The following is a 288,358-nucleotide window of genomic DNA, read 5'->3' on the forward strand; positions in this document are numbered from 1 at the left end:
AGTGGGGCCAGAGTGACCCCCCCATGAGATTGAGTCATTGCCCATGCATGGACCACCATTGCTGCAGCCTGCAAGGCAGCCAGCTTGCTGCGCATCCTACTAACCACACACCTTGGCCCCTGGTTCCGCAGAAGAATGACAGCGATCATATGGGTGCTCCCATACCCGCACCCCAACCCCCATTCTCCCACCCCACCACCCCCACACCCCACCCTCCGCCATACGAGACTGCATCACAGCCTGGTATTGCAACTGCTCGGCCCAAGACCGTAAGAAACTACAGAGTCGTGAACACAGCCCAGCCCATCATACGAACATGCCGCCCATCCATTGACTCTGCCTACACCTCCCGCTGCCTTGGCAAATTGGGCAGCATAATCACAGACCCCTCCCACCTGGCTTACTCACTCTTCCAACTTCTTCCATTGAGCAGGAGATTCAAAATCTGCGACTTCATGTACTTAATGATGTGTCTGACCTGTACACAGAACAATATGTCCACTGTACCTCGGTACACGTGACAATAAACAAATGCAATCCAACACCCCCAAACCAGCCGCCACCCACCGGCGGGGCATCACGCAGCCCATCCAAAAGGAACGGCCAATACAGCTCCTGCAGGCGGGGGAGGGGAGATAGGGACTGAGGAACATACTTTTGGCAAGGGAAGTGCAAGCCGACATTACCCCTTGTAACAGGGACGGGCGCCAGGGCCAAAGGCCCCCACGGTGCCGGCGCCCAATGGGGACAGGGGTGTAGGAATGGGGGAGGGGGGAGAGGGACATGCAGGGGTAGAGTCTGCAGTGCCAACTGGGGGCACCATGTACCCCGTTGGACCAGATTGGGCACGAGGAGTGCGCACCATGATAATATATCGGCCTTTCACCCCCTGCAGACAATGGATATTGCAATACAACTAGTAATGGTGACCTTCCTCCCCATCACCACAGCCCTGGCAGATGCCCTGAGGCTGTATGATCTGGAGCTGCTCGAGGAGGCGGTAGCTGCAGCAACAGAGTGTGCCGTAGCTGAGCGTGCCTCAGAGGAACAGGAGGCAGCCACTAAGGATGGAGCGACGCCAGCCAACAGTCTGAGGAGGAGGAGGCAGCGCATGAGGCCTCGTGTGTAGTGGCAGCGCCTGTCTTCGAGGACCTGCTTGTCCGGGCATGCCGTCAAAGACTCCAGCTGAGCAGGGGGACACTGCGACATAGCTGCCAGGTAATGGCGTACCTGGCACTGCGATGGAATGGGTGATGGTCTTCCAAGTGATGGTCGCCCTGAACCTTGATGGCATGGGTCTTTCCAGGCACCGAGTGGGGACCTGTCCAGGATCTCAAAGAGCTTGCTGCACAGGTGCATCCACAGGGTCACGGAGGCCCTATATGCCAAGTCGGCACAATACATCCATTTCAATATGGACGAGTCTATTAGGATACCCGGGCAGTAGGGTTCACCGCCATCGCCGATATGCCCCTGGTCCAGGGGGAAATCGATGGGATGTATTTCGCCCGAGGAGCACCTGCAGATGACAGGCCGCTAAACACAAACTGAAATAGGTTCCAATCAATGAACATGCAGCTGGTGTGTGACCATCAGATGAGCATCATGCACGTCTGCGCTCAATACCCGGGCAGTGTGCACAGCGCTTTCATCCTGGCACACTCAATGATTCTCGGCCTCTTCAAGGCGTACCCCCGGCTGAGGAGTTGGCTCCTGGCCTGTGATGTTCTTTGTTGTTCTAATCCGAGGATGGTTGGCGTAGTGTTCACAAAGACCACAACTAGCTTTTTTTATTGAACAAAACTACAGGTTTATTTACAGTACTTAATTGGATTCAACACTTACTCCTATATAATAAACAGTTGATAATAAACATACAATCTACACTCATCTATTACTAATCTCTGCTTTGATACAAAAAGTATGATCTGCTCTCACTCACACTATCTTTCCAACTGTCTGTCTTCTAGCCTTCTCTTCAACCTCTCACCCAGAAGGCTTAATCAATGCCTTATGTAGTTCTGCATCTAGCTCCCTCTAGTGGTTGATTTGGACACAAAATTAACACTTACACTTCTCTATATTGATCACAATGTCACATGGGTGACAGGGCTATACGGGGTGGTTGTGGCTGATGACGCCTATTCGGAGGCTGCAGATCGACACGGAGACCCTCTACAACGACAACCATGCAGCGACCAGGGGTATGATCGAGCGGTGCTTCGACATCCTGAAAATGCGGTTCAGGTGTCCGGACCGCTCTGGGGGGGCCCTCCGGTATGTCGTTGGAAGGGTAGCCCCTAATTGTGACAGCCTGCTGTGTCCTCCAAAATATTGGGCAGCAGAGGGGTGAATTACTGGAGGAGGAGGATGAATGCCAGGCCTCGTCCGACAAGGAGGATGTGGGGGAGGATAAGGATGGGCAGGGCAGGAGGCCCTGGCAGGCACAGGATGGGGGTGGGAAACCGGAGCGGTAAGCACTGGCTGAACTATGGTCTTTGAGCCAAGCCCACCCACAACATCCACTCCTCTCCCTCCCACTACCCACGCCCCCTCTGCGGCCAGCCCAGACCAACCCACCCCTCACACCCTTCAGACAGAGGACCGAGGCAGGTTGTAACATTGTGCACAGGTTTTTAATGTGAGAACATATATACAGATACATGCTCGAGCCCCTATCACTAAACTGTGGCCTGCACCCATGCCAACTTAACTGGTGTCTATTTTACTGGCCTTACAGGCCCGAATGCTACATCTAGGTGGATCCACAGACGGTCAATGGAGGTGGCCTGCTGCGAATCCCGCCCTGTGACCTGGGTCCCCTTTGGCGACCATCTTCTGGGGCAATAGGCCTTGATGGGCCCGGCGCGTGTGTCCCAGGTAGTCTGGTGCCAGCCTGTTCTGCCAGCTGCCCACCAGATGTGCCAGGGACAGGAGGGGAGAATGCGAGGTGCTGCGGTGTTCCGGCGCCTCCCCTGCTGGTGTCACCGGCATGGGCCCCATCACCTCTGCCTCCCCCCTCAGGGTGCCCGGTGCCCCCGTGCTGCTCCATGGGAAGGGGGTGTGAACAGAGCTAACCCCTGAGGCTCCCCAACCACCTGGTGCTGCCAGTCCTGGAGGCCCGCTGCCGTCTTGGCAAGGCCTGCATGCTCGCGGCCATGGAGGATACGGAGTGGACCACCTCCGTCTGGGATTGCACCTCATCATGCTGCGACTGTGCCACCACCTTCTGGGTCTGTGCCACATCAGCCAGTGACTGTGCCATCTCCCTCTGGGTCTGGGCCACCTCCCTCTGAATCTGTGCTACGTCGGCCAGCGCCTGGGCAATGCCGCGGATGCTCTCAACCATGGCCCGCTGTGACTGGGCAAAGCTCGGGAGCGCTGCTGTAATGTCCAGGTGGCTCTGGAACATGTCTGCCTGTGAGAGGGCAGCCCTGTCCTCGGCCTTGGCCCCCTCTGCACAGATTGCTCCAGTCCATGGACATGCTGATACATAGCCACCACTGTCGCCCCCAAAGGCTCCACTTCAGACGCCACCCATGCCGTGTTGGGTGGGACACATTGTCGGTACCACCTCCTGATCCTGCACATGGTTAGACTCTTCCAACCACCAGTAGGTACTGGATGCTCACCGACAACCCTCATGTCGTCTCTGGCTTTGCGACTGTATCTCCACGATACATGGTACAGTCCGTTCCAGAAGTCTGAAACCCATCTGGACAGTAATCAGTCCTGGGGTCAGCCCACCGTCTGACGGTCTGCCCCCTCAGATGTTCCTACCTCCACCTTCAGTACCGAAGCATTTGTGTGGTGCACACGAGATAGTGTCTCAGGAGCCTCTTCACTAAAGTGCCCAACCGAGGTGAGTGTCTCTGGGATGGAGGAGGGTATTGGAGACAGCTGTAATGGGAAGGCAGTGTCATCCCCGGACTCAGGCCCCTGGGTGGCCTGGGTCTCGGGATGATGTCTCTCGTCCGTGTCGGTATCCTTGTCATTGCACGATACCCAAGGCTCTGGCCGTGGCGGGGGGTGGGGGACACCAGAAGGTTCCACCCCATCACCTGCAGGTAAGACAGGTCACATGATTAGACCTCGGGCCAGGTGGGGGGGGAGGTAGTGGGGCTGGTGGGTATTTGTGGAACGGGGTTGAGGGGGTGGTGTGGGTGGGTGGTGATGTGAGGGCAGTGTGGGGGTGAGTGTGGTGTAAGGTGGTGTTGGGGGGTGGGGTGATACATGTCATGGGGAACCACAACTCAGCGGGGTCTCACTTCCTCACCCAGCTGATCTCTACCCCGGTGCTGCCATTTCCTCGGGCATGTCGACCAAGTCCAGGGCCCATTGCTCTGCTGCGGTGAGGGGCCGGAGGTCTGGCGATCCCCCATTAATCTTCCCCTGCTCTCAGTGGTTATGGTCGGTCTTCTTCTGGCCAGGGGTGGGGAAACCAAAAATGCACAGTGTTAGTCAGCCCAAGGGGTGGGTAGCTGGTAGATTCAGGGACCAGGCCACTTGGCCATGGTGGCTGGTATGGGTGCCAGCATGTGGTGCAGGCTGGGGGTTCGGCCGTCCTCCTGGTTGGGGAGGGGTTGGGTTACGGGTGTGTGGGACACGTGTTAGTATCAGGGGAAGAGTGCTGCCCACTCAACCTGGCCACCGGCATTGCTGGCAGGACTGGATGGTGTTGCTCGTGGTGCTGACCGCTTCTGCCACCTGCGCCCAGGCCCAGCAAACGGCAGCGGCTGGTAGCCTCGTTCCCGGGCCAGGGTACAGGGTTGCCCACCTCCCCTCCATGGCATCCAGCATCTCAAGCTCACCGTCCGTGAAGCTTGGTGCCGTCCTCTTTGCTGCCATCTTGTTGGCTGAGATGGTGTGTGTGGAGAGTGCAGTGTATATATGCAGCTTGTCAATCGCCAAACCAGCGAATCCAATGCCGTGTCTCATTGGAATCGATTGTGTTCCATGTAGCGTCAGTGCTAGTCCCTCAACGTTGGCGAATTGGTCCAGGTGTGGCGCCAGTTTTGCTGTCGTAGAACCCCATGTATCCTGCCCCGGCGTAAGACTGAATCAATAGAGTGGGAAAGTGAGAGATACTACCTACAAGAGGGCAAGTGACAGAATACCGGACCGGCCGACAATTTCTGTTAGGACACCAGACAAACAGTTTGCAATTTATAAAATGTGAAGAAAGGATAATTCATCCCAGAAGTGATGACTCTGACCAATAGGTATCTTTTATTGAAAAAAACTTTAATTAAAATGCAGAATTAACTAAATTAAAATCAAATAAATAGACTTGCAAATAACAGTTGAACAGTTCAGTCACGGGAGTGTCCCTTTAAAAAAGGGTTTTTGTCTTATCACATGGCTTCAGTGATGTCATTGTGTGGGTGGAGCTGGGCTGTGGCTTTGTGATCTGTTTTTACTTTTTCTTTCAGGTTTGACTGCTGTGGACTCAGTGAGAAAGAAATGTTTTGTTCCTGTCTTTCTATTTTCATTTTATTTTTTTAAAAAAATTTTTAAATTTAGAGTACCCAATTAATTTTCTCCAATTAAGGGGCAATTTAGCGTGCTCAATCCACCTCTACTGCACATCTTTAGGTTGTGGGGGCGAAACCCACGCAGACACTGGGAGAATGTGCAAACTCCACACGGACAGTGACCCAGAGCCGGGTTCGAACCTGTACCTCGTTGCCGTGAGGCAGCATTGCTAACCACTGTGCCACCGTGCTGCCCTCTATTTTTATTTTAAATATCTGTTGCAGTAAAAACACCTTGGTGGTGGTTTTTAAGATATAGTATTCTTTCCGGAAGGGTTTAAACCTGCTGGTGAGACGGGGTCAGAATCTCAGGGAAAGTCAGTCTTATTCAAATGAGAATGCAGAGTGATGGGCACCGCCCTTGAAAAAAGGGGTTTTTGGTTTATGGGATTTTGTTATTGAATTGGAACAGTAAACGGGAAATTCATTAAGTATTATGCATAGATTACTGTAAGCTGTCTGTGGTCTTTATGTTTGTAATCGATGAAAATTCTTGCTGTTTGTTTATATATAAATGTTAACTCAGTACTTCGAATGAAGCTTATTTTGATTAAAATTTCTCGGCAGACTGTTAAATCACACCTCAAGTGAAGGCTCTAGTGCTCATCCAAGCCAAATTCAACAAAAAATTACAGGTCAGGTGAACTCCATAATATACTTTGGAGTTTCTAAACCCTGGCCCATAACAGTTTTTAAATAAAAGTAAAAACTTTAACTTTTGCCCTATACCTTCATGATACATACTCCAACCAAACAATTCAAAACCCACTAATAAATAAAGTGAGCCATCAGGGTTTCTTGCTGTTCTTTGTGCAGACCTTTATGGCTGACAAGCTGCAGCTGCACACACACATTACAATCCCCACACACACTTATCCTAGCCAACAAGATGGCAATAGTTATGCTGGAGCAGGTCCATACAACCAATGGGTTGGCTGGGCCAGAGGGCACTGAGGGAGGTGGCCTGGGCGGACACCTATACAACCCGTGGCAGTAATTTCAAAGTGGGCTGTTAGTGGTGTGCGCAGCTGCATGGCTGCCTTGCCAATTACTGCTATGGTGTTCCATTCCCGTCCATCCTGGCCTCACAGCCCGCCTCTTGGCCACACCCCACTATTCCTCCCGGCCCTGGCAGAAGCCCCCAGCCAATGGCACAACTGTCAGCAAACTATGGCAGTGTTGAACACTTTCTGTACCCCCTCTCTCTCCCTCAGCAGCCGGCACTCAGGGTTCACAATTTTCAAAAGCACAAGTTAACCACGTCAAAGGGAATTCGGCCCATCAGAGGTGGAGAATCGCTGAGGCCCCAGAGAATATTGGGTCGGGTCCGCTAATAAAATGGAAATGGTGTCTTATGTGCGTGCATTCCGGAACACATTAATGCCGCTGTCAAGGTGCTGGCGCATTGCGATTTGGCATCAAATCGGCACCTGCCGTGATTTTGGCATCAGAGCCTATTCTCCGTCCAATCACCGTTCCCGATTTCTGCGTCCACTCGCGGAGAATCTGGCCCTTTAATTTTAGTGCTGATTGATAAGAGATTGTAGAGAGGTGAGTGATGGTGCTGTGCTGAATTGAGTAAAGGCTGAGACTGGTGACACAAGTTGGCAGGATACGGCATTTGAAGATGTTTCACTGCCTTTGGCCACTTGTATGAGGTTATTTAACTTCTTGGGAGCTTGACCTGGCATTGACCTCCAGGGCTATCTGTTCCCACTGCACTTTGATTGTGTGCAGAGGGCCACCTTCCTCCTGAGAATGCAGGACATCTCTCTTCCTTTCCACCTCCTCCAGCAAGTGCTCCTGTGCAGCATCCAAGAACATTGGAATGTGCTCTCTTCCCTGTTGTTCTGGTTCTCATTCTTTCCCATGCCAGATTCTCTTCAACTACAACTCCCAGCGCCTTCAACCACAATGTACATCCCCTTTATGAGGTGCAATCTAATTTTAAACAGATCGGGTTAACTTTAAGTGTTACTAGACTATTGGTCCCATGCTAATGCACCCAGCCAATGAATAGAATAGCTAATGCTGTTTGGATGCAGAGATCATTCAATTATGTAGGGAAAACCAAGTCTTCATTGCAATAAAGAGGCATGGGATAATTGTGCATTTTACCCCCCCCCCCCCCCCCCCACCCCCAGATTGTGCATTCGGGAGGGGGCGGGGGGGTGAACAGCCAGCTGTCATGGTGCATGTAGGCACCAACAACATAGGTAAAAGAGTGGTGAGGTCCTACAAGCTGAATCCAGGGAGTTAGGAGTTAAGCTAAAAGGTAGGACCTCAAAGATAGTAATTTGAAGATTATTACAAAGGTAGGAATCTCAGTGCCACGAGCTAGTCAGAGCAGGAATGTCAGAATAGATAGGATGAATGCATGGCTTGAGAGATGGTACAAAACGGAGCTGTTTAAAAAACGAGATTAGCAGAAAGCGGGTAATTATGGGCCAGTTAGCTTAATTTTGGTTATTGGGGAAGATGCTAGAATCTATCATCAAGGAAGAAATAGCAAGGTATCTGGATTGAAATTGTCCCATTTGGACAGACGCAGCATGGGTTCATATAGGGCAGGTCGTGCCAAACTAATTTAGTGGAAGGAATTTAGCAGTAAAATGGAGAAATAAGAATACTGGCCTGAACTAGTCTGTATACTTCAAAATGGAAGGCTGGTAAAACAGGTAATTAAGAATACTGGTCCGAACTGATTGTTTCTTCTGCGAGACATGTCAGAAGTATTGTTTTCAAAGGTGGCTTCGGTGGAACAGTTGCAACGGAGGCGGAGAAACTTGAAGTTTGGGATGGAGTCCTTATATGCAGCGCTGGGTGTGAGGAGCTATGGTCAAGGTTGCTGTGGAGTCACTGGGTTTGTAATGAATATTGGTGGTCAGTCTATTGCCAGAAATGGAGACAGAGAGGTCAAGGAAGGGAAATGAAGTGTTGAAGGTGTACCATGCGAAGGATGAAAATTGGAAGAAAACTCCCTCGCGGGGAGAGTCCAGACGATCAAAATGAACGTACTGCCCAGGTTCCTCTTCCTGTTAGATCCATTCCGATCTACATCCCCAAGGCCTTTTTCAAAGCGCTGGACAAACTTATTATGGCGTTCGTATGGGAGGGGGGGTAAAAATGCGAGGATCCCAAAGAAGGTCCTACAAAAAACAAAATCCAGGAAGGGGCTAGCCCTCCCGAACCTACAATTCTACCACTGGGCGGCAACAGCCAAACGAGTAAGGGGATGGATCCAGGAGCCAGAAGCCGAGTGGGTGCGTGCGGAGGAGGCCTCCTGCATGGGGACCTCCCTCCGGGCCCTCGCCACGGCAGCACTCCCATCCCCACCCAAAAAACACTCCAGCAGCCCAGTGGTGCTAGCTACCCGCCAATCCTGGAACCAACTGCGGCAGCAATTTGGCCTGACCAAAATGTCGGACAAAGCTCCCATCTGCAACAACCATAGGTTCACACCAGCACTGACTGACGCCACCTTCAAAAGGTGGAGGCAGGACGGGGGGACACTGACAGTCAGGGACCTATACACGGACGACAGGATCGCAACACTGGACGAACTGACAGAGAAATTTCGGCTAGCCAGGGGGAACGAGCTACAGTACCTGCAGCTCAAAAACTTCTTACGAAAGGAGACAAGGACGTACCCACAACCACCACGACAGACACTACTGGAAGACCTACTGGATGCAAGTATCCTAGAGAAAGGGAACTGTAGCGACATGTATGACCGACTGGTAGAAATGGACGACACCATACTGGACGCAACACGAAAGAAATGGGAGGATGACTTAGGGATGGAGATAGGGTGGGGACTCTGGAGCGAAGCACTGCATAGGGTCAACTCCACCTCCACGTGCGCAAGGCTCAGCCTGACGCAACTAAAATTGGTACATAGAGCCCACTTAACAAGAAACCGTATGAGTAGGTTCTTCCCGGAGGTGGAGGACAGATGTGAACGGTGCCAAAGTGGCCCGGCCACCCACGCCCACATGTTCTGGTCTTGCTCCAGACTTGTGGAGTACTGGACAGCCTTCTTCGAGGCTATGTCCAAAGTGGTGGGGGTGAGGGTGGAGCCATGCCCGATAGTGGCAGTCTTCGGGGTTTCAGACCAGCCAGATCTATTCCTGGGGAGGAGGGCGGACGCCCTTGCCTTTGCCTCCCTGATCACCCGCCGTAGAATCCTGTTTGGCTGGCGGTCAGCAGCACCGCCCAGAGCTGCAGACTGGCTGTCCGACCTCTCGGAATCTCTCCAAATGGAGAAAATCAAATTCGCCATCCGAGGGTCAGACGACGGCTTCCACAGAACGTGGGAGCCATTCATGCAATTGTTCCGGGACCTGTTTGTGGCCAACGAACAAGAGGAAGAATAGTCGGGTGGCCAAGAATCAGGGGAAAATGGACGGGAATCGGGGGAAGGTAGCCGGGGGGGGGGGAGGGGGCTACGGGTTCGTTATGGGGATTTGATGGCACGTTAAGGCCCAAAACCAAATTGTAAATAAATGCCTATAAACATGTGCCTCGGCCATATTGGGGAATGTAAAATATGTATGCCAGTTAAAGGGGGCGGCCACAGTTGTTATTATGAAGATGCCTACCTGTAAATATACAAGTTAATTTTCGCGTGTTTTTTTTCTAATAATTTGTAATTTGTTGGATATAAAATATGAAAACTCAATAAAAAACATTTATTAAAAAAAAAAATTGGAAGAAAAGTCGATAAATTGTTCCAGGTGCAGATGAAGGCATGAAGTGTGGCATTGATACCGTTACCAATGTAATGGAAAAAGAGTTGTAAGAGGGGGTCTGAGTAGGACTGGAGGAAGGTACGTTCCACATGCCCCACAAAAACACAGGCATAACTGAGACCCTGATAGACCTGGTCCTCGCCGACTAGCTCTGTAGCGTGGTCTTCAAACTGAGAGAACACTGAGCTCATTCAATCCCCTTCCAGTCTGCGATCCCTCCCTTTTGTTGTGGGCAAGCAACTCCTGCATAAAAGCAATTGGACAGACGATGAGCAGGACAGTTATCAAGGCAGGCAATAAGGATGCCTGCTTTGTGGGTCCTGTGCACCTGTGTCAGAGCCGAGGACATAAGCTGCACAGAATGTGGGAAGAGATGAAAATGCCCAAGTGTGTGTGAGAAAATCAGTGGTGTGGTCCCTTGTGGTGGTAATTTGTGAGATCTCTGTGGAATAAAACCCTGCGAATACCTTTTGAGATTATGAAATTGTGAGTTGACAGTGAGGAGAAGGTTGACTTACCTTGGTGGAGCGGATGAGATTATTGATCCTTTTTCTGCACTGGTTGGTAGACCTCTTCTGTGTTGAGTTGGCACTGACCGTGCTGGCCCCTCCTCCCAAGCTGGAGTGGTGAGGTTGGTGGACCACCTTCTCCCACCACTGAGATACAGGACATCCCGGTATGTCTCCACCATATTGAGAAATCACGTCAGTGCACTGTTACTGAAGTTGGGGGAATTTGGCCTCTTTCCTGTGGGGTTCCCCACTCTCATTGGCCAATACTGAGCTGCAGACAGTGAAGGGTGTGTGCGGGTGCTGTTTAAATGTGGTGGCTGAAAAAATGTCATTGCAGTGTGGACAATTCCCGGCCTGCCACATCACGAGATACAATGTGCTTCCTGTTCATGCATATTTAATGAGCAGATGATCTGGCAGGAATCCCGCCATTCCAACTGGTGGGAAATGGGGAGCTTTTCCCACCAGCCACTGCACTTACTCTCCAGATTGCTAAATCCTGTCCAAGCTGTGATGAATGCAGGAATTTCAGAGATATTGTATTATATGTATTTGGTGCTGTGAGGGCTAAAAGCTTGGGTTAGTGTGTATGACTGCTGCAGTAGTGTTTTAAAAAATCCTCTGCGGGATTCTCCATCGGCAGGGTCCTCCGCTTTCCCGACAGCGTGAGATGGACACAATGGGAAACCCCATTGGCCGGTTGCCAGAACAGAGGATCCCACTGCCGACAGGGGCACACCGTGCCAGAAAACGAGGCTGGCAGAACAGAGAATCCCGTCCCCTGGTTTGCAAGATAGTGAGCTTTTTGGGAGCCAGAAGTGCAATTAACGCTTCGTAAAAGCTCAGGCTAATGGGTTTTTGTTTGGATTAAGTGGGTTCCCAGGGAAGTAGACCATTGGAAGACATGCAGCTGGGTAAGATGGTATAACTAATGGGAGGAGCAAGAGTACCAATCATTTTGCAGAAAATCAGGCAGTGCAGTTGGGAGATGGAAGTCAAACTATAAAGATAGTTTCTGAAGACTTCAACTTGTGATCCAACATTATTCTGACAGAGTCAGATTTCTTTCTTTAAAGTTGTCTCAGAAGATCTCTTTTTCAAGGTGTAGTCTCCAGACATTTCTGCACAGCAAGTATGCCTGGGTCTGTTAAGTGTATTTAAAAGTGGATTGGGATCTGAGATGGTTTTGTTGTTTGAGTGAAAGTAAAGATAGCAGTTAAGGGTTATTGTGTCACTGTTTTGATTAGCATTGTTAATTAAATTGCAGGCTATTTTCGTGTGTGATGTTCAAGATAGTTTAGTACTGCATGAGTAATAAGGTTTGTTTCAAGACACATATCCCTATTTTGTGTGAAATCGCTACTGGGGTGAGGTATCCTTTCTTCACAGGTCTTAAACCATTAAAATACAATATTAGGGTTTCTGTCCCATATTCTAACCACTGTTGGGGTCTGGTCCAGGATCATAATAAAGCTGTGAGTGATATCTACAGAGCTACAGTTATAAGGTAACTGGATGTTTAAGCACTGAGTCATTCATATAATCTTCCTGTTCTCACAAAAACTTGGTAGGATTCTCCGGTCTTCCAGCCATGTTTTCCTGTGCGGCGTCCCGCTGGCAGTGAGATTCTCCGTTCCCGCAGCCTGCCAATGGGGTTTCCCATTGTGGCCACCTCACACCATCGGGAAACCCGCGGACTGGGGGATCCCGCTGTCACAGAATTCCATTGCAGATCTCTTCATAGAGCTAATTATCATGTTCCTTGTGTTGGCCTAATAGTTTGCAGCATATCCTCTACTGTAAGCTCGGATATTTTTGAATGAGAATTTTCCATACTGTATTGTGAACCTTTCTAATTTGTACAAGATCAAGGTCATCACTTTCGACATTCTGAAATACATTGCCATAGTACTGAAATTAGCGTTAGTTAAAAACATACAACTCTAATTTTCTGTTTTTTCAGGTTTGGCATCATGAATATCAATAAAAATGGTAAACAATGCTGAGTTCATAATCCTGGATTAGAGCTCGTCAGTGATTCAAATTTGGTGTGGAGATGCTGGCGTTGGACTGGGGTGAGCACAGTAAGAATGTTGGACTTTAGCCTGGTGTTGTAAGACTTCTTACTGCATTCAAATTTGGGACAGAAACTAGGGGTGGGTTCTCCATCCTATTAAATGTAACACTGGCAGGGACAGGTGGCGGTGCTGAGGCCCATCCCGGGCGGCCCCCTATACTGAACGTCTTCACGATAGGATCCTTCCAGGTGCCGAGCGGGGACCTGTCAGGGATCTTTCAGTCCCCTGTGCACAGGTGCTCCATGCTATGACCAATGCCCTGCATGCACGGGCATCACATTACATCACCTTCGCACCCAATGCTTACACCGCAGATGCCACCCATTCAGTGTTGGCTTGGGTGGCACGCATGCTCGGCACTGACTCCTGCTCCTGCAGGGGACTCTTCCAACTGCACCTGCAGGCGCTGGATGGTTGCTGACAGCCCCTCATGTAGTCCCCAGCTCTGCGTCTGCATCTCCAGCATAGATGGGACCACCCTTTTCAGAAGTGCAAGACCTGTCTGCACAGCAGCTAGCCCCTGGGGTTGGGCCACCCTCCAACTGTCCTCCCCCTCGGGGATTCCTACCTCCCCCTCCTGTACCACTGCATGTGTGTGGTGAGCAACACATAGAGCCCCAGGAGCCTCTTCACTAAAGTGCCCAGCCGTGGTGGGGTGTCCCTGGGATGGTGGAGTGTGTTGGTGACAGCAGTGACACGAGGTCGGTGTCATCCCCTGACATCAGGGGTGTTGCGGGTTGCGGCTAGGGGTGGAGGATACTGGCTGGTTCCACATCGTCTGACACAACACAAGACGCATTGTTAGACCACGGGTGGGTGTGATGTGGAGGGGGAAGAGTGGCTCACATGACATGGGGACATCGCAATGCATCGGGAGTTCACCAACCTCTTCGTCTGCGTCTGCCCGCTCTGCCACCCCGCCGATCAAGTCCAATGCCCTCTGCTCTGCTACAGTGAGGGGCTCCAGGTCCGGCGGCCACCCCCTTCCCATCTGTTCTCGCTTCCGTCGGTTGTGTACCACCTTCTCCTAGGGGGTCAGATAATGCACAGTGTGAGACACTCGGACACGGGCAGTGCAGAGGTTACACAGCTGGTGGCCTGTGTTTGCAGGCGCCTGACCATGGTGGGCAGTATGGGTGTTGGCATGTGGTCCAGGATAGGGTGGGAGGGGCCTGCCGGTGGGCAGGGTTTTGTCCCCTATGGGGGTAGGGTGGGGTGGGGTATTCGGGGTGTGTGGGTCTAGGGTGGAACCAGAGACACAGGGGGGTAGTGGCTCACCATGTCTGGCTTGGGGGGCTGACCATCCTCACTCATCGCTGCCCGCCCGCATAGCTGGTGGGGGGTGCGTTGGTGTGGTAGGGGGGAGTGGGTAGAGGGTGGTACCAGGGGAACGGCCACCTGCACCCAGACCCGGTTTACCTCTGTGGGTGGCAGCCTCCTTCCCATCGCCAGTGCAGGAACAGGGTATCCCGTCTCTCCTCCACGGCATCCAGCGGTGTCTCAAGCTCTGCATCGGCAAACCTCGGGGGCCTCTCTTTGTGATGCCATCTCCTTATCTCCTTGGCTAGTATGAGAGTGTGTGGGGAGTGCAGTGCTTATATGAAGCTCCAGCTTGTCAGACTCTCGAGAGCCAATCCCGACAATGGCGAATCTAATGCCGGTATCGGTTGAAATTTGTCGAGTTCCACTTGGTGACGGTGCTGGCCCATTTGCATGTCCTGAATTGTTCCAGGAGCGGCGATGCTATTGGAATTATAGAACACCACCGATTCAGTCCCAGCATCAGAATGTAATCCAGCCCTATATCTACTGGCTTAGGGTCTGCTCCAATTCAAAGAGTCCTGGAAATCCTTCTCCAGATCAAGCAGCACAGTAATTGATTCCACAGCAGCAGCTTCAGGTCATGTCTGGGAGTTTTCTCACACTATTCTGCGAGGCTGGTGCATCTCGAATAGATTCAATGAAACCTAAACATGCTGGAAACTTTCACCAAATGGCTTCACCTGGCTGTGACTGCACACCAAGTCCATCATTTTAAAATAGTTTTGGGAATCGAATGTAACTCTGTTGTACACAACACAGCCGTCCACACTGCTGGTGAACTGAAATGATGGGTTAACACCCTCTGAAAAGGAGCAAGAAAGGCTTGCGTTGGTACGATGATCAGACTTTCAAAAGTCAAACCCTGGAAGCAATTGATGCAATTCTCTGGATAAATTTTGAGGTGTGGTAGCGAGTGGGAATTGCCACAAGTTTCCTGGCGCTTGGCCCAGCGAGGCCGGCAACACAATTCAACATTAATTGGTCCATTTAACGAGTCCTCACAGGCTTCTCGTTGCAAATGAAGGCTCATATGCAGATTCGCCGGGATCACACACACCAGCCCCCTCTCCCCCACACCCCCAGCAAGGTTGAGCAGCATTTAGGCTGCACTTGCTCAGTCAACCCCAGCCAGCTCACAATAATGGCGCCAAGGAGACCAGCCCCAAGATTCGGGGAGCTGACCTGGGGAGACTTCTAGACACAGTGAAGGCCAGGAGGGATATCCTGTTCCCCTAAGGGTTCAGGAGAGTCAGCCACAGGGCAGCCAGTGCTGCCTGGGATGAGGTACTGGCAGTTGTGAGCTTGGGGAGCGTGACCAGGAGGACTGGACTTCAATGCCGTGAGAAGGTCAATGACCGACACCAGGCAGCACGAGTGAGTGGACACCAACGCCCTTCCTCCCAAGGGAGTGTCCACCCCGCATCTCCCCTCGTGACCCGCAACCCTCCCTCCAGTCCCTTTCCCTTCAACTACCGCCCTACACTCTCCCTCTACTACTCTGAACCACACATGTGGCTAACGATGCCCTCTCTGTGTCTCCACAGGAAAAGCTCTCCCACAGTTGGTGGGAGAGGGCCCAGACTGGCGGTGGTGAGCTGGACTTCAAAATCCTCACTGCCTTCGAGGAGCATGCCCTGGAGGTGACCGAGGTGGCCATGCGCTGGCTGTTGGATGCTGCAGAGGTGAGGAATCCCTGGGCTCCACCCGGAGAACCTGTCAAACATGAGTTGTTATAGCCTTACTGATTGACTGACCACATGCCCATTCTCCCACAGGTCCCCCAGCCAACGGTGCCGGCCCATCCCAGGCGGCCCCCTCTCCTGACTCCGAGGAGAACACTTCAACTGTTATTATCAATGTACAGTTGTTATCCCCACCTTCCACCAACACAGGTACACACACCTCGGTGGAATATGTTAGTGGTATGTCTTCTGGGGCACAATCTGGTGAGAACCACACTGCTGATGATGCCCGTCGGGTGGAGGCAGGAACCCCCAGACAAGACAGCAGTTGGAGGTCTGTTGCATCCCAGGACCCAGCTGGGTCCCAGCCTGTGCTGAGCCTGTGGTACAGAGGTACATGGAGCTCATGGAGACAATAGGGTGTGGCTGGGACATTCAGAGGGAAATGTCAGCATCTCTCCAGCAGATGCAGAGCTTCCTGGAGGAGTCCCAGAAGCTATGGGCGCAGGTGATGACACCTGCAATGAATGGCACTGAGCCAACATGCTAAGGAGGCGACCGCAGTGGAGAGCCTGGTGGATGACGTCGGCACCATTAGTGAAGGTGTCCAATGTCTTGTTATGCTCTTTGCGTAGCATAAGCGGCTTCCTTGATGTGTACGCAGACAAAGGAAGGTTCAGACGTGGAGATAACTTCAACACGCTTATTAAACTGTTTACAATTCTCTTACTTAGGTTCACCTCTACTGTTGATCCTTCTATAGCTACTCAGACTGACAAAGCTGTCTGCTACAATCCATGTGGTGGGTGTGATATTGAATCAACCCTGTGTCTCTACTCATTGAGTGTCTCCACTGGAAAGAGGAAGATTATGTGTGTTGTGTCCTTTATATATGGGTTGGTGTAATGCCCCCCTGTGGTAGTGTCACCTCTGTGTGTATCGTGAATGCCCATTGGTTGTGTCCTATCTTACTGACCTATTGGTTGAGTGTCTGTGTGTCATATCTCTGGTGCTCCCTCTAGTGTCTAGCTAGTCTACATGTATTTACATTAATCCCTTGTGTATTTACAGTGATTCATATCACCACATCCAAGGCGTCGTGCAGTCACTGACGGTCATGGCTGAGGGTCTCGGCAGAATGTCTGCCTCACTGGGGGATGTCACCCAGCACCAGGCCGACCTTGATGAGGTTCTGCGGGACATATTCTGCTCTCTGATGGGCATGGCTGAGGCACTGCGGAGCTTGTCCCAGTCGCTGGTAGGCATGGCTGAGACACTGCAGGGCATGGCCCAGTCACTGAAGAGCATCGCCGAGTGAATTGACACGATAGTGCGAACCATGGGGAACCGCCAGGGCTGGCAGAGCCAGATGATGCAGAGGCAGCCGGGGCTTGAACCAGCTGCCACTCTGTCCCAAGGAGAGCCCTACGGCCCAATGGGCACCAACCGCAATGAATGGGCGCTGCGTGCCGACCCAGACCCATCCCTTGGAGTGGGGATGGTGGCCATTAGCTCGCTCGGATTCCTCCCCTCTAATGAGGCTGCGCCTCGGGGTCAGCACATGGGACAGGGTGGCATGGCTGTACATGTGTCGCCGATAAGTGAGCAGGGGTCCTCCAGCCCCAGAGCCTCCAGGGATGCCCACCAGGGACATTGAAGGGATGAGGCAGGCAGCTGGCAGCCTCCACCTCAGATGTAGTGGTAGAACTATGAAAGCCAGGCATGTTGAGGATCACTGAGGGAACTGGGGGAAGGGGAAGGAGGAGGCGGTGGGGGGAAGGTAGGGGGTGGGGGTGGGGGGGGGGGGTGCACCATCAGAAGCAGGGTATTGTACAGCACATTAAACACCTTTTTGCGCAGCCATAATGACGCCTCTGACACTTTCTCCTGCAATATGGTCTGGCCTCCAGACCCTTTGCCCATCTCTCAAGGCATTACCCCCCCCACCTCACCCCCCATCCCTTTGGTGCTCACCCAACCTCCAGCTGTGGGCATGTCCCCGGAGCTGTGTCCCAACTCCTGGGTGTTCAGATTGGTGTGTGCGGTGTTGCCTCCCGCAATGTTCAAGCACAGTGTCCAGGCATCAGGATGTGTGATTGGGATGCTAGGCAATAATTCCCACCTGCTACATGGCCCACCCACCCATGGGAATCCACTTGGAATGTGTGAAGTGTTCACTTAACCACGATTGCCAGTTCACTATTAGGAATATCCTTCAGCCGTGCAGTCAGAGGCCTCAGCAGTTGGTGGGGGTTATGGGTGGTCTTTGGAGCAAACGGGCAGGGACAAGGGTTATCCCCGGAATGGGTACACACGATCCAGGGGTTGGCATGGTTGCCCCCCCTGTTGACCACCAGTGCCTCCCCCACCCTCCCATGGCAGCCCACCCCTGCAGAGTGTCCCAGACCCCCCACTGAGCACTGGGGTGGGAAGTCCAGCACCCCCGGGCTCTTTGTCTGTGAGCAAAGATGGCTACTCACCTCCTCGATCCCCAACAGAAGCCCTTTCGCCAGGTTCACATTTTTCAAAAGGAATACTAATCGGCGCCAGGGTGAACACTTGCTGGGGTGGCGGCTGAATGACGGGAGACCATTTTCTGTGGGGTGGCTCTCGTTGATTTATGGAAATGGGGCTGAAGTAGTGATAATTGGTTTCTCACCACGCTCTGGCGAGATCCTGATTTCGCCTACGGGACCGGGCCGGTTGCATCGCACACTGTTTGGCGCGTGCATGGATCTTGCTTTTGGCCTCTCCTGCTATTCACCGGCCTTGTTTTGCTCAAGCGAAAGTGCAATGCAGCCAGAGAATTGCGCCCAATGACATAAAAGAAAAATACTGCGGATCCCAGAAATCTAAAAAAAACATGTAAATGCTGGATAAACTCAACATGTCTGGCAGCATCTGTGGAAACAGAAACAGATTTAACGGGAGCAGTTTTCCGGCTACGTTGCGCCCGGCGCCAAACCCTATGTCGGGAAAATACCAGGTGAGCCCTGAAAGGGGATTTGTGTCAGATGCCAAACAGTTTGCGATGTTCCCGGGCCTTCCCAGCAGATGCAATATGATTAGCACCCTCACATATTTAAATGCAGGATCTATTTCAAGCTGGACTCTCCCAGTTCCTGGAATTGTCCCACCTGCTGGCGCACTGTGAATTCGGTATGAATCAATACTGATCTCTGGGATTCTCGGCCTGCCAGCCGTATGTTTCCTGGCAACGGAGGTGCCAGCGGCAGGATTCTCTGCTCCCACTGCTGTTAATGGGAATACCAATTGAAGCCACCCCAGCCACTGGGAAACCCGCAGTCAGGGGTGCGCTGCCGGCAGGGTCAGAAATTCCGGTCGTCAGCGAACAGCCGGAGAATTCCGGCCTAGATGTAATAGTCACACCAGGGTGTCTCGGAGGCCATTGTAGGCCGGGTTGTAGGGGACAGGGCACTGATCCCTGACAGTGTCAACCTGGCAGTACCAGGGGGCAGTGCCGGGGGGGCAATGACAAGGAGCGGGGCCTGAAGGGGGAAGGACCTGAAGGGGTGGGGCCTAAAGGGCCACCCATGGGATGACCCAGATAACGGTGATCAATGTTTGGAGGGCTGGTGGGGCGGGGGATGGGGGGGGGGGGAACTCTTTAATTACACTTTGAGTTTGGGTTGCCCTTTAAAAATTGCGCCCTGATCTGTGTATAGCTGGACTTGCCGGTGTGATTATGCCTCGCCCTTCCCGAATGCCGCACAATAAAATAATAAAGTGTGGGAAGATCTCATTGGGAAACCTGCCTGTTTCTCTGACTGAACCTGGCACTTCTGCACTTTTTGGAAAAATTGCACCGAACATTTTGAGTCCAATATGACTCTTCTGCAGAGCACCAAACACTGAATACCTTTGGGAAGCGGGGCTTCATGATGGTCCACATGTTGGGCAACAAATGGCAAGTGTCTGGGGGAGGGGCATTTGAAGATGTGAGATCAAGTGATATTTTTAATTTAAGTGCATTTAATTATTACTGCGATTTCTGCAGCAAGTCCAGCCAGAAGTAACATCGCTTTAATAAGACATTGGTTGAATTTTTAAAGATTCATTTATGGGATGCGGGCGTCGCTTGTTAGGCCAGCATTTATTACCCATCCTTAATTTCCCTTGAGAAGGCGGTAGTGAGCTATATTTTGGAACCACTGCAGTGCCTGAGGTGTAGGTGCACTCACTGTGCTGTTAAGGGGGCATTTCCAGGATTTTTCCCCAGTGACAGTGAAGGAACGACGATATATTTCCAAGTCAAGATGGCGAGTGGTTTGGTGGGTAACCTCCAGGTGGTGGGGTTCTCAGGTATCTGCTGCTCTTGTCCTTCTAGATGGTCGTGGTTACGGGTTTGGAAGGTGCTGCTGAAGGAACCTTGGTGAATTCCTGCAGTGCATCTTTTCGATGGTGCACACGACTGCCACTGTTAGTCGGTAGTGGAGGGTTTGAATATTTGTGGATGAGGTGGCAATCAAGTGGGCTGCTTTGTCCTGGATGGTGTAGAGCTTCTTGACTGTTGTTGGAGCGACATTGATCCAGGCAAGTGGGGAATATTCCATCACACTCCTGACTTGTGTCTTGGAGATGGTGGACAGGCTTTGGGGAGTCAGGAGGTGAGGTACTCGCAGCAGGATTCCTAACCTTTGACCTGCTCTGGCAGCCTTTTGATTCTTTGATATCATTTGTTGTCTGGCTATCTGTCATGGCTCTATACTGCACTTAGGCCTTCGAGATTGGCCTTTACCGACCTTTCATCGATGCATCTCTTTGGAGAGACAATGCAACCTTTAATAATTAAAGGACTGAAAAGGGTGTTTACCTTAAGAACAAGCCAGATCTATTATCACTGCCTACTAAATTGGATGGCAATAGAAGGACTAGGCGGACCTGAACTATTTTGTATGAAACCAATTAAATTACATCAAACGAACTGGGGGACAAATTAAAAGGGGCAGCCCCTTAAAGGGATACTGCATTAAACAAAAACAAATCACAAAGGAGACTTAAAACATCAAACTAAATAACTCCTAGTATGCAGATAGTTTTATTTCAGATTTAACCATTTATTGTGGTGAGATTCAAACCTGAAACCCCAGAGCATTGTTCTGGATTTATGGTTTACTAGTTCAGTGACCTGTACCACAGTAGAGGGCCAATTTTTCAACTCACCCAAGGCTGTCATAGGATAATTTACCAGCGACCATAGTGGGATTTGAGCCAAGAACCACAGAGCATTGCTTTAGGTTTGTGATTGAACTTGTTTAGTGACCTATACCACTTGGCCACAGGAGGGACCCTAATATGATTTATACCAAAGTCAAATGCCTTATCCATTAGCCACACAGATAAGACTGACGCGGTCTATTTTGAACAGTTCTGTATGAAACCAATTAAACTAAACCAGACAAACAGAGGGACAAATTAAAGGGGTAGTCCCTTAAAGGGATATTGCCTTGAACAAAAACAAAGAACAAATGAAGCTTAAAACAAATTAAAATGTGATTAAAATGGTCAATAAGGAATCCCAGTCCCTGCAGGGCCGAGCAGGCATGGAAGGCCTCAATGATGTCAGTAGGCACTGCATACCCCCTCTCCAGGGACATCCGGCCGCAAATAAAGCGAGGGGCAGACAATCAGGTCGGGAGACATCTTCGGTCACCTGTTACATGGACCTGTTGATGGCAGGTTTGGCCAGGCCCAGGACAGACACATGAGGAGGTCCTCCTCCTTCCCCACCCTTCTCCACAGTGGGTGCCTGTAGATCAGGAGAGTAGGGTTGAAGAGAAAATAAAATTGGAACAAAAGGTTCTTCAAATAACTATAAAGCGTATTTAGGCTAAAGCAGCTTATATATCCCATGGTCCATGAACTCCACAATATCGCAAAAAAGAGCAGGCATCTTAGGAGTCCATAAACCAATGCAGTATACAATTGTATGGGATTGCTGCATGCAACACCCTCCACCCCAGTTCTCCGATGTTAAGGGGGAGCAGTCCCCCATAGAAGGACTTTCACTGGGAACCTCTGCCGCCAGGCAGCAACAAGGCACACTAAGGCATGTCTGTTCAACGGACAAGGATACGCCCACCACACACCTGCACAGCCTCAAGGACATTGGTGCCATTGGGTCCAAAAATGACCTTTTTGATGTCATGGATGGCATTGTCCACGAGTATAGCATCCACTGCTGTGCAATTGCTAATTTGTAGGGTGTCATCCAGTCCACTCCTCCACCACCCAGCATGTCCTCAATTTTGCTCACCCCGGGGCCACAGCGTCCCCTCCGCCAGCCACTCATGAAAGCATAGAAAATAAAAATAGGTGGCGGGCATTCGGCTCTTCAAGCCAGCTCCGCCATTCATGATGATCATGACTGGTCATCAAGTTCAATACCCTGATATCCCTTGATCCCTTTAACCCCAAAAGCTATATCTAATTCCTTCTTGAAATTACACTCAAAATGGTGCTGCTGGAAGTGCGGATTCCTGAGCAGTGGCTCCCTCATTACAGCATTACTCCAGATGGGGGAGAGCTGCAACGTGAGGTGACCATATTCCAGACTTTGAATAGTTCCTGGTGAAAGGTTGCAAAGACCCCTCAGGCTATGGACAGGAGCTGCACGTCATAGTTCAGGCAGTGCATCTGGCAGAATAAATACGTCGCCAGGACACACCATCCAGGAGGGGGGCTCGGTGGAGAGGTATAACTGCATGGTCTGATGCCATCTGCGTGTGAAGGCACACCAGCATATGATCACCCTCCCTAAGCAGGAAATTCAGAACCTCAGCAGCGACCCAGTGCAGTCTTTTGTCCCTGAAGAACTGTATGAGCAGGGGGTGGGGGTCAAAGTGACCAGCTGGTACCACAGCAGGGAGGCAAATAGCTGGTTTATGACCAGAACTCGTCGCCTGTAAAATTACTTGGAGCAGTCCTGTCCGGCATCTCAGGTGAGCGGTGGCCTTGTCCTCCAGCTCCTGCCAATTCACTGGCGAGAATTCCTCAACCGGGCAAAGATGGAGAGAGTGTCAGCCCTCACAGTGGCCTTACGGAAAAAATAATTAGATCTTTACGGAGAGAGTTAGTTAGATTCCTCCAGCCAGGCTGCAGAATAAAAAGTGGAACCAAACTGGAACCTCGTGACTCTAAAGACATTCCAGTGAGATCAGATCCAATCACCACCTATTACCGGACAGAGCTCAACCTTTTGGGCCCATTTATTGGCTACCAGCCAAATGAATCAATCCGAGTCATCACTGATATCAGCCAGTCTGCAATCACCAGCCTAAAACAGCACAGTCTTCTGGATCCTTCTGTTTGTATTAAAGGTACAGGCTGCTTGCAGGCTGCTTTGCCATAAAGTCACAGATCCATTAAATATCGATGAATGAAAAATGTAATGGCAAAAATAAATAAAAGGCAAAATAAGGGAATAGGCAGGAAGATCCATTACAATGGTCACCATTAGAATTATTAACTCTACATATTTATTGAATTTAGATTTCACTATCTGCCATGGTGAGGTCTAAACGCAGGGTCCCCAGAGCATTAATTGGGATTGCTAGACCAATGACAATACCACTAGGCCATCATCTACCTCATAGTTAACCATCTTCTGTGGTGAGATTTGAATCTGGAAAACCAGAGCATTACTCTAGGTTAGTCGTTTAACCAGTTTAGTGACCTATACCTCGAGGCGACAGGAGGAATCCTAATACCATGATTTATATGAAAGTCAAATTCCTTATCCATTAGGCCACACAGATAAGACCGAGGCAGGTGTGAACTATTTTAAGGTTCAACCAATCAAACTAAATCAACAAACTTACGGACAAATTAAAAGGGGCTGCTCTTCAAAAGGCCTTAACAAAAACAAAGAGCACATGAAACTTGAAAACATCAAATCAAAATAATAATAAAAATAATTGTTAATTGTCACAAGTCGGCTTCAATGAAGTTACTGTGAAAAGCCCCTAGTTGCCATATTCCGGGGACTAGTTCGGGGAGGCCGGAACGGGAATTGAAATTAAAATGTCAATAAAGCACCCCAAACCCTATGGTACACATCGGGCATGAAAGGCCAATGGTGCTCATGGATACCGCATGTTCTCTCTCCAGGGACACCCGGCCATGATTGAAAAGAATGAAATGGGGCAGATAGTCAGGCTGAATGACACCCTTGATCGCCCGCTGCCTGAACCTGTTTATGGTAAGTTTAGCCAGGTACAGGAGCAGGTTCGTCAGGAGATCCTCCTCCTTCCCTGCCATTCCCCGCACCTGGTGCCTATTGATAAGCTGCATGGGGCTGAAGTGCAAAGAAAACTGTAATATAAAGATTGTCAAAATAATGAAAAGGGCCGCAGCCTAAAACAATGAACATACTCATGGTCGATGGACTCCACGAGACCACAGGCATCTTGGGTGCCTGTGAACCGATGTAATTGACAGTTGTTTGAGACTGCTGTGTGCAGTACCCTGTACCCCAGGTTCCCAAGATTAAAGGGGAGGACTGCTCCATCGGGGACCTCTACCGCCGGATGGCAACAAGGCACTCCAAGGCGTGTCCGGGCGATGGGCGAGGGCAAGGATGTGAAGGGTGTGCAGCAGCAGTGATACAGGAAAACCCCTCCATGCAGTGCAAAAGGACACGGAGGGCATTTCCGTGAGGCGTCTCGGGTTGTGGGGCACCATGATGGCGGATGGTAAGAATTGTAACGTGGAATGTCCAGGGGTTAGATGGGCCTGTTAAGAGGTCCCGGGTTTTTGCGCACCTGAGCAGTTCGAAGGCAGAGGTGATCTTTTTACAGGAGATGTACCTCCGGGTGAAGGATCAGGTTAGGTTGAGGAAGGGATGGGTGGAACTGGTATTTCACTCGGGGTTTGACTTGAAGTCGTGGGGAGGGCCATTTTGGTGAACAAAAGTACGGGGTTTGTGGGGGCCAAGGAAGTATGTAACCCGGGGAAAGATGTGATTGTGAGTGGGGTGCTGGAGGGACGCTGGTGGTGCTATGAATGTATATGCACCGAATTGGGATGATATGGGGTTTGTGAAGGGTTTACTCGGAGTGATCTTGGACCTGGATATGCACCAATTGATTAAGGGTGGAGGCATTAACTGCATGATGGAACTGAAGATGGACAGGTCGGCCCCCACGTCAATGGGAAGATTGAGGTTGGCGAAGGAGCTGGGAGAGTATATGGACAACAAATGTGGTGCCAGCAAACGCTTTATAATTGAGATTGGAATAGCTGACAGGTGGAGGTTTAAGAACCCGGTGGGGAGGAAGTACTACTTCTTCTCGCACATGTATAAGGTATAAGAGGCTGATTTAGCTAACTGGGCTAAATCGCTGGCTTTTAAAGGAGACCAAAGCAGGCTGGCAGCATGGTTCAATTCCCGTACCAGCCTCCCCGAACAGGTGCTGGAATGTGGCAACTAGGGGCTTTTCACAGTAACTTCATTTAAGCCTACTCGTGACAATAAGAAATTTTGGGGCAGCAGGGTAGCATGGTGGTTAGCATAAATGCTTCACAGCTCCAGGGTCCCAGGTTCGATTCCCGGCTGGGTCACTGTCTGTGTGGAGTCTGCACGTCCTCCCCCTGTGTGCGTGGGTTTCCTCCGGGTGCTCCGGTTTCCTCCCACAGTCCAAAGATGTGCGGGTTAGGTGGATTGGCCATGCTAAATTGCCCGTAGTGTCCTAATAAAAGTAAGGTTGGGGGGGGGTTGGGATATGGGTTATGGGTATAGGGTGGATACGTGGGTTTGAGTAGGGTGATCATGGCTCGGCACAACATTGAGGGCCGAAGGGCCTGTTCTGTGCTGTAATGTTCTATGTTCTAAGGTGTACCCGAGAATTGATTTCTTTAATGAGAATTAATGAGAATGGGGAGGTGTCGGTGACTGGGAGGCATTGAAGGCGGTGGTCCGAGGGGAGATTATCTCGTTCAAGACACACAGGGATAGGAAAAGGAAGGAGGAACATGGACGGTTGTTGGATGAAATAGTCGAGGTAGACAGACGATGCGCAGTGGCCCCCACTAAAGAGCTGTTGGCAGAGGGGAAGAGGTTGCAGGGGCAGTTCGATAGGTTGATGATGGGAAGCGTGGTGGGGTGGCTATGGAGGGCGAGGGGAATGCAATATGAATATAGAGAGAAGGTAAGCCGCATGCTGGCCCATCAGCTATGGAGGCAGGCTGCATCCAGGGAAATCTTAAAGGTGCAAACAGAATGGAGGAAGGTACCATCAGAGCCGGAGAAGATAAATGAGGTGTTCAGGGGGTACGATGAAAAACTGTACAGAGCGGAGCGAGTTGGAGAGGAAGGGGATGTGGGACAGTTCCTGGATGGATTGGAGTTTCCAAGGTTGGAGGAAGGAGGCAGGCATTGGAGGAGCCATTCAGGCTGAGGGAGGTGATTGATAGCATTAGGGGGATGAAGTCGGGAAAGGTTCCAGGGCAAGATAGCTTTCCGGTGGAGTTTTACAAGGCGTTTTCAATGGAGTTGGCACTGCATTTGTTGGGAATGATTAGTCAGAGATTGGAGAAGGGGAGCTGCCAGAGACACTGACGTCAATCACGCTAATCCCGAAGAAGGAAGATCCGTTGGCATGTGGGTCGTATAGGCCCATTTCGTTGTTGAACAGACATGTGAAAGTGCTGGCTAACTTGGTGGCGGGAAGTATAGAGGGAAGTGTGCTGGGTAGTGGCTGAGGATCAAACGGGTTTTGTAAAGGGCAGGCCAGCTCTCCAGGAACATCAGGAGGCTCTTAAATGTGGTCACGACTCTTTCAGTGATGCGGGAGCTGGAGATCATGCCTATGGATGCAGAGAAGGCTTTTGATCGGGTGGAGTGGAGGAATCTATTTGAGATCTTGGGTAGGCTTTGGTTTGGCCCGAGGTTTGTGGCACTGGTAGGCTTGTTATATGTGGCTCCAGTGGCAAGTGTATGTATGACTGGGATGAGTTCATGAGGTTTTGGGCTGCACAGAGATATAAGTGAGGGGTGTCGCCGTTGTTGCCGTTGTTCGTGCTGGCAATTGAGCCTTTGGTGGTGGCCCTTAGGGGGGTCTGTGGAGTGACAGGGGATTGTGAGGGTGAGCAGGGAGCTCACGTTTGTTTATAACTGTTGTTCACTGTTGTTAGTGTTGGACCTGCTGGAGAGTATGGGTAGGATCAGGGGAACATTGGAGTGGTTTGGGGCTTTCTCTGGGTATAAGTTAAATGTCGGGAAGAGCAAGGTGTTTCTGGTGAATACGGCGGGACTGGGGGCCAACTTGGGGATGTTGCCATTTACGGTTGCTAGGGAAAGGTTCAGGTACTTGGTGATTCAGGTGACGAGGAATGGGCTACGATGCACAGGTGGAATTTGACAATATTGGTGGAGGAGATCAGGGGGGATTATAAACGATGGGATACATTACATCTGTCACTGGCAGGGAGGGCGAAGGTTGTAAAAGCGAACGTGCTGCCAAGGTACCTGTTCATTTTCCAGACCCTCCCAATTTTTTTCCCGAAGGCCTTCTTCCAGAAATTGGAGACAGTGATTTTGGAGTTTGTATGGGCTGCTCTGGAGTGTGTTGTTGTAGATGGTGCAGCACGGTAGCACAGTGTTTATCACAGTAGCTTCACAGCTCCAGGGTCCCAGATTCGATTCCTGGCTTGGGTCTCTTCTGTGCAGAGTCTGCACGTTCTCCCCGTGTCTGTGTGGGTTTCATCCGGGTGCTCCGGTTTCCTCCCACAGTCCAAAGATGTGTAGGTTAGGTGGATTGGTCATGATAAATTGTCCTTAGTGTCCAAAAAAAAGGGTTAGCTGGGGTTACTGGGTTATGGGGATAGTGTGGAGGTGTGGGCTTAAGTAGGGTGCTCTTTCCAAGAGCCGGTGCAGACTCGATGGGCCGAATGGCCTCCTTCTGCACAGTAAGTTCTATGACTATGTTACTGTTTTTACACATGTTTGGAATAAAAAACATTTTTAAAATGAGTGTGGGGAACTGGCTGCTGAGGGAGGGTTTGGGGCCAATGTGAGATTCCACCCGAGCAGGTGTCCACTCAGACAGGTGTCCACTGCACACCTCCACATCCTCAAGACTACAAATGCCATTGGGTTGGAGCACAACCATTTTGAGGCCATGAATTGCATTGGCCACGAGTTGGATATCCATCACTGCATGACTTGCCAATTTGTGGAGTGCCATCCAGCCCACTCCTCTGCCACACAGGACATTAATCAGGATTACTAGACCAATGACGTATGACTAGGCTATCATCTCCCTCAAATTAACACCTTCTGTGATGAGCTTTGAACCTGGAACCCCAGAACATTGCTCCAGGTTGTGACTTAAACCAGCTGAGTGACCCATACCATTACACCACAAAAGGAAACCTCGTACCACGATTTGTACCAAAGTCAAATGCCTTATCCATTAGGCCACACAGGTAAGACCTAGGAGGACTCGAATTGCTCAGCGACTAGACTTGACCTCCTTTGATTAACACATTCAATTGTGCTCATTTCTTCAGGTGAGTGACTGACAGGTCACTGGGTCACACAGGACATGCCAGTGGACTATGACTGACCAAATGGAACTGGACACGCGAATTGAGGGTGGATGGTGGACATTGGGAGTCGTTTTTGGAGGGAAGAAAAGCAATTTGAGACAATCCCTTGTGGGGGAATGTACAGGATGTGAGTATAGAGAATGCAGCTGAAGGAAGTGCCAGATATAGATAGGAGAACATAAGAGTTTCACAATTAATGCAGACTGTCTCATTGTGGGCCATTTTGAGGAGAAAGAAATTGCCCCCAGCTTTGGATGTTGGTGTGAAGGATTTGTGTGCATGTGGGGATGTCCCGGCCAGCCATTGGGCAGCTGCACAGCACAGAATGAGAAGGATATATTGGGGGGTTGCGGACAGGACATGGAGTGCAGAGTAACTGGAAGGGCAGAGGAAGTGAAGACACAGTGATGCTGTATGAAAAGATGAAGGGCACAGATGGAAACCTGTGAGTATGGTTCCTCTAAGAGGGAAAAACTGCAAATTGGGAAATTTGAACTACTTTGAGAAACATTGTCGGGCCACCCAAGACATTTACTGGAAAAAGCGGCACTGGGCTGGCAAAACTGGGATGGCTGCTCGCCGTGTGCATGGGGCTACAGAGGAATTTGTGACAATGGCTTGCATTTCATTCTAGGCGGACAGGAAGCACCAACATGAAAATTCAAATTGATGTGTTGGGTACTCTGGATCCGTGGAGACTGCGTTTACCTCAGCAGTAACACATACAGGCTACCAACACTTCAAATAGTACAACACTATTTTAAGCTAGAAACTGTTGAACATACTTTCACCGTGGGTCGACACTATGTTAGATTAAACTAAAGACCTATGCCTATCCTAACCAGTCCATGCAATCAGCACATGGTGAAGATCTGTGCTGCAAGCTGTGAGTTCTGTCCTTCCGAGAGGCTGAATCCCGAATGAGTGGGAAAACTGATGCCCTCTGTCTTTATAGTGAGTGTGCTCTAACTGGTGATTGGCTGCGGTGTTGTGTGTGTAGATTGGTTTTGCTGTGTGTCAATCAGTGTATGTGCCTGCACCATGATATACTGGTGTATATTATGACACAAATAGTAATTGAGATTTGACCTGTGAAAGTAGGTAAGAAGGAAGAGTCAGGAAGCCAGTGGACGGACCTTCTCCCCAGCCCAATTCCTGGCACCACATCAGCGCGAAGTGGCTCCATTCTTTATTTGGCCATACTTAGCTCTGAGGCACAGCCCCATAAAGAATGGGTTCCAAGATGAGTGGTGAATGAGGATTTTTATTTGCTTCCTAATACATTGTTAAAGGCAATTTACAAATAGATGGAGGGGGGTGGGGGTTGGGGGGGGGGGGGGGAGGGGGGGGGAGGGGGGGGGTGAGTGGTGGATTCTGGTTGGTAATTGAAAAATGAACACTGAGCTCCAGTTAAGGCTGAGCGTAACTGTTGAATGAATTGAAAGCGTCTCGAGAGTTATTGGGTCGATAAATGAGAGGCAGTAATTAATTAAAGCTTTTCACATTATTTGCTGAAATTCTGCTTCACAAACATACCAGGCTCCATCGGTATTTAAGTGCATTTTCTCCCAAATACGAGAGGAACCAGGGACAGTTCTTTTTATGTTTCCACTTCTTGCCATTGGCACTATGTCTATAATGTTTGTAGCCTGAAATATTGCAAAGCTAATTCCTAAGAATGAATTGAAAAATGTAATCGGCCAGCTTCAGCACCACTAACTGAACTCAGCCAGTTGTCAACATGCAACATCCAGTTTATACCTCCATCTGATCATTCTCACCCTCTACTGCTCTTAGGCAAATCTTTGCAGGCCCTCCCACAATTAACACAATCTAAACAAACCTTTGAAAAAAAGTCACACTTACGAGTCTCTGCCATGTTCTAAAACTGAGGTAATGTGAGGTGAAGGAAACCCCATCAGGAGGCGCTAGAATCATGCTCGGTATAAAGGAAGAAGTTTGAGGTTATTGAAGAGAGCTATCATACCCCAGGATACATATCAGAAATTCAGACCAATCATCAGTGATAATTCCTCCATCACATAGTCAGGAATGATATATTGTTCTCTGACAATTCGGTGGTGATCATTCTCATTCACTGTTATACAGCGGGCTAAACAGCTGGCTTGCAATACAGAACAATGCCAGTAGCATGGGTTCAATTCCCGTATCAGCCTCCTGAACAGGCGCCGGAATGTGGCGACTAGGGGCTTTACACAGTAACTTCATTGAAGCCTACTTGTGACAATAAGCGATTATTATTATTATAGTTATTGCAATGTTGAAGCACCCTCTCGCTGCACACAATATCCAGGTTTGGGCTGGCAAATGACAAGTAGCATGTTTGCCACATGAGTGTCTTATCCACCGGTCAAATGCCCGGCAATGCTGGTTTGCCACCTGACTACCAGGACTCCAGCCCGCATCATTTAAATACGTTGGTGGCAGATTTGTTGGGGTCAACTTCCTCCGATAGAGGTGGGTGCTAAGTCCTGCTTTGTCACACTTGGAATGACTGAGCAAGGCCCGGAGAATTGCTAGCTTGCTCGTAATCTTCATGAATTTGCTGGCAGGCTGTGTAGGCCTGTTTTACCCTTTTGGCAAGAAACGTCTTCTTTGAGAACCTGGGTCCCCTGTTATCTTGGGTGTGCCACAGGAATATTTTACCTCCGTTTATTTGAACAACAGAGAGCACCCAAGGATGGCGAGAGTGTGGATTCACCAAGTGAGCAGTGTGTAATGCAGAGGCCAAATATATCCAGTGCAAAAATGCTGGGAAAAGAAGCCCTCAAAAAATCCAACAATGCATTTTCCTAAAACAAACGTTAATGGGTGTTGGGGGGGGGGGGGGGGTCAGCAATTTGTAGTGATATCAACAGTCTTCTGGACTACAGGCCATTGAGAGTGCAGTTACCATTGGGAACACACATTCCCTGTAAAATATACGTGCAGCATTCTGATATATTAAAAAGTTCAGGTGACATCAGGAATGGGTGGAGCTTGAGCAAAGGTAAGAACGGTTTCTGTTTTCCTGAGGCGGATCGATATTACTCGGTTTCTCTATCTCTCTAAAAGAAGTGGTGATTGGAATGCAAACTGTTGTGACAGTGCCAACAAATCCTTTGAGAACAAGGTTGCGTGCGGCACAGTCTGTACCCAGGGAGAGACCGTTGCTGCAATTTTCTTTTACCTATTACAAAGCATCAGGTAATTCCTTCACCCACCATTTCCCCAGAAGTTAATAAGAAAATAAATAAATCACAAGGTACCGGCTAGGCTGACAGGGCGAGCAGACAACGGCCAGCTGCACACAAGGTAAAAGTGGTGTGGAGCCGGGCAAGTGCCCTTTGACGTTAGTTACTGTTTAACATCTCCACCCACTTGGAGTTTATTCAAAGATCGATGCAGTGACAGGTTGGCTGGGCCCCGGCGCCTGGGACTGAACTACACTCAGCAGCAGGTTTGAGGGCGCACCTTGCTGTTGTCTTGGAGCTGAGAGTCGTCAGTGCTTCACCTTCACTCTCTGAGCCGCCTGTGTCCCCGTCCAGCCCAGGGCAATGCCAACAAACAGAGGAACTGCAGCTTAAATAGAGGCAAGGTAGGAAGCAGCACCTTTTTAAAAACAAATCTTCCTCCCCTCCCTGGGAGCCGGACCGTGTGAAGTCTCTACGGGCAGTACACGTGATGAGGGCATCCCATTCGCCTGCTCCCTCTTGTACTTGGACCTCGATATATTAGCCTTTTGCCCTTCCTCATTACTTCTGCATCTTGAAATGAAATGAAATGAAAATCGCTTATTATCACAAGTAGGCTTCAAATGAAGTTACCGTGAAAAGCCCCTAGTCGCCACATTCCCGCGCCTGTTCGGGGAGTCCTGTTTGAGAAAGTGATGGGGGAGGAGTCCTTGGGAAATATCCCCCCCCCACCCTTCGATAGTCAGGGCAGCCCTTGGTGACCTGTTGCTAACTTTTAAAAAATAATTTCTGCTCACTGTGCCTCTGGGGAATTTAATTCGAGAGGTGGGGGGGGGGGGGGGTGAGGTGGTGGTGGTGGGGGGTGGGGGGTGAGGTGGTGGTGGTGGGGGGGTGGGGGGGGGTGAGGTGGTGGTAGTAGGGGGCAGTGAGGTGTTTAATCGGTGAAGTGTTGAGGGAGTGAGGAGTTTAATCAATGAGGTGCTGAGGGAGGGAGGAGTTTAATCAGTGAGGTTCTGAGGGAGGGAGGAGTTTAATCAGTGAGGTTCTGAGGGAGTGAGGAGGTTAATCAGTGACGTGTTGAGGGAGTGAGGAGTTTAATCAGTGAGGTGCTGAGTGAGTTTTTAAGTGAGGTTTTGAGGCAGTGAGGAGTTTAATCAGCGAGGTGCTGGGGGTGTGAGGAGTTCAAACAGCGAGGTGCTGAGGGAGTGAGGAGTTTAATCAGTGAGGTGTTGGGGGAGTGAGGAGTGTAATCAGTGAGGTGCTGAGGGAGTGAGGAGTTTAATCAGTGAGGTGTTGAGGGAGTGAGGAGTTTAATCAGTGAGGTTCTGAGAGATACAGGAGTTTAATCAGTGAGGTGCTGAGTGAGTTTTTAAGTGAGGTTTTGAGGGAGTGAGGAGTTTAATCAGTGAGGTGCTGGGGGAGTGAGGAGTTTAATCAGTGAGGTGCTGAGGGAGTGAGGAGTTTAATCAGTGAGGTGTTGGGGGAGTGAGGAGTTTAATCAGTGAGGTTCTGAGGGAGTGAGGAGTTTAATCAGTGATGTGCTGAGGGAGTGAGCAGTTTAATCAGTAAGGTGCTGAGTGAGTGAGGAGTTTAATGACTGAGGGTTGGGGTAGTGAGGAGTTTAATCAGTGAGGAGTTGGGGGAGTGAGGAGTTTAATCAGTGAGGTGCTGAGGGAGTGAGGAACTTAATCAGTGAGGTTCTGATGGAGGGAGGAGTTTAATCAGTGAGGTTCTGAGGGAGTGAGGAGGTTAATCAGTGACGTGTTGAGGGAGTGAGTAGTTTAATCAGTGAGGTTCTGAGTGAGTTTTTAAGTGAGGTTTTGAGGCAGTGATGAGTTTAATCAGTGAGGTGCTGGGGGAGTGAGGAGTTTAATCAGCGAGGTGCTGAGGGAGTGAGGAGTTTAATCAGTGAGGTGTTGGGGAGTGAAGAGTGTAATCAGTGAGGTGCTGAGGGAGTGAGGAGTTTAATCAGTGAGGTGTTGAGGGAGTGAGGAGTTTAATCAGCGAGGTGCTGAGGGAGTGAGGAGTTTAATCAGTGAGGTGTTGGGGGAGTGAGGAGTTTAATCAGTGAGGTTCTGAGAGATACAGGAGTTTAATCAGTGACGTGCTGAGGGAGTGAGGAGTTTAATCAGTGAGGTGCTGGGGGAGTGAGGAGTTTAATCAGTGAGGTGCTGAGGGAGTGAGGAGTTTAATCAGTGAGGTGCTGGGAGAGTGGTGTTTAATCAGTGAGGTGTTGAGGGAGTGAGGAGTTTAATCAGTGAGGTGTTGACAGAGTGAGGAGTTTAATCAGTGAGGTGTTGGGGAGTGAGGAGTTTAATCAGTGAGGTGTTGACGGAGTGAGGAGTTTAATCAGTGAGGTGTTGACGGAGTGAGGAGTTTAATCAGTGAGGTGTTGGGGGAGTGAGGAGTTTAATCAGTGAGGTGCTGAGGGAGTGAGGAGTTTAATCAGTGAGGTGTTGGGGAGTGAAGAGTGTAATCAGTGAGGTGCTGAGGGAGTGAGGAGTTTAATCAGTGAGGTGTTGAGGGAGTGAGGAGTTTAATCAGCGAGGTGCTGAGGGAGTGAGGAGTTTAATCAGTGAGGTGTTGGGGGAGTGAGGAGTTTAATCAGTGAGGTGTTGACGGAGTGAGGAGTTTAATCAGTGAGGTGTTGACGGAGTGAGGAGTTTAGTCAGTGAGGTGTTGACGGAGTGAGGAGTTTAATCAGTGAGGTGTTGGGGGAGTGAGGAGTTTAATTAGTGAGGTGTTGACGGAGTGAGGAGTTTAATCATTGAGGTGTTGAGGGAGTGAGGAGTTTAATCAGTGAGGTGTTGAGGGAGTGAGGCATTTAATCAGTGAGGTGTTGGGGGAGTGAGGAGTTTAATCAGTGAGGTGAGACGGAGTGAGGAGTTTAATCAGTGAGGTGTTGACGGAGTGAGGAGTTTAATCAGTGAGGTGTTGACGGAGTGAGGAGTTTAATCAGTGAGGTGTTGGGGGAGTGAGGAGTTTAATCAGTGAGGTGCTGAGGGAGTGAGGAGTTTAATCAGTGAGGTGTTGGGGAGTGAAGAGTGTAATCAGTGAGGTGCTGAGGGAGTGAGGAGTTTAATCAGTGAGGTGTTGAGGGAGTGAGGAGTTTAATCAGCGAGGTGCTGAGGGAGTGAGGAGTTTAATCAGTGAGGTGTTGGGGGAGTGAGGAGTTTAATCAGTGAGGTGTTGACGGAGTGAGGAGTTTAATCAGTGAGGTGTTGACGGAGTGAGGAGTTTAGTCAGTGAGGTGTTGACGGAGTGAGGAGTTTAATCAGTGAGGTGTTGGGGGAGTGAGGAGTTTAATTAGTGAGGTGTTGACGGAGTGAGGAGTTTAATCATTGAGGTGTTGAGGGAGTGAGGAGTTTAATCAGTGAGGTGTTGAGGGAGTGAGGCATTTAATCAGTGAGGTGTTGGGGGAGTGAGGAGTTTAATCAGTGAGGTGAGACGGAGTGAGGAGTTTAATCAGTGAGGTGTTGACGGAGTGAGGAGTTGAATCAGTGAGGTGTTGGGGGAGTGAGGAGTTTAATCAGTGAGGTGTTGAGGGAGTGAGGAGTTTAATCAGTGAAGTGTTGAGGGAGTGAGGAGTTTAATCAGTGAGGTGTTGAGGGAGTGAGGAGTTTAATCAATGAGGTGCTGAGGGAGTGAGGAGTTTAATCAGTGAGGAGTTGTGTTAGTGAGGAGTTTAATCAGTGAGGTGCTGAGGGAGTAAGGAATTTAATCAGAGGTGTTGACTGAGTGAGGAGTTTAATCAGTGAGGTGTTGGGGGAGTGAGGAGTTTCTAAGTGAGGGGTTGGGGTAGTGAGGAGTTTAATCAGCGAGGTGCTGAGGGAGTGAGGAGTTTAATCAGTGAGGTGTTGGGGAGTGAGGAGTTTAATCAGTGAGGTTCTGAGGGAGTGAGGTGTTTAATCAGTGATGTGCTGAGGGAGTGAGGAGTTTAATCAGTGAGGTACTGAGTGAGTGAGGAGTTTAATGACTGAGGGGTTGGGGTAGTGAGGAGTTTAATCAGTGAGGAGTTGTGGTAGTGAGGAGTTTAATCAGTGAGGTGCTGAGGGAGTAAGGAATTTAATCAGAGGTGTTGACCGAGTGAGGAGTTTAATCAGTGAGGTGTTGGGGGAGTGAGGAGTTTCTAAGTGAGGGGTAGGGGTATTGAGGAGTTTAATCAGTGAGGGGTTGGGGTAATGACGAGTTTAATCAGTGAGGTGTTGAGAGGAGTGAGGAGTTTAATCAGTGAGGTGTTGACGGAGTGAGGAGTTTAATCAGTGAGGGGTTGGGGTAGTGAGGAGTTTAATCAGTGAGGGGTTGGGCTATTGAGGAGTTTATCAGTGAGGTGTTGAGGGAATGAGGAGTTTAATCAGTGAGGTGCTGAGGGAGTGAGAAGTTTAATCAGTGAGGGGCTGGGGTAGTGAGGATTTTATAAGTGAGGTGTTGGGGTTGGTTGAAGGCGGACTAATTCCATTCCACGGATTGTTAGCAAACATGACCTCAAGCTGTCAGCTGTAATGAAATGCCATTTGTACTAACTGACCTGGGATTACGTTACTAGGGTACAGTCAGTGGTGGAGTGGCTTCAGAAATATAATAAGAATTGTTCTGCGCAGTTATATTTGAATTTGAGTTATATTTGAGTGTTGTTTCCAGATCTAGTGTAGCCCTGTAGCTGTAAAAACACAAACTTTCGCTCATCAATGGTTATAAATAGTTTTCGTAAATATTAAATTGAATAGGTATCTACTATCGGTAAATTCTGAAGGTGATACAGAATTTTAAAACAAAATTTTAAGAGGTAACTGAGTATCCTGCAACCATTTACAGCAGGGCAAACCTATATTTACTCGCCCAGTTCAAACATTTATGTAAATAATAGAGCCAAATTTCCGTTGTCTTAGTTTCTGGCTGTTAACAGCTCGATGTGCCAGGAGAGCTCGGCCGTTGGCTCCCACCTGCCTCTGAAGTCACCCAAAGTACATATTTACTCTATTTGGTGTCAATATTTTAATTCTGATGGGCTACAACAACTTTTAAGGCGCCGAATGCCTCGTGTTGGTTGTGAGCAAAGGTGACAATTTAAGCGGAGGTTATGAAATATATGGCAGCATAAATGAAAAGTTTAATTGCGGGTATTTTCAAATTATTGTTCCAGATGAAATGTAAAGACGACATTTTGCGCTTAATATCGAATACTTGCTTTATTCTTTCGACCTGCATTGTGTAGAGTTACATGTGAAACAGTAGATTGATAAAACTCGTGGTACACATAACTAATCATCTCAATTCGTGTACTGTGTAGTAATGGGCTTCTTTTTAAGGTAAAAGCAGAACATCTACTCGATGTGCATGTAACCGATTTTTTTGTACGTGGATAGATAAATAATTCCAAGAAAAGAATAAAAACTCGAACTGTAACTGGGAGATAAAACGGATTGCTGGGTTTTTGCAGAAGTTGTGAAGGGTATTTGTAGTCGACCCTGGCAAATCATAGGCGATTGGTGTTTGCCACTTTATAACATTTCTGTAAAGTATTTTCATTTGAGAAACAAAATTCTGATGAATATGAAATAATACAAAAATGTCAGATGAACACATTCTTCTTCATTCCACACATTTTCATTTCCATGCCCTGAAAGGAGAAAGAGTACCTTGGCTGGTTCTGGAAAAAAGCGCATGGCAGTTACATTAAAATGATGCCATGACTTTGCAGACAACTGGCTCCACAAGTGAAGCCGTACCCTTGCATTGTATTAAGTTCTGGGCTCTGTGCCATTGTACGAGATCATCTACTGCCTCCCCCCGCCCCCCTCCCCCCACTCACTCCGCCACAGCTAAATGTTTTTTTGCTTTTTGTATATGACCTCGAATCGTCAGATATTTAGACAAAGTTCGCAGCCTCTCAGTGGGAGTCAGTTAGATTAGTCAAACATGTGGACTATTCTGTCATTGGCACACCCTGGATTTTGTGTTCCTGCAGATTTGGTGGGAGACTCTCTTAGCACTGGATGGTGAATTCCTGGAAACTATTCGAAGCTGCCTCTTTTTAAAACACTCATACAATAGCTGGTCTCTGATAATGTGAGTGATCATATACTGCCTAGCAAAATGAAAAGCATATGGAATAGGCAAAAGTCAAACAAGTCCATTAGCATAGAAAAGATTAAGGTAATTTTTAATTTTACACTCAGCAGCAGTGGTGGTGGCTATATGGTGCAACCGTATCTCTCATATCAAAAAGAAACTAAATGTTTCCCCTTTTGGGTCAGTATGTTAGCACCAAAGACTTTTAAATATTGAGATTGATAAACCCTTCATGAAATGCTTCTTGCGTGCATGTGAATCCACAATTTGTCACAATTGATTCAGATTAACAGAATATAACCAGAAGGAATAACTGTGTGTAATGATTGATCCACTTTATTCATAACTGGGTAGATCGATAAGCACAGTAAGTCAGGGAAATCTGGGCAATAACAGGACTGAACATAACAAAGAAAACACCAGCATCGCATGGGGAAAATTATTTCAGTCAACAGTGATGGGAATAACCATGGAGCTGAGAGTCCTTATCCATCCTTTGATAGGAATTCATTAGCACTCGTGAATATTGAAATTATTTTGATGCTGAGAGTGCCAGTGCTGACTGGTACTAAATGCAAATCAAGGAAAGTTTACACTTGATCCCGCCAAGCATCAATCTAGTAGCGTGGCACTCCTGTCAGGCAGGAATCCTTAAATTACGGTAATTGTTCAAATCTAGTGAAGGCAACAGTAGTGTGGGTGTTCAGTATCTCCTATACTGTTCTCTCCTCTGGGATAGATCCCTGCTGACTTTTTTTTAAAGCTTCTCAAATTATAATCCAATTCAGTATTTTCAAAGGATTCTCGTTTTCTTTTCTCAGACCTGTTCTATGGGGTTGCTAACCATCAGTGACCTTCGTGAATATCCTGCCCAACTGCAGCTTTTTCGTTTGAAAGAAGATTAGTAAGGCATTCATAACTGGGTAGATCGATAAGCACAGTAAGTCAGGGAAATCTGGGCAATAACAGGAATTATAACATGATTAGGTGGAGTCGATATGGTTTCATGAAAGGGAAATTGTGTCACAAATCAAAGAGTTTTTTCGAGCATGTAATTCGAAAGTTAGACAAAAGAAACAAGTAGATGTGATATATCTGGATTTCCAAAACACAGTTGATAAAGTGCCACATAAAAGTTTACAAGATAAGGGTGTGTGGGTTTGGGGATAATATATTAGCATAGATTGTAGTTTCGTTGATGGACACACAGCAGAGAGTAGGAATAAGCAGGACATTTTCAAATGAACAGGCTGTAACTAGTGGACTTTTAGAGCTGCAGCTATTTATAATCTATTAATGTTTTAGATGACTGTGCCGAGAGTAATGTATCCAGGTTTTCTGATGATACATCCACCATCGGGAACATCCTTCCTGCATCTGCTCTGTCTAGTCCTGTTAGAATTTTATAGCTTTCGATGGGATCAACCTCATTCTTCTGCATTCCAGTGAATACAATCCTAACCAATTCAATCTCTCCTCATCAGTCCCGCTATCCCAGGAATCAGTCTGGTAAACCTTCGCTGCACTCCCTCTGGAGCAAGAACATCCTTCCTCAGATAAGAAGGCCAAAACTGCACATAATATTGCAGGGGTGACCACACCAAGTTCCTGTATATTTGCAGCAAGACATCCCTGCTCTTGAACTCAAATCATCTTGCAAAGAAGGCCAGCATATCATTTGCCTTCTTTACCACCTACTGTACCTGCATACTTACCTTCAGTGACTGGTGTACGAGGAAACCTGGGTCTCATTGCACATTCCCCTCTCCTAATTTATGACTATTCAGCCTGCCTTCTCATTCCTGCTACCAAGGTGGATAACCTCATATTTCTCCAAATTAAACTTTATCTGCATTAATTTGCTCACTCACTCAACTTGTCCAGATCACACTGAAGGATCTCTGCATCCTCCTCAGAGCTCACCCTCCCACGCAACTTTGCAAATGCAAATTTGGAGATATGACACTTTGTTCCCTCATCTAAATCATCAATATATATTGCGAATAGCTGGGGTCCTAGCCCTGATCACTGCGCTATCACTTTGGTCTGCCAATTTTAAAAGACCCGTTAATTCCTACTCTTTGTTTCCTGTCTGCCAACCAGTTTCCTATCCGTCTCAATATACTACCGCTATTTCCATGCGCTTTAACGTTACACGCTAATCTCTTATACAAAACTTTGTCAAAAGCCTTTTGAAAGTCCAAATATACCACATCCACTGTCCTCGCTCGTCAACTCTACTAGTTACATCCTCAAAGAATTCCAGTAAATTTGTCAAGCATGATTTTCCCTTCATAATCCATACTGATTCTGTCCGATCCTGCCATTGTTTTCTAAGTGCTCTGCTATAAAATCTTTGATGTGGCGATGCCGGCGTTAGACTGGGGTGAGCACAGTAAGAAGTCTTACAACACCAGGTTAAAGTCCAACAGGTTTGTTTTGAATCACTAGCTTTCGGAGCACAGCTCCTTCCTCAGGTGAATGAAGAGATGGGTTCCAGAAACATACATATGGACAAAGTCAATGATGCAAGACGATACTTTGAATGCAAGTCTTTGCAGGTAATTAAGTCTTTACAGGTCCAGATGGAGCAACTGGAGAGACAGATAATCACAGATTAAAAAGATGTGAATTGACTCAAGCCAGGACACTTGGTAGGATTTCACAAGCCCAGGCCAGATGGTGGGGGGCGAATGTACTGCGACATCTTTGATAATGGATTCTAGAATTTTCCCTTGCCGACATCAGGCTGACTGGCCTATAATTCTGTGTTTTCTCTCTACCTCCTCCCTTTTTAAATAGTGGTGTTACATTAGCTGCAGGAATATTCCAGAGTCCACGGAATATTTATTTAAAATGGTGAGAAATATTAAAATGTTGACCGACCGAACAAGAAACACAGAACACCAACCTACAGGTACAGCAAGAAATTAGGGGGACAAATGGCATGTTGACTTTTACTACAAGGGGGCTGGGTACAAAAATAAGGGAACCTTGCTACAATTATAAATGACTTTTGTGAGACCACACCACAAGTTCTGTGCACAGTTTAGTTTCCATATTTACGGAATGATATACATGATATTGAGGCAGTATACCAAGTCAGGGGTGCCGTGGTGCTGGAGTGCACCAGAATGCAGTTCTGGCACCTCCTCCTTAGTAGTTCTGATTGCTTTGGCTGCAGTGGTGGTGCTGAAATTGTAATGGAGGAATTGTCCGTCTCGGAGACTTACCATTGTCTATGAGAAAAGGAACAAACCCTGGCCTACCTTTTCCCCGGCCCTCTTTCTTTCTTCCTCATCCCAGGCAGCGTGAGAACCGAGTCAAACGGAAAATAGCTGGTCTGCCTCTTCTGAGATTCGGCTTCTGGAGCTTGGTGGATAAGCTGGGCAGTGAAAAATAAGAAGTGGTGAAGCCTCTATTGAAATCGTTGTAAGGCTGAAAATTCTGAGTCGGTAAAAAAATTTAAAAATGTATTTCATCCTAACTAAATCCTGGCGTTTACCAAGAAACATGAACGTGGGCAAAAATGGAGCTTGACATTATCTACTTCCGAATTTCTTCGTTCTCACGGTTCTCACACAAAATTCACTCATCCCTAAGTTGTGGCTGAAGCGAATGATCGGATTGTTCTGATTAATTTATCATTAGTAACGCTGAATAAATAAAACTAAAATAAAACATCAGATTGTCGATTATCGTGTACATTTGCATAAAAGATGACACAAGGGGATGCCTCACATATGTACTGCACGTATATGGTATGGAAGCGACTCAACATGTCGATAGGAGGGGCAACTCAGTAGCACAGTGGTTAGCACAGTTTCTTCACAGCTCCAGGGTCCCAGGTTCGATTCTCGGCTTGGATCACTGTCTGTGTGGAGTCTGCAAGTTCTCCCCATGTCTGCGTGGGTTTCCTCCGGGTGCTCTGGATTTCCCCACAATCCAAAGATGTTCAGGTTAGGTAGATTGGCCATGCTAAATTGCCCGTAGTTTAGGTGGGGTTACAGGGTTGCGGGGATAGGATGGAGGTGTGGGCTTAGGTCGGGTGCTCTTTCCAGGAGCCGGTGCAGACTAAATGGGCCAAATGACCTCCTTCTGCACTGTAAATTCTATAATTCTATGAGGTAGATATGGTGTAAATGGTCTACAAATCCTTGCTTCATTCAACTTAGTTTGCAGAAAATGGAACAATGCCTGTTTCCTGCTACTAACTGTCCCAAAGATTAGTAGCTGTGAAAAGGCATTATTCAAGTCGATTAAAAACATGAATTACAGAAAACTTTACTTATTTCTGACTGGGGACATGGTACATGGAGGGATCACTGCATTTCTTGATCTATCTTTGTAACCTAGATCTGTGTGTACAGGGCACAATTGTGAAATCTGAAGATGACGCAAGTATTGTGAACTCTGAGGAGGGTTCAAGAGGACACAGACAGGCTGGTTGAATGGACAGAAACGTGGCAGATGTTTTGAAGACCAAATACAGGCAGACATGGTGCACACAGGAAATAGTAGCCCATGTATAGAATGGATTTCAATATTGCTCTGAAGACTGCAGAGCTATCCCAACCCTGCAGAATGATTGTAAATACGCCTGAATGAGGAATACCCTATTATATTCCCTTGCCAAAGAATCAGCCTATATTATTACATATTATATATCAGAATGGCTGAGTGCACCATAACATTCCATTTAAATTGTGCTTAAAGGTGACACAGAGGTCATATTACGTGACAACCTACCCTTTAATTAAATACGATGTGGATTACTATAAATATTGGATCCTGTAATTCTGTGCAAAAATCCGGAACTAGCTTTGTTTAAAAATTGGGACCTTCACTTTTCTCGCAACACTCTTCCAATACTCCAAGGAGGTCTGCATCACTGGGACTAAAGCACTTTTCTAACCCAACACCACTTCCCTCACCACCTACCACCCCACAGCCTCCACGCCAAATAGTTATTGTCCCGTCCTCCAGAAACTATTTTTCCAACCAATCCAGTGGGGTACCTCTTTGATCCCTGCTTCCCAATTTTCTACCCTGCCTGTAGTACTTTTCATATTTCTCCCCTTTGCTGAGGTAGCTTTCCCTCCCTTCTGTCCCCCTTCCCATAGCTTCCGATAAAGAATTCCAGTGCGGAATAAGAGCACGGGTATTCATTCTGCATTGAGAACTCCCACATTTGATGCCTCCATTCTGTGGCGTGTGCAGTTAAACCCCTCTTTCCACCACCTCCGGCTCACCCTCCAGTCCTTGCAAAATAGATGGTACCAAGGCCATTCTCTAAGTAGACATCATTCATGGAACCTCAGGGGAGCTCTGATATTGAACAGGGACAACCTATCCCCAAGGGCAGCATGGTAGTACAAGTGGGTAGCACTGTGGCTTCACAGCGCCAGGGTCCCTGGTTAGATTCCCAGCTGGGTCACTATTTGTGCGGAGTCTGCACGTTCTCCCCGTGTCTGCGTTGGTTTCCTACGGGTGCACCGGCTTCCTCCCACAGTCCAAAGACATGCAGGTTAAGTGGATTGGCCATGATAAATTAGTGACCAAAAAGGTGAGGAGGGGTTATTGGGTTACGGGGATAGGGTGGAAGTGAGGGATTAAGTGGGTTGGTGCAGACTCCATGGGCCGAATGGCCTCCTTCTGCACTGTATGTTCTATGTCTATGTCAGTGGGGGAAAAAAAAAGCCCCCTGCTCTGGAATTATTTGATTGACAGGCCATTTGCTTTTAAATAGAAGGAGAGAGTTGTTTTTTTCAGCTTCAATAGGCGCCATTGTTTGGAGCTGTAATAGTTTGTTTTGATAGCTGAGCCATTATGAATACCTGACTGAGTTTGAAAGCTAATGAACCATTTATCTCAGTGGGGGATGTGCATGCCATTTGATTGACAATATTATAAGGTTATTAAAGGATTAATTTCTTTGATGTCGTTTATGAATATACGTTTGTTTTTGCAAATGAATGATCACTTGATTTTTTCATGTCCATTTCACAGCCTTCCCTTTGTTATGGCATGGTTCCTGAGGTCTTTCCATTGTGGATATTAGGGGAGTTTTAGTAAAGTATACATAGCATGTGGGGGGGAGGGGGGTGGGGGGGGGGAACTCGGATTAGATTCATGTTAAACAAAGGTGTTTGCATGTATAAGGGTTTTTAGTTTAGGTTCAAACTGTGCCTGCATTGTGCTGAGAGTGTTTATGGCGTGAAAAGTAAACTCAACCTTGAAGAAAGAATGAGGTGTTGTTTAGGAACCACTTTAGGAAAATCAGACCTTGTGATTGTGGCGAACTAAATTTATAGCAGTCAGAGCTAGGAAGCTAGAGGGTGAACAGCTCTCAGCTCTGCTGGAAGAAAAGCCTTTCATAGGAATAATGAGCAAGAAAGCAAGTGCTGGAAACTACAGCATAGTTACTTCTCGAAACTAGGTAGTGAAAAGAGATGTTTCCACGAGGATTGAAGTCAAAAGGAAAACAGTAATTGGACTTTGAGCAGGATACTGTTCACTGAAACTACCGACAGAACTGAGAAGTGCAGACCTGAATGAAATTGGCTAGATAAAAGCCAGAGATATTTGAAGCAATCGTAAGGTTGGTTTCTTTATTCCAGTCTCTGGAGCAGTAGTGGCTGGATCTAAGAGTTTGTGTGAAATCTTGAAAGCACATAGCTATTCAAGACAAAGGAATACTGGACACACTGTGGCGACATGTAGGTGAAAGTTGCACATTGGGAGGTTCCTGCTTGAAGCTCAATTTTTTGGAATTTAATGCCCGGTCCTAGGGGCAGTTTTTGGATGAACATGAAGACATGAGGAAGGAGGGGGATGTCAAAGAACCAGAGAAAAGACGTTAGGAAGAAGGGGGCAAGTGAAGGTTCGCTGTCGAGCGAACGGATCAGCTCAGCAGCAGGAAAGATAGAGAAGTCTGGGTCGCTGGGTGGGGACACGTCCTTCACAGCAGAGAAGATGATGGAGGTGATGGTCAGGGAGTTTGAAAAGCAGTTTGCCAAGCATATGGAGGTTATGAGGAGAGAAATGATGGCAGCAATAAAGGTGTGGTGGAGGAGGCGATAGCCCCGGTGAAGGTGGCGTTGTCGAAGACATTGGCCGAGGTGCGGGAGCAAGGAGAGAAGTTGAAGGAGGTGGAGGAGGCTCTGTCGCAACATAAAGACCAGTTCACCTTGATGGGTGAGGAGCTGCGGAGAGTGGCAACCAGTTCACCTCGATGGGTGAGGAGCAACAGAGAGTGCTGGAGACCAACAAAGGACTGAGAGATAAAGGGGAGTACCTGGAGAATAGGTCTAGGCAGCAGAACGTAAGAATTGTGGGCTTGCCTGAGGGAGTGGGAGGCCCGAGGCCAACTGAATACTTCAGCAAAATGTTGGCTGAGTTGCTGGGGGAGGGGAAGAATGTTCCCGATATGAACTGGATAGGGCTCAATGGTCTCTCTGGCCCAAGCCGAAAGCGAATGAGCCGTCAAGGGTGATCATAATCTGCTTCCACGTGTACCATGTTAAGGAGAAGGTCCTGAGTTGGCCAAAACTGAGGCTAGAGTTGTAGTGGGCAGGAGTCGATATACATTTATACTAGGACTGGAGAGAAGTCTGGAGCTGGAGAGAAGGCGGGTGGCCTTCGATCGGGTTAAGACAGCACTCTATAGCAGCGGTATGAGGATCAGCGTGGTGTACACAGCCAAGTTGAGGGTGACCGACAACTCGAAGGACTTTTACTTTGAGATGGTGGAGGCAGCGGATGCATTCGTGAAGACTGAAGAATAGGGGTTAAAATGGGAAATGGGACCGCAGTTTGGATTTGGACTGAGGGAAGCGGGGGCAAAATGTATATAGTTCCATTTCTTGTTCGCAGTTTTCGGCGGTTAAGCTGCTTGTATGGAAATGGCTGGGAGTTGGGATTTTATGTTTTGTGGGTTGATCGGTGGGGAAGGCCCTGTGATATGGGGGCACTTTGGATACGTGATGAGCAAACGTTTGGAGTAGTTTTCTGGGGCGCTGTATTTTGCATCAGATTTGCTTATTTGATGGTTGTTTTTTTAGGGACTGCGCATGGGGGAAGTGGGAAAGGATTGGGGGGAAGGGGGCCTGGGAGGGGCCTCCACACCAGCAACCATAAGGTGGCTAGTGAGTGGGCGTGTGGTGGGGGGAGGGTCTGCGGTTCTTGGAGCCTGGTCGAACATGTTTCGATGAGCCTGGGACCTTGGCAGAACTGGAACCGATGTCCTGGGGGGGGGATGTTTGCAAGTGCTGTTGGGGAGGGTTTAAACTAATGTGGCAGGGGATGGGAACCGATGGGAACCGATGCAGGAAGTCGGAGGGAAGTACAACGGGGCCAGAAACAAAAAGCATTAAGGGGGAAAGTGTAAGGCAGAGAAGCTATGGTCAAACATCAAAAAGGGCCACAGTACAGGGTACAGTGATTGAGGAGAGTGTGAAAAAGGGAGGTGATCAATGCATGATTAAGGGTGTTGTACCTGAATGCGCACAGCATGCGGAACAAGGTAAATGAGCTTGTTGCGCACATTGAAATTGGCAGGTACGATGTTGTGGGCATCACAGAGACGTGGCTGCAAGGGGATCAGGGCTGGGATCTAAATATCCAAGGATATATGTCCTATCGAAAGGACAGGCAGATGGGCAAAGGGGGCGGGGTTGCATTGTTAGTAAGGAATGAAGTTAATTGATAGCAAAGAGCGATATAGGATCTGAAGGCAGAGAATCTCTGTGGGTAGAGTTGAGGAATCGCAAAGGTAAAATGACCCTGATGGGAGTTATGTACAGGCCCCCTAGCAGTAGACAGGATGTGGGGCAGAAAATAAATCAGGAGATAAAAAAGGCATGTAAAAAGGCAATATTACAATAACCATGGGGGACTTCAATATGCAGGTTGACTGGGAAAATCAGGTTGGTAGTGGGTCCCAAGAAAATACATTTGTGGAATGTCTAAGAGATGTTTTTTTGGAGCAGCTTGTGGCAGAGCCTACTTGGGAACAGGCAATTCTGTATTTGGTGATGTGTAATGAGGCAGACTTGATTAGGGAACTTAAGGTGAAGGAACCCTTAGGGAGCAGTGACCACAATATGATAGAATTTAGCCTGCAGTTTGAGAGGGAGAAGCTGCAATCAGATGTAACAGTATTAAAATTAAATAAGGTTAACTACAAAGACATGAGGGAGGAGCTGGCCAGAGTTGATTGGAAAAGGAGCTGAGCAGGGAAGACAGTGGAACAGCAATGGCAGGAGTTTTTGGGGGTTATTAGGGAGGTACAACAGAAATTCATCCCAAGGAGGAGGAATCATGCTAAGGGGAGGACAAGGCATCCATGGCTGACGAGGGATGTCATGGACAGCATAAAGGCTAAGGAAAAAGCATACAAAGTGGCGAGAATTGGTGGGAAGCCTGAGGATTGGGAAGCCTTTAAAAGTGAGCAGAGGACAACTAAAAAAGCAATAAGAGGGGAGAAGATGAAGTATGAGTGCAAGCTAGCTAGTAACATAAAGGAAGATAGGAAGAGTTTTTTTCCAATATATGAAAGGTAAGGGAGAGGCAAAAATTGACATTGGACCACTGGAAAATGTGGCTGGAGAAGTAATAATATGAAATAAAGAAATGGCAGATGAACTGAATAGTTACTTTGTATCAGTCTTCACGATGGAAGACACCAGTGGGATGCCAGAGCTCCAGAGAATCAGTGGGAAGAGGTGAGTGCAGTGACCATTACTAAGGAGAGGGTTCTGGGGAAACTGAAAGGTCTGAAGGTGGATAAGTCACCTGGACCGGATGGATTACGCACCAGGGTCCTAAAAGAGATAGCGGATGAAATTGTGGAGGCATTGCTGATGATCTTTCAGGAATCACTGGAGGGACGAAGGGTCCTAGAGGACTGGAACGTGGCTAATGTAACACCACTGTTTAAGAAGGGAGGGAGGCAGAAGACTGGAAATTATAGGCCGGTTAGCCTGACTTCGGTCATTGGTAAGATTTTAGAGTCTGTTATTAAAGATGAGATCGAGAAGTACTTGGATGTGCATGGTAAAATAGGACTGAGTCAGCACGGCTTTCTCAAAGGGAGTTCGTGTCTGAGAAATCTGTTAGAATTCTTTGAGGAGGTAACAAGGAAGTTAGATAAAGGAGGACGAGTGGATGTGATTTATTTAGATTTCCAGAAAGCCTTTGACAAGGTGACGCATAGGAGACTGTTAAGTAAGTTAAAAGCCCATGGTGTTAAGGGTAAGATCCTGGCATGGATAGAGGATTGGCTGACTGGCAGAAGGCAGAAAGTGGGGATAAAGGGGTCTTGTTCAGGATGGCAGCCGGTGACTAGTGGTGTGCCTCAGGGGTCTGTGTTGGGACCACAACTTTTCACAGTATACATTAATGATCTGGAAGAAGGAACTGAAGGCACTGTTGCTACGTTTGCAGATGATACAAAGTTATGTAGAGGGACAGGTAGTATTGAGGAAGCAAGGGGGCTGCAGAAGGATTTGGACAAGCTAGGAGAGTGGGCAATGAAGTGGCAAATGAAATGAAATGTGGAAAAGTGTGCAGTTATGCACTTTGGAAGGAGGAATTTAGGCATAGACTATTTTCTAAATGGGGAAATGCTGAGGAAATTAGAAGTACAAAGGGATTTGGGAGTCCTTGTTCACAATTCTCTTAAAGTTGATGTCCAGGTTCAGTCGACAGTTAAGAAGGCAAATGCAATGTTAGTATTCATGTCAAGAGGGTTAGAATACCATACCAGTGATGTACTTCTGGGGTTGTATAAGGCTCTGGTCAGACCCCATTTGGAGTATTGTGAGCAGTTTTGGGCCCCGTATCTAAGGAAACATGTGCTGGCCTTGGAAAGGGTCCAGAGGAGGTTCACAAAAATGATCCCTGGAATGAAGGATTTGTTGTATGGGGAACATTTGAGGACTCTTGGTTTGTACTCGTTGGAGTTTAGAAGGATGAGAGGGATCTTATTGAAAATTACAGGATACTGCGAGGCCTGGACGTAGAGAGGATGTTTCCACTTGTAAGAAAAACTAGAACCAGAGGACACTGTCATAATATACATCTATGTATATAATGGAGTGCAGACAGGCAGTGATTGACACACAGGATGACCAGTAAGCACACAGAACAGAGCAGCCAATCACCAGACAGGACACGACCACTATAAAGCCAGAGGGCACCAGTTTTCCCGCTCTCTCGGGATCCAGTCTCTGAGACAGTCAGAGCTCGTGAGCTAGCCAGTGCAAACACCATGTGGTAGCTAGTAAGTCTGGTCAGGCTAGCCTCAGGTCCCCAGTCAAGTCAGCATTGTGTCAACCCACAGTTGAACATGTATAATAGTTAGATGTTAAATAAAATCGTGCTGCATCTCATCAAGTGTTGGAAGTCTGTCTCTCGCTACACTGCATCAAGCGCAGTCCACATTGACCCAGCCTGCTCAACACATCAGACACCACCTCAGACTAAAGGGACGATCCTTTAAAGCAGAGATGAGGAGGAATTGTTTCAGCCAGAGGGGGGTGAATCTGTGGAACTCTTTGCCTCAGAAGGCTGTGGAGGCCAAATCACCGAGTGTCTTTAAGACAGAGATAGATAGGTTCTTGATTAATAAAGGGACCAGGGGTTATGGGGTGAAGGCAGGAAAATGGGGATGAGAAAATATCAGCCATGATTGAATGGCGGAGCAGACTCGATGAGCCGAGTGGCCTAATTCTGCGACTGTCTTATGGTTTTATGGGAGGCGTGAAAGGTGAGGGAATGGGATCGGTACTGGGAGAGCTGTTTTCAACAGGAAGTGGATGGGGGATTCTGGGAGGGGTTTGATGGCAGCCAGAGTTATGATGCTGTTGGACAGGAGGGACGGATAGGAGGGCGGGGATGGTAAGAGACCCCCGGTCAGAATAGTTAAGTGAAATGTGAGGGGTTTGGGGAGGCCGGTGAAGATGTCGAGGGTGTTTGCGCACCCAAAAAGCCTAAAGGTCAATGTGGCGATGCCCAACTGAGGGTGAAGGACCATGTGAGGCTCAGGAATGGGTGGGTGAGTCAGGTTTTCCACTCTGGGTTCAATAGCTGGGTTTGGGGGTTGCGGTGTTGGTGGGTAAGAGGGTGAGGTTCCACATGGAGAAGGATTTGTTTGTTTATTATCACGTGTACCGAGGTACAGTGAAAAGTATATTTCTGCAAGCAGCTCAACATTTCATTGGTGGTGGCGGACCAGGTGAGTAGATCTGTGATTGTAACGTGGGCATTAGAGGGGAGGTTGGTGGCACTGGCGAGTGTATATGGCCCCAACTGGGACGATGCAGGGTTTGCAAAGAGGGTGCAATCCCGGCCTTGGACACACATAAGCTAATAATAGGAGGGGATTGGAATGTGGTGTAAGAGCCGATGACGGACAGGTTGCAGCTGCGCTCGCTCGCCCTGTCAGGGAGAGGGAGGTCCTTACCGGGCTGATGAGAGAGATGGGAGGGATGGACCTGTGGAGGTTTCTGCATCTGAGGGATGGGGAGTATTCGTTCTTTTCCCCGGTTCCCCCAAAATGTATTCGAGGATAGACATTTTTGTAGTAGGGAGGGCATTATTGGCTGGAGTCAAGGTATTGGAGTACTCTGCGATAGCGATCTCGGATCATGTGCCACATTGAGTGGATGTGGTCTTGGAGAGGTGGGATGGCTGAGAGGCTGGGGTGGAGAATGGATGTGGACTGAAGTTACTGCGATAAGATTGGGAATGTGATCGAGGAGTATGTGGGATTTAATTGTACAGGGGAAGTGGAGCAGGGGGTGGCATGGGAGGCCCTGAAGGCAGTAGTGAGGGGAGAGGTGATCTTGTTTCAGGCCAAGTTAGACAAAGAGGAGAGGGAGCAGCGCAAAAAGTTGATAGAAGAGCTAATGGAGGTTGACAGGAGGTACGCAGGAGGTGCACCTTTCTGGACAAGAGGAGGGGAGTTTCAGGCAAAGTTTGACCGGTTGTCTACAGGGAAGGCGGTGCACCAACTGAGGCTGGGGAGGGGAGCACCTTTAAATTGGGGGTGAAGGCGGGGATATGTTGGCTGGCCAGCTCCGGAGGGAGGCCGCGGCGAGGAAGATAGTCCAGGTGTGGGATAGGATGACGAAATTGGTGCTGGCTCCCAAGTAGATTAATACAGTCTTTGAGGAGATCCAGGAGAAGTTGTACAAGTCGGAGCCACTGGGGGAGGAGCGAGAAATTAGGGGGTTTCTGGATGGGTTGGAGTATATGAGGTTGGGGAAGGATAATAGGGCTGGTCTGTAGGATCTGGTGGGGGAACGAGGTAAAAGAGGTAATTGGGAGGATGCAATCCGGGAAGGCAGCAGGGCCAGATGAGTTCCCAGTGGAGGACTACAAGAAATTTAAAGACAAGTTGGGGCCACTAATGGAGGAGATGTTTGAGGAGGGGGAGTTCCCTGTGGGACAAGATGGAAGGCTTGTGCAGGGGGTCGGGGTTAAGGGTACATGGCCCGGGAAAATATTCTGGGAATCTAGTGATGGTGGCAATGTTGAAGGTCTGGAGGCCGCTGAGACAGCACTTTAAGCTGGGTGCGGGGGTCAGAGGGCATGCCGATTAGGGTAATCATAGCTTCGAGCTGGGGAGGCTGGATGTGAGGCTTCGGAGATGGGAGGAGAGGGGGATTAAGGTAGTGAAAGATTTGTTCCTGGGGGGACAATTAGTGATGCTGGAGAAGCTGGGGGAGAAGTATGGGTTGGTGCAAGAGGAAGGGTTTAGGTACGTGCAAGTCCGAAAGTTTGTGAGGAAGGAGTTCCCGAGCTTTCCGATAGCGCCGGTCCCCTCGCTGTTGGAGATGGTTTTATCGGTAGGGAAGTTGGAGAAAGGGGTGGTGTCAGCAATTTATGGGAAGATTTTGGAGGCTAGGGTGTCCATGGAGGGGATCAAGGCCAAATGGGAGGAAGAGTTGGGGGAGATAATGGAAGAGGGTTTGTGGTGTGAGGTGCTACAAAGGGTGAATGCCTCAATATCATGCACAAGGTTGGAGCTAACATAATTGAAGGTCGTATAAGGCGCCCCTCACAAAAGTGAGGATGAGCCGGCTGTTTGAGTGGGTGTGGGAGGGGCCCCGCAAACCATGTACATATGTTTTGGTTGTGCCCAAAGCTGGAAAAGTATTGTAGGGAGATTTTCAACATCACCTCGGGGGTGTTACATGTGAACTTGGAGCCGGGTCTCCTAGAGGCCATTTTCGGGGTATCGGACCGGCCCGAGCTGCTGGCAGGAGTGGGGGCAGATTTTTCAGCCTTTGCATCGCTGATTGCTCATAGGTGGGTCCTGCTGGGATGGAGGTCAGCCTCTTTGCCCTGTGCCTCGGTGTGGTGGGGAGATCTGCTGGAATTCTTCACCCTGGAGAAGATGAAATTTGAGCCAAGGGCGGGATCAAAGGAGGGGTTCTACAATTGATGGGGTTTGTTTATCATGCACTTTGGGGAACTTGTTGCCATTGAACACTAAGGGGTGAGGAGGGGGAGGGGGGGGGTTCTGGTTTGTTTGTTCTGTTTTTAAATTTTTTGGGGGATTTGCGAGTTGTTGTTTCAGGCTGTGTATTGATGGGGTTGTTTTTGCTGTTGTTTGTTTTTCTTTTGTTGTTTGTGCTTTGAAAATGACGAAAATGTGGTGAAAGAAAGATTTTTTAAAAAAAGACAAGGGAATACTGAAAAGAGAATTGTAAAACCTGGAAGTAGATCCTTGCTGAAAAGAGCTGAGGGAAAGCATTGTTTGAAAGAAGATTTTAAAGTGTGACTTTTTGAGAGTAAAGCTTCAAAACACTTGTGTGACAATCATCTGGGGGTATTTGAGAAGAGTTCCAGAGAAGATTGAGTTGGTGGCATCTACACTTGGTTTCATAGTGGGTTGTATCTGACCATAGTTGGTCTGTTGGGTTTTCAGGTCTGTGTACTTACTCAGATCATCATAGTATAAGACATATTTTGTAACCTGTGCTATCCTTTAAACCTGTGTACGTTTGTGAAGATAAGTGGAAATGAAGGAGTATTGTAGTATAGACCAACTTTTCATGTTGAATAAATGTGTCTTTTTCCATTGTTAAAAGCTAATTGGCAGTCCTGCGACTCTGTTCAGCCCATTTTCTAAAAGAAAGTATAAGTTCAGCGAGGGTTCCATTCTGGGATCTTTCCGTCCAGTGCTAACATCACATGGGACCGTAACACACCCGATTCCACTCTGTCTCCCCCTCCCTGGAACTCACAAATCTCTACTCGCAGTGAAAATCCTACCAACTGTCCCAAGCTGACAAGAACTTTAAAATAATTCAGGCAGCCATTAAATTTAAAATGGAAATGAGCTGATTACTCATTATCTCTTTCCCTTTAGTCAAATTTTTACTAGAAATGAGAAGCGTTTCACTTGGTGAACTTAACTGTGCCTGAATCAGCACAAAGTATAAACTTTTCATGCACGAAGTAAGCTCTACTGCCAATTTACTCGAGCCACAATGTATCACCTAACTGGTTTAGCTCAGTGGGCTGGACAGCTGGCTTGTGATGTAGAACAAGGCCAGCAGTGCAGGTTCAATTCCCGTACTGGCTGAGAATTCTGAATTTTCCCTCTGTGTACCTGAATAGGCGCTGGAAAGTGGCGGCTAGGGGCTTTTCACAGTAACTTCATTGCAGTGTTAATGTAAGCCGATGTGTGACAATAAAAAGAGTATTTATTTATTAAATGGTATCTTCATCTGAACAATGAACCAATAGCATCGGCAATGAATGCTAGCAATTTGGGAACAATTTTTGAGAACTCCTTTGAGGTGGGTCACATTTAGTGCAAGACACCATCATAGTGAAAGAGTTGAAGTTTGCACTGGGGACTGCCATTCGGAAGATTGTTAAGAGGTTGATTTCCACTTAAATTGCCTGCTGGTTCTCATTATGTGCAGCATTTTGGTGGATAGTGTTTGACCGAACACCCTCTTTAACAGCGGCCAGCTGATTGGAGTAGACAGGGCATTGCAGAGGATTTTGATCATTATTTAAAGGTAGTCATGGTCAAACTGTTCAGTGCTGTGGTCAGACCAGCACATGACAAATTTGCTCTGGTCACTGGGAAGCACTTTCAAGTGTTGAAGGCAACATAGAGAAGAACCATGGTGCTCTTTCCAAGGGCCGGTGCAGACTCGATGGACCGAATGGCCTCCTTCTGCACTGTAAATTCTAAAACTGATTGCATGAGTGGTTAGTTTCTGGAATGCATTGTCTGAGAGCGTGGTGGAGGCACGTTCAAGTGAGGCATTCATGAAGGAATTGGATTATTATCAGAAAGGGAAGAATTTGCAGGGTAAAGGGGAAAAGGTGGGTGAACGGCACTAGGTGAATTTGAAGAGCCAGTACAAACATGAGGGACTGAACAGTCTCCTTCTGTGCTGTGACAGTTCTGTGATATGAAGATGACCCCTCAGGTCAGGGCCTCAGTTATGAAGAAAGACTGGACAGATGTTGATTTTTCAGCATGGCAGCAAAAGTATCAGAGATGAAAAGATAGTAAGCGGTATGGAAAAGATTAATCCTGAATCCTATTTTAATTTAAACTGTGGGAATTGAGCAAAGGGTATATAGAGAGTTGAACTGATAAAAGGCAGCTTTACAATTAATAATAGAGAAATTTCTTCCTGCAAAAGTAATCAACGTGATAGATTTCAAAACAGAGTGATGGAGGCAAAAATCACTCAATTTTTTTTAAAAAGCAGATGCAGCAACTGGAAAATGTAGGGTTGTTTTGAATGGATGAATAAAGATCAGCTCAATGACCTCGTTCAACCACAAGTAGTTTTGGTCTTGTGAATCAGTACCTGACAATATATATCTACTAATGTTCTTGTTGGATGGCCTGATTTATATTACAAGAACAGTTGCTGCTGAAGCTATAAATGATTTGTTAACATTAACTGTGGGTCAACTATATACAAAACAACAGATGAATAACAGTATCAACATGCACAAGCAACCTCTCCCTTCCAACTCTCCAGTCAGTCTGAGGGGTCACCTGACTCTAACATTCACTTATATATTAATGAGACTCCTAGTGTTCAGTCGGTGAATTATAACACAATTGTGGCATCACCACACCCCATTTCCTTTGAAGGAATAAATTAATACATTATCATCAGTATATTTACATGTGATATCATTAGCCTGTGAGTGTAACAGTACTAAATTTAATTTTTTTCAAACTGGTTCAACAAATATATGTATATATGTACAAGAACAGCAAGCATAGTGTGTACAAATAGTCCAAATCTACAAATCAATCAGGTTTTCTTCTGACTCTGGTTGATCTTCTCAAAGTTTGACCTTGCTGCTCAGAACTTGTAGATTCAATTGTTCTCCATTAAATTCTCATGCTCAGGAACTGCTGAACTATCTGACACTGCAGTTGACATTGATTCTGACGTAGATTCATCCTCCAGCACGGCAGCACGGTAGCATGGTGGTTAGCATAAATGCTTCACAGCTCCAGGGTCCCAGGTTCGATTCCCGGCTGGGTCACTGTCTGTGTGGAGTCTGCACGTCCTCCCCGTGTGTGCGTGGGTTTCCTCCGGGTGCTCCGGTTTCCTCCCACAGTCCAAAGATGTGCGGGTTAGGTGGATTGGCCATGCTAAATTGCCCGTAGTGTCCTAAAAAAAAAAATAAGGTGGGGGTGGGGGGGTATAGGGTGGATACGTGGGTTTGAGTAGGGTGATCATTGCTCGGCACAACATCGAGGGCCAAAGGGCCTGTTCTGTGCTGTACTGTTCTATGTTTTATGTTCTTCTCTGGTTTTCAAGAGTGCGCAACGATTTCTTCTTAAGACCAACCCTTCCTCTGTCTGTACACTGTCGGAACGAGGTGCTACTTCTTCAAGTAGAATGGCTTTTCGAGACTAATTGCCTGAATCTTCTACTCTCACAATGTCATCACTACTCAGAGTTGGTAAATTTCTTGACATTTTGTCATTGAACTGCTTTTGGTTTGCTATAACATTTTGCATTTCCTGCAGTACCACTGCATTCTCCTCCTTCCCCAAGTATGGAAGTGTGGTATGCAACCTTCTATTCATGAGTAACTCTGGTGGCGATCTACCATGTGACAGTGGTAACACTTTGTAATGTAATTTCACAAGATATGGATCAGATTGGCTGTCCATTCCTCTCTGTAATTAATGTTTTACAAGATGTATACTTTTCTCGTTACGATCTTTGGGAACCATCCCTCTCCGAGCATCTCCATTATTTTGTTTCACACATACCATGGAATTTACCCCATTGGTAGATTCTTCTATCTTCTTGATAACTTGTGGTTTCGTATCTGATATAGGTAATAGGGTAGAAATGTGATTGACAGGCAGATCTACATCTTCAGTAATTTCACTACCAACAGTTTGTACTGGTGCTTTTGATAATGCATCTTCTTTAAATTGTATCTCGTTGGTGAATGGCAGTGCACTAAAATCAGTGAACACATCGCTGAAATTGCTGAAAATGTTCTCAGAATGGTTGGAGTGTTGATCAATCCTTTGTGGATGCTATGTACCAACTGCACTAGACATAATTCTTCACAGGACTGATCACCTAATAATGAATCCAAGCCCTCGGATACAAGACAGAATGGGATGGAATAAATTGTGTTCTTCACCACCACACTCAGGTCACAAGCACCATAAAATTTCATGCTTGAACCATTAGATATTTTGTGATTTCTTCTAATTGCCTGAATTTTTAGATTTTTTTAAATCAGTCATGCTGATCATATTGGCTTTGGCACAGTGTCTGACTTCAATTGGACCACTGTACCATTCACATCAAGTGGCAGCAGCCATTTGTCCTCATCTACCGCATTTATTTTATATCAGTTTGCATTTTTTAAATGCTGGAGAATTTTTTGGTGTTACCAAAAAATTCTTCTTCTCTGTTAATACTCCAACAAACAATGATGTTTCATCACTGGAGACTGTGGGCGGGATCCTCGGACCCCCCGCCGGGTCAGAGAGTCCCCGGGGGACACTGTGAATCCCATCCCAACGCCGGCTGCCGTATTCTCCAGCACCGGTTTTCGGGCGGGGGCGGGATTCACGCCACGCCGGTCGGAGGCCGTTGGCAGCGGCACCCCCCGGCAATTCTCCGCGCTCTGATGGGTCGTGCGGCCGCCCGTTTTTGGCCAGTCCCGTCGGTGTGGATTGGACATGGTCCCACATGGCAGGACCTGGCAGGAAAGTTGGCTGGTCCTCGGGGGGGATCCGACCCCGGGCACAGCTTCAGATCATCAGCTGGTTTATTTACATAAAATCCATGAATGAACATGTACAGTATCCACAGTGAGTGAAACAATTGCCCTACGCTTCATAGACACAGAAAACAATACACACACCCCTTACTCTCCCACCAAATAAAAACTCACCTTTCCTAGTTAAGCTTTTGACCCTCAGCTAATTTAAAAACACACCTTCTTACTGCTGTATAAACATAAACTATTTTGTGTACCACAGGGGAAAAGTTGTCAGTCCTCCCTTAAACCATTAAAATGCGGTTTTGACATCGAGAAATTCCACTCTTCATAACTGCCCTTTTAAATTTAGTGATAAAAACTGGGCAGTATGGACAAGTTGGGCCAAAGGGCCTGTTTTCGTGCTGTAAACCTGTATGACTCTCAGGTGATGCCTCCGTATGTACTGAGCTAAGCCAGTGCAAATGGAATGGAATTACAGTGGAGTTTCAGGGCTTTCTCTGTCGACCATAAATATTTGTGATTATGCTCAACAATCCACCCTGTGACTAACTAATATTTTAAATCTGTATTTTGAGCCTAGAATGAACTTTCTGACCACTAACTTATTGTTGAGAAAAATACTAAACCTAATATTAGAAAAGTATTAGGTCAGAAAATCCAGCTCTTATAACTCAGGATATATTCAAATTACAAGATAAGGGGCGGGTTTCTCTGCACCTGAGGCTAAGTGTTGATGCCGCTGTAAACGCCGTCGCATTTCACGACGTCATCAACAGGCCCTCATAGCAGTGATTCCGAGCCCCTCAGTATGCCAGCACGGCATTGGAGCGACCCGCGCCGCTCCAGCTGCCGATACCAGCGTCAAATGGGTGCCGCAGGTCTGCGATGCGCAAAGCGACCGGCGTAGTTGCGAGCATGCACGTCGGTGGCTCCCTTCTCCGCGCCGGCCCCGACGCAACATGGCGTAAGGCTACAGGGGCCGCGGCGGAGCAAAAGAGACCCCCAGCCCGAGAGGCCAGCCCGCCGATCAGTAGGCCCCGATCGCAGGCCAGGCCACTGCGGAGGCCCCCCCACTTTCCCCGGGTTCGGACTCCCCTCACCCCCACCAGGCTGTCCACGGATGGATGCACGCCGAGGCCCCGCCAGGTAAGATCACACCTGGACGGCACTGACGGTACTCGGAATTTTTTGACGGCCGCTCAGCCCATCCCGGGCGGAGACTTGCCGGGGTGGGGGGGGGGGGGGCACGTAGAGCGTCCCCTGACTGGTGCGTCCCGCCGATGCCAATGGCGCCGATTCTCCGTTCTCCGGAGAATTGGCGGACCAGCGTTGGGGCAACGTCGCCGATTCCCCTCCGGCCCGGCGATTCTCTAGCCCGGCCTGGCCTGAGAGAATCCAGCCTAAGGTTCTTCCACTCTATTCAGGAGGAGCAGCTTGATGTTTACTGGTACAATAACTGATACTAAATCTGAATTTTTTTAATCAAAAAACTATGAATGCTGAGATTCTGAAATAAAAACAGAAAACGCTGGAAGAACACAGCAAGTCTGGCAGCTTAGGTCGTGAAAAACACTATGGGGGCGAGTCTCCGAGCCCCGTGCCGGGCAGGAAAATCGGCGCAACCGCGCCACGACGCCCCGACGATGGCGCGCGATTCTCCAAGGTGCGGAGAATCGGCGCCATTTGCGCCGGCACATTTGGCGTGTCGCTGGCCGCGGGATGCTGGAATTGGCGGGGCCGCTGATTCTCCGGCCCGGATGGGCCGAGCGGCCCGCCGATACGAGAGAGTCCCGCCAGTGTTGTTCACCCCTGGTCGCGGCCAGCGGGAGGTCTGCGGGAATGCTTGGGGGGGCGGCATGTGGGGGGGGGGTGGAGGGTGGCGCCTTCACCGGGGTGGGCCTCCGATGGGGTCTGGCCTGCGATCGGGGCCCATCGATTGGCGGGCAGGCCTCTACCCCCCCCCCACCAACCGGGCCTACTTCCTGGCGCAGCCGGCCCCTGAACACCGACCCCATGTTGGGTTGGGGCCAGTGCGCTAAAGAAGTCCCACGCGCATGCGCAGGTTGGCGCGGCTTAACTGCGCATGTGCGGGTTGGCGCGGGAAGGAGGCTGGAGCGGCGTGAACTGCTCCAGCGCCGTGCTGGCCCACTATGAATAGGTTGTACCCGGGCCCTGTTTGCGCCGTCGTGAAATGCGACGGCATTCACGACGGCGCGAACACTTGGCCTCCATATCGGAGAATCACCCCCTATATAAATGCAAGCCCTTTGCGTTACAATGCACAACTTTTCAAAGAGGAACTTTGGGCAGGATTCTCCGATTATGCCCCGGGTGGAGAATCGGCGGGGAAGGCATGAATCCCGCCATGCCGCTCCGACGCCGGGCCGCCTATTCTCCGGCGACCGGAGAATCGCTGCCAAAGACGCTGGCCCGGTTGCTGTGGTGCCAGTTGGGGGCTGCTGAATGCGCCCCCCCCCCCCCCCGGCGATTCTCCGCGCTCGATGGGCCGAGTGCCCATCAAGTTCCACCGAATCCCGCCGCCGTCGTTCGCGTGTTGTCCTGGGGGTGGGGGGTGGGGGGGGGGAAGGGGGATCTGACTCAGGGGGGGGGAGGGGGCGCTCCACGGTGGCCAGGCCTTCGATCGGGGGCTACCGATCGGCAGGCGGGCTAATTCCAGGGCACGCCTACTTTCCTCTGCGCCAGGCCCCTGTAGGTCTCCGCCATGTTGCGTGGGGGCCGGCGCGGAAACGGCAACCCACACACATGCGCGGACCAGCACAGGCTGTGGCATGCATGCGCGGACCCGCACAGTCCTTGCTTGGGCCCGTATCGGCAGCTGGAGCTGCGCGAAGCGCTCCAGTGCCGTGCTAGCCCCCTGTGGGTTGGGGGTTCACTGCTCGTAGCGGCCATATAATGCCATCGTAAAACGCTCTGGCGTTTACGAAGGCGTCAACACTCTGTCGCTAAAATGGAGAATCCTGCCCCATGTATCCATTGCAGTTGCTGTGCCTGCCGCATTGTAATCCAAACCCATAATCATCAGCAATCCTCTCTCTAGTCATGAAACTATATTATGAAATAGTGATGATGTGTGAATAGTAAGCATGAACAGGAATAGAACAATTGCAGCTATTCATTTTCCTCTCTCCTGTTTCCTCTCACCTTGTTTCCTATTTACTTCTGGTTTAAGTTCTTCTTTCATTGAATGTGGTTGTGGCTGACAAGGCCAGCATTTGTTGCCCATCCCTACGGGCCTTGAACTGTGAGGTTTGCTGGGCCTTTCAGAGAGCAGTTAAAAAATTACTCACATGCTCGGCCGGGTAAGGATTGCAGAATTCTTTACCTAAAGGGTATTAGTGAACCAAATGGGGCAATCAACAATAGTTTCCTGGTCACCATCACGGATACTAACTTTTAATCCCAGAATGTATTAATTGAATTTAAATTCTACTGGTTGCTGTGGCTGGATTTGAACCCATGTGTTTTAGGCCAGTGATATTACCACTACACTACTATCTCTACTTAACAGTACTTGCTGCCCTGAAAACTGCAGATGCATTGTGATATGGTTCCATGACTAATGCTGGTGTTGATATTTCCTCCTTCGTCTCTAAGTCCTGAGACTGGATATTGATGGACTGCTGTTTTGCGAGACGGGTACTGATCTTTTACTTTGTATATACACATACATGCATTTCAAACCATTGGATAGCAGGTAGGATGATGAATGGTGAGAATGTTGTTCCTTTCTCTGTTTATTAACATAGGGAAATTCTAGTTAGTAGTAGCACCACTCTGCCCAGAGATATTAACTATCACCACCAGGACTGAAGGTCACTCTGATCTGCATGGTGTTGTGACACCCTGGGCTAGTGCAGTCAATTCCAACCCCACTTGACCCAGAGTTGCAACACCATTGAGTTAACCAATCATTCTTAGAAAAATACCCAAAGTCTTTGGCCCATACTGCCCAATAATTACAGTCACCAGGTTTGTAAATCTAAACACAATTACTTTTTATTTATAACAAAAACCAGAATAAAATATGCAGCAAATACAACCAGTTAACTATTATCTAGGCCCTAATCCCCAATTTTAGATTGTCCCACCCTCTACGTACACACACAAGATATTCATGTCACTGTTTGCAGCCTATTTCACTGAAGATTCATTCAGGTCTCTGCAGTTTCAGAAATACAACAACTCACAGCCTTTCTGGAGAGAGAGAGATAGAGAGCAGACCCTTCTTTCTGTGTGTCTAGGTCTCAACTCTGTTTTCCTTAAGTCTCTGGAAATAATCCTACCTGTTACCGGGCAGAATTCAGCGTTCTGGCCAATTCATTGGCCAGCAGGCAACCAATCGAACTGAGTCTCCCCCATATCTCGGGTGCCGACAAGTCTTGCGTTGTTCAGCTCAAAGTGAGCAGTGTGTTCTCTGTTGTAACTTTTGAATTTATTTCTTCCCCTGCATAACTTAAAGGTACATTTATATTTAACATCCATAGATCAAAAGGATAACAGCAAAAATAAAGAAATGGGAAATAAGGGAACCAACAGGAAGGACCCTGATAAAGGATGCTTTTCCTTATTCATCATAAGGATGTGGACTTTGCTGGCAAAGTCATTGCTCAATGCCCATCCCTAATTGCTCTTGAGAAGGTGGTGGTGAGTTGCCTTCTTGAACCATTGCACTTCATGTGTGTAGGTACACCCACAGTATTGTTAGGGAGGGAGTTCAGGATTTTGACCTAGCGGTGACAGTGTAGGAACGGCGATATATTTTCAAGTCATGATTGTGAGTGGCTTGGAGAGGAAGTTCCAGGTAGTGGTGTTCCCAGGTATATGCTACCTTTGTCCTTCTAGATGCCAGTGGTTGTGGATGTGCTGTCTGAAGAACCTTCATGAGTTTGCACAGTGCGTCTTGTAGATGATATGCATAGCTGCTACTGTGAGTCAGTGGTGGAGGAAGTGACTGTTTAGGGATGGGATGCTAGTCAAGTGGCTTCCTGATTGTAGGTGATATAGAGCTCCTTGAGTAGTGTTGGAGCAGCACTCATCCAGGAAATTGGGGAGTATTCCATCACACTCCTGATTGTGCCTTGTAGGTTGTGTACAGGCTTTGGTGCCTCAGGAGGTGAGTCACACACTGTAGGATGCTCTTGTAGCCATAGTATTTATATGGCTACTCCGGTTCAGTTTTTAAAAATAATCTTTATTGTCACAAGTAGGTTTACATTAACAATGCAGTGCAGTTACCGAGAAAATCCCGAGTCGCCACATTTCGGCGTTTGTTCAGGTACACAGAGGGAGAATTCGGAATGTCCAAATTACCTAACAGTACGTCATTCGGGACTTGTGGGAGGAAACTGGAGCACCCGGAGGAAACCTACGCAGACAAGGGGAGAACGTGCAGACTCCGCACAGTGACCCAAGCCGGGAATCGAACCTGGACCCTGGGGCTGTGAAGCAACAGTGCTACCCGCTGTGCTACCGTGCTGCCCAGTTTTTGGTCAGTATAAACCTTAGGATGTTGATAGTGGGAGATTCAGTGGTGGTAATGCCATTGAATGTCAAGGGGTGATGGTTGGATTCACTTTTGTTGAATATGGTCATTGCTTGGCACTTGAGAGCATTAATGTTACTCGCCGCTTTGTAGCCTAAGTCTGGATGTAGTCCAGCTCTTGTTGCACTTGGATTTGGAATGCTTCAGTATTTGAAGATTTGTAAATGTTGCTGAACTTTGTGCAATCATCAGCGAACATCCTCACTACTGACTTTGTAATGGAGTGAAGGTCAATGTGGAGCAGCTGAAGATGATCAGGCCCTGGACAGTATCCTGAGGAACTCCTGCAGTGATGTCCTGAAGCTGAGATGACTGACCTCCAGTAACACAACCACCTTTGTGCTAGGTATGACTCCAACCAGTGAAGAGTATCCCCTGTGGTTCCCATTGACTCCAGTTTTGCGAGGGCTCCTTAATGCCACACTGTCAAATGTTGCCTTGATATTCTCACCACCTCTGGATTTGAGCCTTTTTACCCATGTTTGAACCGAGGCTGCAGTGAGGTCAGGAGCTGAATGGCCCTGGCAGAACCCAAACTGAGCGTCCATGAGCAGGTTATTACTGAATAAATGCCACTTGATAGCACTGTTGATGACCACTTCCATCACTTTACTGATGATGGAGAGTTGACTGATGAAACGGTAATTGGCCGGATTGGATTCATCCTGTGCATAGGACATACCTGGGCAATTTTCCATATTGCTGGATTTTATGATATGCAGACAAGCAGCTAATGGACACAGAGAACAGGACATGACCAATAAGCAGGCAGGACACTCAGGGGTGGGATCTGACTATAAAAGACACGAGGCAATCACACTCCGCCTCTTTCCACTGATGAACATCTAGAGAGTCAGTCAAGGGTGTTGTTACAATCTCACATCTCCACCACATGGCTAAGAGCCAGTCTGGTTCAGTCAGACAGAGTAACCACACTTAAGTTAGCAGAGAGTCGAACTCACAGAGAACTGTGCTAACTGTGCTATTAGTTCAATAAACCTGATTGAACTAACTTCAAGGTCTGGAGTATCTTTCTGATCTAAGCTGCATCCAGTTGCAGCCAGTGTTAGACCAGTGTACCGAACATGACACTGGATAGACGCTAATGTTGCGGGATGGCACGGTGTTTTAGTGGTTAGCATTGCTGTCTCATGGCGCCGAGGATCCAGATTTGATCCTTGCCCTCAGTCACTATCTGTGTGGAGTTTGCACATTGTCCCCGTGTCTGCGTGGGTCTCACCCCCACAACCCTAAGATATGCAGGGTAAGTGGATTGGCCACGCTAGGTTGCCCCTTAATTGGATTTTTAAAAAAAGATGCCAATGTTGCAGCTGTACAGGAACAGGTTGGCTCTTGGTGTGGCAAGTTCTGGAGCACAAGTCTTAAGTACCATTGCCGGAATATTGTCAAGGCCCAAGACCTTTGCAGTATCCAGTGCCATAATTGTTTCTTGATATCACATGAAGTGAAGTGAATTGAATTGGCTGAAGACTGACATTTATGATGCGGGGATCCTCCGGTGGAGGTTGTGATGGATCATCCACTCCACTCAGCACTTCTGGCTGAAGATTGTTGCAAATGCTCAGCTTTATCCTTTGCATTGATGTGCTGGGCTCCCCCATCTTTGAGGATGGGGATATTTGTGGAGCTTTCTCCTCCAGTAAGTTGTTTAATTGTTCATCACTATTCACAACTGGATGTGGCAGGACTGCAGACCTGTTGATCTTTTGGTTGTGGGATGGCTTAGCTCTGCTTATCACTTGCTCCTTATGCTTCGGCATGCAAGTAGTCCTGCATTGCATTCACCAGGTTGAAAAATCATTTTTAGGTGTGCATGGTGCTGCTCCTGCTGCTGATAGTTGCCTGATCTTGAGTTGCTAGATTACTTTGAATTTTTCATAGTGCTAGTGCCACACACACGGTGGAGGGTGTTCCCAGTGTGAAAGTGGAACTTTGTCTCCACAAAGACTGTACGGTGTTCATTTCCACTGATACCGTCATGGACGGATGCATCACCAGGCAGGTTAGTAATGATCAGGTGGTTCCCACTTAGCCAGAGATCCAGTCAGTTTTCTGTGAGGTTTGATTCTGTCAGTAGGACTATGTTTGACCAGTCTGTGAGACAGCTCTCCCAATTTTGGCACTAACCCTCCAAACTTGTCTGAGTCAACAGGCTGGGTTTGCCCTTGTCATTTCCGGTGCTCACCCAGTTTTGTAAAGTTTGGGGAGGTTTGTTTGGCCATTTAAGAATCAACCACATTGATCTGGGTCTGGAGTCACGTGCAGAACAGGGTAGGTAAAGACAGTTGGTTTCCCATTTGTGAACCACATGGTTTTTTAGGACAATGATTTTGTGGTTATCATTCGACTTTTAATTCCAGATTTTTAAAAATTGAATTCAAATTCCACCATTTGCTGTGGCAGGTTGAAAATACCCTGACATATTCTGAAATTGTGTGGAGCTCCTAAAATCAAGGGATTAGTGGCCTGTGACTTTAAATTGAGACTCTGGCTTGGTTGGCACTCACTGTGGGTGTCATAAACTATCAAACTCTCCCAGCTCCACAGCATTGACAGCTCTTTACCTTTATACTCCATCCTCATTTAAATGATGGTTGCACGCTGATGCCCGGCCAATAAACCGCCTCCCGAGCTCTGCGTCAACATTTTTCAACCCCAAGGTGACCCTCATGGATCTATCCGAGCACCATAGGTCGCATGCTTTGAGGAATGACGATCCTATCAGTTTAAGAAGGATTCTGTCAATGACCGTTAACTCGTCCTTAACGTTAAAGAACTGGGGATATTGCCCCTTTTGCCAGCCATGGGCAAAGTGTTGCATCACGCGCTGCAGTAGAGTATCCTTGGAAGTTTCTTCACGTATTTGGACCACTCGTTCATCAGTGGCTGGTAGGTTGCTGGCACACAACTGCACCTGTGCCTCTATGTGGCAGATGAAGTCGCCCTGTTCACACAGCGTGGTGATGGACCTGGATAGGGCATCCGCGATGATCAGCTCCTTACCCGGTGTGTAGATGAGTTCGAAGTCATATGATGGAGACGAAGAAGAATTCGCTGTAGCCGAGGTGTCATGTCATTTAAATCCTTCTCGATTATATGGACTAAAGGCCTATGGTCTGTTTCTACCGTGAACTTCGGCAGGCCGTATACGTAGTCATGAAACTTGACTATTCCTGTCAGGAGACCCAAGCACTCCTTTTAGATCTGAGCATACTGTTGCTCGGTCGGCGTCATGGCCATGGAGGCGTATGCCACTGGAGTCCAGGATGAGGAGTCGTCTCGCTGGAGGAGCACCGCCCCAATGCTGTCCTGGCTAGCGTCAGTATATATCTTGGTGTCCCTGGTTGGGTCAAAGAACACCAGTACTTGGGCTGTGGTGAGTTTCACATTTAGCTCGAGCCACTCCTTTTCACGTGCAGGCAGCCACTGGAACACTGTTGACTTCTTTACAAGATGCTGGAGGGCCGTGGTGTGGGCTGCCAAATTGGGAATGAATTTCACGAGAAAATGTACCATCCCGAGGAAGTGGAGGACTGCCTTCTTTCCGGGGTCTTCATGGCGTTGATCGCCAGCACCTTGTCAGCGTCAGGTTGCACACCCTGCTGTGAAATGTAGTCACCCAGAAACTTGATAGCGGATTGACCAAATGAGCATTTGGCCCTGTTGAGCTGGAGGCCATTTTCATGATTCCGGTGGAAGATCTGTTTGAGGTGAGCGATGTGATCTTTGGGCGTCGTGGACCAGATGATCGTCGTCCACATAGACTTGCACCCCCTCGATGTCCTCCATAATTTGCTCCATAATGCGATGAAATACTTTGGATGCTGATATGATACCGAAAGGCATGCAGTTGTAGCAATAGCGGCCGAACGGAGTGTTAAACGTGCACAGCTTCTGACTGAACACGTCCAGCTGTATTTGCCAGAAGCCACGGGAGGCGTCCAGCTTGATAAAGAATTTGGTATGAGCCATCTCACTGGTCAACTCTTCACGCTTCGGAATCGGGTAATGCTCTCGCATGATGTTGTGGTTCAAGTCTTTGGGATCAATGCAAATGCGGAGTTCACCAGAGGTTTTTTTTACGCATACCATGGAGCTAATCCAGTCTGTAGGATCCGTGACCCTTGAGATGAAGCCCTGGTCTTGGAGGTCTTGCAGCTGCATTTTCAGACGATCCTTGGGAGGAGTCGGCATCCGGCGTGGTGCATGGATCACTGGGGTGGCGTTCAGCTTGAGCAAAATTTTGTAGCGATTTGGGAGCGTGCCCATTTCATCAAACACGTTGTGGTATTGTGTGAGAATGTCGTCTATCTCGTCCTGGAGATTCACATCGGCCAAGGCAGTCGCCGGTGTCGAGGACATGGTGTGGATTCGCTGGACCAGATTCAGGAGCTTGCAGGCGCGAGCACTGAGCAGGGACGCCCTGTCAGGCCGGACGATCTCAAATCGTAATGTTGCCTTGATTGCCTTGTGAGATACCCCTAGCCGACACGATCCACTGGCAGCTATGGCATTGCCATTGTAGTCAAGGAGTTGGCAGGCTGGTGAAAGAACGCTTGGTTGGTCACGGATGCTGTTGAGATCTGACTGCGATATGAGATTCGCAGACACGTCGGTGTCCAGTTAAAATCGGATGCGAGCCTGGTTGACTGTGAGGATAGCACACCACTGGTCGTCGGGTTCCACACTGGGGATCGAAAGACGGGTTTCAGGTGCAGTGGAGACCAGCTCGCGTGTGGTTATGATGCCCACCCGATATGGAGACTTGAGGCAGTCAGCATCGGGGTCCATTGGGCTGTCGGGATCATCATCCTGCATGTCTTGTTGTACCGAGCGGACACTTCTGCGCCGCAGCTGGGATTGCTGGCTGATAATCGGTGGAGCGGACCTTTAGCAGGCCGTGTAATGGCCAGGCTTCCCACACTGTAGACATCGCCATCTTTTGGCTGGACATTGCCGCTTTAAATGGGCGGAGCCACAATTCGGACACGTCATAATGCTGACGTCAGCGCGTTCCGTGAGCCAACGCGCATGCGCAGTGCGGTGGGCTGACGTACGCATCTGCGCATTAGGGTTTTCGGCCTAGTTGTCCACCCGGTCGTGGTGCGCATGTGTAGGGACCCGGGAATAGCGCGCAAAATGGCCACTCTCCTCAACGCTCAGGCCTTGCATTTTTGCAATGGCTTGCCCCGTTCTGCCCCGTGGGAGTCCAGTTTTGCCGTTTCTGCCACCCTGATGTGGGAGTAACGATTCTTGGCATGCTCATGGACTACGCACATCTCGATAGCGATGGAGAGGATCAGCTGTTTGATTTTGAGGAGCTGCTGCCGCAGGGAATCAGAGTGGACCCCGAAAACGATCTGATCCCGGATCATGGAATCAGCCATCGAGCCATAATTACATGACAGCGCCAGGATGCGTAAATGGGTCAAGAAGGACTGAAAAGGTTCATCCTTACCCTGAAGCCTCTGTTGGAAGATGTACCATTGAAAGCTCTCATTCACTTCAATGTCGCTGTAGCTGACGAATTTTAGCAGAACTGTTTTGAACTTCGTCTTGTCTTCGCCATCGGCAAACGTAAGCAAGTTGTAGATATGGATGGCGTGATCCCCGCGGTCGAGAGAAATAGTGCGATCTTCCTGGCATCAGATGCTGCCTCGAGGTCGGAGGCCTCGATCTACAGGAGGAACCTTTGCTTGAAGATTTTCCAATTGGCGGTGAGGTTGCCGGAGATGCGGAGCTGCGGAGGAGGCTGGATGTTTTACATTTCGCTGGATGGCCGCTTTCTGGTTGTTGCAGATTCACTCGAGGTAGGTTCGGCAGGATTAATCGCACTCTGGTACCATGATGTGTTAGGCAGGTTGGTTCAACGTTGACTGAAACTGGACGCAGGGAAGCTAGAAACAAACATCTGACACAGGAGATGATCCAATACTGTTTTATTTAATTATGGACTGCTGTACATGTTCAGCTGTTGGTTGACACTCTACTAATCCAACTGATGACCTTTTACTGGCTTGACCAGACTTACTAGCTACCGCATGGTGATAGTGCTCACTAGCTTGTGCACTCTGACTGTCTCAGTAGCTGGGTCCTGAGAGAGGGAGAGTCTTAATGCCCTGTGGGCTTTATAGTGGTGGTATCCTGTCTGGTGATTGGTTGTTCTGTGTTGTGTGTTCATTGGCCATCGTGTGTGTCAATCACTGCTTGTCTGCATCTCATTATATGAGTGGATATTATGACAGAAAGAAGGAGAAATAGCATGTATCCAAGAAACACTTCAGGCAAACTGTGAGCAGCCAATGAGAGAAGATAGCCATTGCTGTCAGTGCAAGCACTGTACCCTCAGGGACCTGCAAGATGTTTAATGACCTCACATAAGTTTTGAAGTTCAGAGAATTCATCTTCAAATGCCAGAACATCACAACTGAATCGCAAGCCTTAGACAGTGTTTGGTTCAGCACCCTCCATCCACCCACAAATCTATCAACAATCCCTATGAATCATAAATCATGCCTCATGTTCATAGCTTCACCTTGCCCTCACATAATTTGCACCCCTGCAAGCCTCACACCTATTTCTTACAGCTTGAACATACTGTCAGCTATTCAACCAAAACAACCTCATCACCAAACACATTACACCACACATGCTGGCACCTCTCTCTCGCAGGATAAGATGGTGTGTAACCAGAGGCACCACCAGCTAACAGGAAGGAAACTGGAATAGCTGCTTGTCCTTACTCGAATGAAGGAGTTGATATTCGTCATCATTGGAGCAGCCATGACTGAGGCCATGGCCAGGGGCATGGCTGAAACCATTGAGGATGACAGTATGCTCATGTCTAATCCTCCTTCTCACATCCCACTTATCTCTCATCCTACAGACTTTTCTGGTTAACAAGCTGCACATGATTTGAGCATGTGTCCCTTGCTTAACTACTCTTCCAAACATAACCCTAGCCTTGTACATTTCTCTGTTTTCCAAAGAAATCCCACCTGGCAAAACAGCAGTGGAAGAGCAAGAGTTCAAAGCATTGGAAGTCAGTGATGAAGGTGAAACACTGTCACTCACTCTCACAACCACCAGCTCAGACATTGTGCATACTGTACAGGATAGATTAAAGGCATGGTCTTCACCTGATTAAAACCAGGTCCAAATGGCCTGTAACCAGGGGAGTGTATGTGCCAGCTCACTGGCATATAATATCACACACAAGTTCTTCCGCAGAGAACTCATTCGATTTCAGTGGGGAGACGTACGGAAGAAAGCTGAGGGTGATGCACAGAGAAATACTTGGTGCATTGGCCAGCCTGTCAGAAAGCTTGCTGTCAACATCAAAGAATGGATCAATCTGGCACCAACATGAAACAGGGCTTTTCAAAGAGCATGGAGCTCATCCTTTCCATCTTGCAAGTGGTGGTCAACTCCATGAGAACACTTGTGCAGCCAACCCTGATTTGAGGCTGATTTCAGTGGGCATGTTCTTAGTGACACAGTATACTTTGTTGAGATTGGCATAGGAGAATTATCCTCTGAAGATCTTGGGTGGATGTAGCCTCTTGCTGTGAACCCTCTTCCATCTACTTATTTTCCCTCTTCTAGTAGCTTGTCCCCCTCCCTCCCCCCCACCCCCTTCATTTTCCCTATCATGTCAAGGGGAGTGGAAGTTGCAGCACCCACATTTGGGCATAAATGTTTCATCCAGAATCCTTGAAGTCTGGACCAAGGCCTTAGCATCTGCCAGCTAAAAGTAAACAGGATGTGACTCATGAACAAGTGTTTTCCATGGTATTGCTTGTTGGCTAGGCTTCCTTTACCCCCACACCATCAGCACCATGCCCTGAATTTTGCCTCCGTCCCTCTCAATTGTCCCGATCCCACTCACCCCATCCAGGCCTGATCTTGCCCAGTTTCCTGCAACTGTCCTTGTTGTGGCCTCCTGACACTGGCTTCCCCTCCCCGCACTGCCAATCTGGCTGACTGCCAGGCAGGAAACAGTATTTTTAAATGATAATGAGGGCCTGGCATTTAAATTCTGCATCACATCCTCATCCCTGGGCTTTCTGGGAACTCCATCCCCCTCCTCACTCCCTTTCCTGTCACATCGAATATATCGGAATTTCACTATTCATTTAGAATTCTATTGCCAATATGAAAATAATTAATTTGATCTTTCTTTTGGACAATAAGGCAAACAGGCATTTATTATTGCAGACTTATAGAATGAGGTCTTCTGGTTGTTTAGCCAGTGGGATCATTGCCCCACCGACAGCACACCACGCCATGGCTTTCCCGGCAACATGGGATGGATTCAATGGGAAATCCCATTGTCTGTGATAGGACCAAAAGATTCCACCGAGAAACACATTGCGGGAAGGCCAGAGAATCTTGCCCTTAATTTCCAGCATCACCGCCTGCAATAAATGGTTATGGCCTTTTAAAGGCATGTTTTTAAATGACTGCTAGTATAAAAAATCTGTAATAAGGTTTCTCTTCAATTCCTGGAGTCGGAAGACACAAAATTAATTCACTAAGCACAGGCTATTTCCCAGTACACAGCTGTGTATTGATTAAGAGAAAGATCTGGATTGCTTAGATCATTTCCCAATAATGTTCATTAAATGTTCATTTGAGTTAATCGTCAAGTGTTGGTCTGTGCTTGGCACCACAAAGGCTCCCAAAGGCAGGGAAATAAAACAATCTGATTCATCAAATCCAAGTCCATAATTCATACCGCAGTCAGACCTCCAGCATCATGATTTTCCAGTCGAAGTGGCCACAGTGTGAAGAATGGCTTAAATGGATTAATATCTCTATCACTATGGAGCTTGAAGGGGGCACAGCTAATTAACTAGTTGTTATATGTTTTGGGAGAGGTAATGGTGGAGGAGAATAGAATCCCAGGAAATGATGGCTTAAGTCACTCACTATTATTTGTTGGACCTTCTGTGTCAGAATAATAGCTTACACTGTGGATGAGCCATTACTATGGGGAACACACATCTGGATCTGATAGACACAGCGTAAATGAAACAGTTGCAATTTAGTGAAATAAAAACGGAAAATGCTGGAAATACTCAGCAGGTCTGGCAGCACCTATGGCGAGGAACAGAGTGAGACTGTGATCATTCCTCAGAACTGGGAAATGTTCTTAGGTTTTAATGTGGTGAAATGGGGGAGGGTGGAAAAATTTAAAGGAAAGCTCTGTGAAATGACAGAAGACAGGAGTCAATGAGAAAGAACTTGGTGAGAATACCTAAACGGAGTGATTATGAGACAAGAAATAAAACATTGGTTCAAAGGAGTTGCAAATAATTTCTAGCTGAAAACAAAAGCACAAAATGGGTGGTACAGTTTGTTGTTGAAAACTCACCACTATTCTTAGAATTCCCCCTATACCAAAAAGGGTCGATATTCTAAATGGTGAACAGGGATTCTCACTCCCTGACATCCGATGCAGGCTTTGGTGGGTGCTATTGAGGTCAAACTATATTTTCAAGTTATCCCCTGGTATAACCCATACCTTCACCGAAGGCTTCATCTACTTACCACTTCGTAGCATCAATCCTGGGTCCCGCATTGCTAAGTAAGTAAAGTAGACTTGGGAATAACCACTGTTTCAGGTTAAATTAAGTTATTTTATTATTATATTTTTTCTTTTAAAAGCTGCAATCACTTTCTTTACAGAAAGGTAAAAAGATCTTGCTTCTGTATCCTTCTGGTTGGTTGAAGGGACCTTCAGGCCCATCTTGACAGTGAATCTTCTTTAAAGTCTGGTCTTCTTTAGATGTATTCGCTGGTTAGCTCGGTTGCTATGTCCTATCTTTCCCATGTACTGAGCTGTGAGAGCTGACTGCTGGCTATCTCTGAGCTGACTCTGAGCTGACTCTGCCTCCTCTTTAAATTCTAGTCTTCCTTAGATGTATTAGCTGTTTTAGCTCAGCTGCTATGTCTTATCTTTCCCATGACCGAGCTGGCTGTAAGCTGACTCTGCTAGCTTCTCTTGTTCCTTATCTGCTTCTCTCCTCTCTCTGAGTTCTGGTAGTTCCTGCTCTGGTCTCTGGGTTTATATTCTCTTTCTAACAGTAATTACGTTTTTATGACTTTATTGTAAAGTAACTTTTATTTCACTTTGATTGTGAAAAGTACCTTTAATCTAAATTTTTCTAACATGACTAAGTATTCATTTTGACATGACCTCACCTCTCAGGTCTCTGATTACATTGTTTCCTTTGTGATGTTCAAAGTTCCTTTGTGATATTCAAAAATGCTTTGGTTTCAATAGAGGTGTGAATTTTGGTTTGGTTCCTGTCATGAAATGAAATGAAATGAAAATCGCTTATTGTCACAAGTAGGCTTCAATGAAGTTACTGTGAAAAGCCCCTAGTCGCCACATTCCGGCGCCTGTCCGGGGAGGCTGGTATGGGAATCGAACCGTGCTACTGGCCTGCTTGGTCTGCTTTAAAAGCCAGCGATTTAGCTTTGTGAGCTAAACCAGCCCCTGTCATTTCTATAGTTTTATTTTTCAATTGTGTCCCCAGCTCATAATTTTGACTTTGATTTTGGCTTTAAATTACGGTTTCTCGTAGACTGATAGTCTCCAATTTTCATTAATTCACCTGATATTGGCAGAACTTCACACGTAGAATTGTCACCAAATTCAACTGAACCTCATCCTTTTTCTTTCCAGCTGTTTACTAAGATAGTTACTTTCAATGAAGGTGTGAGCCATTGCTCATAGCTTCATACAAAAATCCTGTTTTGTTTGTTTGGGAGAAGGAATCTGCATTTTATAATCCTGCTCTTTGCAGCTGCTGTTAACCCTTCATGGGATCTTTCCCTACATTCTCTCATGTTTCTCTCAGACCAGATATTGCCAGACTTCCATGTTTCAAATGACACACCTTTCCACATTTTCAATTACAGGTTGCACAGTGGTTAGCACTGCAGCCTCACAGCACCAGAGACCAGGGTTCAATTCTGTCCTCGGGTGACTGTCCGTGTGGAATTTGCACTTTCTCCCCATGTTTGCATGGGTTTCCTCCAGGTACTCCGGTTTCCTCCCATAGTCCAAAGGTATGCAGATTAGGTGGGATGATGGGGCAGGAAAGTGGGCCTAGGTGGGGTGTGCTTTCAGGAGATTGGTGCAGACCCGATGGGTCGAGTGGCCTCCTTCTGCACTGCAGGAATTCTAAACAAGGTTAAGACTGAAATGTGCAAAAAGGTGACACTATGTGGGTTGGTGCCAGTGAGCGCAGAGTTTACAGACTGAAATTGTAGAATTCAATGCCGAGTTGGCTTTTTGTGTGCACCATTTTGTCCCACCCCTTGTGAACGGGATACTTACTCCGATGCCTTGGGTGAATCCCACGAGGCGTGAAGATTGCTGGGGAGCCTGCGAAAAGGCTCTCCCAGCATTAACCGGCTGCACTGTGCTCAAGGGAGAGCATAACACGACCTGTGGATCGCAGCCTCAGTGTCATTGCAAGCGGTGGGGAACTTGCCGGCAGAGCCAGTGGGAAACTCCCTGGAAAACCAACCATAAATGAATTGAGAAATCTTTTGGGAGAACCGCGCCCGTTGTCTCTAAGACCGCAACCCTTTCATATCAAGTAGACCTGGAGGGACGGATCGTTCGTAAACACGTGGACCACTTGAGGAGTAGAGAGATGCTCCGGCAGTCAATGTTGCCATCAAGAAATGTTTTTGAACCTGTAAACACCGAAGTACCTGATTGACCTGTTATCAACATAACTGATATCTCCACGGAGGCAAATAGTGATTAATCGCCAGTGCCAGAAGAGGTACGCGCTATTACAGTTCCTCTTAACGTCAATCCTGTGAAAAAATTTCAGAAATCTGAATTACACCGCTCTACAAGAAACAGAAAATCCTATCAAAGAGGCAAGTTACAATTGTCCAATTCATGTACTCATGTTTAGTTAGTAATTAGGATGGAGTGAATTAGTTATCAAAGATTGAATAGAGAATTAAAACAGCGGGAGGGGGGGTGGGAGGTGGGAGGGAGTTTGTGGTGATTGTCCCTTTCAGGGCAACACAGCAGACTAAGGGTCACCTGGCCTGGGTAACCAATCGGGACTCAGAGTGTAGAATCGCCCCATGGTGAGAGAGGCTGCCAGGCAGAGACATTTTACAATTCTTATTGATAAATACCTTTTGTTTTCATGATTGAAGTCTGTACATCTTTACAGCCCCTCTTTCTTTCATAAAATATAATGCCTCTATATATTAACTTAACTCTCCAATTATTAACTTTTAAATAATATATCGAAGGAAGATTAATAATCAAAATTGTGTATTTAAATTGAATCTGTTGAACATCCGCTTATTTTCTTTTCTCAAAAACATTATTTACTGTATTGTTTAGCTTGTAGGATGTGCCTCCATCTGGTAGATTTGATATTCATCGCTCTCAGCGCTACACTGGCATGCTGTACTGGCAATTTTGTGCGGGGTTGCATCTGGTGTTGTCGGAGTTGTGCTTGATATTGCTGATGTTGTATCACTAGCTGGTGACGTCGATGTCACATCATATTTTGGCGATGCTGTTCATGTTCATTTGCTTTTTTTAATAAGTTTAGAGTACCCAATTCATTTTTTTTCCAATTAAGGAGCAGTTTAGCTTGGCCAATCCACCTGCACATCTTTGGGTTATGGGGGTGAAACTCACGCAAAGACAGGGAGAATATGCAAACACCACACGGACAGTGACCCAGAACCGGGATCGAACCTGGGACCTCGCACCGTGAGGCAGCAGTGCTATCCACTGCGTCATTGCGCTGTCCTCATGTTCATTTGTTAGTGAAGATGACTGAAGTTATTGATGACATTTTATGCTTTACCAGTTCAAGTGTAGATTGGTAAGCAAATGAGTCAGATCAGGATCCATGTTTCAATCTCAGTGATGAGTGATTGGAGCCTGAGCTTTGGAGTCCAAGTTTTCACAATTGGATCCTGTACATCTACAGTCTGTCCTCGCAACACCTCAAGCAAGGATTTAGCATACTTGATGTACCGTTGACCTCCTTCTTCTATCTGTGCATCAATAAGTTGTTGTCGTACTTCATCCTGGTTACTTGGAAAATGTGTCATGCATCTTATATTTCTGCTATTCAGTAGCCCTGCAGATGTGTGAATACATTGTCTTCCACAGTATCACAAAGTCTGGATAGTAGTTCAGTAACTATCATCTCTTTCTGCTGTATAGTTCTCTACTTCTGGTATGCACTTAATTTTCATGAATTTCTGTCGCGGCAAACTATTTCTGCAGGTTTCCTTTAAGGGACAGTCTGTAAACAGAAGAAAAAGATTGCTTGTACAACACTTCTGAGGGTTGATGTTGTGCGCTGTGCTTGCTGGCAGAATTAAGAAGAAGAGATTAGTACTGGAGGTGCGGCAGCTCTTGCTGCAATTGTTCATAAGAGATGGATACAAAAACTTTGGGTTGTCATAATGATCTGAATGGCAGCAGGCACATTGTGAATTGTGACCCCCATGCCTGAATGATAAACGTTCCAAATCTCATTTTGTTGAATCAGCAAGATATATCCTGAAAATGTTTCTGAAATAAATTGACTCCTCGTCTTGAATGCCAATTCCCAGCTAAGTTTAAAAATGCCCAGAGATAAGTGATGGACAAGTAAGAGAGCCGGAGTCCAAGGAGGGTGCACTAGGCTCAGGACGAGTTGGTTTGCGGTGCCAAGAGTCAATGCAGTCGTGGAGAATGAGATAAAGTATAGTTGGGGGCAGGAGGGAATAGCAGCGAGGTTAATGTTGCTGAGGGTGGTTGGACAATGGAGCTGGAGAAGGTGAGGAAGGCCAAAAAGACGTCAAAGCATTGCCAATGGGCATTCCCAAAATCATGGAGACGGAAGTTGGTAGAAGCCACATATAAGGAGAAATAAAAAGAGCTGGATTCCCGACTGCATCGGGAACTCCGCAATTGGTGGCAAGCAACAGAGAATCCAATTTTGGGCAGAAAACCGATCCTGTTCCAAAGCTCCGGTCCCCCATTGACACAGGGGTCGAGGTTCACGTCCCCTGCCAGCGGTAGTATGCAATTAGGACATTAAGATCCATTTGCATCCTAGTAATGGGCGGGGCTCCATATTTTCCGGGCCCTCATGATTCTCCGGTTGTCTGGGCTGGAAATCACGTCAGTGAAAATTGGTGCAGGTTTTGACAAGCGTGGCCCTGACACGGTGGGCTAAGGGGAAACCTCTTTAAGGATGTTTTATCCAAAGTCCCTTGGAGGGCCACTCACCTCCCACAATGCAAGTCTGCCTACACAACCACCACCAGACCCCTCCCCTCACTGCCCTTCTGTCAGAGTTCCCCATATTAAAGAGACCCCAAAGACCCCCAAGTAAAGAGACCCCCACCAGAGACCTCTTAATTAAACAAAACCTCCAGATACCCCGAATTAAAGAGACCCCCGAATTAAAGAGAGCTCACTAGACATCCACTAATTAAAGAGACACCTACCAAAATTTGCATGGCTAAGGATTGGGAATCACTTCCTGATTTGGACTCCCACGTGGACACAAATCAAGTGCAATTTTACTCCGGCCGGGGAACAGGATAAAACTTGCCTAAGTAGAATCTGGAGATGGTGGATTTAAAAGGTAGGGATAATTGGATCATGGTATGTGGCATTATTTAGTATCTATTTTCAAATTATATGTTCTATCCTAATCATATGTCATAATTTGACATCAATGTACTGTTATTGTTAAATAGTAAAATTGAAAAACAGAGTAAACCATACTGAAGTATTGGAGCTTCTCTGCAGTGCAAGCTGAAGAGCTGGGAGATGTAAAACCAAAATTTATAGTACTGCCAACCACTGACAGGAGGGTGTCATTACAGTGTGATATGTTTATATATGCAGTTGCCATTTTGAATGTAAATATAGGAATTTGTAAGGATAAATAGTTGCAGAACTCTAAAAAACTTAACAACAGGAATTCAGGTTTTGTAGATGGGACGTGTGACGTTTTGACATTGTACATTCCACTTGATATTATTTTTGATGTAATTTCCTAACAAACATCATTCTTTAATAACTTTAAGAGGGTGAAACATACATTGTGTGGTGGGATATTGATGGACATTGAGTATAGCTGATTACATAATCCTATATTTCTCTATGTTACATTTAATTCCCACATATTAGTCCATTTGATGAGATTATTTAGATCTCCCTGAAGGCTAATCTCATCTGCTGTGCAGTAATGGCTCTGTGGATGAGGCAGCCATGTACAAAGAGTCTGATCTGGCTTGATAGTCCATCCTGGAAGCTATTTACAAAGAGAAGAAAGAAATGTGGATGCAAGACAGCCCCCTGGGGCAGATTGTTTAAGACTGGTTTCTGGTGTGAGACATCCCCATTCATTGCAACTCTTTGCTGTCATTTGTTAAGAAATGTTCTCATTCACTGCTTAGTATTCATTTAAAAAATACATTTTTATTGAAAATATTTTCATTATAAACAGAATAACATAGTAATATAAAACGGATGCTTCAAGTTACAATGCAAACAGAACACAATCATCAATCAAGAACATACCCAATCTTAACCCCCCCAACATTAAACTAAAACCCCTTCACAACTGATGGTCTAACTCTTTAAAAAAGGAAATGAATGGTTGCCATCTTAGATAGAACTGTGCTACCGTCCTCCTGATGGTGTACTTGACCTCTCCAAATGTAGAAATGCCATGAGGTCACCCAACCAGGCCAAGGCACTGGGCGAAGCAGGAGATCTCCATCCAAGGAAGACTGGCCTCTGTGCTATTAATGAGGCAAAGGCAAAGACATCTGCGCCCATCCCCATCTGCAGCGCTGGCGAGTCCAATACTCCGAAAATGACCAACAGGGACATGGTGCCAGATCGACATTAAGTATCTCTAATATGCTGTTGACGAAAGAGACCCAAAAGCTTATTAACTTGGGACAAGGCCAGAACATATGAGTGTGGTTAGCCAGTCCCCAAGAACAATATTCACACCTCTCCTCCAACCTAGAGAAAAAAACACTCAACCTCACCTTGGTCAGATGAACCCTGTGCACCACCTTGAATTGGATTAGACTAAGCCAAGCACATGAGGATGTGGAGTTGACCCTGCGAAGAATCTCGCTTCACACCTCATTAACCAGAATAGGATCCAAAACAACTCTCTCATTTCACCTTCACCTCTTCACCTCATTCAACCCACTCTGCTGATAGGATCTGACCGTAAATACCCAAAATACTACCCCCCCCCCCCCCCCCCCCCCCCCCCCCCCCACCAGACCCGGCCAAAGATAAAATCCTCTTCAACAGGGAGGATGGTGAAGTCAAGGGAAATGAAAGACGAGCCTTACGCAAAAGATCGCAAATCTGGAAATATCTAAAGGAATTGGTCCCAGGGAGTTGGAATTTTTTCAAAGCTCCTTAAAACTGGCAAACCTTCCCTCCATGAAAAAATCCCCAAACCTCTCCAAAATTTCTCGCCCATGACCTAAACATTGAGGCTAAGCCCGTTGAAAAAAAGGTGATTACTACAGGTAGGGGCCAGCAAACACATGGAGCTAAATTTAAAATGCTGTCTGAACTGCTTCCAGATTCTCAGGTTGGACACTACTACTAGATTCTAAGAAAATCTTGCAGAAGAGAATGGAAGCGACGCAGTTACGAAAGCACCCAGACTAAAGTCTTCAGAAAACATGTCTCCATTTGCCCCGATATGGAATTCAGATCACAAAACTATCCCAGTACTTTCTCGATATTGGCTGTCCAATAATAAAGTAACAAATTGGGTGAAGCTAGACCACCTGACTGTCGATCTCTCTGGAGGAACGGCCTATATATCTTTGGGGTCTTGTTACCAAAGCAAATAGAAGTGGAGACAATGAATATCCCTGCCTCAGCGGAAAATAACCCAAGCTCAAAGCATTTGTGTGAATACTAGCTATTGAGGCCATATACAGCATATGACCTTTTGCCCAAAACCACACTTCCCAAGAATCTTAAAGAGATATCCCCACTCCACCTATCAAAAACCTTTTTGGCATCCATGGAAACAATCACCTCCACTTCAGGCACTGGAGAGCGGAAAGGACAATACTTAATAGCTGATGTATATTGGCCAACTATTGTTGACCTTTAACGAAGCCTGTCCAGCTTTCCGAGATCACATCTGGGAGGCAGGACTGCAACCGCAGTGGCAATACTTTTGCGAGCAATTTAGCATCTGCATTCAAAAGCAAAATGGGTCAAAATGATTCACATTCTCTAGGTCCTTGTCCTTATTCCGGATCAGGGAAATAGAGGCCTGCGCAAGTGTGAGGGGCAATGAACCTGGGACAAGGAGTCATGAATCATATCTAATGTTAACGGAATCAATTGCCCTGCAAACATCTAATAAAACTCAATGGGGAAACTTTAAGGGCTGGGAGCTTTGCCCGTCTGCATTAACGTGGCACAATAGCGTAGTGGTTAGCACTATGGCTTCACAGCGCCAGGGTCCCAGGTTTGATTCCTGGCTTGGGTCACTGTCCGTGCGGAGTCTGAATGTACTCCCCGTATCTGTGTGGGTTTCCTTCGGCTGCTCCAATTTCCTCCCATAAGTCCCGAAAGACGTGTTATTAGGTAATTTGGACATTCTGAATTCTCCCTCTGTGGACCTGAACAGGCGCCGGACTGTGGCAACCAGGGGCTTTTCACAGTAATTTCATTGCAGTGTTAATGTGTGCCTACTTGTGACAATAAAGATTATTTCCTAATTTTCTCTGGGCCTAATGGGGATTCCAACTCTTCCTGCCTCTCCTTCTCCACCAATGGAAAGATAACCCCATCCAGGTCCATTCCCCCAGTCCATTCCCGCAACCGTATAAACCCACCTAACCTTTGGACGCTAAGCATTGCCAATCCATCTAACCTGCACATCTTTGGACTGTGGGAGGAAACCGGAGCACTCGGAGGAAACCCAGGCAAGACATGGGTGAAAGTGCAAACTCCACACAGTCACCCAAGGCTGGAATTGAACCTGAATCCCTGGCACTATGAGGCAGCAGTACAAACTACTGTGCCTCCCCGATCCTGATAAAATGTTTCAAAAGTCGTGTTTACTTTCGGTGGGGGAGAAACCAAACTGCCACCCGAGTCCCTTATCTGCATAATCTCCCGGGAAGAAGCCTGACACCTCATCTGATGAGCTAAAGGACAACTGGATTCAAATTACATCTGCAGCTCTTTTTTGCTCGCCAGCAACCCCTGGCTAAGAGCAAGCGAGTACCGATGGTCTACCTCAAGGATGGTCTCCCCGCCTGATGACCACCTTAAGGGCTTCCCACAATATACAAGATGAGATACACTCACTTTTATTAAATTAATATATTCCTCAATGGCGGAGGACATGCGTTCGTAAAATCTTTAGTCCGTCAACAACGCCGTATCCAATCTCCATGGCAGACGTGGGAAGGACCTGAGTCTAGTATCAAATCCACAAAATGTGGGGCATGGTCTGAAATCGCAATCGTCAAATACCCCGCCCTCTTCAGCCAGGGGAGGAGCGACCTACCCACCACAAAAAAGCCAATCCGTGAGTAAACATGATGGACGTGAGAGAAAAAAGAAAAATCTTTATCCCCAGGGTGCAGAAAAACACCACAGATTTGCCCCCCCCCCCCCACCTCCCCCCGACCCCCATCTGCTCCCTGAAAGCCAACAATGCCTTTGCCACCCCTGATGGAGTCAGAGATTTAGAGCATGGATTGATCCATCCCGGGATCCAGAACACAGATTAAGTCCCCCCCCCCCCCCCCCCCCCCCCCCCCCCCCCCCCCGCCCCAAGATTAGCTGATGCGTATCAAAATCAGGAATGGAGGCTAGCAGCTTGTTAATAAACATGTATCATCCCAATTTGGAGCATAAACATTAACCAGGACCACTGAGATGCCCGCCAAGGACCCACTAACAATCACATAGATACCATTGAGGTCCACCAAGATCTTAGCAGTCAAAAATTGAACCCTTTTATTGATTAAAATTGTCACAACCCAGGCCCTACCATCAAAACCTGAATGAAACACTTGTTACACCACCCTTTCCTCAACCATGTCTGGTCCCTGACCTGCAAATGGGTCATCTGCAGAAACACCATGGACTGGATTCTCCATTCTGGAGACTACGTTCCCACACTGGCATGAAAACGGTGGTGTTTTAAGCCAGGAAAACTGGTGCAAAACAGCCACCGATTCCCTGTTCCGGGGGGGGGGGGGGGGGTGGGGGGGTGGGAGGGGGGGAGCTAGCAGCCAGGCAGCAGCTCTAGCTGCCACCAGGCCCACTCAAGATGGCCACCAAACCCACCAGCAAGACAAAACAAAGAAAAATCTGGAGTCACCATCAGCAAACTATCCCTGCACCCCCACTCCCCTTGCCCCCACCTCCCTGTCCTCAAACAATACCATACCCAAATAGCCATACAAAAAATAGCAAGGCGAATAAAAACAACTAAAACCTACTTTTACTAACCAAATCCCCAAACAAAATGAAAGCTGCTGTGGGGGCTCAATATCTAAAACAAAAATAAAACAATGAGCTACAGTCACCCCTACCGTTCCATTCCCTTGCCTAACCCTTCAGCTAGCATGACGGCCCCTGTCCAGAAAAAAGAAAAAGGCTAACAGAGAAAAGACACAGGACGGGATTCTCTGTCAGCTGACGCTGAAATTGGGAAACTCGATTGGGCAGAGAATCGATTTTGAAGCCGAAATCATGGCGGACACTGGTTTCACACCAAGTCGCAATTCTCCGGTGCCTCGACAGCAGTGTCAATGTATTCCAGAGCACTTTTACAGTAAACGCCGTTGACATATCATTAGCGAGTCTGACCTGATATTCACTGGGGCCTCCGCAATGCTCTGCCTCCACTGTGGTGAATTCCGACGTGAGGTTCATTGTGCTTTTAAAAATTGTGAAACAGGTGCTGTGGGAGAGAGGAGGTACGGAAAGTGTCTGACTTCGCCATAATTTGATGACAGTTGTGCTGCTGCTGTGGGGGCTTCTGCCACGACCAAGGGGAGTAGTGGGGTGTGGCTCGGAGGTGGGCTATGGGATTGGGCTGGTTGGGCACGGAGCACCATTGCCGCAGCGCAAAGCAGTCATGCAGCTGTGCATGCCGCTGACTGCTCACTGTGAACTTAGGTCCACAAGTCATATGGGTGTCCCCCCAGGGCACCTCTTCAGGTGCCCTCTGGACCCAGCCGACCCATCAGTGGAATGGGCATGCTCCACCACCACCATTGCCATCTTGATGCCTGGGATGAGCGTGTATGGGCAGTGAAGTGTGTATATGCGGCTGCAGCTTGTCAGCCTCCCAAGTGTCAGTCACGGACCCAGCGGGTCCCGCACTATTTCTCATTGGAATCATCTGTATTCCATGCGGCGCCGGTGCTAGCCCCTCCACGGTCGCTGAATTGGTCCAGGTGCAGCGGCAATTTTGCTGTCATGGAACTCTACGAATCCTGCCCCGGCATCACCACTTAGTCTCAGGAATGGAGAATCCCGCTGACAAAGTTTACAAAACCTCTTAAACATCGTACTCCAACAGAGAGCTTTATATTTCTCATAACAGTTATAGCACGTAGAACAACCCCCCCATAATATTAAAACCCTCACCCAAATCCAACTTTTGAAACACTCAACACACACAAGAACAAAGAAATACAAACATGTACAAGGAGCCCCAACAACTCCCAATATCCACATGCCCACCCCCAACATTCAAACACCTCAAAAAATCTCAATCAATCCACACCCAGCCCATGCTTTTTTGCAAAATAATCTGCCTTCTGTAGAGCACAAAAAAAAGTATTTCGCCTCAAAAGTTGCTCTGAGCCGCACCGGATACACCACCCCCAAATCAAACTGCACTTTTATACAGGGCGACTTTGCCTTTGTTAAACATCGCCCCCTTTGCTAGCTCCGCACAAACGTTTTGATAAAGCCTAATGGCTTGGCCTTCCCATTTATAGCTGCGATCTGAGGACCAGTTCTTTTTCTTGGAAGCTGTGAAACTTCATAAGAGCTGCTCATATGGTTTGTTAGGACAGGGCTTCTGTCAGAGTATCCGGTGGGCCCAATCCAACTTAAATGGGGATGTGAATCCATCCTCCCCCACCATCTTCCCAAACATCTTTGAAATATATCCTGTGGGAGTTGGGCCTTCAATTCTCTCTGGTAACACCACAACTCAAATATTCTGACTCCTGGAACAATTCTCCAAATCATCCACATTGGCCATCAGTGCTTTATTCGCATCGGCTATCAGAGATATTTCCGCTTCCAGAGAGGCAATCTGGTCACTATGCATCGAGACAGTCACCACAGCGCTATGTGCTTTTACCGTCTCGTTGGTCTTCTCCAACGCTGACTGAATGGGAGCCAGGACCAACAACTTACGGAGATTCCCCCATCACAATCGGCCATTGCTCCTTGAATTCTGCCGCCAAGGTGCTGGTCAGCATCTCGGCCGTTAGTGGAGTGGGCGAAGTCCCAGAAACGTCTCCACCATTTTCTCCACAGAAGAGCCCCAAGAAACGTCCGATTCCGTCGATGAACCGGAAGGCCCACTGCTTCGTATTTATGATTGAAAAGTTATTTTCTTTATGTTTAATTTTACAGTCATCACATTCTTTAATAAATTTATTACTGACATACGATCACCATCTGTCCATTTATTGGAATCGTCCATCTGTCCACACTTTCCAACTACAAAACTCTTCTTGTCAGGTTTTGGCAGGCTTGTGTAAGAGTTTTGCCTTAATAAATTCTCCTATTTAAATTTATAATGGAAACTGTACATACAAACATGTCACAGTGCAATGTAACATGCTTCGTTTGCTAACTCTTTTTTCCAAAAGAATAAATAAGACCGGGAAAATCTTCCATAAACTTAAATTAGTTCATGGAAAATACGTTGGACATTTAAAAAATAATGCGACCATTGACGACACTCATTGTGCACCTCCTGTAAAACCTCCCTCGTGGAAGACTACGGAGGAAAACCTTACCAAGTGCGAAGTATAAATGCTTGAGATCCCAGATTTCAGTCTTCACTGTGCAAGTTAAGTCTGATCTAGTACAAGAACTGCTGACAACCAATACAGATAGTCTTGAGTATTTAGTTCTGTGCTTGTCACCAGCCAAGAAAACTGGGCTCAATCATTTGTAAATGTGTCACATGCTGTTCATCCTGAGTGGGTGGATTGTTAAAACCTGTTACAGTAAATGATTAAATTTATTGTTTTATTGCGTTGTTTACCACCATCGACTTTTTAAAGCTGCAAATGTCTTTTTTTTCCATAAACATACTTGTTTTGATATCTACTTTTTAAGACTCTGCTATTTTGATCAATATTGCACCTGATGGAGTGACTTTGGATATCATGTCGTATTGTTTACAGGGTCACATAATTCTTTTTCTGTTTCAGTTATTTTTGAGTCACACGGAGGATTATCTGAAACAGGCTGCACAATTGCAAGTTACTGATGTATTTTGGGTACTGCACGTAACATTGGTAATATGAAATATTGGAATGTTGCCATATGTACTCTGTGATCCTGATTTACACTGATAAAGATTAATCATGAATGTTTGATGTTATTTGCATGCAAAGTGAAACAAAATCAATACTAGAGGCACCTTAGTACTGTATTTTCAGGAAACTACATGGAACAGCAGAATTCTAATTGCTTATATTGTATCATTTGGTCCACTTATCTATGGCCCACTAAACAAATGAACCAAATGATGTGGCAACAAACCATAACAATTGGGAAGCTCCCAAGTTTGATCCTTGATCCTCATTGGGCTGGTTTAGCACAGGGCTAAATCGCTGGCTTTGAAAGCAGACCAAGGCAGGCCAGCAACACGGTTCAATTCCCGTACCAGCCTCCCCGAACAGGCGCTGGAACGTGGCAACTAGGTGCTTCTCACAGTAACTTCATTTGAAGCCTACTTGTGACAATAAGCGATTGTGGAGTAAGGCAACAGCAAGAATGCTCCAGTTGGTCTCAGTGCCCCTGGGACTAGAGAAAGAATCAGCTGTAATTCCTATTTCCGATTCTTATCGAGTGTTGGAATAATACATTTAGATAGACTGAGTGTGGTGGGCTTGGGCTTGGTAATGATGCTTCCCCTTCTGCCGAATGGTGAAATAACCTACTGACACTCACTGAGAGAGACCTGGAGAATAAGTACTAGTCTGAGATATCTTAGGGTTGCACATGGCCACAATAGTGTAGTTTAACAGGAGTTGGTACCTTTAAGAAAGGAGGAGTGACAAGTGAGAAAAGCACAGGTGTACCTTGGAGAGAAAGGCCAGAAAATGAAGTACTGGAATTTGGCGGAGAAGTCCTAATCATAATTTACACCTCAAAGAACAATTCTTGGTATTTAACGATGAAGATTAAATTCAGATTTCTTTGTGAGCTCTGGCATTATTCTCTATCACCTTTTCAGAGTGTGTACACAGCATTATGACATGGTGGGTGAGACTTATGATCACTTTTCCAAAGTTGCAACTGTTTCATGTTACTAGACTAGTTCTAGACGTTTTTCTAAATTTGCAACATCCAGCAATTAAAATGTGCCAGATAGGGACACAACTGGATGATTAATTAACAATTAGTAATCTCCCTGCTCAAACCAGAATAAATCCTACCATGAGGCATACTTTGATTGATATGCAGAGGTTTTATACCATTTCTTCTAGTCTTTTCTCCAAATAATGTTGCTTTTATGCAACTTTTGTCTTTACGTAGCTCTGTATGGTTCGGGCAGCACAGTGGCACAGTGGTTAGCACTGATACCTCACAGTGCCAGGGACCTGGGTTCAATTCTGACCTTGGGTGATTGTCTGTGTGGAGATTGCACATTCTCCTCTTGTCTGCTTCGTTTACTCCGGGTGCTCCGGTTTCCTCCCACAGTCCAAAGATGTGCAGATTAGGTGGATTGGCCAAGCGAACTTGTCCCTTAGTGTCCAAAAGGATTTGGGGGACAGGGTAGCGGCATGGGTCTAGGTGAGGTGCTCTTTCGGAGGGTCGGTGCGCACCTAATGGGCCGAATGGCTTCCTTCTGCACTGTAGGGTTTCTATGATTTTATATCGTGGCATGTTGTGCATGATATCAATATTGTCATTCAGGAGGAATCCCAAAATGTGGCATATATACTAAAACTTGAAAAACAAAAATGAAAGTGACACAATCTTTGGATTTCATATTATTTTCAAACAATTCTATTTTACAACTTTTCTCCCCATTCGCACTCGGAAGGTGAAGACTCTTCCTGCAATATGATTCATGGGGGCCAGTCACCAAGTGATGCCTTGTTAAGTGGACATTCCTTTTCCTTGCCACCTCCGTCATCTTCTTGGGTTGCACAAACAAAACACACCAACCACTGACCCCCACCATGACCCTCACCACCATTCCATCAGTGGCTGCCACCTTCATCCTTAGTCCCCCACCATCTGAAACTTTCTCTTTGATCATTCTTTTACCTTCTTCCCATTCTTTCCAGCCATTTTCCTTTATTTCTTCTGCTTCTTGTCTATAATAAATGACGAGGATCGTTTGAGATCGGGTTGAGATTTTAAAATGATGAAGCGATGCACTTGGTTTAATAGATTATTTGTTAAGGATTGCGACAACAGGACGAGTTGACATGGATATAAAATCATGAGACAAAAGTATAAGTCAGCTGCTGTGGGAATATTTCTTTTCATGGTAAGTCATCATTCTCGGAACCCAATTATTTAAGTGTGAGACATGTAGACTTGCTCCAACCCTTCACGAGGGAATTGAGTGAAACTAATATTTCCAGTTATCGAGTTTGTAGTTAGCAGGGGTTGTGGAAAATGTTGGGCTTGCATAAGAAGGTACTGTGGGATGGGTGCAGGTATTGATGGATGAGTGGGCCAGGATGTCAAAGGGTTGGGGGGGGGGGGGGGGGGGGGGGACAATCATAGTCTTTTCAGACAGCTGAAAGGCATGGATAAAGGGAAAATGTGCTTGTTAGTGGCAGAAATAATGGAGGATTGTCTGTTGAAAGTGGAGGCTGTTTGATTCATAGAATTTGCAGTGCAGAAGGAGGCTATTCAGCCCATCGAGCCTGCACTGGTCCTGGGAAAGAGCACCCTACTTAAGCCCACCCTATCCCTGCAACCCAGTATTCCCACCTAACGTTTTTGGACACTAAGAGCAGTTTAACGTGGCCAATCCACCTAACCTGCACATCTTTGGACTGTGGGAGGAAACCAGAGCCCCCAGAGGAAACCCACACAGACACTGGGAGAACGTGTAGACTCCGTACATACAGCGAGCCAAGCTGGGAATCAAACCTGGGACCCTGGAGCTGTGGAGCAACAGTGTGAACCACTGTGCTACCATGCTGCCCCAAGCACATCAGATGAGGACAAAGGGAGCTCTATCAGTGCTTTGGGAAGGGAGGGATAGTAGAAGTAGGAGATGGAATGGACATGGTTCAAGGATCTTACAACCATAATGTAGGATTGCTCGGAATTGGAAAGCAGTAGGCCTAGCAGAAGTCAAATGTCAACTCTCCAACACTTCCTTTTACTTCTGCCTAGACAAGGACCCCTGCCACCAAACATCAAGCCATTGCTTTCAGGACTGTCAGTGACCTCATCTCCTCTGGAGTTCTTTCCCTGACAGTTCTCAAACCCTAAACTGCGTCTACCTCCTTCCCAGATCCACAAGTGCCCTGATTGACTCATTCTTTTGGCTTGCTCCTGCGAGCTGAACTGCTTTATTTCTACCTAGAGTCCCAATCTTTCTCCAACTTATCTGGTCTCGCCCCACCTACATTCATGACTGTTTGAATGCCCTCCAACACCGTTACATTTTCTAGTTTCCTTGCCCGAGCCATCTCCTTGTCAACATGGACATCCAGTCCCTCTTCATATTTATCTCCAATAGGATGGGGGTGAGAGCATTCCATGTCTCCCTTAAATGGAGGCCCAACCAGTCCCCATCTACCACCACCATGCTCCACTTCGCTGAATTTGATCTCAAATTCAACAACTTCCTTTTCAATTCCACTTACTTCCTTCAAATACATATTGTTGTGATGGTACCTGTAGGTCCTCGCTATACCTGCCTTTTTGTGGTATATGGAACCTTCCATGCACCTGGAAAACTTTGGCCTCCCCTCTCACCTCTTTTTCTGGTACACTGATTACTTCATTGTCCCAGTTCCTGTTCTTCACCTGAACTGGCAATTTTAATTGGTTTGCTCCCAATTTGCACTCTTCTCTTGCCTTCACATGGTCTACCTCAGATTCCTCCTTCCCCTCCCTTGACTTTGCTGCCTGTTTCTGGGGATAGACTGTCAAAAAATATTCATTATGAACCCACTGACTCCCACAGCTACTTTGATTACACATCACACCCTCCTTACTGCAAGAACTCTGTTCCAGTTTACATAGGAATATAGGAATTAGGAACAGAAGTAGACAATTCAACCCTTTGAGCTTGCGCCACCATTCAATCAAATCATGACTGATCTCTTCCTGGTCTCAAATCCACTTCCCTATCTGATCCCCATATCTTTTAAATTTGTTTTTTTAATCAGAAACATATCTATCTCTTTCCTGAAATAATTTAATGATTCAAATTCAACTGTACTAAGGATCAGCGAGTTCCATAAATTCACCACCCTCTGCAAGAAGTAGCTCCACCTCATCTCAGTTTTAAATCTACTGCCTCTCAACCTATATCTGTGACCTCTCATTCTCCCAGTTTCCCATCTCTGCTGCCTCTTTGAACAGTGCAACCTTCCATACCAGCACTTCTGATACGTTTCTCTTTAAATTAGTATTTATGGGACCTTTGACCATGTCCATTCTATTTCACATACTTCTGTTCCCTCCCTTTCCCCTCCATGCTTGAACCATGATAGATTGTCCTCATTTTCTATCCATCAGTCTCCATATTCAATGGGTCATTCTCCCCTTCTTTTTTACCATTCAAGGGACTATTTACTTCACAATTGTTAGATGCATTCCTCAGTCAGCCCCAAAATCATAGAATCATAAAATACAGTGCAGAAGGGGGGCCATTTAGCACCCACCCTCCGAAAAAGCAACCTACCTAGGCCCACGCCCCTGCCCTATCCCCATAATCCTACCTAACCTACACATCCATTGGACACTAAGAGGCAATTTAGAATGGCCAATCCACCTAACCAACACATCTTTGGACTGTGGGAGGAAACCGGAGGAAACCCACGCAGACATGGGCAGGAAGTGCAAATTCCATACAGATAGTCACCCGAGGCTGGAATTGAACCAGGCTCCCTGGTGCTGTGTGGCATCAGTGCTAACCACTGTGCCACCGTGCCGTCCCTCCCTTTCCCTTCCCACTGCACACTTCTGTGCAAGCAGAGGAGATGCAACACCTACCCTTTTACCTCCTCCCTTTTCACTATCAAAGATCCCAAACACTCCTTCCAATTTTTCAGTTTTTTCTCCATGATAATGTGTAACATCCCCACCGACTCCTGGAAATCTCTGGCCCAAGACCACTCAAAGTGGAGAAAAAGCATCCGGGAAAGAGCTCAACACCTCGAGTTTCAATGGCGAGAGCAAATTCAAACCAAGTTGACAGTGAAAGAAGTGTGGAGAGGGCGGAATTTACCGGCTATTCACGCAGGTGGATATTCTGTTCCCACTGATAGCCAATGGTTTCCTGGCGATGAGGGAGGGGTACAGTCCCGTAGACAATGGCAGAACCAGAAAATCCTGTTGGCGGGCCACCTCCACTGCTGAAAACTACGCGGTGGGTTGGTAGGTAAATCCCGCCGCTAATTATTTTTAGCACGAGGGAGCTGAACTCACTGGCCAGAAAGTCTCCTCAGAGATCGGGCCATCACTTTTCAAAGGTGCCATGATCTCCAAGTGGGCCAGTGGGTCCCCCGCAAGCCCCCACCCTTACACAATATCACCCCCCTTAAATATGGGCAGTACCCCATACCCCCTCAATTGCGGACAGCCCGCAATGGGATTGTTTAGTGCCCCCCTTTTCTGGTCTTCCCAGACCTACTTTCTGGCCCCGCCCTTCTAGGACTCCCACCCTTCACCCCCCAACCTTCCAGAGGCCCCTTCATACCTGTTCATCACTGTCTTTTCATGGGCATTGACCGCCACAGGCCCTGATGCTTGGCAGTGCCAGCCTGTACCTGGGAAGCCTGGCACTTCCATGTTGGCATGCCGGGAGTGCTTCTGCTGGTTTTGCGGTGCCACCTGGGCACATTGGCAGTGCCAGGGTGGCAGTGCAAAGGTACTATACGGGCAGTGCCAAGGTGCCCATAGTCAAGGGGGAGGAGAAGGGGGCCACCTTGCACTATCCCCAGCCACGTAGGCACCTCTGGTGGCCCAGGAGTCCCTTTGCGTGCCATTCCACCTGGTGCACATTTGTGTGGCCCAGTACTGAACGGCGCCCACCTGGAGACTGACTCCCTGGGGAGGCAGGTTAACTTCCAGGGGGCTAGGAGATCTTGGGTGAGTATGTTTACGTAAGTTTAAAACATACTTAAGCAGGTGCGACTTGTTCCCACCCATTGTCGGCGGGATTCTGGTCATGCCGCTTCGGGAATTTTCGTACATCCTGCGAGGCATAGTGGCTGCCAGGAAGCACACGGGAGGCTTCTTCCGGCATCTACCGGTCATGTCACACTTCCGGTCGGGTGCAATGTGGCCAGCAGATCGCGCCCACAGGGTATGATTTACCCATAAATTTCAATGTCCGGCTTCGGACACGTTTGGCGGAGTGTTTCTCATTGGCTACAGCAGCGAGAACCACCTTGCTATTCAATGGCACTTTGCCGTTTTTTTTTACCTCGGGGAGACTTTCCCCACCAAGGCCGCATTTAGAGTGGTTTCCTGCTGGCAAATTCAAGCTCACCAGCAGGAAAGGCTCCTCACTGAACGGGGCGCCATTTCAGAAGGCTGCCCTGATCTTCTCCCCCCCCCCCCCCCCCCCCCCCCCCCCTTTCAGGCTCTCCTCATTTCCAACCTCACCCTCACCCCACCAACCTTGGGGCGGACACCAGAAATCACCCACATGCCCCCCCCCCCCCCCCCCCAACCTGGCAAGGCACCCGAGGCCCAATCCCTGGCATTGTTAACCTGGCACCCGGACACCCTGGCACTTTCAGGGTGTCAGTGGGAGCACATCATGGCAGCTGCTAGAGATGGGACTTCTCTAGAAATGGTGTTGTGTTTTTATAATAATAGAAAGGCTCATAAGGGATTGGGTCAACATGTTGTGGATTTATTTATTGAGACTAGGCACATTTTGAAAAAATTCCTTCATGGGATGTGCACGTCGTTAGCTGGGCGAGTATTAATTGCCGATCCCCAATTGTCCATGAACTGAATGACTTGCAAGGTAATTTCAGAGAATTTTTAAAAGCCAACCACATTGCTGTTGATCACATGTCCGCCAAACCAGGTGAGGATGGCAGATTTACTTCCCTGAAGGACATTCGTAACCAGTTGGGTTTCTGCAACAATGGTTTCATGGTCAGCGTTAGACTTTTCATTTCAGATTTTTAATGAAAATCTAATTTCACCGTCTGCCATCATGAGATTTAAACGCGGGTCCCCAGAGCGGCGTTAGTCCAGTGACAATAGCACTATGCCACTACCTCCCACAAAAAGAACAGATATACATAGGTATAAAGCTTGAAAACAGCAGCAGAGCTGTACGTGCTGTATCTGCCCACAGGCCAAAGTGAAACAGAGACTGGATCACATATCTCACTTTCATTCTATTAATGGCATGCTGCTATCCCATAAAAGGCATATTACAACAGATTGGGATGGAAATCCCACCTCAATCCAGTGAAAAGCCTGATGACGGTTAAATGGCTGTGGGATGAGCTGACAACCAAACCTACCCCTGCCTTGTCCACCTGCATAAAGTTCAGTTTGATATTGACACACTTACACTGTTTGAGCATTGTTACTGTAACCATCTGTTACTTTTTTTCTTGGAAATAGAGTAGTCCATAAAAAGTAACTAATGCACTGAGTTTCATCAAAAATTGTGGACGGGATTCTCCATCGGCCAACGGTGAAATTGGGAAAAGCGATTGGGCGGAGAATCGATTGTGAAACCAAAATCATGGCGGCAGCCACTGGTACCTCGACAGTGGGGTTAATGTGTTCTACTCCGCACATGCAATAAACGAGTTCACATATCATTAGCTGCCCTGACCCGGCATACTCCGGGGCCTCGGCGATGCTCCACCTCCGCTGGGGGGAATTGCCGATGGTGAGTTTCACTTGTAGTTTCAATAATTAGGAAGCAGGCACTATGGTTGATGAGGGTGAGAGAGGAGGTAGGACATGCAGAGGCACGACTATGGGCTATGGTCCTGCCACTGGCAGGGCTGGTTGGTGGGGTCTTCTGCCAGGCCTAGGGGGGCGGGGGGAGCAACAGGGGGATGGGCCTCAGGGTGTTGAGGCATGGACCACCATTGCTGCGGCCTGCAAGGCAGCCACCTTGCTGCGCACCTCACTGACCGCTCACCATGACCCGTGGAGATACTGAGTGACACCAGCTGTATGGGTGCCCTAACCTCACCAATCTCTACACCCCTCAGGGAATCACTGGCATGGGGCCCGTCTCCTCCTCCCTTGAGTTGCCAGATGGCCGCCGGGCTACTCCATGGGATGGGGCTGTGAGCGGAGCTAACCCCTGAGACTCCCCCGCCACCTGCCGCTGCCACTCCTGGAGGCTTGCTCTTGTCCCGACCAGGGTCTCAATGCTTGCGGCCATGGAGCACTGGGAATGGATGAACTCTCTCTGGGACTGCACCACATCATGCTGTCACTGTGCCACCACCTTCTGACTCTGTGCCACATCATCTAATAACAAAACCACCACCCTCTGGGTCTGTGCCACGTCGATCAGTGCCCTGCAATGTCGCTGCTGCCCTCAGCCTGCTGTGACTGGGATACACTCTAGAGTGGCGCTGCAATGTCCATGTAGTCCTGGTACATGACTGCCTGTGACAGGGCAGCCCTGTCCTGGACCTCAACCAATTCCTGAATAGAGTTCCCAAGGTCTTGGACATCCTGACCTATGTCTGAAACCTTCGCCCCCAAGGCCTCGAACACGGACGCCAGCCGTGTGGTGCTGGGCTGGGTGACATGCATGGTCGGCAGCACCTCCTGCTCCAGCAGGTGGCTGAATGCCTCCAACTGCACCTGCATGCGCTGGATGAGTGCTGACACCCCCTCATGTGGTCTCTGGCTCTGTGACTGCTTTTCCACTATAGATGGGACCTCCTTTTCCAGAAGCCCGAAGCCCATCTGGACGACAGCTAGTGCCTCGGGGGTTTCTGCCTCCACCTGCTATACTACTGCACATGTGTGGTGTGCGCCATATAGTACTCCAGGAGCCTCTTCGCTAACATACCCAACTGAGGTGAGTGTCTCTGGGATGGTGGAGGGTGTTGGAAACAGCTGTATCGGGAAGGCAGTGCCGTAGGCTGGGGTGGTGGTGGAGGGGGATGGGGGGTGTGGTGGTTGTGGTGTTCTTTGTGATTCTTATTATCAGGATAAATGTCGTAGTGTTCACGAAGTCCACAGAAGCTAAGTTCCATAGCAAAGCTAACATTTATTACATTACTTATTAAAGCTCGACCACTTACTCCTATAGCAAGCAATAATCTAGTAATCTACAATCTACACTTTACTGTCATGTGAGTGTCCCTTTAAGAAAGGTTTGGTCTTAGCACATGACTTGTAGAACGGCTTCAGTGATGTCATTTGTGGGTGGAGCTGGGCTCTGGCTGTCAGGTGAGAGAGGTTTTTGCTGTTTGAGTTTTAGTTTTGGTTTGTTGTTTTGGACTGTAGTAGATAAGCAGTGTTTCCCTGTTTTCATTTTATAGCTGTTCCAGGGAACTGAAAACACATTGTGTGTGGCAAACTGCCTTGGTAACTTTAAAAATAGAGTTGCTTTCCGGAAGGAGTTTTGAATCTGTTGGTTGAAGGCTGGATCAGAATCTGAGAAAAAGGACCAGTCCCATTCAAGTGAGATTACAGTGTGCTGAGCCACGCCCTTGAAAGGCGTTTTGGTTTATTGGATCTTGTATTGAATTGGAACAGCTATTAAGGGGGATTCATTAAGAGTTCTATACATAGATTACTGTAGCTGTTGTGTTTTCTTCATGTTTGGGATTGATACCAAATTCTAGTTTTATATATGTTAACTACATTCTTATAATAAACTTTGTTTGATAAAAGCACCCAGAACATCTGATGAGTCACACCTGAAGTGAAGGCTTTTGTGCTCATCCTAGCCAAATTCAACATAAAAGTTATGGGTCAGGTGAGCTTCATCATACACTTTGGAGTTTCTAAGCCCTGGCCCATAACACTACTAACACCAGTTTCTGCACTCTATCTACAACTATACTCTGCACTCTCTAGACCTCTCCTGCACTTTCTCCAGCCCTCTCCCAGAAGCCTGAGAGTCAGTGCTTTATATAGTTCAGCATCTAGTTCCATCTGGTGGTCAATTATGATATTACGTTTACCCTTTATAATCTAGACATTCTACGTAATGTCACATCCCCTTTTCTTTGAAAGAAATGTTTGAAATACTTTCAAACATTTGATACACACATACGAGAATGTGTTTATACAAAACTGGCACAATGTCATCTCAAATATCATAATTATAGTTAGAGTGGCAGGTATCATTAGAACATAGAACACAGAACAGTACAGCACATTACAAGCCCTTCAGCCCACGATGTTATGCCGACCATTTATCCTAATCAAAGATCAACCTCACCTACACCCCTTCAATTTACTGCTGTCCATGTGCTTGTCTAAGAATCGCTTAAATGTTCCGAATGACTGACTCCACTACCTCTGCTGGCAGTGCATTCCACACACCCACCACTCTCTGTGTAAAGAACCTCTCTCTGACATTTCCTCTATACCTTCCTCCAATCACCTTAAAATTATGTCCCCTCGTGACAGCCATTTCCACCCTGGGGAAAAGTCTCTGGCCTATCCATGCCTCTCATCACCTTGTACACCTCTACCAAGTCCCCTCTCTGCCTTCATCACTCCAGTGAGAAAAGCCCTAGCTCCCTCAACCTTTCTTCACAAGATATGCTCTCCAGTCCTGCATCCTGGTAAATTTCCTCTGTACCCTCTCCAAAGTATCCACATCCTTCCTATAATGAAGCAACCAGAACTGGACACAATATTCCAAGTGTGGTCTAACTAGGGTTTTATAAAGCTGCAGTAAAACCTCGCGGCTCTTAAACTCCCTCTGTTAATGAAAGCCAGCACACCATATGCTTTCTTAACAACCCTATCAACCTGGGTGGCAACTTTGAGGGATCTATGTACATGGACCCCAAGAACCCTCTGTTCCTCCACACTTCCAAGAATCCTGCCTTTAACCCTGTATTCAGCATTCAAATTCGACCTTCCAAAATGAATCACTTCACATTTATCAAGGTTGAACTCCATGTGCCACTTCTCAGCCCAGCTCTGCATCCTGTCAATGTCCTGTTTAAACCTGCAACAACCCTCAACACTATCTACAACTCCCTCAACTTTCGTGTCATCGACAAACTTACTAACCCACCCTTCCACTTCCTCATCCAAGTCATTTATAAAAACCACAAAGAGCAGAGGTCCCAGAACAGATCCTGGCGGGACACCACTGGTCACCGATCCCCAGGCAGAATACTTTCCATCCACTACCACTCGCTGTCTTCTTTCGGCCAGCCAATTCTGTATCCAGACAGCCAAATTTTCCTGTATCCCATGCCCCCCAACTTTCTGAATGAGCTGACTATGAGGAACCTTATCAAATGCCTTATTGAAATCTATATACACCACACCACTGCCCGACCTTCATCAATGTGTCTCGTCACATCCTCAAAGAATTCAATGAGGCTTGTGAGGCATGGCCTGCCCCTCACAAAGCCATGCTGACTATCTTTAATCAAACTATGTTTTTCTAAATAATCATAAATCCTATCTCTCAGAATCCTTTCCAATATTTTGCTCACCACAGACGTAAGACTGATGGGTCTGTAAATCCCCGGGATTTCCCTATTCCCTTTCCTGAACAGGGGAACAACATTCTCCTCCCTCCAATCATCCGGTACTACTCCAGTGGAGAGGAGGACGCAAAGATCATCGCCAACGGCGCAGCAAACTCCTCCCTCGCTTCCCTTGGGTATATCCCGTCAGGTCCAGGGGACTTATCTATCCTAATGCTTTTCAAAATTTCCAGCACATCCTCCTTCTTAATATCAACCTGTTTTAGTCTATTAACCTGGTTCACACTGTTCTCATGAGCAACAAGGTTCCTCTCTCTAGGGAACACTGAAGCAAAATATTCATTTTGGGCCTCCCATACTTCCTCAGACGATAAGCACAAGTTCCCTCCACTATCCCTGATCAGCCCTACTCTCACTCTGATCATCCTCTTATTTCTCACATAAGTGTAGAACGCCTTGGGGTTTTCCCTAATCCTTCCCGCCAGGGCTTTTTCATGCTCCCTTCTAGCTCTCCTCAGTCCATTTTTGAGTTCCTTCCTGGCTACCTTGTAACCCTCTAGAGCCGTGCCAGATCCTTGCTTCCTCAACCTTACGTGAGCTTCCTTCTTCCTCTTGACTAGAAACTCCACTTCTCTTGTCATCCAAGGCTCCTTCACCTTACCATTCCTTCCTCGTCTCAGTGGGACAAAACTATTCAGCACTCGCAGAAAGTGCTACTTAAACAACCCTCACATTACTGTTGTGAATTTCCCCAAAAACAATTGTTCCCGCGTTATGCTCTTCAGCTCCTGTCTAATGGCAGTCTAATTTCCCCTCCCCCAATTAAATACCTTCCCAATACATGAATAGGATGGGAATAGAGGGATATGGACACAGGAAGTGTAGAAGATTTTAGTTGAGACGGGCAGCATGGTCAGCACAGGCTTGGAGGGCCGAACTGTCTGTTCCTATCCCTCTCCATGACTATGGTAAAGGTAAAGGACTTGTGGTCACTGTCACCGAAATGCTCTCCCACCGAAACATCTGACACCTGGCCTGGTTCGTTGCCGAGCACCCAGTCCAATATGGCCTACCCCTTAGTCGGTATATCTACATATTGAGTCAGGAATCCTTCCTGTACACACCTGACAAAATCTGCTCCATCCAAACTGTCATAATATCCACTCATGTATATAATGAGATGCAGACAGGTAGTGATTGACATATAGGATGACCAGTAAGCACACAACACAGTACAGCCAATCACCAGACATTACCACTATAAAGCCAGAGGGCACCAGGTTTCCCGCTCTCTCGGGACCCAGCTACTGAGACAGTCAGAGTCCACGAGCTAGCAAGTGCAAACACCATGCAGTAGCTAGTAAGTCTGGTCAGGCTACTACAAGGTCACCAGTCAGATCAGTATAGTGTCGACCCACAGCTGAATATGTATAGCAGTTCTGTAGTTGAATAAAACAGTGTTGGATCTTCTCCAGTGTTAGACGTCTGTTTCTAACTTCCCTGCATCAACTGCAGTCCACATCAAACCAACCTGCCTAACGCATCACAAACCATTTGCACTAAGGAGGTTCCAGTCAATATTAGGGAAGTTGAAGTCACCCATGACAACAACTCTGTTACTTCTGCACTTTTCCAAGATCTGCCGCCCCATCTGTTCCTCCATCTTTCTGCTGCTATTGGGTGGTCTGTAGAAAACTCCCAGTAAAGTGACTGCTCCTTTCTTGTTTCTGACATCCACCCATACTGACTCAGTAGACAAACCCTCCTCAACTACCTCCTTTTCTGCAGCTGTGGTGCATGGTATACAGGTGTCACAGTTCTGTATTGTGAGTCAATAGGAACCTTTTGTAGCAATTGCATTCCTGTTGTAATCTGTCAGCCGACATTTGGACTTCTCAATCTTTGGAAACGTATTTACCAGTTTCAGATCTGCCCCTGTTATCAAGTTTGCATGTGCACCTGTAGCCAGCTTAAATTGAACATCAGACCCATTAGCATTAAGTGTGACAGTCCAATCTTTTATTAGATATGATCGTTGAAGTATTGTCTTATCATCAGTGTCCAGTTTATTAACTCTTGTAATTGCATCCACTATGAAGGTCTCTTGCAAAGTATACTTAGAGGAACTGGAATTTGAAGTAAAATTTCTTTCTTCATTTTCTTAATTTATTAAACTCTGTGGAGATGCCCCGCCCCCTCCAAAGTGGCAGACTCGGAGAGTACACCGCGTTTCGTATCGTTTGGCCGGGTTCCTGATGGTGTCGGTCATGTGTGCTCTCATCCATTGGGAACTTGGCATGGCGGCTGTGGACTCAGTCCAGGGTTGCCATAGTCAGGGGAGTGCCGATCCGCGGGCAGGGGGGACTTTGCAGGGGCTGGGGGGCATTGTCCGGGGGGGGGCGCGGATCCGGGGTTCGCGAGCCGGCCAAAGGGCGGGCACTATTTTGCAGCCTGGGTCCATGGGCGGCCGGCGCCATGTTGTACAGCGCGGCAGCTGCAGGCCGCCACTGCGCTTATGCGTGACCGCAGACCCAGCAATTCTCCGGGCCATATCGGCAGCTAGACCCGGGTGCTCTACGCTGCCGACATGCTAGCCCCCACCCAAATGGAGGGTTGATGGCCATTCTGCGCTGAACTTTCAGTTGTAAAATGCCACCGTTCCCACGCTGGCATGAGGACATAGCCTCAGAATCAGAGAATCCAACCCACACTTTTTTATATCTATAAGACAATTTTTTAGAGTCTTTTGCTGGTGTCGCTGATGTAAAACAGCATTGGGAGGCAAAGGTTGAGTTTACCGAATCGCGAACATTCTTTTCCTTTGCAGGACAAGTTTTTCTACAGTGGGCGTGGCCACAGCATGTGTACGTCATCACTCTGCTTGAGTCACTTTCAAAATGGCGCTGTCGCGTTGTCTACTAAACTGCGTCACTGAGTTAATGTCGTCGGCCACGTGTCCCGAATTCGTGCCTTTTTCTTGAGCCTTAGCCTCTGCATATTGGTTTGTGGCTTGTTCACTAGCCTTGCAGGGATTTATAGCTTCTTCTAACTGCAACATCGGTCTTCTAAATAAACGTTCTCGCAACTGATTATCATATACACCAAGCATGATCTGATCCCGAATTAATGAATCCGTTACGGAGGAAAGGTTACAGGTCTGAGCTCTGAGCCTTGGACCAGTGGCAAATGAATCTTGATTCTCATTTCAGCTGCAGTTTCTTTTTTAAATGTAGCGCTCATACGTTTCATTCACTTACGCTTTACAATGAACATCAAATTTATTCATGTCTTTTTCACGCTCATATATTTTTTTATCCTCACTGTTTTCAAACTCAAATGAATTATATAATTCAAATGCCTGCGGTCCAGCCAAATTTAGGAGGAGTGCGATTTTAAGATGATCAGGAGCTGATTCTAATGCGGAGGCAGATAAAAAAACTTCAAATTGCTGTTTGACATTTTTCAAGTATAGACTTAGTTTACCGGCCGTCCTGAAGTGTTCTGACTTTTTCAGACCTTTCGCCTTACAATCAGTAACTTGGTGCTGACTTCAAGATTTTGTTGAGTAGCGTGATTGTTCTTTTCTTCTTAGAAGCTAATCTGACTTTCTAAACTAACTGCTATGCTGTTAGGAACACACTTCTGTTACCATGTGGTGTTCTTTGTACTTTAAAATTTTAACACCTGGTATCATGTGGTGTTCTTTGTGATTCTTATTATCAGGATGTATGTCGTAGTGTTCACAAAGATCACAGAAGCTAAGTTCAATAAGAAAGCTAACATTTAATACACTACTTATTAAAGCTCAACCACTTATTCCTATACCAAGCAATAATTTAGTCATCTACAATCTACACTCTACTAACACTAGTCTCTACACTCTATCTATAACTGTACTCGGTACTCTCTAGACCTCTCCTCTGCATTCTCTACAGTACTCTCCCAGAAGCCTGAGAGTCAGTGTTTTATATTGTACTGCATTTAGTTCCATCTAGTGGTCAATTATGATATTACATTAACCATTTATATTCCAGACATTCTACATAATGTCACAGTAGCGGTGGAGTGTGGTGGTATCTGGGTGGTGATAGTGCAGATGGGGTGTGGGATTGGTGGTAGTGGAGGGGGATGTGGGTGTGGTGGTGGTGGAGTGGGTCATGTCGGGGTGGTGGTGGAGGGGACACATGCGCCATGAGGAACCGCCACTCAGGGGGGTCTCGCTTGCTCGCCTGATGTCGACCTCTACCTCAGTGACTTCCCTCTCTCTGGGCCCAACGATTAGACACAGTGCCCGCTGCTCTGCCACGGTGAGGGGCCGCAGGTCCTGCATCTCCCTCTGGTCTTTTCCTTCTCCCACCGGTTGCGGGCTGCCTTGCAGTGGGTGGGGGACACACAGAAAACCCACTGTGGTAGATAGTTGGATGCATGCAGTACAGGGGTTGGGTAGCTGGTGGCCTTCGTGGCCAGGCACCAAGACATAGCGGCCGGTATGGGTGCTGGCAGGTGGTTCAGGGTGGAGGTCTAGTCACCCTCTGAGTGCGGGGTGGGAGTAAGAGGTTGGATTACAGGTGTGTAGGACGGGGGTTGTGCCAGGGGCACAGTGCTGCCTACTCACACTGGCCACGCTGAGGAGGTTGTACAGTTTTGTACGGTACTGCTGACGGTACTGGCGGTGGGGCCCATGGCGCTTACGATCTCTGTCACCTGTGCCAGGCTCGGTGTGCGGCAGCAGGTGGCAACCTCTTTCCCACCCCGGGGTACAGGGTGGCCCACTTCTCCTCCATTGCATCTAGTAGGGTCGCCTGTTCAAAATCAATGAATGGGGGTGCCGATCATCTTGCTGCCAAATTGTTGGCTGGGGTGAGTGTGTGTGGGGAGTGGTATGCTTAAAGGTGGCTGCAGCTTGTCAGCTTCACACTTGTCAATCCCAACTCCAGTGAATCAGACATAATTTTCCATTGGAATCAATCATGTTCCATATGCCGCCAGTGCTAGCCCATTAATGGCTGATAAATTGCTCTGAGAACGGCGCCAATTTTACTGTCGTAGAACTACAACGATTCAGGTCTGGCGTCAATACTTTGGGTGATTCACCATTCCCCGACACAATTTCAGAATTGGCGATCGGGCGGAAAATCCCTTTTGACTCTGGAATCGGGGGGGGGGGGGGGAGGGGGGGGCGCGTCTGTTTAGCGCAGGTTTTGTATGCTCCTCCTGCTCCGAAATGGTGTCATCGTGTTGGGATGGCCTTAGTGTGTCACCTGAAAGGCCTTCCCCCGATGCTCCACCCCCAATGGGCGAGTTCCTGACCGTGCAGTTGAGGTGTGGTCTCAGCAGTCGGGGACCCGGCATGGTGGCTGCGGACTGTGTCCAGCGGCGCCACAGTCAAGCAAGAGCCGTACTGCTGGCCGGGATGCTGCCGCAAGGCTGGGGAGGGCTAGCAGGGGAGCAGGATCTAGCAGGTCAGGTCCGCGCATGGCCGGTGCCATGTTTTACGACGTGACCACTGCTGGTCATCGCCATGCACATGCGCGGCATGGACCCGGCCACTCTCCAGCCATTTTTATTGTGGGAGTTGGGAGTTTTATGTGGCGTGGCTTCTAGCCCCTCACTGATCACAGGATCGGTAAGGGGGCGCGACCGATTGTTTTGATGTAAAATGCCACAAATCCTCCGCACTTAGCCTCAAAAAGGGTGAATCCAGCCCCTTGTTTCTGAAACGGAGAATTCCACCGTAAATATTTGCTGTGCTTTTTCATATTCTGAGAACCAAAATGATAAAAAATTGGTGTGTTCCATGGATATTTTCAAAATATCATGGGAATGAGCTCACTTGTGTGAATAATTCAGTGGTTATGGTGATAGGAATTACAGTATGCAGATAAACACTCATTCATTTTGGATACAAGGCAATGTTCTTGTCTCTAAAGCTGTTCAATGGAAGTTTTTGCTTGCATGAAGTATATGACAACTCTATAGCATTGGGTGAGCAAAACAGCAAAACATGAAGTGGAGACTTCCCAGCACAAAATAGATATGTTATCAGTGTATGCAACAAAAAAAAAATCTTAATGCTTCAGGGCAATAACAATATCTTATATATCCCAGAATCAGCATGTATTCACAACCACTCAAGGTTACAGCCTCTTTGTCGCAAAGATAGTGGTTATAATTCAGGCCTTCTCCTGCCATAAATTCACAACAAGAAGGAGGTTTTCGGAGTTAGACCATGATTCTATGAACCAAAGCCTTTGCCTCTCTGTGTGTTGTGAGTGGGCTAGCATGTCATGGGACTAAACATTATCATTCAGCTATAACGGGCAGGATTTACATGTCACTGCGGTGGTGGGAAGTGGCCCGCCATTGGCTGGTAGAAGGATCTTTTGCTCCCGCTATTGTAAATGGGGTTTCCCATTGAAAGCACCCCTCACTGCCGGGAAGCCTGCGGTTGGGGTGTGCCATCGACGGCATGAACGGCCAGAAAGTTCCGCTGATGTATATTGCCAGAGATGACATAGGATCCCTAACCCATTCTGCTCTTTACTCCAGAAGATACTACTCACCACATTGTCAAAACATTCTGCTCAGGCTGAAAATGATCAAAGGTGCTTTTATGGAGTCACAGCATGGAGCCTTACCCACTGGTAATGCAATTTCAGAAGGCTACCCATACAGTCAGGCTTACACAGTAATTACACGGAGGCTGTACGGCATCGCAGGTTACTTATGCAACAATTAGCTTAGAAATAACAAAAAATTGATCAACCCATGAGGATTGAAGCAGTTAGCATTTTTAAGGTGTATTTCTTACACAGTTCATTACAAGCACGGGCTTTTGGATGACAGTTACAAGCCTAAACAATTCAATATGATATGCAATAGTTAAGTGGGATTAGTGACCAGTGTGATGGGAGATCACAAGCTGATTTACAGGCACTAACACTGTTCAGGGTACCTTTATAATCGTTTGTGTGTGGCACAGTGGCACAGTGTTTAGCACTGCTGCCTACACCAGAAAAAAATGGGTAATCTAAATTTATTTTTAAAAGTAATAATTACTTATAAAACATAAAACATGTAGATGATATCTATACTCTGCTTTGGAAGCATTAATTGCATTAGAAATTAGAAAATTATGTTAAATATTTGGAGTCCCTCCATTTCTTTGTGAGAAGTGTGTTAAGTCAGCTGGTGGTGTTCACTAAAGTTTTATGCCTTGCCACACCTTTTTGAGCTGATGTTTAAACAGTGTTCGCTGCTTGTTAGCAACAACATTGGAATTTCAAAATGCAAAGTATTATTGGCAATGATGATGTATTCTCCAGGTATCACCAGGTACGAAGGTCTCGGTAATTAAGAATCATATAACTAAATAAACACATTTGGATATGAGAATTTTATTGCTGTAAACCTACTGCGATTTCAGCACTGCATTTGTTCCATCAGTAACAGAACGGATTGATTGCATTGGGATTTGTTTTCCAGAGAGAGAATATATCCAAATGATTTTATTTAGAACTTAACAAATATTTCATAAATTAAGGAAGAAGTTAATACAACTTATATATATATTCAAGTAATAGAAGCAGAGCTGGCCAATCTGTTTTTCTCCTTTTCTGTGCTCCTAATACGGTGTTTGAAGAGGCAGGCTTGGCATATTCCCTCATTATCATTTATCAACAGTAATTAGTTATTGCCACTTGCCAGTGGGGTGGCAGGGGTGTGGTTGTGCATGGGGGTTATGCCGCTTATCTGTAGCGGGGTTGGAGGGGGTGCTTAGGCTCTGCCAAAAAGACCACAAGTTAAAATGGCGGAGGATATAAATGCTTTGGGAATGCAGGCTGAAGTGGCTGTCTGTCATTTTAACCACATACTCGCCCTGTTCCCACTGGCATATTTCAGGAGAGCGAAGACATTTGTCTCAAGCCTCTGCCATCTCTCCTCAAAGACGGCCTTCAAAAGTTCAACTATTTCATTCATTTTTTTATTACATTGCATAGAACTATATAAAGCATGCAGCATAGAAACAAGTCATTTTGCCCAATTCGCCTTGGTTGGATTTTTATTATAAATTTATAAAGATTAATAACAACACTGATAACTTACAGAAATAAATATGTATAGTAATGAAACATTCCACGATGCTTCACAGGAACATTATAACACAATATATGACACCAAGCCATGTAAAGATGACCAAAAGCCTAAAGGGGTAGGTTCTAAAATGGGCCTGAAAGGAGGAAGGTGAGGCAGAGAGTCAGAGAGAAGCAGGGAGGATATTCCAGAGCTTGGGGCCTACACAATTTAAGGTCGCCTAAGATGGAGTATTTAAGATCAGGGATGCTCATGAGGCCAGAGTAGAGGGGTGCAGATACCTCAGAGAGTTGTGGCTCTTGAGAATATTACAGACATAGACAGAGGTGGGGCCATGGAACAATTTGAGAACAAGGATGCGAGTTTAAAAATCATGCGGCTGGATTCTCCCAAAATGGGGCTATGGGCCCACGCCGGCGTAAAAGCGCTAGACATTTACTCCAGAGATTCTAATAAAAAATATGAACTAATTCAATGCCCTGCATGGGGCTAGCAGTGACTTAGAGTGATTCTCACAGCTTTAGCTGCGGATACGAGCCCCTGCCACTTTCGGTTTGGGGTCCGCAGTGGCCTCCAGCAGTCGTGCCAAGCTCCATGGCGGACCCGGACCATGGAGGCACACGCAAAAATTAGACCCCCCCCCCCCCGCCCGATCGGCCTCCTGCCCGATCATCTAACTGCACAGATCTAACCCCTGACCGCCTATATGCCCCCTCCCCCAGTGTCTGATCCAGGATCATGTCAAGTCTAGAGATAAAAAAGACATGAATAAGGGTTTCAGTAGTAGAGAACCTGAGACAGGGATGAAGTGCAGCAATGTTAAAGAGATGGAAATAGGCCTGTCATTATGATGACATGGAGATGAGCTCATCTCAGGGTCAAATAAAACAAAAAGGTTGCGATCAGACTGGTTGAATTATAGACTGTTGCCAGTACAATGCAAAATATTTGTTACCTATCTTTCCATCATACTTTCTTCTGCCACAGTTAGATTTCCCGTGACTACCGAGTAGCTCTGAATATCTTTCACATTGCAGACCAGCCCAAGCTGGTTCACAGTTGGAAGCCAGAACCAAGTAGAAGGAGAAATACAAGTTATGACCAAAAGAACAATAGAAGATAATTGATTTTAAAGAGGCTTTTAAACATGGGGGCCAAGGTAGCAAGACAAAGCTTTAGGAAGTGTGGGGACAAGAGCAGAGGATGAGTGTGGGCAGGTTTATAGGCCTGAAAGAGGTTGCCATGGAAGGAAGGAGTGAGGAATTTGAAAATAAGAATGTGTTGAAACATCTGAAGATCTGAAAGAATGGGGACACCACGTGAACTAGATTTTGAACAGGAGACAATACAGGCACCAAAGTTCTGCATGAGTTTGCATTTATATACAGTGGAACTTGTGACCAATAAATAAAGATGAGCTCAGAAATGAGAAACATGTGGCTTAGTGTTTCAGAGGCAGTGGAGATAGTGGTGAGACAAATATTGTTTCAGAAGTGGGAATTGGCTCACATTAGAAGGACTGGATTTGGGGTTTGATGCCCAGACCGGTTGGACAGGTCACCTTATGCCCAACCTGAAGCACATTGGGGAAAAGCATAACTGGATGAATACAGGCATAAATTTTAATCTAACAACGACTTGAAATGTTCCCCCTCTGAATGCTATCTCAAGTTTTCCCTTGGTATTATTCTCCTTTTGGATTTTTTACTGAGAAATCAGGATTCTAATCCAACTTCTTCTCTCGTTAGAGAGAGGAAGGTTAAGAGGTGACTTAATTGAGGCATACAAGATGATCAGAGGATTAGATAGGGTGGACAGTGAGAGCCTTTTTCCTCGGATGGTGATGTCTAGCACGAGGGGACATAGATTTAAATTGAGGGGAGATAGATATAGGACAGATGTCAGAGGTAGGTTCTTTACTCAGAGAGTAGTAAGGGCGTGGAATGCCCTGCCTGCAACAGTAGTGGACTCGCCAACACTAAGGGCGTTCAAATGGTCATTGGATAGACATATGGACGACAAGGGAATAGTGTAGATGGGCTTTAGAGGGGTTTCACAAGTCGGCGCAATATCGAGGCCCGAAGGGCCTGTATTGCGCTGTAATGTTCTATGTTCTATGTTCCAGATGATCTGAACTATAGCTTTTTAAAATCAGTGCAGGGAGATCACTGCCTGGTGATCACCTGTCCTAATATTGGCAAGACATCTTCAACAACCTAAAATTATGGAATGGCTCTTTATTTTAGTGCAAAGTGCTAGAGTTGCATAAATATTTGGCAGAAATTTTCCAATCACAGTGAGGCAGGTTCACATGTGTGTGGGGTTGAAAAATGCTAGAAAATGAGGTCAGGTCAAATTCCAATGTCATCCCACCCTTTTCCCTCTTTTACCTACTGTGGGTTCTGGGTCTTGTGGAGATCCTCCAGATTCCTGGTGGGAAGGAATTGAAGGTATAAAAAGGAAATAAAGAACCATAAAACCACAAAGTATTTTTTCCAACAGCACATGGTTTCCACACTTTGCCTGCATTTTGCCAGAGTCACCAAGATGAATGCGCAGCAGAAAGAACTTAATCAGTGACACTGAGGCCAGAATGTTCCAGCCCCTCATGCTGGTGGTATCTCTGGTTCCATCGATGTAAAAGGAGGTTTCAATCAGGATGCTAATGCTGTTGCTCTGGGAGAGAGTTTCGGCAAAGTCAGCCCATCAGGATCCCTGATCCAAAAATTGCCCCACCATAGCAGCAGGAACAAAGAGGACAAGATTCAATCCAATGTGTTGGTGAGTTAACAAGCACAGAGAAAAATGCAAAGCTTGGTATACGGGATCAACTTTCAAACTTCAGTCTGCAAACTGATGGCTTGCTGTCCTAATGCAAAGCAGCTGGCTTCAGTTTATTTGGTTTTACTTTCTCCGTACCAGTAGCACATGAAGCATTGCACCATTATATAATGGTGCCATTGCCTGTAATCACTGTGGGTGCATCATTGGCCCTGAAGTATTGTGTTTATTTTACTCAACATACTGTTTGTTATCTTACAAAAGTAGAGTTTCTTCATCGACCCTGGCCTTATTCCCATCCTATTGGAAGCCACTATTAGATATGTCTCTCCAAGGGTTGTTGGTCGTGGTTGCTGCTTCTACCATTCATTGCCTGAAAATTCATCATCTAGTGTTTTAATGATTAAAAAGGCAACCAAATAGCTTTCGATGTGACCTCTGGTGCAAGGCTAATGAAGGGATCCTATGATTGTGGAAACAAAACAGTATGGAAAATTATTTTTGTTTAAACCAGTGCAACTCTGCATCATTATGTCATGTATTTCAGCATAATGATGTAATTACTGCAGATTTGTAACCACAAGGATTTTTGCCGATCCTTTCTGGCGTGGATGGTGCACATTCAATTGTGTGGAATAACCTGATCCTTTAACTATGAATAGTGGATCTATAAAACTAAAAGTTGAACTAGACAGATTTACATTGCAGGGTGAAACTTGAATTTGGATAGAATCATGATGAAAGTGTGTATGTTGAAGGGGGAATTTCAGAGATAGTAATGAATGTGAACAACACATTAAAAAGACGATATGATTAATATTTTGGAATAGCTAAACATTGACAGAAATATTGAAATGTACAAATCAGTAGCAGTAAATTATCATATTGGCTCAAAGCCATCCTTAAGTTTAATAATTTCCATAAAGCCTTCTGATTGGTTTATAATAAATAGAACTAACCTATTTGAAAATGCCACTGCAGAAATATTTGATTTTGTCCTTCGCTTCCTGAAGTTGCTCATTAGAAATATTTTGCAGCAATATTGGTTATTGTTCACTAAACTAATTTACTGTCACTCCTGATTTTGGGTAAAGGTGAGGAAACGGTTATGCAATAACTTGGGAACCAGTAATTGTTCTCTTTTCGTTTCCTTTCGTTGTTCCACTCAGTGATCCCACTTTCCACATCAGTGGAATTCCCATGTTGGCAGTTCAGACATTTAACATTGCCTCCTGTTAAATAATTGATAATTGATTTTTAAGTGTTCAGAGTTAGTGAGGGGAAAAGTAAAGGATCAGAGCCTCACAGCTATGTTAATTTATGCAGTTTGGAAGTGCTAGGGCCATTTCAACCTTTTCTTGGTTGCATGAATAAAAAGCCACGAGAGAAGGAGTGAGGTATGCATCACCTATTGTTCCACCTCACTTAATAAAAGGCAATTTCGAGATTTTTCCATCTGTATGTTGGAGGTTGACCTTTGTCGATGTTTTAATGTACAAGGCACCCACAAATGTTTGAGATAATTGGGAAAGATATACTGTAGTGAATCTGGGCTGGTTTTAGTAACAGTGCTGGAACTTAAGTTTTCTTAGAATTCTGCAAGTAGCTTTATTTAAATTGCTTCATATCAAAAATAATGTGGACAGTTTTATATTAATAGACCCATATGCAGTGGGTAGGCCAATAGCTGGTCGGTAAGCCACTTGATTCAATAACAGGCCTCATTGTGGCCACCGTGCTAGCATTGCACTTCTGGGCTTCTGAACCAATCAGAGAGAGTGGGTTGACTTGCTGAATCTGTCAAAGGACCTCAGGAGGGTGGGAAAGGTGGTGGCAAAACATTTTTAGATGCTAGTCCCCACATTCTGAGTGGAATTTGCCTTTCTCTGCACAGAGTGCTGGCTGAGGCGAGAAGACCAATGTGTGGCCGGCAAGCTGCACAGCCACTTTTCTCTTTCTATGCAAAAAATAGTGGATCTTGCCGTCATATTGGCGGGGCGAGCCCAATAAAAGCTGGCAGCCAGGAATCCCAAGATCATGGTGCCGAAAACATAGGGTCCATCCCTCACCAGAACGGACAGATGGGACACCCACCAATATTCGTTTACGGGATGAGGGCATCGCTGGCTGGACCAGCATTTATTGCCCATTGCTGAAGGCATTTAAGAGTCAACTACATTGCTGTGTCGTATGTAGACCAGACCAAGTAAGGATGACACATCAGTGAACCAGATGGGTCTTTACAACAATCGACCATGGTTTGATGATCATCATTAGATTTTAAATTCCGGATTTTTATTGAATTCAAATTCCACCATCTGCCCCAGGACCCCAGAGCATTATCCTGGGTCTCTGGGTTATTAGTCCAGTGACAATACTGCCGGGCCACTGCCTCCCCTGTGTTAATATTCAGCCTGCCAGAGGCAGTAGGAAGTCAAGGTACACATCTGTCCCAAACAAGCAGGAAAGGGGCACAAAATGGCGACAGAAAGGGTAAATTCACACAACCCTTGACCAGCAATCAGCCATCAGGTAGGTGGTGGAGCGATCTGAAGCCTGGAGTATCAGAGGCCAATACATGTTCTTGAGGAGTTGGGCCTGTGTTCCTGTTCCTCTGGGACCCACAAAGGAAATTTTCTGACTTTCCAGGAGGACATCTTTGTCATTTCCACCGTCTCCTGACCTGTTTCTGCCTGGGGCAGAATGACAGTGCTTGTTCCACGGAGACCCATGTAAAAATGCTTTGAGGTTCCTGTTGATATAATCGGATCTGATTTGCATCATATCATGATGGCCTCACTCCCCCCCCCCCCCCCCCCCCCCCCCCCCACTCCCCCAGCCCCAGCCCCAGCTTAGGTGGGCAACTCATATTCCTTCAGCACCTACAGATTAATATCAAAGATGGTGGAAAAAGAGAGAGATCTAAATTGGTGGACACACTGCTCATTTTTTTACTACCCATTCATTAGATTAAGTCAGGCAGTCAGATTGAAAATCAACGCCACATGCATTTATTAATAATAAATTAATAATCTGTTGGAGTGTGAAACATCGTAAGCACTCAGTAACATGGTAATTATTGATTCAGCTGTGACAACAGAAAAAAAATCCCTGTGGCAACTTTAACCCTGCCCAATCAGTGGAAACCTGTAATGGAGGCAGAAAATATAAAAACACTTTGGTACAATTTGATGGATATTTGAGGTAAGGGGCATCGTCATCGGCGATCGGGTGGAGAATCCCTCCTGGCGGCAAAATCGGTTTGACTCTGGTTTTTTATTCTCCGCCATCTCCAAAATTGCGTTGTCATCAGCTGCATGGCATTAGAAGGGCATTGGCGTGTCACCTGGAGCCACTCCCCAATGCTCCGCCCCGAGTTCCCGACCGTGGTTGACATGTGGTCTCAGTGGTCGGGAACTCAGCTTGGTGACTTCGGACTGTGTCCAGCGGCGCCACAGTCGGCCGGACTGTGCTGCGGGCCGGGTGACCTTCCACGAGGGCTGGGGAGACTGGTAGGGGGCTGCCAGGGGAGGCCTATGGGACACTATCTGGCAGATTGGGTCCGTGCACGGCCGGCACCATGTTTTACATTGCGACAGCTGCAGGTCGTCGCCATGCACGTGCGCGGCCACGGACCCGGCTATTCCCCAGGCGTTTATATCATGGGAGCCAAGGGTTTTACTCGCCATGGCTGCTGGCCCCTCACTGGCTGATATTGCCGTCGTAATACATGACAATTCCCACGCCGGCGTCGGCACTTCGCCTCCAAAACTGGCATTCTCGCCCACAGGCTTTGATCTGTGCATATTTTATATGGGGCGGGATTCTCCATCGGCTGATGGCAAAATTGCAAAAGGTGATTGGGCAGAGAATAGGTTCCGATCCCAAAATCGCGGATGCTGGCAATTTGATCCCAAATAGCAATTCTCCGTCGCCTTGACGGCGGCGTCAATGCAGTCTGGAACACTGGTACAGTAAACACCGTTTGCGTATCATTAGCGGGCCCAACCTGGTATTCTCCAGGGCCTTCTCAGTGATCCACCTCCGATGGGCTGAGTTCCCGACAGCAAAGGATCACTTGTGCTTTTAAAAATCGTGAACCAGGCGCTGTGGCTGCTGTGGGATAGAGAAGGGGTATAGAAAGTGTCCAACGTCGCCATAGTTTCTGACAGTTGTGTCGCTGGCCAGGAGTGTGCAGTGTGGGGTGGCCTGGAGATGGGCTGTGGGGTCGGGGTGGACGGGCCCGGAACACCATTGCCGCAGCTGGCAAGGCGGCCAAGCAGCTGCGCACGCCGCTGACTGCCCACTGTGAGCTTAGGACGATGAGTCTTACGGGTGTCTCACCCAGGCCAACCCCCTAGGTGCCATCTGGCCCCAGCCAACCCATTAGCTGTATGGACACGCTCCAGCACAACCAGTACCATCTTGTTGGCTGGAATGAGTGTGTGTGGGGATTGTAATGTGTATGTTCGGGCTGCAGCTTGTCAGCCTCCCGAGTGTCGGGGGCGATTCTACGACCCGGCGGGGGGGTTGGAGAATCCCGCCCTTAGTCTCAGAAACAGAATCTTGCTGTTTTTGCAAGAATCTTTAGGCTTAATTCAAAGGGATTTTTGAGAATTTCCTCAGAGTTTTTTCTACTTTGTGCTCGAACTTCACCAAATATTTGTCAGAATGTTGGAAATGCAGCTCCTATCACATTTCCTCTTGGAATTAAACAGGTGGAGCAGGAGCAGCCATGAGGGAATTACTGACCTCTATTATTAAAGCAGAGCCATAACTTCCTGGCTTCCCAGCGTTGAATTTGGGGGGTATCAAAAGATGCACTGGGGAATCCCTCTTAGAGGTTCCCAGGTAAGGGTATACCCATCAATTGTCCAGAAGGGCAGGAGACTGGGAACCATCTGATAAAGTGATTTAAATTGTTAACTTCAGAATGTTCTGCCATTTTTACACTCATTGGGTGCAATTCAGAGGAAATAATTCGAAGCCAGCTTTTGTGTGCGTTTGTTGGGGTGTTTCCCAGCAGCTGCGGTGCCGTGATTCACCCCGCTATTCATCAACACTTTGCCAACTTTTGGGCCTCAGGGGGTTTCTCCCCATTGAGGCCACACTTTAGGCGATTCACCAGTAGGAACGGCACTTTACAGATCGGGGCGCCATTTTGATCAGCAGCTCAAATCTCTGCACCCCATTCCAGACCCCCTCCCTGCTTTATTGCCCCCCCCCTTCACCCCCCCCCCCAATCTTCTCGAGGCCATAGGAACACCCCTCACCACCTCCTAATGGGCAAAGCCCCCAGGCCTGACCCCTGGCAGTGGAACCAGGCATCCTGTAGTCCCCGGGTGGCACTGCCATGGTGTCTGTGTGGCATTGCCAGTGTGCCAGGCTGGCCGTGCCAAAGCATCTGCGTGGCAGGACGTGTTCCAGGGTACTACCCTGTCCTGTTCTGACCACCGAGTGGTATTGTATGGCCTGCAAGACCTCCCAAGGTGCCATCACGCCTGGTCCATCTTTGTAGTAATCAGTGCTGAATCATACTTTGTTACAATGTCGCAGGTGCAGCCGTTGACACCTGGTGCTGGATGAATGCGGAGTCTGGGTATTTAAATGAGCCTAATGACGCATTTAAATATAATTATCTTGGTCATGCCCAGTGAGGGCGTGATCTAGATCGGGCCAGACGGAGTGAGTTGGGTGACACGCCGGCATGGAGCCCAATTTGGGCAGAGCCGGGCACAACGTGGTGGCTGAATTGTGCCCATAGTTAATCTGAAAGAGTTGGAAAAAAAGCACTTCTAACTTCAGAGTCACTATTTTAAACATCCTGTCCGAACCCCACAATGTCCACCCCCGACTCCCAAGGGAATCCCTCACACCTCCACACCCACATCCCATGGTAGTCCTCACACGTGGGATTTTCCAACTTCCCCATCCCCGACCTAAACCCCCTGACCCAAATGGGCCTGACCCCACATCGGCCTGATACTCCATCCAGTCCCAATCCCCCTCCGCACTGAACCCCCACCAGACCAGAACTCTCCATCGACCCAATGCCATGCCCCACCAATCCCAGCCCACCGCCGACATGGCTCCCTCCAATCTGACACTTGATCCCCCTGACTCGAGACTCAACCACAGACTTGATCCCCCTCGACAAGGCCCCATGACTCCGTCCACACCTACACTGATGTCCAAATCTCCCATCCCTGCCCTGATGTTGAAACCCACTCCTGCCCCATATCTGGATACCCCCCAACGTTCAGATCACACTCCCATATCCTGATCCCTCTCGCTGATGATTGAATTCCAACCCCCCCGCCCCCGCAACTGATGTCCGAACCCTTTCCACCCACCGATGTCCGAACCCCCACCCCGACTTCCCATTTATTTTTGTTAGGAACTTACCTTCTCCCTTTCAATGGGACCTTTAAACTCATCTGCTTTATGGCAGCTAGTGCCGTAAAAAGGGGGCGTGTGCTTCTTCGCTCCGTTCCTTCTGCACTTCATCGCTGGAGCCATGGAAGCACTTCACTGTCTGAGTTGCACCTGGCCTGGGCCAGGAAGGTTGGGCAAACAGGCACTTTATAATTTAAACACAGGCTATAGATTGGCAGTCCACAGCTGATTGCACATGAGGAGGTTATGGGTCATTAGTTTTTCAAATATTAAAATATTAACAGAATCCAACAAGTGCAAACCATACCTTACATTGTATACACTCCTGGACATAAACCTATGTACAAATGTGACCCTGCAAAGGGTAGCTAGTTAGGTAAGTGCTGCAAGTATCAACAATAATGGCAATTCTAAAGCTGATTAGCCAGTGATTCTCTGAAGGAAAGTACCATTGGATGATAGTAGAATTAGGCTTTACTGTAAGTCCCCCACACTGGGAATCCAAAGAACTTCTACAAATACATAAAGGGCAAAAGAGTAACTAGGGAGGTAGTAGGGCCACTTAAGGAACTACAAGGTCCTCGATGTGTAGATTCACAAGAGATGGGGGAGATCCTAAATGAATATTTCTCATCGGTATTTACTGTTGAGAAAGGTATGGATGTTGGGGCACTTGGGGAAATAAATACTGATGTCTTGAGGAGTGCACATATTACAGAGAAGGAGGTCTTAAAGTGCAGCAAGATAGATAAATCCCTGGGACCTGATGAAATGATCCCAGGATGTTGTGGAAGGGTAGGGAGGAAATTACGGGTCTCCTAGCAGAGAGATTTGAATCGTCAACAGCCACAGGTGAGGTGCCCGAAGATTGGAGGGTAGCAAATGTTGTGCCTTTGTTTAAGAAGCGTTTTAGGGATAATCCTGGGAACTACAGACCGGTAAGCCTAGCGTCTGTTGTGGGTAAGTTGTAAGATCCTGAGAGACAGGATCTACAGGCATTCAGAGAGGCAAGGACTGATTAGGGACAGTTAGCATAGCTTTGTGAGCGTAAAATCATGTCTCACTAATTTGATTGAGTTTTTCGAAGGGGTAACCAAGAAGGTAGATGAGGGCAGTGCAGTCGATATTGTCTACATGGACTTTAGCAAGACCTTTGACAAGGTACAGCATGGTAGGTTGTTTCATAAGGTTAAATCTCACTGGATCCAGGGTGAAGTACCCAATTGGATGCAAAATTGGCTTGCCGACAGAAGTCAAAGGGTGGTTATAGAGGGTTGTTTTTCAAACTGGAGGCCTGTGAACAGTGGTATGCCTTAGGGATCAGTGCTGGATTCACTGTTATTTGTTATCTATATTAATGATATGGATGAGAATTTAGGGGACATGTAAGTTTGCAGATGATACCAAGATCAGTGGCATAGTGGACAGTGAAGAAGGTAATAAAAGTTTGCAACGGGATTTTGATCAATTGGGCCAGTGGGCTGATGAATGGCAGATGGAGTTTAATTTGGATAAATGTGAGGTGATGCATTTTGGTAGATCGAATCATGGCAGGATCTACTCAGTTAATGGTAGGGATTTGGGGAGAGTTATAGAACAAAGAGATCTAGGAGCACAAGTTCATAGCTCCTTGAAAGTGGAGTCTCAGGTGGACAGGGTGATGAAGAAGGCATTCAGCATGCTTGGTTTCGTTGGCCAGAACATTGAATACAGGGGTTGACACATCTTGTTGAAGTTGTACAAGGCATTAGTAAAGCCACACTTGGAATACTGTGTACACTTCTGGTCACTCTATTTTGGAAAGGATATTATTAAACTAAAAAGAGTGCAGAAAAGATTTACTAGGATGCTTCCGGGATTTTATAGTTTGAGTTATAAGGAGAGGCTGGATAGACTGAGACTTTTTTCTCTGGTGCATAGGAGGCTTATGGGTGATCTTATAGATGTCTATAAAATAATGAGGGGCATAGATAAGGTAGATAGTCAACATCTTTTCCCAAAGGTAGGGGAGTCTAAAACTAGAGGGCAAGATTTAAGGTGAGAGGGGAGAGATACAAAAGGGTCCAGAGGGGCAACCTTTTCACACAGAGGGTAGTGAGTACCTGGAACGAGATGCCAGAGGCAGTAGTAGAGGTGGGTACAATTTTGTCTTTTAAAAAGTACTTAGAGAGTTATATGGGTAATATGGGCACAGAGGGATTTGGGCCAAATGCGGGCAATTAGGATTAGCTTAGTGGTAAAAACTGGGCGGCATGGACAAGTTGGGCCGAAGGGCCTGATTTCATGTTGCAAACCTTTATGACTCTATGTTGAATGCCCTCCTGACATTATATAAACTCAAATATAAAACTGATCACTTGAGTCAGGTAGCAGTGGGATGCTGGCAACCAGTAACCACACTCCAGTATGATCGACATCTTGAGGAGCGAAATGAAGTAAATTGATGAAAATAAATGTATAATGTCTGTAAAATATGAAATAAGTTAATTACCAGGAAAGGAACATGATGAAAGTTCTACATATATTCATTTATTGGTAAATCTACAATTTCAATTCTTTGATCTTGCGTGCTGCTGTTTATTCCCTGCTTTTGGCGAATATTTACATAAGAAAATTTTGGAATGATGTTTTCTAATTTCCTCATTTTAAATTTTGTGTAAGATTTCTAAGAATTAAATGAAATTTTTAAGTAATTAAAATCCTCCTATTTCAAAAGCCAGGGGTTTTCAACTTTGACTTCAGTGTCCTTTCTTTTTTAAAAATAAATTTAGTGTACCCAATTCACTTTTTCCAATTAAGGGGCAATTCAGTGTGGCCAATCCACCTACCCTGCACATCTTTGGGTTGTGGGGGCGAAACCCACGCAAACACCGGGAGAATGTGCAAACTCCACACGGACAGTGACCCAGAGCCGGGATCGAACCTGGGACCAGAGGCAGCAGGGCTAACCCACTGCGCCACCGTGCTGCCCCGACTTCAGTGTCCTTTCTGTTCCTTATGGTTATTAACAAATGATCTCCTCTTGGAATATATTCTGCATCCTGTGAGCACTCAATACATATAAAGGGTTAATTTTTCAGATATTTGCTCCTAGTGGGGAGTCTCACCCGCTGTAGTTTCTGATATACGTCCTGGGTGGGCGAGGCTCCTGGAAGGATGAAGTCAGAGAATGACCCTGTCAAGCAAATTACATTACTGATAATACGCATTCATCGGCAGAGTTTTAGCACTTGTGGTTTTAGATGCAGAACTTTTTTTGTTTGTTTGCCAATGTTTCCATGACAACAGAGACAAAACCAAACGGGCATCCATTGTTAAATTACCGCTTGAGAGAATAATGTTTGCTGGGTGTGGAGCAAGCTGTGTGATGGTGTTCTCACTTAGGTCTGCAGTCAATGGCTTCACCCTGTCAATACAGAAGATGAGGTGAAGGGATTTAATTTAAATGTATTCATTCTGAGGAAGTGGACCTCACTGCAAGGCTGGCTTGATTGCCCATCTTTAATTGCCTCAAGGAGTTAGTAGTGGGCCACCTTCTTAATTCAACTGATTGCTTCATACACTAAAGGCTCAATTTAACTAAAAAAAAAACAGAGTCCATTCTGGGTGGGATTAGTGGGGTCGTTCCCGGCACCACGAACAGATCTTTGGGTTTTTTTGAGTCCCAGTGGGATGCGCTCTGCCGAGGCTGCACACAGCTGCATTTTCTGCACTGAGAAGCTTTGAGGAGTGGAGCTCCTCAGTGGAGGATGAGATCGGGGTGCCATTTAAAAATGGCGCCCTAAATCCTGATCCCCCCCAACGCGACCCCTGGACCACCCCCAAATTCCCAGCTCACCTATAAGAGGGTCCTTGCCCCCCCCCCCCCCCCCCCCACCCCCCTCCCGCACCCCACCTCATTCTGGACAGGGCACACCTGCGCCCAATTCCTTGCATGGGCATAATGCCAGCACCGGGCACTGGTGCTGCACCTGGCAGTGCCCATTCCAGCCTGGCAGTACCAACTGTGCACCCTGGCAGTGTCACAGAGTCACCAGGGTGTCCAGGTGGCACTGTCAAGGTACCCAGGTGCCCCGGCTGGGGTCTCCTTGATGAGGCCGATAGACGCCGGTGGACGTTCAATCTGGCGCCAGCATGGTTCAGTGGGTTTTAAAGCTCACTTAACTGTGCAAAACTGGGTCCCGCCCATTGTGGGTGGGATTCAGGCCTCTCCCGGGATCTACCGCCCGCGACCAGTTCCGATTCCGACGTGATGTGGCCGGTAAATCACACCCTACATCCAAGGGAGCTAAGTGCCAATGGAATGGACTTGAGTCACATACGGGCCATTTTGGGTAAGGATGGCAGATTTCCTTCCCTATTAACAGTCCAAAGATGTGCGGGTTAGGTGGATTGGCCATGCTAAATTGCCCGTAGTGTAAGGTTAATGGGGGGATTGTTGGGTTACGGGTATACGGGTTACGTGGGTTTAAGTAGGGTGATCATTGCTCGGCACAACATCGAGGGCCGAAGGGCCTGTTCTGTGCTGTACTGTTCTATGTTCTAACTGACACCGGCTTTTTAAAAGCTTAATTCAAATTCTCAAAACCACCATTGTATTGTTTGAATCCATCCTCAACATTGTTAGACCAGGAACATAACCAAGATCCTTAAATTCCTCAGCATATTTTTGCTTAAAGCTACACACCCCCTAACTCACAGCATTTGCCTTTCCGTCTTTTTGGTTATCAGCATAATCACGTCCACATAAAGCTGCAGTTTTTAATTCCTGAATACATAGCTTTAGTTGGTTTTATCCTTTTTCTTGATGACAAATGTCTTCCAGACTCCTGAACAAACTTCAACATGTATATTTTTCACAGGCAATACAAAAGTGCAAAACTGCATGGCCTAGAAATCCAATCAGGCAGGAACATTATGTGAACAGAAATGGTCACCCGAAGGCAGGTGGGATATATGCAGTAATTTTGAGCCAGAAACATACTGGCTTCATTATTTTTACAGGCATCCACGGAAACCAACTAGGCCTGCGCCTGAACCAGTTGTTAGGCCCTTTGCATATAGAAATGATTTATGATGCCTCCTTTATGAAATGTGTCTACCCTGAATGCAACTGCAATCTGAATCAGTTGTGTTCAGGAAAGCCAGGTTTACAAGTGGTCTCAGGGGTGGTTGTTAAAGGGACCACAGTGAGCTGTCACCAAAAAGCTAAGTTTAAAATTACTGACCTGAATGTGTGTACAGAAACACTGTTAAATTTTAACCAGTTTAAACCACATAGCTTAACACCAGTAAAGGATGTTCCTACTACCTTTCCAACTCGGACCATTGCAGAGCGTGGCCTCCATAGTTATTTAATCATTTAATCATTTGTTGGGCTCTTGACAAGCACAGGTTTAACTTTTTGCTGCAAAAGAGGCCAAAATTGGGTGGCACGGTGGTGCAGTGGTTAGCACTGCTGCCACACGGTGCTGAGGACCCGGGTTCGATCCCGGCCCGGTTCACTGTCAGTGGGGAGTTTGCAAGGCATCTCCCCATGTCTGCGTGGGTCTCACCCCCCACAACCCAAAGATGTACAGGGTAGGTAGATTGGCCACATTAAATTGGCTCTTAATTGGGAAAAAATAATTGGGTACTCTAAATTAAAAAAAACCCAAAAGGGACCAAAATCAGGAATTCGTGACAAATAATAATTAATAATAATCTTTATTGTCACAATAGGCCTACATTAACACTGCAATGAAGTTACTGTGAAAAGCCCCTAGTCGCCACATTCCGGCACCTTTACAGATGCACGGAGGAGAATTCAGAATGTCCAAATTACCTAACAGCACGTCTTTCGGGACTTGTGGGAGGAAACTGGATGACCTGGAGAAACCCCACACAGACACGGGGAGAACGTGCAGAATCTGCACAGTGACCCAAGCGGGAATCGAACCAGGGACACTGGCGCTGTGAAGCAACAGTGCTAACAACTGTGCTAGCCCACAGTGTGGTTATATCTCAAATGATGTGGTGTTTCGCACTGTCACTGTAAAATGTGGGATAGAGGTTGCCACAATCTTGCTGACGACAGAACAGACAAACATCATGTCCATCGAATGGTTATTCCACCAGTTGGAACTGCAAAGTTCCAGTAACAATAGCAACTGTTTTCCTCTGTGCTGTTCAATTTAAGGATACCTAACCTTCAGATAACTCCATACCAACTCGATGAAGCTACAACAAAGGGTCACATTCATGCTGAACAGAAGAGGCAGCAAGCAGTAGACAGAGCTAAGCAACCAACAGTTCTGCCACATCCAGTCATGAATGGTGGCGGACAACCAAACAACTAACCAGCGGTAGAGGCTCCACAAATGATAGGGGAGCTCAGCACATCAGTGACAAGGACAAGGCTGAATCATTTGCAACCATCTGCAGCCAAAAGTGTCAAGTGGATGATCCATCTCACACTTTTGCTGAGGACTCCACCATGACAAATGCCAGTCTTCAGCCAATTACTTTTTTTAAATTTAGGGTACCCAATTCATTTCTTTCAATTAAGGAGCAATTTAGTGTGACAAATCCACCTAGCTTGCACATCTTTGGGTTGTGGGGACGAAACCCACGCAAACACGGGGAGAATGTGCAAACTCCACACGGACAGTGACCCAGAGCCAGGATCAAACCTGGAACCTCGGCACCGTGAGGCCGCAGTGCTAACCCACTGCGCCACCGTGCTGCCACTTCAGCCAATTACATTCACTCCACATGATATCTCGAAATGGCTGAAGGCACTGGGTACTGCATAGATTATGGGCCCTGCCAATATTCCAGCAATAGTACTGAAGACCTGTGTTCTAGAACCAACCTCATGCCCTTGTCAAGACATTGAGCAGTGTGCCGGGCCCACAAAATGTAGGTCAAATCCATCTTGCCAATTGCTCCTCATCAGTCTACTTCCAATCATCAGCAAAATGATGAAACCGATTGTTGAGAGACCTCTCAAGCAGAACGTACGCAGAATTTACCAGCTGATCACTGATGCTCATAGAACAGTACAGCACAGAACAGGCCCTTCGGCCCTCGATGTTGTGCCGAGCAATGATCACCCTACTCAAACCCACGTATCCACCCTATACCTGTAACCCAACAACCCCCCCCCCCTTAACCTTAACCTTACTTTTTAGGACACTACGGGCAATTTAGCATGGCCAATCCACCTAACCCGCACATCTTTGGACTGTGGGAGGAAACCGGAGCACCCGGAGGAAACCCACGCACACACGGGGAGGGCGTGCAGACTCCGCACAGACAGTGACCCAGCCGGGAATCGAACCTGGGACCCTGGAGCTGTGAAGCATTGATGCTAACCACCATGCTACCATGCTGCTCAGTTTGGGTTTTGCCAGGATCACCTGGCTCCAAACCTCGCTATAGCCTTTGTCCAAACATGGATGAAAGAGCTGAATGCCAGAGGTGAGATGAGAGTGACTGCCCTTGACATCAAGGCATTTTACTGAGTGTGATCCAGTAAAATTGTTGTCAGTGGGAATCAGGGTGAAAACGTCCACAAAGACTGAAAACTGTGATTGTTGGAGGTCAACTATTTCTGCTCCACAGCATCACGCAGGGGTTCCCCAGGGTAATGTCCTCGGCCTAGCCATTGTTGCAAATATGAAGTTAGTAATATTTTGGGACTGTCTCTTTAATTTAGGGTAAAATGAATAGTGTCATGTGACTTGTTCGGAATTCTGCTCGGCAACAGTCTTGGACAGTTTGGTTGTTAAATATTAACAGCGTTATCATGTTGGGAAGAAGGTGCAAAATAGTCACACCTGTAAAAAAAACCATTAGATCAACTGTGTTGATACTGGACAGACTTTCAGGACTGAAATGTTGCTCCTGTTTCAAGAGCGCAGAGTTGAGAAAATTCCTGGCTTCATAAACCGACCCAAGAAAAAAGGCTTTGTAACTTTGGATTTTAAGTCCGGATGGGGTGGGGATGGGTGAAAATGGGAATTGTGGGAAACTCTAGAAACAGTGCAGAGGTTGACTGGCAAGTGCAGAGGCAGGTTCACTGGAACATTGTCCAAGTAATAAGATAAAAATAAGCCTCCACCCCTCATCCCTCATACCCCCCTCATCCCCCACACCCTCCCCATGTACCATCCTTTCCACCTAATGCTATCTACCCACCCCTCTTGGTTCTTCATGCCCTCCATACCAACCGATCCCCTGAACCACCTTCATGGCCCTTTTTCACCCCCATGCCATCCTATGCCCCTCTATTGACTCCCATTGCCCTTTATAGCCTCCATGCCAAATTAGTGTCAACTCAACCTATATCCCCACATTCATTACACCTTGCCCTTACATTCTGAATGCTAATTCAACCTGTACCCACTATAAGAAGATCTCAGGACACATGTTGAAATTAAGTAAAATAAAGTTCTAAGTGTCCATTGCAGACTTAAAAAACCCTTTTATTCATAAAAACTCATTCATGACATTTCCACTCCTTCAACTACTTAACCTCTTAAAAAAAGCAAATAATGAATTCAAGTGGTAATCATTTAGCAAAACAAACATTTCATTCAACAGATTGAAAATAGCAAACAATTATTTCTTTAACACTCAGTTTGTTTAAAGATTTACAGGGCTTGAGCTTTAAATGCCTCGACAGCTTGACAGTTTCTCTTGACACTTAATGGTTGCTTTTGCAAGCTCTCTTGACAGTTCCAATGAGTTTACACACTTTTTATGCACATTCATGTGCACTTTTAACAATCCCAAAGGGTAACTTATCTCTTCCAAACAACACCTAACCTCTCCCAAAAAACAGCTTAAGTCTCTCAATGGGAACCTGACCTCTCCCAGTGGTGTCGCAGGACCATATTCAAAGGGGTACACTTCTCCAAGAGCAGGGGCAGCAGGGTAGCATGGTGGTTAGCATAAATGCTTCACAGCTCCAGGGTCCCAGGTTTGATTCCCGGCTGGGTCACTGTCTGTGTGGAGTCTGCACGTCCTCCCCCTGTGTGCGTGGGTTTCCTCCGGGTGCTCCGGTTTCCTCCCACAGTCCAAAGATGTGTGGGTTAGGTGGATTGGCCATGCTAAATTGCCCGTAGTGTCCTAATAAAAGTAAGGTTAAGGGGGAGGTTGTTGGGTTACGGGTATAGGGTGGATACGTGGGTTTGAGTAGGGTGATCATGGCTCGGCACAACATTGAGGGCCGAAGGGCCTGTTCTTTGCTGTACTGTTCTATGTTCTATGTTCATAGGCCACATCTCCAAAGGACACCACACAATTTAGCCTTGCTCCTACCAAGTCTAATCTGCATGTGTTGCATTTCCCACAGCAAACTATCAAAAATCAGACATGGCTAGAATTTTATTTGGGCAACTGCCTCTGTAAAACATGCATGTACAAATCCTTACCTGGCCCCATTCCTACACCTGAGAAAATGGTAGGTGCTGTGTTTAGGAGAGAAACTTCAGATTTTCCGTCACTATGAACATCCAGGCCTTAGTCTCCAAGAATTATAGGGAGCTGCTTGGAATGGCAGGCTTTATAAGTGGTTATATTTTAAACTGCCCATTTAATTTCAAGATAATTTTGTTGCTCTTTTATCAGAACCACAAGACGCGAGTACGTTCCTTGAATTGGACAAATGACTACACAACCAGTATATTAGTTCAATTATAGTTTATTATTAAACACAGGCTCGGTTCTACGCGTAATAATCTACACGCGCCTGCACATTAAACTAAACCTAACAACTGAAATGACCTTTAATTAACTTCCAAGTGACTGGCTGTGTGCAGGTTAGATAAGGGGCGGGATTCACCCCTACCAGCGGGGCGGGGGGCCCTGGCGGGACGGAGTGGCGTGAACCACTCTGGCGTCGGGCCGCCCCAAAGATGCGGAATCCTCCGCACCTTCAGGGGCTAAGCCCGCCCCAAAGTGGTTGGCGCCCCGCCACCCGGCGGGAAAGGGGCTTGGTGCTACGCCAACCGGCGCCGAAGGGCCTCCGCCGGCCAGCGCAACTCGCCCCATGTGCAGGAGTGCCAAGGCGTGCTGGCGTCATCCTCGCGCATGTGCAGAGGGATTCACTTCCGAACCGGGAATGGCGGAAGACCACGGCCTCCGGTGCGGAAGGATAGAGTACCTGCACGGATCAGTGGGCCCCGACCATGGGCCAGGCCAGCTTGGGGGCAGAACCCCAGAGCCCGCCTGCGCTGCCAGGTCCCTCCGGTAACGGACTTACTCTAATTTACGCTGGTGGGACTGGCAAAGAATGGGCAGGACTTCAGCCCATCACGGGCCGGAGAATTCGGTCAGCCCCGGGGACCATTGAGTCGCGCCGGACCCCGCCATTCTCCGAGGCGGGCGGCGCGACTCATGCCGGGGCAATTTTTGGGGGGTGGGAGATTTAGGAGGATGGCGGGGGAGGGATTCACGCCGACTCCCGGCGATTCTCCCACCCGGTGGGGGGTCGGAGAATCCCACCCATGGCCTTTATCTGGATCCTCGCGTGTGGTAGCTGGAAGTCGTCAGGTTCGTCTCGGCTGTGGCTCGTCTTCGGTTGGCAATCGCTGGTCCTTGAACTGGTCGATATGCTGTGATTGGTGAGACAGAGGCCGGTCCCCAAAAGAGACCGAATACTGGTTGCGCAGTTCTTCTTATCCCCGATCTTTCAGACTCTTTTGGGCGGTCCCAACTCGGGAACCAATGGATCGATAGGATTTTGATCACCCTGATTGATTCTGGCCAATTCGGGGAGGGTACCTCAATGGCTGGGCGGGTCTTAGTTGCTATTGTCCAAGGCATGTATGCATTCCCAAATAAGGAAAATAGGCACCCCCGAGTCTGTTACTGCTGCTATGTTTCAATCTGTGCCCCATTGTCCTGGGAAAATCGGTGATTGACCTTTAGCAGGTGTGAGTTTCTGTGTATGTCTGGTTTCCCTCTGCACAATACACAAGGACTGTGTATCGTCTGTGACCCAACCTGACCACAATTCCCATTATCTTTTGCGGGCGGCCATTTTAAATGGCCATGGTTTGGAGTTTGGGGTTGTCAATAGATAGGTAGCTAATTAGCATTTCTACCTGGATACAAGACCCATGTGATTCATGTTGTCATGGGGGCGGTCTACTAAGGGGAATATTTGAAAGGAAGCCATTGTAAGATTTAATTGCAGAATTGCCTAAGAAATCTCTGCACCTCACAGATAGGGTCAGTCTGCAAGAACTTGAATGAACAATAGAGACAGACAGTCTCTTGATGACCATGCAGGATGCAAGTGGGAGCTCACCTTTGGATTGAAGAGATCAAGTTTGTGAAGATTTACATAAAGTTTGAAAATTCCCCATTCACCACTTAAACGTTAAATCCCTCAACCAAAGGTGCACAGTGGCAGAAGTGTCTATCATATAAAAGATGCACTGGAGCAAATTGCCTAGGTTCTGTCAACAGTGCCTTCCAAACCCCCAACTTCTACCACTTGGAAGTAGAAGGGCGGCAGATGCACGGGAATACCACAACCTTAAGTGCCCCTCCAAGCCACACACCATCCTAACTTGGAACTATATTGCCATTCCTTCACTGTTGCTGGGTCATAATTCTGGTCTCCGATGGGCCGCATTCCTGACAGTGCGGTTCACTTGTGTTTTTAAAAAGTGTGAAACCGGCGTGGGGGCTTCTGAGGGAGAGAGGGGGTATGGAAAGTGTCCAACATTGCCATAGTGTGCTGACAGTTGTGCCGCTGGCCAGGGGTTGGGTTTCTGCAAAAGACCGGGGGAGGGGCGGGGGGGGGGGGCGGAGTTGTGGGGGGGGGGAGTTCTGGGGCGATGGAGGAGGTGTGGCCAGGAGGTAGGCTGTGTGATATGGGTGGATGGGCATGGAACATCATTGCTGCAGCCGGCAATACAGCCATGCAGCTGTGCACGCCGCAAACAGTCCACTGTGAACATAGCGCCACGGGTCATATAGGTGTCCCCCCAGGGCACCCCCCAAGTGCCCTCTGGCCCATGGCCACCCGTCAGCTGTACGGGCATGCTCCAGCACAACCAGTGCCAACTTGTTGGCTGGGATGAGTGTGTGTGCGGCTGCAGCTTGGCAGCCTACCAAGTGTTAATCACAGCCCTGGCGAATACCGCCACGTTCTTTATTGGAATTGATTGTGTTCCAAGCAGCACCGGTGCTAGCCCCTTAATAGTAGCAGAATCAGTCCAGGTGTGGCGCCAGGCTTTCTGTTGTGAAAGTCCACAAATTCTGTGTTGGCGTCAACACAGTCTCAGAAATGAAGAATCCCGTCCCATTGTCCCAAGCCGCAGTGTTTCTTCACCAGCAATATGATAGACATCTCCCCTTAGCATTGTGGTTGGATTTATCCAAGACAGTTTATAATGTGCTATCCTATGAATGACAGTCGGGAGCAGGCTTACTCATCACCGCCTGCTCAGTGCAAGCCTTTATTTAAAGGACTTAGTGATGGGATTCTATGTCCCGTCGCACCAGTTTTCTGGTGCGATGGCCCCCTGCTGGCAGTGGGATTCTCCATCCCGCCAGCCAGTAAGTGGGGTTTCTCATTGTGGGCAGCCCCACGCCACCGGGAAATTCCCAGGTGTGGGTGTGCTGCCGGCTGAACGGAGAATCCCACCAGTGGAGAATCCAGCCCATACTTCTTTTCGTGAATGCTAAGTTTAGGACATAGCCCTCCCCTTGTGCTATTGTAACACTAGGAGCTCCAAAAGAATTACTTGAACGCATGTCGTGTACACCATTAGTTTATCCTGCTTTGGGTAAACTGCTGTTGACAGACTCAGTGATTTCTGCTGTGTGAATTTATTAAATGAATATTAGTTTCAGAATAACAAATGATTCATTAAGATAATGTATGATTGACAACATTATGTATGCCATGTTATCACAGTTGAGTGAACAATTTTAGCTGATATGGGAATTGAACCCACATTGTTGGCATCACTCTGCACCATGAGCCAGCTATCCAGGCAGCTGACTGATCAACCTCTCTTACCTAGTTTTCTTTTGAAGGACTTGATTGAATTTGCCAACTGTAAAGCCGGGCATTCCAGGTCCTAACCACTTGCTGTGTAAATGAATGATTCCTTATATCATTGCTTCATTTGTCAGTGACCTTAAATCAGTTTTCTCAGCTACCTGATCCTTCTGCCAATGGGAACAGTTTCTCCCAGATCCAGATCCAGATCCCTCATGATATTGAACACCTCTATGAAACCTCCTTCAAGAAGAACAGTCTCAGCTTTTCCAAACTATCCACTAAATCCAAAGTTCCCCATCCCTAGAACCTTTCTTGTGAATCTTTTCTGCACCCTCTCGTATGACTAAATCCTTCTGGATGTCCAGAACTAATCACTCCAGTTCAGGTTAAATCAGTGTTTTATGCGGGTTTATCACAACCTCCTTGTTTCTGCAGCTACATGCCCCCATTCATAAAGCCCAAGACCCTGCACACTTTATTAACCCTTTTCTCAATCTGCTTTGCCACCTTCAATGATGTGTGCATATGTACTCCCTGACACCTCAGACTTTGTTTTGCGTTTGTAGTAGCGGTGAGCAGTTATTTTCAGACTAGAGGAAGGTATATGGGGTGAGGTTCTCTGAACCTGGGGCTAAGTGTTGACGCCGTCGTAAACGCCGGAGCGTTTTATGATGGCGTCAACAGGCCCCCAGGAGCAGCGATCCTGCACCGCACAGGGAGCCAGCATGGCACTGGAGAGCCTCACACTGCTCCACAGGCACCGCGGGTCCGCACATACCGCTACGACCAGCTCGAGTGCACGCATGCACGCTACAGCCAGCCCAGCGTGGGGTCAGAGAATCCTGCCCATGGTGAGGGTACCCATTGTTCAGTGTTAGGACTGCTGCTTTTCTTAGTATATATTAATGACCGAGATTTACATGAGCACTCTGCTCTGCCCCCAACTCCACCCCCGCCCCACAACCTTTGCAATTGTATTTTTTATGTCACCACTCCTCATTCTTCCTACCGGAATCAATCAGTTCACACTTATCTGCATTAAATTTAATCTTGTCTGCCAATTCCCCCAGCCTGTCTAAGAGATTTTGAAGTTCATCACTACCCTCCTTGCAGTTTGCAATACTTGAAAGTTTTGAGTTATCCACAAGTTTTGAATTTGCATCATTTTCATGCATAACTTCCTCTAGTCTGAAAATAACTGGTGACCACCGCTTCAAAAGCACAATGGAGTCTGAAATAAAAAGAAAGAATCCCAAAAAATCTCTGCAGGTCTGACAGCGTCTGTAGAGAGAAACGGAATATCTCAGCTCTGAAGAAAGGCCATCTTAACAAGAAACGTTAACTCTGTTTCTCTCACAGCTTCTGCCTGACCTGCTGAGTTCTTCCAGCACTTTTTGTTTTTATTAAGTTCTACCACAAATCTCTGCTTCAGCAAAATTTGCTTTCATTCAGCTCCTGCTCCTTTTATTCCATGAGCTCTAAATTGCTGCCACATTTGTTACGTGGCACTTTATGAAATACCTTTTGGAAGTCCACATAAACCACATTACTGTCATTAATCCACTCTGTAACCTCATGAAAAGATTCAAGCAAAGTAGTTAAGCCCGATTTGTCCTGAACAAGTCTGTGCTGGATGTCTGCATTTAACCTGCATTTGTCCAAGTGACTGTTAATTTTGTCCCAATTTATGTTTCTAGAAGGCTTCACACCACTGAGGTTAAACTAACAGGCCGGAGTTGCTAGGCTGATTCTTACACCCTGTTTTGAACAAGGGTGTAACATTTGCAGTTCTCCAGTCTTCTTTGGGTTTTGTTTATTGTCACGTGTACCGAGGTACAGTGAAAAGTATTTTTCTGCGAGCAGCTCAACAGATCATTAAGTACATGAAAAGAAAAGGAAATAAAAGAAAATACATAATAGGGCAACACAAGGTATACAATGTAACTACATAACACCGGCATCAGGTGAAGCATGCAGGGGTGTAGTGTTAATGAGGTCAGTCCATAAGACGGTCATTTAGGAGTCTGGTAACGGGGAAGAATCTGTTTTTGAGTCTGTTTGTGCATGTTCTCAGACTTCTGTATCTCCTGCCCGATGGAAGAAGTTGGAAGAGTGAGTAATCTGGGTGGGAGGGATCTTTGATTATGCTGCCCGCTTTCCCCAGGCAGTGGGAGGTATAGATGGTGTCTTCTGGCATCACGCCTGTCTCAAAGGAGGACTCGAAAATTATGACCAGTCCCTCTGCAACTTCCATCTTTACTTCCCTCAGCAGCCAGGTGGCTGCATCTAATCCGGTCCTGGTGATTTATCAACTTTAGGAACAGCTAGCCTATCTGATACCTCTTCTTTATCAACCTTTAGCACATCCAACTGCCTCCTCTTTCACCATGACTTCGGCAACATCTTCCTCAGTAAAAACAGATGCAAATAAGTCATTTCATATCTCAGTCATGCCCCCTGCCTCTATATATAAATATCTATTTTGGGCTCTAATTAGCCCCATTACTCCTTTTACTGCCTTCTATTATTTCGATACATATAGGAGACTTTTTGATTCTCTTTATATTAGCGGGCAGTCTCTTCTCGAACTATTTTTCCTCCCTTCAATTGATTTTTTAGTTCCCTTCAGGACGTTCTCTTCAGTCTGACTCACAATTGTATGCTCCACGTGACATCTGCCTTTGTCAATATTTTCACTGCTCCCAGGAAGGTAGTAACCAAACAAGGCCATTGAATGTAATAAAGATTAGTCAGTACTAAGTGTATCATATTCTGCTTAGTTGAAATGAAAATGAAATGAAAATCGCTTATTGTCACGAGTAGGCTTCAATGAAGTTACTGTGAAAAGCCCCTCGTCGCCACATTCCGGCGCCTGTTCAGAGAGGCTGGTACGGGAATTGAACCGTGCTGCTGGTCTGCCTTAGTCTACTTTTTTAAAAGCCAGCAATTTAGCCCAGTGTGCTAAACCAGACCCTAGAAGCTAACCTGTGAAGAATATATATCGGTGTGAAGTTGGAAATACTGGCCCATAAATTACAGGCTCCCCACTATCGGATTTGGGGGAGTACCCCAAAGATGAACTAGCGAATCCCTCTTGGAACATTCCCAGGTAGCCTTATTTCCCCTGGAGAATTGTGTCGCAAAGCCACTGAAAAAGCGATTTATAACGCTAACTTCAGATGGTTCTGCCAGGGTTACATTAATAGTTACTCTGAAAAAGTTAGAAGAATTAAAACGTTTTAGAATCATAGAATCCCGACAGTGCTAAAGAAGGCTATGAGGCCCATCAAGTCTGGACCAACCCTCCAAAAGAGCACCACACCTAGAGCATGCCCCACCCTGTCCCCATAACCCCACTGAGCTTTTGGACACTATCGGACAATTGATCATGGACAATCCCCTAACCTGCACATCTTTGGGCTGCAGAAGGAAACCGCATCACCCAGAGGAAACACACGCAGATACACAGAGAACATACAAATTCCACACAGACAGTCACCCAAGGACTGAAGTAAGCCCAAGTCCTTGGCACTGTGAGGCAGTAGTGGTAACCACTGTGCACTGTGCCGTTCAAACTGCTGGGTACCTATTTTAAACACCCAGACTGACTCCTACACAGGGTTACCCCTATATCACTGACCGGACAGAGAAATACCACACCCTCTGACCCATCAGTGCCCCAACCCCCCCCTATGGTATTCCCCACTGCCCTACCCTTATATGGCATTTCCCCCACCCGCCAATTGCCCACCTCCAGTTGTGACTCTCGTCCCTGATCCAAACTAATCTCCAACTTGGCTGGACCACAACCCCCTGCCCCTGACCTGACTTCCTGACCTGGCTTCTTCACCCATCCCCACCGAGCCCCCCAGTTGAATGGAAACCCCAGCCTGACCCCCATCCCCAGGGTCCATCTGGACCCGTGCCCCCCCATCCGATTCAGCTGGACCCCCTCCCAACCTAACCTGCCCTGATACCCCCAATCTGGCTTGACCACCCCTGGCCCCAACCAACATGCTGACCTGATCCCCCAACTCCACCCCACCACCTGGGAACCACCTCCTGATGCAGACTCCCCATAAACCCCCCACCACGCCTTCCCTACCCACCCCCTGAACCGTCGATTCCCCCCCCACCCCCAAATCCAATCCACTTACTTTAGGTCAGTGATGAGCAACCTAGCCTTGTGAGTGGGCCACATGAGTGGTCCTCCTTCACCTCAGGGACCGCAAGATTAAAATTAACTTTGTTCACAAACCATGGCCCTTGAATAAGATTGAATACACAATATTTATATATTAATAGAACTATCATCAACTTCAAATGGTAAAAACAAAATAAATATTTACACTCTGGATGCAGAGGGAGCACACGGCTCTCACAGTCAATGTTATGTGCAATCACCATCCGCCTCACTTCACCTTGCTTTATGTGCGTTTCATTTCAGTCATACCGGTAGGAAAAAAATTATGTGTCGGAAATCAGCACAATGTGTCAGCCCTGCGTGTGGCCAACGGTCAACAAAATGTCAGGGCAGCACGGTGGTGCAGTGGTTAGCACTGGGACTTCGGCGCCCAGGACCTGGATTCGAATCCCGACCCTAGGTCACTGTCCATGTGGAGTTTGCACATTCTCCCCGTGTCTGCGTGGGTTTCACCCCCACAACCCTAAGATGTGCAAGGTAGGTGGATTGGACACGCTAAATTGTCCCTTAATTGGAAAAAAAATAATTGGGTATTATAAATTTATAAAAGAAAAAAAAATGTCTCTTGGGCCGCATTCAGAGCCCAGTTGAACTGCATGTGGCCCCTCTGCAGCAGGTTGCTCATCACTGCCTTGGGCACTTATCTTCTCCCAGGCCGATCACTTCCAATCTGATCTTTCAATTGAGCAGCTTTCTAGCAGCTCGTGCTGTAAATGATGGGGCATCGCCTCCTTCGCTCCGGCTCTCTAGATTTTGACGCTGGGCCTTGGCGATAACTGTGCTGCGTAGATATAGTCTGGCCTGAGTCAGAAGGTCGGGCGAGACAGGCACAGAAGAAATTTGACGCAGATAAGTGGATAAAGAGTGAAATTTCACTCTGTTTGCCACACTGAGCAATTTACTACTCACTACTGTGAAATATTCGAGGAAGAAAAGTCTTCAGCCTGTTGTCCTAATGATAGATTCTAAGTTAATCATATGTTTTTTCTGATACTTGGAGCAGAACATTTTTATTGTAAATAAACAAGTAAATCTATACCATCACAATCCTTTTGCTAAATCACCTTCAATTACCCTAATCTACCTTCCTCTCACTTTCTGTCTAATGTTCCTAATCCCTCAACAGAATTCATTCATGATCTTTTCTTTCTGGCCTCTAAAAATCTTTCATTGCAGCCAGTCTGATCCCATTGTTGATTGTAGCATGTACTGAGCTCTACCATATTCAGAAATGCTTTCAACAATGAATATCAGCGTGAGATGATCTATTGGAAGACCACAGATATCGTTAATAGGACCACAGCCTGGAGTAGGTGTGTGAGCCTAATGTATGAGTGATGACAGAGATGGTGGGATAGGTATGTGGTGCAGCCAAAGCCGAATAAGGTATATGGCAGCTATCAGGTTGGCATTGGAGGCCAGACAAGCAGAAACAGAGATGCGGCAGTATGGAATTCCAAAGTTAGTCCAGTTGATGGGAGATGCTATGTGTCCTCATTGTCTATTGCCTTCCAGATGTTGGGAATAATCAGACTTTAAGCCTGGTTTGTACAATCGAAGGACCATTTTGAATTGGTTCTGTTCCAAATCACATCAGTCTCTAGTGCAGTCATGAAATGTGGCCCCCTGGAATACTTACACATGACAATTATTTCTAGCTATGTACAAATAATACACCAATATATATCGTGGGCTGGATTTTACCCCATCCCCCCACCCCACCTCTGAATTTGACGGCATGGGGAAGCTCAGAAAATGAAACGGATGGTATGTCTGTTGTCTTCCTGTCCACTCCCGACTTGTCTCCCACATAACGATGGGCATCGAAGGCATTTGGCAGCCTATCTGCTATTGAGCCCATTGAGACCTTTGAGTAGTCAATTAACTTCCGCTTAAGGGTCCCATTCTGTTTCCCCCCCCGAGGCACGATCAATTGGACAAAGATGATAGTTGAATCCAACTGAGGCTTTATTGCTAAAAGATGTGTGGCCTCCCACAGCAGCTGGCGAAATGGCTGCTAGCTGGAGGACACGCATATTATACAGCAGGCAGAGACTACCGGCGAACCTGTAGTACAGGTCCTACCGTACATCACCTAATACAGGTGCAACAGTGGTTTACCCCCCCCCCAACCCCTTGTCCTGTTTCTGGCATCTGTCCGACATTCTCGTCCAAAATCCCCAAGCCTACATGAAGTCCGGGATCCATGACACTTCTGCCTTGGGGTCTGCCTGTAGTCCTAGCATTGGCCAGGGCACAATTCTGGTGTTGCTGGGACTATAGGGGTGGGATTTCTCTGTGCCCCCAGCCCCGCTGTATGGCATGGCGCGCCCCCACTGGCAGCGGGATTCTTCGTTCCTCAAGCCGGCCAGTGGGATTTCCCATTACGGGCCACCCACGCCGTCAGTAAATACGCGAGCGTGGGTGTGCTGCCGGCCGGGCGGATGATGCCGCTGACGGAGAATCCCGCTGCAGAGCTTTCAGTCAATTATTCTGGTCAGCAGCTCTCTAAGGCAGGACTTTCTCCAAGATGGGGATGGGAAGTCCCACTCTAAATCAAACAACGTTGCATAATATCACTGTGGGACAGCCAGGTTTCGGGTGGTCAAGTTACGGCAGATATTTTGGGGCGGCAGGTGGGAAATGTTCCTCTGTCAAGAAAATCCAGCCCATGATAAATAGAGAAGCCAGGCCAGGAAACATCAGGGGCTGATCACTGCAAGAGGTGCAGTGATTGAGGAATTGTCCTGCAGCAGCCAAGGACTGGTGTGGCTGTGCCAAATTCAGAAGCTAGCAGTCCGAAGCCTGTCTTAATGGGGGAGCCGGCAGACTGGGGACACATGTTCTACTCGTGATGGGTGGCCCTCAAAGCAACAACATGCTGAAAATTCAATTCTGTCATTAATGGTGCAGGCAGCCTGTGGGTCAGTGATCAGTTTAATGTCTGGAATCCTATTAGAGTGTTGCCGACTGTGTTATATGCAGACATCTCTGGGAGGGTCAGGTTTTTGAATGGAACACGTGACCCATCTATCAATGTTATACAATGAATATGTGAGGCTCAGTCTCACAATGTTGTTTCGCAGGAGTACCTTCTGGAGCTCTGTCATTCACCGTATTCGTAAGCAACATGATAGCGTGCATTTCAGGTAAAATTTATGAAATTTGCAATGACAGTCAGCTATATAACAGGTTTACCACACTAGATATTGGCCGGGATTTTCCGTTCTGGAACCTAAGTGTTCTCGTCAGTGGAGAATCGGGACTGGTCTCAGCTGGCGCTAGGATGGCGCCCAGGTTTGAGTCTCACTCCTGAACCATGTAAATATATGTGTGTTGGAGAGCTCACCAGATTCCATCAGGATCCCATCATTTTGAGCGGGCGGTCTGTTCACACAGTCTGGCGGCAGGCCCCCTTCTCTACAACGCAAATTCTGATCCCCCCCCCCCCGTTAACAAGGAGGAATATCCTTCCCCCACCACAGGAATAACAGCTCACCCCCAGTCTCCACCACCCTCCCCAACACACAGATCCCACCTACTAGCATTGCCAATGGTGCACTGCCCACTGGCACCATGGCACCTACACCCTGGCAGTGAAGCGGTGTCTTGCGCGATGGACCCCAAGTGCATCAGGCCATAGGTCATGTTCCCTCTCCTGCTACCAGGCTGCAGATGGGGGGGGGGGGGGGGGGGGGGGGGGGAAGAGAGGGGGGTGTGCAAGATCCAGTAGATTGGTGGTCTCGGGCTGTGAGTGAAGAGTTGGGCTCAGGACCCCCTCAGGATGGGTGTCCCGTCTCTGGTCTTCCCCTTCTGTCCCTGGGCAACCTAAATCACCCTTGGCATGGTGATCTCGGGTTGCCATCTGCTCAACAGCATCTCCTGGTCTAAGTTTTTAAACTCATCCTGAACTGTTCTGCCAGACAGCTAATGAGCAATCCAGGCAGTTTAATGAAGATTCAGTGCAGGAACACTTTCCCTTTCCGAACATCTGCTCCCTCAGAAAAAAAAACTTTTAAAGCAGCTGGTGCTACAAAGTGTCAGAGGCTTCACGCTTGAATTGTATCTCAAGTATCCCACTTTGATGTTAACCACAATGTTTCTAAACAGTCTTGCTATGCTTTACAACTTTTCCCTACATCAAAAGAGCTAAGTGGTTACACCTCCTTTTCTCACAGCAGGAAGCACTTAGCTACTTTTGATGTGGTGAGGAACTGTCAATCATAGCAAGAGTGTTTATAAACCTCTCACCCATAGCCCAAGCCCACCCAACGTCAGGACTCTTGGGGCACCCCCCCCCCCTCTCTGCAGCAGAGGGGCATATTTTCAGTGCCATGGCTGCGCTTGGTCAACTGGGCACCAAAGCCTGCCTGATGGATTCCCTGCTATGGTTGTTGGAGCATCACAGGGGATGCGATGGGGTGGGGGGCTGGGGGGGGTATAGAACCAAGCTTCCAGCCTGCTTATGCAGGCTATACATGAATTGGCATCTTTCCACTATTACGGGCAAGTAGCGCACTAGAGCCGGCAGAACTGAGCAGAAGATGGCAAGATGGCAATCAGTCTGGCACCCAACAATGATCCTATTTTTCAGATGATGCTCCATTTTCTATCAGATTGAGATTTCGGATCGCAACGGTGAGAAATGGAGAATCCAGGTCAATATCTGTAGCAACAAATCATTCTATTGAGATGCCGAGCTGCTTTCTGCAAATTTTGCATTTATGTCAACGCCCATCCTGGCTGCTATTTTGTATTCATTGATGCGTTGTTGAAAAACCAGCTTTGCTGAAATAAGTTGTACTTATTTGTTGTTGGGTTGTTGTTGGGTTGTTGGGTTACTGGTATAGGGTGGATACGTGGGCTTGAGTAGGGTGATCAGTGCTCGGCACAACATCGAGGGCCAAAGGGCCTGTTCTGTGCTGTACTGTTCTAAATTGAGGCAACACATTCAGTGCAAGAGAAGAAAGAGGCAAGAGCGCTGTCTCCGACACCCAGAATCCTCACCCTCTCCGACACCCAGAATCCTCACCGTCTCCGACACCAGGAATCCTCACCGTCTCTGACAGCCGGAGTCCTCACCATCTCCGACACCCGGAATCCTCACCCTCTCCGACACCCTGAATCCTCACCGTCTCCGACACCCGGAATCCTCACCGTCTCTGACAGCCGGAGTCCTCACCCTCTCCGACACCCGGAATCATCACCCTCTCTGGCACCCAGAATCCTCACCATCTCCGATATCCGGAATCCTTACCCTCTCCGACACCCTGAATCCTCACCGTCTCCGACACCCGGAATCATCACCCTCTCTGGCACCCAGAATCCTCACCGTCTCTGACACCCGAAATCCTCACCGTCTCCGACACCCGGAATCCTCACCCTCTCCGGCACCCAGAATCCTCACCGTCTCCGACATCCGGAATCCTCACCCTCTCCGACACCCGGAATCATCACCGTCTCCAACACCCGGAATCCTCACCTTCTCTGGCACCCAGAATCCTCACCGTCTCCGATATCCGGAATCCTCACCATCTCCAACACCCGGAATCCTCACCGTCTCTGACACCCGAAATCCTCACCGTCTCCGGCACCCAGAATCCTCACCGTCTCCGACATCCGGAATCCTCACCATCTCCAACACCCGGAATCCTCACCCTCTCCGACACCCGGAATCCTCACCCTCTCCGGCACCCAGAATCCTCACCGTCTCTGACACCCGAAATCATCACCGTCTCCGACACCCGGAATCCTCACCCTCTCCGGCACCCAGAATCCTCACCGTCTCCGACATCCGGAATCCTCACCATCTCCAACACCCGGAATCCTCACCCTCTCTGGCACCCAGAATCCTCACCGTCTCCGACACCCGGAATCCTCACTGTCTCCGATACCTGGAATCGTCACCCTCTCTGGCACCCAGAATCCTCACCGTCTCCGATATCCGGAATCCTCACCGTCTCTGACAGCCGGAATCCTCACCGTCTCCGACACCCGTAATCCTCACCGTCTCTGATAGCCGGAATCCTCACCGTCTCCGACACCCAGAATCCTCACCATCTCCGATATCCGGAATCCTCACCCTCTCCGACACCCAGAATCCTCACTGTCTCCGACACCCGGAATCCTCACCGTCTCCGATATCCGGAATCCTCACCCTCTCTGGCACCCAGAATCCTCACCGTCTCCGATATCCGGAATCCTCACCGTCTCCGATATCCGGTTCCCTCGCCATCTCCGATATCCGGAATCCTCACCATCTCCGACACCCGGAACCCTCACCCTCTCCGACACCCGGAATCCTCACCGTCTCCGACATCCGGAATCCTCACCATCTCCGACACCTGGAATCGTCACCGTCTCCGACACCCGGAATTGTCACTGTCTCCGACACCCGGGATCCTCACCGTTCCGTCACCCGGAATCCTCACCGCCTCCTACACCCGGAATCCTCACCCTCTCCGACACCCAGAATCCTCACCGTCTCCGACACCCGGAATCCTCACCATCTCCGACACCCGGAAGCCTCACCATCTCTGACACTGGGAATCGTCACTGTCTCCGACACCCGGAATCCTCACCGTCTCCGACACCCGGAATCCTCACCGTCTCCTACACCCGGAATCCTTGCACTCTCCGACACCCGGAATCCTCACCCTCTCCGACACTTGGAATCCTCACCATCTCCGCCACCCAGAATCCTCACCATCTCTGATTCCCGGAACCCTCACCATCTTTGACACCCGGAATCCTCACCATCTCCAACACCCAGAACCCTCACCCTCTCCAACACCTGGAATCCTCACCATCTCTGACAGCCGGAGTCCTCACTGTCTCCGACACCCGGAATCCTCACCCTCTCCGACACCCGGAATCCTCACCGTCTCCGACACCTGGAATCCTCACCGTCTCCGACACCTGGAATCCTCACCATCTCCGCCACCCAGAATCCTCACCGTCTCTGATTCCCGGAATCCTCACCATCTTTGACACCCGGAATCCTAACCGTCTCTGACACCCAGAATCCTCACCGTCTCCAATACCCGGAATCCTCACCATCTCCGACACCCGGAAGCCTCACCATCTCCGACACTGGGAATCATCACTGTCTCCGACACCCGGAATCCTCACCGTCTCCGACACCCGGAATCCTCACCGTCTCCTACACCCAGAATCCTTGCACTCTCCGACACCCGGAATCCTCACCCTCTCCGACACCTGGAATCCTCACCATCTCTGCCACCCAGAATCCTCACCATCTCTGATTCCCGGAATCCTCACCATCTTTGACACCCGGAATCCTCACCATCTCCAACACCAGAACCCTCACCCTCTCCAACACCTGGAATCCTCACCGTCTCTGACAGCCGGAGTCCTCACTGTCTCCGACACCCGGAATCCTCACCGTCTCCGACACCCGGAATCCTCACCGTCTCCAACACCTGGAATCCTCACCGTCTCCGACACCTGGAATCCTCACCATCTCCGCCACCCAGAATCCTCACCATCTCTGATTCCCGGAATCCTCACCATCTTTGACACCCGGAATCCTCACCATCTCCAACACCCAGAACCCTCACCCTCTCCAACACCTGGAATCCTCACCGTCTCTGACAGCCGGAGTCCTCACCGTCTCCGACACCCGGAATCCTCACCCTCTCCGACACCTGGAATCCTCACCGTCTCCGACACCTGGAATCCTCACCATCTCCGCCACCCAGAATCCTCACCGTCTCTGATTCCCGGAATCCTCACCATCTTTGACACCCGGAATCCTAACCGTTTCTGACACCCAGAATCCTCACCGTCTCCGATACCCGGAATCCTCACAGTCTTCGACACCCGGAATCCTCACCCTCTCCGACACCCGGAATCCTCACCCTCTCCGACACCCGGAATCCTCACCCTCTCCGACACCCAGAATCCTAACCATCTCCGAAACCCGGATACCTCACCATCTCCGACATTCAGAATCTTCACCGTCTCCAACACCCGGAGTCAGGAGGTCACATGACTGGTATGGTGCTGAATGTAGTGGCTGCCAATCAGCAGCTGGTAAGAGCCTAGCCAATCCGGAGGCTAGATTGGTTGTGTTGGGAGAAGCTGCAAGAAAGTTATGGCCCCTATAATTTTCGTTAGGAGGTAGTGGAGGCCCATTTGAAAACCTTTGCTTTCCAGCATGAGATGTAGACAATCAAACCTTCATGTGTAAGTTCAGCTTTCTGCAATCTGCTCACTGGTTATCTCATTAATATAAAAATAGTGTACAGGGAAAGATCAATCGATCAATTATGGGAACAAGTGAAAGTAAACATCTCCTTGTGTTTATACTTGCAAACTAGTACTTGCTGTACTTGTGTATAGTGAGAACATAATAAACGAACGAGAAGGAGGCACAGACCATACAGCCCCTCAAGTCTACCTAGCAACTCAATATCTTTGTGGCTGCTCTACTGTCTCAACTTGACTTTCCCAGCTTCTTGATTCCCAATTTCCCAATTTTTTGATTCACAGAGAGACCAAAAAAATCAGCCTTGAGTATACCCAACCATGGAGCATCCATAACTGTAGAAATAATTCCAAAGATTCACAAGGCTTTAGTGAAAAATGTCCTTCTCATCTCAGTTCTAAATGATTATATCCAACCTGTAATAAATCCCCCTTAGAATCTTGTATGTTTCAAATCACCTTTCATTCTTCTAAATTCCAGCGAATGGAAGCCCAATTTATTCATTAAAACTTTTTTACAGTACTTTTTTGAATTTAAGATCAAAAATAAAGTTTGTATCAGCAAGCACAAATTCGGGGTCGATTTCCCCAACTTTGTCTTTTGTTGAGGTGGAGCATGGGAAAGAAAATGTCCTTCAAGGCAATTGACATATCTGATTTAATGGGAGAGATCTGGGAATTACTGTAACGTTGCTTCATTTTTCCCACATTCCCCTTTCTCCTTAGCTGATAACCAAGTTTAAACAGATGAGTCAATTTAGCACTAAAATAATGGTGAGAAATTTCACAGAGATGCATTTATTACTTATACGAAAATGCTGCTGATATCTGATTCATGATTTGAAGAAATACATTGATACGCAAAAGAAGCCTGCTGGCTCAGCATTGGCAGTATTAAATCATTGGGTTGTAGCAATGTAACTGTTTGATTGATGACTTTTGAATTTCTCATCTCTCCTAAAAATTGGCTTCAAACCAACATCCTCACCAGCAAGGGTAACAATCTTAAGTTATCATTATGATGTTTGCAGTATTTTGGTTTTAAAAATCACATGGAGACAGTGATTCACTGCTGCCTTCAAGGCCAGGCGATCACAACATGTTTGCTGATATAAAGTTACGAAAAATGTTTTTTGCACTGACCATTTCCTCTATTGCCAACTCAGCCCACTGAGGACTTTTTGATGACATCACGTGAAAAATCCCATTCATTTTGTTTTCGCCTTCAAAAGACCTGGTAGTCTGTGTGTCATTTCTGACAAGTGCAGCTATACCAGGGGTGGGCAAACTACGGCCCGCCAAAGGTCTTTATGCGGCCCACCAAGATCAAGTCATAAAATTTAAAAAAAAATTTTTATATTTTTTTAATAAGGTTAATGGGGGGGGGGGGGGGGGGGCTGTTGGGTTACTGGTATAGGGTGGATACGTTGACTTGAGTAGGGTGATTATTGCTCGGCACAACATCGAGGGCTGAAGGGCATGTTCTGTGCTTTACTGTTCTATGTTCTATGTTCTATATGAGGCGCCCAGAATCATAACCGGGTGAAGCGCCATTTTTGAAAAGTAGAGAAAAAGAGGGCTAAAGGCAGGATGCCGCCGGGGGAAGCGCTGAGGTATATGCCGCACGCTAATTGGTTACAACCGGGACTATAAATTAATATACTATGTGGCCCTTTAAAATTGTGAATTTCTGAATGTGGCCCTTGCACGGAAAAGTTTGCCCACCCCTGAGCTATACAGTCAGGCTAAAATAATAGCCAGCCGGGAAGTGGCCTTTTGAAATGCCTGTGCCAGTGATAGAGGCTGAGTAATGCTTTTAACAGAAGAACTGCAGTCATAAATGGTATATGATTGCAGTTTGATTTAATTTGCTATTAATGTAAAGTAAACACAATGAAGTAGACTTTCCTAGTGGCAGTTACCAGAGGTATGTTAACTGCCTGCAATACTATGATATAGACATGATAAAAATGTACTACTACCAGGGTTATAGTTTCCTTATCTCTCTTTGGTGCCAGTGATAGTAAATCCTGTCTGGATTTAAGAAATAGGCAAGCCACTCTTCACTGAATCAGTTAGAAGTATTTTCAATTCGGCACCTGGTTTTCCCATTGTATGTTCAGTGGTAATACTGGTAAAGACAAGAGAATTTGATTTTATCTTTGTTCTGCTGGAATACATTTATTGAAAACCTTGTAGTTCCAAATGGCAATGTATCATAGGAACATAGGGGTTGCAAGGCACAAACAAAAGACCAAGGTCCACCTAGTTTGCTTTCTGCCACCCTGGTCGTCACATCAAACAACAAAACTGGAGTTGCTGACTAATCATAGCAGTCAACCTCTATCAATTAGTCCACAAGTCCAAGAGCAAGGCATGAAGTGAATAAACTCCTGCAGCAGAATATTTTGGAAATCATTGCCTGAATAATAACTGTGAGGCGAGGAGAGAGCCAGCAGGATTTATGGATGCGAAACTGGGGAGTTAAGGCTTTTTGCAGGTCCTGTTGAATTTAACAGAGGACCTGTTTTAAATTTTGTCATGCTCTCGTGAGCTGGATTGAATTCCGTTGTGCCACGTAGAAGAGGGTTGGTTGGGTGGTTGGTTAATTTGGCAAATATGTGAAATGCAAGGTCCATCCACTGCAAACATACTGTTGAATCCAGGATATGTAGAATGCATAGATGATTGTAGAAATTACAAACAAGGTTTGTTTCAATACAATTCTAATACTCCTCCACTCTCCTGAGGGTCTCCTTCCTCGCTTGCCCCTAGGCCGGGGTTTTTATACAGCTGGGGCTCTCCTTATAGAGAGGAATCCCGCCCCCTTAAAGGGTCAGTCCATCCCCCCATAAAGAGTAAGTTCATATTCCGGGGAGATCATGGGAAATCGCATTTTCCTGATCCTGTGACCTCCATTGGGGTTACAACACATGAATATTCTCATTTTAACCGCAGTTATTTTAGGATGTCCAAGGAACCCGCTTTGGAGTGGCAGGCCTGAGATTATGATACATAAATGTGGCTACATTCTTGATATAGGTGATGTGACCATCAATTCATTCTGAGACACGAGTTGGAGTAAACTGAAGACTTTAATCGGCTTACAACTGAGCCTGCCTGCGACTGTGCTGAACTGAGGGCGGATTCGCAGGACCGCAGCACTTATACTCCCTAAAGGGGAGGAGCCTAGGGCAGAGCCCTGTACATGCTCCTCATCTCCCCCTGTGGGCAGAGCTGCACAGTGGCTCACAGATGGGGCCCACAGGGACAACAGTAAGGTACAGTGTGAATTACCAGTTACACATTCACCACATTCACCCCCTGTTAAAAAATCAAGTCCGGCGGGGGTGACGGGTTTACAAGTTCAGTCAGTCCGGCGCCCGGATCGTGCGTTGCGACCGACGAAGCACTGGTGTTGCAGCCATTTCAGATGGCTGTGGAAGGATGTTCGGTGCGGGTCCGGGGGTGGACTCTGGGGATGGCTCTTCCTGAGCTTCGTTCCTGCGGACTGGTGTGCCGGGTGGAATGGAGCGAGGGAAGCAAATAGGTGCAGGGACGCGGGGCGTGGGAGGTCGGGTGGTGTATAATGTGTGGGATGTATCGGTGGTAGTGGTGGTAGAGCCTGCGGGTGCCAGGTCCCGGAGGGAAACGGTGTCTTGCCGGCCATCGGGGTGTTCAACATACGCGTAGTGGGGGTTTGAGTGCAGGAGTAGGACCCTCTCTACCAGGGGGTCGGTCTTATGTGTCCAGACGCTTTTCCGAAGGAGGACAGGGCCCTGTGTCCTCAGCCAGGATGGAAGCAAGGCCCCCCGTGGTAGTGCCCCTAGGGAAAACAAATAAGCGATCACGAAGAGTCTAATTTGTGGCCGTACAAAGGAGGGACCTAATAGCATGGAGTGCATCGGGGAGGATCTCCTGCCAGTGGGAGATCGGGAGATTCCTGGACCGTAGGGTCAGTAGGACGGTCTTCCAGGTCGTCGCGTTCTCCCTCTCCACCTGCCCGTTCCCCCTGGGGTTATAGCTGGTAGTCCTGCTCGAGGCGATGCCCTTGATGAGCAGGTACTGATGCAGTTTGTCGCTCATGAAGGACGAACCCCTGTCACTGTGGACATAGTTGGGGAAACCGAACAGGGTGAAGATGCTGTGCAGGGCTCTGATAACCGTGGGGGTGGTCATATCGGGGCATGGGATGGCAAACGGGAAGCGAGAGAACTCGTCTATAATGTTGAGAAGTAGGTGTTACGGTTGTTCGAAGGGAGGGGCCCTTTGAAATCCGTCATGCCCATTTCAACACGGCAGCAAACACACCTGCTCGCTGCCGTCATGAAATGGCCGCCAGATGCCTGTTTGGGGCATCTGGGGGCCCGATTGGCATGGCAGTACCACGGCCGTGCCAAGGGGGGCATAGGCCCCCGATCGCGGGCCGTGCGTCCGTAATGGACGCACTCTTTTCCCTCCGCCGTCCCGCAAGATCAAGCCGCCACGTCTTGCGGGGCTGCTGAGGGAAAAGACGCCAACTGCGCATGCGCGGGTTGGCGTTGTCCAACCCGCGCATGCGCGGCCAACGTCATCAGCCGCGTCAGCCGGCGTGACGTTTGACGTGCGGCCTTGATGACCGTCATCAAGGCCGCGCCACCGTGACGCAAGGGGCCGCGCTCCTAGCCCCGCCCGGGGGGGAGAATTGGCCCCGGAAGTGAGCGTGAAGGCTGCCGTGAGTCACGGCCTGTCCCACGGCAGCTTTTACGATTCTCCGCATTTGCGGAGAATTTCGCCCCTTATTCTTAAACTATGTCCTCCTGTTCTAGTCACCCCCATGGCAAGAAACATCCTCTCTACCAATTCTGCTCATTATCTTATGTTTCATTAAGGTCACCTCTCATTCTTCTCAATTCCAATGGGTATAGGCCTAACCTGTTCTACCTTCCTTCATAAGTGAAGTCCTTCAACCAGGAAAGAAATATTTTGGTGGCAATTTAAATTTAACACTGCTCAGTTGGATGTTGCGGATGCCGGTGACCATTCCAGACTACTGTCTTCTATTCTTGACATACAGCTATCCACTAAGTCTCAAGTCGGGATAAACTTTCAATTACTTGTGGGGAAAGGTTGGGTGCACGCATGTATTAAAAACCATACACTCTGTTGGTATATCAGTCCTCTGATGCCTCCAGGATATTTTACATTTTTAAAGGGTGGGGGATGCAATCCGCATTCCTTCAATTAACTTGAATTGAAGAACTTATCACCAGGCTGGAGAGGGACAGAATCAAATCAATGTTAATAACTGGAAGAGCGAATGGTCCAGGTCAGTACACAGAAGTCAGGAGAACAGCGGGGAGACATTATGGATTGTGGTTGCTGATGTAAAATCTGATCCAAAAAATGGAAAAGATGCTTGAGTATCACTATCTATCTCTTGAGTAGAAACTTAAGCATCTGAGGGATGAACCTCTGGGCACTATTATCAGACGTGAGGTTGCTGGCCCTCTGCTCGCCTGTGTGCCCAGTAATTGCTGCCATTTTCTTTTCTGAATCGCCCTCCATCAGGAATTTCTGTCTCCAGGTAGCTCTTGCTGACGTCGTTTGGGCATCGACCTTGCCTTCAACCAAGTTGGCTTTAAAAATCATGTGATGTCGCTGATGCGGATACAGGTTTGTGACCTTGAAATGACCTGGTCATCGGGTTCCTAACGCCAGCCTGTAGCGCCATTTGGAACAGGAGGAGGTCATTTGCCCGACTGAATCCATTGCCATCTGGGTGGGAAGAAAAATGACGGAGGTCCTGCTGTAAAATTTATCAGGATCTCTGAGATCAGAGTGCTTTCAGATTTCCCCCCCACACCACAAATATTAGGACCGGTGTATTCACAGATTAGTTTACAATCAGCTTCATTTCAAATGCGCACCATCTCCTCTGTTTCTGCTGCTCCAAACAAAGTTCAGTAGTTGGCCATGTTCTACATCCCCTTTAAAATCATAAAATCCCTACAGTGCAGAAGGAGGCCATTTGGCCCATTGAGTCTGCACCAACCCTCCGAAAGTGCACCCTACCTCGGCCCATCCCACAACCTCGTAACCATGTAATTTATCAGGATCTCTGAGATCAGAGCGCTTTCAGATTTCCCCCCACACCACAAATATTAGGACCAGTGTTTCCACAAAATCTTAAACTCAACAATCATATCGCAGTATGAACATCCCAAATTCCAACCCTTCCATCACCTCAATCATCCTGGTTACTCTCCTCCATATTCTTTCACTTTCCTTTGTGTACTATAGAGCCTAAAAACTCGACACATATTCCAAGTGGGAAGAATTCCTCAGTGTCTTGGCTTAATATTGACATTTTACTGCATCCTAACATCAAGTTCCTGTTATACTGCCACTGAACATTGTTGCATCAGCATCAATTTACTGTCACTCAGGACCACAGATCTTTCATTTTCCAAGCACTTTATTTTCTTTCCAGTTAAGTAATAGGCCCTTCTTGGATTTTTTTGTGTCCCATGTGAAGCACTTTGCATTTCTTTACACTGAATTTCATCTGCCACTTGTCTGCCTAATTCCCAAGCATTTCAAATCCCTGCCTCAGCTTTTCAGACTGGAGATTGTTGTGTCATGTCCCTTTGCTTTTATCCACGTGCGCTGAACGCCTCTTTGGCACTCAGATTTCTGCCGCAGCCCCAAGGCACAAACAATCCATAAATCCCACTGGGCAGACATTTGCATGTATTTACAATTCTTATTTTCTCACTGCTATAAAAAGAGAAGATGACAGAAGTGAACAGTTGTAGATTTCCCCACAGCACCAGTCCCCAGACAAGTACTTTAAGAAATGTCAGTTTTCAGCAAATCCATAATATTAATTGAACTAATTGGTTACATTTATTCACAAGGTAGTTTTGGTTGAAAAAGAATATTTTGCCCACTTCATTTTATCCTTCCAGAAAAATAACAACTTTAAAATCTCTCCATTGTATATACATTTTTGTATATAGATTATACATATATGGGTATGTAATATTTTATATCTTATGTATATAGTTGCTTCTTAAGTAAGTCCAAAGACCTGATCTTTGTCATTATTCCTGACCAGAGTCCAACCATTTGGCTTTCCCTATTATTGATCATCTTCTATGTAAAAAATGTTTCCAAACTTTCTCTTTAAAATTTTAAACCTGCCCCTTCTGCTGAGGAATCAGTCAACCCCCACGACAGGACTAATATGGTGGCGGCCATGCCAGTGCTGCAGGTTGATTGCAGGAGCTACAGGCTGAAGTTGGTTCACATTATGTCCATTGTGTGGCCAAATAAATGGCCCAACACATGTCAAACTTTATACCAGAAATTATTTTAAGCAAGCACATTGTGTCTGAACAGAGGAGACATAATCAAACAACTTTTACCTCGCTCTGCTAATTTACAAAAGATATTTCTCTGCACATGTGAGAATAAAGTGATCAGACCCCCATGATGACTTGTTTATGAAACCCTAATCCATGTTATCTTTATAGTCTAAGCATGTTACTTGTTGGCTGATAAGCAAAACGAAATGTCAAGATTTTCTGATAGAAGTTAATGAACTTATCTACAACCTTACTTTGGTTATCAGGCAGAATAAGAATTAACCTAGGCAGCTAAATTTACCTTGACTTTATAGCACTGCAAGAGATTCTCATTGGTGCTTTATCTACGTTTGTAAGTCAAGGTGATCAAGAAAGAATGAGCACATCATTTAAACTTCCACTGACTGCGTTTAAAATTAACTTATAATTAAAAAACATTATTCAATTAAAATTCTATTTCGAACTATTAACTGAGTTACAGTTAACACCAAGAAAACATTTGAGCAAAGGTTTCTACTCATGAAACTAATAGGCAAACTGCATGTGAAACTTTATCAAAATTTACCTTAAATTAATTTAATTTATACTGTTCCAGCCAAGTCTTTGTTGGTAGCACAAGAATTTCATCTGAGTCAGTCGGTGTGGGTTTGAGAGATTTAAGCACAGAATTCAATACTGACAATTCAGTGCAAGACTGAGAGACTGCTATTTTGTCGGAGGTATTGCCATTCATCTAAGGTGTTAAACTGGCCCCTGTCTGCTCTTTGAGGTGAACGTGAAATATCCTATGGCACTATATTGAAGAAGAGGAGGGTGTCCTGGCCAATATTTATCCCTCATCAACATCACAAAACCAGATCTGGTCACAATCTCATTGCTGTTTATAGGAATTTGCTGTGCGCACATTTGCTGGCAGGTTTCCTACAATACGTGAGAAACTAAACTTCAAAAGTGCTTCATTGGCTGTAACACGCTGGACGTCAAGTGGTCACAAAAGATGCAATATGAATGCAAGTATTTCTTTCTTTTACTTTTGTTATCATGTTCAGTGTATTAAAAACATCACAGTACATCTGCGGACACAATTTATTCACTCACTGGGACCTTTTTAAAATTCTAAATCTAGTGATATCCAAGAAAGTGTCCAGTAATCAGATATGGGAAGGAAAATAATCAAAGCTCGTAAGCAAGTGTATGCCTTTGTGAGAGAAAGAGCATGATATAGTGTGACCTTAGCCACAAATTTCTTTGAGGGTGGAGGAGGGTCCTTCCAATATCTTACCGTAAAGTTGTCACTGCAACCTCCAGAAAAGAACAATGTACAAGACAATTTTTAGACATTTCTGCTGTTTCACTGGGGTTCCTCCAATCTCCTTCCATTGTATTTCCACAAAGGATGAAGACAAAGAAATCTATTCACAGGACAGCGAGGTTACAAGGCAGGGAGGATATGCATATTTCATTGTGGACCCAGTTAGTTGCGAATTGCTCTTCATGGTGGAAGCGGAAGGAGAAATAATGGGCCCTAGTCCCAGGCAGATGTAATTATTGTATTATTTATGGAAAGCATCGTAACAATTTTACTGCTTTTGTTCCCTCAATATTGTTCTTTCACCTTTGTGGATGCACAGGAGAAATATCAGTGACAGCTTTATTATTATTATTATTATTAAAATGCAGCAAAGTGTGCAGATTGTGAAAAAAACTGGATCTTGATTAATTGTCCTTTGAAGTTGAATATTGGAGGACAAATCTTTTTGAAGATGGTACAACATCCTATATAACCTTTTTTCTGCGTTTTGTTTACGGTTTTTAAAAATAAATTTAGAATACCCAATTCATTTTTCCAATTCAGGGGCAATATAGCGTGGCCAATCCACCTACCCTGCACATCTTTGGGTTGTGGGGGCGAAACTCACGCAAACACGGGGAGAATGTACAAACTCCACACGGACAGTATCCCAGGGCCGGGATCGAACCTGGGACCTCGGCACCGTGAGGCAGCAATGCTAACCACTGTGCCACCGTTTACATTTTTTTTGAACTCAGAAATCCTGTATCCCCAGTTATCTTATGGAAGTTGAAACATTTTTCCCTCATTTAGCTGCCATTGCCAGGAAACCACAAAAATGGCTTGTTCTGATTTATTATTGAAACTGAAACCATTGTGATTGGTAGTGAAAGGTGTACGGGTGGGATTCTCCATTCCCTCAGCCGCTTATTTTTGGCAACGCGCTGTTCGCTGGCACCTCGATTCTCACTTCCCGCTGCTTGTCAATGGGACTTCCCATTGAAACTACTCCATGTGGCCAGGAAACCTGTGGGCAGGGGTGCACTGACAGTGGGAAAGAGAATTCCAACGGCCGGAGAATTCCAGGGGTTACATCTTTTTGTCCTTTGTTCAAGTCCGAGGTATTTCTATTGGTTTTCATAGAATTATAGAATTTACAGTGCATAAGGAGGCCATTCAGCCCATCGAGTCTGCACCGGCTCTTGGCACCCTACCCAAGCCCATACCTCCACCCTATCCCCATAACCCAGTAGCCTCACCTCACACTAAGGACAATTTGGACCCTAAGGGCAATTTAGCATGTCCAATCCACCTAACCTGCACATCTTTGGACTGTGGGAGGAAACCGGAGCACCCGGAGGAAACCCATGCACACACGGGGAGAACGTGCAGACACCACACAGACAGTGACCCAAGCCGGGAATCGAACCTGGGACCCTGGAGCTGTGAAGCATTTGTGCTAACCACTATGCTACCGTGCTGCCCTTTGTTCAAGTATTTTGTTCAAGTATTTTTGAATGAGTAGTTTCTGAAGTAACATTTGAACTTATCAACAAAATCTCTGATACTTCTGTTTTAAATAACAGATAAAACATCCTATTCAATTGCATCACTGGTTATTGAAACCTCTACAGAAGTTTTGTAGTTAGTTACACATTTAACTATGATGAAAATATGACCCTTCACTTGACTCCCAAAAAGCGACAAACAGAAAGTTGCTAGTTAGTTAATTCTAATGTATTTGTAATATTGTGGACCATTTATCCAAATGACAACAGTACAGAAATGAAAGCTACATGAAGGTAAACTAACATAATCTAGCAAGTGCATGGAACGTTCTCGTCTTGAAGCTTGAAAGTTCCTGCTATTAATCATTACCTGGAAGACAATCAACAAGTCTGATCTCTGTTCAAATATGCTTTTTTTTAATAGCTCTTTACTTCTTTTTCCACACAAGTTCAATGAAGGTAATCATAGATTTACTGTGGTCGGTGCCTAAAGGCGCACACTGTCCTTTGTTTGTGTTGTTTTCTGTCTTATACTGAGTAATTTCCAGTTTGCTGCCGACATTAAATGGGAGCCATCTTAGTAAAGTATATCTTTCAGTATTGCTGCAAGAAATGGAATGCAGAGGATCAAATCTGAGCTGTTTACTCCATATATTTAAAGATCAAGCTCTATGACCTAGAATGAAATAGGTTTGTTCCCTTCAAGTTACTTAACAAAATCGTTGTTTCACTGTGAGGGAACACTTCATTTCTCTGTGTTACTGTAGGTTTCAAATAGAATACACATATATTGCATTTAACAGTCAGGAATGTTTGTGTCCCATATTCTACTTAAACGTTAACAAACATATGAATTGTTTTAAGTTGTAAACCTCTGGCATGTGTGTGATATCTGCTCTTATGAAGAGGTTTTTATTGTAACACAGCGTGACATTAAGACAGTAAACAGATTACTGGAACTGGATGAATTGTCAATCCTTCTCAGAAGTAACTTTGTGGACAACAGGATCAGCTGAGACTAATTTTACGACCATTAAATCATTGACATAGAAAACAATTGAAATCAGAACAATTGGTGGTGTTGCAGTGGGATACATTAAAGGTCAGATAGACTACTTGAAGATTCATTCGGAACAGCTGAAATTTACTACGGGCATAACAATCTAAAATGTATTAAACTAACAAGTGCAGAAGGAAAGGAGCGACTTACAAGCATTGACCCAATCAAATATGGTAGAATTCAGTGGACAGACTAGTCACGAGAGTAAGATGCAAAGTAAGGCCATGTCTGCCAAGTTTGAGATGCAACTCAAGCCATCATGTGAAGGCTCGCTCCGGCTGCAACCCAGTCACGAGGAGTAGCCCGAGTGGCATCGGGCACACCAAGGGAGAAGCTGGTGGGTCCCGTGCCAGTGACCGCACAGGGGAGGTGCCGGAACATCGCAGCATCTCTGAAACCCCCCCCCCCCCCCCCCCCCACCTGTCCCTGGTGCATCCGATGGGCAGCAGGCAGAACAGGGTGGCACCACGCCATCTGTGACACTCGGAAGACTGCAGGCCCGGTCGCTCCAGAGGGCGGCCACGAAAGGGGACCCAGGTCACATGCTGGGATAAACAGCAGGCGGCCTCCACCTCTGATGTACCACCTGGTAGGGGGAGCCAGTGGTGTGGGCATGAATGTCGGAGCTGGACATGGGCCAGGGCCCTCTGGGTCATTGAAGGCCATCCCTGGGGTTGACCTTGGAGGCGGCAGGGGACAGGGCCAGATATATGGGAGCACCATGTGGTAGGGCGTACCAGCTAAGTTACTCACAACCACACATTACCCCACTACCCAACCCAGGATGCCACCCCCGACCCTGTCCTGTCCTCCCTGTCCCCCAACCCCGGATCCTGTCACCACCTCTGCCACCCCAGGGATTCGATGGGACCGTGAGATGGACTGGCCAGAATACATGCAGGGATCACCCAGGTGGACGGTGGAAAGTGCTGCCGAGGACAGGAGTCAGATTTCGTCAAACGATGCGGAGCATCAGAGCTCATCAAGAAGCAGGTTGTTTTCAGCCTCTATCCCATGGAGCAGAGGCCCACGGATACTGTTATCTCAGTGCCCGCACCCTGTAGTGAAGGTGGGAAGCACGGATGGGGGTTTGCGTGCAGGAGGGGTGGGGGTTGTGTGCAGGGAGGGGGCACAGGAGAGGGGTTTTGTTGGCTGGGGGGTGGGGTGGTGCTGTGAAGGGTGGGATGGGACCTTTGAGCTGCTGGTGTCCAGATTCCCAAATCGGAAAACCTGGTGCCGATCAGATTGTCCTGTGCACATCAGCCCTGGCACACACGTTGTGCGGCCTCCTGTGGCTGCCAAGGCCCAATGTGCTGGCCATCCTCACCCTCCTCTGCATTCTCCTCGTAGGACAAAACCTGCCTCCTCCTCTAGCATGTCGCCCCTCTGTTGCACGATATTGTGGAGGGCGCAGCAGGCCGTCACAATGTGGGACACTCTCCCAGAGGTGGGCTGGAAGGTCCCTCCAGAGTGGTCCCTTCATTGTGAAGTCACCAATGCACCGCTCTATCATGCTCATGGTTGCAGCATGCGCATTGTTGTAATGGGTCCACGCGTCGGTCAGTGGACTTCTCTTCATTAACAATCTTCTGTGGCCAGATACAATTTGTTTATCCCATTCCTTCCAGAGGGAATGTTCGCTCTGTTCATTCAGAGTGAACTCGGGTTTTCTTTTTCTGTTGGGTCTGCCATGTACTTATGTACAAAGGATTGGCCAGACAAAGGACTAACTTCGTGCTGACTTCGACCTGAGTTTATTCAACCAACTCTATCTCCCCTCTCCTGCCATGTGTTTCCCTACAATCACCCTGTGGGCAGTTCTGTTCTCCAGTCCCACTTTAAATCTCACTACGCTGAACAAACTTAGATTTCAAGCAAGCGTGGATGTTAGGAATTGTTGTCTTTTGATCACAGCAATTGTTGTGTTTGGTCATTTGTACTTCACGAAGGAACTCACCAAACACTTTGACTTGTCCAAACCAGAATCTTTTATTGGGTCTCGGGTGGTAAGATGTCATTACCAGGGAGTCTGCTAACTTTTTCTCTGGAACTTGCATCTAGCTCTGGCCATTCATATGGACGTCTTATTACCCTCTCATCTTCTTCTCAAGATGGCCAGATGTGTCACCCTTTAGAACCGAGTCACAGGTCACATGACCTTGGTCTAGAGACTGCATGGTGTGTCTGTACCACCACCTGCTGGTTGGAGGTCGCATACCATCCAACTATGAGAAACTATGAGAGGGCATATCATCACAGCAAAGACGGCAAATGCTAAGAGTTTCACATCATTACAACTGCAGATTCCGAACCATTAATCTGAAGCTGGAGATTGAACCAAAGTTCAGTTAACAGAAGAACATACGAACTAGGAGCAGGAGTAGGCAATTCATCCCTTTGAGCCCGCTCTGCCCTTCAATACGATCATGGCTGCTCTCATCTCGGCCTCATCTCCACTTTCTTGCCCACTTCCCATAATCCTTCACATCCTGCTATTAATTAAAAACCTATCCAACTCCTCCTCAAATTTGTTTATTGTTATGGCGTCCACTGCACTCTGGGGTAGAGCATTCCACAGATTCATGACCCTTTGAGTGAAGTAATTTTTCCTCATTTCTGTTTTAAATCTGCCAACACTTAGCATAAAACTGTGGCTACTTGTTCTAGAATGTCCAACAAGGGGAAACCTCTGGTCTACATCTACCCTGTCTATCCCCTTTAGCATCTTATATATCCCAATTAGATATCCTCCCATTCTTCTCAACTTCAATGAGTATAGGCTTAAACTGTTTAATCTCTCTTCATAAGACAAGCCCTTCATCCCTAGTGAACCTTCTCTGAACCGCCTCTAATGCATTTACATCCTTCCTCAAGCAAAGTGACCAAAACTGTGCGCAGTACTCCAGAAGCGATCTCGCTAATGTCCTGGACAGTTGCAACAGCACATCCCAACTTTTATATTCTGTTCCATTAGCAATGAATTCCAATGAAATTTATTTGCTTTCTTTATTGCCTTTTTTGTTATTGATTGCAGTCCCTATCAATTACTAATTAAGGTATTAAAAGGGTGGGCATTGTGAAATGGGCCCACAAACCATCAAAGGTTGCCACTGCTTGATGTTGGTTAATCAAATGGCCTTGTGTCAATTGAGGAAGAATTAGTTGCCATTTCCCTGCTTGCAGTCTATTCATGGGTCAGGTTGAATTATGAGATCCTACAGGTGCTGGGTAAATGTAGTGAGGTGATTTATGTTATCAAAATAACATCTCTGAGTCATTTTACTGTATCATCATTCAGTTGAAAATCAAAAAAGCTCTTAGGTTGGTGAAGTTCATTTGAGCCAATTGCTGCTGTGAATACCTGAATAGAGGTAAAAGGCTATAGAGTTACTTTTCAACTTTCAGTAATTGTTTTCTGGAAAATATAGAAACACATAATCATCTCCAAACACAGTAGAAAAGGGAGTGAAGATGTGGGGAGTAACACCATGTAGGAAAAAGAATGGAGGAGATGCTACATTTTAGTCCTTCATTAGAGTTCTGGGCACAGGAACCAACTCGGCCCGAGTGATTACACAGGGTCTTGAAGGTCACAGCCCAATCCATTCCTGTATGACTAGCATGTATAGATAATTCCCCATTATCAGCAGCATCAGGGGCAACATTAGAGTCTTGCAACAGTCAGGACTTGCAAGCAGATCCAGTCACGATCCTTTGCATGAGGTTCCCACAAGGCAAATGTAGCCCTGCATAGGTATCCGAGTGTTTCTCTTCCAACACTACGGGTGCACAAGGCAGACTTTCATCTGTTTCCACAGTGAGGTTTTTCCTGGAAAAGGTCACGAGCCTGTCCTCAGAGGCTTATAGTTTGAGGGGTGACACGTCATGTAGAATTCAAAGAATCCCTACAGTGCACATGGAGGTCTTTTGGCCCATCGAGTTTGCATTGATCCTCCGAAAGACCAGCCTACCTCGGCCCAAATCCCTGCCCTATTTCCATAACTCCATAACCCCATCTTACCTTTGGACCTTTACGGGCAATTTAGCATGGCCAATCCGCCTAACCTGCCCATCTTTGGGCTGTGGGAGGAAACCGGAGCACCATGAGGAAACCCACACAGACACTGGGAGAATGTGCAAACTCCACACAGACAATCACCCAAGGTCAGATTTGAACCCAGGTCCCTTGCTTTGAAATACAGCAGTGCTAACCACTGTGTCACTGTGCTGCCGCATTAAGCATGCCTGGACAGGACTCTATACCACTCTTACCTGTCCTCGCCGTATTGGAAGGATTTTGCCGGTTAATATTCAGCTTGTTGACCAAGTTAAGAAATGCAGATCCTTTGGCCATCAAGTCCTGAGGTGGGACTCAAACCCAGATCTTCTGGCTCCGAGGCAGGGTCCTACCCACTGCGCCACAAGATCTGTATCCAATAATTCTCATTCTTGAAAACGATAATTCTATGTAGATTATAGAAAATTAGTTGATAAATTCTTTGGGTGGGATTCTCCGACCTCCAGCCGGGTCGGAGAATCCCCGAGGGGCGGCGCGAATCCCGCCCTGCCACCCCGACATACATTGACGAGACCATCCAGATGCTGCGACAACGGATGAACGGACATCGGGTGACAATCGCCAGGCAGGACTGTTCCCTTCCAGTCGGGGAACACTTCAGCAGTCAAGGGCATTCAGCCTCTGATGTTCGGGTAAGCGACCCTCAGGACGCGCGACAACGCAGAATCGCTGAGCAGAAACTTATAACCAAGTTCCGCACACATGAGTACGGCCTCAACCGGGACCTTGAATTCATGTCACATTACATTCACCTCCCACCATCTGGCCTGGGCTTGCAAAATCCTACCAGCTGTCCTGGCTTGAGACAATTCACACCTCTTTAACCTGGGATTACCCTTCTCTCTGGATCTGTAAAGACTTAATTACCTGCAAAGGCTTGCATTCAAAGTATTGTCTTGCATCTTTGACTTTGTCTCTATATATGTTTCTGGAACCTACCTTTTAATTCACCTGAGGAAGGAGCAGTGCTCCAAAAGCTAGTGATTCGAAACAAACTTTAACCTGGTGTTGTAAGACTTCTTACTGTTGGGATCTGTGGTAGTGGTTAGTGTGATGGAGCTCAGGTGCACTGTGCTTTGGGTGGATGAATGCTTAGTTGGGCTGGCGTGTAAATATTTGCAAACTGGCTATTGTACTTGTTATTTAGAGAAATCTTTAGCGAGGGGAGTGGCTGGTGGAGTTGTTGAGGACATCCTCCTTCCAACTCTGGAGTTGAGCCTTGAAGTGAACCTGGAGTAATGGGACAAACGACCAGAGGCTAATGTGGACCTGAAAGAAAGCTTTCAGGCAGACGTAACTCTGTTCCCTATTGGCACATGAATTCAAGATTTAATACTGGTACAGTGTGTTGTCCCTTTGCAGGTTAGACTTAAAACAACTTGCTCGGACAGTGAGACGGGTTTAGCTAAACTAAACAGGAAGTGCTGAAATGTAGCTTGCTGCAACTGGCCTCCTTCATGAGATGAAGAATTCACCATCAAATACTTATGACCAGAAAATAAAGTCATGATCCATGCTCGATGTTTCAAACAAGCTCAGTTTTACTTAGGAATCTATTGCATCAAGTATTAATCATTAACAGAAGTACATTCATCTGAGTCATTTGCCTGAAACACCAGTGACACTACAGAAGTTTCAACCGAACCGAATATCTACAGGTAACCCTCAGTTACTTACCAGCATACTTTGCATACCCATATCTTTATTTTTTTGTCACTTTTTTTCCCCCTTCCCCTCCTAAAGGCATTGCCTCCTTGTTGAGGACCCAATGTCTTCTGGGGATCTCGTTCAAATGGTAATTCTTCGTATGTGAGCCTCGCTGGTGAGTGTTGCTGGTCTATTTGTACAGAGGGAGGGGTAGAAGGCATCATAAGCACCGTCATTTACTCAGCCAACATTTGCACGTGTATATATTCGGCTGATCAGGATTGGGAGATTTTTATTTGTTCATATTTTCATGGGGTGTGGACTCTAAGCCAGCATTTTTATTGCCCTTCGCTAATTCCCCTTGAGAAAGTGGTGGTGAGCTGTCTTCTGGTAGCAATGCAGTTCACGTGGTGTAGGTACATCCATCGTGCTGTTGGACTAAGAGTTCCAGGATTTTGACCCAGGGACAGTGACGGAATGGCGATATAGTTCCAGGTCAGGCTGGTGCATGACTTGGAGGGGAACTTGCAGCTGGGGTTATTCCCATGCATTGTGCTTCTAGGTGGTGTAGATTGCAGGCTTGAAGGTGCTGTTGAAGAAGTCTTGGCGCATTGCTGCAGTACATCTTGTAGATGGTACAGCTGCTGCCACTGTGTGTTGGGTGTTGAAGATGGTGGATGGGGTACCAATTAGGCAAGTCACTTTGCCCTGGATGGTGTTGAGTTATTGAGTGTAGTTGGAACTGCACTCATCCAGGTAAGTGAAGCATATTGCATCACATTCCTGACTTGTGCTTTGTAGATGGTGGACAGGCTTTGGGGAGTCAGGATGTGAGTTCTCAGCACAGGATTCCCAGCCTTTGACCTGCTCTTGTATCTGGTCAATGGCAAGCCCTAGGATATTGATAGGGATGAAGGGGTGAGGGGGGGGGTTTCAGTGATCATGGAATTCATTGTCCAGAAGGAGGCCATTCGGCCCACCAAGTCTGCACCGGCCCTTGGAAAGAGCACCCTACCCAAGTCAACACCTCCACCCCATCCTCGCAACCCAGTAAACCCACCAACCCTTTTGGACACTAAGGGCAATTTAGCATGGCCAATCCACCTAACCCGCACATCTTTGGACTGTGGGAGGAAACCGGAGCACCCGGCGGAAACCCACGCAGACGCGGGGAGAACGTGCAGACTCCGCACAGACAGTGACCCAAGATGGGAATCAAACCTGGGACCCTGGAGTTATGAAGCAACTGTGCTAACCACTATGCTACTGTGCTGCCCTGTTAATGCCATTGAATATCCCGGGGAGATGGTTAGATTCTCTTTTGTTGGAGATGATCACTGCCCAGCACTTATGTGGTGTTGATATTATTTGTTGTCCAATTATTCCTTCCCAAATTCTTGAAATTCACCAGTTAGCTCACCAGTCATGAACTGTAACATTCTCTTAACTCTGGTGCAAAGAGTAGGTGTACATGAAATATACACAGAAGTTCATAACTCATAGGTGATTCCTTTCCATTAGCTTTCTTTACCTATTGAGGAGCTACTTTTAATGTCTTGTTATCCTGCTTCCCCAGATCACCTTTATCTCCATTCAAGGTGTAATTATTCCTTTTATGTTTTATTTCAACCAAAATGGACAACATTTAATGCCATTGACCATTTTTTACACATTCCACCATCGTGTCACTGTCCTTTGCAGCTTCTTTTGTTCCTCAGAAATCTTTACTATGTTTTCTGTTTTAACATTGCCTGCAAGTATGGACACCACTCTCTCTAGCCCCATATCCAGAACATTCATGTACATGGCATAGTAGCACAGTGGTTAACAATGTTGCTTCACAGCAGCATGGACCCGGGTTTGATTCTCAGCTTGGGTCACTGTCTGTGCGGTGTCTGCACGTTCTCCCCCTGTCTGCATGGGCTTCCTCCAGGTGCTGCCATTTCCTCCCATAGACCAAAGATGTGCGGGTTACACGCTAAATTGCCGTGGTGTCTAAAAGTTAGGTGGGTTATGGGGAGAGGGTGGACATGTGGCCTTAAGTAGGGTGCTCTTTCAAGGGCTGGTGTAGACTTGATGGGCCGAATGACCTCTTTCTTCACTGTAATTTCTGTGATTCCATGGTGAAGAGTTGCATTCCCAGAAAATAACCCGATGGAACACTGCTAACTACGTCCAACCACTTTCAAAAAGTGCCCTCATCTTTCTTTTAACCTTTCAATCCAAAATGATGCTTTCTCCTTATTCTATAAATCCCTTAATCTGCTCTTCGTCTCCTGTTTACTAACTGGCCGCCCAGTTCTGCAACTGAATTGTAAGCTTCAGTAATTCTTTTGGTTTATTACCTGTGACTCTTACTGTATTCTGACAGATCTGAACTAGAAATTAGAAGGAGCTTCTTGAGAATATCCTCTGTCATAAATTCAAGTTTGCTATTGATAGCTTTCCGGGTTTAGTTCTATCAGTCACTTCTGTACAGGATTTGAGTGTCTTCTTTTCCTGAGAGTTGACATACACTTTCAAATATCTATGCGTTAGTAACACCTAGAGTTGTAAAAGTGGAATCTGTGTTATTTAAAGACGCATTTCATCATGTCAAGGGAAAGGGAAGCTTAGTAAGGAGGTCATGGGCCAGTTAGAATAGAAAGGAAATTTTAAAATACTGGGAATGTAGAAGGATGAACAAGGCTGGTAGTACAGACAGTTGCTGGCATATGGCAACGCTATGTGGAGCTGTGAAGCAATTGTGCTAACCACAATGCTACCGTGCTTCCCTCAATCTCCCTGAAAAAAGCCTTTGGCAGGAAAATCGGTAGGCATTGAAAATTAAACAGAAATCGTGGCAACACATTCATTGTAACCGCCTGTAACCGACCCGCCAGTGACAGAGGGAGACCATCCCACCTTGCCAGATCAGCTTTCACTCTCCCCACCAATCTAGTGATGTTGTACATACGAAGCCTCCCCCACTCCTGGGCAACCTGCACCCCCAGATACCGAAAGTGAGTCCCTGCCTTACGGAATGGCAGCAACCCCCCCCCCCCCCGCAAATCCCCGGCCGAGACACCACAAAATACTCACTCTTGTCCAGGTTCAGCTTGCACCCCGAGAAAGACCCAAACACTCGCAGTAGCTCCAACATTCCCCCGATCGACACACTCTGTTCCAGCACATACCAGCAAGTCATCGGCATTAAAGGACTTCCTATGCTCTATCCCCCCCGGCACTATTCCTTTCCATACTCCCGAACATCTTAATGCGATGGCCAACGGCTCAATCGAAAGTGCAAACAGCAGGGGGGAACATAGGACATCCCTGCCTCGTCCCACGGTGGAGAGAAAAGTACCTCAAGCTGATGTTGTTTGTGAGTACACTCGCCTTCGGCACCTTATATAATAGCTTTACCCAGTTCACAAATCTTGGTCCAATCCCAAACCGCTTCAGAACTGCCATCAAGTACCCCCATTCTACCCGGTCAAACGCCTTCTCGGCATCCAATGCCACAACCACCTCTGTTTCCTTCCCTTCCGCCGGTACCGTAACGACGTTCAAAACCCTCCTAATGTTCGAAAAAAGCTGCCTCCCTCTCACGAACCCCGTCTGATCCTAACCTATCATCTTTGGGAGGCACTCCTCCAGTCTACCCACCAGTGCCTTCGCCAATACTTTTGCGTCCACATTCAGAAGTGATATGGCATACTCCAGGAACAGAGAAAATTTAGCATTTTGTGCACTTTTAGTTTGTTTACTGTAAAGTCTTCTGGCCTGGATCCTTTACTCTTTTCATCCTGAATGAAATACACAAGGCTCTCCCCACTCAGGCCATCAGTTAAAACTGCAGTCAGGACTTGATGCTGTCATCGCACTCTGATCTTCAGTTTTAAACAATTACCCCTCAGGCTTCAGATGTTTGTCCATGTTGCCTGTACGGAAGAGCAGGTCAAAATGGAACACAGTGGCCCATAACTTCCTGGTTCCCCAGAGTCGCATTTGGGAGTACTCCAATGATGCGCTGGGGAATCCCTCCAGGAAGTTCCCACTTAGGGTTTACCCGGCAATTATCCAGAAGAGCTAACATCATCTGGACAATTGTGCTAGGCTGGGAATCATCAGACAGAAATGATTTAAATTTCTAACTTTGGATGGTTCTGCCAGTTTTACCCTGATAGTTACGCTGGAAGAGTTAGAAGAAAAAGTCACTTCTAACTCCAGAGCAACTATTTAAAATACCCAGATTCAGTCTTGCATGGGACAACCCCCTGCTCCCTTACACACACCCACATACACACCCTCCCAGGGAACCCACCACACAATTCCAGATCGACCCAACCCCCCACCAACCGGACCACCCCCTCCCGCTCACCGACCAGGACCTCACCTCTACCCTCTTATCTGAATGCTCTTTCCAGCTGTAGATGCAGAAGCAAGCAGTTAACATGCACCAAGGCTTTTGAGGCTTCAAATAGCCCCTTTAGTGGAAGTATTAAACAACAATGGGCAATTCAGTGGCTAAGTTTCCTTATGTTCTCAGGAAATGTATTTTTTTCTTTTGTAAAGCTATTTTCCAAAGAGCATTTTAAGTGATCTATTTGTTTCAGTAATTTGATGGTGAAAGTTGAACTCCCATTCGGAAATATTGCCATTGTTCCGCTGTTCACTGCACTTACACTTGCCCATAGACTACCTCTGAAATTTTACACTGGAGATTGCAGGCATTCGAAATTTATTTCTGCATAATGCCCTCTCCAGGATATCTGCCACCTGTTTGCATTTGGTAATTTTGTATCTCCTTAACCAATTAGGTTGAAGAATCTTTTCTGAGGTATGCAATCTGAACCAAGAAATGCTAGGCAGAATTTAAGGCGCGATCTTACTAAAAAACAAATAGAGTCCGTTCTGGGCAGGATTAGCCAGGTCGTACCCAATGCTCGTAGCGTGGGAATACCCCGCTATCTAATGGCTCTCAGTTTTTTTTTTGGTGCCCCAGTACCGCCCCCCCCCCACACACACACACACACCCACCCAGGCTGCACTCAGCGTCATTTCTGCACTGAGCTGGAGCTCCTCCGTGCAGGGACAGATTGGGACGCCATTTCTCTCCACCCCCGACCTAATCCAGGGACCCCCCCAATGCCCCAACTCATCTTTAAGAGGGTCATCGAGCCTCCCCGCACCCGACCTCCCATGGGCAGGGCACCAGCGTGCCCAATCCCAATGTGAGCAGAATGCCAGCCTGTCACCTTGGCACAGCCACCTGGACAACCTGGCAGTGCCAGATGGCACCAAGGTGGCACTGCAAGACTGCCAGGCTGGCAGTGCAAAGGTGCCCAGATGGCACCAGCAGTGCCAGGGTGCCACCTGCCCAGAGGCTGACCACCTGGGGGCCTCTGATCATCTGGGAGACCCTCCCAGATACCATTTCACCTGGTCCCCGTTTGTGGGGACCAGCACTGAACAGCGCCAGGTTGGGGCTTCCTCAGCATGGCCGGTAGATGCCAGGTGACCATTAGATCCAGTGTAAGTGGGCGGGGCCTAGATCATGCGGGGCATAATGGCCATCACAAATCTACCATTTGTGTCTCCCTGGTTTTGGCATGACGTGGCCAGTAGACTGTGCCCTTCGTGTTACACCACTGGCTGGATTTCCGTCCTCTCATGGAGGTGGGATTGGCGCCAGGAATGGCAAAAGCTTTGGGGTTTTTCACACAAATTTTGAATTTCCTGTGTCCACCCAACCTATGCATTTTCACATGGCCATATGAAGGGTCAAGGTCTTGTGGTGTGGTGGGTAGAGTCGCTGCCTTTGAATCAGTAGCTCTGGGTTTGAATCCCAGCTCAGAATTTGATGGCCAAGGAAGGTACATTCATAACACCGCAAAACAGGTAGAGTGTTAGCCTGCAACACACCAATGGAAAGCAATAAGAGCAGATGAGACTCCTGGGCCGGGATTTTCCCACAATTGGCGGGTTGACCTGACACTGGCTCCAAGAGTGGCGTGAACCAAGCCGGCATTGGGGCCACCCGGAAGTTGCGGAATCCTCTGCACTTCCAGGGGCTTGGCCGGCACTGGAGGGATTGGCGCCGTTCCAACTGGCGGCAAAAGGGCCGCCGTGGGCCGGCATGAGTTGGCGGATGCGCAGAAGCGCCAGCGTGTTCTGGCCATGCGCAGAACCGCCGGCGTGTTTCCTCTGCATGCGCTGGGGGTTTCATCTCCGCACCGGCCATGGCGGAGCCTTACAGAGGCCGTCACGGCGGGAAGAGTGCTGCCACGGCACAGGCCCGCCTGCAGATCGGTGGGTCCCGGACGCAGGCCAGACCACCGGGGCCGGATTCTCCCCTCCCTGCCCCCCCCCCCCCCCCCCCCAAGGACTCCGCTAGCCGCCCTCCAGACCATGTCCATTTCATGCCGGCGGGACTGGCCATCGGGGCCCGGAGAATTGCCGGGGATCCGCTGCCAACAGCCCCCGACCAGTGTGGCGTGATCCCCGCCCCCACCCGAAAACCGGCACCGGAGAATTCGGCAGCCAGCATCGGAGTGGCGGGGCGGGATTCATGCCTCCCACTGGCGATTCTCCAACCTGGCGGGGGTTCGGAGAATCCGCCCCTGGTCAGCCATGCATGATGCCGGGTGGTACCACTGTATAAGCCTCTGTGACCTGTTCCAGGAATAACAATCTATGGAAACAGACAAAAAGTCTGTCTTGGTGCACCACTAGGTGCAAGAAGCGAATTGGATTTTAATATCAAGGTTTGGGAATAGCTTTGGTTGTGACTCCGCACACACTTCTGCTGATGTTGAGGATACTATTGACAGCCCGAGAGCAGTCTTCCTTCCTGTTCCCTCAATACCTTTGTTCGGTTGGGTGGGTTTTGGAAGGCTTCTGAAAACCCACCAGTTTGTGAACCTTGGGTAAGAACGTTTGTTGAGGTGTGAGGAATATTCTGATAGGTAAGTGTTAAATGGTTTGACTGCTTTAATTGTCATCTTCGATTCTCTGTTTTAAGTTTGATCTGCTTGTTAGACCTGCTTTTAATGCTGTAATTCATCATTGGGCTCTGTCCAGCAAAGATAGGTTGATCAGCATTGTTTAAGTGTTGAGATGAATTGAAATACTTTTCCAAATGGGAATATTTCCATTATGCATTCAAATCTGAAGAAAAACGCATCTGGGAGCTTTATTTACTGTCATGATTTTAAGTGATTTAAATACCCTTTAAATTTGCAATTAAAACAAGTCTGCAAGCTTTTTTTAAATGAGAAAAGTAGAAATCCTCTCCTGGACAGCTTAACTTGTCAAGATATCTGGTATAGCTCAGAAAAACTGTTTTGTGATAGCCTCCATTATTTCCATTTCCAATGGTTTGCTCTGACAGCTGGGGGCATTATGGATACTTGCCAGTAGCTCAAAAGCTACAGAACCTCTTTTCTCAGCAGGGAGCTGTGTTCATAGCTTGATGAATAGTTTAAGAGTTTATTAATGGATTATCCATCTTTGATCTGGTTATGAAGAGAAGTTTGTTTTTCCAAGTGAATGGCCACTTGAGGGCATTAACTCTTTTTCATTGGGTCAGGATTGTTTTTATATATGAATGGTTGTGTTTTACGGTGACAGTTCTCTTAGATTGTTCAGGTGTGCTTGTACTGTCTATTCTGCAGGATTTCCATTATTATGAGATGTTTCCTGAGGACTGCACATAGCAGATACTTAGTCAGTGGCTATGGAGGACATAGAGTCCATAGAATCCCGACAGTGCAGAAGGAGGCCATTTGGCCCACCAAGTCTGCACTGGCCCTCCAAACAACACCCTAGCTGGGCCCACGCCTCCTGCCCTGTCCCAGTAACCCCTCCGTATCACTGCAACTAAGAGGGAAATTTAGCATGGCTAATCTACTTAACCTGCACATTTTTGGATTGTGGGAGGAAACCAGAGCACCCGGAGGAAACCCACATGGACACGGGGAGAACGTGCAAAATCCATACAGTCTCTGAGGTCAGAATTGAATCCGAATCCCTGGTGCTGTGAGGCAGCTGTGCTAACCACTGTGCCACTGTTTATAGGGGGCATAGAAAGAACATGGTGGGTGGGGGGAAGAGGGTGAGGATGTGCCAAGAGGAATCAGTGGGAGAATGGAGGGGGCATGATGTGGCATTCTAACTATCCCGTTGGATCTTCGTATTCCTCTGACATTGCCTCAAAGTCGGAATACTCGAGCCTTTTTCACATCTCCAGGATTGAAAATATGTTGGGAATAGGCAGAGGTGATGGACTGGGCTTCCCAAGTCCTGAAATGGCCTGACTCCTATTTCCTGAACCCATCATGAAAATCCAGTCCCATGTACTGAAAATGAATAAAGAGAGAGAAAGATAGGATTAAGAGAAGGAGACAAAGAGAAAGAAAAAAATAAAGAAAGTGATGGCCAGGATTTTATAGTCCCTCCCACAATATGGGATATTGTGGTCCCATTGAAGTAAATGGCAATTTAAATGGTCCACTGCACCTGCTGGGGGGCAGGCATGCACGACAGAACCATACAATCCTGAATAATTTTTTTTTAAACTTCCCAACAATAATTAGAATCTGATGAACGTGACTCCACTCATTAAAAGTAAAGGTATATTTTCAGCATCGGAGAGCATGCTGGGCAGTCATTAAGACAGATCTCACCATTAAAAATCTACTTGCCCTTGATTACATCGACCCTACCTGACTCTAGTTATTTTAGTAGGTAACGGGTAATTACTGGAAGTTCACACGCTTCAAAGTATCTCAATACTGTCTGTGAGATACTGTTATTATGAAGCTTGTGGAGAAGCTGACCAGATTAGTCAGCAATTTCCAATTTCTGCACCTATACAGTTGCCAGAATTTACAGTCCAATTAACTCCTAATGCTGATAATCTCACTTTAAAGGATGGCGTCTTACTGGCTTAAAGATTTTCCAGAGGTCAGGATGAAATGTGGGTCCCTATCATACTGATGCTGCCTGGCCACCTTACTGCATGAGCTTACAGGCGGTGACCAATTAAGAGGTTGCCTCCAGAAACATCATCCAATTAAGAATTGCGGACATATCGGGTACCCAGCTGGGCCAGCGAGAGGGCATTGTCCTACAGCAGCCCCAGCAGGTGAGGTTGTCACTGTTCATCTGAGTAGTGATTTAAATTTTTTTATAGCCACTGCGACCAGGCCAACATTGGAAAAACGGCCACAACTGTGGCCCTGTGCGAGAGACCACCCAGGACAGGAAGTGTGTACTGTATTTAGAATGTCATGTAAGGGAGATTGATTATAATGGGCAGATATCTTGCAGTATGTCTTTCTTTTATTGTGCAAAAAATGGAGCGTAATTTCCGAAAAAACAACCCTAGTGTCTGACTCTGGAAGTGCCCTTGGGATACAAATTGAGGGTATTGGCCAAATAAGGAAATGGAAGACTCTTCCTGCAGGTCTTTATGGATCAAGTGCAACATCCCAGTCAGTCTCCTTGCTGAACCTGGGCCACCCTACATAGCTTCTTCGTCATGTTGGCTGACTCTACTGAAGTAAATATGTTGCCTAAAGTGTTTGTTCTGTGAGTTATGTGACTCTTATGGTCTTTACCCTCTATTCTCTCCCCTTGCTGCTCCGAACGCAAGATACCACTAGTGGCCTTTGCACTTGTTCCAGATAACTCCTTTCAGCTGGTTAAACTCAGATGCAAGTTGGAGTTCAAAACCTATTTTTCAAAGTTAAACTCAGATGTAATTTGGAGTTCAATACTTATTTTTCAAAGTAAATTCTTCCTTTTTGAAACTCTGCAAAAGTTTCTTCTGATCGACCTTGAATAAAGCCTTCTGTTTTTGTTTTTTCACCAGTTTTCCTGAATTAATTTTGAACAGGGACAATTTTCACAGAGGAGCTAAGAAAGACAGCCAAATAGCGATGCACCTCTTTTATGCACATCTCTACAGTGAAAAGAGGAATATACGGTGCTATAATACCAAATCTTTTTTTTCTCACTGCTGGTATCTTATTCAAGTAGACGTGAGGATTATGATCTGAGTATGATAAAGTGGGATACTCTTTTGGAATTTTTGTTATGAATGTAACCTTGTAGATAAGATTAGATATTTATCACAATATCAGTTGTTTTTAAAATTATTGGAGGGAGCAGAACATTGAATGCTGGTCAAGTATAGATTTAATAGTTGCAGAGATAAGATACAGTTAATGACGTAATGCAAAATATGATAAGACTTGGTAGATTGTGAGCATTATCTATGTTTTATGAGGAAAGCATTTTTTGCTATCTTCAATATGAGTTGTGTAAGGAATTTTATAGTTCTTTATTTAAAATTGTGTTTACTTCACCACACTTTCCAAGTTTGAGCTGGACAAGAAACATTTAGCTATATCCAATATAAATAACAAAGCAGGTTTTTATTTGGCACCAAGTTATTTTGTTTTTCAAACGTTGCTGAAGAGTAAATTATAAAATTGAAATTGGTAGAGAATAGTTCATGAATGTACTTCAGCCAGCATGAAATTGATAACGTCCCAAATGTGCTATTCTTGACTGTGCCCAGTATGTATAAATACATCATAGTCATAGAGAATATTAATAGAGTAAAGTTGCTAATGAAGCTATATAAAAGATACGTAAATTTTTCTTTTGTAAATAGTTTGGATGTTAATACAAAAGGAAAATACTGCATATTATAGAAATCTGAAAAAAGATAGAAAATGCTGGAAGCACTCACCAGGCCAGGCAGCTTCTATGGAGAGAAAATATTTGTAGGGTCTCCTGAATTGCTAACCCTGGTTTTAAGTAAATACTCTTTTATTGTCACAAGTAGGCTTACATTAACACTGCGATGAGCCATCAATTGCACGAGAGACGAGTTGCTATACAAAAGTTGGGCTTTAATAAGCTAGAACTTAGCCCTGCGGTTGACTAAAATAAAATGGACGACTGCCGGGCGTTCCGACTATTTATACCTCAGTATGGAGGCATGGTTAACTCAGCCTCTCGACCAATCGGAGAGCCGTCACATGACTGGTCTCAACCAATCGGTCGAGAGGCACATGACCGACCAGGGCCAATGGTAAGCCGGTGTTCTGCACCAATGGCAGACAGCTATGCAAATCATACCACCACATTCATCCCTTGCGGAGAAAGAAGCCGGGGGGGGGGGGGGGATCAACGAGAGCCGGGGGCGGGGGGGGGGGAGAACTGGTGGTATGAGTAGCAGCCGGGAGAACAAAAAATTTCTCTCCTTTTCTTTAATTACATTTTTGGCTTCCCACTGGCCCAGACAATTAACAATATTACACAAAGTCCCAACAAAGTCCATGGAGCTGTTGAAATTTAGATTGATTCGATCAGTCTTTTCGTGGCCTGTGACATTCTGGCAGACCGCCGCAGTGGAGTAGGTGACGTCGGTTCAGCCGATGGTGGTGGTTCCGCTGACGTCTTGGAGTCCGGGAGCGATGGTCCTTGAATAGTCTCCGTCATCCGAGCTGGCTGTGGAGACGCCATGGATGGGGAAGGGGTGACCTGGGTGGGGCGCTGGGAGGGAAAAAAACAGGGGGGGGGGTCTGTGGTGAAGGGGGGGAAGGCCGCACGCCAGCGGGTGCCAGGTCCCGGAGGGAGACCGTGTCCTGCCGACCGTCGGGGTACTCCACATACGCATACTGCGGGTTAGCGTGAAGTAACTGGACTTGTTCCACCAACGGGTCGGACTTGTGCACCCGCACATGCTTCCGGAGCAAGATGGGTCCAGGGGTGACCAGCCACGTCGGGAGAGGGGATCCGGAGGACGACTTCCTGGGGAAGACAAGAAGACGTTCATGAGGTGTCTGATTTGTTGCGGTACAGAGGAGTGAGCGGATAGAATGTAGGGCATCGGGGATAACCTCTTGCCATCGGGAAATAGGGAGACCTCTGGACCGGAGGGCCAGTAGTATGGTCTTCCAGATGGTACCATTCTCCCGCTCAACCTGTCCGTTACCCCGGGGGTTATAGCTGGTCGTCCTGCTAGAGACAATGCCCCTGTTGAGCAGGAATTGACACAGTTCGTCGCTCATAAAGGAGGACCCCCGATCGTTGTGTATGTACGCGGGGTAGCCGAACAGGGAGAAGATGGAGAGGAGGGCCTTAATGACGGTCGATGTGGTCATGTCGGGGCAGGGAATGGCGAAGGGGAAGCGGGAGAATTACCGCCAGGAAGTAACTGTTACGGTTGTTAGTGGGAAGGGGCCCCTTGAAGTCAATGCTGAGACGTTCGAAGGGGCGGGATGCTTTGATCAGGTGTGCGTGCTCGGGGCGGTAAAAGTGCGGTTTGCACTCGGCGCAGATGTGGCAGTCACGGGTTACTGTCCTGACTTCCGCGATGGAGAAAGGCAGGTTGCGGGCCTTAATGAAATGGTAGAGACGGGTCACCCCTGGATGGCAGAGGTCCGCGTGGAGGGAGCGGAGGCGGTCTATCTGCGCGCTGGCACAGGTACCGCGGGACAGGGCATCAGGAGGCTCATTGAGCTTCCCAGGACGATACAAGATCTCATAGTTGTACGTGGACAACTCGATCCGCCACCGTAAGATCTTGTCATTCTTGATCTTGCCCATTTGTGCATTATCAAACATGAAGGCTACTGACCGTTGGTCTGTGAGGAGGGTAAACCTCCTGCCGGCCAAATAGTGCCTCCAATGTCGCACCGCTTCGACTATGGCCTGGGCTTCCTTTTCCACAGAGGGGTGGTGGAGTTCGGAAGCCTGGAGAGTTCTGGAGAAGAAGGCCACGGGTCTGCCCGCTTGGTTCAGGGTGACCGCCAGAGCAACTTCTGATGCGTTGCTCTCGACCTGGAAGGGGAGGGACTCATCGATGGCGTGCATCGTGGCCTTTGCGATGTCCGCTTTGATGCGACTAAAGGCCTGGCAGGCCTCTGTCGACGGCGGGAAGGTCGTGGTTTGACTGAGGGGACGGGCCTTGTCAGCATAGTTGGGAACCCATTGGGCGTAGTACGCGAAGAAACCCAGGCAGCGTTTGAGGGATTTGAGGGTATTGGGGAGAGGGAGTTCCATCAGGGGGCGCATGCGTTCGGGGCCGGGGCCTATCACTCCTTTACGCACTACGTAGCCGAGGATGGCTAGACGGTCGGTGCTAAACACGCACTTATCCTTATTGTATGTGAGCTTAAGGAGTTTTGCGGTTTGGAGGAATTTCTGGAGGTTGGCGTCATGGTCCTGCTGATCGTGGCCGCAGATGGTGACATTATCAAGATACGGGAAGGTAGCCCGTAATCCGTACTTGTCGACCATTCGGTCCATCTCCCGTTGGAAGACCGAGACCCCATTTGTGACACCAAATGGAACCCTAAGGAAGTGGTAGAAGCGCCTATCTGCCTCAAACGCGGTGTATTTGCGGTCACTCGCGCGGAGGGGGAGCTGGTGGTAAGCGGACTTAAGGTCCACAGTGGAGAAGACCTTGTATTTCGCGAAATCGTTTACCATGGCGGAAATACGGGGGAGAGGATACGCGTCCAGTTGCGTAAACCGGTTGATGGTCTGGCTATAGTCGATGACCATCCGGTTTTTCTCTTCCGTCCGGACCACCAGCACTTGGGCTCGCCAGGGACTGTTGCTGCCCTCGATGACCCCTTCCGTCAGCAGCCTCTGGACCTCGGACCTGATGAAGGACCGGTCCTGGGCGCTGTACCGTCTGCTCCGTGTTGCGACGGGTTTGCAATCGGGGGTGAGATTAGCAAACAAGGAGGGGGGGTCCACTTTGAGGGACGCGAGACTGCAGACAGTGAGGTGGGGTATAGGGCCGCCGAATTGAAAGGTCAAGCTCTGCAGGTTGCACTGGAAGTCCAGTCCTAGGAGTGCCGGTGCGCAAAGGTCAGGGAGGACAAGGAGTTTATAATTTTTAAAAACCTTCCCTTGGACCGTGAGGTCCGCGATGCAGCACCCGGTGATGTGGACGGAGTGCGAACCTGAGGCTAACCCGATTTTGTGTTTTACAGGATGGACAGGGAGCGCGCAGCATTTTACCATGGCAGGGTGAACGAAGCTTTCCGTGCTCCTGGAGTCCAGCAGGCAGCCCGTCTCGTGGCCGTTGAGGTAGATGAGCGTTGTCTTTTGGCGAGTGTGCGTGGACGTGACTGGTCGAGCTGAATGGCCGCGAGCCGTGGAGAAAATCCGTATTCGTCGTCGTCGTCCGAGTAGATGCTGGAAGAACCTTGCGTGCCAGTCCCGGAAGGTGGTGCCCAGAATCCACACGGGGAGTCGGGATCCCAAGATGGCGGCACCCAGGACCCGCACGTGGAGTCGGGCCCCCAAGATGGCGGCGCCCAGGACCCGCACGTGGAGTCGGGGCCCCAAGACGGCGGCGCCCAGGACCCGCACGTGGGGTCGGCGCCCCAAGATGGCGGCACCCAGGGCCCGCACGTGGAGTCGGCGCCCCAAGATGGCGGCGCCCATGGGGCCCTCGTGGTTACTGGGGGCAGGGCTAGTGGTGCCGCCGGGTCGATCGGAGTGGCTGGGAGTGGGGGCAGAGAGGCGCGCAGGCCAGGCGCGGGGGCGGCGAGCGGAGACTGGCGCGGTGCGCTGGAGGGGCCCCGGAGGAGAGAGAGAGGCGCGCAGGCCCGGCGCGGGGGCCCAGGGGCGGGGGGGGGAGAGAGTTGCGTGGCATCTAGGAGGGGACCGGGAGGGCCCGGAGGAGAGAGAGAGGTGCGCAGGCCGGGCGCAGGGGCCCGGGGGCGGGGGGGGAGAGTGTTGCGCGGTGTCCAGGAGGGGCCAGCAAGGGCCCGGAGGTGGGGATCCCTGCTCGTTGCGCGGAACCTCAGCGACCGTTTTGGCCTGGCAGACAGTGGAGAAGTGGCCCTTCTTCCCGCAGCTCTTACAGAGGGCGGAGCGGGCTGGGCAGCGCGGGCGAGGGTGTTTCACGAACCCGCAAAAGTAGCAGCGGGGCCCCGAGGACTTGTCGGGGCGTCCCGCGGCGCAGGCCTGAGGGGGTTCGGGAGTGGCGGATGGCGGTGGGGAAGCGTGCCAGGAGGCCCAGGATGGTGCCGCGCAGCTGGGGACATAGGCGCGGGCGTTTAGATCGGTGACCTCCAGGGAGGTGGAGAGAGTCCGTGCCTCAGGTAAGCTGAGGTCGTCTTTCTCCAGCATCCGCTGGCGGATAGTGGGGGACTGCATCCCAGCCACGTAAGCGTCTCTGATCAGCAGTTCCATGTGCTCCGTAGCTGAAACTGCGAGGCAGGAGCAGTTCCTCCCCAGGATGGCGAGGGCCTGGTAAAATTGGTCTAATGACTCACCGGGGAGCTGTTGTCTGGTGGCCAGCAGATGTCGGGCGAATACTCTGTTGACTGGTTTAAGGAATTGTCCATTCAGCTGTAGCATGGCGGCGTCGTAATCTTTCTCCTCCTTGATTATCGCGTAGGCTGCTATACCCACGCTGGAGTGGAGGATGTGAAGCTTCTGTGCCATGGTTGCTGGTTGCAGACTCCAGGTATCCTTCGAGACATGCCAGCCAATGTTGAAAAAGTTCTGCAGAGTTCGGAGTTTGTGGGCTGATGCGGAGGCATTCGGGCTTGATCCGGAACTCCATCTTCAAAAATCTAGCTTATTAAATTGATGAGCCATCAAATGCACGAGAGATGAGTTGCTGTACAAAAGTTAGGCTTTAATAAGCTAGAACTTAGCCCTGCGGTTGACTACAATAAAATGGACGACCGGCTGATGTTCCGACTATTTATACCTTGGTATGGAGGCATGGTTAACTCAGCCTCTCAACCAATCGGAGAGCCGTCACATGACTGGTCTCAACCAATCGGTCGAGAGGCACATGACCGACCAGGGCCAATGGTAAGCTGGTGTTCTGCACCATTGGCAGACAGCTATGCAAATCATACCACCACACAGTGCAATGAAGTTACTGTGAAAAGCACCTAGTCGCCACATTGACTGTTTGGGTACACAGAGGGAGAATTCTAAATTCTCAGCTGGCATGGGAATTGAACCCATGCTTCTGGCCTTGTTCTGCATCACAAACCAGCTGTCTAGCCCACTGAGCTAAACCTGCCCCCTCTGTAGCTGCTGCTTGATTTTCTGAGTATTTCCAGCTTTTTCTGTTTTTATTAAATGGTTGAGATGATTCAGTAGTTTACAAAAATGCTAGTTCATCACTTCCATCTGAAGCTCAACGTATTCTAGTTCATAACACATTCTCAAGTGTGTTAATTCATTATAATGGAGAAATATTGTGGCTTACTATTTTAAATTACTATTTAGTCCCTGGATCTGGACAAAGTTCTGTGGAGGTGGGGGTGAAGTTAATCCCTGACATGCCAGCAATGGTTATCAAACTATAATTTAATAAAATAATTGATGAGGATGTTCACATCCATTGCTTATTGAGGATATTTATCTCATTTTATTTCCAAATTTGAGTGTTGATGTGGGTACATTTTCTGAGAAGGTGCCATGATGCCTCACTAACTCAACAACTTCAAATTTTGTTGTATTAAATCTGACCTCATTCTATTTCCCATTGACACTGCCAATAAATATAATTAATAGTGGCTACCAAAGCTAAACTACCACAACATTTATTGATAACATTTGAAAAATCAATTCCATTGCACTTGGTCTTTATTGATAGCTTCCCTCTACTTCACAGTTATGTTCCAAAGTAACTGTAGTTTTTATGCTAAGTCCTCTTTCAGGCAACTAATATAATTAGAAAGCCAATAGTTGTTGCTGACTTTCAATGTCAAATTGATAACGCACACACTAAAAATTCCATCAACGTTGTAACCTCATTCAGGTACTCCTGAAGTGATAGATAATACAACTATGCAGAATGAGCCCATGTCTTCGAGGACTCCTCCCATCCAACATAAAGTTATACAAGCTGATCACGTAGTTTATTGTGGGCAGTATTTCAAAATTCTGAATGTGTAAAAGACAACCCAGCAGTGCTGTTGGGTGGTGGGGTGTATAAGACATAGTTGTGTGTACATTCATAATGAGGCTGTCTGAATCGTTTTTGGATATGGACATGGCGAATTATGGTGAAGCTTTAGACCCATCTTACACTTCTTTGGAGTTTGAAAATATGCAGTTGCTGGAGAGTGGCCATGGTAAGTTACAGTATATGGTTTGATAATACATTGCTTAGTTTATGATCAGTGGGTTGAAGTAATGTAAAGAATTGAAAGTAAGTTGAATAAAGAATTGATTAGTTTAAAATAGGCTTTACTGTAGTTATGAGCACTTCATTGAGATTCTTCCCTTCACTCTTAATAAGTGACAACATATTTGGTGATGGTGTCAATCTGGCTACTGCTTTTAAAAAAAAATATATATATAATGTGCCACCCACTTGCAGGCTGTCAGTGTGTCAACAGCTTAAAGTAAAACCAGCTGGCGTATTCCCTGCTGTAATTATTTTAATCCTATAATTTTTAGTCTTTTTACAACTTCAAAAGGAAAGAAAAGTTCATGTACATTTCTGAGCTGAACATTTTATTTGATTTATTACATTTCATTGGAACAGGCATTTCAGTCACTTGTGAGAGGAACTTGAGGGTTTGTTTTGTCCCTGGAGCTTAAAATTTGTACACAACTAGTTTTTGGACTAGATTAGAAGTGAAATTTATAAGCGGCTAGTAAACATGTTAAGTGGATAATAGGCTAATGGCTACCATATCCTGTTTTTGATTATTTAACTAGTGTAAAGCTTTAACTATTGGTTATTATTTTATGGACTTAATACAGAACTAAGTGCATATAGATATATCATTTACTTCATAACATCTGTGGAATACATTCGTCACATTGACACACTCTCAGAACTCAGTTCTACTTAGGATAAGTTCATTAATTTTTAAGGAACATTATTTTCTAAAACCTCCAGATCTCGCAATGCAAGTGGGAGAGTTCAGAGGAAGAGATCAAATTGAAATAAAGAATGATTACATTCTATAGACTAGTCCCAGTTCCACAGAAAATATTCCTAATAACTTTTAGATTGTGGTTCAAATTATATTATAGCCTTAGTTTATCTTTTGTCCTTGGTATCATAGTGCTGAAGAGGCATTATTTGTTGGCAAAAGTACAAGACTTGTCAGTTAAAAAATCATTTATGGCTATTTATTAGAAGATAACAGATGGGTTTGCAACTGTGCCAATGTCAGTCTTAATTATTTCCATTTGAAAGCATACCTAAAGTAATACTATCCATTTCCTGAAAGAGAAAATATATTTGTTTGGATTTGTTTTAAACTACAAATTCTATTTCATACATTTTTGGTTCTTGATCCTTGAATCAACCCTCTGAAAACCATACAGAGACTATTTGACTGTGATTGTAAATCACTGGGCTGCAATTTATAAAGTACATCACTGCACAATGGTATGACTGCTTTAACTAAGTACATTAATTTCTAAAAGATAACTTTTTACAGATTACGATGAGTGTTATTTTGCATGTAGTTGCAAAATGTGATCAAAGAACAACTGTGATCGCAAAATTAATGTTCAAGGGAATCTTTAGATCATTTTGCTTCTGACAGTATTAAGAGACTCATCCGAATAATAACAACTTTGATATGGCTCACTTTGTAGTGTAACGTAACAGCACATACTAATTTAAATGGCAAGGGAGGATGACAGGTGTCTGTTAGTGAACATTTTTCATGGTTTTGTAACTGTGCTGCCTGCTAAGTATAATGGGACTGATTGTATGTTCTTTCCTCGCTCAGATATTTCTCCAACAGAGACAAACGCCATGAACACATCAGACAATGGGATTAGCACGTTGTGTGCAATCTGTGGGGACAGAGCAACAGGAAAACACTATGGTGCCTCCAGTTGTGATGGATGCAAGGGTTTCTTCAGACGAAGCATAAGGAAGAGTCATGTATACTCCTGCAGGTATACCACTTTGATCCCCTGATTATGATGTAATGATATTGCCAAGTGACCCAGAGTAAAATTTGAACAAGCAGGCATCATTCTTTCTGAAGGATCACTTCAGTATGTCCTTTGGTTCTTAAATAGCTTCAGTGATGAGAGCTGGCAGTGTAGGAATTATTGTAACAAATCAATTCTAAAATTTCAGGGCAGTAAACAGCTTGGAATCATCATAGAATCCCTACAGTGCAGAAGGGGGCCATGCGGCCCATTAAGTCTGTACCGACCCTCTGAAAGAGCACCCTGCCTTAGCCTAATGTCCACCCTATTTCTGTAACCCAATCTAATCTTTGAACACTAAGGGGCACTTTTATCATGGCTAATTCACCTAACTAGTACATCTTTGGACTGTGGTAGGAAACCGGAGTACCCGGAGGAAACCCACACAGACATAGGGAAAACATGCAAACTCCACGCACAGTCACCCAAGGCCAGAATTGCACTTGGGTCCCTGGTGCTGTAAGTAACAGCTCTAACCACTGTACCACAGTGCACGTTGAAGATGATTATTAGTTTATTTACGGCATTTTGGTCGGATTTATTTTCATGGCATAACGATGTTTTGTTTCAACCATTACTGATTAATTATGATGTGTTATGTACTCTGGGATAACACAGGCTGCAACTCGATGCAGCTTTGAACAAAAGGTACTCCAGACTTTGAAGTAGGTTCAATGTGATTTATTGAACCATTAGCACAGTTCTCTATGAGTTCGACTCTCCTGCTAATCCTGCTATAGTAACTCAGTCTAACTAACCAGTCTGCTCTAAGCCATGTGGTGGGTGTGATGCTTCTGATCTGTTCCTGTCCTACTCTCTAAGTGTCGCCTGTGGAAAGAGACAGAGCATGTGTGCCCTGTCCTTTTATATGGGTTGTGTAATACCCCCTTGCGGTAGTGTCACCTCTGGGTGTCTTGACTGCCAGTGGTCATGTCCTATTCTATGTGTTCAATAGCTGTGTGTCTGCATGATGTTTCTGGTGCTCCCTCTAGTGTTTACTGAGTTGTAGTGTATTTACACTAACCCCTTGTAAATTTACAGTGATGCATATCACCATATCCCCCCTTTTTCCGTGTTACATATTTTCTGTACAGTGTTTCAAGAAAAATTGAACAAAAACAGATAAATAAGTGATGACATGTACAAGTTATGATGACTGTGATGACGATACAAGATCAAATAGTAGTTATGAGTCCAAAGTTCATGAATTTACAGTCGAGTGGCTTTCTTGTGCTGTTATGGAAGTGTTGATGGTAATGTTGTCATCCCTTTGTGAACGCCGTCAGTGTCTTGATGTTTACGTAACCAAGAAGTCATCAGGAGGTGTTCAAATGGTCAAATCACTTCATTGTCTGAGGTAGACTCTTTTTTTTGTTTGCGGTAGCAATTCTTGTTGACATCTTTCCTGTAAGCTTGTTTGTCCGAAGTGTAGCAAACGTGGATTGGTAAGATGCGTTGACATGCCATGGTGTGTTTGCCCTCTCGCCATTGTTCTGAGCTGAGCAGTAATATTGTCTTTCATGGGCAGAGTTGTACCATGTCGTACCAGTTGTTGTTCTATTGTTGTCATCATTGCTGTTATTGACGTGCTTGTTGATGTGTTTGTTGCCTCTGGTACGCTTCTTGTTGTTACCTTTGTTGTTGTTTTTGTTTGTTTTGTTGTGTTTGTTGCGCTCATTGACCACACCGAGTGGAGAATTCGAGTCCTTCACAAAGTAACTTCTGTCAGTGTCCTTCGTGGCATCTGCTGTTTCATTGAGCGTGCCGCCTCTGATTCCTCGGCACTCAACGTCTGGAGTCATGTCCGGTTCACTTGAATCATCTTTGGTTTCTTGATGCTCCCTGTCTAGAGTCATTTCAGGTTCTTGTGGAGAGGCTCGAGTAGATGAGGTTTGAATTAATGTGATGTCACTGGAGTCACTAGTAATGAAAACTGAAAATCGCTTATTGTCACGAGTAGGCTTCAATGAAGTTACTGTGAAAAGCCCCTAGTCACCACATTCCGGAGCCTGTTCAGGGAGGCTGTTACGAGAATCGAACCATGCTGCTGGCCTGCCTTGGTCTGCTTTCAAAGCCAGCGATTTAGCCCAGAGTGCTAAACTGCCCCTGTAGCCTCACTTTGATTGTCGAGTGCCTCTGTACATACTAGCTGAGATCTGTCAGTCTTGCTGAGATGTCGCACATCTTGTATGGGAATTGTGAAGCCTTTGTCACTTATCACACATACAGTGGGTCGACCTCCATTGTCTTCATGTCGGTTAGATGAGCTGGGTAGACTGCCAGAGTCTTTTTGTTGTTCACGTGAGCATGGCACACCGTCATAGTCATCTTGCTGTGCACTTGAGCATGGCAGACTTGCATCATCTGCTGCTGGTTGCTCAGATAAGGTTGCTAGACCTCATGGTCTTGTTCATGCAAAGACTGCGCTTTGGAGTCTTGCATTGCTTCCATCATAGATTCTGTCAACGAGCTCGCTGTGGAGGTTTGTATCGCTCTCCCTGTGGAGTCTGGCATCATTCCCTGTGTGGAGTCGTGCAGTGGACTCGCTGTGGACTCTTTCTGTGTTCCCTGTGTGGAGTCATGCAGTGGTCTCGTTGTGGAGTCTGTCCGCTCTCTGTGTGGAGACATTCCGTGGTCTAGCTGTGGAGTCTGTCATCGCTTTCTGTGCGGAGTCGGGGACTCTTCGTGGTGCGTGGACCACTCTCTGTATTGATTCGGGGACTCTTTGTGGTCTGTGGACCACTCTCTTGGCGTCAGGCCGCTCTCTGTGGGCTTGTACCGCTCTCTGTCTCTTGGCGTCAGGCCTCAGCAAAATTCTGTACTCCTGGGTCGGGATGTCGTCTCTGCTGGGCTGAGGATCCTCAAATCCGAAGAACACGTCCATGACTGTGTCGGATTCTTCAATGTACATCTTGTTGCGGTTCGGATTTGGTATTGAGGTTGCCACGTCCAACGTTGAAATCATCGTCTGAATCGTAGTCTTCAAGGACTAAATCATCTCTCAGGGCAGTGCTAACTGCTTGTTGCAGAGTTATGCGGAGGTTACTTTCAGCTACTGGTCGAAGTTCAGGCATTCTGCTGTTGTTCCAGCTGAAAGAATTGTTTTCTGGCTTTAAATTTTTTTTTCACTATTTTCGGACATTTTCCCTTTCAGTGGGCGTGGTCCAGGGCCTCTGACGTCATGACGCTTGTGAAGTAGAGCATAGGAATGGATTGCACATGCGCAGATCGCTTTTCCTTCACTGTGTGCTCTTTTCGCAACTGCGCATGCGCGGCTTCACGTGCATGCGTAAATGGAATTTCCTTTACTGTGCGCATTTTTCAGAACTGCGCATGCACAGCTTCACACGCATGCGCATAACACTGGTTTGCCGGATCGCGTCTTCTCGGTAACTGTGCATGTGCGGCTCCTTGCGCAAGATGGCTGCGAATCAAAATTGCTGTTTGCTTCTGTTGCAAGCCTACCTTTGCCTGGTGGTGAGTATAGGCGCCAGTTTTACCGATTTTCTGTTGAGTTCACCTCACAGTAGTTTTCAAACTTGTCCAGGACTGATTGGAAGTCTCTCTAGTCCTGCCCTTTGGAGTACTTGAAGGAGTTAAAGATTTCTGTTGCACTTTCACCCGCAATGGTGAGTGGAAGATCTATCTTCTCAGCATCGGCCATGCCATCTAGGTCGGATGCTACCATGTGAATCTCAAATCTCTGCTTGAATGCACGCCAGTTGGCACTGAGATTGCCATGGTACCTGAGCTGCTGAGGAACTGGAATCGCGATCATCTTGCCTGGGTGCTGTTGCTGGTAGTCACGGATCTTGCTGAGTTGAAATATATAGATTCAACAGGCACTATTGGTATCATGTTGTGTTACGTACTCTCGAATAACACAGGCTGCAACTTGATGCAGCTTTGAACAAATGATACTCCAGAAGTAAGTTCAGTGTGATTTATTGAACCATTAGCACAGTTCTCTATGAGTTCGACTCTCCTGCTAATCTTGCTATAGTAACTCAGTCTAACTAACCAGTTTGTTCTAAGCCATGTGGTGGGTGTGATGCTTCTCATCTGCCCCTGTCCCACTCTCTAAGTGTTGCCTGTGGAAAGAGACAGAGCATGTGTGCCCTGTCCTTTTACATGGGTTGTGTAATGCCCCCTTGTGGTAGTGTCACCTCTGGGTGTCTTGACAGCCCATTGGTCGTGTCCTATTCTATGTGTTCATTAGCTGTAAGTCTGCATGTCATGACGTCTCTGGTGCTCTCTCTAGTGTTTACTTAGTCATAGTGTGTTTACATTAACCCCTTGTGTATTTACAGTGATGCATATCACCACAAATTACATATACGATTTATATTAATCTTATTGCTTAACCTTTGGATAGGGAGTAGATTTTAGGTATGCAGCTGAATGGACTTTTCAGACCTACAAAAGATTGTAGCTCAATGTATAGTCTACACACTGGCTGTGGGGAGCTGCAGTTGTCCTTCGGCTGAATCAGAGTAGTGGTCAGCCTTGCAGGTTCAGATGGTGTGAATGTGATAATGTTGAATGGATATAGGATCAGATGCAGGTCATATTGGGCCACGGGCCCAAATATAGACTACACCCTCTGTCTACTTTCCACAAGAAGAATGGTTGCTCGACTGAGCTACTACTGCATTTCAGGATTAGAAATGGGATGTGAGAGATGTACAAACACCAATGTCAACACACTTTATGGGCTGGATTCTCCGCACCTTTGCTCCAGTGCAGGGGCGGAGAATTCCTTTTTTACGCGGAAATCTGGACCGGCGCCATGTCGGTGATTCTCCGGGGGCTGCAAAACGCGTCACCGGGGAGTACACCACTCCCCTGGGGGCCATTGCCAGAGGCCCGCTCCGACATTCTCTGCCCCCGACCGGCCGAATGCCCGACAGCGTGGAACTAACCTGGTCCAGCAAGTCGTGATACTCGCATGGCGGCTGTGGACTCAGTCCGTGGCGGCTCTGTTTGGGGCGGGCCGATCAGAGACCACAAGGGACCTTATAGGCAGCCGGGGAATGATTGTGGACGGTTAGAGGGTCAGGCGCGCAGCCGATCGGGGGTCACCTTTGTGGGTCTATCTCCGCGGTCCGAGTCCGCCATGAAGGAGGCTGGAGGCTGCCGCCGTGCGCATGTGCGGCCTCTGACCCGAACGTCCGTATCTGCAGCAGAAACTGCGAGATATACTCCGGGCCCCTGCTAGCCCCCTGCAGGGCTGGGAATTCATGTCCCTTTGATCCAGGATTTTCAGGAGTAAAACTCCACCATTTTGACGCCGGTGTCAACGCGTAGTCTCCAGAATGGAGAATTCAGCTCTATTTATTGTGTCTTGCACAAGTTACACATCCCAAGCTGCTTTCTGAAATTTGATTCTAAGTCGCCTAAGGCGATGTTAAGGCGGATGACCAAAAGCTTGGTCAAATCGATAGATTTTAAGGAGTGCCATGAAGGAGGAAAGGGGAAGAGTGGATTAGGAATGGAATTCAGTGCGTATGGCGCTTGGCATCTAAAAGTATGGCCACCAATGGTGGAGTGATTAAAATAGGGGATGTACAAGAGAGCAGCATCTTAGGTGCATAGTTATCTTGGAGGGTTGTAGGGCTGGAGGAGGTTACAGAGCTAAAGGATGGCAAGGACATTGATGTATTTAAAAACAAATTGGCGCTGGAACGTGGCGACTAGGGGCTTTTCACAGTAACTTCATTGCAGTGTTAATTTAAGCCTACTTGTGACAATAAAGATTATTATTATTTGACGCCACATCGCAATTCTCTGTCACCTCGACAGCAGCATCAATGTGGTCCACAATGCACGGACAGTAAATTGCCGCTGGTTACCGGACCCCACACCCTGTACTCCAGATATCCGCACGTAACGTTACCTGGACCGGGGGCGGGTCCCCTCACTGTGCACACGCCCATCCTCCGTTGGCGGAGATGTCTCTGGTGCTGGGGCCCAGCCCCTGGGTGTTCAGATGTTGGCTGCTGCATCCTGCTGTTGTTGCTTCTTGCTGTTTTCGGGCACAGTGTCCAGGCATCACGGTTTGAATGGGATGCTAGGCAATATCTTCCGCATGCTCCATGGCACATCTACCCATTGGAATCCACTTGGGATCTGTGACGTGCTCACTTAACTACAATTGCCAATTCCCTCGTCACAATAGCCTTTAGCCCCATGGCCAGAGGCCTCCACAGTCAGTGAGAATTATCGGTAGTCAGTGGGACAGACAGGCAGGGGCTGGGTTTGCCCCTGTAATGGGTACACACAATTCAGGGGTGGCATGGCAGACCCACGGGCACTGTGGCACCCACCCTCCACCCAGTCTCCACTGACCCCACTGATGACGACCCACCCCGACTGAGGCTCTCTCCCTGAGGTATCCCCCCACTCCCCTTGAGCACTGGGGTGGCAGCCCCTGTGCCCCCAGGCTCATTGCCTGGGAGCAACGATGGTTATTCACTTCCTCGGGTCCCCACAGCAACCATTCCGCCAGCTTCACGTTTTTAAAAAGGTGCACTAATTGGCGTCCGCGTGATCTGTCACTGGGGAGTCGGTTAGATCCCATGAGGCTCTTAGATAGGGCGTCCATCTTATTAATAATATGGAGATTCATAGAATCATAAAATTTACAGTTCAAAAGGAGGCCATTCGATCCATCGAGTCTGCACCGGCCTTGGAAAGAGCACCCTAGGCCTCCACCCTATCCCTGTAACCCAGTGACCCCGCCTAACCATTTTAGACACTAAGGGCAATTTAGCCTGGCCAATCCATCTAACCACATCTTTGGACTGTGGGAGGAAACCGGAGCACTCGGAGGAAACCCACGCAGACACGGGGAGAACGTGCAGACTCTGCACAGACAGTGACCCAAGCCGGGAATCGAACCTGTGACCATGGAGCTGTGAAGCAACGGTGCTAGCCACTGTGCTAGCCATGCTGCCCACGTTGGGCTTAATTGGTGATTATTGGTTTCTCACCACACCTAGGCGGGGTCCAGAACCCACCATCAGGAGCAGGGCCGATTAGATCGCAAACCGCTTGGCGTCAGGCGTGGTTCCTGATTTTGCCCTCATGCAATCTAACTGACACGCACGCATTCTCAGTGGGCAGCTTGCGGCCATTAAATCACTAACCAATATAGGTTATCAATTTAATTATTCAACCCCAAAACTCTCAATGTTTGGGTATTGTACTGTGATCACAATTGTGCATTTTATTCTGAATTGGCTGAATAAGTAAGACTTTTACCATTGTCTGTGGCTGAGACACTATTCCTTTTTCTATACTGTTCTTTATTTTCCACGCACAATGCTGATGGTTTCAGTAATCGACCCACAAGTGGTTCTCAGAACTTTCCATGTTGTGCTGTGCGGAGAAATAATCATTTGTCTTATATTTCCATTACTTCTCTTCCTTCATATTCCCTGATGAATATGTATTAGCGTTAAACAATACCTTGTCAACTGCTGTTTGTTACTCGAAATATCTCTATATTTGGCTCACATGTCTAATCTGCAACCTCCTCTGCTCCCCCACCTCTTTTTGACACAAGTTTAGCATTCTCAGTAAAACTAGATCGCTTTGTTTCCGACTCCTCTTCAAATTCCCTTATGCCACTTAGTAATGGGCTTGGGTGCTACATCTTTAGGTTTTCTGTTACCTCCCATCTTTGTTGGTGCTGTGCCATGTATAACAACTGAATACCATGAATGGCGTATAGCCATAACAATAGAACATAAGTCTGCATAAATCATCCTCAGGCCCTCGTGCACTTCGACCATTCCTCAATACTGGGCAGCGGCCACCCTCGCCACCCGAGAGATCAGTGGTGAGGGCGGGAAATCTTGCGCGAATCAGGAAATATGATTTTTGCTGAAGAGATTGCATTTCCCAATTTCACCTTCCCATTGCCAATGAAGTTGTAAGATTCACATCCACAAAGGAAGTACACAATATTTTAATAAATTTTAATTTATTTCAAAGTACTTAGCTGCCCCAGATGCCAAATGATCCCACCTTACGCTACATTGAAAACTCAGCGAGTTTTGACGTCGGCAATGTTTATAACAGGTTGGACCAGGTGTGAGGCAGTCAAGAGGCACACTCTGGGGCCGCAGAGTTACGCATAGCCTTACGAGATTGGAAGGACGTGATCTGGCACAGATTTGCATTGCCAGATTGGCGCTGGCAGTGCCAGGGTCAGTGCCAGGAGCGGACCCTAGTGGGAGACCCGTGGGGGAATGCTTTGATGTGTGGTTGATGGTGGGAAAATGGAGATTCAGGGTGGGGATGCCAGCGAAGAATGTGGGGGCGAGGGGGTGCTCAGAATAAATGTTGGGGGGTTGGGGGACAACAGATGCTGAGACTTCCGTTATGTGCGCTGGAGGTTGTTGCATTGCAGTGCTGGTCAGGGTGCCCTTTAAATATGGCGCCCGATTTGTGTGGAGCCAGTTTCCAGCTCTCCCGCACCACCAGAGTGATGGCACAAACCATGTCCACTCACTTTGTTTTGGCAAAGAGGCTCAAGATTCAGTGAGAAATCCTGCTTGTGGAGTTCCATGACAGTTTTCTATGTGAACCTGACATTTTGCCAAATTCTGATAAGATTCTCCCCACCATGCCTAGCTTTGACAACAATGCACAAAAAGGGTGTACTTAGTATAAAGGAACCAGATTGAATCCATGTGTAAAAGAGGAAGAAAGTACGAAAGATTTCAGAGACATAGTGATGCAATCTGGAAGGAATGTGTTAAAGAAGGCAGCTCATTGAATTGGGAATCTATGACTGTGTCATGCATTGTAGACCAGAGACTAAAGGCACTACCAGTGATAATTGAGCCCACTGTTACCCTCAAGTTTGATGCGATTTGATATGATCGTTCCAAGAACGAGCCTGGCACCCTGGCAGTGCCACCTTGGAAACACCAGCTTGGCATCCTGGAAGTTCCCCTGTTGGTGCCACCTTGGCAGTGCCAGGTTAGTACCCTAAAGGCAGTGCCAGGGTATCCAGGTGTCACAAACAGTTCCAGGGTACCACCCCGCCCAAAGGATAAGCACTTGGGGGCATCCGATCTCCTGGGAGATGCCCAAGAGTGTCTGGTCCCCATTTGTGGAGACCAGTACTGAACGCCACTCGCCCAAGATCTCCAAGGTGAGTGGATTAGATTCCGCCTTGGTTAGATCTCGGGAATGCATATTAGAATGAGACTAGCAGTCTCACTCTAATATGCAGATTTGCCTGGAACTGATCCCGTCCACAATGGTAGATCTCACCCAGTGGATGCACTGGTAGTATTCGTCCAACAATCCATAAATTCTGGCAAGTCCCAGAGGATTGGAAAACCGCTAATATAACACTCTTGTTCATAAAGGGAGGGAAACAAAAAACAGTGTAACGATAGGACAGTTAGCTTAACATCTGTGATTGAGAAAATGTTAGAATCCATTATAAATGATGTAACAGCTGAGCATTTAGAAATACACAATGGGCGGGATTCTTCCGCAATTGGCAGGATGGCCCGACACAGACGGCAAGAACGGCCCGAAGCAATCCCGCGTCGGGCCACCCGGACGTTGCAGAATCCTATGCACTTCCGGGGACTAGGCCGGCAGCGGAGGGGTTGGCGCCGCGCCAACTGGCGCTGAAAGGCTGCCGTGGTCCCCCGCATGCGCAGAACCACCGGCGTGTTCTTGCTCATGCCCAGAGGGATTCTTCTCCGTGCCGGCCATGGGAGAGCCCCACAGAGGCCGGCGCGGAACGCAAGAGTACCCTCATGGCACAGGCCTGCCCGCAGATCGGTGGGCCCCGATTGCGGGCCAGGTCACCATGGGGGAACCGCCTCCCCCCCCCCCCCCCCCCCCCCCCGAGGCCGGATCTTCCCGCGTCCCCCCGAGGACTCCACTAGACGGCCTACCAGCTGGGTCCTGCCGTGTGGGACCATGTCCATTTCACGCCGGCGGCACTGGCCGAAAACGGGAGGCCACTCGGCCCATCAGGACCCGGAGAATTCCCGGGGGGGGGGGGGGGGGGCACTGCCAACGGCCCCCGACCGGCGTGGCATGAACCCCGCCCTTGCCTGAAACCGACGGCGGAGAATTCGGCAGCCAGAGTCAGAGCGAGATTCATGCCTCCCCCCGGGGATTCTCCGACCCAGCGGGGTTCGGAGAATCCCGCCCCTGATAATCAAGCAAAGTCAGCATAGCTTCATGAAGGGGAAATCATGCCCAGCAAATTTATTCTTTGAGATAGTAGCAAGCGGCATGGATAAAGGGGAACCGGTAGATGTGATATACTAGATAAGGTAATGCACAAAAGGCTCCTTAAGTAGATTAGAGTCCATGGTTTTGGGGATAGTATATTATCATGGATAGAGGATTGCCTAACTATTAGAAGACAGAGAATTGAGAAGAGATGGGCATTTTCAAGATGGTGACCTATAACTAGTGGTGTGCCTCTGGGATAAGTGCTGGGGCCACAATTACTTACAGTGTACATTAATGACTTGGATGAGGGAAATGAATGTACGATGGCTAACTTTGCGGATGAGACAAAAATAGAATCATAGAATCCCTCCAGTGCAGAAGAAGGCCATTCAGCCGATCGAGGAGGCATGGACTCTTTGAAAGACCTTTCGAAATAGGTGGGCAGGCAACTGGTGAGGCTGACACAAATAATTTAGAGAGGAATATAGACAGGTTAAATGAGTGCGCAAAAACTTGGCAGATAGAATATAATGTAGAAAATGTGAAGTTATGCACATCAACTCCATCAGTCATGCTGCATTATCTTCTCCACTTCACTATCATGTTCCTCTGTGTATGTGTGTTGCTGCATCATTCAGTGGGGTTTTGCCCCATAGACCAGGCATTTTCAAAGCGGAGTCCTGACCCGCGGATGGGTCGTGGCGGGTGTTGGGATGGTCGTGAAGCTGTCCGTCACGGGCTCCCGATTGCGCAAATTTGAGCACAGCAGCTGGTTTTTAACAATGCCGGCTGCAAGCTGCCTTCAGAATGATGGAGCGACCATATAAAAAAATGCGGGCGCACTGCAAATGCATGCTGCTCATCGGTGCGCATGCACAGAAGTGTAAAAACATTTGAAAACACTGCAGTAGACCACTAATTTCTCCTTGCTCTGTGAAGAGAGCGATTGGAATATTGTAAGCCCTTTATTTATTTACATTGTCATTACATTAAATATTCTGCCCTTATATAATAATCAATATACGGGCAGCACGGTTTCACAGTGGTTAGCACTGTTGCTTCACAGCTCCAGGGTCCCAGGTACAATTCCCGGTTTGGGTCACTGTCTGTGTGGAGTCTGCACATTCTTCCTGTGTCTGCATCGTGAGTTTCCTCCTGGTGCTCCGGTTTCCTCCCACAAGTCCTGAAAGATGTGCTGTTAGGTGAATTGGACATTCTGAATTCTCCCTCAGTGTACCCGAACAGGTGCCGTAATGTGGCGACTAGGGGATGTTCACAGTAACTCCATTGCAGCGTTAATGTAAGCCTACTTGTGACAATAAAGATTATTATTATTATATTTGGACATTTGATGCAACAAAGGGAGTAAAATTCAACTTCAGAGGGGATGCAAAACAAATATCAGTGAACCATTATATTATTTGCCTATTTTTGTTTCCATACATAGAATCATAGAATCTCTACAGTGCAGAAGGAGGCCATTCAGCTCATTGGGTCTGCATCGACCCTCCAAAAGAGCACCCCCTATCCAGACCTATTCCCCCAGCCTATCTCCGTACCCCCACCTAACCTGTACACTATGGGGTAAATTTACTATGGCCAATCCACCTGACATGCCCGTCTTTGGCCTGTAGGAGGAAATTGGAACAACCAGAGGAAACCCATGCAGACACAGGGAGAAAGTACAAATTCCACACAGATAGTTACCCAAGCCTGGAATTGAACCCGGGTCCCTGGAGCTTTGAGGCAGCTGTGCTAACCACTGTGCACCGTGCCGCCCCTACTTTACTCAAACACAAAGCAGAATCAGCTGGGTGATTAACCAACAGCCAATCAGCTATCCCTCATTTTGCAGTACTGTCAAAGTTGTATTTCACCCCCAACGTCCACAGAATGGAGCATCATTAATATCCGGCATAACCATACGTGTGAGCCCTTTTATATTCAAAGTCTGAACACCCTTCTGTCTCACAGATAAATGAAGTATTCCTTTCCTATGTGGCATGGACTTCTTCTGGTTACACTTCCTCCCATTTGTTTCATAACTGCATTGACATATGTCAGTTTTGACTTTAAACATAAAATTAGTGAAGATTCAGACAGGCGAATGGCTCCTTTCTATGGCATATTGTCTGTCCTACACCTAAACACTTAATTGTACTTACTTACCAACAACATTTCATTTCCAGTTTATTTGTCTGCGACATCCTTAATTTTAATATTGCATCACTACTGGGATTTTTTGAACTCTAATCTGCAATTTAATTTCTTTTTATGTTTATGCTCTGTTGATGATGACAATGCTACTAACCATTTACCTTTATGATCGTTAAGTTCCGCACTCAATCTGGAGCTTGCACTAGCTCCTCCAAGTTATTTGGGTAACATAGACCACTTCTGTGTCATACTGCTCTACGTTTTACCTTGTTTACATATACAGGGGACAACCTCCATTCTCATATTTGTCCATTGCAGCTTTTGCCGGTGCATTCACCTGTTTAGAAATAGGGAACAGGAACTTAACATTTTAAAATCTTAATGACAACCCTGACTATATGTTCTGGTTCATTGTTTGACAATAATTTACTGTGTGACCCCCTCAGGTTTAATCGGCAATGTGTTGTTGACAAAGACAAGAGGAATCAGTGCAGATATTGCAGATTGAAGAAATGTTTTCGAGCTGGCATGAAAAAGGAAGGTAAGATTAACAATCAGTGATCAGATGAATCGGTGGCCTAAGTTTTCCAAAATGTCTCACTCCAATGTTGTGCCTTCAAGAAAGTTGTTGCTAAGTTTACCGATGGCCTCCAGAGGGAGTTATCTATGAGTTTTTTGCAACTCTCACTTGCATTCCCATTGGTGCAGGTATTGATACAAACAGGTATTAGCGGCTGAACCTGGAAACTTCCATTCAGCTTCTAAGTAGACAGTTTAGCCTGAAGTCATCAAAAGCAGAATGGGGACAAACGGGTAAAAGAGGAGCACTGCTTGGCTCTTTCACTTCACTCACTGCTATGTTTACTGCATAAGTTATCATTATTTTTATTACTTTCTCCCATCTATTCCAAGAGTGCAGCAGTTCACAGCAGCAAGTCAAAGAATAAAATAATCTGCAACTTCACTCATTAAGAACTCCAAGCCTTTCTGGAGGAGACTGAGGCCAGGCCAACTAGACTGTTGGCCGGATGTCACCAAACGACCCAGAGCTATGAGGATTTCCACCCGGCTGGATTTGTTTTTGTTCAGCATCATCGGGTGGAATTCTCCCATCTGGGATGAAGTCCTGTGGTGGGATGGGAACGTGGAATGTTTCCCACTGCGGAGATTGGTAGGAGACCATGCCACATCTTCTGGCCCCGACCTTGTTAATTATGTAACCAGATGTTTTGCGTCGTATTCCATGGCAGGGTAGGCCTGATGATGCATAGTCCTCCATTGTGTCTGGGTGCCATATTGAAAACGTGCCCTACATCACTGACCCTCCATTGCAGAATGAAGATGAAGATGGATCTCTGGGAATACTTTTATGGCAGAAGGTGGATCTCCAGGAACAATCTAAGATTGGCAAATGGACCTCCTTGATGACACTGAAGCTGCAAGACCCACTTGTAGATTCCCCCCCCCCCCCCCCTACCCCCCATCACCCATTGATGTGGTGTTCTGAGGTTCAGGGTCACCAACCTCCATTCTGAACATCAGAAGTAGCCCCAGGCATTGTTCAGGTGAGTCTCAACACCTGAACCCAGCCTTGTTCCAGACGTGCTTTGGACTGGTATAATTTTCTGCTGGCGTCATGGACAATCTGGCGTGGTGCGAAGATTCCGGTCGGGCCTTCATCTGCATCCCATTAGCGGAATGCAAATCAGTTTGATGCCAGCCTCCAGTGGGATTCCTGATCGGCGATGATGTGCATCAGTGAAAAACACTGCGCGAAATTCACGCCGGTGTGAAACCAAATTTTACACTCCCTTGAATTACCCCCCCTCCTCCACCCAGCATTGAAGCCACCAATGGAGCATGGGAGAATTCTGCCCATCCTTATCATCTTCCTTCTCTGGTGCATGATCCATTGCTATGGTGGATTTGTGAACAAACTGGAAATAAGCAAAAAATGACTGCATCAGCCCCATTGAGATTGAGAAATCAAAGAAAGGATCGGAAGGTTGTATCTGCCTGACTCTTCCTGATTGCCAAGGTGACTGATGAGGGGCTTAGAGGTGGAGAAGCCCTTTCAGCTTGTGTTTGACTTGCATTGTGTAACAATTTGTCCTGCAAGAAGATAAAATGAATGAGGGTAAGGCTGGCATTTGAGGAATGTGCCTGAAGTGGTGTGAGCGAGGTGAAGTAAAGGATATGAGGTTATAATGCTGTTAAAAAAGTGGAAAGTGCGTATAATTAACTGTGAGGAGAGATGGGAAGTCAAGGTGCAAGATGCTGAGGTGGAGCTCCATTTAACCAATGAACATTGTGAAGGATTAGCTCTGCAAGTGCTACTTTGAAAAATTACCAATTGTGATAAAGTCTATCATGGGCAAGGTAGAAAAGGGCAAGTGGCCATTGTGTTGTCTTGCCAACCCTGCTGAAGATGTGGAACCTGTTGCAGCAATATTCCTTAGTTTTGAGCGGGGACAGAATTTGCAGTCAGTGCTAGTGCCACTTCCATCCAGGTTTGTAAATCTGTCTGTCTCTGACCCTGTAAGAAGCAGCCCAAAGCAAGTATATAGGTGATGGTTGGCATAATGGAAAAGTTCAGGAATTGAAAAATTTCCAGGCTCTTCTTTTTCAGGAACTCCTCACTTTCAAAAATAGCTGATCTTGGCCATTGCTGCACCTTACGTGACCACAGATAGCTGAACTTATATGTGGTGCCAGTGAAATTCCAGGAAACTTGATTTATTTAATTTTATTTAATTTTATTTATTTATTGTCACGTGTACCGAGGTACAATGAAAACTGTACAGTACAGGCATATCGTTCCACACTTGAATACATAGAACATACCAGAAATAATAGCTATAATAGATGTAGGAAGAATATCTGTTGGGGAGAGCTCGACGAAAGTCGCCACGCTCCGGCGCTATCTCAGAATTCAAGTGCTAATGAAGCACTAATGTTTCACATGGGCAGGTATGACACCACCGTTGTCGGAGAGTCATGGTTTGTGAAAGAGATTAAACAGTTTGGGCTTATACTTGCTGGAGTTTAGAAGAATGAGAGGGGATCTGATTGATAAAGTAGACATAGACCAAATGTTCCCCCTTGTGGGGCAATCTAGAACGAGAGGCCATAGATATAGGTTGAGAGGCAGTAGATTTAGAACTGAGATGAGGAGGAACTGCTTCTTGCAGAGGGGGTAAGTTTTTGGAACTCGCTGCCCGATAGTGCTTACTTCTGCACCTAATTCCTATGTTCCTATGTACCAATGAGACACACTATAAAGTGCATCTCCACCTCTTCAGAAGGTACAGATTCTGAACAAATTGGACACTTGAAATTATTGAGCGTTTGAACCAGTGTGGTCCTAGCTGAAGTAGCAGTGAGGTGGACTGTGATGCCACCCTCAAGCCCAGGTAGAGCTGCAGCTCCTGGGCGCCCAGCCCTCCTCCTCCTTCTGTTTCCTGGTAATTGTTACCCACCAAATCAGGTCCACCGCCGCTTCCGGGACCTCCTGCATTTCCCCTGTTGCCATGCTTGGCACCATTGCCAACCATGCTGCCCCGTACTCCTCCTCCCCGCCCTCCTCCGTACAGCCCAAAAGGATGAGGCGGTTCCATGGCTGCCACTCTGATGACCGAGCGAGTCCTGAGCCCCATGCGGGACCACCTCCTCTACCACCACTGCCAGTTCAGTAATGTCCAAAGTGAGCCGTGTGGATATTGCTGTCATCGCTCGAGACGTCAGAGAAAGCGGTCCGGCAGCAGCCTGCCGTGCTCTGCTTCCTTCCCATCTGGGAGTCTCAAAGAACAATTTTTGTAATTATGTTAGATAATATATTTACAAATGCACTTTTCTAAATTTAGTCAGTTTTTCATTTCTAATCTATTGGTGCTTGCCACTTGTTCTAAGTTTGACATCTTCAAATGAGGCTAATGAGGACTTGGCAAGTGGATTGTCGCATGGCGGTCAGGCATAATCAACCATTCCAATTCTAAGAGCACAGTGAAGTACACGCGCATATTCCTGACCTTTGTCATCGAGCGACAGACACCTCCCACCCGAAGAGAATTTGCAATTTTGAGGCATTAGAATTCTGGGTCAAAGAATTATAGATGCAAACCTATTGTTTGTTTTCAGAACTGTTTGACCAACACATTACCTATATGTTGTATTTACGGTCCACCAAATATCCTTTAATTATTGAGTACATTGTAATGTACTGACATATCATACAAAGCAGATAATACAGGAACAGTTTCTAATGTTGTTTGGTGCTTTCCATCCTGTGAAATAAAATTCTATTTGAAGGCCAGCAGTAAATGTATATTGGTTGTAATGTACTTGTTATTAGGGGTGTTTAATATACGTTTGAGCTGATATAAATAATTGCCATAAGCCTTAATCTGTGAAACTGTTTATTCAAATTCAAATACTGCAGATCAAAACACCAGATGACCAGTCGGTATTTGGAAACTAGATTGGAATTTCAACAATTGTATAAATTGAATTTGATGTTTGAAAGAGATAAAAGTTCCTGAAAAGGAAGAGCCTGGAGATTTTTCAATTCCTGTCTTTTTGCCATTCTGCCGATCACCACTTCCACTTGCTTTAAGCTGCTACTCATAAGGTCAGAGACGGACAGATTTACAGACCTGGATGGGGTGGCACCAGCACAGAGCCAATTCTGTCCCCCCCCCCCCCCCCCCCCCAAACTGAGAAAGAGTGTTGCAATAAGTTCCACATCTTCAGCAGGGATGGCAAGGCCAGACACTGGCCATATTAAAATGGAGATTAATTTGGCCTTTTAGATAAATTGAATGTAAGCCAATTCATGGAAGGAATATAATCCTGATGTTCATTTTGTCATTAGTTTGGTCAAACATACTGTTTGGTTTTGTGCAAAAGATCTGACCTTTCCTAACTGGGAGACTCTGCATCATTTCTTGCTACATCTAAGCCAGTTTTTTGATTGACAATCCACATAATTTTACTGAAAAAGATTTATTCTTTTATTTTAAAATACCACAAAAGGATATTGTTCTTTAAACGCTTCACCTTGGCAACAGAGTTGGTCTCATTTGTTCCAGTTAAAATAAGATAGTTAAGGGGAGGGTAAGGTGTGGCTTGTACCTGTACTAAGCAGATTCTAGTCTCAACAAAAAGGCTGGGCACAGGTTTTATTTATTCAATGAGACTTGTTATATCTAGCAGTCATCTTGTGCCCATGACCACAAGTTAGGAACATTCAGTTCTGAATGGAATCATTCATTTCCTCCATTGCTGCTGCTGATTACACAGTCATAATGTTGCTGTGAGGAATAGCATAGCAATGCTGTTTCAGTAGAAATCTTCCCCAAATTTACGCAGGAACAGCACACAGTTACAGCGTGCGGACAAAGTTGACCTTAAACCATGTTGTAAGCTTGAGTGCAAAAATTGCAGTTATGTGTAAATAATGGTTTTACAGAACAGATTGATATTATGACCAGCAAAGAGGGACAATATCAGAATTCCAAAGAATGGATAATTAAAATACCTTCAAAGCTGATGGAGCACATAATTGTAGTGATTAGCTCTGTGTGAAGACAGTGCTCCACATTAACAACTGTCAAGCCACTTGGGAGATGAAGCTTCATTATAACTGGGATATATTTTATTACTCAGCTATGTGCAAAAGATACTCTTGTTTTCAGAGCTTTGCTATACTGTATAACAAAAATGTTTCTTCCTCAGCTGTACAAAATGAGCGGGATCGAATAAGTAACAGAAGAAGTAACTATGAAGGCAGCAGTTCAACCTCCATCAACACACTGGCTCAGGCTGAAGTTCTTTCTCATCAGGTAGGGCAGTCCACAAATTTGAATCCCTCTTTTGTCTCATTCCTCATTTTCTTTTGTCTTGCATTGTCAAAATTCATCCTTCAGGCAGTACAAATTCTGGGAATTGCTCTTTGGGTTCTTTGGATTAGCAATCATAATGGTGTCAGCAGACATTCAGGTTGCACAATAAACAGAATTTCATCAATTTTTCATCAAAATTATATCATGACTGATCAGGAGAACTCCTAAGGAATATTTTTGCCATTTTATTAATCAGGATTCGAAGACACATTTCTCAAATATTTTAACATTTGATCTCATTATTTTTCAGTCGACATAAAAACCTAAGAACCAGGGGCAGGGGTAGGCAATTCAGCCCATCGAGCCTGCTCCATTGTTCAATACGTCATGGCTGACCTCATCGTGGCCTCAGGTCCACGTTTCTGCTCCCACCCCATAACCCTTCATCCCGTAACTAATTGAAAACCCATCTCCTCCTTAAATTTGTTTACAGTTGCAGCATCCTATGACAAAGAGTAGATCGTACATAATTGAATTGCTTGGTGATATGTTACTGTATTAAAAGCGACCAAGGGCCCGACCTTTAAAAATGGTGAATGAGACTCGGATGCAGATGGATGCCCCATTTCCAATTCATCTTTTGCTGGCAGGGAGAGGGCATAGCATTATTCACATAGTAGGAGAACCAGAAGTCAGCAGGTCCATTTAAACTTGAGCAGAAATCATGAATTGATGGGGTAAGCATAAATGCACTTGTAGAGTGTATAAAGTTTGTTTAAGTGCAGCATTGAAGTTTTTTAAACTTGAATAAAAATAGGCTGAAACTGTCAGTGTGTTAAAAAACAGTCTGCTGGACTGCTTTGAATGACAGGCCAGAACAGGTGTAGGTTAGAAAGAAATACCATCTGTTTTCTGCAATTTTAATAAAGTTCTTGTTCCTATTTCCCAAGGATTATTATTATGTCATTACAAATGCATGGCTCAGTTTTAAAGGCTACAATTATCTCAGCAGGGGAGTTCTGAGTTCATAGTTTGATTGTTTAATGAGGTTATTGAAGGATTAGTTGCCTTTGATGTGGGATCTGAATGGAAGTTTGTTTTTATAAGGGATAAAATTTTTAAAATTTTGAATGGGTTTCATGAATTGGAGTTTTTCAAGTATTGATGAATGAGCATACTAGATTGTTAGAGGTTCTTTTTCAACTCCACATGACTCTCGAAGCCTCCCTATGGTGGATATTGGGTAACTGGCTATGGAGTTGTCAAGGGTTTTGAGAGTACATGGGGAGTGAGGGGGGATTCATTGGCATGGAGGGGCCATGAATGTTATAAGGAGATATTGGGAGGGTGGGGTAGGAGGAAAGAATGAATTGACATGAAGCGGTGGGTGGGGAGGTGAGAAGTGAGAATTAGAGGGTCTTAAAGCTTCTAAATCAACTGGGATAAAGTTGCAGAGAACCAAAGAGGGCCTTCTAATCAGCCCACATTGACAAATGCCGATCAATCTACTACTTACGATCTGCTTCAGGTGTTCATACGCCCGACTTGATTACACTCCTGCCTCTCCAGAGCAACAATTGGATCTAACAGGGCCCTTTAAACCAAGGTGTATTTGCCGAGTTGGAAAACTTACCGACTTGGACTACCTACCTCAGTAACAAAACTCTGGCCCTAGGTTAGCATGGATTTTTGACTAGTGCATTTATATTGCAGACCACTTTGTTGGTTGATGTTGCTGCCTAATGTTTTTGGCAGTTGGAAACAGTGGCAGTCATAATAGGCCAGATTTTGGGGTCAGCGATGAAGACAGCGAGCTTGCCACTGCCCTCAGAGAAAGATACTTGTAAAGATCCAGCAATCTCTGTGGTGTGGGCTTTCCTCTTTCTCAACAGCAACTTAAATCTGGTGCCAAGTCAACAGGATGTTTTAGGAAGCAGCAGTAGTGATGTCACCAAGTGAACAGGGAGCCAATCACATTGAAGTATTCACGCACAGCAAACCGGGAAGTTAACAGCAGTTAATAATCTTCACTCTTAATTTGATTTTCAGATTAAATGAATAATTATAATTGAATTAATATGGAAGTTAAAATAAAGGTGACAAAACTTTAAAACAAATAAAATGCATGTACATTTTTGTCATTGTGGAGAAATCTGACATCCTACAAATGTAAAATTTGTTTTTCAGGGTCAGTGAAGCTGTTTAGCATTAATTGTGAAGGTAGCAGATCCTCTTAAACTCAATTATTCTTCATTCAAAAAAGGTGCAATTCTTTCAAAGATTTTTACAGTGAGACTAACAACATTGGAATTTATAGATGTCCCTTTGATTGCAGTCTGCGGGACATCTACAGAACAACCTTGAGAGAAGCATACACTGACACCAACTTGTAGAATTCCACTTCTAGCTGCTCATGTGCAGACTCCAACGTTACTGTCAGTTTCACTTTAGGAGCGATGATGGAGGTCTCTGTGGGGGGTTTCTGATGGGGATCTGATGGGGGTCTCTGTTGGGGGGGTTTCTGATGGGGGGGCTCTGATGAGGGAGTATGATGGGGAGGCTGGGAGGCATCTAGTAAGGGGTCTGGGGAGCTTTGAGGGATCAGGTCACCCTGGGGGGGGGGGGGGGGGGGGGGGGGGGGGGGGGGGGGGGGGGGGGGGGGGGGGGGGCGGAGGATGCCCATACCTGTCAGTGGGGAGGGGGGGAGATAATTTGGCTTATGCCAGGGGATGGGTGACCACTGCTGGGCCTCGTTATTGGGCTGCCACGCAAAATGGTAACTCAATGGTAAAGGAAAGGGATTGGACCTGGGCGCTGCTCCAATGCCAGTGGAGACTAGTAGTGAATCTCCACTTAGTCTCCAGAATGGAGAATCCAGCCCATTGAGTGGCAGGTTCCACAACATAAGTACAAGCACAGTTGTGTTACTTTGTGAATATAGCTTGGTACCTAGTCAGTATATTTTCCCTTATGGCTGGTGGAAGAATATAATTGCTGGAAAGCACATCAGTGCCTTGCTGACCTATACAGACATGACCACCTCCACCTCTGACAAACAGACCAATTCTGCTTATATTATCGTTGAAGTCAGTGTTTCCTCCTGAGGTGCCCACAGAAAACCTCTTCTTCTGTTGGTGGGGCATGTGACCGCTGTAGACAGCCGCACCACCTCATCTCTCTCAGTCGCCGACAGCAGGATTGTCAACAGTGACAGGGCAGTAAAATGAATGCGTTAGAAATAACTCTGCATGAAGCTCTTTTGTCAGTAGAAGAAAAGCGCAGTTAGCCACATTACACACAACCTTTTTAATGTGCACACATCTTGTTCCCAAAGCAAAAAATATATCAAATTACAGTTTGAACTTCATATTGTATTGCACTCTGACAACAGAATACCACCATGAGTTAAATCATTGTGATTTGCTGGCTTGAAATTGGCAGCATAATATGTAACTTTTGGAGAAATACAGTTGTGTAACATGCTGAGTAGCTACTGTATAAGTTGATCATTGTTGATTTATCATGAAATGCTTAGCCAGGATATACCATCACCAAGATCCTAATATCCTTTTGTTTTACTTTTTGAAGCTGGACAATTAATATTCGCAGCATAATTTTGAATGAAGTCAGACATTTGGCTTTTATCATGACAAGGAAATAATAGGTGCTTTCGATTAATATGCGACCTGAGAATTGTTTTTTAACAACACATACCAATAAAAATGCATTTAAGACAAACAAAACAATGAATCTTTTTTAATGGACTACACTTAAAAAATGGGGAACTGGTGCTCAGCATTAAATGTTCCAAAGCTTTTTCACAAAAAGTTAATTAACTTTCAAAGACTTCGCATGGCATGATTTTATGACATTCTTTACAAACAAAACACTTTTTTGCTTGACTGATTTTCCTGGCTCCATGTTTTATTTTTCAATGGTATCGTGCTACTAAAAACATGAATCTTTTTCAGAATTCAGGAACCTGTTTGCAGGTTCTTTTAGAATCTCATTGATGGTGGACAAACAACAGGCTGCGCATTTCCATTCACATTAGTCACAAGTGAGGCAAAAATAATCTCATTTGGTTTTTTTTAATTATCTGCATGAATGATTCTTTGGATCGTGTTCTGGGAACAGCAACTGCTTGTGAAAACAATTAACATTTCCTGAGTTGTAATTTAATTTGGTCCTGGTTTTCCTTCCTCAGCAGATCACCTTCTCAGTTTCTTCAGGAAGCACAGACATTGCCACCAAGAAAATTGCTAGTATTAGCGATGTCTGTGAATCGATGAAGGAACAGTTGCTGGTTTTGGTGGAATGGGCAAAATACATTCCAGCTTTCTGTGAACTGCCATTAGATGATCAGGTGAAGTATGAACATTTTCAAATTGGTCATTTAGTTTTGAGCTGACAGGACTTCCAGCCATTTGTTTCTGAATTGAATGTGTGCATATGTGGATGTACTTTTACTCATATGTGCATCTACACATGCAGGTGGAATTTGAGCAAAGAGTAATTGCAGCACAGGAGAAGACCATTTGGCCCATTAAGTCCATGACAGCTCTCTGTAGGAGAATCCAGTCAGTCCCAGTCCCTCGATCTATGCGCGAATCCCCCCAAGTTTATTTTCCCCAAATGCCCATAGTATGTTTTGGAATACCCCCAATCCATTTACAATATGTAAGTCAAGCTTTTCCCTTTTTAATACGAGTCAGATGGGGAAAGAATCTCTGAATATCCCAAACTTATTTACAAAAGGAAACAGGAATCCTTGTTCCTTCTTAGATAATAGTGCATCACAAGAAGTTATGATTTGAAAATTGTTGTAAATATTCTGCCCACATTGAAATATATTTGGGCAGCACCTTAATTGATTTTAATTCAAGTTTGACCAAACTCTCACTGATCAAAACAGCAAGTAAACCTGTGACTTAGATACATATTTGATCTGCCTATGGTGAGATAAATACACTGAGCGTAGGAAATGCTCTTGGCTACATTTCGATGACTCAACTGTAATTTTAGTTATAAATTGTATTCCATCGCACCTTAAAATTTCCAGAGGAATGTTGGGAAAAATAAATTTGAAGAAGTTGGCCTTGTTCCAAGTCCAGCCAGCTTAAAGTTCCACTTAGCTAAGCTCTTTCTGGAGACTCTGGTATGAGAACTCAAGGTTTAGCAGAGCTAAAACTGTTAGGTACACGTGACATAAATTGAGATTTGAAAGTTCAAACATTGCTCTGCTTCAAGGAATCTAAGTTATGATGAAAAAATTGCTAATGACATTTGTATGATTATAAAAAGAAGGCCTTGCATTTATATAATGCTTCACCACTCCAGGACATCCAAGGCACTTTAATGTCAATGAAATACTTATAAAGCCTCGTCACTGTTGTAATGTAGGAAACTATGCATAATAGGTACATTCCATTAGTGCAGGCTTTTCATACATAAATTAATCTCTATAATGCATCATCACTATTTAACTATTAATTCATTATATGACTCTGACTGGGCTGAGTTTTCCCACTGGCTTTAGGACATTGACTTAAGGATCAAATAGGGGTCCCAAACCCGCTCTTTCCAGCTGCAGGACCAGCTCAGCTATTTTACCAGAGATGGTGTCCTAGTTGATCTCTTTTGGGCCCATCATCGGTGGGCAGGATGTGGATGCAGCTGATCCAATCATTGCACCTGCAGGTCCGAAGCTTTGGCTGTCCCAACGGGAAAGGTTGACACTGCTGTGGCAGCTCGAACAGTCAAGAGGCCCGAAGAGGCCCGTACAAAAATAAAATCCATGGGTCAAGCTGCCAGCCACCCCCCCCCCCCCCCCCCCCCCCCCCCATATTGCCTGGCGATAGCCTTTACTGGCAATAACTTCCTCATTGATATATGGAGGCTCTGGATCTATTGGCTTCCTGGACATGCATGGAGGTCACCTCCATTAAGGGGCAGCTCCCCACGAGGCTGGTTCTCTCTGCGACCAGCAAAATGCAAACAGGCCACTTAATGATTCCAATAGTGGGCTCATGTGCTTCAATTAGTTGACCGCCTCCCTGGGGCGGGTAGAAGATCAGTGCACCCTAGGGGATCTTCAGTTCAATTTATGGGATGTGCCAAGTAGTTAGAGTGGTATTTTAGTTTAATGGTAATGGCAGATGAGCAATCTAATGTCTAAATCCCAGCAGATTATGAAATTGAATAACTGAATTCAATAAATCTAGTAATTTATGCGCTTATTTAGATCAGGAAGAATAATTACAATCTGCTCAATTATCCTGTCCATCACCTCAATCATTGTTGACTGATAATGCACTAAATTTTTAATTTTTGTTCTTGTCTATAAGCCCCCTCCATAGCCTAGCACTTACCTGTCTCTAGGCTGTAATAATCCAGGAGACACGAAGACAAATGCTTAACTAAATTTATTTTAAACTCCAAAGTACAGCTGCACTCGCACTGTACAACACAAGTGTCCCAGCCTGGGACTGACAGGACTCTGGTCCGGGTCTGACACAGTATTTAAAGGGCTCGGTAACGTGTCCCAGCTGGACGGTCCTCCGTATGTTGTTACTATGGGAACTCATACTCCACGAGCCTCATGGGGAGATTAATGAGTGATCCCTTAGGGCGGCACGGTAGCCCAGTGATTAGCAGCGCTGCCTCACGGCGCCGAGGACCCGGGTTCGATCATGGCCCTGGGTCACTATCTCTGTGGAGTTTGCACATTCTCCCCCTTTCTGAGTGAGTCTCACCCCACAACCCAAAGATGTGCAGGGTAGGTGAATTGGCCGTGCTAAATTGCCCCTTAATTGGGGAAATAAAATAAGTGATCCCTCGTGGTCCTCATGGCCAATATATTTTCTAGGATGCTGTATTCCTCTGAATCTGATCATCTCTGTGTTCCCACTGTACACTGTTGGTGGCAGAGTTTCCAGTTTCCTCTGCTCTATGATTTGGAAGTTTTCATCCTTCATTCACCCATTACCCCACCAACAAAGCCTTTCCTCCTCCTCAAAAGCTATATTTTTGAGCAGCTCTCAAATCCTAGCTTTTATTTGCTCTGGCTTTGTGTCAATATTCCTCATAACTACAGGAAGTCACTCAGAATGTTTCTTTGTATTGAAGGCACTCTATAAATATATATTATTCATGTGCTCAGAGGTGTTTGTGAGAAAGGTAATATGATGCTCCACAAATGCATTCCTTCACTTTTCTTTAAATAGAAACTGTAATTGTTTTATTCTGTGTTCAGCCAGATAAGTCAGCTTTTTTTAAGCTTTTCAGGAAGTCCTTGTTTAGCTCAATGTGTAAATGTGCTGTGTGCTGCAATAGAGCCACGCCAGAAAGGTAGTGCCTGAGTTAACTAATGTCATTGGGAGTGTTCTTAGTTGGAATGTTACCATGAACCCCAGGGCACTTGGGCAAGGTAGAGGGAAGGTTAGCTATCATTCTTGATCGAAAGTCCCAACCAGAGATGTTGGCTGGGAAGCGCACATGCAGCCCTTTCATAATAGAGTGACCACTGTAACAACCAAGCCTTTAAATAAAGAAGGACGTGTCTTTCGCACAACATCTGTGAGCTGATGTTAGTTATCTGAGGAAGTGGCCTGCAATATTAAAGTAGTTAAAGGCTATTGATGGAATACGGACTCATTAACTGAAGTTCAATGATGCATAGAAATGACTTTGATCACCAGTGCATTTAAAATGATAAGTTGGAGCTAGTGCGGTGAATTCATGATTTTTAAGAATTCCATTTTCACTTGAGTATTTATAAAACCCATTCCACTGATCAGTGCAACATCTCAAACAACATGGGAAGACTAATGTATCTATCAGCCCCATTCCTTTAATGCTGTGAAATCAATATGCATTACAGTAACTGGGATTTGCTTCTGACCTGCCTTCTCTTCCATCACCTAATCTCTGGACAGATCATCTTCTAGCGCTCTGCCAGGAACAATGAAAGACCACCCTGCCACCAGAAACCTGGCAAATATAAATGGACCAGTGGATGTCCAATTGAAAAAGTAAAATTTGAGAGAGTCCAGTAGACACGAGGCACCAACAATTAGTCACATCAGGATAGGAGCATTTGTGGTTATCACATACCTCTTAATGTGAATGCAGCAATCTATTTACAAGAGAAGTAAACTTCCTTGCTGTCTCAGCCACACATGCAATGTCGGTGAGCCTGGCAGCAGGTGTAGAATCTGCTCCCGGGTGAGATCATGTCATCAACATGCTTTCATGCTGGATGGGCAATGAAAGTGTGACAAACGTGTAACGCATCCTTGGGTAGGCCGGAATAAGCAGATGGGGGTGGGAACTAATTGGGCATCAAGTCCAATGGGGACCAGGTGGTGGTTTTAAAATCTCTGCTGGCAGCACCATGAAGGATGTCGGGGATGTGGGGAAGGCTGTGGATGTATTCTTCACAGGACCAAAGAAGAGGAATGTGCCGTGCTAATGGCCTCAGCACTTGGCGGGCACAGACGATGTGAGGGCAAGACCAATGGGCAGACTTGAGGACAACAGGGGTTGTCGTGGGTGACATTATTCTTGATCATACCTTAAAACTCTCTCGGTGGTGTGATTATTATCATTGGAAAATGTTGGCGGGATTTTCCACCGCACTCCCCCCCCCAAGGTGTGTTTCACGACAGTGGCCCACCATTGGCAAGATGCTGCTGCTGTCAATGGGGTTTCCCATTTTATGCATCCCCACTGCCAGGAAACCCATGGCGGGAGTTCACTTTTGTGGGGACGGAAGGTCCCTCCAGCAAGGACTGCTGGCAAATTCCGACCATTATGGTTGATCTTGTTTCTTTGAATATTACATAAACATTGATTTTGTTGCAATTGAGTATGTGTGATGGTCCTTATAGGTACAGCGGTGGGGGGTAGAAGGAGCTTCAAACTTTATTGCATAGGCTGCAGTTGGATTGTGGGAGGAATCTGGAGCACCCAGGGGAAACCCACGCAGACACGGGGAGAACGTACAAACTCCACACAGCCAGTCACCCAAGGTCAGAATTAAATCTGAGTCCCTGGTGCTATGAGGCAGCAATGCCACCGTGCTGCCCCTACCATGCCGCATGAGCTAGAATCAATGCCATGGCAGCCTAAATGAAGGTGTACATTATCAAGACCTCCCCCTTGTGTCTCTGCCTTGCTGAAGGTTCCTGACATCAGCCCCCACATCCTCAAGCTGTGTCTCCATGGGTTCCCCATCAGACCCATTCATATATTCATCCATTGTGGCATCTGGAGCTGCCTCCCAATCCTCAGCCTCCAGTGAGCCCCTCCTTGCCATTTCTACAAATATACAAAACAAAAAAGAGTGGCTAAGGTAAATATTATGATGTGGAGATGAGATCAATAAATTCCATCCCACCATCAGACTCACCATGGACTATTCTCCAAATTCTGTTGCATTCTTGGACACATTCATCTCGTCAAGGACGGTCACCTTAGCACTTCACATTACCGCAAGCCCACAGACAACCTCACGATGCTCCACTTCTCCAGCTTTCACCTGAAACACATTAAAGAAGCCATCCCCTATGGACAAGCCCTCCGTATACACAGGATCTGCTCAGACGAGGAGGAGCGTAACAGACACCTACAGATGCTGAAAGATGCTCTCGTACGAACGGGATATGGCGCTCGACTCATCGATCGACAGTTCCAATGCGCCACAGCAAAAAACCGCACCGACCTCCTCAGAAGACACCACTGACAGAGTACCCTTCGTCGTCCAGTACTTTCCTGGGGCGGAGAAACTACGACATCTTCTTTGCAGCCTTCAACACATCATCAATGAAGATGAACATCTTGCCAAGGTCATCCCCACACCCCCACTACTGGCCTTCAAACAACCGCGCAACTTTAACAAACCATTGTTTGCAGCAAATTACCCGTCCTTCAGAACAGCAACCACGACACCACACAACCCTGCCAGGGCAATCTCTGCAAGACATTCCAGATCATCGACTTGGATACCACCATTACACGTGGAAACACCACCCACCAGGTACGCGGCACATACTCGTGCGACTCGACCAATGTAGTATACCTCTTACGCTGCAGGAAAGGATGTCCCGAAGCGTGGTACATTGGAGAGACCATGCAGACACTGCGACAACGAATGAACGGGCATCGGGTGACAATCACCAGGCAGGAATGTTCCCTTCCAGTCGGGGAACACTTCAGCAGTCAAGGGCATTCAGCTTCTGATCTCCGGGTAAGCGTTCTCCAAGGCGGTCTTCAGGACACGCGACAACGCAGAATCGCTGAGCAGAAACTTATAGCTAAGTTCCGCACGCATGAGTGTGGCCTCAACAGGGATCTTGGATTCATGTCGCATTACATCCACCCCCCACCATCTGGTCTGGACTTGCAAAATGCTACCAACTGTTCTGGCTTGAGACAATTCACACCTCTTTAACCTGTGATTATCCCTCTCCCTGGATCTGTAATGATTTGATTACCTGCAAATGCTCGCATTCCAAGCATTAAATGTTTCTGGAACATACCTCGCCATTCACCTGAGGAAGGAGCTGCGCTCTGAAAGCTCGTGTTTGAAACAAACCTGTTGGACTTTAACCTGGTGTTGTAAGACTTCTTACAAGGTAAATATTGGTCATTCAGAGGATGAGAAGGGAGATTTAATATTGGGAGATGAGGAAATGGCTGAGGAACTGAACAGGTGTTTTGGGGCGGTCTTCACAGTGGAAGACACAAATAACATACCAGTGACTGATAGAAATGAGGCTATCACAGGTGAGGACCTTGAGATGATTGTTATCATTCAGGAGGTAGTGATGGGCAAGCTAATGGGGCTAAAGGTAGACAATCTACAAGCCCTGATGGAATGCATCCCAGAGTATTAAAAGAGATGGCTAGGGAAATTGCAAATGCACTAGTGATAATTTACTAAAATTCACTAGACTCTGGGGTGGTCTCGGCAGATTGGAAATTAACAAACATGACACCACTGTTTAAAAAAGGAGGTAGGCAGAAAGCGGGTAATTATTGGCCAGTTAGCTTAACTTTGGTAGTAGGGAAGATGCTGGAATCTATCATCAAGGAAGAAATAGCAAGGCATCTGGATGGAAATTGTCTCATTGGGCAGATGCAGCATGGGTTCATAAAGGGCAGGTCGCACCCAACTAATTTAGTGGAATTTTTTGAGGGCATTACCAGTGCGGTAGATAACGGGGAGCCAATGGATGTGGTATATCTGGATTTCCAGAAAGCTTTTGACAAGGTGCCTCACAAAAGCTTGCTGCATAAGATAAAGATGCATGGCATTAAGGGTAAAGTAGTAGCATGGACAGAGGATTGGTTAATTAATAGAAAGCAAAGAGTGGGGATTAATGAGTGTTTCTCTGGTTGGCAATCAGTAGCTAGTGATGTCCCTCAGGGTTCAGTGTTGGGCCCACAATTGTTCACAATTTACATAGATGATTTGGAGTTGGGGACAAAGTGCAATGTGTCCAAGTTTGTAGATGACACTAAGATGAGTGGTAAAGCAAAAAGTGCAGAGGATACCGGAAGTCTGCAGAGGGATTTGGATAGATAAGTGAATGGGCTAGGGTCTGGCAGATGGAATACAATTTTGACAAATGTGAGGTTATCCATTTTGGTAGGAGTAATAGCCAAAGAGATTATTATTTAAATGATAAAATATTAAAACATGCCACTGTGCAGAGAGACCTGGGTGTGCTAGTGCATGAGTTGCAAAAAGTCGGTTTACAGGTGCAACAGGTGATTGAGAAGACAAATGGAGTTTTGTCCTTCATTGCTAGAGGGATGGAGTTTAAGACTAGGGAGGTTATGCTGCAATTGTGTAAGGTGATAGTGAGGCCACACCTGGAGTATTGTGTTCAGTTTTGGTCTCCTTACCTGAGAAAGGACATATTGGTGCTGGAGGGTGTGCAGAGGAGATTCACTAGGTTAATCCCAGAGCTGAAGGGGTTGGATTACGAGAAGAGGTTGAGTAGACTGGGACTGTACTCGTTGGAATTTAGAAGGATGCGGGGGGATCTTATTCAAGCATATAAAATAATGAAAGGAATAGATAGGATAGATGCGGGCAGGTTGTTTCCACTGGCCGATGAAAGCAGAACTAGGCGGCATAGCCTCAAAATAAGGGGAAGTAGGTTTAGAACTGAGTTTAGGAGGAACTTCTTCACCCAAAGGGTTGTGAATCTATGGAATTCCTTGCCCAGTGAAGCAGTTGAGGCTCATTCATTAAATGTTTTTAAGATAAAGATGGATAGTTTTTTGAAGAATAAAGGGATTAATGGTTATGATGTTTGGGCCGGAAAGTGGAGCTGAGTCCAATAAAGAGCAGCCATGATCTCATTGAATGGCGGACCAGGCTTGAGGGGCCAGATGGCTGACTCCTGCTCCTAGTTCATATGTTCTTTGCCAGTGCCAGGTTGTGCAGAGTGCAGTAGGTAATGATTATAAATGAAACATGCACAGGAGGATATTGCAGTGCTCCCTGTGGTCGTTTTAGGCACCTGAACCTCACCTTCAGGAGCCAATGGCTCTCTCTACCTCTGCCCTTTTTGAAGTATGACTCCTGTTGTACCTCTCCTCCAACTGTGTTCTTGAGTGGTGGAGTGACGCATTAACCACCTTTTCAGGGGATGTCACCCTGGAACCATCCATCTAAATGAGCAGGATTGACAAATAGCCTTGGCACTGAGTGTCACAGGATGTAGATATAATGTGAGCTGCCAGAGTACCAGGGCACAGACTTACTGAATCCGTGCTTGTGGGCGCAAATGATCCGAACGTGCATTGAGATTCCAGTTCACAAAGGCTCCTGGCTCCCCTGCAGGTGACTGATGGCCACGTGAGTGCAGTCGATGGCAGCCTGGATATGGAGGAAATAAGCAATTACACAAAGCCTCTGGTGGTCTCCGTCTTGCTGACTTTGTCTATCCAGCAATGAATTAATGTCACCACCCATTTGAAGAGAGCATCAATAATAAACTTGACCCAGTTGTGGGCAACAGATTGGGACACACCACACAAATCTCCCACTGATCCCTGGAAAGGACTGAAGGCGTAGCGTTCACTGCCCACCCAGGTGGAGGCTATCTACAGCCCAATTATGAGGCATATGGGGATGGCAGTGTCCCTAGAGAGGTGATCTACTTTGCCACTGGACATGTTGGGGTGGTTGGACCACTGCCTATACACACTGACTGCAGGGTAGTGCTGTGCAGATTTTTGCCTTGCACTACCAGCCTGCCTTGCAAGCCCTGTACCTGTGTCTCTCCTCCTCAGGGTTGTTCCCTGGGATTTTTCCTGCAGTTACCTGGCCTCCTTTCCCTCCTGATTCTCTTTTCCTCCTAGGAGGAGGTCCCAGCATCTGAGAATACAATCCCCATGATCAGAAATGCACAAGGCACTATGTCAACCACCTAACCTCGCATGCTGCTGAAATCTTCAAAGATAGCAAGAAAACAAATTTTAAAGCAAGCTATCCAAACATGGAATATATGCACCAAAAATGACAGAAACTTCTCAAGTCACATCCATTTCATGATAAAAAAACTCTAACTAAAGAGACAGAGCCTTTACCCAAGGGCCTTATACCCCACCCTTGGAAGGAAACTGTGTTGGTTGCCTGTACGACAACCCCAAAATCACATGGACAACGTGAGATCCCTTTCAATTGATAAATTACTGGCCTTAACTGGCCCTTTAAGCGTCGGCAGGCACCCTTCCAACTCCCATGTGCTCTCGTCAACCTTAATATCGCTCGTCTACGCAATGACATTATGACGCTTACCCGACATCTTCATGTGCAAATTTTGTGGGTTCATACTTGTTTTGTTCACATGAAATTCGGGCCATAGTGTCTCAATAAAGAGCTGATTGCGGACCAGTCATTTCTCTTGATGTGGGATTCTCCCTGAAACATGCAATTTCTCATACCTGACCAAGACAATGGTGTACTGGCAGACCACCTTGCCCATTCTTCCATTTGTGGGTAGAACATGATCTGGGGCAGGAGAGCCAGCAAGGATAAGGAGGGTCCATGCCCTCAAAGAAGGGTGCCAACTGTCAAAGCCTAGATGGCAAAACGTGAAATAATTGAAGTTGAACAAAACTGAAATGTTTTTAGATGAACCGTAAATTGTCCAACTGGAATCATTTCAACTTTGGAATTTATTTTAGACCTGATCTTAACTGGAATTTAAAAGCCTGCATCTGGTTGCGTTGATTTACAATATCCTGTCGCACACTCTATATAGTTTGGCACCATTTTAGAATCAAAGTGTTATTTGTGGGGAGCAAATGTTGCCAAACAAGCACACTAACTTCTGCTGACACTACAAAATTTATAGATAGATTAAGAAAGAGCCATTAATTATACCTTTTATAAGTAATTGTTTTTAACTAAACCTATTGTGCAGTACACTAGCTTAACATCATAAATATTAATTTGGTTCCGATGAAAAGCTACCCAAAGTTTGTCAGAGCCTCTGCTATTTGGCTTGTGGGTGAGTTGCAATGTAGGGGGTGGGGGTGAGAGGGTGGGGCTCACAGACTACAACTGTTTGAAACTTCGAACCTAGATCAAATACATGTGGACATGGTGATTGCTACCGTCAGTGAATATTCTCAGAAATTATTTACTAATTGTGTACAATATCGTTTTAACTTCCTTGTATATCTTATACATCAGGTTGCTTTGTTGAGGGCACATGCCGGGGAACACTTGCTGCTTGGAGTGGCGAAACGATCCATGTTATATAAGGATGTTCTATTACTAGGTAAAATCTTCTGACATTCATATATCTTATAGGTAGCATTAAAAAAATGTTCCACAGAACAAATATATGATTATAGTGAGCGATTTTTACTTTTTATAAAGGCAATACTGACCATTGATGCGATTTTCCACAGGGAATGATTATGCTGTGCATCGCAACTGTCCAGAACTGGAAATTAGTCGTGTGGCAAATAGGATTTTGGATGAGTTGGTGCAGCCTTTCCAGGAAATTCAGATCGATGATAATGAATATGCCTGTTTGAAAGCAATAGTTTTCTTTGATCCAGGTACTAATCTTCACATTTGAAGGAATGTTTAGCATTGCATCATTGTGACAGTGTCTTCCACTGGAAGCAGCAGATAGTCATTTGACATTTTAAATGCCTGAATTGGAGGGTTGAATTGAATCACCATCTTTTGAGAATGAAATCTTTTCTTTCCAGCCATCAGAATAGTTTTGCAAAGCTGGCATTACCAGTGGGAAGTTGTATCCACTGCAAACCTATAATAGGGATTCAGGCAGACGCTGTCTACACTCGAATTCCAAACGTGTGTTCACACCGAGCAAGACTCTACATTAACACAATGATTTTGTAATATGACCCCTGTAGTAGCGTGGTCTCTTTAAAAGGCAAGCCCTCACAGTCCACATGACCAGCTCGGAGGCTATCGCATGGGAACATGTGAACATCGACCAAGGGGGGGAAAGTGCAGGGCCCTGGGTGTGGAGTCCGAGACAGAGTTGACCCTGGAGCCAGAGAGTGAAGATCTCTTTAGTGACTGTGCCTGTGTATCGTTTATCTTTGCTTGTTACCAATAAACCCTTGTTCATACACTGGTAGTCTCCCTAATATTGTCTCCAGCCACCACATTGGCGACGAATGTAAACCAGATCGATCACAAGCCCGCAGTAGTTCAGAATTTGTGTGGAGAAGGGAGAAGTCACCAAACCAAACAGAAAAATCAAAAGCGTTTGAAAGCATCATAAAACAGTGAGTGAAAAATGCCCATGATTGGGAAGCATAATCCATTCGATCAGGGGACCAAAGACTGGAACCAATAATAACTGACGACAAGTCTCTGTCGTGGCCCGTCCATAAAAAGAAGCCCATACCTCCAATCACCCCCGCCGAGGTATAGCGGGCCTTGTTGCTGGCAGCCTATGGCTACATATTTCAGCATAGGCCAGGAACATAAATTTCAAATGCTGATGCGTTGAGTCGCCTCCCTCTTCCAAAGAACCTGGCACCACCACCGGTGCCTCAAGAAATTGTTCTGGCACTTAAGCTTCTTGATATTTTGACATTATCATCAGGTCATATAAAGAACGCGATCCAACCCTGGTCAAAGTGAAGCGTATGATCTTAACCTGTTTGCATCATGGGGAATCTGATCAGTTCAGGCTTTACCTCACTTGTAAAGATGAACTCAGTTGCGAGATGGAGCCATACTCTGGGGTTCCAGAATGGTGATACCATCCCAGCAAGAGAGCCACTGTTTCAGTAATTGCACAGTGCCATCGCAGTCCACGTGACCAGTTCAGGGTCCATTGAGTGAGGGCGCGTAAATCCCAACCAATGGGAAAACCGTGGGATCCTGAGAGCAGGATCCTGGGCAGAGTGGACCTCTGGAAGCAGAGAGAAGAACTGTTTAGTGGCTCTGTGCCTGTGTATAGGCTACCTTTACTTGTTACCAATAAAGCCTTGCTCAGATATACTGGAAGTCTCCCTAGTATTGCCTCGAGCCACCATGACACCTATATAATAGGCCTGATTTTCACTCCTCAGATGGGTAACATGAGTTGGGAAATTTCCCAACTTGCTGCACCCACCTCAGGAGAAGAAACCAAATCAGACCAGATTTTCAGTACGGGGAGGGAGGTGCAGGATGAAGTCGGAACCCACAGACTTAGATCAAATGGGGCCTCAGGGCATATCAATTGAAAAAGCAGGCTGTTAAAAAGCCCCATCTCAATTCTCTGGCACTTCTCCCAGTTGTTCCTTTAGCTTTTTGGTCTTCTAGCCCTCACCCCTTATCAACCCACCACCCACTCCCATGTCCCTGTGCCAACCCCTATCTCCCACCTACCACCCATGCCAACTGTTACAATATCCACCATGAGCAGACCCCAGGAGCCATGTTCAGATGAAATAAAATAAAGGTAAAAATATCTATTACAGCCTTCACTATATTTTCTTCAATAAATTTAGAGTACCCAATTATTTCTTTTCCATAAAAGGGGCAATTTAATGCAGTCAATTCACCTACTCTGCATATATTTTTGGGTTGTGGCGGTGAGACCCACGCAGACATGAGGAGAATGTGCAAAGCCTTCACTATATTAACAAAGACAACACTTCCATTCATGAAAGTTCTTTCAAAACATTTAAATTACTTTAAGTACTTAATCTCTTACAAACATAAATGGCCTTGTTTTCATAACCCCAAGAAGATAATCCTTTAATTAACTCTGTGAGCTGTGAATCAAACTGTGAAATCAATACATCCTGCTGAGGTATTTGTATGTGTGGTAAGCAGCTGCGCATTAATAATGATAGCCCTTGCGAAAATGTCAACAAATAGCCATTGTAACCATTAGAACAGTTTTTCTTTCAACTGTAACTGACACAGAGAACATGTTAAAAAATATTAATGGGCTGGGGATTTAGATAACTTTAGATGGCTTGAGGTTATTTTTTTTACACCTTTCACTGACACAGGCTGTTTTCTTAACTTTTACAGGCCAGGGGAGTTAACTCACTTGACAGATCTACAAACCTTATCCACCCTTCGAGCAAATTTATGTCTCCTCAAAATTTGTAACTCACGCTCTGTGGATTAATACTCTTGCTATAGCAAAAATGGAGTATATTTGAACCCAGCATTAAGTTCAAATGGCCCTACTGAGTTGAAGTTTTCCTCATGTCTGAGTCATGTTCCCCGCCTTTCTCCGATCAGTGAAAATGGCACCTGTCAAAATGGGGACAGGATATCCCCATACCCAGGTCTTACCCGCCATTTTAAAAATATATTTTTTAGAGTATCATTTATTTTTTTCCAATTAAGGGGCAATTTAGCATGGCCAATCCACCTACCCTGCACATCTTTGGGCTGTGGGAGTGAAACCCACACAGACACAGGGAGAATGTGCAAACTCTACACCTGATGCCGGGCTTGAACCTGAGTCCTCACATGTGAGGCAATACCGCCATTTTTAAAGATTCATGGAGTTTCCACAACTCTGAGAAAATTGACTCAATGTGTTTAAAATCTGAACATTTGGAGGAACTGGTATCCATGTTCCTGACCTCTCCTGATCAACTGGTCGCATGAGATCTCCACCTATTTGGAAAGCTTTTCCTCTTGTAGAATCCCTACATTGCAAAAGAAGACCATTTGGCCCATCAAATCTGCACCGACCATCCGAAAGAGCACCCCACCTAGGCCACGCCTCCTACCCTATTCCCATAACCTCATAACCCCAACTAGCCTTTTGAACACTGAGGGGCAATTTAGCATGGTCAATCCGCCTGACCTGCTCATCTTTGGACTGTGGGGAGGAAACCGAGGCACTCGGAGGAAACCCAGGCATATACAATTTTATGTAATTATTATGAGCCAGCATACAGTTGTTTTAAACATAAGCACAGAGGTAATTAGAGCAGGAGCAGACCTTTTGGTCCCTCCGGCTTACTACACCATTCAATGTAATCATGGCTGATCCTCTCCCTCCACAACACTTTGCTGTCCACTTCCCATAATTCCAGATTGCCTGAGAGACTGCCTAAGAGAAAAAAAATCTATCAGTCTTGGTTTTCAACATATTCAATGATGAAGCATCAACAACCATCGCAGATAAAGATTTACAAAGGTTCACAGCCCTCTGAGTGAAGGCATTTCTCCTTATCTAAGTCCTAAATGATCCATCTCTTAGACCCTGCCCCAGTGTTTCCGATTCCCCATCAGGGAAAAAATGACCTAACTTTAATGGCCAGTTAAGTGCCTGCTGCACTTAAATTGCATCAAGTTTCCTTGACAGAAATGACACAGAGCTCCCAACTGTTCTCCAACTGGTGGGGGTGGACCCTCTGTCGGTGGAACCAAGTTTTATCTAATTTCTCAGAATCTACCCTATAACGCCCCTTCAGAATTTTATATGTATCAATGTGACCTCCTCCATTATTTTAGACTCCCAAGAATATAGGCCCGATTTACTCAGTCTCTTATCAGAAAACAGTCGACTCATCCCAGGGACCCATCTGGTGAACCGATACTGCACTATCTCCAATGTAAATATATCCTTCCTTGAATATGGAGACCAAAATTGTACACACTCCATGTGTGGTCACGCCAAAAACCTTTACAATTGTAGGAAGACATTTTTATTCTTGTTCTCGAACTTCCTGGCAATAAAGGTCATACACATACAAACAAATATTATTTTCCTTCCCAATTGCTTGCTGTATCTGCATGATAAATTTGTGTTCCTTATGTGAGTGCACCCCAGTATCTCTGAACATTAAAATACAGAAGATTCATGTCTTTTAAAAAATATTCTTCTTTGCTGTGCTTAATAATTGCCCAGAAGGTCCATCCCATGGTCTTGTGCTTTACGTTCTATTACCTATAAGAGAGAAAAGTGAGGAGGAAAAGCATGTTAATGATGGCAGTAATCGGAGATAGCCGATATTCCTCCAGCTTCAGCAACAAATTCCTCTTCTGACCATCTCACCGGGTGATATAGGCCTCTTCAAAACAAAAATTTGGTGGGTGTGGGTCTTCCTCCCATGAGGATTGTTCCTTTCTAAAATGTGGGACCTTCAGCTGCAAATAATCAAAGGTAAAAGTTTAAAATGTCAGGTACATGATCAAGTGTCATCACACATGGTGACAGTGATGACCTATTATGGAGATACATTCAGATGAAAACTTTCCCTGAGGTGAATGTAAATTCCGCCTGCCTGTTTTCAACGCACAAAAGAAAAATCAACACTCTAGATGCACTATCAGCGTTGGAGTATTAGCTATGGTTTAGTCACTTGACACCGGGGGGGGGGGGGGGGGGGGGGGGGGGGGAGAGGGGGGGGGGGGGAGAGGGGGGGGGGGCATCTTTCAGAAAGACAGCCATACAGTGTATAATTTTCACATGTTACTTGGAGTGAAGAGAAAATCACCGGTATTATCCACAGACATTAGTCGTACAATAAAACTCTTTCTCACCTACCATCTTTTCTGAAACAAATCCTCACTATAAAAGCTGAGTTACCATTGGGCATCTCATACTTCTTTGACATCTACCTGAGTTTGGGTTGTGCTGCTTTTTGTAACCTTCCTATTCCCTGGTGACAGACATGCGTCCAAATGTCATTTCATTTTGTGTTCATTTTGCCGCAGATGCCAAGGCTTTAAACAATCCCTCAAAAATCAAGAATATGCGTTACCAAGTGCAAGTTAGTTTGGAAGATTACATTAATGATCGACAGTATGATTCTCGAGGGCGATTCGGAGAGCTGCTACTTCTATTGCCTACTCTTCAAAGTATAACTTGGCAGATGATTGAACAAATTCAATTTGTCAAACTTTTTGGACTAGCTAAAATTGACAACTTGCTCCAAGAAATGCTGTTAGGAGGTATGTGTGATTTCATTTCGGATCAAGTCAATTGTACAATGCAATTTTAATAAAAATAGTCCAGTGTGAAATTCAGAATAGCACCAATATTTTACCTTTTTAATCTTTTACCTCCATTGTATTGCTGGGAATTTCCTCCCGGGATCTCCTGGTCAGCCATTTTACTTTGGCAGAGGATTGGTGGACAACCCAGACACACATGTAAACAGAGTTTCCACCAAGTTCTCAGTGGGCATTTGGGAGAACTTCAAAGGGACTCTTGCCACCTGTCTCATCGAGACTGTCGTTTTTCAGTCAATTTCAGTGTTTATTGCAACCCAAATTATTAGCTGCAAAAATTGGCTGTCATGTTTTACAACCAAAATTTAGTAGGACACAGACGAGTCCGAATCCAGTAGGTGAAAGAAAACCATGTTTATCGCAAAGCAATTATATTTACAATCATCAGATCCCAAGCAGGTCTGCTTTGTCGGTTCCATACCTGGTCGAATTTTTGTGGAACGCAATCACGAATGTCCTCGGGCACCTCGCCCACTCATATTGAGCGAGATTCACGGTGAGGTTGCTCCAAACCCATAGATCTCATGCAGGTTATAACATCCCTCCCCGCAAAGCCCGAACAATCCTCTGATGACTGAGGAGTGAGAGGGTGCTGGACTCGCTTTGTTTGTGGTTGTACATGCTGCAATTGCGGAGCTGGATCAGGCGGCAAATATCTGGACGGCCGCTTCCATTCGGAAAGCCATGGTGGACGTACTGTCTGAGGCTGTTGCACTGCTTGCCATCTGTTGGAGCATTCTGATGCCTGTGTCCTCATGTCGGAATCTGTATCCATGACCACTCTCTTTTCAGTGTCTTGACCCTCCTGGGGTGATGCTCCATCCTTGACTGGCACTGGATTCGGTTTGACTGTAATTTTTCTCTCCCGAGGAACGTTTTGTAAAGTTGGTGCCCTGGACTTTATGTGATCGACATGTTTTTTCATGATGCGACCCTGTGCCTGAACTTGATATGATACCGGTCCTGCTTGGCAGACGATTGTTCCTGAGATCCACTGGGCGCGTCTGCAAAGTTGTGAACATAGACTGCGTCACCTGGTACAAATAGTCGGGTCGGCTTTTGTCTGTCTGGGCAACGCCCTTGCTGCGGCGCACTTTCCCTCTAATATCAGGGAAATCAAGGCTCAGACGGATTTGAAGCCTCCGGCCTATTAGCAATTCAGCTGGTCTGATAGCAGAACAAGAATCTGACCAGTCTTGTGTCAGATCCTGAAGTCTGCTTTTTCATCCCTTGTTTGAATGTCTGTATCGCCCATTCTGCCAGCCCATTGGAAGCCAAGTGATACGGATTTGTCATATCCATTGGCCTTCATGAATCCCATGAATTTCTCACTGATGAAGGGCATTCCATTGTTGGTCACCAACACATCTGGGATACTGTGCGCACCGAAAGCCAGGTGCAATTTCTCTTTTGAGGTGGTCAACGACAGTCTCTGGACTTCCGACCACTTAGAGTGACATCCATCATGAGGTGTTGGGCTGCTTGAAAAATATTAAGGTAGATAAGTCCCCAGGGCCTGGTGGGATCTACCCCAGAATACTGAAGGAGGCAAGAGAGGAAATTGCTGAGGCTTTGACAGAAATCTTTGGATCCTCACTGTCTTCAGGTGATGACCCAGAGGACTGGAGAATAGCCATTGTTGTTCCTTTGTTTAAGAAGGGTAGCAAGGACAATCCAGGGAACTACAGGCCGGTGTGCCTTACGTCAGTGATAGGGGAATTACTGGAGAGAATTCTTCGAGACAGGATTTATTAGTGAGTGGCAGCACGGTTTTGTGAAGGGGAGATTGTGTCTCACTAACCTGGGTTTTTCGAGGAGGTCACAAAAATGATTGATGCAGATAGGGCAGTGGATGTTGTCTACATGGACTTCAGTCAGGCCTTTGACAAGGTCGCTCATGGCAGACTGGTACAAAAGGTGAAGTCACACGGGATCAGAGGTGAGCTGGCAAGATGGATACAGAACTGTCTAGGTCATAGAAGGCAGAGAGTATCAATGGAAGGGTGCTTTTCGGATTGGAGGGCTGTGACTAGTGGTGTTCCGCAGGGATCAGTGCTGGGACCTTTGCTGTTCGTAGTATATATAAATGATTTGGAGGAAAATGTAACTTGTCTGATTAATAAGTTTGCGGACGACACAAAGTTTGGTGGAATTGAGGACAGTGCCTTCCTAGAGTTGCTGGCGCCCCGGGCAAGCTGAACTTCGGCGCCCTTGGGGGGGGGGGGGGGGGCTATGGGGGGGGGCCTTGGGGGGGGGGGGCCTTGGGGGGGGGGCCGATAGGGGGGGCGGGGCCGAGGAGGGGAGGGGCCAAGGGGGGGCGGACCCGAGGGGGGGGCCCGGGGGGGGGACCCGAGGGGGGAGGGACCCGAGGGGGGAGGGCGGGGGGAGCGGACCCGAGGGGGGAGGGCGGGGGGGAGCGGACCCGAGGGGGGGGAGCGGACCCGAGGGGGGGGCGGGGGGGAGCAGACCGAGGGGGGGAGCGGACTGAGCGGGGGGCGGACCCGAGGGGGGGGCGGGGCGGACCCGAGGGGGGGGGCGGGGGGGACGGACCCGAGGCGGGGGGGAGCGGACAGAGGGGGCGGACCGGCGGGGGGCGGACCGGCGGGGGGGGGGCGGACCGGCGGGGGGGGTCGCCCTGGGGGAGTGCGGCCACCCTGGGGGGAGTGCGGCCACCGCGCATGCGCTGGTTGGCACCGGCCCAACTGCGCATGCGCGGGACCCGAGTCTCTTGGGCCCCCTAGCACATGGCGCCCCGGGCGACTGCCCGAGTTGCCGGTGCCTTGAGCCAGCCCTGATTGAGGATAGCGATGAGGACTGTCAGTGGATTAAGCAGGATTTAGATCGTTTGGAGACTTGGGCGGCAAGATGGCAGATGGAGTTTAATCCGGACAAATGTGAGGTAATGCATTTTGGAAGGCCTAATACAGGTAGGGAATATACAGTGAATGGTAGAACCCTCAAGAGTATTGACAGTCAGAAAGATCTAGGTGCACAGGTCCACAGGTCACTGAAAGGGGCAACACAGGTGGAGAAGGTAGTCAAGAAGGCATACGGCATACTTGTTCTCATTGGCCGGGGCATTGAGTATAAAAATTGGCAAGTCATGTTGCAGCTGTATAGAACCTTAGTTAGGCCACACTTGGAGTATAGTGTTCAATTCTGGTCGCCACACTACCAGAAGGATATGGAGGCTTTAGAGAGTGTGCAGAAGAGATTTACCAGGATGTTGCCTCGTGTGGAGGGAATTAGCTGTGGGGAGAGATTGAATAAACTCGGTTTGTTCTCACTGGAACGATGGAGGTTGAGGGGCAACCTGATAGAGGTCTACAAAATGATGAGGGGCATAGACAGGGTGGATAGTCAGAGGCTTTTCCCCAGGGTAGAGGGATCAATTAATAGGGGGAATAGATTTAAGGTGCGAGGGGCAGGGTTTAGAGGAGATGTACGAGGCAAGTTTTTTACACAGAGGGTCGTGGGTGCCTGGAACGCGCTGCCGGAGGAGGTGGAAGCAGGGATGATTGTGATGTTTAAGGGGTATCTTGACAAATACATGAATAGGATGGGAATAAAGGGATACGGACCTCGGAAGTGTAGAAGATTTTAGTTTAGATGGGCAACATGGTCGGCGCAGGCTTGGAGGGCCGGAGGGTCTGTTCCTGTGCTGTACTTTTCTTTGTTCTTTAAGAACATTGAGCCTTGAAAGGGACCGGTAAAGTCGGTGTGGAACCACACCCACGGTTACCCCAGCCATTCCTACGGGTGAATGGATGTGGCTGGCAGAAGCTTTCATTGCTCCTGACAAATGCCGCACTACTTGGTAGCCGTTCTGTATCTACGTCCAGGCCCGGCCTCCAAACATAGCTGCGGTCGAGCATTTTCATTTTGAACATCCCTGGGTGTCTGTTATGAAGGTCCCTCAAAACTGGGTCTTGGCCCTTACCCGGGATGACGGCGCATGTCTACCACAAAAGATGCCGTCCGTCTTCCATGATTAACTTGGATATTTTTCTCGTGAATGCCTGTAACCCGTTGGGCAGTCTTCTATGCTGATCCCCATATCGGACTATATGTTGAATCTTTGAAAGGATCTGGTCAGTTTGTGTCCACTCACGGATTTGGGACACTGTAACAAACAATTAATCCATAAAATTGAGCAAGGCCAGTCCGGGGGGGAGTAGGAGACGTGTCAGGAAAGGCACTCGGCTTAACACATCCCCCTTCGCGATCTGCGTACCTGAACAATGCTCAAATGAGTACTGATAGGCAGCCAGGAGGAGGGCTTAACGTTGTGTCCTGGCACAGACGACGGGCGGAATCTCTTTGTCTTCTTTGAAAAGCCCAGCAGCAGCTTATGGTCCATGGTGATCGTGAACCAACAATCGTACAGACATTGGTGCAATTTTATTTCCAGTGAACAATTCGTGCATAATTGTGCTTGGCCACAACCAGTGTCCGGGAGGTGAATGTGATCGATCGCTCTCTGCCATTTTCCATGTGGTGTGATAAAGCGGCGGCAATGCCTCACATGTGACGACTAGTTGTTTGGTGGGATCCTGGTGCATCAACGATCCTGAGGAAGTGAATTGTTTTTTCACTTGTGTGAATGCTTCTTTCTGTTGCTTTTTCCGTGCCCATTCCTTGCTTTTTTTCAAGAGAAGGAGGTGTAGGGGGGCCAACATGGTTGTTAGATCTGGGATAAACTTTCCATAATAGTTCACCAATCCCAAAAACGACTGCAACTTTGTGGTATTTTCAGGTGTCGGAGTTTGTTACCCTTACTTTCTCCGCGACAGGGTGTAACCCCTCAAGGTCCATTTGGTGGCCCAGGTACACAAACTCCCTCCCGTGGAACATGCATTTTTCTTTGAGAAACGACGGAAAACCATGCCTAAATTACTTCGATGTTCCTGTTCAGTTGCCCGAGTGACCAATACGTCGTCCAGATACACTGCCATTCGCAGGAATCCTCTCAGTATATTTTCCATTATTCTCTGGAAAATCGTACAGACTGACGACACTCCAGAGGGTAGTCTGGTGTATTCGTATAGGCCTCTATGGATGTTTATGATGGCAAATTTACATGAGGCAGGGTCCAACTGCAAGTATGCATGGCTCGTATCGAGCCTTGGAGATGAGTGCCCACCGGTCAGTTTTGCGTATAGATCCTGGAGGCCCTCTTGCCCGTCAACTTGTAGACCCCACACAGTCTGACTGTCTTATCTGGTTTGAGCACTGAGACCATCGGCTGCACCCATTTGGCGACACGTACTCGTTTAATGATCCCAAGGTCTTTGAGTCAGCTTAGTTCGCTAACAAGGCGTAAGGGATCAGGCGAGCCCTAAAGTACTTAGGTTGTGTGTCTGGGTCTACCTGGACTTTTGCCATGGCCCATTTTATTTTTTCCAGTCCAGACTGGAAAACCTCAGGGTATTTCCCTTGCACTTCGAATAGGCCCCTGGATCCCATTTGGAAAATTTGCTGCTTGTTCAGGTGTAGGCGCTTCAACCAATTGCAGCCTAGAAATCTGGGGCTACGTTCCTTTACTGTGATCAATGGGAGTCGCACCAACTGTTGTCCGTAAGCTATCGCAGTCATTGTGGTTCCAGCAATGGCTAACCGTTCGCTGGTGCATGCCATTGTGGTGTCCCACAGACCTAACTGTTGCACCCCTATCCTTATCCTGTCGAAGGTTTGCTTTCCAATAACTGAACCTGCAGTTCCCGTATCAAATTCCATGTCTAATGGATGACTATTAACCTCCACAGTTATCTTGATGGGGGCCACTCGGGCTACTGTGACGCAATGCAGCTGCATACACATCTCCTCTGGCTGGTCCAGGTGGAGCCCTCGGTTAGTACTGCCTCTACCCGTGTGCCGGGGTTGCTGGTTCATTTGTGCCTTGCACTCCCTGAAGCTCCTGCATTCACATGCCCCACAATACCAAGGTTGCCGCTCTGCAGATCCCGGGGAAGTATCTCATCGGATGTCTCAGTCCTAGATCAAAGAACCTGGCCTCTACGGTACTCCAGGGTGGGGTTTCAGCTTTGCGGCTCGCTGGGAGGGAGCGGCGACCGAGGGCGTTTACCCCCACCTCCTGGATTTCTTGCACTCCTCTTTTAGTGCTTTTGCGAGAAAGCAAAATTTGCAGGGCCTGCTGAATATCTAGGGACAGTTTGGCTAGCAGCTTCCTTTGGATAGTCATGCTATTGACGCTGCAGGTCAAGCAGTTTCGCAGCATTTCGGAACGAGAAATTCCGTATTCACCAAATTCGGCTGGTTTTCATAGCCTCGTCAGAAACCCGTTACGGACTCTCCTGGAACCTCTCTGTTGTGTTGAAATGGTATCTCTGCACTATAACGGATGGTTAAGGATTGAAATGCTGTGCTACTATGGTTACCAATTCTTCAAAAGTCTTAGTGTTCGGAGTTCTGGGATGTGTAAGGCTCTTTAACACCCCATAAGTATCAGCTCCACAGGCAGTCAGTAATATCACTGTTGATCCACATCGTTCGCCTGGAAAAAGTAATGCATGTGTTCTGTGTACTACGTCCTAACCTCTATGCTTGCAGCGAACTTGTCCAACCTTTCGAACAAAGACATTTTTGATATGGAAAATTATTTACTCCAGCCTTAGTCCAGTGGCAGAAAGGAGATGGTTGTTCAGCCAATGATGTAGCAGCATTGACAGTAGTCCAGTTTCACCCACATCGCCAGTTTAGTAGGCCACAGACGAGTCCGAATTGAGTAGGTGAAAGATGTTAATATTTATAATATACTTCAGATCCCAGCGGGTCTCCTGTCAGTTCCATACCTGGACGACTTTATATAGAACTCAATCATGAATGTACTCGGGCTCCCCGCCCCCTTAGCGGGAAGTTCATATTTGACAAGACTGATGGGGAGACTGATCGGTCCAACCCCATAGGTCTCGTGTGGGTTTTAACACAAAATGAGTGACTACTCTTCAAGAAGTACTTCATTGGTTTTAAGCTATTTCTTCACGCATCCATTTTTAAAATCTACTTTTCCCTTAGAACAGTTGCTTGGAAGTTGACCCATTCATGTGCCTCTGCCAATACTATTCTGCATTCAGCCTTTAGCCACAGCTGAGGTTAAAGATCTGACTGATACCTTAATTGGCTGTGATGAATCATCCTTTCTTCCCTTGATTCCTCCAATTCAATACTCTTCAAATTTGAAACTCTTTTTATGAGGAATTATGGGCAAAACTCTGAGTCTTACAAATGACCAACATTTTGGTGAGAAGAGGTCGGTGTTAAGGAATATCTCAAAAGATAAAGAGAGTTAAAGTGGTGGAGAAGTTTAAAAAAGCGATTCCAAAAGTTCAGGTCGAAGCTGCTGAAGGCACTGATGGTGGAGCGATTAAAATTGGGGATTTTAAAGAGGCCACAATGAAAGAAACGCAGATATCAAGGAGGGTGATAGGGCTGGAAGAGATTACAGAAATAAGGAGCAGTCAAACCATAGAGAGATTTGAAACCAAGGGTGCAAATCTTAACACTGATGTGTCATTTAAACTGTGATCATTGATCAGTAAACACAGGTGAACAACATTTGGTGTGAGTTAAGACACCATCAATATTATTTTGGGTGACCTGGGGCACGATTCTCCAAAATGGAGACTAAGTATTTGCGTCGTTGTGAACGCCAGCGCGTTTCATGATGGCGTGAAACGCGCGCAGGGACTACTGATTCTGGCCCCCACAGGGGGCCAGCATGGTGCTGGAGCAGTTCACACCGCTCCAGCCTCTCTTCCTGGTGCCAAATGGGCGCCGCGCCAATGTGCGCATGCGCGGGGGACTTCTTCAGCACGCCTGCCCCGACACAACATGGTGTGAGGGTTCAGGGGCTGGTTGCGCAACAAAGTAGGCCCGGGGGTGGAGAGGCCGGCCCGCCAATCAGTGGGCCCCGATCGCGGGCCAGAACCCATCGGAGGCCCCACCACCCCGGGGACAGAGCCCCCCTCCTGCCCCCCACAAGCCTCCCCCCGACCCTTCGCGCAGAGTTCCCGCCAGCAGCGACCAGGGGTGAACGGCGCTGGCAGGACTCTGTTTTCTCCGTGCGTCCGCTTGGCCCGTCCAGGCCGGATAATCGGAGGCCCCACCGCGGACAGCACCTGCGCGACCTGCGCCACGCCAAACGCGCCAGTGCAAATGGCACCGATTCTCCGCACCTCCGGCGATTCTCCGGCCTGGCGCGGGGCTAGGAGAATCGCGCCCCTGATGTTTACAGAGGGTAGAATGTGAATAGCCTGCCAGAAGTGCACTGGAATAGTCAAGTCCGGAAGTGACAAAGGTATGGATGAGCTTAGTCAAGGGTAGAGACAGGCACTGTTATAGAAATGGAACTAGGTGGTCTTAGTTATGGTGTAGACATGTAGCTCATTGTGGGATCAGATGTAACAGTGATGTTGTGAGCAGTCTGGCTCAGTTTCAGACCATTGCCAAGGAGATTGATGAAATCAGTGATGAGGAAGCAGATTTTGTGGTGGAACCGATGACAAAAGTATCAGTTTTCCTAATATTTAATTAGAGGAAATTTCTATTCAATCACAGTTCCACAAGTTCAACCAGATGAGGTCCTCTTGAGGACAGGTGTGGCCCAAGGCTTTAGAACATTCCCACTCGTCAAACAACAAGCTGACAGTGTCATATTCACAGAACCATATAGTGATTGAAAAATGTATGTATGGTTACTCTGTAATCCTGGTATTTATATACATTTTCTCTCACAAATGAAGTAAACCCAACAGCTCAATAAATCCACATTGTGATTGTGTCAGCTCACCATTGTTTTATTAATTCAGACAACTATAGTTGAACGTTCAAGTGGAAGTTTCATTTGGCTAGTTAATAATAATAGTTTCAAAATTATGTATTGTCTTCCAATCACATTGACAAAGCATCAACTCATATTTCTGTATGACTGTGTGAAGCTTGACTGCAACATCTACTAGTTTTTTCCAGTTTTGATGAGCGTTCGGTTTACAAAAGTACCACACAATTTACACAGCTGAATATCCATATAAAAATTGGTACTGCTTCAAATGTGTGCTTAATTGCTATGTTTCATTTATAAATTAAGAAAAAAATACAAATGCATTTTGCCAGAATGTATTCATCAAAACATTAGATCTATTCATGTTAGTTCAGCATTTATTTGATGCACCATGATTTTGTCCAAGCCATCTTTTAGAATGTTCTTTTATTTTCCTTCTTTGCAGGTACAGCGAGTGATCCATCCCACCTTCATCATCCTGCACACCCTCATGTGGCCCAGGATCCAATGACAGGCCAGACTATTTTGATCAGTTCAATGCCTGCAGCAGTTCACAGTGAACAAATGTGTAGGTTTTTCTTCCACATAGCTGAATGCACATTTTTAATATGGAATTGTAAATAAGCTTCATCCTCAATGAAGATATTTGGATCTTCTGTGCTGGCAATACAGCAATAATAATGAAGATGGAAGTAAAAAAAAAGGGTTGCCTTTATATAGTGCTTTTCACATGCGCAGGATGTCACACCAATACAAGAAATAGAGGCAGAAGTAGACCACATGGCCTGTCGAGCATGCCCTGCCATTCAACCCAATCATGGCTGATCTTCGGTTTCAACTCCACCTTCCTGTCTGCTCTCCATAACTATTAATTTCCCGATTAACCAAAAGTATGTCATGCTATTTTGTGGAGGAATGGTGCAGGAGGAGGGCGGACCATACACCAGAGTCTCCACCGCATAAATAGCAGGTGGAGTAACAAGAGTGTTCTGGCTGGGTGCATAGCAGACTGGCAGCAATTAACTGCACTCAAATGGGCCTATAGTGGCCAAAAGTACCTCACGACCAACAAGGTACTTTGCAAAGTTAGCTCTTATTGAAAGGCGAGAGTGCTGATTCAAAGTCAAGGCTGACAGTTAGAATTAGAGGTACATTACCATGATTTCCTGATAAAGATCATCAGGCAAAAATGGCGGAGTCACATTTCATTCCATTAATTGTCAGCTTTAGCTTAGTCTACCCTTCCTGGTTGACAGAAAAGATCCCATGGCACTATTACAGGAAGAGGAGTGTCCTTGCTGTCTTGGCCAGTATTTAAACACTTACCGATCATTTAGCTAATTGAGGCTTCGCTACGCACCAAGTTGCTCCTATGTCCCCTATATTACAAAAGTGATTGTGTCAAAAGTACTGCAACAGCTGTAAGGCACTTGGAAATGTCCTAAGATCATGACAGGCTTTATATGAAAACAAGTTATTTCTTTGTTCCTTGTGACACAGGCAACAGATATAAATCTGAGTGCGGAGTCACCTTTGTAATTTACAGTATAGAAGGAGGCCATTTGGCCCATCGTGTCCACACCGGCTCCTAAAAGAGCAACCTAGCAAGTCCCATTCCTCAGTCCTATCTCGGTAGCCCTCTAAATTCATCACTTTCAAATATGTATCCAGCTCTCTTTCGAAACCTCCAATGGAATCCACCTCCACCACTCTCCCAGGCAGTGCAGTCCAAATCCCAGCAACTCTCTGAGTAAAGAAATGTCTCCTCATCTTATTCCTAGCTCTCCTGCTGACCATCTTTAAATTGTGACCCCTAGTCACTGACTTACTAACCAGTGGAAACAGAAAATCCTTCTTTACCCTGTCAAAACTGTTGAGAATTTTGAGCACCTCAATAAGGTCACCTCTTAATCGTCTCTGCTCCAAGGGGAACAAGCCCAATTTCTCCAATCTTTCCTTGTTTCTAAAATTCCTGATATCATTCTAGTAAATCTCACCAGATGTAACAGATTTGTTTCTGTAATATACAACTTATGTTTTCCACTTTTACAAAATTAATTCATATAATATCATCGTTGTGTCAAGATTAACCTTGAACAAAAGACTTGTTGTCAGGATCCTATTGGCACCCTTACATGTGATACCAATTCCTTGGTCTTGGTCAACTTCTGCAGTTTAACACAAGTCCCTCATGCTGCAATTACTTGTGAAATCAGTTCCACACAGCACAGTGATTAGAACTATTATCAGAGAGTTAGCAGAAATCCCAAACTAAATCAATTGTTTACAACAATATTAATTATCCAATTAAAAGGCTATTAACTGAATTGGTTTCTCATTTGAATTTAGGATTAGCGGCTTTGTCTGTTGTAAGTGGTTGCTCACATTGTGCACATCTGATACGATGGGATGCAATCTAATTCAATTAATTAGTTTAGAAGCTTATGTGGTCAGAGCTGGCAAAATTCAGGCAGAACCATGATCAATTGATTAAAATTCTACCCTTCAGGATACTGCAAGGCTTTATTTCTGATGGTATAACATTTGTACACAACAATACTGTGTTGGTATTCTTGTCATTCTGTACAAGGAGCATTGTGCATAGTTGAAGAGCATAACTTAAGTGAAATGCCATGAGGGGCTGGTTTAGCACAGTGGGCTAAACAGCTGGCTTGTAATGGAGAAAAAGTCCAGCACGGGTTCAATTCCCATATCGGCCTCCCCAAATGTGCTGACTAGGGGCTTTTCACAGTAACTTCATTGAAGCCTACTTGTGACAATAACTGATTCTTCTTCTTATTATTATTATTCTGAAAGGTAAGGTGTGGGGTATTGCCTGATTGTGGTAGAACATGCCGGATTTGTTTCCGTAATATGTAGCTGATCGCTTCCACTTTTACAAAATCAATTTATATACAACATGCGATTATTAATATTATTAATATTATTATAAAATGACACCATAGTGCCAAGATTACAGCTAAACTTGGAAATATAGCACAGAAGAACGAGATTCTCCAGACATCGAGAGCTGGATTCTCTGGTCCAACAGCTGTGTGTTCCTCGGCAGCTCGCTGTTCGCTGGTGGAGATATTCTACACTCCCGTTGCATGGCAATGGGATTTCCCATTGAAGCCATCCCATGTTGCTCGGAAACCTGCGGGTGGGGGCGGAGGCAGGGGCGGGGTGGGACAGGGGGGGTCCCTGCTGGCAGGAAAAGTGAATCGCAACAGCGGGCGAATCCCAGCCGTAATCTTTAAAATAGATTAATAAACGACTTCATGTTCCAAATTCTTTCGAATGTTGTATATATATATTTTCATTAAAAGCTTGGACATAATGTTCATACTAAAGTAAGCTTGTTGTTTCAAGTTAGGAATCAGATTGGGTTTGAGTTTCAGTTTGCTGCCCAGGGTATATGGAGTTGTGAACTGACTGCCCATTAGATAATCTGCCCAATTTTTATTTCTATTTAACCTCCAGGTGGCAGGTTGATGGTTTAAATTGATGATGCCTAGCTAATGTGCACCTAAATAAGGTGCACATCATCATTGCACTGCGCAGTCAACACCATGTCAATTTGCATCATTCTCATTCAAATTTATGCAACTTACAACAATGGCAACTTGTATATTTATATAGCATCCTTAACATAATACAATATCACAAGGCACTTCACAGGACCGTCAAATTAGACATTGAGCCAAATAAGACAGTATTAGGGCTGATGGCTAAAAGCTTGGTCAAAGAGGGAGGAGGGAAGCATGGTAAAGAGGCAGTGAAGTGTAGGAAGGGAATTCTAGAGCTTAGCGATTTAGGCATTTGATGAAACAGTCAGTACTGATGGAACAACTAAAATCAGGGATGGTCAAGAGGCCTGTGATGATATGCATAAATTGATTCTGTACATAATGTTATGCACAACCTCCGACTACCAGATGGCAGTATAAACCCACCATGTGACCCTGTATGTGGGGAGTTGGGAGTAGGTCGTGTTGGAGGATAGACATATTTTGCAGTAGCTGTACAAAAGATAATTAGTGTTAGTAGTTTATTACACAGTTGTTTCATAATAAATTATTTAAGCTAGATGTTATGCAGTTCATCATTCACTTCGGCCAGTCTACAGGACATGACATGGTATCAGGTTTGATGGTTTACCAAGAACGTGAAGATTCTGCATGAAAAAATCCGAACCACTAAAGATAACTTTGAAGGAAAAGAAAGAAAACACATTTTTGCTATTAACCTTGCAAGCTACTGGCATCTGGAGCTCAATGCACGGTAAAACTTCGAAGCCTGGGATGGAAGGCATCAAGGCAACTCAACAGCTTCGGATTACCGATAACGTAGACAAGAATTGTGGAGGGTGTTTAAGCAACAATTTAAACTCGATGTTGCATACCTTGGTCTGCAGGCACAGCCCGATGAGAGGCGTATCACGTTGCTGCTCACTGTAGCAGGTCCCCAAGTAATTTAGATTTTTAACACTATTGTTTTTGAAAACGAGGCTGACAGAAAAAGCTTCAACAAAGTTCTAAAACAATTCGATTGGCATTGCTCCCCTAAAAAAATTAAACCTTAAGAGTGCTATATATTCCGGACGTGCACCCAGAACATGGGAAAGGCATTCAATGGCTTCCTCACTGACTTGCAATTGAAAGCGCAGTCATGCAACTTCAGCATGTTCCAGTCGTCAATGATGCGCGATCAAATAGTTTTTGGGATCTCCAATGAAAAAGTGCGCGAGCGGCTTCTGTAGGAAACAGACCTGCATCTCAAAAGTCCAATCCAAATATGTCACACTAGTGAGCTTGGAGTAAAATAGATCAGCACATTATATCTCCGGCATTTTAGCACAATGGCAGAAGGGGCAGCAGATGCCATTAGTGTGGTGACGCAGCCGAATAAGAAAACTGCTCCCTTTCCGGACAGCCATTTTGAGCAGCCGACCCAATCCCTCCATTTTATGTCCGCGAAGTGGCAAACGGAATTTGCCATGGCAATGCCCTGCTTATGGAAAAACATGTGCCAACTGTAATGCCGGAAATCATTTTGCAACCCAATGTTATTCCTGGAGAAAGCCTAAACAAATAAAGTGTATCAATGTTATTAATGAAGTGTGCCTGGAGGATACATTCTTTGTTGATCTGATCGCCTGTGAAGACCAGGAGACCCAAGTCATACCAAATAGCAATATATATGTACCAATCTGCAGCAATAGTGAATTGAATGCTGATAATCATAAGGATAAATGGACAGTGCCATTTAAGATAAATGGCTCAGTGATAACAGTCAAGCTCAACGCCGGTGCGAGGGCCAACCTCATCAACCTGTCCGATGTAAAAGAAAAGCTGCGAATTGAACCAGAAATAGTTAACGGAACGGTATTGTTAATAGATTACAATGGCAACAAAATCTCGTCGTTAGGAGCATGTGAGCTTGATGTTGATGTAAAAAACAAAATTCTCAAATTGAAATTTCCGTGGTGGCGAAGTTGAGGCATGTGAGGAGCTACAGCTAGTCCGAGGAGTCTATAGGGCAGACAGTGCTGCAACTAGCCCTCATCCCTCAAGTGGCTCCATACTGAATGATTTCCTTAAAACACATACATGTACAAGTTTAATTAAAGGAAGATACAAAGCCTGTGATTCATGCACCTCGATGTGTACCAGCACCATTAAGGAATAAACTAAAACTGGAGGGAATGACTGTCTTGGGTGTCATTAAGCATATTGAAGTGCCTACAGAATGGGTTATTACCATGGTAGATGTAAAGAAGCATAATAAAGAACCTCCACACTGGGTAACCTGTATCGATGCTGTCAAACTAAGATAAGAAAACAAGAAGGTGTTGCGGAAGGTGAGAAGATATCTTCGTGAAGGCTGGCCCAGAGAATCATGCTCCAGTTTCTACAATGTGAGAGCAGAGTTGAGTGTTGCTGATGGATTTTTACTGCGAGAAAAGAGAATAGTAATTCCGAAATCTTTTAAGGTCAGTAGTTCTGAGCAAACTCCATGAACGGCACGCGGGAAGAAAAAAATGTAGAAAGAGAGCCAAAGACCTGTTGGCTGGGTATCCTTCGAGATATTGACACAATGGTATGGAACTGCACAAGGTGCAAGAGAGTGAACGTCTGCACACAGTGCAGGAAGCAAACAAAAGGCACATGGTGTGAACTGCTTCAGTTCCAAGTGTTGGAGAACTCTGCTAATCCAGAAGCAGAGATTCAGCCACTCCGTCAAGAAGGGAGGCAGAGGGAGAGATTTCAAGCCAAATCCACAAAAGAGGTTTGAAGAGGAGTCTACAAAACGCCTCAAACCATTGTAATGCAACCACAAGAAGACACATGCAGTAGTCCTAAAACATCTGAATAACATGCGGAACAAATACACGAAGAGGATGACACATCAATACATGAAGACCACCAAAAACAAACAACAAACACTAAAGAAGATGAAGTATCTTTGCAAGTTCAGCAGACACTGAGAAGATCGACAAAGATAAGGTGCAAGCCAGAAAGACTGAACTTGTGACATGATTGTAAAAAATTCTAAAAATGTACATTGTTATGCATATCATGGTGAAATGTAAAAAAAAATCTAATGTATATAAATAACTTCATTTCCAAAGGAAAGGGCATGTGATCATATGCATAAAGCAGTTCTGTACATAATGTTATGCACAATCTCTGGCCACCAGGTGGCAGTGTAAACCCACCATGTGACCCTGTGGCTGGGGAGCTGGGAATAAGTTGCACTGGAGGATAGATATATTTTGAAGCAGCTCTATAATAGTTAATTACTGTTAGTAGTTTATTATTTTATTCATCCTAGTTATCTTTATCACACAGTTGTTTCACGATACATTATTTAAATTAGATGTTCTATAGTCCATCATTCACTTTTGCCAGTCTATAGAACATGACAAGGCCAGAATCAGCTAATTACAGCAGATATCGCGTTGGATAATGGGGCTGATTGAGATTACTAAAATATGGTGGGGCAAGGACATGAAGTGATTTTAGAAGGGATGAAAGTTTTAACGTTGAAGCATTGCTTGACTGAGAGTCAGTGCACACATGGGTGACAGGTGAACATTACTTAGTGCAAGTAAGGACATGGATAGCAGTATTATGGATGACCTCAGTTTATGGAGGGTAGAATGTGGGATGCCAGAAAACAGGATAGTAACAAGGAAATGACCTGCTAAAGTCATATCATTATAACTTTATTACTTTGTGGCATGATGTGAGGGACTAATAGGCTGCTGTGCAAGGTAAAAATGATGAAGTTAATGAGGATGCTGGAGACCTTCAGTCCAGCTGAAGTTTTGATATTCCAGAGATGGCAACACAGTATTTTACTGCGTAGTATTACAAAACCACAATTAAAAAAACACATAAGTATTGAGTCTGTTTACAGATGACGGGCGCGGTTTTGCAGCATTGTGGCCTTTCGCAAGATTTGTGATGCTCGAAACGCCTTGCGAGATTTGCGAGATGTCACGATCTGGATCTCGCCCCCACTGGCTGTGATCCAGATATGCATATTTAAATGATGCATTAGGCTCATTTAAATATGCGTTTGCAGTTTTCTCCTGGTGCCCGGGTCCTAACAACCGTTCCTGGGACACCTTATGAGAGATCAGTTTAGAACTATTTTTCATAAACATGGACGAGTCATAATGGCACCTGGGGGGTGGGAGGGGTGGGGGGGGGGGGGGGGGGGGGGTATCCCAGGCCGGGGGGGAGGGGTATCCCAGGCTATTAGAGACCCCGGGTGATTGGGGACAGGGTAGGGTGGCTCCTTGCCACTCCCTCTCCCACCTTGTCACTGCCAGACTGGCATCCTAGCAGCCCCATCTGTGCAACCTGGCACCACCAGGATGGAAAGGACACTGCCAAGGTGGCCACGTTCTCCGTGCCAGGGTTTCAGGTTGGCACTGTCAGGGATCAGGCCAAGGGGGCTTATCAGTTGGAGGGGGAAGAGGGGATGCACCCAGGGGCCTCCCTGATGTTGGGGAGTGTGGGGAGAGGGGGGGGGGGGGAGATCGGGCAGCCAGACAAAGTTGCGCCCCGATCGGCGAGGAACCTTTCCTGTGCGGCCTCAGCTGAGAGAAACATCCCAAGGCCAAAATGAATGGCAAAGTGCCATTGATAGTCGGCAAGTTTCTCACTGCCATAGCCACCAAGAAACAACCTGGTCAACGCACCCAAAACCGACCATAGATTTTCCTCCGTTGAACCGCGCCCGACATGTGAGAGAGCATGGCTTTCTTATCTCATTGAACATATATTTACCATTCAAAATACCCTGACTAACCATAGTATTGTTTTTGTGTGCATTTCTCCGCAGCTACCCCAGAAACCCCACTACCATCTCCTCCACAAGGTTCTGGACAAGAACAATATAAACTTGCTTCAAACAATCACTCGGTTATTTCTCAACAAGCGCCATTACCAAAGCAAAAAGTCTTGTGATGCCAAACATAATTTTAAGAGTGACAGCTTATGCTTTCTGTACACTTCAAAACCAGAAACCTGAATTCAGTTGTCGAACTGCAAGCAGGATCAAGCCACACATGGAAAGAAACACTGCCATTTTGTGCTGTCTGTATTAATGGCTGTTTAATGTTTTGCCAACACTTGCTTTTGTGCGGTTTATCATAACAGGAGCAAAAAGGTATTGCTCTTAAACACAAGTTGCAATCTCAGGTTAATATTTCAAAGGGATTTGGTTAAAGTTATTTGTATAATGACAAAGCAATCTTGGTTCATTTCAAAAGTTCAATGCTACAATTTTAAAAAATTCTGAATTAGGTTAGATTTGTCTGGTTCTTTCACTATTTCCCATTTTGACGTAGCCATAATTTAGATCTACGACGATGAATAAATAGGCTATTCATTGACATGATTGTAACCCAACCAGGGTTACTGATGATATCATGACTGTGAAACTCAAATGAGTAATATTATAGCCAACATCACATTACCAGACATGTTTTTATTTCATTATACACAACTCTGTTTAAAACCTTTCCTGTTTTGAGCCTTGCCATTTAAATTCATACCTTACAGTATCACCCTTGTATATCTCTCAGCGTCAGCAGTCTAGCTGCTGGGTTTACCATGTGGTTTCACATTGCATGACCAGAGGAGGGAGCTTCACTGAAAAATAATACAACTCCTTTCTAGCAGAATATTCACTGCACTGTTCTGTGCCTGTTTAAGAAATGTGTGGTAATCTCAAATCAGATTAGCGCCCAAAGTCATATCAAAGTTTAACATTTAACACTTCAATGTTGATCAATAGGTATTGTTGGTAAATAGATTTTGCTGAATAGTTTTTGACAGAAAAGAAAGCTGCCTTAAATTGCATAAATGCATCTTTTCTTCTACCGTGTGGAAATAGGGTGAATCCATTTACAACTGTTTCTTGGTTTGTACATACAGAGTGACTAATTATATAATCATTGTAATTTATTCTGATGCAATGATCTATTTTATAAACATGAAATTATTTTTGTATGAATTATTGTGAATGAATCAAAAATGATCAATTTCTGGAAGAAAATCAATACTGGAATGTAAAGTATTCACAATTTTTAAATACTGGATTGCATTGTATAAGTGAGATGAGTGCACTGTACATTGCATGTACTTATTACTTTTTCAGAAAATTGGAGTTCTCCACCTGTAAAAATACAAATAAATGTCAATACCTTTCGAATTGGGAAACATAACTTGGCATCCGCGAGCTCTGGTTTCGAGTGCTACTTGCTATTTTTGCATCTTTTTTGATTTGTTCTTGGGATGTGAGTTTGCTGGCATGGCCAGCATGAATTATCCATCCCTTTCGCCTTTGAAAAGAGAATTTATGAAAGACCAACTGTGTAAATCAATATTTGCCACAGTCATTATACTATAGACTTAATGTATTTCTCCCGGTTATGTTTGGATTGGATTTGGATTTATTGTTCACGTGTACCAAGGTATAGTGAAAAGTATTGTTCTGCGTACAGTCCAGACAGATCATTCCATACATGAAACAACGTAGGACAAACGGTAGATACACAATGTAAATATATAGACACAGACATTGATTGAAGTATACGGAGTGCAGAACTACTCAGTGGAGAAGATGTGTGGAGAGATCAGTTGAGTCCATAAGAGGGTCATTCAGCAATCTGGTAACAGCGGGGAAGAAGCTGTTTTTGCACCTGTTAATGCGTGTTCTCAGCCTTTTGTATCTGCTGCCCAATGGAAGAGGTTGAAAGAGAGAATAACCTGGTCTATTATTATGCTGCTCGCTTTCCCAAGGCAACGGGAGGTGCAGACAAAGTCAATGGATGGAAGGTGGTTTCACGTGATAGACTGGGCTATGTTCACGACTCTAGTTTCTTACGGTCTTGTGCCGAGCAGTTTCCATACCAGGCTGTGATGCAGCTAGATAGGATGCTTTCTATGGTGCATCTGTGAACATTGTTATGAGTCAATGTGGACTTGCCGAATTTATTTCATTTCCTGAGGAAGTATAGGCGCTATTGTGCTTTCTTGGTCGTAGTGTCGATGTGGGTGGACCAGGACAGATTGTTGGTGATGTGTACACCTAGGAATTTGAAGCTGTCAACCATCTCCGGCATCATTGATGCAGACAAGGAGGTGGACGATACTTTGCTTCCTGAAGTCAACAACCAGCACCTTCGTTTTGCTGAAGTTAAGGGAAAGATTGTTGTCGTTACACCACATCGCTAAGTTCTCTATCTCTCTCCTATACTTTGACTCATCGTTGTTCGAGATCCGGCCCACTATTGTCATGTCATCAGCAAATTAGTAAATGGAGTGTTACGCCACCCTGGGCAAGTGCACAGTCAATTCCAGACCCACCTGCCTCGGTGTCACAACACAAGTGAATTAATCAATAAATCTTATAAAAATCCACAAAATCTTTGGCCAATAATTACAGTCACCAGGTTTGTAAGTTGAAACACAATTACTGTTTATTTATAACTAGAACAATTATTAAATATACAGTAAACCCAGCTGCTTAATGCGAGCTAATACCCGACTCCCCATTATCTGCCCCAGCCTCTACCCACACACACAAAACAAGACAACACAGAATGGGGGGGAAGGTGGACAAAAATAAGGATTAAGGTGAAATGAGAAGAGTCCTTGCTTCAGATGATTTAGTGCACTTCCTTCACAGTATGAATGAGGTTTAAAGTCTTTGGAATACAACATGTTTTTTGCAGCTCAGCAGCCGATCTGACTCACAGCTTTTCTAGCAGAGGGCTCTGGCTGGACATCAGCCTGTTCTAAGAGAGTGTTATCGGATTCTGCTTTACATCCACCTATTTTGGAGAGAGTGAGAGAGCTCTTACACTGAATTTCTAGAGATAATCTTTGAGAGAAAAAGTTAGAAACCCTCCATTCAGAATTTAGAACTAAAGTGAAACTAGCTCCAGCCTTATGACACTGAGAAACATGTCAGTGGGACCAGAACTAAACAAGCACACTTTAAGGTTTATTAGGGATGTTGCTCATACAATCTAAGATGGAGAACTGAAAACCTGCGCAAACACTCTGCTGTCACGACAGATCAGGTGATGGTCCCCAGCAAGAATGCAGCTTTAATGCATAACAAAATCAAAGGGCAGCACGGTAGCATTGTGGATAGCACAATCGCTTCACAGCTCCAGGGTCCCAGGTTAGATTCCGGCCTGGGTCACTGTCTGTGCGGAGTCTGCACATCCTCCCCGTGGGTGCGTGGGTTTCCTCCGGGTGCTCCGGTTTCCTCCCACAGTCCAAAGATGTGCAGGTTAGGTGGATTGGCCATGATAAATTGCTCTTAGTGTCCAAAATTGCCCTTCGTGTTGGGTGGGATTACTGGGTTATGGGGATAGGGTGGAGGTGTTAACCTTGGGTAGGGTGCTCTTTCCAGGAACCGGTGCAGACTCGATGGGCCGAATGGCCTCCTTCTGCACTGTAAATGCTATGATATATGAAAGTAATTTTTTTTAATGTGGGGCTGTATTCTCTGTTTTCGGGACTATGTTCCCACAGCAACATGAAAACTGTGGGGCGAAATTCTCCGCCCCCCACGACGGGTGGGAGAATAGCGGGAGGGCCTTCCCGACATTTTTGCCGCCCTCCCGCTATTCTCCCCCCCCCCCCGCCGAAGTCCCGACCCGAATCGCTGCCGCCGTTTTTTTACGGCCGGCAGCGATTCTCAGCTGTTAGATGGGCCGAAGTCCCAGCCCTTTACGCCGTTTTTACGAACGGCAAACACACCTGGTCTTGCCGTTCGTAAAAACGGCGTGACTAACTCGCTATTAATAACCATGGCACCGATTGGCACGGCCGTACCACGGCCGTGCCAAGGGTGCCATGGGCCCGCGATCGGTGGGCAGCGGGCCCGATGCCCGCGCACTACTTGTCCTTCCGCCGCCCCGCAGTATCCATTCGCGGGGCGGCTGAGGGGCAACCCGGCCCGCGCATGCGCGGGTTTTGCGCAAAAACGCGATGACGTCACCCGCGCATGCGCGGGTTGAAGTCTTCCAAACTGCGCATGCGCGGCTGACGTCATATGACGCGTCAGCCGGCGCTAACTCCGGCAAGCGGGCTTAACGATTTTTGTTAAGCTCGTCTTGCCGGAGCCTACGGCGTCGGGCTGCTAGCCCCGACCGGGGACCAGAATCGGTCCCCGGTCGGGAAGGGGCGCGCTGCCGTAAAACCCGCCCGGGTTTTACGGCAGCTTTACGATTTCTCCCGTTTTGGGAGAATCGCGCCCGTGGTCTTTTATACCAGGAAAACTGACCTCCAGCGGCCGCGCTGTGTTCCATTGCGGACTCAGTCTGCGGACCTGGTCGACGGAAATAGTGCCCCCGATCGGCCATTCGCCCGACCATGACTGCCCGCACAATTAAACCCCAGGCCCGCCCCCGACTGTGGCAGCCCCGGACTGAGTCCACAGCCACCTCGCGAGTTTCCCAAACGGCAGAACCACATTAGCAATACGTCGCCAGAAATTTGGCCGGTCAGGGGCGGAGAATAGCGGGACGGGCCTCAGGGAATAGCCTCGGGTGGTGGATACTCGGCGTGGCGCACTCCATGAGTATGCCGATTTTCGGTGGGGGGCGGGGGGGAGAATAGCGGAACCCCCCCCCGATTTGTTGCCGGAAAACGGATTACCCGCCCGTCACCGAACACGGTTTCGGCGTCGGGGTGCAGAGAATCCAGCCCGTGATCTTCGAATGCAGCATTGCTGGCTGGTAAGACAACTCTGATCATTTGTTCTGAGGACGGGTTCGTGGGCAGCCTGATAAATCTCTGTCATCCATATGCTGATAGTGTGCAGGGAGTCCAGCATTTTGACCCAGCGTTGCTAATGCAGCAACAATACATATCACAGGGAATAATGTGCATGACTTGTCAAGGACCTTTGGGGTGATGTGTTTGGATAACAATTAGCCCATTGCCCCTGAGCCTGTTGGAGCTGTCAGCTCATCCTATTTCCTTCCCTCCCACCCTTAGCTATTCCTATTACTTTTTAAATACTTAATTTCCTTTTTGAATTATGTTTCGGTCATTAATTCTGACAAAGCTTGCCATTTTCTAATAGTTTCTTCCAACTTTTTTTAATTCTTCTGATGATACTCCAAAGTCCATCTCAATCAATGGAAACAATCTTTCACTACTTAATATCCCAAAACCTTCCCTAGTTTTCAATTTTCTGTTTAACCTTTATTTTCCCAATGAAAAACATCTTGCTGTGGATTCTCCATTGTCCGACTCCAGCGCTGGATTTCCCAATCTGGCAGAGAATGGAGTGTCGGCCGAAAAATGGGATTAGAGCCAGTCTCTGTGTCAAGGGAGTCAGTGCATAACTGAGTTGCCCCAAAAGTACATTTGAAGACCCCCTTCCCCCCAACAATGCATATCCTGCACACCCCCCTGGCCCCAATCCCCCATCAGACACCCCATCAGAACCCCCATCAGACTCCCCCATCAGACTCTCCCATCAGACCAGATTCCCCATAATATCAACCATTCAGAGAACCACATCAGACCCCCCCATCAGACCCCACAATCAGATTCCCATTAGACCCTGTCATCAGAGACACCCATCAGACTACCAGATCAGAGACACCCATCAGATAACCCCAACAGACATTCCCATCATTTACCCCCATAAGAGGCACCCAAACGAAACCTGAAGACCAGTCCAGGCAGTAGAGTGAAGAAGCATTGCATTTTCACTTACCCTTCCCTTATATCTGCAGGCTTTGTTTAAGTGTCAGAGGCTTCCTCAAAAGTCCAGGATACTTCACAGGGCTTCAAATTATTTGACATCCTTTGAAATGCAAATCTTCTATTCAATTTCACACAGAAATGCATTGCAATAGTCAGTGATTGATAGTTTTATTACTCCAGAGACAGCTGCTTGGTGGATTGTTGATCTATCTTTCTCTTCACGTTTAAATACATCTCCATCACCCTGCTTTGATGCTTACCACAATGCTTAGAAACATTCTTTCTACGATTGACCGTTCCTCACCACATCAAAACCATCTGAGTGCTTTCTGCTGTGAAATCGGAGACTGAGGTTGAGGCTGCCCATGACTTTGGAGTTTTGGGATCTGAACTCATGGGTACTAGACTGAAGATGAGGATGTTCAATGAGCACCAAACATATCAGCAAACTCTTAGGGGAGTCTCTAAGGGTGTGTAACAATTCACAACTATATACCCAGAGGCTATAGTTCTTCTTTGTTGTAACATCTTTGGAGATTTGTCTTCCTCCCAGGCATCAGTGGAGCAACTGGCAGCTACTGCAGATCCCCACTTAGGCAACAGCCAAGGAGAACTGTGTTCCTTTCCTAAAAGCACAGACTAAAGCTTTGGAGACCAAATGGCACTGATTGGCGTGAAACAGGGATTACAGCTTCCAGACTCTGGTGACCATTGTGGCTCCAGCCTTTCAGGATCTGATTGCTCCCACCAGACAGCCAAACTGCTGGAGTCCCCTTTTTCTCAATACAACAGCACATGCCAGGACTCAGGCCTTCCTCCTCAGAGAACCAGGCGAATTTGGGAGATCAGGTTGTCTAGAACTATCTGCTAGTTATGCAGCCAGTACATTGACAATTCCTTTCCGACCTGTGGAAGGGCCAAGAACCTGATTAGATAGAGACTTTAACATCGCAAAATGTCCAAAGGCATTTTTCAGGAGTGTTTATCAAATACAAAGTTACACCAAGGACATGTTCGGCCAGGTGACAAAAATCAAAGAACTAGGCTTTGTGGATGTCCCAAAGCCAGAAAGGAAGATAGACTCATGGATGGAACATCAGAGGTTAGGATCTATGTACCTGGAGGCACAGTCACCAGCAGTTGAGTGCTGAAAAATTAGAGATGCACAACAGGTCAGAATTGCCAGAAAGCGGAGACCTTAGACTAAGCACCATTTTAGGAGCATCATCACAAAACCATTTGAGGAATGAGATGTGCCACCACCACTCAGGAGTGTTGTAACTGATGTAATAGCTGCCTTTCTCTGCTTGTGCAGCTGGGGCAGATGGTGCAGCAGTTTGTCTGACAAGGAAGTAGTTTTCAAACCCTCCATGATGTGTTATCAAGGCTGCTTACATCTATTTCTATAACATTAACTGATTGATCTCACTTACATTGCCTCTGAAATCCTGGGTGTGATTCTCCGTCAGCTGATGCCGGAAGCGGGAAAGGCGATTGGGCAGAGAATCAGTTGTGAGGTCACAATCGTGGCCGGCGCCAGGTGCCTGACAGAATGTCATGTTCCGGTGTCTCGACAGCAGTGTTCTACTCCGCACGTACAGTAAATGCTGTTTGTGTATCATTAGCGGGCCTGACACGTTATTCTCTGGGGCCTCTGTGATGCTCCACCTCTGCTGGAAGGAATTACCAATGGCGAGGTTCTCTTGTCATTTTAAAAATTGGGAAAAAGGTGCTGTGGCTGATGAGGGAGAGAGAGGAGGTGGGCATGCAGAGGCACAACCGTGGGCTGTCATCCCTACCACTGGCAGGGCTGGCTGCGGAGTGGGGGGGGAAGCACCAGCCCTGCCCGGCCTGGGGCGGGGGGGGGGGGGGGGTGCTGGGGGGGCTGACCAGGGGATGGGCCATGGGGTCAGGGTGACCTGCCATGGAACCGGGGTGTCCAGGCATGGACCAGCTTTGTCGCGGCCTGCAAGCCAGCCGTCTTGCTTCGCACCCCACTGATCGCCCACCATAGGTGCAGTTGTGCAGATAGATGTCAACTATATGGGTGCCGCCAGCCCTGCACTCCACCCCCACCACCCCGGCACCCAAGTCCCCATTCTCCACCCCACCAATCCTTCATATCACGCCCCCACTCTCCAACCCACCACCCCTGCACCCCAGCCACCATCCCACCATGCCCGAACTCCACCACCCACCCTCCACCCGCCCCCCCCACCCCCCCACTCTCTCACTCTCTACCCCACCAACTTCTCTCCCCAAACTGGCCACCACCTGCCATCAGGACAGTACGCGGCCATCCAAGCGCAACACCCACAGTAGCCCCGACAGGAGGGTGCTGGGCGGCCACTGTGGAGCGTACCACAGGCATAGGTCACATCAGCCAATGGTATCCTGACAGCAGGGTTGGACACCAGAGGCTTCCACAGTATTGGGCATCGATGGGCCAGCAGTCCCGAGAGCAGGGTGATAGGGGGGTGGCCGTGGGTGGGTGTAGGGATGGGAAAGGATGGGGGCAGGGGGCAGGGGGACCTGCAGTGCAGACCGGGATCATTGTGTAGCCCGTTGGACATGGTTGGCACAGGAATACGCATCATGCGTCACCCCCCTGTAGACAATGGCGATTGGAATTCAATCAGGAATGGTGGCCTCCACCCTGTCTGCTGTTCTGGAGTTCATCATTCACTTCAGCCAGTCTACAGAACATGACATGGTACCAGGAGGTTTGAGTTAACAAGAACAAAAAAATCCGAACCACTGAAGATAACTCAGCAGCATAAGAAAGGAAACAAATATTTGTGACTAACCTTGCAGACTACTGGCATTTTGTGCTCAACGCGTGGTGAAACCTCGAAACCTGGGAAGAAAGGTAGGAAGGCACCTCAATATCTTCGGTTTACCGGTAATGTAGACAAAAATTAGAGAGTATTTATAATAATAATAATCCTTATTATTGTCACAAGAAGGCTTACATTAACACTGCAATAAAGTCAGTGTGATAATCCCCTCGTCCCCTCGTCGCCACACTCTTGCCCTTTTCAGGTACACAGAGGGAGAATTCAGAATGTCGAATTCACCTTACAGCACGTCTTTCGGGACTTGTAGGAGGAAACCGGAGCACCCAGAGGAAACCCACGCAGGCACAAGGCAGAACGCCACACAGACAGTAACCCAAATGGGAATCAAACGCGGGACCCTGACGCTGTGAAGCAACAGTGCTAACCACTGCGATGCTGTTTAAGCGGCTGTTTAAACTTTATGTTGCAGCCCTTGGTCTGCAAGCACAGCCTGGTGAGAGGCGTATCGCGTTGCTGCTCACTGCCGCAGGTCCCCAAGCAATTGAGATCTTCAATACTTTTGCATTTGAAAACGAGGCTGACGGCAAAATCTTTGAAGAAGTGCTTAAACAATTCAGCATTACTCCCCTAGAAAAACAAAACCTCCGATGCTATATATTCCGTATGTGCACCTAGAACGCGGGAGAAGCATTTAATAGCTTCATCACTGACTTGCGATTGAAAGCAGAGTCATGCAACTTCAGCACACTCCAGTCCCCAATGATACGAGACCAGGTATTTTTTTGAATCTTCAATAATACAGTGCATGAGCAGCTACTGCGGGAAGCAGACCTGCAACTTGAAAGTGTCATTCAACTATGTCACGCCAGTGAGCTTGCTGCAAAGCAGCTTGACATGTTGAATCTCTGTAGAAGGCAGAAGAGGCGTCGGACGCCATTAGTGTGGTGACGCAGCTGAAGACGAAACATGCTTCCAGTGCAGGTGCCCATTTTGCGCGGCCAACCCGTTCCTCCATTATGTGGCAAATGGCATATGCCATGGCAATGCCCTGCTTATGAAAAAACAGACGCCATCTATAATGGCAGGAATCATTTTGCAACCTAGTGTTATACAAGAGAAAGGCCTGAACAAAAACGACTGCCTGGACACACCATTGATGAGGTGTGGCGTGGAAACACATTCTTTGTCGATGTGATCTCCAGCAAAGTCAAGGAGACTCAAGTTATATGAAATATATTTGTACCAATTTGAAGCAATAGTGAATTGAAGGCAGATAATTATAAAGATAAATGGATGGTGCTATTAAAGATAAATGGCACAGTGATAACAGTCAAGCTTGACACAGGTGCGAGTGCCAACCTCATCAACCTATCAGATGTAAGAAAACTGTGAATTTAAATTGTGAATTTAAATTTAAACTGTGAACTGAAAATAGTTACCTGAACGGTGCTATTAAAGGAATATTATGGTAATGAAATCTCGCCGTTTGGAGCATGTGAGCTTGACGTCGATGTGAAAGCCAAAAGGTACACGTTGAAATTATCTGTCGTGGCGTCGGACCGCGTGTCTTTAATTGGAGTTAAGGCGTGCAAGGAGCTACAGCTCGTCCGATGAGTCTACAGTGCAGGCAATGTTGCAACAGGCTGTCATCACTCAGGATAATCCATTTTGAATGATTTCCCTGAAATTTTCCAAGGTTTTGGAAGGCCAATCAAGGGGCAGTCAGGAGAATGGGGGATAGTCTTGGGTTTCAGTGGTGGGGTCGAAGGAAATCATTTATACGGTCGCGGCTGTCACATTTACCAGAACACTGTGCAGTAACTGTAAACTTATTTAAAATGTTAATGATTAGAATTTCATTCCCTCTATAATGAAACAAATGAGTTCTTAAAAAAAGAATTGTTAAAAGTTGGCTGTGTGGCTGTTGTGCGCAGATTTGCGCAATCGGAGACGCAGGAGAAGATTTATTAATTCAAAGTAATCTTCCTGTCTGAAGGGAGGCAGAGAGCAGGTCACGCCCCCCGAACATCGACATCATGTGCTTTGGGTACGATTGCAATTCCTCCATTTTGTCAGCAGTAAACAAATAAGTGAGGACCAAGTAGGCTCACCTCTCACATTAAAGATAAGAGGAAATGGTGGATCGCAAATGTTGGCCGGTGTGCGTTGCGAAGTTCGGCCCGCGTGAGTCATGAAGGTCGGCCAGCATGGGTCCCGAATGTCAGCCGGCGTGGGTCCCGAAGGTTGACCGGTTGGTAAAAATGGGTCCCCGGATAAAAAGTTCGAGAAACACTGGTCTAGGGTATGAACAACCCCTCGCCACCCGCCTCCATGCAATGGACGTTCTGGACCACAAATGTTTCTTTATAAATAAAAATTGGAGGCTCAATTCTCTGTTTCAACGGCTAAGTGCCGGCTTGAATAGAGAACTCGTGGAAGGTTTGCGATGAAAAAAAATGCCACCAACCCCTCACCGATTCCGTGACCGGTGAGGGGCTAGCAGTGGCACCAGTTGGAACTCCTGGCCCTGTGCTGAAAATGGGCAGAGAATGCGCACGGCTGAAGACATGCAGAGGTCACGCCGTGCAACATGGCGCTGGCCATGCGTGGACCCAACCCGCTATCCGCAACTCCACTGGCCACCCCCTGGCCACCCCCCACTAATCCTCCCAGGCCTTGCAGAAGCCTCCCCCGGCCAGTGTCATGGATCCCGGCTGAGTGTGGCGGCGCTGGGCACACACCACAGCCACCACACCAAGTTCACGACCGCTGAGACAACACGTGTCCCGCATGGTCAGGAACTCTGCCCATCCGGTGAGGAGCATTGCTGGAGGGCTGGCTGATGAGGCACCAACGCCGTAGCAACAGCATACAGTGCACGACCTAATTATGCCATTTCCGAGGAGGTGGAGCATGGCTGACCAGCATCAAACTGGCGGCGGCCCCGGCCCCCGATTTGGGCGTCGGAGTCGATTGTCCGCCCGATCGACAATTATGATATTGGCTTCGGGCAAAGGAGAATCCCGGCCAAGATATTTTTGATAGGGCTGGATGATATATTAGTTTCACACAGTGCACTGTCACCGAAGGGATATGGGATCAAATGCAAAAAAATGTATTAGAACACAAATTCTGCCTGTAACTGTGAAATAAGATAAATGGGACTATCTGCCCCATCACACTGAACATCAGCTTGAAGGCAGACAAAAGACTGTTCCTGAAACCCATCATCTTGGTTTTCGAAAGAGTTTCATAGTGGATGACCTGTAGTCTCACCACCTTCTTAAAATATATAAATCAGTGATGCCAGATCTGGTTGTAAATTTCAGATACCAATAAGCAGAGCACACACCACACCTGGTTTGACACTTGGTATTGAATATAAAATCACCTACAAGAATCTTTAAAGAGAAATCGAGATGCCAGTCAAGAATTATTGTCATTAAGTTTTTAAAATGTATTTTTGGGGCTCAGAAGGTACATTAATAGCTTCACGACAATCTTCTGGCCCACTGACAATTCTTTCATGCACTACCCTCACCCTGTGCACTCCCATTGGGATTACCTTCTCTTTAAATTAATACCTTTAGCTCAGCTCTGCAGAGGAACAGTTGGATGTTTCGTTCACTCCTTTCCCTGATCAGTAAACTGACTGTTAACACTCAGTAGGTGTTCTCCAGCTGCCAATCAAGTTGAAATGAGGCCCGATGATGAAAAATGTCCAGTTGCTCCCTGCTGTTATTGGGGAGAAGTGCAATTTCTCCACCCACGCTTGCTGAATGCACACTCTAAATCAATGCTGATCCCAAAGGATTGCATATCTACAATGTTTGTCTTTAGTTTTACAGATGTTTATTGATTTACTGTGTACTTACAGCATCTTGGCAACATGAGTTGCCAAATTTTGGGCGGCACAGTGACACAGTGGTTAGCACTGCGTCCTCACAGCGGCAGCAACCCAAGTTTGATTCTGACCTTGGGCGCCTGTCTGTGTGGAGTCTGCATGTTCTCCCGTGTCCATGTGAATTTCCTCCGGGTGCTCTGGTTTCCTCCCACAGCTCAAAGATGTGCAGGTCAGGTGGATTGGCCAAGCTGAATTGCCCCTTCGTGTCCAAAGGTTAGGTGGAGTTATGGGAATGGGGTGGAGGATTGGGCCTAGGTTGTTTGCTCTTTCGAAGGGTCGGTGCAGACTCAAGTGATCAAATGGCCTCCTTTGGCACTATAGGGATTCTATGATTCTATGAGTAATACCAGCCCCTAAGTGCGGTGAAAATTTGCTTACTTTGATGTCTTCATGGCTTTGCTCTCTCAACCTCTATATTAAACAACTTTTCGTCCTCAGTGATTTTAACCTCCATCTCATTTCATCATGCTCTGTCTCCTATAAGTTCCCTGTCATCTTCTCCTCCCTAAATCTTTCCTTCCTTGTGAACTCCCAACTCATATTCATGGTCTCGTCACTCCCATTGTATCAATCACTGATAGGGCAATTTCTGACCATTTGCATCACTCTTTACTCATATCCCCTTTTCCCATCCCAATCCCACTCTGGGACTGCCCTGGACAAAACTTTCCCCCAAATCCATTTAAAATTAGACTTTCAAAATCTCAGCTGCATCCCAGACCATGGCCCTCTGTTCATCACAATACTTCCGCAGAAACTGAATTGCTCAACCAGATCCTAACCTCCGCTTTCAATGCCCTCAACCCCACAGAAAGAATTACTCACTCTCACTTGGCCATTTCCCATGGTATCATCCTCATCTCCACTTCTTTAAGTCTAGGAGACACACCTGAACGTACAAGGATGATGACTGGCTCAGCCGTTTACCGTCAGATTTAGTTGGAGTCACATGAAACACAATTGGGTCCTGCTCTCATCTGCTAAAACTGCTCACTATTCCTGAAATGCAGATAACCCTTAGTTTCCCACTAAACTGTGGACCATCCAATTTCTCCTCCTGGTCCCCATCTTAGACCAGATTGTTAATAGTTCATCCCTCTTCAGGCATGTCTCTCTCTCTGTCCTTCAAATCTGTTGTCATCACCTGCTCCGCAAAAAAACACCTGACCTCGCCAGCCTTGCAAAACCATCACCAAAATCTCCCTTTATTCTCCAAGGTTCCTGAAAGTATAATCGCCTCTCAAATCAATGTTAAGTTTTCCACGAAACTCCACTTTTGAACCTCTCCAATTAGCGTTCTGTCCTTTCCACAGCACCAAAACAGCTCGTATCAAATCACTTCCCATATGATTGTGACAAATTAAGGTAAATCTTCCTTCCTCATCCTCATCTTTTTCAACCTGTCTTCGACCTTTGACATGGTAGACCATATCATCCTTCTCCATCTTTGTCCACCAGGGTGGAACAATGCACATTCTTTAATATCTAATCATAGTCAAAGTATCACCTGCAATTACTTCTCTTCCGTACTCTCTGTCCTGCAACCTCAAAGATCTCTACTTGCTCTCTTATTTATTGGGTGGGATTCTCTGTGAATGACGCACGATGGCCCGAACCCGGCACCAAAACTGGCGCGAATGACTCCGGCGTCGGACCTCCCGGAACGTCGCAAATCCTCCGCCCAGGAATGGGCTAGCAGCAGCGTGACGCCATTCGCGACGGCGTCACCTGTCACAGATGCACGCATCGTCAGTCACTGATGGCGTGCAGCATTGCAGCACAAAGGACGCCCTCCCTCCACGTCACAGCACAAAAGACACCCCCCCCCAGAGACCCGTCAAAATGGCCACCCGCCGCTCAGCGTCGAGGTTCCACGAGCTCCTGGATGCAGTGGAGCAGAGGAGAGAAACCCTGTACCCCGGATACGGCCGCAGGTTCGCACCACACCTCAGCTGGTGCTTGTGGAGGGAGGTGGCAGAGGTCGTCAGTGCCGTGTCCGTGACAGCAAGGACAGGCTTCCAGTGTCACAAGAAGATCAATGTCCTTGTCAGGGCAGCCAGGGTGAGTACCCTCCCCCAGCTCTGATGGGTGGCACACCCCTAGGTGCAACCGACATGGCCGCTCCCACCCATGCACACTGCAGTGGCAGGATGGGTTGTGAACCTCTACCAAGATACATACAACCGCTGGTTCACAAATGTCTGCCTAACACTGTTGCCCTTTATCCTGCCGCTCTCCCCCCCCCCCCCCCCCCCCCACAGGAGAAGCATACTCACAACCAGGAGCGTGAGAGGACCGGACGTGGTCCACCCGAACTGCGACCACTCACGATCCATGAGGAGAGGGCCCTGGACCTTGCAGGCGGACCCGAGAACCAGGAAGTTACAGATGCAGAGGTCGGGAGAGCACCACCAAGTGAGACCCTGCACTGCCTGCCCCCCTTTCTCCCTCCCCCCTTATCCCCTTCCCCCATATCCCACCTTCCCCCATATCCCCCATATTCACCCTTCCCCCATATCTGCTTCCCCCATATCCCCCTTATCCCCCATAGCCCCCTTCCCCCATATGCCCCATATCCCCCTTCCCCCACATCCCTCTTCCCCATATCCCCCATATCTGCCTTCCCCGATATCCCCCATATCCCCCATGCCCCCTTTCCCCCTCTGCGTGTCTAACCATGCATGCTGTATTGTGTATTGCAGGACCAAACATCGACCTACCCGTCCCCGCGGATGGTGACTGCCCCTAGGACGATCCAGGGCGGCCACGAGCCAGGGACAGACTCGGAGCACCAGGGAGATGACGCCTCCATCTAGTACGAGTGCGGCGACGCCAGCGGGCCAGACCCATCGCAGCCCACCCAGGACACAACTACCCAGGACACACCTACCCCGGACACACCTACCCCGGACACACCTACCCAGGACACACCTACCCCAGACACACCTACCCAGGACACACCTACCCCGGACACACCTACCCCGGACACACCTACCCCGGACACACTTACCCAGGACACACCTACCCAGGACACACCTACCCCAGACACACCTACCCCGGACACACCTACCCCGGACACACCTACCCCGGACACACCTACCCCGGACACACTTACCCAGGACACACCTACCCCGGACACACCTACCCAGGACAAACCTACCCAGGACACACCTACCCCGGACACACCTACCCCGGACACACCTACCCCGGACACATTTACCCCGGACACATTTACCCCGGACACACCTACCCCGGACACACCTACCCCTGACACACCTACCCCGGACACACCTACCCCGGACACACCTACCCCTGGCACACCTACCCCGGACACACCTACCCCAGACACACCTACCCCAGACACACCTACCCCGGACACACCTACCCCGGACACACCTACCCCGGACACACCTACCCCGGACACACCTACCCCGGACACACCTACCCCGGACACACCTACCCCGGACACACCTACCCCGGACACACCTACCCCGGACACACTTACCCAGGACACACCTACCCCGGACACACCTACCCCGGACACACTTACCCAGGACACACCTACCCCGGACACACCTACCCCGGACACACCTACCCCAGACACACCTACCCCAGACACATTTACCCTAGACACTGATGCCCATGACACCGATGCATAGGACGCTGACGTACAGGACACCGACGCACAGGTCATCCACACACAGGACACCCACACACAGGGGACGGATGGACAAGAATCACCACTCCAAGAGACCCTGGACTTCAGGTCTGATTAGGAGTACGACACTACGCCACTGCTATCTGCTACACCCTCCACCATCGCAGAGACACTCACCTTGGTTGGGCACTTTAGCGATGAGGCATCTGGGACACTAACTGGTGTGCACAACACAGCCGTCCCGGTACAGCAGGTGGAGGCAGGAGCAACCGAGGGGCCGAGCGGTCAGAGGGCAGCCCGGTGCAAAAAACCATCTGCTGCCCAGACGGGTCCCGGGTTCCTGGAGTTGCCACACCCATTCATAGACCCGATGCAGTCACGGACCAGGGACAATCAAAGGAGGTTACGGACGGCTTGCGGCAGCTGCAGACGCAGGCAGAGGAGTCCAGCCGCGTGCAGGAGCAGGGAGTGGTGCCGGTCGAAACCGCACGGGTGGCGTCTGCGGTGGAGGCATTGGGTGCGACGGTGTCAGACATGGGTCACAGAATGCAAGGCCTGGGGTGTTCCGTGCGGGTGGCGTCCGTGGCCCAGGACATGGCTTCCCTCTCACAGGACGCCATGAGCCAGAGCCAGCAGCAGATCACAGAGGCGCTCAACGCCGTGGCCCAGTCTCAGCAGGTCATGGCGCAGTCCTAGCAGGCCATGGCGCAGTCCTAGCAGGCAATGGCCCAGTCTCTGCAGGCCATCGCTGAGGGCATCAGTGCCATTGCCCAGGTGCTGGCCGGCATCGCCCAGACACAGACAGGGATGGCCAACTCCCTGAGCTCCATGGCTGCAAACTTGCAGACCCTTGTTGATAGCAGGGCGGGCCTCCAGGACTGGCAGCGCCAGGTGTCAGGAGGGCGTCAGATGCTCGGTCCATTCGCATCCCCGACCCATGTAGAGGACCAGGGGCCTTTAGGCACCCTGAGGGAGGAGGAGGTGCTGGGGCCCGTTCCGGGTTCCCCTGTAGGGGAGGTCCCGGAATACCGCGACATCTCGGACTCCCCCCCTTCCGTCCCAGGTGCATCTGGTGGGCAACGGGCAGGACAGGCTGGCAGCTCGCCATCCCAGTCGCCCGAGCCGCAGACTTTCCCATCTAGGCCGGTCTGCCCTAGGAAATGGCCGCCAAAAGAGTCTCTAGTCACAGGGCAGGAATCACAGGAGGCCACCTCCAGTTCTGCTGTACCGTCTGGGGGACCACCTAGGCGTAGTCAACGGGCCCGTAAGGCCAAACAATTAGACACTGAGTAAGTTGGCACGGGTACAGGGCGCAGATTAGTTATAGGGGCTTGGACACGTGTATGAACTGTTCGTTATTAAAATCACTTTCACACCTACAGAAGCTGCCTTTGTGCTCTGTCTGATACTTGCAGGGGTGTGGTCCCTCCAGAGCGGTCCAGGCACCTGAAGCGCATCTTCAGCAGCCCAAAGCACCTCTCTATCACACCCCTGATCGCTGCATGGGCATCGTTGTAGCGGTTCTCCGCGTCAGTCTGTGGCCTCCATACAGGAGTCATCAGCCACGACCGCAATGGGAAACCCCTGTCGCCCAGCAACCAGCCCCTCAGCCGTGGGGGGGGGGGGGGGGGGGGGGTCCCTCGAACATGGTGGAGATGAAAGATTGCGCCAATGCGAATAAGTCATGTACACTGCCCGGGTACCGGGCGCAGACGTGCAGGATCATCATGCGGTGGTCGCGGACCACCTGAATGTTCATGGAATGTCCCCTTTCTATTTGCGAACACGCCCTGTTATCTGCAGGTGGCCGCATGGCGACGTACATCCCATCGATCGCCCATGGACCATGGGAATCCCGGCCTCCTTGGCGAAGCACGCTGCCCGGGCATCCTGGCTGGTCCGGTCCACAGGGAACTGGATGTAGCGGTCTGCAACGGCACATAAGGCGTCTGTCATTGCACAGAAGCACCGGTGCACCAATGCCTGCGAGATGCCGGACAGGTCCCCACTCAGCCCCTGACCCCGTCGCATAGACGTTCAGGGCCAGCGTAACCTTGACGGCCACGGGGAGAGGGTGTCCTCCCACGCAGTGCCAGGTGTGCCATCAGGTGGCAGGTGTGCGCAGCAGGTGGCCACAGTTTCCCGGCTCATCCGGTGTCTCCTCCTGCGTGCCGGGTCCGTGAGGTCCTGGTACAACAAGCGGGGCCAGTACACACGGGGCGTCATGGGCGCCTTCGTCACCGTGGCACCACCACCACCTCCCCGTCCTCCTCGTTCTGTCGTGCGGACGGCCGTCCAGCCTGGGCGGCTGCCATCTGCCTCCCTGTGGCACACTCCTGTGAGGTAGCCTCTGCTGCCTCCCTGGCAGGCTTCTGCTCCAGCTCCCCAGGGCAACATGTAGAAGTGCGTCTCCCGCCACGGCGGACAACATCGCTGGGTGATGACCAAACATAACGAGCCTGCAGGGGATGGGGGGTGGTGGTCGGGGGGATAGACGACATGTCACCATGGCCCATACCTCCCCGCCGAAGCCAGGTGTCATGGGCTGCATGGTCGCGACTGTTGCCAGCTGGCACGTGGCCAGGCGGACACCCCCTCCCCTCCCTGGCACGCACCGTCCCCAAACCCACCCCGGCACAAACCCTTCCCACCACCCCCCCCCCCCCTTCCCCGGGACGTACCCTCTCCATCACTCGCCCTCCCCGGCCCCGCCCCTCCTCCCCGGCATGCACCCTCCCCAACCCCCCCTCCCCGGCACGCACCCTCCCCAAACACCCCCCCTCTCCTCTCCAGCACGCACCCTCCCCGATCCACCCCCTCTCCTCCACGGCACGCACCCTCCCCAACCCCCCCCCCTTCCTCCCCGGAAGCACCCTTCTCCCTGGCACGCACCCTTCCCAACCCCCCCCTTCCTCCTTGGCACGCACCCTACCCAAACCCCCTCCTCCGTAGGCGCACACCCTCTCCATCACGCACCCTCTCCAAACCCCCCTCCCCTCCCCCCAGCCTCTCCCCCCCCCCCCCCCCAGCCCCTCTCTCCCCCCCCCCAGCATGACTGGTTGACGCGATTAAATAGGTGGTTTGATTTACGCCAGCGAGACCCATGGTCACGTCGGCGGGACTTCGGCCCATCCGGCCCGGAGAATTGGGGCGGCACTGGGGCCCGTTGCGTCGCACCGGTCCTCGACATTCTACGAGGCGCGCGGCGTGATTCACATCGATGGGGTTTTGGGGGGGCCGGAGAATATTGCCGGGCGGCCGGGCGGGATTTATGCCGTTCCCCCCCCCCGCCGATTCCCCAACCCGCCGGGTGGTCGGACAATCCATCTACATGTGACTTCTTGCCAACTTTGTCTGAAAACACAGCATCGCTTTTCATTTGTCAGCTGATGACACTCAGTGACACCTTACCACCATGTCTTGCGACTCTTCCAGTGTTGAAACCCTCTTTTATGCCTCTCTTACCTTTAGACTCCTGACTAACCTCCTACATTCTACCCTCCATAAGTGTGAAGTCATCTAAAACTCCACTTCTGGCCTCTTGAACATGCTCGATTTTATTTGATCCTACTGTCAAGGTCCTTCAACATTTCTGCCTCACTTCACTTTCACACTTAAGATACCCCTTATAGCCTCTTTCAACAGGCTTTTTGTCACCTGCCTCGATATCTTCTCATACAGCTTGGTGTCAACTTTTGCTTTATAATGCTCCTGCAGTTCACCTTGAGTCACGTAGAGTTTAATCGTGCTATATGAATGCAAGTTGTTGTTGTAGCGATGCTTAAGCTGATATAGGACTTTTTGGAACGAAGAATGAGTGTTCAGAAGAAGTTGTAATCACAATTCAAATATTTATCAACATAATTCATGAGGCAAAACCTGTCATGCCAAAGGATTTGCTGCCTCTGCAAAGTTGTTCCACAATTTATATGGAGTAGGAAATGTTACCTCAGCACAAATTCAGCGATGACTTGATATAGATAAACATTATCAGATTACACAAATGAATCTATTGCCACAAAGGTGCTTTACAATTTTTTGGAATGCTGCCATAGTTAGCTGACTATATTCGATATGTTTGCAAAAATAAAATATGAACAGATGAATTAGGAGCATCAGTTGGCCACTTGGACCCTCAGGCCTGCTCATGGCTGACGTGACTGCAATCTTACCTCCACATTCCCACCTATCCTGATAACCTTTCACCTCCATTCTTATCAAGAATTTCTCTAGCTCTACTTTAAAAATATTCAAAGATTTTGCTTCCACTATCTTTTGAACTGAGTCCCAAAAACTCGCTACTCTCAAGGGGAAAAATATCTCCTCATCTCTGTGTTGACTGGGTAACTCCGTCTTTTAAACAGTGACCCCTAGTCCTAGATTCTCCCACAAGAGGAAATATTTCCACATCCACCCTGCCAAGAACGCCCCCCTCCCCTCCCCTGCTCCCATCACCCCCCCGCTCCCCTGCCCTCCCCGCTCCCTTCCCCTCCCTCCCCTCCCCCTCCCCTCCCCTCCCCTCCCTCCCCTCCTCCCCTCCCCCTCCCCCTCCCCTCCCCTTCCCCCCACCCCCCACCCTCCCTCCAGCCCCTCCTCCCCTCCCCCCTCCCCCTCCCCTCACTCCCCGACCTCCCCCTCCCCCTTCCTCCCCTCCCTCCCCTCCCTCCCTCCCTCCCTCCCCTCCACCTCCCCCTCCCCTCCCCTGCTCCCCTCCCCTCCCCCCTGCTCCCCTCCCCTCCCCCGCTCCCCTCCGCTCCTTCCCCTCCCCCCCCCCCTCCCCCTCCCCCTTCCCCCTTCCCCCCCACCCCCCTCCCCCGCCCTCCCCCCCTCCCTCCCCTCCCTCCCCCCCCCACTCCATCCCCAGAGGCAAAGTTATAGCTCATGTTGTGTGTTATGGGCCAGGGTTGAAACACTCCAAAGTGTATTATGAAGTTCACCTGACCTGTAACATTTTATGTTGAATTTGGCTAAGTGAGCACAAGAGCCTACCCTTCAGGTGTTATTCAACAGTCTCCCTCAACACTTTAATCAAAATAAGCTTTATTCTAAGAACTTAGTTAACATTGAGATAAACATACAGCAACATTTTATCAATTACAACCATAAAGACACTCCCCCAGCTACAGTAATCTATGCATAACACTTAATGAATTTTCCCTTAACTCTTCCAATTCAAAAGCAAGAGCCCATAAACCAAACCCTTTTCAAGGGTGTGGCCCAGCACTCTGCATTCTCACTTGAATAAGACTGGCTTAGTCGACAAAATTCTGAGAGGTATGGATAGGGTGGATAGCAACAAGCTTTTTCCAAGAGTGGAGGTGTCAATTACAAGGGGTGACAATTTCAAGGTGAGAGGGGGAAAGCTTAAGGGAGATGTGCGTGGAAAGTTTTTTAAGCAGAAGGTGGGGGGTGCCTGGAATGCTTTGCCAGCGGAGGTGGTAGAGGCGGGCATGATAGCATCATTTAAGATGCATCTGGACAGATATATGAACGGGCGGGGAACAGAGGGAAGTAGATCCTTGGAAAATAGGCAACAGGTTTAGATAAAGAATCTGGATCGGCGCAGGCTAAGAGGGCCGAAGGGCCTGTTCCTGTGCTGTAATTTTCTTTGTTCTTTGTTCTTTGTTCTCTGAAATTCTGACCCCGTCTCACCAGCAGCTTTAAACCCTTCCGGAAAGCAAACCATATCTTTTAAGTTACCAAAACAGCAGGTAGCTATAATCAATGTTATTTTTAGTGGAACAGGTATTTAAAATGAAAATAGAGAGAGACAGGCCAAAATACGTCTGTTCTCTGTCGGAGTCCACATCAGCCAAATGTGAAAATAAAACCAAAAAGAGCCCACAAAGCCACAGCCCAGCTCCACCCACAAAATGCCATCACTGAAGACGTTTTATTGTGAAAGAGGTGGAAACAGGCCCTTAATTGACAATTAATTTGTCCGTGGCATGGTAGCCCAGTGGGTAGCACTGTTGCTTCACTGCTCCAGGGTCCCTGCTTCAATTCCCGGCTTGGGTCACTGTCTGTGTGGAGTCTGCACGTTCTCCCCCTGTCTGCGTAGGTTTCCTCCGGGTGCTCCGGTTTCCTCTGGGTGCTCCGGTTTCCTCCCACAAGTCCTGAAAGACGTGCTGGTAGGTGAATTGGATATTCTGAATTCTCCCTCCGTGTACCCGAACAGGTGTCAGAACGTGGCGACTAGAGGATTTTCACAGTAACTTCATTGCAGTGTTAATGTATGCCTGCTTGTGACAATAAAATATTATTATTATTTTATTAATTTGGTGGTTACTGGACTGAATAGACCTAAGGGCATTGAGTTTGGCCGACGCATTGCCCAATCACTCTCTTGTGAGTGGGGCACCTCGGGGTGGACTGGAAGGCAGTGGGCTACCCACTCATTCTATTGTACTTGCCCCTCTCCCACCTGCAAATACACAGCTAAGGATTGGAAAACTCAGCCCTACCAACCAATGATTTACTTTATTCTGACTTGCAACCCATCTCCTAGTAATTCTAATCTTGCCTTTTACTCTTAACTGAGGTGCTGACCTTGGATCAGGGTGGTTAAGCATTTCTTGGGATTGTTTTACCATCAGCAGTGAGAACTTTATCTTGCTTACTTCTCACGGACACTGATATCTGGATGTTGATTGTGCAATAAGTTGTTTCATTAACTTTTACAGTCTTGATGGAATTCTGGGCAGCTGCTTTCTCTGCTCCTCATCTTTTTCCACACTTTATACATTTTTTTTACATAACTCCCCTGTGGCACCATTTAGAGTTCCATAAAGGGTTATTTTACGAACCTCAAGACTTGATTTTTTTTTGTTCTCCAATTAGGTCCCTATTCGTTTATCACTCGGACTTCAGTGTCCCACTGTAGTTATCAAGGTTTTAAATTGGTTTCACTGCTCAGTCTGTTTTCCTGGAGGTGTAACTGGAACTGTTCACTTCTAAGTGAATCTTTCAATCTGTTGATGTTATATGGGAGTCAAGACCACTTGAATTTATTTCTATTCGTTATATTGGTCTTAACTATTACCAGATAGTGGTCACTTCTAATGTCCGCTCCTTTATATGATCAGACGTCTTCTCGAGATTTCCACCACTTAGCTCTGTTACTCTGTACAATTTCTGGTTACACTTCCTGGAAAGCTAAGCACGATAATCGGGGTATCTTTGTGTGCAAAATAGATTCACCAATTATTAATTTCCAGCTGAAAAGAAACCTCTTACTATTTTCACTTGTCTTACCAATGTTGTATGCATCAGTTCCTCCTTCAAATGTCATGCATCCTGTCCCAGTTTTTCAATTCAGCTCTCCAGTGACCATAAGTTTATCATGATTTTCTTTGTTGCAATATATGAATCATTGGCCAGCTTGTCATAAAAAATCTTGTTTCTCTTGCTCAAAACTATTACTTGGTGGAGCATAACATTCTATTAATGCAAGTTTTCCAATGGCTGGTGATGAATTTTACTGTGGTAATTTGATAATTCAATGGATTCCACTCCCTTTAATGCTTTTGCAGTTAATTGATTGAGAAGAATAGCTACGCACTGGCCATGTCTATTTTCTGTTCTCTTACAGTGTAATGCAATCTTATGCTAACTTTCCAGTTCATTGACTCTTGCTTATACCTTGGATGTCTGATCAGTAAGTACCCATATCCCTGAGGAGTTCAAGAGAGTAAAAATAAAAACTGTAGTTGATGCATTCAAAGTATTTCAATCGTATAATCTAAGCTTTTAATACATTCTTCACCAGGAACTGATTATATAGGTATATTCTTTTCCATATCTAGCAATTTATATTCCACAAGAAGCTCCAGCTAATTGATTTTTTAGATACAGGCAATTTTCGTTTAAGAATATCCATCTGTATAAGGCCGTATTCAAAATGTCGGGAGGGTAGCTTCAGATTTCCCATTCGGAATAAGAATTTGGATTATTACTATTTACGCTCTTATAATGTTGATCAAATTCTTCACAGCTGTGCTTTCTTGATTTGCGATTAACAAGATTGGGAATAGAAAATATAGATTGGCATGTTTATACAGTTTATATCCATTTTTTTTCAGTAATTAGTTGAGAAATTTATGCTGGATTCTCCGATCGCCGAGATCGCGTTCGCCGATTGGCCGGAGAATCCCCAGTTACATCGGAATCGGGGGCGGCGCCATTTTTGCGATGCGCCATCCCCTCAAAAATGGCATACTCGCGAAATACCCCGCACGCCGTATGGACGGCCTCAGGACATCACCTGAGGCCCTCCCTCAATCCTCTGCCCCCGATGGGCCGTGTCCCCAACAGCATGGGACATGTGTGCTCACACTGTTCGGTGACCTCGCGTGTCGGCTGCGGACGGAGTCCAGCAGCGCCACAGTTGGGGGCGAGGCCATTCCGCTGGTGGGGGGGCTTCGGCTGGGGCGACTGGTGAGGGGTGGTCCGGGGGTGGCAAAGCTCATTACAGGGTGGCAGTTTTTTGGCATGCTGGGTCATGTTGCACGTCGCGGCCGCTAGCCCCCCACCAGATGGAGTATCGGTGCGGGGGCGGCCCTGACTTTCTTGTCGCAAGACAAGATGGATCCTGTGGACATAGCTGCAGGATCGGGGAATCCAGCTCTTCAGGATGTATATCCCAAAGTTCGAAAACCTGTTTAACCTGAAATTATTCTGTGGTAGCAGTGTTCTTATTTTATAGACTATGGGAAGGGGTTTTTATGACATATACAGGAGTAGAAAATGTGAACTTAATTAGACGGGATGCAAAATTTCGATTTGACATGAAACTATGCCCCTTTATTTTTGAAAATATGAGTTTTCAACTTTCAACTGACAGGAAATTTTGCAGTTTCGAATGAGATGGAACAAACAACTTAAAAATGCAAGACCACCTTCCAAAGTGAAGGTGAAAAAGTAAATATGACATCCTTGGGGGAGAGTGAAGAGAGAAACATTTTCTATCATTCAGAAACCTAGCAAATCTCATCACTGTCTAAGGAAGGGACGTTACAATGCAAAGTGCTGGCTATTGTGACAATGGCTGTCATAGAAATACCCACCAAAACCTCTTGGAAAAACACATTGGGTGAAGTACAACAGGTCAGTTTGTAGCCACTGTAGAGAGATTGCAATAAAGACTTCAGCAGAAGAAGCAGGCTCAAAGCTCTACTTCTCTCTCTCTCTTTCTTTCTCTTCCTCTGTCTCTTTTCGAACAAGTGTATTAACTGGTCCTGAAGTCAATTTTCCTCGAAATCTTCCAGCAAACCAAGATCCCGTGCTAATTGCTACATCTTCTACATCTGACTTTATCTACCAAACCAGCTGATCTAAATTGGGGCAACATTCAAATATCAATGCCTCAAGGACAATCAAAGGACACTTAATCATATATTATTTAAACTTATTTTATTGGATTCTATCTCCCCTTATATCTGGTACCTGTGAGCTTGTGACGTTAATCTTTTTTCATTCTTTACTTGGGTTGAGTGGATGATAAATTGCTCTCTCCTTAATTCAAAAAAACCTTTGTTGAATGGTTCCTTATTACTTGCTGCATAAACAGTAAAATGCATTTGAATTCGGAAAAGGCATATTCTTGTGAAAGCAAAACCTAAACCCATATTGTGACCAACTGAGGAGGTTGAATGGAGGGGAACCAGTTCACTCCTTCTCACATGGTCATAACAATACAAAGGAGAGCTCCTGCTGCCCTGCACCTGAAATCTTAAGGTCGACAGCAGGCAGAACAAAAGAGGGAGGCTGCTCCGGACATTGAAATTGAGGGAAGGCATTGGCGAGGACTGTCATTTTCAGGTCAGCGCATCCAGGTGACAAGAACCAGCTATCTCCAAAAGGCACAGCGGCGATGCCAGAAACGTCTGAGGATATCCTGAGGATGACCTGGGAAACAGTCGTCATGATATGCTGGATTGTTCATCAAGACATGCAACCATGAGGATTTGGTGGAAACCCCATGCTAGTGGCCCCCAGGGTTACAGTGGCAAACAATTTCTATGCCAGCGGTGGCTTCCAGGGTGTGATGGATCTATATGTGGAACCTTGTAGACTGCCACACACGGGGTCATAAAAGAGTTGACTGATGACCTACTTTGTCAGTTCGCTCAGTTTCCTCGATTTCAAGGTGACATCAACTACACTTCTGTGTCGGGGCAGCATGGTGGCGCAGTGGTTAGCACTTCTGCCTCATGGCGCTGAGGTCCCGGCCCTGGATCACTATCCGTGTGGAGTTTGCACATTCTCCCTGTGTCTGTGTGGGTCTCATCCAAAAAGATGTGCAGGGTAGGTGGATTGTCCACGCTAAATTGTCCCTTAATTGAAAAAAAAGAATTGGATACTCTAAATTGATAAAAAAAAAGAAAGCTACATTTATGTGGCCATAAAAATTCCTTGGGATCAGCATCTGTATTTGTAAATTGCAAAGGGTTTCACTCCTTGAACACACAACTGATTTGTAACCGCAGGAGAAGAAAAATGCAGGTTTGTGCTTGTTTCCCAGGGAGCTATAACGGCACACACATCTTGCACACTTCCTGTCGCTCAGAGCTTTTTGAAGCCCCAGACCAGGATTATGGATGGAACCTTGCTGACAAGGGGTATCCCCTCTGAACACGGCGGATGATGTAGTGAGGCATCATCAGTCTGAGGCACAGGGACACTACAATCAAGCTAAGTGCCCACCAGAGCCAGTATCAATCACACCACTTGTCTGCTTAAAATGCATTTCCACTCTCTTGACCAGTCTTGGAAGGGCTCTGTAATACATACCATAGATACCATAGAGGGTGTCAGGAATAGTAGGAGTCTGCTGTGCACTGCACAACCTGGTACTAAAAAGTGGACAGGTGTCACAAAGAGAACAGTACGAGGTACAGCATACAGCAAAGCTTCTTAGGTGATGAGGATTTGTTGGAGCATGAGCAGGAGCCCATAAATCCAAAGGAGGGATCCAGGATGCCAGGCCATGGTGAGTTATACAATGGATGCCAGAGACAACTTAATCTACAAAGTTTGTACAAAAACATCTGCATGGCCAACAATCCAATTGCCTCACCTCTAGCACCTTCCTGTGGTGTAGACTGAGCTCTGCCATCCTCCCTTGCCAAGTAAACTATAAACTTACGTCCTCTACCACCAACAACTGAATGGGGAGCGAAACGTTGTCACACATATTCGCGAGTGAGTGCTGGTACCAAATATATTTCAAAGGTATGTGGATATCCATGCAACAAACTGCCTTATTCTGACCCAGCATCACTTCCAAAGTGCTTTAAATGCAGCTGTACTTGTCTCATTTATACCTGCTGAGAGTAAAGAGGGGCAATATCCTCGAGAATGCATAGACAAAGAGGTCATCTATTTTAAGCCTTGTTTTACAGAACTATCGTCACAGAATTGACAATTCACATGAACATTCAATAAACAAAAATGCAACACATCTCATTCAGGAATAATTTGTGTCCCTATCTCCTCTCTAACCATCATATTGTGAGAAACGTGAGCGACGCCATGACTGCTATATCTGATACTATGACAGGCCCCAAAATGTCTCAATTATTACGAATGATTACAGAAAATAAATTATTTTATCTATATTTTAATAAGTGAGACAGATGTGGAAAAATCGTCTGTGCTATCTTTGCAGTCGTCCTTTAAGCAATTTTATTTTTCTACCGCTACGTCTAGGTGCAACCCTGACAACAGGAGCCGAGGTGGGAGGCAGTCTGCTCAGTGTCATGCCCCTTTGCCTTGTATGACCAAGGTGAGTTTCACCTGAAGGCAGACAGCCTTGAGGACTCCAACCTACTGTTCCCCAAGGCCTTCGCTGCTGGGGCTTTTGGGGTTAAAGAGAAACCACTAGCCTAGGGGAGAGGAAGGCCTTGGGATAATTGGCAAGTACTCCTACACCATTTAGGTGCACAAGTGCACGTCCGTTTCTCCTTGAGGGCAAGTTGATTCTGGATTGAAGTCCAGGAGTCTCGCTCCCTCTGCCCTATCTGCTGCTGAACTAAACCCATGACTAGCGCAATGGAATGCACATCTTCTGGATCAAGTGCTTTACCTGTCTCCATTGACACGGCTCGATCTCCTTGGCAGCTGTGAGGGTCAGAAACTCCTCCTCCTGTGCATTTCCTCTCCCTGGGATTATGGGGCTGCTTGTTCTGTATGCCAAAGTGCAGAGTTAGTGGCATGTCATGTGACACCCAATCCTCTTGTCTGCTGACATCCCCATCACACATGTCATTCACATGCTGCATCCTGCAAACGCACACAAAAGGCAAACTTCCCCACAATTTGGCTTCAGTTGCCATGTGGCACTAAAATTGATCACCCATTTACTCTTCTGGCATTGCTCCCCATTCACACGCGTACATTATTGATGACTACACATGATCTTGATGTTGAAGATGCGATGCTGACAATTAAGTCATGCAGACTGGAGCAGGTTATTTACCCGTTTCCTTCACTGGACCCGGGTTGGCCTTGTCTCTTCATTGGAGCTTACTTCCTCTGCCACTTCCATCCACGCTGCCTTGGCCTGATGGGCCAGTCATTTGCTGCCATCTTCAGGAAAGAGCACCTTCCACCTTTCTCGGAAAGTCTGGAAGAGAACATGAAGGTAGGCATCACTGACCCGAGAGGTTGGTTTGGTTCAGCAGTCAGACATTTCTTCAAATAATATGGCACTCTCAATTCTAATTGCATAGGAAAGGGCAAAAAGGCAGAATAGGTGCACAGAATAGGTGCACAGTTCCTATACAATGTCATGACGCAGAAAAATCCCAGCGTAGGCTGCAGAGACTAACAAGTGGAATTTTAGCAGTCTCCTAGTCACATATAATGTATCATGTTAATTATCGCACTAATCTTAGACATTTGTACTTTAGCAGGTGCTGGTTTAGCACAGTGGGCTAAACAGCTGGCTTGTAATGCAGAACAAGACAGCAGCGCGGGGTCAATTCCTGTACTGGCCTCCCCTAACAGGCGCTGGAATGTGGCAACTAGGGCCTTTTCACAGTAACTTCATTGAAGCCCACTTGTGACAATAAGCAATTATTATTATCGAGAAAATAAACAACATCTGACTACCTCAGATGGGAGATGGAAGGACGAAAGGAACCATGAAATGTGTGGTGACAGAATATGGCAGACAACTACCTAGTACTTGTGGCACTGTACCAATGGTCAGGGTATGTGCCAATTATTTGCTGAGATAAAGGAAGTAGTGATGGCAAAATCATGAGCTCAGATGCTGATTGAAAATGGGAAAAAGTTGTGAACCTGTTCAAAGGCCCATCTTCCTTCTCCTTTAAATGGAGAAACATCCGAGTAGGACATACTCAAATATTCTAATCTTATATCTTTTAATCCTTCAACTTAGAACATAGAACAGTACAGCACAGAACAGGCCCTTCGGCCCTCGATGTTGTGCCGAACAATGATCACCCCACTTAAACCCACGTAACCCGTATACCCGTAACCCAACAATCCCCCCATTAACCTTACACTACGGGCAATTTAGCATGGCCAATCCACCTAACCCGCACATCTTTGGACTGTGGGAGAAAACCGGAGCACCCGGAGGAAACCCACGCGCACACGGGGAGGACGTGCAGACTCCACACAGACAGTGACCCAGCCGGGAATCGAACCTGGGACCCTGGAGCTGTGAAGCATTGATGCTAACCACCATGCTACCGTGAGGCTAAGAAATATCATAAGTCAACATACCCAGCATCGTGCAAGTCATCCTCGATACTAAGGGGCTGTCTCTGAAGAGACCTGACTCATGTGTTCCTGGCACTTATGTTCACCGGAGTAGCCAGTTTTGCTGAACTAGGCAATCTTGCTGGCTGAACCTGATAGGTTAGGTAAAGGGGAATATATTTGGTCAGTTATCCACAGAAGAAGAAGGGGCCAAGGACCGAAGATTCGTAGAAACCTGAACTCAAGGGTTACAAATTAAGAGGTATAAGTTCCAGAAAGGGTAAGGGTATTGTAATGTTTTGGGGACCATCAGTGTGAATTGCAATAACTCACAGTGCTGGTTGCAGAGTCCACAGCTCTGGTAAGTAAAAACAAAATGGAGAAAGTGTTTTCTCCCCATGAACTGAAGCAGCAAGTGATCGCTGCAGTGGGACATGCAGTCATTCCTCAGGTAGGAGGTGGACAGAGACTAGTCATGTCTTCTGGCTCCATTGAAGTTCAGATACTAGCTTTGGCAACCTGGAGAAACAGAATGGAGGGCATTTTGAATCGTGGTTCCCAGTGTCTGACTAATGTAGTGATTCAGAATTTGTAGGAATTGGTTGGCCACCTTCATACCAGTCATCCAGCTGCTGTCTGAGGCCACAGATCCAGCACCAAGTGGAAGGATGGCAATTGCAATGCAAGAACCTAATGCTGCTGGGTATCAGTTCAATAGCAGCTATCAGGGACATCATCCTCAGATCAGTCCGCTGGTAATATGTGGCAGACAAGACTAGGCTGCAAAAGAAATTCCTTCAGAGATGAAACCAGAGCAGCAACCTGGCAGGAGTGAACTGTCATGAGTCAGGAGGCATTTCAGCGCCAAGACCTTTCAGTCAAGTGTTGGGCCCATCATTTCCCACTTAGCTGAAAGGAGGATATTGCAAGGTACAACAGTAGAATATTTGTTCGCAAAGCACCAATGGCTGTGCGGTGTCTCGGAAATGAGTAGTGTGACTGGTTCCATTTGCCAATTGATCATGTGCACATCCAGCAGCCAAAGTTAAAGTCCGGATTTAGGGGCGCTTGGCGGGGAGTTTTGCGACGGCCACAGTCATGTGATCATGACTTCTATTCAATGGCATCAAAGGACACAGGGCACGGAAAGCATCAGGCTGTCTCCACCAGTGATGTGCACCCTGGGTGCATACAGAGACATTGCACTAGACCACTAAAGGTCAAGAAGAGTGAAGAGCACTGACTGGGAACTGGTGGGGTCACTATTGGTAGCTCCCCGCACCCCCCTGGACAAATGGTCCAAGATTAAAAGCCCCTGATGCAGTCCCTGTTCAGAGCTGAGGTGTCAGATTGCTGTCAGCAGAAAGACAGGAGTTAGACTTCAGCAGAAAATGAGGAGCACCAGAACTTTCCTCAGAGCGAGTGATCACCACTCTCCTGCTTTGTACAGTGATCTGCTGACAGTGCCAACAGAGGCCCATCATCCTGGAGTCATGTTACCCAGACCCTTGGAGGGTTAACAGGGTAGCTGGAAGGGGCTGGTGTTAAGGGGTGGGGGGAATAATGAGGAGGGCGGTGGGGGCAGGAAGATTGGGTACTGAGAGAAGGGGAAGGGGATTGGGGGGGAGGAAGAGGGGGAGGGAAATTGGGACCATAAGATGTTGTTGAGCTAATGGACATAACCTTGTCCGAGGAGAACCTGGAGATGCTGGATCTCCTTGCATGTCGGACCCACACTGCAGCCTGTCCTCTGTCATTTGGCTACTCTTCAGGCTGGTCCTCCAGCCCCTTCTGGTCCGCATGTCCCTCCGTCTTCTCCTCCTCTAGCATGTTGTCCCATTGCTGCGCCAGATTCTGGAGTGTACTGCAGACAACCACAAAGTGGGAGATCTTCTGGGTGGTGTACTTCAGGGCACCGCCAGAGTGGTCAATGCATCGGAACTGCATTTTGAGCAACCCGATGCACCGCTCTACAGCAGCACGCACGGCAATGTGGGTCCCATTGCATCGGATATCCACCTCAGTCTCAGGCCCCTGCACCGGCGTCATCAGCCATGACTTCAGCGGGTATCTCTTGTCCCCCGCAAGGCAACCCGTCACCCTGGGGTGGTCCACGAAGACCAGGGATCTCCGAGTGCCCCAGGATATAGCTGACGTGCACGCTCCCAGGGTAGCAGGCACACACATGCGTGATTCTGAGGCAATGGTCGCACACAATCTGAATTTCGGGGAGTGGAACACCTTCCAGTTAACATTGGGCATTCCATGATGCGCCGGTGCTCACAGGGCAACATGCGTGCCATCGATGACCCCCTGAACCACGGGCATCTCGGCAAAAGTAGTAGTTCCTGAAAGCCGGGCATCTTAGTGGGCCTGGTCCACATTGAAGTTGATATAGTCGGATGTGCGGGCATGCAGAGCATCCAATACCTCCCAGATGCCTATTAGTGGAAGGTTGGGATATACCACACAGGTCCCCGCCTGTGCCCTGGAATGATCTGGTGGCATAGAAGTTGAGAACTGCGGTGACCTTCCCGGCTACTGGGGCCGGGTGTCCTCCTCCACAGAATCCCATGTCCGTGAGGATGCGGCGCAGAGGCTACACTGTCTCTTTGTTGAGACTTCTGCAGAATATGGTGTCATTCAGCTCAGGGAATGACCAATGATGCCTGTACACCTTGGGCCATCGCTGGCCTTTCCTTCTGGGCCCCCCTCAGCCTAATGGGCAGCCAGGTCTTCATGTTGTGCGGTGGCCCTCTGCACATGGGGTGCCGGCTCCAGCCTGTGTTGTCGCTGTCGCCTTCTATGGCATCTGCCTGCCTCAGCTTCCATCAACGCAGCGAGGGCTGCCTCTCCTGGATCCACACCAGCAAATATAGTTTTACCTCGAAGGAATTGAAGAAGGAGGGAGACCAACAATCCATGAGGGCTTCCATTCCAGGACCGTCAAATCCCCCCAAGCCACTCCCATCCTTACCATAACTGCCCTGCCTTTTTTCAGAGTGCCATCCAGCTAGTTGTGCAAGCAAACCTTTCTCTTTACATTCATCCCTGCTCACACCAGGAGCCGCTCAGACCTCAGACCTCAGCCGGGAACATTAGGGAGACCATGCTCAGCTGCCCTCTGCTCATCCTTTGGCTGCGAGAGGATCCTCAGTGCTGAAGCCCTGCTCTTTACTGTTTTATTATTGGCAGCTGCGTCTGTGTTGCTGATGCTCCTGGAGGTCAGGCTCACTGTCCAGGCATCAAAGTTTGCTGGACAAGCAGCGCACAAATCGTTCTCTGAGACATAGCACCTATGCCCCCGAGGAGGCACTTGAGAGAGTGTGAAGTGCTCTCATAACTAACAAGGCTATTTCCTCATTTTAAATTGTCTTCAGCTGTAAAGCTAGAGGCTGCTCACAGTCAAAGGGAGTGAAAGTGACTTCCTGAGATAAGGTGCAGCAGTGCTCTGTCCTGGAAGAGTTTGGTAGAACACACAGGCTGAGGCTGTGGTTGAACCTGTTCTGGGTCTTCACAATATTTAAAGATAGCTTGAAGGCCTCACAGACACAAAGAACCTCAGCCCCTCGGAGCAGAGGCACCCCCAGACCTGGAATGCCTCAGCCCCTCAACCAAGCCCAACCCTCATAAGGGCGGCGATTAGGTGGCACAGTGGTTAGCACTGCTGCCTCACAATGCCAGGGACCTGGGTTCAATTCCGCCTTTGAGTGACTGCCTGTGTGCTCTTTCAGAGGGTCAGTGCAGACTCGATGGCTAAATGGCCTCCTTCTGCACTATAGGGATTCTATGCATTTTATGAACGCATGGGTCCACGCCCCCACACTCCCCACCCCTCGCCCGAGTACTGGGACAGCAGCTCCGGTGCCCTTGAGCTGAGCTGCATACTGGAAAATGGAAATGGCTACTTACCCCCTCATTTCCTCTCAGAAGCCATTGTGCCAGCTTCACGTTTTTGAAACAGAGTACCGAATGATGTCTGCGTGACTTCCCGCTGGGGAGTCAGGTACTTCCTGGGAGGCTGCTGCATTCGACTTCAGTCACATTAATGGGATTTAAATGAATGCAAATTCGGGTGAATTATATTCTTGCCATTTTTCAGCGAGACCTAGAGCTTGCCGTCAGGAGTGGGCTGCAAGAATAACAAAATGGTTTGTGACCGGGGCAAATCTCTTTTTTGCACTATTCACCCAGCGTGCCCTTATCTGCTACAGGTGCAACGCAGTCTCTGAAGAATCATGCCCAACGTTTGGCTGCGGGAGGATCCTCAGTGCTATGGTCCTGCTCTTTAATGTTTAATTGTTGGCAGCTGCCTCCATGGTGCTGACACTCCTAGCATTCAGGGACACTGCTCAGGCATCAAAGAACACTGGACATGGAGTGCCCTAATCATTCTCTGAGACATGGCACGTGTGCCCTCGAGGAGGCACTTGAGAGTTGAGGAGCGAGAAGTGCTCTCACAATTAACAAGTCTAATTTCTCAAATTAAATAGTCTTCAGCTGTGCAGCTAGAGGCTGGTCACAGCCAAAGGGAGTGAAATTGAACTTCAGGATAGATGCCACAGCAGGGATCTGTCCTGGAAGGGTTTGGGAGAACAGACAGGCTGAAACTATGGTTGCCCCGTTATGGATCTCCACAATACTTAATTATGGCTTGAAGGCCTCACAGACGCAAAGCCCCTGACCACCTCCATCCCCTCAGACCAGGGGCGACAACCTGACCTCGAATGTTTCAACCCCCAACCCCCCTGAGGATCCCCCCCCATCCTACCAGCCTCCGTGCCCTTGAGCTGCATGCCAAAAGAAGGAAATGGCTACTCACCTCCTCATTCCTCTCAGTAGCCATTGTGTCAGCTTCACGTTTTTGAAACGGAGTTCTAAATGATGCCCGTGTGATTATCCGCTGGGGAGTCGAGTAATTCCTGGGAGGCCGCCGCATTTGACTTCAATCTCATCTTCAATGAGACTGAAATGATGGCAAATGAGGGTTAATGAGATTCACGCTGTTTTTGGGCGAGATCCACACCTTGTCATTGGGAGTGAGCTGGGTGAATCACAAATTGGTTCGCACCCAATTGATTTTGGCCTCTCCTGCTATTCACCCGCTTTAAGTGCAATGCGGTCGTCTAATCGTGTCCATGTCTGGTACAAAGTGCATTTTCTTTGTTTGAAATTAAATGAAATGAAAATCGCTTATTGTCACAAGTAGGCTTCAATGAAGTTACTGTGAAAAGCCCCTAGTCGCCACATTCCGGCGTCTGTTCGGGGAGGCTTGTACGGGAATTGAACCATGCTGCTGGCCTGCCTTGGTCTGCTTTAAAAGCCAGCGATTTAGCCCAGGGTGCTTGTTCCTATTCTTGGAGGCTGTTTCTTTTTCTATTGCCAGAATGACAGTTGATTGTCCACCTTTTTCTGTTCTGACCTACTGAATGTAAGTATGTTTGTTTTGGGCAATTTTTGTATTAAGGCTCCATGTTCGCTGTAGCACTTTACTGGGACTGTTTTTATCTTGCCACTAATATATGCAGTGTGACAGTGCACATATTCTGTTCTGAGTCATAGAGACAGGCATGTTAATCTTTGGACAGTACTTTACAGAGGTTCAATGTGCATTGATAAACTGGAGAATGTTTATAACTTATAATTAATGAATATTGTCTGGGTGTGCACATTTTCTGCTCTGCATCACAATACAATTCTATCAAGAATTCCCTGGATCTTGCAATTCTGAGTTTACCCATGTTGCCTTTTCATCAATGGAAGTTGATTTGAATTTAATTTATTGTTGGATTACAGTTGTATTGTCATTTTTTATTCTTTACTTTGTTAATCACAGAAATCATAGTCTGAGAGGAGAAATTATACACAATCTTTGGAAAGGCTGTGTGTAGTGAAGAAAGTATCAATTTCTCCACGTTTTCTTATATTCTCATCTTCCCTTGTCTCTCTTAGTTTGCAACTTAGATCTGATCAACTCTTAGCGCAGGGATTTCCGTACCAGTATGATATTTACTATTTAATTTACTGGTGTTCTACATTGGTGTGAACCAGCCCTATTTTGCTCAGTGCATCTTCATGACCAGCCTCAGTTTTAATCAGTTTGGACGCAATTTAATGGAAAAGTTTCCAAGTGTGGTAGCGAGTGGGAATTGCCACGAGCTTCGTGAGGTTCGACCTGGCAAGACCATCCCTGGTATCAAACATTAATTGGTCCACTTAACGAGGCCCCATGGGCTTCACGTTGCAAATGTTGGTCCCGCCAGCTGATTTGCCGGGACCACGCCCGCCAGCTCTCTGTCAACAAGTGGAGCACTTAAACCGATCCTGCATAGCCAACCCCTTACAACTCGCAGCCATGCCATCAAAGAGACCAGCTCCACGATTCAGGGATATCGACCTGGCCAGATGTTCGACATGGTCGAGACCAGATGGGATGCCCCGAGGGGCTTGGAGGGTCAGCTACAAGTCAGCATTGACCATAGCTGAGGGCCTTGAAATCATTTCCCAGTTGCTGAGGGTCATGTCCCGTATGCAGATGAACATTGCCGAGCTCTCTAGAGCATGTCCCAGTCACTGAGAAGCATCACCGAGGGCGTCAACACCATGGTGCAGACAACTCCAGGATTGGCAGATCTGGTGACGCAGAGACCTCTGGAGGTCACTCCAGCTGCCCCTCCATCCCATGGAGACTCCCAGGGCCCTACGGGTACCATCTGCGAGAAGGGAGCTCGAGAGGCTGCCTGCCACCAGCAAGATGATGGCGGTCTCCACCTGACCCAAATCCCTCCTCCTGATACCGGCACGTCTCAAGGTCAGCGGGCAGAACAGTGTTGCACAGCAAAGCCAGTAACACCAGTAAATCCGCCGGGGCCCTCGGCTCCAGGCACCCCAGAGGACGCCTTCGAAGAGCATCAAAGGCCACAGGGCACGAGAAGCAACAGGTTGCCTCCACCTCTGATGTGCATCCTGGGGTAGCGGCAGAGCACGGTCATGAAAAAGATTGAGCACCATCTGTAGCCAGGGACAATGGGGGTTTCAAATGTTTACTATTAAAACATGCACATCTTTGGGTCATGGGGGGCGAAAACCAGGCAACACGGCCAGAATGTGCAAACTCCACAGGGACAGTGACCCAGAGCCAGGATCGATCCTGGGACCTCGGCACCATGAGGCAGCAGAGCTACCCACTGTGCCACCGTGCTGCCTGTATATTTTAATTTAGAATTGGTACAAGGTGTATAATGAAAATAGTTTACTCACCGAATGTTCATTCCTGGTGGGATAATTTATACTCTATGAAGAGTGTGTTATGGCCTCCTGGGCTAGTGTGCAGTCAATTCGAGCTGTACTTGACCCCAGTCAAAACAAAAGTGAATTAATCAATAATTCTTAGAAAAATACCCAATGTCTTTGGCCCTTGGCTGTCCAATAATTACAGCCACCAGGTTTGTAAGTTGGAACACAATTACTATTTGTTTACAACAATAACTATAATGAAATCAGTAGCAAATACAACGTGTTAACTATTATCTAATTCCTCATCACCACACTTTAACTTGCTCCCCACCCTCTACACACACACACAAGACAGACAAACATAGAAGAAAGAGGAAAAAATCTTTCAGATGGGTGTTTCCAGCTCCCTGCTCCTCTTCAAACCTTGCTTTCAGAGGTATTACTGTAGATTCATTCAGGCCTCTGAATTTTTAGGAACATAGCAGTCACAGCCTCTCTGAAGAGAGAGAGAGAATCCTGGTCTTTGCTTACAGCCTGTAATGGTTTTCCTGTACAAATACATTTCCAGGTGCTCTGCAGCTTTAGGAAAACAGCACTCACAGCCTTCCTGGAGAGAGGGAGAAAAAGAAGATCCTTGTCTATTTCCAGTAGTCAAACTGAAATTTCTTGGGACTCTGAAAACCATTCTAGTGGGACAGGATTCAATCACCACCTGCGACCAGGCAGAGTATGGCCTTTTTGGGCCAATTGATTGGTCCCCAGCCCATCTCTCTCTTTGGTGCCGACAAGTCTGAAACTCCTCTTCACTCCTGTAACTTCTGAATACCTCAATCTTTCTGCTGCTTGATTTAAAGATGCATGCCCGTTAATCACCCATATATCAAAAATGATAACGGCAAACTAAAATAATGGGGAACTAAAGGAATAAACAGGAAGGACCCTTAAATGTGTCAGTAAGAAAAAGTTACGGATTGACCTTGCTGGCTTGAAACAAATGTTGGAGAGAAACAAAATGTCAAAAATTAAGTGGGCTTAGTCATCAACTTCTCTCTTCTCATGCATTGTAAATTGTTGTATTTATGTTACTATTGGACAATTCTTGTGAGCTATCATGTGAAGCGCAGGATGAAAAGCTTTGAGGGCATATCTCCTTTTTCAGCAATACTCAACTGTAGATTGTTTTACAAAACAAATGCTCGTTCAAAGGAATGGTTAGGTGTCCTAGAGGAGGCAATGTAGTGCTTTGTGGAGAAAATGGAGATTGTTGATTTAATTTATTTTGAAATTTTGGTTGCGCTTACGTTTTATATTTTTTTCTTTCAAGAGAGGGAAGGGAATCTATTAATTGTATTTAATCGTGTGTAGGTGGTGAGTATTAATTTTTGCCCCTATACAAAGACAGAGACTGAAACTGATTGTTGGTTGAGAATATGTGTGTTTGTATTGTATATCTCTGTAAATAACTGCTTCAGTGTCGCTGACTAGTCCATAGCAGATAGTGCGGCATACATCCTGCCTAAATTAATGCACAGTTCTTGCTATGCTGCAGTTTATGACTGTCCAAACATTGGCCGCTCTCTCCATCAAAGTCGCTCATGCACTCGAGGTCCTGAGCAATTGTGGCACATGTGAGCTGGATGGACATCCCCATTCTTCTCTCATGACCCCACACTGCCTCAGGGAACTCCAGCACATGGGAGGAAATCTATTCCGGCTGGTGTAGAGTTTCCTTCCCTGTGACCCCTCAGGCTTTGCATCTGTGCCCAGATGAGCAGGACTGTGACGATCCTTCATCCTCCGAGGGGGAATGCCCACAGCTGCCTCAGCCTCTGGCACTTCCTTTTGCATCCTACAGCTGTGCTTATCACTCACTGCTTCCATAGTTAACCATGCTGCGAGGACCCATTGAGGTGAGTGTATCTGATTTGGAGGGTGATGCACTTGGAAGGTTTGATAGTGCCACCTCTGAGCTCTGGTGCTGCTGTGCTTGGCAGGTGGCTGCAAGGAAGATGTTTACTTGCCTCAACATCTGCATCAATGAGGGGCACAAAGAAGGGGTAATCAGAATTAGTCTTTGGGAGCAAGCACCTCAGCTTTCCCAATCTAACTTGGTCTTTGATCTGCAGTCAGACCCCCTTAATGAATGCATTGCACTCTCTCATCACCATCTTTATCATAGATGCCTAACTTGCCTTGGTTACTTCCTCATTGCCCATTGATTCCTCTTCCATGATTGTGGTTACATAAAGATAGAGAACCCCTCAGAGATCAAACTGTAAAAAATCTGATATCACTATTTTGGGCAGAGTAGCCCCCACTTGATGTCCTTATTAACATTATCCCTTAGAAAAACAAGCTACCTAGTCATTATCTCAATGCTTTGGGGGCTTACTTTGCGAGAATTGGTTGCTGCGTTCCCTACATTATTCCTCCACCAGTCTGTTCCTTCTCCCAAGCATTATGAGTCTATTTCTCCTGCAAGGACAAAAGAGAGTGTGATCAGGCTCTGCTGTTAGAACTCACCTTGCCAGAGTGTGTCAGATCATTGAAACTCTTGCTACACTATATTCAATTACTGTCATCACATTTCTTTTTTAAAAATAAATTTAGTGTACCCAATTATTTTTTTCCAATTAAGGGACAATTTAGCATGGCCAATCCACCTAACCTGCACATCTTTGGGTTGTGGGGGTGAAACCCACGCAAACACGGGGAGAATGTACAAACTCCACACGGACAGTGACCCAGAGGCGGGATCGAACCTGGGACCTCGGCGCCGTGAGGCAGCAGGGTTAACCCACTGCCCCACCGTGCTGTCCTGTCACCACATTTCTTCCCCAACTGCCACTGGAGATATTCTATGATCCTGCGAGCAAATGGTACAGCAGTGAAATGGTGGCCAAAGTAATGGTTGCCATCACTGTTTGTGAGGAGTCTGCACGTCCTCCCCGTGTGTGCGTGGGTTTCCTCCGGGTGCTCCGGTTTCCTCCCACAGTCCAAAGATGTGCGGGTTAGGTGGATTGGCCAGGCTAAATTGCCCTTAGTGTCCTAAAAAAATAATGTTAATGGGGGTTGTTGGGTTACTGGTATAGGGTGGATACGTGGGCTTGAGTAGGGTGATCATTGCTCGGCACAACATTGAGGGCCGAAGGGCCTGTTCTGTGCTGTACTGTTCTAATTCTAAATTGAGCCAGATCTTGAGAGCCATTCCCTTTCTGTTTTTGTCCCTGTCAAAACTACCTCTAGGCTAATTAAGAGGGTGAAACATGAGCCCGATAACTGCTCCCCCCAGGGCAGATACAGTAGCTGGAACTGGTTCCAATTTCCGAAACCTGGCCCTGGAAGGAAAATCCCACTTTGTACTCCATGACTCTGAAGTGTTTCATTTCCTCATTGGTCATTCTAAGTATTTGTTAGCGGTGGGAGTGTTTGAAAATGTAGTCCACAAAGCGCCATTTTTCTTGAAACAATGTGACTTTCTTTGCTTAATTTTATTGTTAAAAACAAACCGATAAAAGTAGGGGACCACTTACTGGCTAAAACCTAGCTTTGAGCCATTGCAATTCACAGTCGGTGAGCAAGGAGGGTAAGAAATGGTATTTGCTGCAACTTATGCTGGTTGGAGTTTATTGCTGAAGTGGAAGTGCACACTGGCACCCCTGTTTGATTTGCCCATCTGCTGAATCAGGCCCCACCCTGGTGAGAACAAACTCATAAAATATCTGTGGCTATTTGGTAAAAGGATCATTCCATCTTCATAATGTTTTACAAATACAAATGGCAACGGAAAGAGCACTTTGAGACACCCAATCAACATCCAGGGACAGGAAGAAATGATTATCGTGATAAATATACCACTTTGTAACTTTGGCATGATTGTTAAGTGAAATAATGTGATCGCAATTTTTTCGTCCGTCTTTGATGTCTTTTATTCCATTTATCCTTGTATTTCTGCTTAATGTTGAAGCTTCAATTTGCCCCAGACTTCAAAAAATGTAGTTATTACAAACTATAGGAAAACTGAAGGCAGTAGCTAGATTAGTGTTGCATTATTCTATTCAGTAAAGTGAGAGTAAACTGGACATCAAACAGGAATGGATTTATCGAAACCATGTGAAGTGTTTGATGGAGTGTTACCATGCTGCAAGCATGCCCTGGTGTAATACTGTAATTCTCCTCTCAACTGGAAGAAGCTGAACATTACTTCTCAACTCAAAGGAGAAGCTGGCACAGACCAAACTGGAAGAGTTTCGATTGACTTTTGAAATTCGAGGCCACCTTCAACAGTGGGTGCAAAAAGATAATGGAGGATGATGAAGCTTGAAGCTGCTCCCAAGCCAGTGCACAAGAAATATAAGCAGAAGTAGACCTGAATTTCCTGTGTTTCATCAGATGAATTGCCAGAGCTGATAGGTTGAATGTGGCCCTCTGGCTGGAGTTTATGGTCTCATTGACTCGGATCAGCGAGGGTGCAGGCCACCAGGGATTGACAGCAAGATGGGGGCTGCAGGGAGGTGGTCGCTGGCTAGGGAAGGAAGGAAGCTTGGAAAGGACAAGGGGTGGCTGTCAGGTGATCCCCTCACTTTCCTGATGTGTGGTCCCTCGATCAGGTACTGAGTGCTTGACAATGAGTCCTCCCACCACCCTCACCCTTGGGAGGCCACAAGCAAATACAACGAGGTTGGATTTCCGGACTTCCCACGTGATGACTGCTCACATACTGGCCTCAATTGGCATTGGGATGGGAAGCCATCCATGGGCCATCCAGCAACAGGAAGGTGAAGGAGGGTACCCACCTGACACCCTCCCACTTGATTAAATGCCTGCCCGCTTCCAAACTTACCTCGGTGAAGGACATTAAATTCCTCCGAAAGATTGCATCTTGATAGTAAGATTTTCAATTATATAGTACCACATGTTGTTCTTGCTAAATTAATGTATAATGTGATGTTTTTTTACCGTGGTCATCAAAAATAATTTGTTTATTTATAAGTGCAGTATTTACAAAATGTGCTTCAATGAATAGAAACTCCCCAAGTCCTCCCTGTCTTAAATTTACAACACATACCTACCATGGTTTTCCCATGGATAAAAATAAGACATGGAGAAAATTAATCCCCTAAAGCTCAAGGTGCCATATGCCCACACAAAGCATGGTGGTGAAGTTCAAGGACAATCTTATCGGGAATTTGGACATTGTGTGCATTGGCATTGCATTGCTAATTTTTTTTAACAGAGCTAGCTGCATTGGGTTTCCACCAGTTTTGCATTGTTTATAGATATAGGTTTCATTTAAGGGCTTAAAAATAATATCAATTGGGAAGGCATTCTCTGCCTTGCATTTTGTGTTCTCTGCTCCAGATGAGTGATGTTATCCTTTGAGGCCTTGTTTTAAATGGATTCATTTGAAAACAACCATTCTTGGCCTTTGATACCAGGACTCAGTGAACTGTACTTCTGCCAATCATGGCAGGTTTGATTCTCCTCTTAATGGGGGGGTTCTGGCAAGACTTTTCCCCACCACTCCAAAGTCATCACTTACTTGATTCATTTCCTGGGACATGGACAATACTTGGTGCATAGCAGTTTCCCAGTATGATCACCATTGCCGCAGGGAGCCCTCCATGTCTCAGTGGAGACGAAGACCGAATAATGGAAGCTGAGGGCTAAATCTAAAGGCTACGCCAGTGGCCCCATCCACTGGCTAGAAAGCTGAGGGCAATCCCACTGCAGCCATTTTCAGAAGTCCCAATGGAGGTCAAATTCAATCAGGCAGTTAACATTCTATGCCTTGTGGAGTGGAGATTCCACCTATGGGTGGGCCAGGTGTGGGTGTCGGGAGGGTCACAGGGCCATTGGTCGCGGTGTTCCCTATCGTGGGACCAAGTGCCCAATGGCCGTGACCGGCTTTTCAAAATGCTGGCTGGGACCGGCTTTCAGAATTCTGGCCACCGCGCGCATGCGTGCCTCCTCAGTACTGCGCTGGCCTGGAGCACTGCATGGCAGACCGCCTCCTCCCGATATCAGCAAGCTGACCGAGGAGCATATTCCTCTTAAAAAATCGATGGAATCTTCTCTCCAGAAGTGGCGGCAGCGATCAGGTCACTCACCCTGCACACGGACATCATGTACTCTGGGTAGGAGAGTGACATTCCTCCATTTTGTAGCTGCCAGCAGTGCTGGTGTGAGCTCCAGTGCCTCTGGTGAATAGCCTATTAAGAAGACGCTGAAATCAGGAACAAATCAGTATAAAGATAATTTCTTGAGGTATGGGTTTATTAATTGTGCCAATGCAAATCAGGATGCAAAGTTTATGTGTGTTATATGCAGGGAAGATTAGAACCCTCAAAATTCAAAGGCATTTGAATTTTTTCAACGGATCCAGTGAGAACTTAAGTCATCAGCTGAGGTCCTCAGCAGAAAGGCAACATTGAATAACAAAGCAAGTGAGATCATGAGGACCAGGCAGGCTCACCTGTCACCTGCCACATTAAAGTGAAAATAATGGGTCGTGAAGTTCGGCTAGCATGGTTCGCGAAGGTTGGCTGGCATGTGTCGCGTGGGTTGGCCGGTGTGGGTCGCGAAGGTCGGCCGGCTTGGGTCGTGAATGTTGGCCGGAGTGGGACTCAAGGAATGGTCAGTTGGTAAAAATGGGTCCCAGGCAAAAAAGTTTGAAAAACAGTGCATAAATCATCAAGGGAAGACAGATTCTCTCTTGTTGGAGATGACTATTACCTGGCACTTGTGTAGCATGAATGTTACTTGCCACTTATCAGCCCAAACATGAGTGTTGTCCAGGTCTTGTGCATATGGACAGGAACTGCTTTAGTATCAGAGGAATCACAATTGGTACTCTACGTAGTGCAATCATCAACAAACTTCTCCACTTCTGACATTATGATAGATTGAAGGTAATTGATAAAACAGCTGAAAATGGTTGTGTTTAGGGCACTACCCTGAGGAACTCCTGCAGTGATATCCTGAGGCTGAGTTGATTGGCTCAGTGGGCAGAATCTTGTGGAGGTGATGGGGGTCTCAGCTACTGGATAGAGTTTTGGCCAGATGCCCATGTCGCCTGCCACATCTTGTGCCACTCAGGTGTATGTGAGCGCCAGTGACAGGCCTTCCTTCCAGTTCAGGCTCCCAGGCAATATTTTCCACCTGTCCAATCAGAGGCTGGCAGCTCTTCTGTACTCAGCAGCACCGCTGGGGAGGTAGTGGTTGCTGCTGGTACTACACTCACCTGAGGCTGCGGATTGAGGAGGGACCCAGGCACAGTAAAGGGAGGGGATTGCTGAGTTGGAGTCATGTGGGAGGGGCTGGAGGGAGATTGCCAACTGGCTTTCAGCAGGCCACCCCGCTTCTCGATGCCGTGTCCCTCAATCAGGCACACCCCTCCCCAGGAGCTTGCCTAAAACACCCCACAGTTTGCCTGTCGCACATTCCATACATGGTGAGGCCCCCACTCACCATTGCATTGTCACCAGAAGCAGTGGGAAGAGGTCCTTAAGTGCATACTGATTGTACATTTAAGGGCCTCATTTAGCAGTGGGCAATGATGGCCATCCATGGTGCTTTCTGCCCTGGGCTTAATGGGGTGAAGGCAGGAAGATGGTAAGGTCCCCACCTGACCCATCACACCACATCAAATGCTCCACTACCAATTGCACCTAAGGGAGGGCACAAGATTCCCACCCAATTTGTGCTGAATGGTAATGTGTTCACTGAAAACACGGCAAAAATACTCTTTGCAACTGACGTGGTTATGTGATGGTTTAAGATCACTACTTAGTGGTTTTCATCTGCTTGTTGGTTATTCCTTGATAGTTGTTCTGTCTGTGAGACAATATTTGAGGCACACCATTAATGAGTTTACGAAGAGCAGTTTGTGGGGAATATACTTGAGCCAATTAATAGTTCAGTACTTTAGTTTGCTTGAGCAAGCTTGGTATGTGTGGTGAACACAATTGCACCATTTATCCATGGACTCCGTGTATCTTCTGTTGAAGTTATGGCAGGATCAGGACAACTTAAAGAATTTTGAGCAAAATGTTTAATGATATAGGGATTAGAAGGCCCAGAGAATTGAATTATACTGTAAAACCAAGTTTGCTTTCTTTGTCTTAGTGTGCCTACTGTACATATTCTTAGATTGTAATTCACAAATATTGACTGTGCTGTTAAATTGCTTAAGACAGGAGAGGATATGGATGAAGACACCATTGACAACATTAACAATTAACGTTGACAGTGTATGATTTTGTAAGGAAAGATTATCACAATTTTATTAATCACAACAGTGATGACACCATGTTATCAGTGCTGTCAATTCCCTAGAAATTGAACTTTCTTTCCAGGTAGCAGCACATTGGGCTTGTGTGTGCCTCTTATGTTGATCTGGCACAAATGCCTCAACTGTCAGACTCGAAGATTATCATCGGAGGTGAAAAATGACAGATACAATTATCATTGTTTCTTAATGTCACACTGTCTTAGCATGTCAGAGCACTGATAAATTGTGACATCCTGATTAACAGTTTTTTTTATAGTACAAGTTGAAGGGGGTTGCATTTTCTACTGCATAGATCACTGTGAGCACTCTGAACAATGTTCTGGCAAAGGTAACATATTTTCCCGAAAGTCTTGATTTCTTCAGCATGTTTCACGTCTATCCATGAGCCAATAGATTTGTTAAAGTGCCTTGTAACATGTAAAACATTACAATGGCAGGTTTATTTTGTTAATGCCCATTTAATTAATTTTAATATAAACTTGAATGCTTTAGGACAAAGTGCACCCATTCTTTGAACAATTATGTAAACAAAACCCTCCAAATGGCATTGTAGTAAAGTAAACCTGAGCCATAAAACTTTGAGATTTATTACACATCCATTCTTTTACAAACTGATATCAATTTTACATGAAAATGTCAATATAATTTAGAGACATTGGGTGGAATTTATCGACTGTTCACACTGGCGGGATATTCCAGTCCCACCGACGGCGCACAGGTTTCCCGGCGACGAGGGGTGCAGTTGACAGCGGCGTGACCAGAAAATCCTGCAGCAGGCCGCCTCCGCTTCCGCAAAACACATGGTGGGTTGCTCGGTAAATCCTACCCGTTAATCGTGTTTCTGATTTCACTTTCATTTATCATTTCTATCAGAAGAAGCAAAGAAAGAATAGGGTAGAAATTGGCATCTCAGGACAGCACAGTGGCACAGTGTTCAGTACTGCTGCCTCACGGCATCGAGAACCCGGGTTCGATCCCGGCACCGGGTCACTGTCTGTGTAGAATTTCACATTCTCCCCGTGTCTGCATGGATCTCACCCCCACAACCCCCATGGGCAGCACGGTCGCACAAGTGGATAGCACTGTGGCTTCACAGCGCCAGGGTCCCAGGTTTGATTCCCCGCTGGGCCATTGTCTGTGCGGAGTCCACACGTTCTCCTCGTATTTGCGTGGGATTCCTCCGGGTGCTCCAGTTTCCTCCCACAGTCCAAAGACGTGCACGTTTGGTGGATCGGCCACGCTGAATTGCCCTTAGTGACCAAAAAGTGTAGGAGGGGTTATTGGGTTACAAGGATAGGGTATAAGTGAGGACTTAAGTGGTTAGTGCAGACTCGATGGGCTGAATGGCCTCCTTCTGCACTGTTTGTTCTATGTTGTAACCCAAAGATGTGCAGGATTGGCAACGCTAAAATTGCCCCTTAATTGGAAAAAAAAATGAATTGGGCACTTTGAATTTATAATTTTAAAAAAGCAATTGGCATCTCTTGTCTCATTTTTTTTGCTTAGAATAGGTTCAGAACTTACTCATTTAGCAATGAGAGAGCCTGTACACAATCCATGCAGCTGTTGGTCCCATGCTAAACTTCTGGGGACCACTTATGAGGCGTCTTATGTCGATGCCTCGATCACGTCATCAGCACCTCAATTTTCCACTCTCCCACTCAGCATACTATCCATTGTTGTGATAGGATATGCATATACCTTTAAGGGAGCATTTCTTGCTCACTGGCAATCACTACTATCACTATCACTGGCAATACTACCACAGTCACAAGATATGACTCTCCCACACTCACTGGACTTATGCCAGAGTGTCTGTGCAGCCCAAGATCCAGAGGAAATGGATAATATAGTTGATTCAGAAAAATGGTGGGGGTAGAGACATACACCCAGCATTGTTGCTGAGCAGAAGATCTCAGACAATATGTAACTTAATTTTCATGTTCAATTAGTTATGAGTGGATATGAACAACAAAGGGTTTGATTTGTTTTATCCCTGTGAAAAGTATTTTTCTGCGAGCAGCTCAACAGATCATTAAGTAGATGAAAAGAAAAGGAAATAAAAGAAAATACACAACAGGGCATCGCAAGGTACACAATGTAACTACATAAGCACCGGCATCCGATGAAGCATACAAGGGTGTATTGTTAATGAGGTCAGAGGTCATTTGGGAGTCTGGTAACAGCGGGGAAGAAGCTGTTTTTGAGTCTGTTTGTGTGTGTTCTCAGACTTCTGTATCTCCTGCCCGATGGAAGAGGTTCAAGTACTTACCCCAGAACTAGAATAGATTTTTTGCTGTCTAACATTTCCTGAGTAACTGTCTCTGACTCAAACTCAGAATTGGAGACTTTTGTGGAGAATCCTGTGGAATTACCCAAAGGAAGTTCAAACTTGCCTGGCAATTCCCACAAAAGTCGGAATATCCCGATTTCCGTGGGGCATCTTGGGTCCTATGTCCAAGCTCCAATAATCTGTCCACCAGAAGATTTGGGCCTGTGTGCATTTGTTAAAATTTTCAATGCTTAATGAACAGTTTGTGGACAGTTGTCTGTAATTTTATTTTTTGTAATAAATATTTTTATTTGCTTTTTCAAAACGTAATTAAATTTACTTTACACATATTTAACTAACATTTAACAATCCCTCCCTCAACCCACTGAGACAAGAAAGGAATGGTAAGGTGAAGCATTGGATGACAAGAGAAGTGGAGCTTCCAGTCAAGAGGAAGAAAGAATCTTATGTAAAGTTGAGGACGCAAGGATCTGGCACGGTTCTAGGGGGTTGCAAGGTAGCCGGGAACTTAAAAACTGACTTAGGAGAGCTAGACGGGGGCAAGAAAAAGCCCTGGTGGGAAGGATTAGGGAAAACTCCAAGGCATTCTACACTTATGTGAGAAAAAAAGAGGATGCCCTTCAGGCATAGTGAAGGGAACTCATGCCTAGAGTCTGAGGAGGTGGAGGAGACCCTGAATTAATATATTGCTTCTGTAATCACTAGAGAGAGGGAACTTGTTGCTTGTGAGAACAGCGTGAAACAGTTTAATATGCTCGAACAGCTTTATATTAAGTAGGAGGATGTGCTGGAAATTTTGAAAAGCATCAGGATAGATGAATACCCTAGGACAGATGGGATATACCCAAGGTTACTGCGGGAAGCGAAGGAGGAGATTACTGCGCCATTGGTGATGATCTTTGCACCCTTTCTCTTCACTGGAGTAGTACCTGATTATTGGAGGGAGGTGAATGTTGTTCCCCTGTTCAAGAAAGAGAATAGCGAAATCCCTGGGAATTCTAGACTAATCAGGCTTATGTCTGTGGTGAGCAAAATAGTGGAAAGGATTCTAAGAGATAGCATGTATGATTATTTAGAAAACCATAGTTTGATTAAAGATAGTCAGCATGGCTTTGTGAGGGGCAGGTCATGCCTCACAAGCCTCGTTGAATTCTTTGAGGATGTAACGAGATACATTGATGAAGGTCGGGCAGTGGATGTGGTGTATTTGGATTTCAGTAAGGCATTTGATAAGATTCCACATGGTAGGCTTATTCAGAAAGTCAGGGGGCATGGGATACAGGGAAGTTTGGTTGTCTGGATACAGAATTGTCTGGCCGAAAGAAGATAGTGAGTGGTAATGGATGAAAATTATTCCACCTGGAGGTCGGTGACCAGTGGTGTCCCACAGGGATCTGTTCTGGGACCTCTGCTCTTTTTGTAGTTTTTCTAAATTACTTGGATGAGGAAGTGGAAGGGTGGGTTAGTATGTTTGCCGATAACACAAAGGTTGGTGGAGTTGTAGATAGTGTTGAAGACTATTGCAGGTTACAACAGGACATTGACAGGATGCAGAGCTGGGCTGAGAAGTGGTAGATAGAGTTCAACCAAGATAAATGTGAAGTGTGATTTTGGAAGATCGAATTTGAATGCTGAATACATGGTTAAAGGTTCTTGGAAGCGTGGAGGAACAGAGGGATCTTGGGGCCCACGTACATTGATCCCTCAAAGTTGCCTCCCAGGTTGATAGGGTTGTTAAGAAGGTGTATGGCGTGTTAGCTTTCATTAACAGGGGGATTGAGTTTAAGAGCCGTGAGGTTTTGAGGCAGCTTTATAAAACCCTGGTTGGACCACACTTTGAATATTGTGTCCAGTTCTGGTCGCCTCATTATTAGAAGGATGTGGATGCTTTGGAGAGGGTGCGGAGGAGATTTACCAGGATGCTGCCTGGACTGGGGGGTATGTCTTATGAAGAAAGGCTGAGGGAGCTAGAGCTTTTCTCGCTGGAGCAAAGAGGGAAGAGAGGTGACTTAATAGAGGTGTACAAGATAATGAGAGGCATAGATAGAGTGGATAGCCAGAGACTTTTCCCAAGAGTGGAATTGGCTGTCACGAGGGGACATAATTTTAAGGTGATTGGAGGACGGGATGTCAGGGGTAGATTCATTACACAGAGAGTGGTGGGTGCGTGGAATGCACTGCCAGCTGAGGTGATGGAGTCAGAATCATTAAGGACATTTAAGTAACTCTTGGACAGGCACATGGACAGCAGTAAATTGAAGGTGTAGGTTAGGTTGATCTTAGATTAGGATAAATGGTTGGCACAATATCATGGGCTGAAGGGCCTGTACCGTGATGTACTGTTCTATGTTCTATGTTCTAAGTCATGATTTTATATTGAAGTTATACAATTATACTGCAAACTCAAATCAGCGAGTCAACCTGTTGTCTCTCGTACTCTTAATAACCTCTTGAACCACAATGCTGCTGAAATGCACCAAAAACTGATATCATATAGATGCAGAAGTAGTAATAAAGGAACCTTTTACTTACAATTTCATTGGTTCTCTGAAGCTCCTAACTAGCATTTTTCATCAACTGACTGCTAATGCACCAACTCACAAGATCTGTTGACTCCCTAATGAAAAACAAACGCACAGGACGAATGGATAAGAAATAAATATTATTATTACATGATTTGTGTAAATTATTTCCTTCAGAAACAATCACAATAATTGAACACTTTCTCTGCTATTTACACAACCATCTCCGATTCCAGTGAAGAAGTCTTTGGTGGGACTCTCAGACGTTCTGAAAGCCAATGGGCAGAGGCTGAAAGTACCTTGGCAGCCAGAGAAACCTGCCTCTACCTTGGCTGGGGTCACATGGCGTCATCCATGTAAAAGTGGTAGGAAGCAGAAATTAAATATAATTTCACCAGGTGTATGATTAGGGGTGTTTTCAAAATGTTATGTTGTTAAGTATCCTTTGTATAATGTTAAATAAAATATATTGATTAGCATCACTTCCACTCCTTGTCCATTATTGCATCTCACGTGTCAACTTGACCTTTCACTAGTTTCATGAAGAATGTCAATACAAAACTGGACCCATTAAGGTGGATTTACAATGAGTAGATGAATGGCTGATGAACTGCACAAATAAAAGGGTCTAGTGGATTGGGAACCAATCGCAGGATTTGATTTTGTATGTTTTGCTGTGTAAGTCAACACGAGGCAAACCTTCCCAACATCAAAGCATTCCTGGCATCCTGGGGGGCAATGTAAGTGACTGATCTGGTAATGAGTGACTCCTCCCTTTCAAATTTCAGAGGTGTCGATCCATACGGATAGCTGGTGGGAAGGCCACCCGGCGAGGGATTGTAAAATCCAATCATTGAGCCTGAGATATATAGAATGATATGACACAGAATGAGGTCTGTTTCCTCAGTGTGTTTCTGCCAGCTGGAGAAGACGGTGGCATAGTGATATTTGGTGTGGCACCCCAGGCTAGTGCTGGTCAATTCCAGTCATCGTGCCCCGAAGTCACAATACAAGTGAACTGACCAATAATTCTGACAAAAATACCCAAAGTCTTTGGCCCTTGGCTGCCCAACAATTACAGTCACCAGGTTTATAAGTTCATATGATATAGGAGCAGAATTAGGCCATTTGGCCCATTGAGTCTGCCCCGCCATTCAATCATGGCTGATCTCACCCTGGACTTAACTCTATTGTCCTGCCCGTTCTCCATAACGCTTCATTATCAATTACAAATCTGTCTAACTCCTTAAATTTACTCACTGTCCCAGCATCCATGTCGCTCTGGGGTAGTTCAAACACAATTATTGTTTAATTATAACAAGGACTATCATTAAATATGCAGTAAATACAACTGGTTAATGATAAGCTGATACCCAGTACCTATTTTAACTGTCCCATCTTCTATCCAGACACACAGGACAGACAAACACAGATGGGGTGGGAAGGGGTAAAAAATAATAAGGATGATGATCAATAGGTAAGAGCCTTTGCTTCAGATGGTGGTTCTTAAGCACACTTTCTGCATAGCACTCTCGCCTTTTAAAGTCTCTGGTTCACAGCCACTAATGGTCTTCGTTGTAGCTTCATTCATTCATTCAGGGTCCCGGTCGTTTGAAAATGCAGTACTCACAGGCAGCAGGCTTTCTGGAGAGACACCTTATTTCTCAGCAAACTGGGGCTTTCAGCTTGAGGTTTACATTCAGGCCTCTATCTTTCCGTAGAGAGAGTTGGCCGGTTCTGGATTCTGCCTGTACAATACCCATCCAGGCTCTCTGCCAGTTCAGAAACACAGCCTTTTTCGAGAAAAATGGAATGGAGAGGATATAAGATTAAGCTGCCAAGGTCAAAGTTGAAACCAAACTCAACTCTTGAGCCTCTGAAAAACATTCCAGTGGGATCAGATTCAATCACCACCTTTTACCCGGCAGAGTAAGCCTTTTGGATGAATTTGTTGACCACATGCTGATAAATCAAACTGAGCCCTCACTAATGCCAGCCAGTCTACAATCTCCAGTTTAAATCAGTACAGTCTTTGGGATTCTTCTGTTTCTGTTCATCCTCTCCCTCCATAGGTCTGCAAATTTTTACCCTTCATGTATTTCTTCCATTCCTTTTGAAAATTATTATCTACTTCCATCACCCTTTCAAGCAATACATTTCAAACCACAACAATTTGCAGTGTGAAAGAAATTCCTCATCATGACTTTGGCTTTTAAATCCTTGCCTTCTGGCTGTTGACCCTGCTGCCACTGAAAACAGTTTCTCGTTCACTCAAAATCCTTCATGATTTTGAACATCTCTAATACGTGTCCCCTTAACATCTCCTGTTCGAAAGAGAACAGAGGCCATCTTCTCTTCTCTAGTCTCACAACACAACTGTAATCTGTGACCCTTGATACCCTTCTCATCAACAGCCTGTGAATTTAATTAATTAATTTAACATAATTACATTGAATTAAAAAAAATACATTGAATTGTATGAAGTAAAAAAAAAATCTCAGCAAAATGAAATTACCCACTAAATGTGATCTGATAACTCTTGTTTTGGTGCACTCAATGGTTGCTGATCTGACTCCTGATTTATACCATCACCACCACTATATATAAAAAATGATTTCACATTGACACCATCCGCCTGGCCCTCATTATTTATTCTCCCTTGTATTTAGGTTTCAATCAGCAACGTGTAATTATATATTGCCTTTAACAAAGTAAAATGTCCCAAGGAACTCCCAACAACTTGTTTGTACCGTCCCTTTGGATACTTCCATCACTTCTCTCTGGCCACATCGCTTCTTCTAATCCCAGCTCTTGCCGTGTGTTCACTATACCCATTGACCTTCCCCTCTCTGATGCTGAATCCGTGCTCCGTAAAGGGCTCCATTTTATCCCCTTACATCCTCACCTCAATGAATTTCAGGCTCAATAAGACATTGAACGTAGTCTACTTGAACTTCAGCAGGCTTTTGACAAGGACCCACATGGGAGACTGATAGCAAAGGTAAGGGCCCATGGGATCCAGGGAAATTTGGCAAATTGGATCCAGAATTGGCTGAGTGGCAGAAAGCAGCGGGTGATAATCTAGAGGCGTTTTTCTGACTGGAAGCCTGTGTCCATTGGGGTTACACAGCATTAAACGTTGGGGCCCTTGCTGTTTGTAGTTTATAAAAATGATTTAGAGTTGAATGTAGGAGGGTTGATTGGTAAGTTTGTGGATGATATGAACATTTTTGCAGTGGTTTCTAGTGAGGAAGACAGCCTTAGATTACAAGAGTATGTAGATGGGCTGATCAGTTGCAGATGGAATTCAATAGATACATATGAGTTGATGCACTGGGCAGGACAAACAAGGCAAGGGAATACACAATGACTGATAGCACCCTGGAAAGCACCGAGGAACAGAGGTCTCTTAAGGAAGCAGGGCAAATGGATAAAGTGGTTAAGAAGGCATATGGTATACTTGCCTTTATTTGCTGAGGCATAGAATTTAAGAGCAAGGAAGCTATGCTGGAATTGTATTAAAACATTGGTGAGACCACAGCTGGAGTAATGTACAGTCGGGAATCCACATTATAGGAGGGATGTGATAGCACTGGGAAGGATGCAGAGGAGATTACCAGGATGTTCCTGGGCTGGAGAGCTTTAGCTATGAAGAGAGATTGTATTGACCGGGGTTGTTTTCCTTGGAGCTGAGGAGACAGGGGTGGGACATGATTGAGATGCATAAAATTATGAGGCGCATAGATAGAGTAGACAGGAACATGTTTTCCCCTTGGTTGTGGGTTCAATGACCAGGGGCATAGATTTAAGGGAAGGGGCAGGAGGTTTAGAGGGGATGTGAAGAAATTCCAGAGGGTGGTGGGAGTCTGGAACTCACTGACTGAAAGGGTGGTGGAGGCAGAGATCCTCCTAATATTAAAGAAGTATTTAGATATGCACTTGCAATGCCAAGCCAAACAAGGCTGTGGACCAAGTGCAGGAAAATGGAATTAGAATACCTTGGTGTTTTTGTTTAATCAACGATAAGCCAAAAGGCCTTTTCTGTGCTGTAGACCTCCATGACTCTATTTCCATCATCTTTGCCTCTGTACTAGCTTCTTTGTACAAGAGTCACACCCTGCTCAATGGACCTTTTCACCTGTTCTAGTATTTTCCCTCCACCTGGACCCCGCCCACTGGATTTTTATCTGTTCTTGACCTTCTCATTGAGAACAGCCAATGTGACATTGGCCACCTTAATTTCTCTGCTCTTCTCACCCACTCTAAATTGTCTACCTCTGAACTTGCTGCAACAGTTGTCTCAGGTCGAACTCTGACTTTGTTATCAAACCTCTGACAAGGGTGCTATTGCTGTCTGACGTATCGACCTCTATCTTTCAGATGCTGATTATCAACTCTCAGACACTTCTTCCTACCTCCCCTGGACCCTGACCCCACCACCAAATGTCATGCGCTATTTTCCAGGACTGTCACTTATATTTACTCTGGAAATTTTCCCTCCACAACCTCCAACCTCATAGCCTCCATCCCCATATCGACAATTTCTACCTCTTCACCAAAATCCACAAACAGGTATGTCTTGGTAGACCCATTGTTTCAGCCTGTTCTGCTCTACTGAACTGACTCTTCATTATCTTGACTCTATTCTTTCCCCCTTGTCCAGTCTCTTCCCACCAAATTCATGACTCTTCTGAAGTAAAACATCAATATTTTCAACAATTTCCAGTTCCCTGGCTCTAATTGCCTCCTCTTCACTATGGACATCCAATCCCTTTACACCTCATTCCTTCACCAGGACAGATCTGAAGAAGAGAATCATATTGGGGGGGGGGGGGGGGGGGGGGGGCGGAGGGGTGTGAATGTAATGCAACATGAATCCAAGGTCCCGGTTGAGGCCGTACTCATGTGTGCGGAACTTGGCTATAACCGAGCAGAAACCTTTGCCAAGTTCCGCACACATGAGTATGACCTCAACCGGGACCTGTGATTCATGTCGCATTACATTCACCCCCCCACCATCTGGCCTGGGCTTGCAAAATCCTACCAACTGTCCTGGCTTGAGACAATTCACACCTCTTTAACCTGGGATTACCCTTCTCTCTGGATCTGTAAAGACTTAATTACCTGCATATGCTTGCATTCAAAGTATCGTCTTGCATCTTTGACTTTGTCTATATATATGTTTCTGGAACCTACCTCTTCATTCACCTGAGGAAGGAGCAGTGCTCCGAAAGCTAGTGGTTTGAAACAAACCTGTTGGACTTTAACCTGGTGTTGGAAGACTTCTTACTACAGGAATCCTGAAGTTCAATCTGCAGGATATTGATGAAAATGGCTGTGCTGGGTTTCCTGACTTTACAACAGCATCCACCACACGCTAAAAAAACTCACCTCCAGATCAAAATTCAGGTCCACGATAATCCACTAATAATCTTTTTCAAACCTAAATTGGCATTGTTTAATTTGCTCAGAGATTTGACTGTTCCATCATTCTGCTGATGATGGATTATGCAACTTTGCTTGACAATCCTGCCAGTTTAATACAACTATTGTGGAAGTAGCACTGATCTAATTCAATCTGTTTCAGTTAGGATAACCTGAATTTGATTCTGCCAAGCATTTTATCTGAAACTTCTAAAAATCTTGAAAATTTTGTGCATTTGTCAATTTGACAAATCTTTCTCTGATAAACACTTTGTTGCATAAGCAGTTTCTATATTTTCATGTTTTTCAACCTTAGCCATTGTTAGTTGTTTATCGATACAGGTTAAAAGTGACCGTAATGTGATTTTTAAAAACCCAATAAATATCTTTGCCCATATTTTACATTAATATAATGAAAAATACCAACAGAACAAATCATATCGATGGATTAAAGGAATGTGTTGTAGCCTGAACTTTGAAAGGGAAAATCATTTCCTGGAAAGTTGCATTATTTTTGACTTCTGAAATATCTAATAAGTGCCTGATTCAAAATTTCCACTCCTATCTGTTGTACATTTACATCAAATGTAGGCATTGAAATAGGAAAAATTGTTAACATAAATGCGACACATTATTGTACATTACATGACAAATTCCTCAGTAACAGTCTTTGAGATACCCATTTATATTTGTTACAACTGTCACATTTTACAATAGACACAACATTTTCCACAGTTCGATAGCAAAAAAAAATCAGACAATCTGTTTGAAATATGTGAATCCATCTTAAAGGAATGACACATTCTGCTCTAGTGCTCACAGCACCATTTCAGTTTAATATTAAGAACCTTTGCTGCTTGACCGCTCAGGTAGAACCTGAATTAATCACCAAGGATCAAATGAATGGGCATGATTTTTTTTTAAAAAGGCAACGCACAGCACATTCGCTTCTTGCAGTGTGTCTTCCTCATGTTCTTGCAACACAATAGGGATAATTTTGACTTTGTGTGATAGTGTGATAAAGAATTTCCTGATTTCTGTAACTATGATAGAAATAAATGTGAAAATTTGCAGGTCTGTGAGGTAAGAACAGTCGAATGGGAGTAATGCAGTAGCTCTTTCAAAGGTTTGGTGCAGGTATGATGGGCCAAATAGTCTCCTTCTATGCTATATGATTCCATATAAGTCATTTCTATGAGATGTAACAATGGCTGCTGATGGTCTACTTTACACTAGTCAAGATTACCCCCTTTTATTGGAACTGAGGATGAGCAAATATTTGATTGATTGACATGCAAATCGTGATAGCCTCATGGGAATACAATTCAGGATCCATTGCAGCTACTTGTACAAAGTGCAGAGGCCATATTTACAAACAGCAGTTTTTGTCTTTATGATCATTCAGGACTTAACACTTGCTCAC

At 46.9% G+C, this 288,358-nt stretch overlaps 1 protein-coding gene across 4 annotated transcripts; it reads left to right on the forward strand.

Annotated features, from left to right (window-relative positions):
* The first annotated feature begins 31,812 nt into the window (after positions 1 to 31,812).
* On the forward strand, positions 31,813 to 232,568 carry LOC119972627 (hepatocyte nuclear factor 4-gamma-like). Of its 4 annotated transcripts, none has more exons than XM_038809643.1 (10): positions 31,813 to 32,048; positions 175,096 to 175,267; positions 188,128 to 188,222; positions 193,415 to 193,521; positions 197,729 to 197,887; positions 208,241 to 208,328; positions 208,462 to 208,614; positions 213,722 to 213,958; positions 223,264 to 223,386; positions 231,177 to 232,568. In XM_038809643.1, exons 2-10 carry the CDS (start codon positions 175,122 to 175,124, stop codon positions 231,299 to 231,301), a joined length of 1,233 nt encoding a protein of 410 aa, XP_038665571.1. In that variant the 5' UTR covers positions 31,813 to 32,048; positions 175,096 to 175,121; the 3' UTR covers positions 231,302 to 232,568. The 4 variants fall into 4 exon arrangements, with proteins under 4 accessions (XP_038665571.1, XP_038665572.1, XP_038665569.1 ...); XM_038809644.1 differs by lacking the exon at positions 31,813 to 32,048 and adding an exon at positions 36,588 to 36,608; XM_038809641.1 differs by lacking the exon at positions 31,813 to 32,048 and adding an exon at positions 173,286 to 173,472.
* The last annotated feature ends 55,790 nt before the right edge of the window (positions 232,569 to 288,358 follow it).

The sequence above is a fragment of the Scyliorhinus canicula genome, chromosome 10, assembly GCF_902713615.1.
Source record: "Scyliorhinus canicula chromosome 10, sScyCan1.1, whole genome shotgun sequence".
Taxonomy (NCBI): Eukaryota; Metazoa; Chordata; class Chondrichthyes; order Carcharhiniformes; family Scyliorhinidae; genus Scyliorhinus; species Scyliorhinus canicula.

Coding starts and splice junctions, on each gene's coding strand:
- LOC119972627 (XM_038809641.1), top strand. CDS start 173,358: ATGAGGCTGTCTGAATCGTTTTTGGATATGGACATGGCGAATTATGGT. Junction 173,473..175,095: donor GTTGCTGGAGAGTGGCCATG/GTAAGTTACAGT, acceptor TTCCTCGCTCAG/ATATTTCTCCAACAGAGACA. Junction 213,959..223,263: donor CCAAGAAATGCTGTTAGGAG/GTATGTGTGATT, acceptor CCTTCTTTGCAG/GTACAGCGAGTGATCCATCC.